Source organism: Neolamprologus multifasciatus, chromosome 23 (genome assembly GCF_963576455.1).
Source record: "Neolamprologus multifasciatus chromosome 23, fNeoMul1.2, whole genome shotgun sequence".
NCBI lineage: Eukaryota > Metazoa > Chordata > Actinopteri > Cichliformes > Cichlidae > Neolamprologus > Neolamprologus multifasciatus.
The window spans coordinates 38998295-39285938 of record NC_140460.1 but is presented as its reverse complement, the minus strand read 5'-3'; the positions used below and the strand labels follow the sequence as shown (position 1 = coordinate 39285938).

The window sequence follows — 287644 nt, the reverse complement described above, 5'->3', positions numbered from 1 at the left end:
CTTTAGAGACAGAAGGACTGATTGGCCGTCTGGGAGCCCAACGGATGTTAAAAAAAAGAAAAAAAAGTTGAAAACGTTGAAGGCTTGATCATCTACTCCCTCATCTCCATCTCGTTTTTACTCCCACTCATTTCCAGCAGCCGTCTCTGTTAGTCTGCCTTCCCATTTCCATCCTAATGAGGCTTTATTCCCACTGAAGCAGCTGCACAGCACGGGGAAAGAAGACGCAGGAACCGCACGCTGAGTTCATCCACAACTTCTGACCTTCCCCGTCTCTCTCCATCCACCTCTCTTCTATCTGTTTAGATGTTTACCTGTCCATGTGACTGTTGACATTAGGAAGCTGTCACTAAACTGCTGTCGCTGCCAATGACTGTCATGTCCCCCTCGAGTGTTAGCCCCCCTCCAGAGCTCTAAAGCACAGGCTTTAATAAGCCCGGCAGGAGAAATGCCAGCTTCCTATGCAGCCTGAGCTGAGAACGTTGGAGTGACAAAGAAGAGGGGGGCAAAGGTCTGATGCACACAGGGAAAAGTTAGAGAGGAAAAGAGAGAGCAGGAAATTACTCTTAGGGCGTATATGGCCCAACAGGTCTAGCAGTCATGATACAGATGAGCTACATCCTCCTGGAAAGCAGCTGCCATTACAGTCTCCCCCATCTGCTGGAAGGCAGATGCTTCAAAACAGAGTGAGAAGTAAAGAGAGACGACAGGAACTCAAACAAAATTAACACCATATTTTATCTTTAATAATCATATATATTGCTTTACCAAAACAGCTTGTTTTTGTGTTTTTGAAACTACCACCTCTCTTAAACCAACTTGAATTGAACAGTGAGCACAGCCACTAGGTATTATGTAACAAAAAGACAGGGATGGGAGGGAGGGAGACAGTACCTTGAGGTTTAAAAAGAAGGGGGAGGGGTGGAGGTGGTGGAGCACTCTGATAGGGGGAAAACTGAGATTTCAGTAAAGCTCAGTCCAAAGCACTTTCCTAATGATTTCCCTGTAACATTAGTCCTCGAGGACCCCGTCACAGCAGACTACTGTGAGCGCCACCAGACAGTTAATGAGACAAAAACGAGACGCTCTTACAGCCAGGAGGCTGCTTCCAGATGAAGCTTGATTAATTTGATTGATTATCTGTGAATAAGTCTTGAGCCTCTCCTCGGTTCTTTATATTTTGCCTGTACTGAGCCAGATGTTCTTCTTCTTCCTTTCTTTAGACTTTCTGAAGGTCATTTAAAGTTTTTCTTTGGACATTGACTGCTTTTTCACCCATTTTCAGTCCAGTCCTTGTACCTGATCATAGGGCTGTGCGATATGACCAAATTCTCATATCCCGATATAAGACATCTATCGTCCTGATAACGATATAAATCACAAAAATGTAACATTTTCTGTAAATTCTGTGAATCTCGGGCAGCTCGACTTGCGTAAAGTGTTTCTAGCTGTGCGTCATGTAGCTGGAGTCGAGTGTTTTAACCGATGCATGAAACGATACATTTTTAGACATAAGTTGTAACGGCGCCGTTTCTTTGTGAGTATTTATTACACGGTGTGCTGCGGGGAAAAGCCTGTTCTAACGTTTGAGTCTAAGCTTTATTTTTTAGCTCTTTTTTGCTTCTCATCCGTAAACACTCTGCATACTCTTTTACGTGATTATGTTTATTTTGAAAAGTCTCAACAGGATCTTGAGCTTTATTGTGAAAGGTTTATGTGGAAGATAAACAAGCGGACACCGGTGGTTTTACCGTCGTTGTTGCTAACGACAACGCATAAAAACAAGCGCTTGTCCATCTGTAGTGTGGTTATATTAAATATAAGAGGAAGAGAGAACTTTTTTTTTTTTTCAAATACAATACAAAACACACAACTTAGCAAAGAACCAATTTTAAATTTTATCTTTAGGTACTTTGTTACTAGCAACCTGTCACAGAAACACACCATTTCCTCTGATTTCTTTGGATTGGAAAAGTAGAAGACAGAAAAAAGGGGACAGGCTGAAAAATCTATCTGCAGTGGAGGAACAGTACCTGAAAGTCATGTCAAAAAAATTCAGCAAACACCTGACACAGGACCTGAAAGATGCAGTTGGTCCTTCAGTTGATCCATCTAGTGTTCACCAAAGCCTCATCTCATGGTGTCAGTGAAGGGTGGCTGTCAAGAAGCCATTATTAAGGAAGGGAACAGGGAGAAAAGGCAGAGGGATGCCAAATTACACAAGAACTGGACTGAAAATCAGTGGCAGCAGGTCTTATGGAGGGATGAACCAAAAATTCACATTTCTGGTTCAAATTGCTGGTAATATGTCGACAACCACCTGTAAACTACTGCACAGCTCTGTCATAGTTTGGGTCTGCATTTCAGCCAGGGTGTTGGGGATTTCGTCAAAATTGATGGAATTATGAAAAGTACCACCAGACTTTGATGCACCATGCAATACCATCTGGAAAGCGTCTGATCGGCAGCAGCTTACTAAACACATCGAAACACCATCATTCATGGACTGACCTGAGCCGTGTGGGATCATCTCGGCAGAGAATGGAACAAAAAGGCAGCTAATATCAAAAGAAGAGCTCTGAATGTCCTTAAAGAAGCCCGGAGAACTATTCCTGAAGATTACTTAAAGGAATTCCAAAGAAATGTGCCTAAGAGAGTTCAGGGTGTGCTGAAGACAAAGATGCTCAAGCTCATTAGCTCATTATATCAACTCTGTTTTTGCCTTTTATACTGTATTTTCATGTACGCTTTTCAAATTTAAACTGTTCCACCCGTTTCCCATTACCCAGCAAGTTATATGTTAGAATTAAGGTGTGGCTCAAACTATTGCACAGTCCTACATTTCACATCTGATTTGGCACCTGGTAAACCTTTAAAAGCACTGACCTGTCTCTCCAACTATCTGTTTTAAACAACACGCACTTAGCAGCAGTTGTGTTGCGTTTTCGTCAGGTTAGTGGCTCCGACCTAAAACAGCCCAACATTATCTCTAATTCAGCTCTGGATCCAAACTGACCCATTAAAGTACGTGGTACTCCTTTTATTTGTACTCATGTACTCAGGCATAAATTAGACTTTTCAGGTACAAACTAGATAACACAAAGAGGAGCTCTTATAAATAAGAATGAAACTGAGATGCCCACTGCAAGAAGATACACACCCAAGTGCTGAGATTGTAAAGATGAAAAGTGAGCAGAGGAAAATGAGTGTTTCAGGAGAAGGAGGCGGTTTCCTCTTTTTCCCATCTGGCAGCCTCACAGCGGGGAGTTATGAGGTAGCCCCAACCTACCTCACATCTCCCCGCTGTGCAAGAACGAGCTCAGCAACACAAGCATCCTCTCTCTTTCGCGAGTGCATACGTGCACATCTACAGTGCTGCATGCCGATGAACCCATTTTCTTGGAGCACCTACACAAGCTGCAATATACAGATCATGTTTCACAGCGTTACAGCGAGAGGCAAACACCTCCCTCTGTTTGTGCTTCATTCTAGCTTCTCTTCCCAACCACACACACACACAACACCTTCCTCTAGTGAATTTTATTTTAATCCTTAATATAAAGACAGCTATAAATTAGAATAACCAAGCTTGATTTATTACCTCCTACACCTCCTCCACTGTGTGTTCAACAGGAAGCTAAAGATTGGTGCTGTTAAAGTGTTCAAAAAACAGCAGGAGCTCGGTGTGAGGCCACAGTGGGCCAAAAAACACACACAAGATGACCTCCAGCAAGGACAAAATGTATCTGGACGTCTCTGTGAGCATCTGTCTCACTGTGTAAGTGTAGCACAGTGTCTGTGTGTGCATGGCTGGGGAAGAGATACAGCACAGCTGAAAGCCAGCACTTCAGCAGGAGGTGAAAGAAAATGGCCCACAAGTTAATCCAAAAGGACGGTTTTATCAACAATGGCCACCAGCGGTGATTTTGGCACCTGTGACAAGGTTGAAAAGAACTGTGGGTAATTTGGTTTCACAAAATGCAGCACACACACGCACACACACACACACACACACACACACACACACACACACACACGCTAAGTTCTCCTCCTTGTCTCAGCCCAACCGTTGAGCGCGATGACAAATAGAGCCACAGAATTGTGCTGCTCTGTAATTAAATTGAGACGTGGAGTCAAAATTCCCACCTAGATTGAGTGAGATGAAATATAAATCGGCTCTCCTCTAACTGACTTTATAGAAATAATTACATAAGCTGCATTTATAACTGTTATTAAATAACAGCAGCACACGAGAACTAAAGTGTAATTCCAGCACATTTCGCTTCGCTTGCACTGATTCTTTAGAGATGACGACTGTGGTGGGTAATTAAGGGCAAACAATATACAAGTCGCATGAAAAATGGAGGCTGCATTACCTTTCCAAAGCTTCCTTTCCCGATGGCCCGCAGTATCTGGAAGTGGTCAAAGTTTACTGTGGAGAAAATGAGAAGCAGTTAGTGAGAACGTGTCAGTTTGAGCTGAGCTATAAAACAGGGAGCATGACATGTACAGCACTGTGCAAAAGTCTTGAGCCATCCCTCATTTGCTTCCAGGGATCCGGACTTCCCTGTAATTCCCTGCATGTATTAAGGAATAGCTCTCCAGGCTTTTTAAAGTGTTTCTGATTTTTAATCCAGGGCTTGTATTTGACCAGTTTTTGTCTGTTAAGACCCTTCACACTAATCTCTGAAACATTCAAACATAAACAGACACCTAAGTCACAGAAAGGACCAGAAAACTTAACAAAGAACCAATTTTAAATTGTATCTTTACACATTTACTTGCAGCCTATTGCAAAAAAACAAAACCCCACATCATTTGTTCTCACTTCTTTAGTTAAAGAATGCAGTTAATAACACCGTTAACTAGGGATGGGTACCGGTATCCGGTGCCATCATGGCACCGGTTCTGACATAAACGGTAGTAACCAGACCGAAAAGCTGCGCACATTTCGGTGCTTTATTTCGGTGCTTTTTTTTTCCTGAGATGTGATACACTTTGAATTCTAGCCAATCATTTTACGTTTCCGAGGATAGTAGGCGGGTCCAGGTACGTACGTTCTTTTAGAGCAGAGCTACAAATTAAAAATGCCCAAGGCGAAGCGGTCAAAGTCTGGCTGTACTTCACAGCAAAAGATGCAAACTCAGCAGCTGCAACAAGTGCTTTAAGGTGATACTGTGATACTGTCAAAGGAGGTAACACCTCAAATCTGATGAAACATCTGGCGACGCATAGCGTTTTTTTTAAAAGCCGAAAAATGCGCCGTATTTGATAGCTTGCTGCGAGACCTCACACCGAGCGCATCTACTGCGGTGTGGTGCCTGTTATCGGACCCGGAGTTTGCAACATCCCCCAAAAACCCGAAGAGGAGAGTCCTGGCCCCTAGCCCTGCCAGTGTAGCAGAAATGATGATGATGCAGCAGCAGCCGTTCTTCTCTGCGTGAGTAGCTTAATGTTGTTCGTGTGTAATTTACATTGAGTAGGCTAACCATGTTATTACATTAATGCATGTAAGGTGAACTAGCAAACATCATCATAGCTACATGCGGCTGTCTTCTTGTTTGATGGCAGATACTCCCTTCACCCTGGCCAAAAAGGCTAAAATGACCAAAGAAAAAGTGGAAAACAGTTAAACATGAGAGGTTTTTGGACAAAGTTTGTGTTTTTTCCATTGTTTAAGCTGCTTCCAGCCAAGAGTGATACCATATATGCCCCATAGCTGCAGAAAAGGCTAACATTGTTATCTTTTTACAAAAAAAAACAGCTAAACATGAGAGGTTTTTGGACCAATTTTGTGTTCTCCATTCTTCAAGCACCGGTTTGAGCACCGTTTAAGCACCGGCACCGTTTCAAAAGTACCGGTTTAGCACCGGTATCGGATAAAACCTAAACGATACCCATCCCTACCGTTAACACAGACTGACCTGGCAAAACATGAAAAAATAAGACTTTTGCTCGGTACTGTATGAGAAATGGAAATCCAGACTCTTTCTGTGCACTTCATAATGTATCGCTGCACTTTGGCATTACTGTGAAGATTAAATGTTTTTTTCAAAGAATTAAAAAGTCGGAGCGCAGTGGGAGAGAATAATGTGTGTGTTAGATAATGAAACGGGAAAGACTGAAAGGTGGAAATAATGAATCACAACAGTCAAAAAGTGAAAAAACAAAAACATTTTCCCTGGAGGATCTGTGCAGTGACACACCGTCACAGTATTGACGATTAGCAAGCAAAACAAAACCCCAGAAATAACATTTATTAAATGAAGACTCAGCTAAACCTTTTTTAAACTTCACATCTGAATAACAACACACGCAGCACATAGAAACAAATATCTAAAATGAGTTAGATCCCAGAAAGTTAGACAAGCTTTCATAAGTTTTATGATCGACTTTTACGAGATTGAATTTGAGCAAGTAAAGACATTTCAAATGAAGCTCAGAGGCAGGAGAGTTGTACTTCAGAAAGACATCCAGCTCAGAGCGCTCAACTCATTCATCTTACTTATTTTCCTATTTCAGTATGCATAATAACACAGCCAGATGTTTTCATTCATTGCCACTGAAGCAGATGCATGTGTGTGTTCTGCAGACTGAATCCTTCTGTACGCAGCTTAAAATGAGTCCTGAGGAAAAAGGTTGAATGGAAGTGGTGAGGAAGAGTGTCATGTTTTTTTCCTCTGTAATAAATAAAAATAATAATAAGCACAAATATTTTTGTTTTCCAAATATATTTTTTATGAGCGCTGAACATGTGATCAAGATTAGATGATAAATACAAGATTAATTTCACTATTCTGCTGTATTTCTACTTAACACCTACCTGACTCACTTTTGAATTAAATTAATGCAACATGTGAGACTAATATTTTTAATCAGATCTTAATTTATGCAAAAATATCCATCATAGACCCGAGAAAAAAGCGTGAATAAAAAGAACACCCAATCCATGATATTAAAAAAGCCTTGATCATTAATAGCAAGTCTTTTTAATATCAACCAATAAGAGTAAAGTTAGCTTAAAGGCACAACCCCTGTTTTTCAGGCAGAGGAGAAAAAGAGGAGCTTCGTTTAAGATAAAGAAGCATGCAAAGCTACTCTAGTAGAGTCCAAGAATAAGAATATCATGTTGGAAACGAACACGAAGATGATCAAAACACATTCCCTCCAACAAATAAATACTATAGAGAGCGGAGCTGCTTCATCATTTAAAAAAACAACGTCTTTGGCACAAACACAAGCGCTCAGGAATCAGATTAACCAACAACAGACAAGATTTGTTTCAACAAGTAAAGAGTAATGAGCTAACACTGAGTAACTGTTGCCAGTAAAATCAACAGTTGCTAACTTTCACATGCAGCAGCTCATTAAGACACTTAAAAGAAATCGAATTAAGACATTTAAATGTTGGTTGTATTTTCCTTCCCGATGCATGTGAAAGGTTAAGACTTACATCTCCAAATGTAGTGGAACTGATTTGAACCAGAGGACTCGGCCACACTGTTACTATGTACTGCATAAACACGTTTACCGATGAGGGTAAATCCGACGCTGTCCTGACTGTGTGGCTAAATTTTGTGCTGAAAGCATCAAATCAATTTAATATGATTAACTTGCTATGAGAGGTTTTTACTCCAAGTGTGACTTTTTCTGGGTTCAAACACCTTTCAGGGTCAAATTCAAGCACTTTGTAAGCATGTTTAATGTCCATTTTCAAACTTTTCCAGCACATTACCATAAAAAAGATGCATATTTCACTTCGCATCACCTGAGTAAGACCACGTGAAAGGCCAAATTAATAAGTTTTTCATCAGATATTGATGCTTCTTTCTTATGTGACACAAAAAATAGGAGGAGACAGATCTTTGCTTGTGTTGTTTTTTGAAGTTCATTCATTCAAAACTAACTGTAAGACGCTTAACTACATTGCAGTCTGTGTTATTGTTGTAGACCTAATTATCACCTTTAAAGTGTTTGTGCTAATAACATCATGTAGAGTAAGACAGGCATAGAGAACAGCACTGACTGGGAGAGGCTTTGAACAGATGACATACTCAGATCAAGTCAACACTTTAAAAATGCACAAGCGTCTTTCAAAAACCTATTTATTTAATCTATCATCATTGATATTATTATGTACAGTTATAATGTACTGTCATCTCCCTTAAATAAACAGGCAGCCTTAAAGTGTGAAATAGTCACTTGTCTACTGTCTCAGTGGCTGATAGTGTCCCACAGGCCTCAATGTAAGCTTGAAGACATTATGTTTAAATTGTTTAATGATAAACAGATTTTGAATGAAAGCGAGGAAACTTCGGTAGCACAAAAAAGTGCCTATTCTTTGTTCCCATATGGTTCAGTCATATTACCGTTATTTCCCCCTAAGGTGTTCCCAAAGACACCAGGTTAATACAAAAATATAATCAATATTCTGTTTACGTGGTGACAACGTCGCTTTTAGCCTTCAATCAGAAAGCTTGACGTTGGCTAGTTAAGCATCGGGCTAACGTTTAAAGCTTTCACTCGAGGGAAGTAACTCGTATTACTGCTACTGCTGTGTAATCTTAGTTAAATTCACAGCATATTCTAGAAGTTACCCTGCAATAACTAACTGTTAGAATAGCGGCACCGTATTGTATCGCACTGAGTGCACTTCAATCCTTTATCTCGCGAGTTTGCTAGCTAGCAAAATAATAATACCAATTTTAAAAAATAACATGAGTAACGTCCACACTCGAGAAAATTATTTACTAGGACTTACGCAAACTCCTCCGTTGTGAAAACGTACAAATCCTTCCTGAAGACTCCTTCTTGTATTTTTCGTTTTCCAGCAAACACTCATTAAAACGGCCTCCAGGCACGTTAGTGCGCTCACCCCCGACTTTTCGGGGAGGGCGGGTCACACATTGAAACAGACTGACGTGCAGAAGTACAAGGCAGCCCAGGCAGAGAAATGTTGCTTTTAGACTTTGCCATTTTATTTCTCTATCTGATAAGAAAACTATTCAATCAGATAGTTATTTGTGGTGAATGAAATACGGTTACAGTTTCAAGAAGTTTTAAGCACCAAATCCAAAATCCAAGCACTGCAATATTAAAATCCAATTCAATTTCTTGTTTGCTCCGAAATCTACGACATGACTATATACAGAAAAGCTTGACGTGGTATGCAAAAAAAAAAACGAAAAAAATACAAATACACGAACAAAAAATGTTTTAACTGTCAGTTTTGTCATTTTAAAATTTTCCAAAACTAACATTTTCTTTTATTGAGTGATATTAAATTGATTAGGATCAAATTTAGAGTGAACAATATTACACAAACAAACACGTGTGTGCGCATGCGCACATATTAGAACGCTTCGATCCCTTGTTACGTGACAACTTTGCTTTGATCTTTTCTGACGTGGTAACTTTGCTTTGATCCCAAACCCCTTAAATAGGAGCGCTCACCTATGTTACTTTATGCTTAACGGACATTGACCTGCAGCAACTAAAACCCTTTCGAGAAGTTTTGAGAGCAATTTACAGGAGAAACCAAAACAAGTTCAGTTTTGTTTCTCACCAATTCACAGCACAAACAGACACATTACACCATGTCAGCCAACCCATCCTTCGGCTCAGATGAGCTTAAAATATCTAAAGGGACCATTTTGGGAGATCACCACGTGGTGGAGGCTTTCCTTGGAGAAGGAAACTTTGGTGTTGTAACCAAATGTCGCGATACAAAAAACAACCAAACTGTGGCTATTAAAGTCAACAAGAGCGACCCTGAAATTCTGCTACAGGCAAAACTGGAAATTTTCATCCTGGAGCAGCTACGACGCTTGGATCCAGACAGGTGCAACATTGTCGAATGGAACGGCTATTTCCTTGATGGAGAGCGCATTTGCTTAAATTTTGAACTCCTCGACCAAAGCCTGTCAGACTACATAGGGGACCGGAATAACCAGGGTCTCCCAATGAGAGAAATCAGGCCAATTTTGCATCAGCTCGCAAATGCTCTGTTCCACCTGGGTTCTGTGGGAATAGTGCATGCTGACCTCAAACCTGTCAACATCATGGTTGTGAACCGCAGTGAGTCTCCCGTCAAAGTCAAACTTATAGACTTTGGCATCGCATGTAACACTTCTGCAGTGATTGCTGGTGGTGCTGTGGGGACAATTGGTTATTGTGCACCTGAGATTATGCTTGGCACTCCATATGATGAAGCAATTGACATGTGGTCTCTGGGGCTGGTAGCCGTGGAGCTTGCTACAGGGGTGCCTCTCTATCCTGGGGAAGACGATTATGATGTTTTGAAATTCATAATTGAAACTCAGGGTCAGCTACCAGATCATCTTCTAGAGTCTGGCTTGTACACTGATTGCTATTTCATCGAGGATAACTACAACGAACAGCGCTGGACATTTAAGACCCAAGAACAATTTCAATACGAGACAGATTATCAATCCAAGGAAACTCGATCGATAAAACTTAAGCGTCTCGATGACCTCGAACAACTACTGAAGGTTAGGCGAGGACCTGAAAATGGCCAACCATTATTTGTAAGGCTAATCAAACAAATGTTGGCCTTGGATGCAAATCAGCGCATAACACCCTCGGAGGTTCTGAAGCATCCCTTTTTCGACCCTGGCCTCTCAGGGAGAGCCCCCTGCACTGACATGAATAGCACACGGGGACAAAACCTTGTGCTCTCTCAGCAGCCTTCAAGCTGGAAAAGTCATGGATCGCAAAAATTCAACTGCAGTTTCCAAAACTCAGTTGAAGTTCCTCAAAAAGGACACATCAACACCTCAGCCAACCCATCTTCCTCCGAAGATGATCTTGAAATAACGGAAGGGACCATTTTGGGTGATCACCACGTGCTAGAGGCCTTCCTCGGAGAAGGAGGTTTTGGTTTGGTAACCAGATGTCGCGATACAAAAAACAACCAAACTGTGGCTATTAAAGTCAACAAAAGCGACCCTGAAATTCTGCTACAGGCAAAACTGGAAATTTTCATCCTGGAGCAGCTACGACGCTTGGATCCAGACAGGTGCAACATTGTCGAATGGAACGGCTATTTCCTCGATAGAGAGCGCATTTGCTTAAATTTTGAACTCCTCGACCAAAGCCTGTGGGACTACATAGGGGACCGGAATAACCAGGGTCTCCCAATAAGAGAAATCAGGCCAATTTTGCATCAGCTCGCAAATGCTCTGTTCCACCTGGGTTCTGTGGGAATAGTGCATGCTGACCTCAAACCTGGAAACATAATGGTTGTAAAGCGCCATGAGTCTCCCATCAAAGTCAAACTTATAGACTTTGGACTTGCATTTCCTGCTTCTGCACTGATTCCTGGTAACCGTGTGGGGACGGTTGGTTATTGTGCACCTGAGATTATGCTTGGCACTCCATATGATGAAGCAATTGACATGTGGTCTCTGGGGCTGGTAGCCGTGGAGCTTGCTACAGGGGTGCCTCTCTATCCTGGGGAAGACGATTATGATGTTTTGAAGTTCATAATTGAAACTCAGGGTCAGCTACCAGATCATCTTCTAGAGTCTGGCTTGTACACTGATTGCTATTTCATCGAGGATAACTACAACGAACAGCGCTGGACATTTAAGACCCAAGAACAATTTCAATACGAGACAGATTATCAATCAAAGGAAACTCGATTGATAAAACTTAAGCGTCTCGATGACCTCGAACAACTACTGAAGGTTAGGCGAGGACCTGAAAATGGCCAACCATTATTTGTAAGGCTAATCAAACAAATGTTGGCCTTGGATGCAAATCAGCGCATAACACCCTCGGAGGTTCTGAAGCATCCCTTTTTCGACCCTGGCCTCTCAGGGAGAGCCCCCTGCACTGACATGAATAGCACACGGGGACAAAACCTTGTGCTCTCTCAGCAGCCTTCAAGCTGGAAAAGTCATGGATCGCAAAAATTCAACTGCAGTTTCCAAAACTCAGTTGAAGTTCCTCAAAAAGGACACATCAACACCTCAGCCAACCCATCTTCCTCCGAAGATGATCTTGAAATAACGGAAGGGACCATTTTGGGTGATCACCACGTGCTAGAGGCCTTCCTCGGAGAAGGAGGTTTTGGTTTGGTAACCAGATGTCGCGATACAAAAAACAACCAAACTGTGGCTATTAAAGTCAACAAAAGCGACCCTGAAATTCTGCTACAGGCAAAACTGGAAATTTTCATCCTGGAGCAGCTACGACGCTTGGATCCAGACAGGTGCAACATTGTCAAATGGAACGGCTATTTCCTCGATAGAGAGCGCATTTGCTTAAATTTTGAACTCCTCGACCAAAGCCTGTGGGACTACATAGGGGACCGGAATAACCAGGGTCTCCCAATAAGAGAAATCAGGCCAATTTTGCATCAGCTCGCAAATGCTCTGTTCCACCTGGGTTCTGTGGGAATAGTGCATGCTGACCTCAAACCTGGAAACATAATGGTTGTGAACCGCAGTGAGTCTCCCATCAAAGTCAAACTTATAGACTTTGGACTCGCATTTCCTGCTTCTGCACTGATTCCTGGTAACCGTGTGGGGACGGTTGGTTATTGTGCACCCGAGGTTATGCTTGGCACTCCATATGATGAAGCAATTGACATGTGGTCTCTGGGGCTGGTAGCCGTGGAGCTTGCTACAGGGGTGCCTCTCTATCCTGGGGAAGATGATTATGATGTTTTGAAGTTCATAATTGAAACTCAGGGTCAGCTACCAGATCATCTTCTAAAGTCTGGCTTGTACACTGATTGCTATTTCATCGAGGATAACTACAACGAACAGCGCTGGACATTTAAGACCCAAGAACAATTTCAATACGAGACAGATTTTCAATCCAAGGAAACTCGATTGATAAAACTTAAGCGTCTCGATGACCTTGAACGACTACTGAAGGTTATGCAAGGACCTGAAAATGGCCAACCATTATTTGTAAGGCTAATCAAACAAATGTTGGCCTTGGATGCAAATCAGCGCATAACACCCTCGGAGGTTCTGAAGCATCCCTTTTTCGACCCTGGCCTCTCAGGGAGAGCCCCCTGCACTGACATGAATAACACAGGGGGACAAAACCTTGTGCTCTCTCAGCAGCAATCATCGTTTGGGTGGCCAGAATTCTAGGGGAGCTAGAAATTCTTGCGGAAAAAAAGCCCAAAACAATAACATCAACAAAAACAACCAATGAATATGGTCTTAAACTTGGGCACAATTTGGCTTGAAATCCATCAACTAATCTCTCAATATTCAAAGCGGAGCAGCAGACAACTTACCATCACATCAGTCCTTCAATCAGACCTACAACAAACGTCTTCCTTCTCTCACCCCAACCGGTCGCAGCAGATGGCCCCGCCCCCACCTGAGCCTGGTTCTGCTGGAGGTTTCTTCCTGTAAAAAGGGAGTTTTTCCTTCCCACTGTCGCCAAAGTGCTTGCTCATAGGGGGTCATATGATTGTTGGGTTCTCTGTATGTATTATTGTAGGGTCTACCTTACAATAATACATACAGCCTTGAAGTGACTGGTGATGTGATTTGCTGCTGAATGAATTCGGAACTAATTGGAAATCTGGATATTAATTAAATAAACCTGCTTTGAGCATCAATTAATTGTTGTTTGAAATTCTTTATAAATATATAAATATAGTGCCACTCTTCTACTGTTTAAATTGCAACTGTTTAAAACTGACTAATTTATTCATACACTTGAGCATAAACACACACACGGTAAATGGCCTGTATTTGTACAGCACTTTACTTAGTCCCCAAGGACCCCAAAGCGCTTTACACATCCAGTCATCCACACATTCACACACTGGTGATGGCAGCTACATTGTAGCCACAGCTGCCCTGGGGCGCACTGACAGAGGCGAGGCTGCCGGACACTGGCGCCACCGGGCCCTCTGACCACCACCAGTAGGCAACGAGTGAAGTGTCTTGCCCAAGGACACAATGACCGAGACTGTCTGAGGCGGGGCTCAATCTGGCAACCTTCCAATTACAGGGCGAACTGCGAACTCTTGAGCCACGATTGCCCTATATACACATATACTTTACAGTACTAGCCAGTGCTTACATACTAGTTCTTTTCCCTACTTTTTCATGCTTACTGGTACAAATGCCTGTTACTAGAGTTAAATGCTATCAATGTATTCTCACAGTTATGGAACTGTACAAATGCATACAAAATAACGCTCACGTAAACATAACTGTGCACTAGTTTGCTCTTATTACTGCAGTTTGTTTCAAATCACTTTGAATAAAGCTCAGCTTCTCTCAAGCTCTCTCTTACTCTCTCTCTCTCTCACACTCACACACACACACACACACACACACACACACACACACACACACACACACTATGTAACGTTTCAGCAAGAAAATACTAATTTTCATGGTTGGTTCTGTTTGCTACTCAGCCAGAATAAACAGCTCGCTCTTTTAAAAAGTAGGCTCCAGAATGGATGATGGGATGTTCGCATGTCTTTATGTAACACTGAGTGTGCTGAACTAAAGGTAGGCCTAGTTTCATTTTCATGGTCATTATTATCAAGACAATGATTACCCCTTATTCTGATTATTTCTCCCTTTTGGAGGTGTAACGTTTACATGAGGGGTGTAAATATATTTTGATAAACTAATGTTGAAGTCACTGTTTTTGTCGTATTGATGATGCAGCTCAAATAAATGCTTTTAAATAAAAGAATAACCATTCAAAGTGCTCAGTGGTGAAACTGTAACTCTTTCAGAGTTTGACAGCTGGACAAGTGATTTAAAGAAACATGAGATGAGTGCAGCATATTATCTGAACAGACATCATTCAATGAGCAAGAATAAACACTGACAAGAGAAACACTTCACTGTTGATTATCATATGAAGTCTAATGAAAACTGTTAATCTGTTAATATCCTGTTAATCTGCATACAGCAAATAAAGAACATGTGACTTTAAAGCATCCAGCAAAGTGATAACTGTCCTCTGCCCACTAAGTAGTGACTCTACAAAAGATTATTTTCAATATAATCTTTATATTATATTTATATTATATTTAGTTATTCTCCAGCGCAACAATGTAAGGAGCTCTGTGATTGGTTAGGAAAGGACAGACTGGCCACCTCGATTTTTCTTCACTGCACATTGATCCATAGCTTTACTCTGTGAAGGCTAACAATGTGCTTTTGCTTTACAAACACATTTAGCCTCGGTATTCACTCTCTTAAAATGCCACTGGACACTGGAGTTAAATGGAGCCCTGATCCTCAGAGTTTTATTGTTCCTAATATTTCTTATAAATAGCACAGATAGTGCCCCACTGCAATAATCACTCATGTCTAGATAGTCCTGTTAAAAAGGAGTTTTTCCTCCCGACTGTTGCATAGCAAACCTAGCAAACACAAACTATTCTATAAAACGATCTAATTTAAACGAATAATCCAGTTGAAGCTTCAGACAGTCGTCATATGACAGTGAAACACTGCCATCTGCTGGACTCAAATAACAAAGACGCTGCTTTGACAGGTGAGGGAGTTTCAACAAGTCTGCAACGACTCAAGCATCAAACTACAGAACTATTAGAGCGGACATGGTGCTCTAATGGTTGCACAAAACGTCTCTTATTGCCCAGGGCTCAGGAAGTGAGTGTGTTCCTTATAGCCTATTAAACCTTAGCAGGTTATTTTGATGTGTTACAGATGAAACAGCTATCCAGTAACATTCAGCTACAAAATGTTTTTTTTCTAATTACTTTTTTACAGCTTCGCACTTTTACACAAGTTTCATCATCAGTCACAATGGCTGCTGCTAAAATTGAGTACAAGATATTTGTTGGCCTGATTAAAAGGTCTTGATGCGTGCTCAATCATCCAGGGAAGTAAATCTCCAAAAGTTGATTCTGTTCTTCTGGACGTAGCGTTTTCAGTCAGAGAAACCAGCCGACTGAAGGAACAATGGGCTGGGAGGTCAGTTCCTTAATCATGATTATGCAAATTCTCATGACCATTGATCAACAACCACTGATCAATGGTCTTGAGTACCATTCACAGAGAATTGGAGAATGGCTACAATCACAGCATTGTAAGATGGTGAAAGATGTACCCTTAGGCCCCCTCCTTGATTCAGAGATGGTCTTTCCCTTTTCATGTAAATGGCCTCCTTGACTCTGCCCTCAAACCAGCGTTCATTGCAGTTATTGTTGACAATCATATTGTATCGTGTAACCATCCAGCTCACATATTAAATGTAAATGTAAATGATTTGTTGCACTTAAGACATGATGAATGTTCCTGCATTAAAACACATCCAGCCTAGTGTTCTCACTCTACCTAAATGGATCTGTTACATTAGTGATATATGGGAGTTGTGTTTCAGTCTTTTCCACATGAGGACATTTACATTTAGTTTTTGCTTTACTGATGAGTGGCTGGTTAACCTGCAGTGGTTGAAGTATGTGTCGGTCGTCTGGAAGCGTAGTGTAGAAGATGTCTTTAATTAATGTAATGCTCTGAAGGTGTCAGTGATTACTGTGAATTCATTATAAAACTGGATTTCAGTGAATAAAGTGAATAAAGACAGGCCCTCATGGTGAAGCTCAGGTGTCCATAAAGTGTAACAGGAGAGCTTTGTCATACTTTCAGATATTTTACATGAGCCAGTCTTTCAAAAAAAATAAAAAAATAAAAAAATAATTCATTTATCCACAGGAAACACAATGCTCATATCTGAAAGTAAACTCTGATTTATATCCCCGACTAGGGTTACTACTAAATAAAGGATTACCCCAAAATGACTAAATATATAAAGACACTCTCCAAAAGAAGAAGTTAAAGGGATTTTATTTATTGTACAAGCAATATCTTCATAAGAATTACAAATTCTGCAGACATATTACCTTCTTACTGAACCTGAATAACTCACACACAGACGTGTCCACACATTTAGAATCTGCAGCTTAGAAACATCTTCAGGTTTAAAAGATATATATAGCTGGATGTCATCTGCGTAGCAGTGGTAGCGAATGTCCTCAAAGGGGCTCAAAATATGCTGGAGAGGAAGTAGATATATTAAAAACAGCACAGAACCTTGTGGCACACCACAGGACAGGGACGTGGAAGATGACCTGTACTTAGAGACCGCCACAGAAAAGTATCGTTCATAGAGATACGAGGAGAACCACTCTAAGGCAGACCCAGATACACCAACCCAGTATTTCAGCCTTTCAAGCAAAATGTAATGGTCAACGGTGTCAAAGGCTGACGTGAGGTCCAACATTAGGAGTACAGAACACTTTCCTGCATCGTTTTGCATCAGAATGTCATTGGAAACTCTAAGAAGGGCTGTTTCAGTAGAATGAGCTCTATGAAAGCCAGACTGAAATTTGTCAAAGATATTATGTTAACAGACAACAGAAGCAGACAGAGTTAACCTGAGCTTGAAGAGTCAGCAGAACGACTTTTCACAGGAGGAACAGGACCTGTTGATTTTTCTAACTGATGGCTACACACAGCTCTGCAGAACAGGTAATTACCGCTGTTCGGTTTAATATTTGATTTTAAACAGTGTTTGAAGCTAAGACAAATACAGATCATATATTTTCATACAGTGATGTTCCAGTCGGGTTAATGTTTGTGTGTCCTCACTGTAAAGACTGCAGGTTACTGGAGCGTGTCTGAAAATGTGACCCTTCAGTCTAATATTGACACCGTTATGCCATCTGCACTTTGATCCCGCTACCTACTCTTGAAAACCATGTGCGCATCTACTTCACTATTTACGGTTCAACATGTTTCCTGTTGCTCTGAGGTGCATCCAACAAACACACAAATCATTTACCACTAATAATAACAATTTTACTTTATTAATATAAACACATATGTAGCAACGGTTTTATTCAAATTTATGCAGCCCAGGATAAAAGTTGGTCTTTTTGGATATAGGATGTTTGGAAGTTATTTTATTGTTATGATTTTTGCATTTTGTTATTTAATTGGTTGCAAAAAAGAAAACAAGTTTATGTAAAGAAGTGGAAATTAATCCTCCTGAGAATAAGCCTTTTAAATAACCTTGGTGGGTTTTTTGGTTGTTCAAGAGTTGAACCATACACAGGATCATAGGTGGCTGAATGCAGTTAGGTAATAGCTGTCACAAAAAATATTATCTTCATACACGTCACAGCTGTGTAAGCACTGATATTGATAATAGATGTGATCACAAAGAGACAACATTTTTGCTAAATGTAATTATTATATAAGAAATTTATAAAACTTGTAATTCTAATTTTTCCAAATGAGAACATATACCTTTTTTTCTTTACTGATCAGTGGTTGGTTGGTTAACTGCAGGTGTTCAGGCACAAGTCAGTCGTCTGGAAGAGCAGGTGGTGAAGCGACTGAAATGCCCTGAAAGTGGAATTAACGTTAAACTTTATTTGAACATAAATCAGTAAAGACAGGCCTCCATCCTGACATGCAGTACTTGCATTACTTATGTATGATATGCATCCTCACAGAACCCAGATGATGCCAGCATGTTTTTTAAGCCAATGTCTGGATATGAGTATATGTGCATGTGAGTATAAGTGTGGCAGGAGAGTGAGTTCGCCCTCTTTCTTGGAAGTATGCAAAAGCCAACGAGTTCTTACCGAATGAGAAGTGAAGCCTGGAGATGAGCAGAGATCAAGTCAAGTGCAGTTCAGACTCGCTGTTAAGCGAAAGGACACCTCAGAAACAGCCTTTTTATACATGCTGTAACGACACATACACGCTTACGTTTTTTGTTTTCTATATTTAAGTTAAAATCTCCAAACCACAAAAATGTTGGACTTCCAAATCGTCCGAACACACTGTGTGCTCTCTGTCACTTTTACACTGTGCTGTAATCAACGAACATGTGTTATTGTGGAGATGTTACTGCGAGAAAATCATTTTTGCAGCTCAATGTTGAAGCTGCAGTTAATAACCAAGGTTTGCATGTTGTCGCTGTAACATATGACGTTTAGCACAATAATATATATCAAACTGTGTGACATTTGCCACCGATAAAAGGTCTTTTTGACAGCTAATCTTCCGCTTACGGCCATACCACCCTGAACACGCCCGATCTCGTCTGATCTCGGAAGCTAAGCAGGGTCGGGCCTGGTCAGTACTTGGATGGGAGACCGCCTGGGAATACCAGGTGCTGTAAGCTTTTGCACTTCCACACACAAACTGCAGAGGGCGCTGCTCACTCAGTGGAGGCAGCTTCATGACAACGCTCCTGATTGCATTTCGCTTTTGTGCAAAACAAAACAAAACAACAAGAAGAACGAAATATTTAGGAAATACACGAACTTATTTATTCTGTAAATGTAGAAAATGTCTATGGCTAGTCCGTCTGGGCTCAGTAGTGAGGAACTTGTTAACCTTGTGCAGCGGACACAGTGTCAACCTGACACCCATGTGCAACGAGTTTGAACTCTTATTGGCTGCCGACTGCGGCCCCGAAGAATACTGAATAAATGCGCATCAGTGTGCTACCCTGAGCAGGGAACACGATATCATGGAGTTTCTAACATGGAGCAAGGTGAAGGTGACGCTACTATGCAGGACCGCCCCTGCTTAGCTTCAGAGATCAGATGAGAACAGGCGTGGTATGGCCGTAAGTGAGAGGCTTCCTCGATAACGGGGTTCATGTAGATACTGTAACCCATTTATTGGGATTTAAAAAACAATTTAGAGTGAAGGATATTGATTAGTTTCTACTTTTATTTTTAATAGCTGCACATGACAGCACAGTTATAATGCATACTTAATGCTGCAATATTCACGTCATAAACAATTGTGAGTGTTTGCACAAAAACATCTACAGGTGCTCTGTGCATGTACAGTGATATTGATGTAACGCTTGAAGAATTTGACATTACTACACCAGTGGAAGAGCTCTTTGCGCAAACTCACTAACCATCCTATTAGAAAATGAGCTTAAAGAGTGCCGCCTCAGATCCGTTTCAATATTTAAACTGTCATTTGAGTGTTGAAGTGCAAAAGCTTCCAGCACCTGGTATTCCCAGGCGGTCTCCCATCCAAGTACTGACCAGGCCCGACCCTGCTTAGCTTCCGAGATCAGACGAGATCGGGCGTGTTCAGGGTGGTGTGGCCGTAAGCGCGGGACGGCTTCAGAAACAGCCTTTTTATACATGCTGTGATGACACAGTCATGCTTACGTTTTGATGTCCTGTATATAAGTTGAATTGTCCAAAGCACAAAAATGTTGGACTTCCAAACACACTGTGTGCTCTCTGTGACTTTAACGCTGTGATGTGAGAAACGAACGTGTTATTATGGTGACGTTACGGCGGGAAAAGCATTTTTGCAGCTCAGTGTTGAAGCTGCAGTTGACAAGAAAGGTTTGCATGTTTTGGCTGTAACACGTGAAGCTTAGCACAATCCTATATTTGAAAGTGTGTGACATTTGCCAAGTATAAAAGGTGTTTTCTAGCGGGCTTCTCTCGCTTACGGCCATACCACCCTGAACACGCCCGATCTCGTCTGATCTCGGAAGCTAAGCAGGGTCGGGCCTGGTCAGTACTTGGATGGGAGACCGCCTGGGAATACCAGGTGCTGTAAGCTTTTGCACTTCCACACAAAACTGCAGAGGGCGCTAAAACTGTCACTACTCCTTCCTGCTCTTTCTAGTTTCTTCCTGCTTTCTTTTAAGCACAAAAGCGCCTCGCTGACCATTTCCCAGGCGCTAATTACAGACCTCTCATAGGGAATATTTCCTTTTGACAGTAACAGCCATAAAACCTAAAACAGCACCTTACTGTCAATAACTGATGAAACGGACAAAACACATTTACTAGGGAGAGAATAAGATGGAGACATAGTAAGTTAGAGAAAAAACAAACAAACAACATGTGCCAAGTGGAATTTAATCTAATTATAAAAAACAATCAAACAGTTTTGGTTCATAGTTAACAGAGAATTACAGGAAAAACACCACATCACATTCATTTTAAAATTCTTTTATTTGCTTTTAAAGCCCTCCATGGCCTAGCCCCATCTTATCTCTCTGAGCTGCTACAGCCTTATACGTCCAGCCGCTCTCTCAGGTCAGCTGGTCAGCTGTTCCTGAATGTACCCAGGACTGAGCGTAAACTTAGAGGACATCGTGCTTTTGCTGCAGCATTTCCCAAACTGTGGAACGATCTGCCTGTAGAGATTAGACAGGCCTCTTCTCAGCCTGTTTTTAAATCACTCCTGAAAACCCATCTCTTCACCCTGACCTTTGACACCTTGTAAGATGTTAGTTTTAGTTTATTTTTATGTTAGTTGTTTTAGTTGATTATATGCTGTTCTGTCTTGTTTTTTTTAAATATAGGGCTGCTTTAATCTTTACTATGTGTTTTATTTTATTCTGTTTTGTTTTATTCTACTGTTTTTTTTTTACTTATTTACTGTACAGCACTTTGGTGCTGCACTGGGTACTTTAATTGCAGATGTTGCTGTCAATCCATGTCAATCAACCCTTTACATTAGTGCCATCGTGATGCTGCAGTCAGCTATTTCCACTAAAAGTTGCCATAATTTAAATCTTGTTGGAGACTGCAGCTCTCTCTGCAATGTGTGTGCGTGTGTGTGTGTGTGTGTGTGTGTGTGTGTGTGTGTGTGTGTGTGTGTGTGTGTGTGTGTGTGTGTTCCCTTTGTGAATTCACTTTTCTTTTGTGATTGTATATTCCGGCAGATGTTCCGCTCATCTCATTTGTCTCCAAGCTACAGTCTGTCTGTGAGACAGTGTTTAATAAAGTAGAAATTTCAACATTAAAGTAGAAAATCTATTTTGGGGGGAAAATGAAATGTTGAGATTACATTTGTTGTTTCAAGACAAACTGCTACAGTTGCTACACCCTCTGAGTTAGTGAAATCATACTTCACTGCATCTGGTGAGACAGAAAATGAACAGCTGCATGATTATCAATGGTTACATCCGATTTCAATACAGAGGATTTTTGGTGTATCACAAGACGTGCGATCAGTTTATTTCATTAAGTCATGTAAACAAGGCATTTTGCAGGCAGTAAAGCAAATGTGGTAGTTTGTCTTGAAACAACAATGGCAATCTCCACATTTCAACATGTTTCTCTAAATTGAATTACAACTTTATTCTTGAATAATAATAATAATTTTGACTTTATTTTCCAAGTAATCAGTAATATTTGTTTTCTTAATGTGGCCCTAACACTCCTTCATGCAGGTGTGTACACAGAAGGAAGCCCAACAATGTTTGACCCTGATCTTTGCAGCAGGAGTGATAGCAACAATATTTAGACTTTTGCCTTTTGGTCACTTTATTTCCATTCTGATGCTTTAAAGCTCATCATAGAAATAAAATGTTGGCATGAAATGAAAACAAAAGCAATAAAATGTAATAACATTAAAAACAAAAAACATCTGAGAGGCAGGGTGCTGAATATGAACATTTCACCTTAGGAGTCCTGTGACTGGTGATGGTAAAAATTGAAGAAAAAATATGTCAATAAACAAAGCAAAACATGTACTACATACTTATTCTGCGATCAAATAAAAATATTTTATTAAAAGCAAGTTTGATTGAAGATATTATTTCTACACAGCATCCTACAGTCGGTACAGTTAATATATCAGTATTGGTGGGTTGAATATAGTTTTAAAATAGTTTTATATTATTTAATGAAATGTGTGAAGCTGGTCACATGTTAAATGTAACAGTTACTGATAAGACAGGCTCGAGTGAAAACTTGTAACGAACAAGATGTTTCCAGCGACTTTTGGTTAGAGCTGAGGATAAATGTTGCTCTTTTGTTTTCTCAGACATGTATATTTGTGGGTACAGAAGTAGAGTCCATGGGGATTTTTCCTATAGTTGTGTTATTGGATTCAAAAGTCACTATGTCCTTCTCATAGTGCACAGGTAATCCTCCACATTGCACTACAACAATTCTGTTAGTGAGAAGTTTGCCTTTATACTGACAGTCGGGTTTCCTGCCTCCATTATTCTTTAGTTCACATTTAACAATACTGAACTTTGCTTTACTCTCTGTCAAGCAAGTATTCTTATGAGGTGACCCATGACCATTACAAATGGCTTTGACCTTTTCATAATCACTAAGGATGAACGTGTTTGTGTCCTTACAAGTGTTGTCAACATTGTAGATCTGCTTGTTTTTTATTTCTGCATCACATTTTTTCGCAGTCATCTTGGCATCTACATGCTGTCGTTTAAACTTTTCACCAGGGGTTTCATTCTGACGCTTCTCAATTGGTTTGGGTTGAAGATTGGCTGGTTTTGAGAGTCCAGTGGCAAAGAGCACCATAAGCGGCAAACAGGCAAACAGGATCCTCATTGTTTCCTGGAGAAAGAAAAACAGGAACATTTTCCAAATTAAGAATTTGGAGCAGAAAAAATATCTTGTTATTGTCGAAGTGGATTAATTATTTAATCTTCTGCTGAATTTGTAATTTTGCTCCATTACAAAGGAATGAACAGTCTCTAATATTTATGGTAGTTTCATGTTAATGCAGAGACAGAATATCAACCAAATCCAGAAAACAACACATCACATAAACATACTAACTGATTTGCATGTCATTGATTGAACTAAGTACTTGATCCCCTATAACCAAGCCAGAATTCTGGCTCCCACAGATTGGATTGCACTTAATAAATTAACCATTTAAAGACAAACTTGATCTCAGTTTATTCTGTGTAAAAAGCACACCTCTACAGTATCAGTCTCTTCCATTCCAACTTCTACACCACCATGGGGAAGACTGCAGAGGTGTCAAAGGATTTGTTACTGAGGTCTACAGGGACAATACAAATCTACAGTCTTGTGCCACCATAGTCAAGACCGAAGACCTCTTATCTTGCTGCATGCAAGATCTTGCCTCATGGGGTGATGATGATCGTGAGAAAGGTGTTGTCAACAGGGGATCAAATGATTATTTCCCCATGGTATGCAATGTAAATACACAGAACCACGTGACAGATGGTAGCTTCTTTTCATGACCATCTTTTTACTTTTTTTGTCTTTCTTACAAGCTGCTGACCAGCAAACTTTTATTCATAGATGTTTATTGTTTCAGATAAATTTGCAAACTGAACTCCACGTGTCCCGTCTCTCAGTTTCTTTGGCAGAGTTTACTTTTCATTAATGGCATTTAATGGCTTGTTGTTGTTTTTTATTGACTTATATAGAAACCCACACAAGTTTAACTTTAAAAACAACTTATGTAACAAAAAATGAACCAACTTAATGGATCAACATAAATAAAAGGATAATTTCAGTGTTTTTCATCTATTTTTTATAGAATTTTTCCAAAACGTTTTCAAACGTTCAGATCTGTCTTTTATTTTCTTGTTTTAACATTATACATGGTTTGAAACATTGAAGGCAGCATGTTTCGCTTTTTGGCAGCTTTTATTTTGAAACTGCAACACTAATCAGTACTTGTCCACACCTGTGGTGCACGCGCTGCGCAGACCCTGTCGGACATACGCGGCAGAGGAGGGGGCTGACTTGAGCAGAAAGCGCGGAGAGACAAGTCGAAAGGAAAAGACAGACGATCTCTGATAAAGCAAAGCAGACAGAAAGAATTTACCTGAGCTCTCTGCTGGACAGGTAATTACCGCAGTTTGGTTTAATATCTTGTTTTAAACAGTGTAACTACGAAGCGAACACAAATACAGGTCATATATTTTCATGTTCCAGTCGGGTTAATGTTTGTGTGTCCTCACCGTAAAGACTGCCGGTTATTGGAGAGTGCCTGAAAATATGTCTGCGAAGCACCCCCTCAGTTCAAATATTAATTTTGGCCCGCTATCTACTCTAGAAAATTTGATGATTTGTTGAAGCCCCATGCCCCCATTCGTTCGCTTCGGTCAGCTGAGCAACTGTTGCTTCCAGTCCCTAAGTCACAGCTGAAACTTAGAGGAGACAGAGTGTTCTTTGTTGCCACTCTGATGCTTTGGAATAACCTTCCTCTCATATTAGACAAGCTACATCAGTGCCAGTTTTTAAGTCCAGATTAAAAACCTATTTTTATTCCCTAGCTTTTAACTCTTGCTGAAACCTCATAAATGGTGAATTTAAAACCCTGGAATAGTCTGAAAAAAGTATGAAAAGGAGCATGTTTCGCTTTCTGGCAGCTTTTATTCTGAAATTGCAACACTAATTAATGCTTCTCCGCGCCTGTAGTGCACGCGCTGCGGAGACCGCGTCGGGCGTGCGCTGCAGAGCATGCGCACCAGAGGAGGGGGCTGACTTAAGCAGAAAGCGCGGAGAGACAGAAGAAAAAGACAGAAGAGCGCTGATGAGGAAAAGCAGACAAAAAGAATTTAACTGAACTTGATATGAAACAAGAACTAGCAAATCTCTGCTGGACAGGTAATTACCGCTGTATGCTTTAATATTCTATTTTAAACAGTGTAACTATGAAGCTAAGACGAATACGGATCATATATTTTCATACAGTTATGTTCCAGGTTGATGTTTGTGTGTCCTCACTGTAAAGACAGCAGGTTATTGGAGAGTGCCTGAAAGGATAATATGTCTGTGAAGAACCCCTTCAGTCTAATATTAACCACCATCTGCATTCCGGTCCCGCTGCTCTTGAAAATGATTTGCGTATCTACATCGTCATTTACGGTTCAATGTTTGGCAATGTTTGTTCAAAGTAAGGAATTCCTGGTGCTCTGAGGTGCATCTAGTAAACGCCAACCATCATTAAAAATAATAACTACATTTAACTAAAAACATCTGTCATTTCTTTCTTATTCCTTTAATGCAGAATTTTAAATCATTAAATGATAAAATAAATAAATCAATATCAATATAACGGCTTCCAAAAATTCAATATCAGAACCAGTCTAATTTTTTTTCAGTAAATATTTTGAAAGTTATCAAAGAGGCACTGGAGGACATGTTGAACAATAATATATGCAACTTATTTGAAGTATTACTGTATTTTTTGAGAACAGGAAATTGTAATCATTTACATACATTTGGTAGCATGTAGATATTATGAAGGGGCTGCTTTACCTAATAAATATTTTTTTAAAGTTACATTCACAAGATTGAACATTAACATTAAAAGACATTGATTTTTGAGTCTCAGTTGAAGAGTTCATGAGGTGTATCTAAAAGCAACTTCTCTACTTGCATCCACACATTGAACCTTACAGAGGGAAACGGTCATTGCACTCAGTCATGACAACATTCTTGCTAAATGTTATTGTTATATTATAAAAGTTATGAAACTTATAAGCAAACCTTTTCAACTGAGGACACTTACTTTTACTTTTTGCTTTACTGATCAGTGGTTGGTTGATTAATCTGCACGAGTTCAGGCACGAGTCAGTTGTCTGGAACAGCAGGTGGTGAAGATGTCCTCAGTAAATGAAATGCTCTAAAGGTGAAATTAAGATAAACTTTCTTTGAACATAAATAAAAAGATAGGTCTGTGCCTGTGTATGGACATTTCCTATGCAAGATATGCATGGTCACAGAACCCAGATGATGTCTGCATGTTTTGAAGCACATATCTGGATAGGGATTGTGAGTGTAAGTAACAGGAGATCGAGTTATTCAAAATAAGCCTGTTGTCTATAAAAGATTTTAAATATACAAATAAAAGGTTCAATCCTACCAAACGAGGAGTCAAGAAGAGCAGAGACCAGGTCTAGTGCAGCTCAGCTGTTATTAAATTCTACCTGAGCTGGTTGGAGCTCATTTGTGTCACAGACAAATAACACTTGGCTCTGGAGGCTTCAGTTCTTAAACGTTTCAGTAGCACCACCTTTAATAATCACTAGCATCAATATCTGCACCACTAGCTCACCAGTTCCGAGAAACTTTAGCACTGCTCTGTTTGTGGTTCAGAACATGCTGCAAACATGATGTGAGGCACAGTGACCACAAAAGTATGCAGAAGGAGGTCGTCTTTCATAGCTCACATTTCAACAATTGCAGCTATTTTTTCAATTCAATAAACCAAATGTGTCAAAAAATAAGTAAATTAATAAAATAATGACATTTGTAAAAAAAAAACAAAAAACTAAAAAAAACCCAAAAAACTACAGAGATAATTACATATAACACTGTGAAATAATGACACAGTGTTATAGGTAATATGTCATATGCTGTTATTCAGCTGATGTTGTATATACATAGTTTTAAGGTGTGCACTAAGACTCTATTGTCTTAGTTGAGTCTGACAGCAGCTGGAAGATAAGACCTCTGAAATTTGTCCCCTGAATGCTGTTGTTGCATCAGTGTGTCATTGTAAGAGCTGCTCTGTGCCTTCAGGTTGACCTGCATGTGGTGGCAGGTTTTTATTTTTAATATCCTGTCTAGTCTGACAGCTTTTGAATTCAGAATTGTGATCTGAATGCATTGTGGTGCCTGACACATTTTGCTTTTGCAGGAACAGTTACATAGAATCTCTATAGGCTCCTCTTGATCACGTGAATGTGTTATCTATTTATTATTAATTTCTATTTGTGTTATTTCAGTTATTACATTATATGTGGCATTGTATGACGATATCTAAGGCAAGACAGGCAAGAGAAAAAAAAGAATAAAGTGGAGGTGGGGGGTAGAGAAATGCACAATGTATCACCAGCTGCTGCATTGATGAGGATGGGAAGCTGCAGCAATGCCCCCCAGAAGCCTGGAAACAGAGATAGAGACAGGACAACAGCGCCATTCACAGCATCCAGGAGTATCAAAGATCTAAGGCACAGGTGTCGAACTCCAGGCCTCGAGGGCCGGTGTCCTGCCGATTTTAGATGTGTCCTTGTTCCAACACAGCTGAATAAATGGCTAAATATCCTCCTCAACATGTCATGAAGTTTTCCAGAAGCCTGGTAATGAACTAATCATTTGATTCAGGTGAGTTTAAACAGGGTGAGATCTAAAACCTGCAGGACACCGGCCCTCGAGGCCTGGAGTTCGACACGCCTGATCTATGCCCATCCCAGCAGGAGAAGGAGGGAGGCCCCAGATGAGGTGCCTACAGCTAAAGAGTGAGAATCCCAGAGGACCAGAGGTAACGGGCAGTCGACCTAACTAGATGCCAGGAATCCTGGTACGAGTCGAGAACAGGGTCCCAGCTGCCCAAGAACCACCCGGCATCCAGAAGATGGGGAGAAGCGTCCAGCCAGGAATGCTGACTGCCATGCATACACAAACACAAGTTATTCGCTCACTCACTCTCACCCACCCACTAGTGACACAGAGAGACATGGAGTCAGGACTGTGGGGTGCCTATACTGCAGACTACCCATTCAGACACATAATTCCTTATGTAATGAGGGTGGTTGGTAAGACTCACCAGGATCCATGTGGTGATGGTCCACACCTGTGTAATCCAGCCTGTCCTTCAGGATTGTGGGTATAATCGTGTTGAAAGCACTGGAGAAATCAAAGCACATGATTCTCACAGTGCTCAACACACTTTCCAGGTGAGCAAGGGATTGATGTAGGAGCTGGATGACAGTGTCATCTCCCCCAATGTTGGGCTGATAGGTGAATTGGACTGAGCTCACCTGGGGCCGAAGATGAGCAAGGACCAGCCGTCCAGGGTCTCCATCAGGTGTGATGTCAGAGCCTCCAGCCTGCAGCTGTTGTTCATTTACATCTGCCTAATTGATCATTTATCCTCAGCACATTTTTCAGTTCCCTTGCCTGAAACTGGACAATATGTAAAATCTGAATTCAAACACAGGTTGGGGAAACCTGCACTGAGCTGAGACTGAAGAAGTCACTCGGATGAGTGATGAAGTGTTTCTCCCACTGAAAACGCTACGTCCTGATGAACAGAATTACTTCTTGGGACAGGTCCCCAGATGTTTTCTCTTCTCAGAATCCTCTTCACAGATCAGATCTGTTTTATCTGACATACAGTCATGTGGAAAAGAGTGTTTTCATAGGAATCTATAGAATACTCTGAAAAACTAAGCACTGTACATGAGTGAGTAGCTTGTAGAGCCACCTTTTAGCAGCAACAGTGTCACCAAATTGTTTCTGTATGACTCTTCGTCTGTCACACGGTTGTGCAGGACTTTTGGCTGACGTTTCTTTACATTGTTTCATCAGTTCGTTGAGGTTTGTGGTATTTGTTTATCTAAGGCTCTCTTAAGTTCCCAGCACTGTTTTTCAGGTTGAGGTGTGGACTGTGACCGGGCCATTGCAACAACTTGATTCTGTTGTAGCTCTGCTGATGTGCTCGGGATCTTTGTCCTGCTGCATTACCAAAACTCAGTTTTGACTGTAGACTACTTGGCATACAAGGAAATTCATGGAAAACTCAATGACTGCAAGGGGCCCAGGTTCTGTAGCTGCAAAACAAGCTCAAATCATCACCCCTTCACCACCATACTAACAGCTGGTATGAGGCGTTCGTGCAGTATGCTTTGCAACTTTGCTACCAAACTTGCAGCCATGCTGTCATGCTGTTTTTAGAGAGCAGAGACTTTCTCCTTGCAACCCTTCCAAACAAGCCACACTTATTCAACTCTTTTATAACTTGACTGTCATGGCCTTTAACATTTAACTTGCTAACTGAGGCCTGTAGAGTCTGAGATGTAGCTTCTGGATTTTTGAGCTTTTTCTGACCACTGCACAGTTTGACCCTGGGGTGAATTTTCTGGGACATCTGTTCCTGGGAACATTATGACATTGTGTTAACAAACACCTGAATACTCCAGACCAGCAAACTGACAAAACTCATACTTTTATAGAGCTGCTCACATATGCTGATGAGCAATTATTCAAATGCAGTGGATTAGCAGCATCTGGCTGCTACTTACCTTCTAATTTGCACTGAAGCAATAAAGGTGCTTTCTGAATAATAGGAGCTGTCTGGTGTGATATTCATATTTAAAGTGAATAATCAGGATCAGATTACTTTAATAATCCCTAAGGAAATTATGTGGGTTACAGATTCTCCAAGACAATAACAGTAACAGATTAAACTAATTAAATAATACAATATATTACAGCGTTTACAAATATAAGACATAGCACTAATATAAATTGCTCAATTATAAATATCAAGAATATTACAGAGGTGAAATATATATGATTGACATTTAACAATAACGTTGAAAGGGTATAACTATTGCACTGTGTACTGTGTATTAGATTGTACAGGGAGATGGCCACAGACAGGAATAATTTCCTGTGTTGTTCAGTGGTGCATTTTGGTAATCTCAGTCTCTCACTGAATGTGCTTCTTTTCTTGGACGACATCTGCCTCTCAGACACCCTAAAGGAGTCCATCTCCACTCATTACTGGTCTTGCGGATCAGTTTGAGCCTGTTGGCACCTGTGACCGTCAACCTGTTGCCCCAGCATGCAACAGCATAGAGGATGGCACTGGCCACAACAGATTTGTAAAAAATCCTGAGCATTGTCCTCAGAAAATAGAGACGACTCTGGCCCTTCCTGTAGAGTGCAGCTGTGTTCTTAACCCAGTCCAGTTTATTATGCATGTATACTCCAAGTCCAGTTAAAAGGCAGGAGCAACTTAAACATAGTTTTGAAATATACAATTTATATTTTTCAATTTCAATTTCAAAATTGACTGATTAAAAATATTTTTAGATTGAGATTAAAAAAACCTTCCTGCTTAGATTTAGTCACAAAGAAATGATGACTGTAAATTTTTAAAAGTAAAATTTATAAAGGTAAACTCAAAAGTTGTCAAAAACAGCCATTTATAACCTTGACTTCAGAGTTTTACATGACACAAAGTGTTACATTATAACATGTGTAGTTAGCGTGATAACATCTAGAGTTATTGCATTTATAGAAGTTTCTTCTGCTCTCAGAACAGATTCAGTTGTTCACAGTTTTGGGACACGGTGCATTACCAGGCTGCAAACACTCACAAGGTGTTGAGTTGTGGTCATGAAAAGAACAAAGTGGTTAAAGACAAGTCTCTGATGCAGTGTCATCAGACTGTTGACAAACCCTCAGTCTAGCCACAGTGTGACAGCACGGCTTTGCTGAAAGTCACGTTTTGCATTGCTTCTCATGAAGTGTTTTCTGCTCTTTATTTCACTTGACTTGAATACATTTACTTGAACAAGCATCTGGTGTGTAAATCAGATCAAACTGAATGTCATCAGAACATACAATGATTTTTTTTTCTTTTGGTAATAAGTTGAGAATGAGGATTTGGAGTAACATTGAATATAAAAGTTTTCCCTCTCAGGGGGTCAGTTTCTATGTTGGATTGTAAACTCACTTTAGTGGTTCTCCTCCTTCATTATTCCATCCATGATCACTGATGAGAAGTTAATAGGCATTAGCCATATCAATTTAAGACATTGCACAACTTCATATTAAAAGATTTTAATGTGTGTATTTACTTTTTAATTTTTCACCATGAGATTGAAGCCCATAATAAGTCATATGAAAATGAAAAGGTGAAGCATTACCTTCACCTTGAGCGATGCGAGAAAACTGTTTGCTCTGTTTTTTGTAAATATGGGCTTTAGGTGGACACTGTGCCTTCTCCATGGTTGACAAGTTACTCAGTATTGTGCCGAGAAATTCCTCTTTCTGTAGAATACTACAGAGTGCTTTCTTTGATTCATAGAATCAATAAGTTCTGTATTTCATGCAAATTTTGTTCTTTTTTTCTTTTCTTTTTTTGCAGACAGCTTGTTGATGCTGCCTCATTTTAAAGTATGATCTGTTTTATTGGAGTCCAGCAGAGGGCAGTGTTTCACTGTCAATAGATGAATGTCTGAAGCTTCAATGTGTCTTCAGATTGGATTAGGTTGTAATTTATGTTGTCTGTGCCATACTAAAATTATAATGGGATGTTGAAGCTCTTCTAAGTCCTCACCAGGTTTTGCTCAAATGCTACTGATATAAACTCACAATATATTGGCAGTAAATTATAGAGAGGAGAAAGGAGGAAACAAAAGTCAATTATAAAGTTAATGGGGCTGCTTGGAGCCATATCAACAGTTTAAATGATAAAGTTACAGATATCAGGGGGAGAAAATAAAATAATATCTGTGGCTCATCAGTAAGGCTCTGCAAAATAGAAAACAGGAGGAAGACTGATATTTACTGAGTAAATATCAGTCTCCACAAAATGTCAGACACATGACACAGAGCTAAACCTCTGCTGGAAAATACACACCAGAAAAGTAGATACAGTGAGATGATTATCAAGTTTTGCACAAAAGCGAAATGCCTTATTTTTATAAGCATTTTAATGACTGTTTTTTCTGATTCTGTTTTCTGTGAGTGAGCAGCGGCGCCCTCTGCAGTTTGTGTGTGGAAGTGCAAAAGCTTACAGCACCTGGTATTCCCAGGCGGTCTCCCATCCAAGTACTGACCAGGCCCGACCCTGCTTAGCTTCCGAGATCAGACGAGATCGGGCGTGTTCAGGGTGGTGTGGCCGTAAGCGAGAGAGGAGACGTTCAAAAGGCTTTTTATAAATGATGTAGAAACATTCATCATCTATAACTATTGGTCTTAGTTTACTGTTCTCCGTCACACTGCCCTGCAGTAAATGATCAGTTACACTTTTTAACATTAATTTGATATGTCATAGATAAAACATTATGATTATACAACTACATTAGGCAGCAACACGCTTTTTACAAAGTAATATGTCAATAAAAACATAATGTGACCTGCCATGTCATTTTATGTGACCACACTGTTTTTTCCCCAAAAAATGACATCTGACAATAAAGCCTAATTTGTGCTTTTCAGTATCAAAGAAACGTCGGCTTTCACGATTTATTGCACACTGAAAATGCTTAGCTATGTCTCCAGTAAATCTTTTGTAACTTTGTGTAAACAGAAAAGTTTGTTTTTTTTACTTTCAACCACAGAAATCTTATTTTTTATGACTACAATTAAAAAACAACAAAAACCACAACAACAGAAAATGGGCAATCTGGGCAAAGAGCTACCAGAATGTTGTCTGGGATTTTACACATTTATTTCTTACAATTTAAGTCCAAAAATCGTACTGACAGATTTCTTTCTTTGTCAGAACAGCTTTTCTTTAACACGCAGAAAAACTGTTAAATAAGTGACTTCTTTACACTGACAGAAAGGAGACTTTCACTGGTCCAGACGGCTTAAGATCAAAGTGGGCTGTATATGGTCCGCAATATAAAATGAGTTCGACACCCCTGGTGTAATCTATCTGTAATGCATCAAATCTAAATCTGTAATCATCTATAAAAGGCCTTTTATGCATTCTATTCCTCGCTTACGGCCACACCACCCTGAACACGCCCGATCTCGTCTGATCTCGGAAGCTAAGCAGGGTCAGGCCTGGTCAGTACTTGGATGGGAGACCGCCTGGGAATACCAGGTGCTGTAAGCTTTTGCACTTCCACACACAAACTGCAGAGGGCGCTGCTCACTCAGTGGAGGCAGGTTAAATTAATCTCTTCCACTTGTTAACTGAATTCTTTTTTCCTACCCTTCCCAGATCAGGGAGTACAATCCTAGCTAAGGTCGAGTAGAAAGCAGGCAACTATTAAAATTCTTCTCGATCAATCAGTCAATCAATCAATCAAGCCTTTATTTGTCACATGCAAAGTTTACACCTGCAGTGAAATCAGATTCCCCCCCGACCAAACATCAAACATCTACTCATACTGGGCTCCTTGTGGGAGGTCAGCATGAGAACAGAAAATGAAAACAATTCCCCTACACAGAGAGCACATACATCTCCACATCACACCATCAGCCATCCTGTCCTGTAGCTATTCATCCAGCGCTGGGCCCAGACCCGCCGTCTGACCTTAGAGATTAGCGTTCGAAGGCGCCTACTGTGCTAATATTCACTCGTTTTGTACAGATGCTGCCATCTCTTTCCTTCACCTTTTTGCTTCTGTGGTGAAGAAAACCCCATTCTCAGATGATAAAGGTATGATCGGTCACATCTTGAGTCTGAGGGAGTGACTGATCTATTATCACTGATCTGTGACCATAAACATTTTTTTCTGCATTATTGTGTTATCATCTTTCATTTTACCATATTTCGTTGTAATGTTGATGTTTTCTGAGCTAACTTAAGAAATCGTTTCATTATTTTATTTGAACTTTATTTAACCTTTTTATTATTAATTTCTGTCTTGTTTTCTGTTAATTCTGCATTTATTTACATATTTTCCACATATGTATAAATTCCACATATGTATGCATTCAAGTTTCATGAAACTGAGCTGGAGATGAAACAACTAAGAGTTTCATAGGAGTGAGTGGACAAGATTAGAAATGAATGCATCAGAGGGACACCTTAGAGCATTTTGAAAACAGAGTTGGAGAAACAAGGCTGATATGGTTTGGATAGTGGATATGCTGGGCACAAGATGTTTGCTTTGATTTGGTTTGTCCTAACACAAAACTATTACACAGACACAGTGAACTTTCAGCAAAGCCCTCTTGCACTTGGTAACAATATCAGCTATATGAGTGTGACTTCTATTTTAAACATTTCCAAATTATGAAACTTACTGATGAGTGGTTGGTTGGTTAACCTGCGGTCAGTAGCGCTTTTTGATATGGGCGACCTGGGCGGTTGCCCAGCAATAATGATTACACAGTGAGAAGGTAAGTGAATAGAAGATTTCTGTTGCCATAGCACTTTCTCACACAGGGTCATGTGATTTTTGTTGTTTTCTCTGTTTTCTTTTATTAGCTGACCAGTGGGGTGAAAAGAGGAAGATGGGATAAAAGACATGCTTTGGAAGAGAGACAGAAATTAATAACACTTATGACTCAATACAGAGAGGTCTATTATACAGGGTGGGTCATTTATATGGATACACCGTAATAACATGGGAATGGTTGGTGATATTAAAGTCCTGTTTGTGGCACATTAGTATATGTGAGGGGGCAAACTCCTCAAGATGGGTGGTGACCATTTAGAAGTCGGCCATCTTGGATACTACTTTTGTTTTTTCAATAGGAACAGGGCTGTTTACTATTTACTCACAGACATGAGGCAAATGTAAGCCTGACATCTTTATTAGTGAGTGTAACAAAAACAACATTTAGAAAACATGATGATAAACATCCAACTACTGGAGTTATGTAAGAGTATAAATGCAATAGTAGCTGTCAGCAGTTATAAAGGATATTTGACAGAATGGTGGATTTCATCATCATCATCATCGTCAAATATCAATTACCAGCATTTACATTTTGTGCTCGATAATGCAGATTTTTCTGTCCTGGGTGCAGTTTGCACTTTACCATTTCACTCCTGTCCTTTCTGCCAATAAAGATCAAAAAAAGAAAGATTTGTGCTTTAGAGAGTCTCTGCTATCACCACATGAACTGACATCAGCTGATTGTGAGAGAGGGGAGATCTAGAAGTGGTCAGTGACATCCCACTCCAGGAACTCAGTCATATAGTGATGCTGCAGTGCTCATAGAAGCTCAGCCTCGTTAGTACTCACATAAACATGTTTCCTGTGTATAAAGAGCTAACAGAGCTCTTTAAGAGCCAAGTCTGCATTACTGTTGTGATTATTGTGAACACAGTGTTGATCCATTAAAACATCTTTTTACTCTATTAGAGAAATCATTGGGCAGCAGCTCGGTGTTCAGTGTGATCAACAGAAAACATATCACGTGACCTGTTGTTGAATTCAGACCTCATATTTTTTCAACTTTCACACAGCAGGACTGAAGTGAACTAAGAGGTTATTTATTATTAATGACTGAACACAGGCGGCCAGTTTTCTCACTAATATTATAACGCTAATGTATATCAGAGAGCTACAGTCAGCAGTCTGTTAATAGAATTAAAAGCACATTAAGGACAAAAATGTAACTTTGTGGGAGTCATTTCAAATTGAAAGGCATGGTCATTATTAATGTCACAGGGTGCTTGTGCATAGAAACACAGCAACAATCAACAGAGAGCCATTTATTCTTTTTGCTTTGGTGCAATAAACAGACGCTGAGGGGCAGTCACGTCTCAAGGGACTGCGTTTATGCAGGAAGGGTTCATTCATTCAGGAGTGGAGGCCACACAGTTTTTGACCCTGATCTCTGCAGCAGTGGCAGTGAGAGCATTGACTGTGTTACATTAGGCTACATAACTGGAACATCAGATACCTGCATTTCAAAACATTTATAAGTAATAACTGAAGAAACAACAGCATAAACATTTGGAGCTTTACTTCTTTTGGGGACATCCGTGAAGACTCATCAGTCTGAATATAATTTATAAGCAGCATCGTGACTGCTGCGACAGATTAAGAATATGACACATATATAAAAACGCCAAATGTGTGGGACTCAACAAAACAGCCATTTGAACTGTTACCTGATTAGGGCACGTGGATGATGAGTCAGCAGTCTGAATTTAATTTACATGCAACACCGAGTGACTTACTGAAAGTAAGGTTCAGTTAAACAGATCATCTGTTCTTAAGAATATGAGGAGCTGTATGTACAGGATTTGCTGCAAATTTGTACTCATATTCATCACACCTGGTTTTTAAACAAAATAATAATAATTTAGCGAAACAAAACAGTCAGATAAGTCAAACTTTACTTAACTCATTCTTCTTGCTTCCTCCACTTCCGTACCAATGATTCATTAATGTTTAATTCTCTCACAGCTGCTCTAGTCCCATGTTGTTGCAGTATATTAATGACTAACCTCGTATTGTAAGTTTGGTCCGTTTACAGCATCCGGCCATGTGATTACATTTGTCCCTAACCATCGGGAACCCTCAGGTTAACTTTTATCAAGTGGAAAAAAGTTAGCATTTAGCCTCCAGCTTCACTGTGCTAATGTTATGCTAACATAATTGTGTCACTAGCGATCAGGTAGCACATCATTATATACCAGCAGCCCGTTCTCACTCCCGAGGCGTAACATGCCGACGTTTTGTAACGTCCCGCGGCGTTCCTGAGGAACGCAAAAGGAGACATTCGGCGTTCTTATGGTACACGGTGGGTTATGGCCGAAATCCAGTGCAATGACGCTCCCGCGGTAATAGACGTTAGCCCTGTATTCCAGCCCTAAACCTAACCTTATCCCTAGCCCTAACCATAACCTTTTTCCTGACCTTATCCATGACTTATGTTAAATAGCGTGTTTCTAAGCGATTTGAAGAAAAAGAGCGAACATGTGTAGATTGAGTCCATACGGTTCTCATATTTCCTCATTTTTCCGAGGTCGTCATTTAGGAACGTGGTGGGTAGCCGAAAACGTAATATGTTGACGATTTGTCACCTACCGTAAAATGTTACGCTTTGGGAGTGAGAACGTGCTGATACCAGCTAGCCCAACTTTAGTACCAAGAGTCACTGGTGTTTTGTTTTCTGTCTTCGTTTATGTTGGAAGTGGTAGCAGAGCTGTACGTTTGAATTTTTTCAGAAATCTCTCAGTCACAACATGCTTATGTTTAGGTGGAAACTAGTGAGCTAACTTCCTGCTAACTTCTAACTCCATTAAATTTAATAAATTCTGTTTCCATGGGTGTCTGGATGTTAAAGTTAATTGTAACACCTGGTAAAGCAGCAACGCTGATGATTTTATTACAGATGAAAGAATTTAGACAGTTTTTAACTCTCAGTGATGCTGCAGTGTTAATTTGACTTTGGGACCTGCAGCGACCGAGTTTTGGACCCAGATTACTCTGTGAGGCTCATGACTACGATAACCTAATGCTCCGACAATCCATCCAATCCAGACGTCGTAGCTTACCAAAGTCGTAGTGCAACATTTTTTGACAGATTTCTGAGCGCTGTGTACCACATAAAATCAGTTTGAGGTCAGTAACCACAATCAGAATTCATACATAAGGCGAACTATTGATTTTTGAGAAAATTAAAGGATTTTTAGAGTGTAATGCAGAACATACAGTATTCTGACATACAGAGTGGAGGAGCCAGGAAGTGAAGCAGCAAGCTTCTGATTTGTAAACGACCCGCTCTACCTCCTGAGCCTGAGTTTTATTCATCAGCAACAAAATACTAGAACAAATGGTTCAGAAGCAGCAAATAGTTTTTATTGTGTTTGCTTTTTTGTGCTGTGTTTGTTTATTGTAATTGAGGACAAAATAAGTACATAGTGGATTCTAATTATACAAGAACCATTGAAACTGCAATTTGTCAATACAACAAAAAATCATATAAAATATAAAAACACACAGGGCACTGAGCAAAGACATGTCAATTTGTGAGTCCTGATGTTTGAAGTGTTCAAAGAGCATTTTTTTTACACATTTACTCTGTGATCAGACAATAAATCATTTATTAGAAGCAAGCTGGATCCCAGAGTTACCAAAATCACCTTTCACATTATTTTAATACATAACTGTACATCTGTATTCTGCAGTCATTGCTATTAATATATCAGTATCGATGATAAAAGAACCAAATAACAAAATTACATGTTTTTTTACTCCTTTGTTTTTTTTCTTATCAGTAACATTTAATACAGTTTTTTTCTACCTGCATTTGTAGTAAAAATCGTTTAACTGTTTTTCATACAATATGAGTGGAAATACAAGTTGAACACTTGCAAAACATGTATGCACTTAAAAGACAGGCTCAAGTAAAAACTTATGATATGGAAGATGTTTCCAGTCACTTCTAGTTAGAGCTGATGCTAAATGTTGCTCTTTTGTTATCTCAGAAATTTATATTTGTGGGTACAGAAGTAGAGTCCATGTTTCCTGTAGTTGCGTTATTGGATTCAAAAGTCTGTATGTGCCTTTCATAGTGCACAGGTAACCTTCCTTCACATTGGACTACAACACTCACGTTACTGTGAAGTGTGCCATTATTATACTGACAGTTTGGTTTCCTGGCTCCATTCTTTAGTTTACATATAACAACACTAAACTTTGCTCTACTCTTTGTAAAGATAGTATTATAAGGTGATCCTTGACCATTACAAATGGCTTTGACCTGTTTGTTATTACTAATGATGAACGTGTTTGTGTCCTTACAACCGTGGTTAACATCGTAGATCCCCTTTTCTTTCATTTCTGTATCACATTTTCCCACACTCATATTAGCATCTACATGTTTTCGTATAAACTCTTCATAACGGGTTTCTTGCTGCGGCCATTTGAGTTGGCGATTAGCTAGTTTTGAGCGTCCAGTGGCAAAGAGCAGCACAAGCAGCAAACAGGCAAACAGGATCCTCATTGTTTCCTGGAGAAAGAAATACAGGAACATTTTCCAGATTAAGAATTTAAAGCAGCAAAAATATTGTCACTGGTCGAAATAATCATTTGATCTCCTGCTGAATTTGTAATTTGCTCCCTTACAAAGAAGTGAACAGTCTCTAAAATGTATGGTAGTTTGAGTTTAATGGAGAAAGACAGAACAACCAAAATCCAGGACAAAAAAACATTACATGAAGGTTTTTAATTGATTCGCATGTTATTGATTGAACTAAGTATTTGATCCCCTATAACCAAGCCAGAATTCTTGCACACAGATTGGATTACAATTAATCAGTTACAGATACTCCTGATCTCAGTTTACTTTGTGTGAAAAACACACCTGTCCACAGTATCAGTTTCTTCCATTCCAACTTCTACACCATCATGGCGAGACCAAAGAGCACTCAAAGGACTTTTTACTGAGGTCTACAGGGACAATACAAGATCATCGACCTTCTTCAGGTCTACAGTCCCCCTGCAACATCTTCCTTTGTTGTGGTGTTCGTGTTGCATATGAACGACATCACAGACATTTGGCCACTTTGCTGTAATGATCACACGCACATTAGGTGGTACTTGATTGCAATGGAAAATGAGTTGAGTCACATCAAGCTGATCTGAGTATGTACTAATGGACTATAAGGTCACAGAGTGGTTTAGTCAGTCTCCAGACCTCACAGTCACACAGTCAAGAAACTTAAAGGATTTAGAGAGTTTCTGTAAAGAGGAGTGGCCTAACATCTGTAAACCAAGAGATGTGAGTACTTTTTTTTATGACCATCTCTTGGCCAGACAAAATATGTAAACATATTCGGTGACCCTTTAAAGTCACATACTGAGACCAAAAGCACGACTCCGTTTTTCTCTTCTCTTGCTTCCTACATATTAAGAGCCACTTTTCACTGATTTACGACCATCACGTAATTTTTCGCAGCTCTCGAAACTTCTATTTTGAAACTGAAACACCCTAAAAAGTGGAAGCATGCTTCTGCACACCCGAGGTGCACGCGCAGCACAGACCCCCCTCTGCATGTCCGCCGGAGGTGGCTGACTTGAGCAGAAGACGCAGAACATGCAAGAAAGGAAACGACAGAAGCAAAGTTGACCTGAGCTGGAAATAAAACAAGAGTCAGCAGAGCGACTTTTGAGAGGAGATCAGGACCTGATTATTTTTCTAACTGACGGCTACACACAGCTCTGCTGGACAGGTAATTACCCCTGTTTGGTTTAATATTTGAGTTCAAACAGTGTAACTATGAAGCTAAGACAAATACAGATCATATATTTACAGATCATACTGTGATGTTCCAGTCGGGTTGATGTTTGTGCATCTTCACTGTAAAGACTGCAGGTTAGTGTCTGTGTCTGTGAAACACACCTTCAGTCTAATATTGTCACCATTATGCCATGTGTACTCTACCTACTCTTGAAAACGGTGTGCACATCTACTTTGCTATTTACGGTTATGTGTGTGTACGTTAGGAATTCCTGTTGCTCTGAGGTACATCTAGCAAACCCCAATCATTTACCACTAATAACAACCATTTTACTTTATTAATACAAACATATCACATGAATTTTGTATTCAATTTAATTCAGCTTTTTAAATAATTGCATTATAAAATCAATCAAAATTAATATAACAGCTTCCAACAATTCAGTATCAAAACCAGTCTAAGTTTTGCTGCAGGAAATAACTTTTGGAAAAATAATATTGTGGAATTTGATACTTGATAAAAGTTTGGAGTAGAGTTTTTAAATAATTTTAAATAATCTTGGTAGTTTTGTTTGTTTGTTTGTGTATGTTGTTTTGTTGTTGTTTTTAATAGATGAATTTATGATGTGGACCTAAAGGCATTAAGAGTTCTCTACTTACAACCACACATTGAACCGTACATAGGTAAATGGCTGACTGCAGTTAGGTAATAGTATGTGTGTCTTAGTTATCACAACAAAATATTATCTTCATACATGTCACAGCTGTGTTAGCACTGATATTTATAATACATGTGATCATAAATAGACATCACTTTTGCTAAATGTAATTATATATTAGAAATTTATCAAGATTGAATTCACACTTTTCCAAATGAGGATATATACCTTATTTTTTACCTCACTGATCAGTGTTTGGTTGGTTAACTGCAGGTGTTCAAGCACGAGTCCGTCGTCTGGAAGAGCAGGTGGTGAAGATGACTTCAGTGAATCAAATGCCCTGAAAGTGGAATTAAAGTTAAACTTGATTTGTACATGAATCAATAAAGACAGGCCTCTGTCTCGACATGCAGTAATTGCAATACTTATGCATTATTTGCATCCTCACAGAACCCAGATGATGCCAGCATGTTTTGAAGCCCATGTCTGGATAGTGAATGTGAGTATAAGTGTGGCAGGAGAGTAAGTTTCTTTCTTGGAAGTATGCAAAAGCCAACGAGTTCTTACCGAATGAGAAGTGAAGCCTGGAGATGAGCAGAGATCAAGTCAAGTGCAGTTCAGACTCGCTGTTATTAAATTCTACCTGAGCAGGTTATAGTTCACCTCACTCACAGAAGAACAAATAACATTTGGCTCTGGGAGCTTCAGTTTTTATACATTGCTGTAGCGCCGCCTTAAGCTATCATTTACATCAATACCTACATCACTAGCCCAGCAGTTCTAAGAAACTTCTCTGTTTGTGGTTCAAAACCTAATGTGACACCAATGACCACAACAGCATGCAGCTGCAGGTTGTCATTCACACCTGGCTTAATGGTAAAGAGGCATATTTGCAGGCAGCTGTTTGAAATTATTTTATGTAAATAAAACAAATGTGTCTAAAAATAGGTAAACAATCAGAATATTTTTTTTAAAATACCGAAAATGCATTTGGCTTAGTTTTTGTTAACTTGGGTGTAATATGTCATGTGTTTGCACTCTTTGTCAAAATGCAAGCTATTAAATTCCAAGACTTGGTGAAGCTTAAAACAGCGCAAATAATGTATAAAGTAAGAAATAAATTGCTTCCAAAAGAAATCTGTAAATTGTTCATAGAAAGAGAAGGTGGGTATAACTTAAGAGGGAAATGGAATTTAAAAATACAAAGTGCTAGAACAACTTTAAGAACGATGTCTATCTCAATTGCAGGAGTTAAATTATGGAACAGTCTAACAGAAGAAATAAAAGACAGTAAAAACATAAAACAGTTTAAAGTAAAATATAAAAACCTAATTTTAAATAAGTATAACAATGAAGAAAACGGGGTTAACCCAGGACGGTAATGTTGCTGGTAATGGTGTTGTGGTTCTTTTTTGGGGGTTTTGTTTTGTTTTGGTTGTTTGTTTTTCCATAATTTGTGTATCTGCAAATATACACCTTCTGTATTTTTCATATGAAAGAAACTATACTGTGGTGGGGCTTGCTAATTTCTTGTTTTTGATTTATGTATGTTTTGTTTTGTTTTGTTTTGCTTTACTTTTGTTTCATATGTTGTTTGTTTAATTTAAGACTAAAAAAAAAATTTAAATGAATGAGAGGTAAAACTTGAGGGACAAATAAGTAAATACTTCTACCTACTCCTTTTCAAACAAATAATGGAATAATATATTGTAATGATTGTGAAGGCTCATGTTTGAAATGTTTGAAATAAAAAATGAACTGAACTGAACTGTTGTTGTTCAGCTGAAGTCTTCTTCCACACAACATGATGAGTGCCGCCTGCTCCAATCAGAGACAATGTAAAATGCAGCACTGTTAAAACAATGAGATTAACGCTGCATTAAAATGAGCATTTAGCACATAGAGATGATTAAACAGTTTAAATTGAGTTAATTATTTATAAGGCAGTTGCTACACATTAGAGCTCTGAAACGTCAGATTGGACACATTCAAATGTTAAAGCTTTCTCTCTCACAGACTAACAGAAGAGACGTGGTGGAATGGTGCAAAGTTTAAGAGTAAAGACAGAAAATAAAAAGAGAATTCAGATATGGCTCCAGTCTGGGACAGATTGGGTCTAAAGCACAAGTTACCATGGCAATATACCCCAGTAAAAAGCAAATCACCTTTGTAGGACATAAAACCCAGAGCTAACCCTAAAGTTACCTGGTTAAGACAAAATTGTGCTTCATTTTTTGTGACTATTTACATTGTAGATTCTCACTGAAGGGATCAGAACTATGAATGACACATATATGGAATGATGTAGCAAACCAAAATGTTAAAAATAACTCAAAACATGTTATATGTTAGATTCTTCAAAACAGCCACCCTTTGTTGTGACTATTGCTTTGCACACTCTTGATCTTCATGAGGTTTTCCAAGAGTCTTGATGGAGTTCCCAAAGGTGCTGAGCACTTGTTGACTCTATTGCCTTCACTCTGTGGTCCATCTCATCCCAAACCATCTCAATATGGTTTAGGTCAGGTGACTGTGGAGGCCGGGCCATCTGCCTCAGCACTCCATCACTCTCCTTCTTGGTCAGATAGCTCCTACACAGCCTGGCGGTGTCTTTGGGGTCATTGTCCTGTTGAGAAAAAAAACGACGGTGGTCCAACTAAACGCAAACTGGTTGGGATGGCATGTTGCTGCAGGATGCTGTGGTAGCCATGCTGGTTCGGTGTGCCTTCAGTTTGGAATAAATCCACAACAGTGTCACCAGCAAAGCACCCCCGCACCATCACACCTCCCCCTCCATGCTTCATGGTGGGAACCATGCATGTAGAGACCATCAGTTCACCTTCTCTGTATCAGTCAAAGACATGGCAGGTGGAATCAAAGATCTCAAATTTGGACCCATCAGACCAAAGCATGGATGTCTACCGGTCTAATGTCCATTCCTTGTGTTTCTTGGTCCAAACAAATCTCTTCTGCTTGTTTGTCTTCCTTAATAGTTTTTTCTTAGCTATTTGGCCTTAAAGGCCTGATTCACACAGTCTCCTCTGAACAGTTGATGTAGAGATGTGTCTGCTACTGTTTATTGGTCAGATGAACACACTGCTTCTGAGTCCTCTATCTTAATGTTCACTTTCTTTAGGTGGAGAATGTTTGTCCTACCAGCTTCTTGGTTTTCCCAGTGCTAATCTGGAGGCGGAGCTGCTGGCACCAGTCATCAAAGTCCTCAGTCAGTCTTCTGTACTTCCTGTCGTCCCCATTTACCAGTAATTACTGAATCATCAGAGAACTTTTGCAGGAATCATTTATCAAAAGTGTAGGAGAAGTCTATTGTTTATATTGTGATAGAAATGGAGTCAGGACTGTTCCCTGTGACGTACCTATACTGCAGAATTCCCATTCAGACACATAATTATGGGCACTTGTATATTGAGGGTGGTTGGTAATAGTGATGGGATTTCCGGCTCTTTTTAGCTCTTTCGGCTCCAAACCGGCTCTTCAGGTTGTTTTGTTGCTTTAATTTATTTATTATTAACAACAATATAAAATTATGCACAAAAGGAATTACTAATGTAAAAAAAAGTGGTTTTATTTATATATGTTTATATATAAATATTTACGGTGGCCCCTAGAGACAAAGCACGTACAAACTTGTAACTACCACACACCAAATCCGGTCATTGGTACTTCCTGGCTTGTGTACCCACTAGGCAACGAAAGCTTAACACTGCGCCCAGCATCCTGGAGCACTGCTGTTGTGTATTGTACGTGATTTGAAGTTTGTATGTGCTTTGTCTCTAGGGGCCACCGTAAATATACTTTTATTTATTCACTCCACATAAAATGTAATAAATAAATCATATAATACAAAAACCAACTATTCACATTTCAACTTTTAACTATTTAAATTTTCAGCTTTTTCCTTTTAAACAAATTTAAAGTGAAACAACACAAAACACTGCAAACCACAACACAATTAAATATAAATTAAAATATGAAAACAAAAAGAAGATGCACATTCTCTGTCATATGGACCTGCATGAATAAACTTTCTGAATCCTTTATCATCTGCAACTGAAAATAGTTGTGGATGATTACTATACCTTTCTAATGTGACGTTGTTGTCCCTGGCTCTCTCTCTCTCTCCCTCCTGCTCTGTTCCTGTGCTACTGAGTGTAACTACCGCCCCTCCCCCCTCTGCCCAGCACAAAGCACAAGGCTCACGTGCGAAGTGAAGTGGAAAAAAGTGCGAGAGAGAGGGTGAGGGAAAAAAAAAAAACACGGCTCCCAATAAGGAGCCGGCTCACGTCGTTCACTTCAAAGATCTGACTCTAAGAGCCGTTTCGTTCACGAACAACACATCACTAGATGGTAAGACTCACCAGGATCCATGTGGTGATGGTCCACACCTGTGTAACCCAGCCTGTCCTTCAGGATTGTCGGTATAATGGTGTTAAAAGCACTGGAGAAATCAAAGGACAAGATTCTCACAGTGCTCCAAACAATTTCCAGGCGAGGGATTGATGTCAGAGGTGGATGACAGCATCATCTACCCTAATGTTGGTGTAGTAGGTGAACTGAAAGGGGTTCAGCAGTGAGCTCACCTGGGGCCGAAGATCAGCAAGGACCAGCTCTCCAGGGTCTCCATCAGATGTGATGTCAGAGCCTCCAGCCTGTAGCTGTTGTTCATTTACATCTGCCTAATTGATCATTTATCCTCAGCACACTTTTCAGTTCCCTTGGCTGAAACTGGACAACATGTAAAGTCTGAATTCAAATTCTGCTGCACTGTTAAGAAAATCATAGCAATCCTCATAGCACAGTCACAGCACCCTGATTTACGAATAAATTCTTTACAAATCCTACCATGTGAATTCATGGATTTTTTTTCACATTCTGTCTCTCACAGTTGAAGTGTACCTCTGGTGCAAATTACTGACCTCTGTCATCATTTTAAGTGGGGGAACTTGCACAATCGGTGGCTGACTAAATACTTTTTTGCCCCACTGTAAATAGGAACACCCACATCTCTACTTCTTCTATTTTCCATTTCACACTTACAAAAAAGTTTCCCTGCGTAGGTGTGGAGACAAATAAATGTCAATTTAATACTTCAGACAGGCCCCAGAGCAAGTCTGAACAATTAGTCGACTTAAAATCAAAATTGCAATTTGAAACCATACAATTAGCAATTTGCAAAAACTTCAATTAGCCTCCATGTTTTGCAAAGTGTCTGATCCAGGTTTGAAATAGAGTGTTAAAACTGATGGTCTCTTTATTGTGTACTAGTCATGCTCACCAATCAGAAGTGATGCAAGATGACTGCTTTTACACGCAAGAACAACAAACATGAGAAACCCAAAGAAAACTGCTCGTCCATGCAGGAGGAAGCTAGGCTAAGCTAAGCTAACTGTTAGACAAAGTAGAGGAGTTGGAAGAGTAAAGGTTTCTGGTTAACTCCCGTTCAACTTAACATTAAATTAAACTGACAAATATCATGTTTATATTCATATCTTAGTCTTTTGATGAGCTCTATCTTATAAATCTATTAGACTCAGACGAGGTCGGCACAGGGACAGGCCTCGGGGGTCCAGGCCCACCCGGTAAAGTCCTTCTTCCCCAACATCTTCTGATGTACTTCATTTATACAATTTGGTAATGAAGTACTTAAACTACCACATCACTGATTAGTTATTGCAGTGTGAGCTCAGTTCAATTAATCGGGTCACAGTAGTTTAGCACGTCTACAGCAATCATGCAACCAGCATGACTGAGGAGGACACTGAGTGGACGGGCTTTGCAGGTCAGACTTTGAAACTATCTTTTATTTATCTTTTATTGTCATTATGCCAAAAGCAGTGAAAATATATGCTGTCCCATTCAGTGCAAAGAAAGAATCTGTGTTTACTGACAGAACAAAGCACTGAACATGATTTCATCTGTTAAACTCTACAAATTCCAACACAATTCCTTATTATTTCTTTTTCTTAAGTAAAACCAGTAAAAGCTTCTACTTCAAAAATATGGACCTAACACTGAGATCCTGATATTTTAGACCAGTTGAATTTAGATGATCTTTTTTTAGTTCATTCAGTTTGCTGGTTCTAACGACGACTGTCTTCATCAGTGTTAATGTCACTGTGACTCATATCTCTGCATGGCTGTTTTGTTCTGAGTGCACTGTGACAATTAAGTTAAGATCCGGTGATCAGAACAGCAGCCTGGGAGTGACTGCGTGGTTAACGACAAGGTTTACAAGACCTGATCAAATGTCACACTGGAAATATTTTGCAAGTGAAACAGCAAAAGCAAATGAAAAAATATAAATATGTTAATTGGACCACCTACATTGTTTTGAGAGCAGGGGTGAACTGAAGAGTGCTACCCATCACTTCAGTTTCAGCATATATTTTCTATTTAACACTCAAAAATCTGTCGTACAAGTATTAAAAATATATTCACAAATGAAATTTACATGCCTGAGATGAAAACATTACTCATACAAGTTATCAGGTAAAGTTTCTATATAGCACTGTTACATCTAAATATGGACACTGAGCTGGGACTTAACAATGTCACAGATCTGAGCCTCTGCACCTTCACTATACGTTTGTGTATGTCAGGCCTGTCCTGTATCTCTCCACCACCTGATCCAACTCACCACCAAATCCTGATCAGCTGATCATCTCTGCTCCTCTAATCACCTGAGTATCCAAGTATCCGAGAGTGTCCATAGATCTGACAATATAATTGTAAAATCAATCATTGACCTGTGCCCTAATGTGTTCTGTGCACTTGTGAACACACTTTATGGAGTACATTTATTAAGGACACACTTTCATTAGCACAGAGGTTCAATAAAACAACAACTAACCTCCAATAAACCTTTTAATAAACTGTCATTGGAGGCTGATGTGTTCTCTCTTGGCTTGTCTTCTTGTTGTGTGCCACACAGAAAATAAATGCATGGTGTCTTAACTCACTGATACTGGGATATCAATGAGCAGAGTCCAGCCAACAATGGCACGAAGTCAAACTGTCATGTTTCGGCTGTGTGCAGGCAGGAGAAGGACCCAAACGCAAACCTCACCACACAGGAATTAAACTGAAAAAGCTGCTTTATTGCAGAATGGCACAAAAAATATAACAAAACTAAACTGGGACATAGATAAACTGACACACAGGGAAACACAGCCATGAGGGAGATCACGACACTGACAAAGAGAAACACAGGGCTTAAATACACAGAGGGATAACGAGGGAATGAGACACAGAAGGAGAGCACAGCTGGGAGTAATCAGGCTGGACGAGACAAGGGAAGCAAAACTAGAAACACTCACATGAGAGATGGACCTTCAAAGTAAAACAGGAAACACACTGACTGAACTCTAAACATGCAAACTTAACAGCAACTGAGAAGACAGAACATAGGGACCAGAAACATGGTACAGAAAGGCACAGTAGACACAACATTGAACACAGTGAAGCCATATTACAAGAACTAAGAAATAAACCTATGATAACCATAACTGAAACCTAGGGAAATAACAAACACAGTACAACAAAGGACTCAAAACGTAAACCATAATATAAAAACACAAGAACTCAAAAAGCTGGGTCAGAAACACCCAGAACCGTGACACAAACCTCCTTCAAGGAAACTGGAGAGTCCAACACTGGCATTGAGGCTAGCCCAACAATCTCAATATGGTGTAACTTCCTGCTCTAACTCCGGCTCCTTCCCCACAAGAAAGATGATTGTTTTATATACTAGAAGGCAGACCTGGGATCTGAGGGTCAGACTTCCTGCCTAAATTGTAAACACTGTCATCATGACATATTGCACTGTTGTTCGATCAGCTTCATTAAATATACTTTTATATATTCTTTTATCCTTTGTTTTGTTTTGTTATACATCCATTTAAATCCTCATATGAAATGATTACTACCAACTGGTAATAAAACAAAAATAAAAAGATTGTCCAACATTTTAACTGCAAATTGTCAATACACTCACTTTATTTGCCAAAAAATATACTTAAAAAAGGGGAAAAAAGAAGTGTATGCTGTCCTCGCCCTGAGTCTCTTAGTTTCACCAGCTAGACAGCGAGATAACGATGCTCCAATAACCAGACTTATTTCCTTTTTGCGCTGATTTATTGAAGAATGGCCTCTGACCATTGCCTTCTCTTTGACCATCGTAAAACTGAAAGTACAAAATACTGTATTAGCTAACTAACATTGAAAACTAGCTTGTTACGCTCTTACTACAAGCTAACAAGATAAAACTTTCAAATGTACAAATTATCGAACCATTTTTACACAAAACAAAAGATAATAATTATTTTATCGACACTCATACTTACAGACATATCTTGTCCAAGGCAACAACATTTTAAGGTCCGTATTAGCTTAGAACAATAACATTACGGTATCACTTTCCGCCATCTTTTATTTCTTCTTCACGTTCTCATTTTTCCTTTCCCAAAGTAACCGAACCCATATCACAAAGCAGCCACTAGAGGGAGCTCTAGGGCAGTTTACAACTATAATATCCCATTTAAGTTATAAAAGGCAGAACAAAGTGTTAATAGTTTATTTGAAAGGTCAAAATATACCAACACGTCTTTTTATTTTAAAAAGACGTGTTACGTTTACAAATACCCTATTTGTTTGTGCATTAATTGTTTTTCTAAAGCCAGATGTGGAAAAACAGGCTGCATCTACATACAGGTTCTTGTGGTCAGTGGTCATCATATTTGCATTATCTTTCTGAGTCACAAGCAGAGAAGTGTTAAAGTTTCCTAGAAGTGGTGGGCTAGTGATGTAGGTGTGGATGCAAAGGATTATTTGAGGTGGTGCTGATCAGAAGTATAAAAATCAAAGTGTCCAGATCCAAACACACTTTGTTCCTCTGTGACAAAAGTGAACTATAAAAATCTATATAAACTATAAAAAAAATAAAAATCCTATAAATTACACATAAACAGATACAAATTGGAGGAAAATCCATTGTGTCTTGAGTTGTTTTATTTTTATTTTGCAGTGTGTCATTGTTACTACAGAGCACACTGAAACATATGACAGGAAAGAATAACTGAGTGCAGAAAGGCATTTATATTAAATAGGATTTAAACTTTGTTCTTAATGAACCAGATCTATTATGACCTGGACTTTTATCTATAAAATGGGCTTGTGAAACTCAGAGAAAAACTCTCAATATATCAGTAGATATAAATATATATTTATCCAAATCACATCAAGTAAAAAAAGGCAAAATGACAAAATAAAAATAAAAAAGACAAAAAGTACAAATTAAAACACAAAATTTTAAGGCAAAAACAAATATCTTGATGTCTTAATATGATAAATATAAAATATAAAGTAATACAACAAGGTTAAATATCTAAACATTTAAAGACAACTACTTCAGCTTTTCAAAGCTTCTTTTTCCAGTTGAAAATGACATCATCACGCCTGAATCTGCTTCCAGGAGTCTGTCCAGATCAGGCTTGTTTAGGATATTTATAAAGCTTGATAGTTTTCAATCATCCTAACAGTTGAAAAATAAACAGAGAACAAAATTATATATAAGATTATAAATAAATAAAAAAGAAAACTATAAATAAAACTACTTCTTTCATTTAAAGAAAAAGGTCTATCAGTCCTCTTGTCTTGTGTGTTTGCAGCTCACAAAGACGACTTACTGAGCTTCAGGATCCAAAAGGATGTATCTACCAAATTCTTAATGTGAAAAAATGTCCATGTGTTTTCTTCTCCAGGAGACAATGAAGACACTGTTTGTCTGCATGATGCTCGTGCTGCTCTTTGCCACCGGATTTTCCAAAGTGAACAATTTTCAACCAAGCAAGAACCGACCTGAAGAAACCCCTCATGAAAAGTTTATAAGACAGCATGTAGATGCTAACATGACTGAAAAGCAGTGTGACACAGAAATATCAAATAGGAATATCTACAAAACTGACAACAGTTGTAAGGAAACCAACACATTCATCCTCAGCATTCCAGCAAAGGTCGAATCCATTTGTAGAGGTGATGGGACGTATGATGAAATTAGCCGCATGACGTATAGTAGCGCAACGTTTCGCATAATTAAATGTAAGCTAAAGCATCAGGGAGCCAGGAAACCCAGGTGCCAGTATGAAGGCAGGCTTCTCACTAACAGGATCATTGTCGTGAAATGTAAAGGGCAGTTACCTGTGCACTTTGATGGGGACCTTCAGCCCTCTGAGAGCAACGATGGCGAGCAACTATGAGGAAAGAGTGGTGTGGCAGGGGGGCGTGGTCTGCGATGCTGCTGCAGGTGAGATGGATGTACCTGCGCTGCATTTGCTATCACGCCTCGCCAACTTAAAAGGCTTTGCGCTGTCTGAGTTGTTGGTGTTGTGGATGTGTTGGCTGGAAGCTAGGATGGGGCAGCCGTTCATGTGTATTCAGCAACCGTGTGCCTCAATAAAGCATACTGAAAAGCTTGAAAATGTCTCCGGGTTTGCTGTGGTTTATCACAAGTGGGTTTTTTTCTGAATGCACTTTGAGGGAGAACTAATGTGAAATGTAGCTTCAAGACCACACGTCTGCGGGCTATATGGGTCGGGCTTTATTTGTTCCATTTTAACAGCAAATATACAGTTTTGAAAGAAAAAAAAACTACACGTGTCATAAATTCTACCTGAAAGTCACTGGAAAGATGTTTTTCATATACTTTGGTCTTATCTCCAGGTGCAAACATTTTGTTAAACATGTGATCAACTTTTATTTCCACACATATTGCAAAAACAATTAATGATCCTGAGACAGCACCAGAGCGTCTGCAGTGGGATTTTTCCTCAAACTGCTACATTAACCAGGGTTAATAATAATAATAATAAAACATGCTTAAAAAATACTTTTACACAATTTAAATTGAATTCCATCCAGACTGAAACATTTAATTTACATTTGTTAAAAAAGGAGTGTGATAATGTTATCATTAAAAATATTAAAATGTAGAATAACCATCAATCTTGCACAAAATACCCCCCAGAAAATCTGTTTCTCTGAACTGGACCTCATCAGTGTTTGTGGTCTCATAAACTCTCCTGTGATTTTTAGTTTGCATACTTGCATTATTCAAATGAATGATTAATATATTCATATAAATCTAAACAGATTTGTCCACACTGGATATGACAGTAAGAGTTAATAAAGCTCTGTTAACGTGTCCCTCTACAGCCTGTTGTTTCTTAGTTTCACCAGTGAAACTGAATTAAAAACAAAACAGAGATGACATTCAGTCGCCTAGGCAACCACCAAGCTCCCAGTGCCGACAGACATTCAGCTGAAGTCAAAACTGAAGCTAAGACTGTGCCAGAGAAAAAACCAAAGAAGAAGAAGAGGAACTGGCTGCTTCGGCTTTTCAGCTGTACCAGTCCACAGACAGACTGATTTAGACAATTGTGGAAAAAATAAAATTAATAAATCAAACAAATAAAAAAATATATATATTAATTTTATTAATAAATAAAAAAATATTGGATCATTATTTCATATAGATTTCAAATAACATACCATTTGATGTCAACATGTTTTAGTTGCATTTGCAGTGCTCGTGCTGTTATATTCTTATGATTCTGTTCATTTTATGAGTGTATCCTTCAGCCTTGCTTCACATATTTACTGCTGCTTGATCAGCTTTAGTCCTGCTAGCATCAGCACAGCTAGAAACAGATCACACAGCAGAGAATCGGCCATGCATCGGCCGATCTAAATGCACATGGAAACTAAAAATGAAAACATTGATAACTTAGCTGAACTTCATAGATCTGAAAGTTGACCAATGCATACATAGTGCTAAAAATCAGGTATCGTAAAAACACATTATTTTATATTATGCTGAAGTCAATTTTTATCCTATTTTATAACTATATCATATAATAAAGTCTGTTTTGAAGTTTACTATGGTAACAATTAATCTTTTTAGGCTTTTCAGAAACACTGTAACTTCATAGGTATGAACCAACAAACCATTTTTCATCATGAAAATAAAAAATAAATCTAAAGGAGATAAACATCACAACTAGACAAACATGACTGTATGTTCAACCAAGCATTAAGTCCATTTTGAAACAAAGAACGATGCACACTCAGCCAATCACATGGCAGTAACTCAATGCAGTGTAAAAGGTTAAATGTAAAATAAAACAATTAAAAATTGTAATTAATCTTAATCAATCTTAAAATATGAAGCAATCTTCTAACTCCCCTTTACATACAGAGTTGTGGGCAACCTTACAAAACATTCTGAATTTTTTCCAGCCGAGGCGTTCAAAATAACCAAACTGCTAATAGTCACGGTTTAATTTGGGCAGCTGCCTGCCTAATATAATGTGAAATCATCACAATATTTTACACAAAGAGAGTAAATGTATCCTTGTACTCAGCTAAGACAGCTGGGCTGCTGTAGCTTGTGTTTATGTTCAGAGTGACATCTGATTTAAAAACAGACAGCAAAAGACACTGAGCAGCATATCAGTCAGCATGGGGAAAATGCCATAGATTTAAGGAACTAGGCTAAAATAATTGGTTTCTAGTGGGTTCTATTGTAAGTGTCTATATTTCAGCATGACATACTGTATGCATCCTACACTGAGAACCCTTGAAGCTGATCATCAGGGTATGCTGTGTATATTCTTACATAGAACATAAAATAACATGCAAAGATTTTAGATGGTTGTGGTTGGTCCTTACACACAGATGCAAGGTCAAAAAAAAAATCACCCACAATGGATCGTTCACAGACGCATATTTGCAGGCAGCTGTTTGAAATTATTTTTATATAAATAAAACAAATGTGTCTAAAAAATAGGTAAACAATCAGAATAATTACATTTTTTTAAAATACCGAAAACGCATTTGGCTTAGTTTTTGTTAACTTTGGTGTAATATGTCATGTGTTGTTGTTCAGCTGAAGTCTTCTTCCACACAACATGATGAGTGCCGCCTGCTGCAATCAGAGACGAGGTCAAATGCAGCACTGTTAAAGCAACGTGATTAATGCTGCATTAAAATGAGCCTTTAGCACATAGAGATGATTAAACAGTTTAATTTGAGTTCATTATTTCTAGGGCAGATGCTACACCAGTGAAGGTGCACTTAGTTTTCACACACTGCTTCTGCATTGTGTCTTAGTTTTAGTGGATTAAATAATGACACAGTGTTTGTTTGTTTTTCTTTAGTAACAAATGACCTCAGACCAGCTTATAATATTTTATAAACAAATAAGCATAAATGCATAAACTCAGCCTGGAATAACATGGGATAAACATGGGATGTGCATTTTTTTATTTGTTTTTTTTTTATTATTATTATTATGTAGTTCTGGATGCGTTACGTATGCGTAAGTGGGGTGTGTGTAATTATTCAGCCCCTTTGGTCTGAGTGCAGTCAGTTGCTCATAGACGTTGCCTGATGAGTGCTAATGACTAAATAGAGTGCACCTGTGTGTAATCTAATGTCAGTACAAATACAGCTGCTCTGTGACGGCCTCAGAGGTTGTCTAAGAGAATATTGGGAGCAACAACACCATGAAGTCCAAAGAACACACCAGACAGGTCAGGGATAAAGTTATTGAGACATTTAAAGCAGGCTTAGGCTACAAAAAGATTTCCCAAGCCTTGAACATCCGATGGAGCACTGTTCAAGTGATCATTCAGAAATGGAAGGAGTATGGCACAACTGTAAACCTACCAAGTCAAGGTCGTCCACCTAAACTCACAGGCCGAACAAGGAGAGCGCTGATCAGAAATGCAGCCAAGAGGCCCATGGTGACTCTGGACGAGCTGCAGAGATCTACAGCTCAGGTGGGGGAATCTGTCCATAGGACAACTATTAGTCGTGTACTGCACAAAGTTGGCCTTTATGGAAGAGTGGCAAGAAGAAAGCCATTGTTAACAGAAAACCATAAGAAGTCCTGTTTGCAGTTTGCCACAAGCCATGTGGGGGACACAGCAAACATGTGGAAGAAGCTGCTCTGGTCAGATGAGACCAACATGGAACTTTTTGTTCAAAATGCAAAAATGCTGTGTGTGGAAAACTAACACTGCACATCACTCTGAACACAAGATCCCCACTGTCAGATATGGTGGTGGCAGCATCATGCTCTGGGGTGCTTCTCTTCAGCAGGGACAGGGAAGCTGGTCAGAGTTGATGGGAAGATGGATGGAGCCAAATACAGGGCAATCTAGGAAGAAAACCTCTTGGAGTCTGCAAAAGACTTGAGACTGGGGCGGAGGTTCACCTTCCAGCAGGACAACGACCCTAAACATAAAGCCAGGGCAACGATGGAATGGTTTAAAACAAAACATATCCATGTGTTAGAACGGCCCAGTCAAAGTCCAGATCTAAATCCAATCAAGAATCTGTGGCAAGATCTTAAAACTGCTGCTCACAAACGCTGTCCATCTAATCTGACTGAGCTGGAGCTGTTTTGTAAAGAAGAATGGGCAAAGATTTCAGTCTGTAGATGTGCAAAGCTGGTAGAGACATAAGGCAAACCAGATTATAAGGAGCACTGTCGATTTCCAGAAACACCAAAGGACTGATTTTTACAGTGCCTTATTTTCCGAAAAACACAGTAATAACATAATAAAAACGGCCCGCTAGCATGCTCTTGGTTGCCGAGGGCTATGCTGTGGCTGAGCTGCAAGATTAACTCTGCAAAACCAACTTTCATCTAAGTAAAGACGAGAGTTGGTTTTGAGAGGTGCAAAGAAGGGAGGGATGAGAAGTAAAAAGCAGCTACTGTCAGTCTTTAGAGACAGAAGGACTGATTGGCCGTCTGGGAGCCCAACGGATGTTAAAAAAAAGAAAAAAAAGTTGAAAACTTTGTTTTTTAAACTACCATCTCTCTTAAACCAACTTGAATTGAACAGTGAGCACAGCCACTAGGTATTATGTAACAAAAATACAGGGATGGGAGGGAGGGAGACGGTACCTGCACTGAGGTTTAAAAAGAAGGAATAGGAGGAGGGTGGGGGTGGGGGGTGGAGCACTCTGATAGGGGGAAAACTGAGATTTCAGTAAAGCTCAGTCCAAAGCACTTTCCTAAAGATTTCCCTGTAACATTAGTCCTCGAGGACCCCGTCACAGCAGACTACTGTGAGCGCCACCAGACAGTTAATGAGACAAAAACGAGACGCTCTTACAGCCAGGAGGCTGCTTCGAGATGAAGCTTGATTAATTTGATTGATTATGTGTGAATAAGTCTTGAGCCTCTCCTCGGTTCTGTACTGAGCCAGATGTTCTTCTTCTTCCTTTCTTTAGACTTTCTGAAGGTCATTTAAAGTTTTTCTTTGGACATTGACTGCTTTTTCACCCATTTTCAGTCCAGTCCTTGTACCTGATCATAGGGCTGTGCGATATGACCAAAATCTCATATCCCGATATAAGACATCTATCGTCCCAATAACGATATAAATCACAAAAATTTTACATTTTCTGTAAATTCTGTGAATCTCGGGCAGCTCGACTTGCGTAAAGTATTTCCAGCTGGGCATCATGTAGCTGGAGTCGAGTGTTTTAACCAAAGCATGAAACTATACATTTTTAGACATAAGTTGTAACGGCCGCCGTTTTCTTTGTGAGTATTTATTACACGGCGTGCTGCGGGGAAAAGCCTGTTCTAACGTTTGAGTCTAAGCTTTATTTTTTAGCTCTTTTTTACTTCTCATCCGTAAACACTCTGCATCTTTCACATGATTACGTTTATTTTGAAAAGTCTCAACAGGATCTTGAGCTTTATTGTGAAAGGTTTATGTGGAAGATAAACAAGCGGACACAGGTGGTTTTACCGTCGTTGTTGCTAACGACAACGCATAAAAACAAGCGCTTGTCCATCTGTAGTGTGGTTATATTAAACATAAGAGGAAGAGAGAACTTTTTTTTTTCAAATACAATACAAAACACACAACTTAGCAAAGAACCAATTTTAAATTTTATCTTTAGGTACTTTGTTACTAGCAACCTGTCACAGAAACACACCATTTCCTCTGATTTCTTTGGATTGGAAAAGTAGAAGACAGAAAAAAGGGGACAGGCTGAAAAATCTATCTGCAGTGGAGGAACAGTACCTGAAAGTCATGTCAAAAAAAATCAGCAAACACCTGACACAGAACCTGAAAGATGCACTTGGTCCTTCAGTTGATCCATCTAGTGTTCAAAAAACAGCAGGAGCTCGGTGTGAGGCCACAGTGGGCCAAAAAACACACACAAGATGACCTCCAGCAAGGACAAAATGTATCTGGACGTCTCTGTGAGCATCTGTCTCACTGTGTAAGTGTAGCACAGTGTCTGTGTGTGCATGGCTGGGGAAGAGAGACAGCACAACTGAAAGCCAGCACTCAGACGAGGACCCAGTGCATCGTCTGTGTCTCATCTCAGCCAGTTTACTTACAAACTCTTTAAGTTTGAATTTTAAAGCTGACAATGTGCTCAGGGCAGTGATATTTAAAATGAAGGTAAACTATTCCAATCTCTGGAGCCCCAATTGTGTATCTCACACACACACAGTCCTGAATTCATTACTGAAGTCTCATCCAGACGTTCAATGTGTACACAAAGGAATTCTTCGGCAGGAGGTGAAAGAAAATGCCCCACAAGTTAATCCAAAAGGACGGTTTTATCAACAATGGCCACCAGCGGTGATATTGGCACCTGTGACAAGGTTGAAAAGAACTGTGGGTAATTTGGTGTCACAAAATGCAGCACACACACACACACACACACACGCTAAGTTCTCCTCCTGCCTTCAGCCCAACCGTTGAGCACGATGACAAATAGAGCCGCAGAATTGTGCTGCTCTGTAATTAAATTGAGACGTGGAGTCAAAATTCCCACCTAGATTGAGTGAGATGAAATATAAATCGGCTCTCCTCTAACTGACTTTATAGAAATAATTACATAAGCTGCATTTATAACTGTTATTAAATAACAGCAGCACACGAGAACTAAAGTGTAATTCCAGCACATTTCGCTTCGCTTGCACTGATTCTTTAGAGATGACGACTGTGGTGGGTAATTAAGGGCAAACAATATACAAGTCGCATGAAAAATGGAGGCTGCATTACCTTTCCAAAGCTTCCTTTCCCGATGGCCCGCAGTATCTGGAAGTGGTCAAAGTTTACTGTGGAGAAAATGAGAAGCAGTTAGTGAGAACGTGTCAGTTTGAGCTGAGCTATAAAACAGGGAGCATGACATGTACAGCACTGTGCAAAAGTCTTGAGCCATCCCTCATTTGCTTCCAGGGATCCGGACTTCCCTGTAATCTTTAAAGTGGTATTAAGGAATAGCTCTCCAGGCTTTTTAAAGTGTTTCTGATTTTTAATCCAGGGCTTGTATTTGACCAGTTTTTGTCTGTTAAGACCCTTCACACTAATTTCTGAAACATTCAAACATAAACAGACACCTAAGTCACAGAAAGGACCAGAAAACTTAACAAAGAACCAATTTTAAATTGTATCTTTACACATTTACTTGCAGCCTATTGCAAAAAAACAAAACCCCACATCATTTGTTCCGACTTCTTTAGTTAAAGAATGCAGTTAATAACACCGTTAACACAGACTGACCTGGCAAAACATGAAAAAATAAGACTTTTGCTCGGTACTGTATGAGAAATGGAAATCCAGACTCTTTCTGTGCACTTCACAATGTATCGCTGCACTTTGGCATTACTGTGAAGATTAAATGCTTTTTTCAAAGAATTAAAAAGGCGGAGCGCAGTGGGAGAGAATAATGTGTGTGTTGGATAATGAAACGGGAAAGACTGAAAGGTGGAAATAATGAATCACAACAGTCAAAATGTGAAAAAACAAAAACATTTTCCCTGGAGGATCTGTGCAGTGACACACCGTCACAGTATCGACGACTAGCAAGCAAAACAAAACCCCAAAAATAACATTTATTAAATGAAGACTCAGCTAAACCTTTTTTAAACTTCACATCTGAATAACAACACACGCAGCACATAGAAACAAATATCTAAAATGAGTTAGATCCCAGAAAGTTAGACACGCTTTCATAAGTTTTATGATCGACTTTTACGAGATTGAATTTGAGCAAGTAAAGACATTTCACATGAAGCTCAGAGGCAGGAGAGTTGTACTTCAGAAAGACATCCAGCTCAGAGCGCTCAACTCATTCATCTTACTTTATTTTCCTATTTCAGTATGCATAATAACACAGCCAGATGTTTTCATTCATTGCCACTGAAGCAGATGCATGTGTGTGTTCTGCAGACTGAATCCTTCTGTACGCAGCTTAAAATGAGTCCTGAGGAAAAAGGTTGAATGGAAGTGGTGAGGAAGAGTGTCATGTTTTTTTCCTCTGTAATAAATAAACTAAATAATAAGCACAAATAATTTTGTGTTCCAAATATATTTTTTATGAGCGCTGAACATGTGATCAAGATTAGATGATAAATACAAGATTAATTTCACTATTCTGCTGTATTTCTACTTGGCCGTCCTGTCGGTGGCGCTGTCACTTGGTGTTCGCTTGCTCTGTGGTATAGTATCGCTTCCTGTTCCTGCTCAAACACAGTGGTGTTTCTGAGTAGCTTATTTGCTTAGCAGTTTAATTAACAACTTTTAAATACATTCTTTTTTTTTCACAGTATAATCTTCACGTGCTTCATCCGAAGCACACTTTCTGTGTACTCACTACCTAATTTATAGCCAAAGTATTCACTCACTGTCTCTGTACTGTTTCGCTAGCTTAGCTCGTAGCCGACCCGTTAGCACCATGGCTACTTCACCTGTCCCTTCTGCACTTTCTTGCTCATTGTGTCAGATGTTTAGTTACTCCTCGGCCTCCTTTAGCAGTAATGATATCTGTAACAAATGTAGCATATTTGCAGCTCTGGAGGCCAGGATTACTGATCTGGAGACTCGGCTTTGCACCCTTCTCTCACCCTTAGCTAGCCAGGCCCCTGTAGCTGGTGCAGCCGAAGATAGCGTAGGCCCCGCTAGCTGTTCCCCGGCAAATCCCAAGCAGCTGCAGAAAGAAGGCGGCTGGGTAACGGTGAGGAGGAAGCGTAGTCCTAAACAGAAGCCCCAGGTACACCACCAACCCGTTCATGTGTCTAACCGTTTTTCCCCACTCGGTGACACACCCGCCGGGGGTCAAACTCTGGTAATTGGTGATTCTGTTCTCAGACATGTGAAGCTAGAGACACCGGCAACCATAGTCAATTGTCTTCCAGGGGCCAGAGCAGGCGACATTGAAGGAAATTTAAAACTGCTGGCTAAGGGTAAACGTAAATTCAGTAAAATCATAATTCACGTCGGCAGTAATGACACCCGGTTACGCCAATCGGAGGTCACTAAAATCAATATTGAATCGGTGTGTAACTTTGCCAAAACAATGTCGGACTCTGTAGTTTTCTCTGGTCCCCTCCCCAATCAGACCAGGAGTGACACGTTTAGCCGCATGTTCTCCTTAAATTGCTGGCTGTCTGAGTGGTGTCCCAGAAATGATGTGGGCTTCATGGATAATTGGCAAACCTTCTGGAGGAAACCTGGTCTTGTTAGGAGAGACGGCATCCATCCCACTTTGGATGGAGCAGCTCTCATTTCTAGAAATATCGACAAATTTATTAAACCCCTCAAAACATGACTATCCAGAGTTGGGACCAGGAAGCAGAGTTGCAGTCTTACACGCCTCTCTGCAGCTTCTCTCCTCCTGCTACCCCCCCAAAAACCCATCTCCATAGAGACTGTGTCTGCTTCCAAAAAGACAAAAAACAAACTAAAAACCAGCAACAAACAACTTAAACGTTTACAAAGAAAGAACAATACAGTATCCACATCTGAACCAAAGAGTAAAACAGTGAAATGTGGATTATTAAATATTAGGTCTCTCTCCTCCAAGTCTCTGTTAGTACATGACTTAATAATTGATCAACAAATTGATTTACTCTGCCTTACAGAAACCTGGTTGCAGCAGGATGATTATGTTAGTTTAAATGAATCAACACCCCCGAGTCATTCTAACTACCAGAAATCTCGAAGCACAGGTCGAGGGGGCGGTGTGGCAGCAATTTTTCACACCAGTCTATTAATTAATGAAAGACCAAGACAGACTTTTAATTCATTTGAAAGCCTGATGCTTAGCATTGTCCACCCCAGCTGTGAAACTCAGAAACCAGTCTTACTTGTTATCATCTATCGTCCACCTGGGCCTTACACAGAGTTTCTGTCTGATTTCTCAGACTTTATATCTAATTTAGTTCTGAGCTCAGATAAAATAATTATTGTGGGTGATTTTAACATCCATGTTGATGCTAAAAATGACAGCCTCAACATGGCATTTAATCTGTTGTTAGACTCAATTGGTTTCTCTCAAAATGTAAAAGAACCCACCCACCACTTTAATCACACTCTAGATCTTGTTTTAACATATGGCATAGAAACTGAACATTTAACAGTGTTTCCTGAAAACCCTCTCCTGTCTGATCATTTCTTGATAACATTTACATTTATAATAATTGATTACGCAGCAGTGGAGAGTGGACTTTATCAAAGTAGATGTCTTTCTGAAAGCGCTGTAACTAAGTTTAAGAATATAATCCAGCCACTGTTATCATCGTCAATGCCCTGTACCAACACAGAGCAGAGCAGCTATCTGAACGCTACCCCAACAGAGGTCGATTATCTTGTTAATAATTTCACCTCCTCACTACGTACGACTCTGGATACTGTAGCTCCAGTGAAAACTAAGGTCTCTAATCAGAAGTACCTGACCCCGTGGTATAATTCTCAAACACGTACCCTAAAGCAGATGACTCGTAATCTGGAGAGGAAATGGCGTGTCACAAACTTAGAGGATCATCATTTAGCCTGGGGAAATAGTTTGTTGCTTTATAAGAAAGCCCTCCGCAAAGCCAGAACAGCTTACTACTCATCACTAATTGAAGAAAATAAGAACAACCCCAGGTTTCTCTTCAGCACTGTAGCCAGGCTGACAAAAAGTCAGAGCTCTTTTGAGCCAACCATCCCTTTAACGTTAACTAGTGATGACTTCATGAACTTCTTCACAAATAAAATTTTTATCATTAGAGAAAAAATTACCAATAATCATCCCACAGATCTAATATTATCTACAGCTACTCTTAGTTCCATTGATGTTAAGTTAGACTCTTTTTCTCCAATCGATCTTTCTGAGTTAACTTCAATAATTACTTCCTCCAAACCATCAACGTGTCTTTTAGACCCCATTCCTACAAAACTGCTCAAAGAAGTCCTGCCATTGATTAATTCTTCGATCTTATATATGATCAACCTATCTCTAATAATCGGCTATGTACCACAGGCCTTCAAGGTGGCTGCAGTTAAACCTCTACTCAAAAAGCCATCTCTAGACCCAGCAGTCTTAGCTAATTATAGGCCAATCTCCAACCTTCCTTTCATATCAAAAATCCTTGAAAGAGTAGTTGTCAAACAGCTAACAGATCATCTGCAGAGGAATGGTTTATTTGAAGAGTTTCAGTCTGGTTTCAGAGTTCATCACAGCACAGAAACAGCTTTAGTGAAGGTTACAAATGATCTTCTTATGGCCTCTGACAGTGGACTCATCTCTGTGCTTGTCCTTCTTGACCTTAGTGCAGCATTCGATACTGTTGACCATAATATCCTATTAGAGCGATTAGAACATGCTGTAGGTATTACAGGTACTGCACTGCAGTGGTTTGTATCATATCTATCTAATAGACTCCAATTTGTGCATGTAAATGGAGAGTCCTCTTCACACACTGAGGTTAATTATGGAGTTCCACAGGGTTCAGTGCTAGGACCAATTCTGTTTACATTATACATGCTTCCCCTAGGCAGCATCATTAGAAGACATAGCATACATTTTCACTGCTATGCAGATGACACCCAGCTCTATCTGTCCATGAAGCCAGATAACACACACCAATTAGTTAAACTGCAGGAACGTCTTAAAGACATAAAGACTTGGATGGCCACTAACTTTCTGCTTCTTAACTCAGATAAAACTGAGGTCATTGTACTCGGCGCTGAAAAGCTTAGAAATATGGTATCTAACCAGATTCTTACTCTGGATGGCATTACCTTGGCCTCCAGTAACACTGTGAGGAACCTTGGAGTCATTTTTGACCAGGATATGTCCTTCAACGCACATATTAAACAAATATGTAAGACTGCGTTCTTCCATTTGCGCAACATCTCTAAAATTAGAAATATCCTGTCTCAGAGTGACGCTGAAAAACTAGTTCATGCATTTATTACTTCCAGGCTGGACTACTGCAATTCATTATTATCAGGATGTCCAAAAAACTCACTGAAAAGCCTTCAGTTAATCCAAAATGCTGCAGCAAGAGTACTGACAGGGACTAGAAAGAGAGAGCATATTTCTCCTGTTTTGGCTTCCCTTCATTGGCTTCCTGTTAAATCCAGAATTGAATTCAAAATCCTGCTCCTCACATACAAGGTCTTAAATAATCAGGCCCCATCTTATCTTAATGACCTTGTAGTACCATATTACCCTATTAGAGCACTTCGCTCCCACTCTGCAGGCCTACTTGTTGTTCCTAGAGTATTTAAAAGTAGAATGGGAGGGAGAGCCTTCAGTTTTCAGGCCCCTCTTCTGTGGAACCAGCTTCCAGTTTGGATTCGGGAGACAGACACTATCTCTACTTTTAAGATTAGGCTTAAAACCTTCCTTTTTGCTAAAGCATATAGTTAGGGCTGGACCAGGTGACCCTGAATCCTCCCTTAGTTATGCTGCAATAGATGTAGGCTGCCGGGGGATTCCCATGATGCATTGAGTTTTTCCTTTCCAGTCACCTTTCTCACTCACTATGTGTTAACAGACCTCTCTGTATTGAATCGTATCTGTTATTAATCTCTGTCTCTCTTCCACAGCATGTCTTTATCCTGTCTTCCTTCTCTCACCCCAACCGGTCGCAGCAGATGGCCGCCCATCCCTGAGCCTGGTTCTGCCGGAGGTTTCTTCCTGTTAAAAGGGAGTTTTTCCTTCCCACTGTCGCCAAAGTGCTTGCTCATAGGGGGTCATATGATTGTTGGGCTTTTCTCTGTATCTATGAAGCGCCTTGAGGTGACATTTGTTGTGATTTGGCGCTATATAAATAAAATTGAATTGAATTGAATTAACACCTACCTGACTCACTTTTGAATTAAATTAATGCAACGTGTGAGACTAATATTTGTAATCAGATCTTAATTTATGCAAAAATATCCATCATAGACCCCAGGAAAAAGCGTGAATAAAAAGAACACCCAATCCATGATATTAAAAAAGCCTTGATCATTAATAGCAAGTCTTTTTAATATCAACCAATAAGAGTAAAGTTAGCTTAAAGGCACAACCCCTGTTTTTCAGGCAGAGGAGAAAAAGAGGAGCTTCGTTTAAGATAAAGAAGCATGCAAAGCTACTCTAGTAGAGTCCAAGAATAAGAATATCATGTTGGAAACGAACATGAGGATGATCAAAACACATTCCCTCCAACAAATAAATACTATAGAGAGCGGAGCTGCTTCATCATTTAAAAAAACAACATCTTTGGCACAAACACAAGCGCTCAGGAATCAGATTAACCAACAACAGACAAGATTTGTTTCAACAAGTAAAGAGTAATGAGCTAACACTGAGTAACTGTTGCCAGTAAAATCAACAGTTGCTAACTTTCACATGCAGCAGCTCATTAAGACACTTAAAAGAAATCAAATACAGACATTTAAATGTTGGTTGTATTTTCCTTCCCGATGCATGTGAAAGGTTAAGACTTACATCTCCAAATGTAGTGGAACTGATTTGAACCAGAGGACTCGGCCACACTGTTACTATGTACTGCATACACATGTTTACTGATTAAGGTAAATCAGACGCTGTCCTGACTGTGTGGCTAAATTTTGTGCTGAAAGCATCAAATCAATTTAATATGATTAACTTGCTATGAGAGGTTTTTACTCCAAGTGTGACTTTTTCTGGGTTCAAACACCTTTCAGGGTCAAATTCAAGCACTTTGTAAGCACGTTTAATGTCCATTTTCAAACTTTTCCAGCACATTACTAGAGATGGACCGATCCGATATTACGTATCGGTATCGGTCCGATACTGACCCAAATTACTGGATCGGATATCGGCGAGAAATAAAACATGTAATCCGATCCATTAAATATCAAAAAAGCACCTCACAAAACTTGCTACGCGGCGTAACTCCGCTCATAACCGTAGCACTTAGCAGCAGTGTGCATCACGTGATAGAGCGGCTGTGTGTATTTTGTAGCCTTGCTACCAAACCAGCATTTCATCTATGAGGAAGTTTTCCCAGAGAGAAGTAAAGCAAGTGTGTAAGTTCATCTCTGAATGTCTGTAAAGCGTTCCCACGTTAAGCTTAACAACCATACCTGGAGCGACTGCCTCTCTCTCTCTCTCTCCTGCTGCTTCAATCGTGAAACAGCTTAATGATCAGCTGATCGGCTTTTCTGTCGCGAGTCCGTCTCTCTTCTTAGTTTTTGGCCCACTTCTCACCAGAAAGAGGAAACCAACGTGCTGCTGAACAACAGCAGCACGTTTAAGCTTGAAAAGCTGTTGTTAGAATTTATTTAATATTACTTTCTACACCAGGATCTTTTTCTACATAGCTGACGGCTGGTAATTGTGCAGGGGCGGATCTAGCAAAGTTTAGCCAGGGGGGCCGATAGGGCATGAACAGGGAAAAGGGGGCACAAAGACATACTTTTCTTTCTTATTCTCATTTAAAATGTCTAGTTTTTAATAAATAATTATCTGACTCTTACACCCAAAGTTTTAATCTTGTGTAAAATATATAGAAGTCCATTACTGTATATAGTAACTGTTAAGTCTAATATACCCTAGTAAGCTATAGTACTTTTTCCTTTGGGAAGATACCATCTGTGCAGTCTGCAGTTCTGTTGAAGAAAGATGTTGAATCTATTTAATTATTCTTGAAAAATAATTTATTTTTGTGCATTTTCCCCCTGCATCAAATTAAATTTGATTACATCGATTAAGCATCATGAGGTGGAGGGTGGTCCCCTATTTTTATTTTTTTTTGCTGGGAGTTTGCAACCCTATTAGTTAGGTTGCTTAAAATTTCTTCTAAGTACTCTTTAAAATACCAGAATAGGGAGGATGGAGCAGGTTTAACTTTATTAGATTGATCAGTGTTGCTGAACTATGACATATTTTGGACGCAGTGTATTTTTTACATACAGGTATAACAGAATAGCTTTAGTGTTGTTATTTATTTAAACTTGAGTATAAACTTATACAAAATGCAGCAAGATATTAAAAAAACGTTTTGTTGATTAAAAAACACACTATATCGGATTCATATCGGTATCGGCAGATATCCAAATTTATGATATCGGTATCGGTATCGGACATAAAAAAGTGGTATCGTGCCATCTCTACACATTACCATAAAAAGGATGCATATTTCACTTCACATCACCTGAGTAAGACCACGTGAAAGGCCAAATTAATAAGTTTTTCATCAGATATTGATGCTTCTTTCTTATGTGACACAAAAAATAGGAGGAGACAGATCTTTGCTTGTGTTGTTTTTTAAGTTTATTCATTCAAAACTAACTGTAAGACGCTTAACTACATTGCAGTCTGTGTTATTGTTGTAGACCTAATTATCACCTTTAAAGTGTTTGTGCTAATAACATCATGTAGAGTAAGACAGGCATAGAGAACAGCACTGACTGGGAGAGGCTTTGAACAGATGACATACTCAGATCAATTCAACACTTTAAAAATGCACAAGCGTCTTTCAAAAACCTATTTATTTAATCTATCATCATTGATATTATTATGTACAGTTATAATGTACTGTCATCTCCCTTAAATAAACAGGCAGCCTTAAAGTGTGAAATAGTCACTTGTCTACTGTCTCAGTGGCTGATAGTGTCCCACAGGCCTCAATGTGAGCTTGAAGCCATTATGTTTAAATTGTTTAATGATAAACAGATTTTGAATGAAAGCGAGGAAACTTCGGTAGCACAAAAAAGTGCCTATTCTTTGTTCCCATATGGTTCAGTCATATTACCGTTATTTCCCCCTAAGGTGTTCCCAAAGACACCAGGGTAATACAAAAATATCATCAATATTCTGTTTACTTGGTGACAACGTCGCTTTTAGCCTTCAATCAGAAAGCTTGACGTTGGCTAGTTAAGCACCGGGCTAACGTTTAAAGCTTTCACTCGAGGGAAGTAACTCGTATTACTGCTACTGCTGCGTAATCTTAGTTAAATTCACAGCATATTCTAGAAGTTACCCTGCAATAACTAACTGTTAGAATAGCGGCACCGTATTGTATCGCACTGAGTGCACTTCAATCCTTTATCTCGCGAGTTTGCTAGCTAGCAAAATAATAATACCAATTTTAAAAAATAACATGTGTAACGTCCACACTCGAGAAAATTATTTACTAGGACTTACGCAAACTCCCCCGTTGTGAAAACGTACAAATCCTTCTTCAAGACTCCTTCTTGTATTTTTCGTTTTCCAGCAAACACTCATTAAAACGGCCTCCAGGCACGTTAGTGCACTCACCCCCGACTGATCAGGGAGTGTGGGGGGGGGGGTCACACATTGAAACAGACTAACGTGCAGAGGTACAAGGCAGCCCAGGCAGAGAAATGTTGCTTTTAGACTTTGCGACTCATTTTATTTCTCTATCTGATAAGAAAACTATTCAATCAGATAGTTATTTGTGGTGAATGAAATACGGTTACAGTTTCAAGAAGTTTTAAGCACCAAATCCAAAATCCAAGCACTGCAATATTAAAATCCAATTCAATTTCTTGTTTGCTCCGAAATCTACGACATGACTATATACAGAAAAGCTTGACGTGGTATGCAAAAAAAAAAAAAAACGAAAAAAATACAAATACACGAACAAAAAATGTTTTAACTGTCAGTTTTGTCATTTTAAAATTTTCCAAAACTAACATTTTCTTTGATTGACTGATATTAAATTGATTAGGATCAAATTTAGAGTGAACAATATTACACAAACAAACACGTGTGTGCGCATGCGCACATATTAGAACGCTTCGATCCCTTGTTACGTGACAACTTTGCTTTGATCTTTTCTGACGTGGTAACTTTGCTTTGATCCCAAACCCCTTAAATAGGAGCGCTCACCTATGTTACTTTATGCTTAACGGACATTGACCTGCAGCAACTAAAACCCTTTCGAGAAGTTTTGAGAGCAATTTACAGGAGAAACCAAAACAAGTTCAGTTTTGTTTCTCACCAATTCACAGCACAAACAGACACATTACACCATGTCAGCCAACCCATCCTTCGGCTCAGATGAGCTTAAAATATCTAAAGGGACCATTTTGGGAGATCACCACGTGGTGGAGGCTTTCCTTGGAGAAGGAAACTTTGGTGTTGTAACCAAATGTCGCGATACAAAAAACAACCAAACTGTGGCTATTAAAGTCAACAAGAGCGACCCTGAAATTCTGCTACAGGCAAAACTGGAAATTTTCATCCTGGAGCAGCTACGACGCTTGGATCCAGACAGGTGCAACATTGTCGAATGGAACGGCTATTTCCTTGATGGAGAGCGCATTTGCTTAAATTTTGAACTCCTCGACCAAAGCCTGTCAGACTACATAGGGGACCGGAATAACCAGGGTCTCCCAATGAGAGAAATCAGGCCAATTTTGCATCAGCTCGCAAATGCTCTGTTCCACCTGGGTTCTGTGGGAATAGTGCATGCTGACCTCAAACCTGTCAACATCATGGTTGTGAACCGCAGTGAGTCTCCCGTCAAAGTCAAACTTATAGACTTTGGCATCGCATGTAACACTTCTGCAGTGATTGCTGGTGGTGCTGTGGGGACAATTGGTTATTGTGCACCTGAGATTATGCTTGGCACTCCATATGATGAAGCAATTGACATGTGGTCTCTGGGGCTGGTAGCCGTGGAGCTTGCTACAGGGGTGCCTCTCTATCCTGGGGAAGACGATTATGATGTTTTGAAATTCATAATTGAAACTCAGGGTCAGCTACCAGATCATCTTCTAGAGTCTGGCTTGTACACTGATTGCTATTTCATCGAGGATAACTACAACGAACAGCGCTGGACATTTAAGACCAAAGAACAATTTCAATACGAGACAGATTATCAATCCAAGGAAACTCGATCGATAAAACTTAAGCGTCTCGATGACCTCGAACAACTACTGAAGGTTAGGCGAGGACCTGAAAATGGCCAACCATTATTTGTCAGGCTAATCAAACAAATGTTGGCCTTGGATGCAAATCAGCGCATAACACCCTCGGAGGTTCTGAAGCATCCCTTTTTCGACCCTGGCCTCTCAAGGAGAGCCCCCTGCACTGACATGAATAGCACACGGGGACAAAACCTTGTGCTCTCTCAGCAGCCTTCAAGCTGGAAAAGTCATGGATCGCAAAACTTCAACTGCAGTTTCCAAAACTCAGTTGAAGTTCCTCAAAAAGGCCACATCAACACCTCAGCCAACCCACCTTCCTCTGAAGATGATCTTGAAATAACGGAAGGGACCATTTTGGGAGATCACCATGTGGTAGAGGCCTTCCTCGGAGAAGGAGGCTTTGGATTGGTAACCAGATGTCGCGATACAAAAAACAACCAAACTGTGGCTATTAAAGTCAACAAAAGCGACCCTGAAATCCTGCTACAGGCAAAACTGGAAATTTTCATCCTGGAGCAGCTACGACGCTTGGATCCAGACAGGTGCAACATTGTCGAATGGAACGGCTATTTCCTCGATAGAGAGCGCATTTGCTTAAATTTTGAACTCCTCGACCAAAGCCTGTCAGACTACATAGGGGACCGGAATAACCAGGGTCTCCCAATAAGAGAAATCAGGCCAATTTTGCATCAGCTCGCAAATGCTCTGTTCCACCTGGGTTCTGTGGGAATAGTGCATGCTGACCTCAAACCTGGAAACATAATGGTTGTAAAGCGCCATGAGTCTCCCATCAAAGTCAAACTTATAGACTTTGGACTTGCATTTCCTGCTTCTGCACTGATTCCTGGTAACCGTGTGGGGACGGTTGGTTATTGTGCACCTGAGGTTATGCTTGGCACTCCATATGATGAAGCAATTGACATGTGGGCTCTGGGGCTGGTAGCCGTGGAGCTTGCTACAGGGGTGCCTCTCTATCCTGGGGAAGACGATTATGATGTTTTGAAGTTCATAATTGAAACTCAGGGTCAGCTACCAGATCATCTTCTAGAGTCTGGCTTGTACACTGACTGCTATTTCATCGAGGATAACTACAACGAACAGCGCTGGACATTTAAGACCAAAGAACAATTTCAATACGAGACAGATTTTCAATCCAAGGAAACTCGATATATAAAACTTAAGCGTCTCGATGACCTTGAACGACTACTGAAGGTTATGCAAGGACCTGAAAATGGCCAACCATTATTTGTAAGGCTAATCAAACAAATGTTGGCCTTGGATGCAAATCAGCGCATAACACCCTCGGAGGTTCTGAAGCATCCCTTTTTCGACCCTGGCCTCTCAGGGAGAGCCCCCTGCACTGACATGAATAGCACACGGGGACAAAACCTTGTGCTCTCTCAGCAGCCTTCAAGCTGGAAAAGTCATGGATCGCAAAAATTCAACTGCAGTTTCCAAAACTCAGTTGAAGTTCCTCAAAAAGGCCACATCAACACCTCAGCCAACCCATCTTCCTCCGAAGATGATCTTGAAATAACGGAAGGGACCATTTTGGGAGATCACCACGTGGTAGAGGCCTTCCTCGGAGAAGGAGGTTTTGGATTGGTAACCAGATGTCGCGATACAAAAAACAACCAAACTGTGGCTATTAAAGTCAACAAAAGCGACCCTGAAATCCTGCTACAGGCAAAACTGGAAATTTTCATCCTGGAGCAGCTACGACGCTTGGATCCAGACAGGTGCAACATTGTCGAATGGAACGGCTATTTCCTCGATAGAGAGCGCATTTGCTTAAATTTTGAACTCCTCGACCAAAGCCTGTGGGACTACATAGGGGACCGGAATAACCAGGGTCTCCCAATAAGAGAAATCAGGCCAATTTTGCATCAGCTCGCAAATGCTCTGTTCCACCTGGGTTCTGTGGGAATAGTGCATGCTGACCTCAAACCTGGAAACATAATGGTTGTGAACCGCAGTGAGTCTCCCATCAAAGTCAAACTTATAGACTTTGGACTCGCATTTCCTGCTTCTGCACTGATTCCTGGTAACCGTGTGGGGACGGTTGGTTATTGTGCACCTGAGGTTATGCTTGGCACTCCATATGATGAAGCAATTGACATGTGGTCTCTGGGGCTGGTAGCCGTGGAGCTTGCTACAGGGGTGCCTCTCTATCCTGGGGAAGACGATTATGATGTTTTGAAGTTCATAATTGAAACTCAGGGTCAGCTACCAGATCATCTTCTAAAGTCTGGCTTGTACACTGACTGCTATTTCATCGAGGATAACTACAACGAACAGCGCTGGACATTTAAGACCCAAGAACAATTTCAATATGAGACAGATTATCAATCCAAGGAAACTCGATATATAAAACTTAAGCGTCTCGATGACCTTGAACGACTACTGAAGGTTATGCAAGGACCTGAAAATGGCCAACCATTATTTGTCAGGCTAATCAAACAAATGTTGGCCTTGGATGCAAATCAGCGCATAACACCCTCGGAGGTTCTGAAGCATCCCTTTTTCGACCCTGGCCTCTCAAGGAGAGCCCCCTGCACCGATATGAATAACACAGGGGGACAAAACCTTGTGCTCTCTCAGCAGCAATCATCGTTTGGGTGGCCAGAATTCTAGGGGAGCTAGAAATTCTTGTGGAAAAAAAGCCCAAAACAATAACATCAACAAAAACAACCAATGAATATGTTCTTAAACTTGGGCACAATTTTGCTTGAAATCCATCAACTAATCTCTCAATATTCAAAGCGGAGCAGCAGACAACTTACCATCACATCAGTCCTTCAATCAGACCTACAACAAACGTCTTCCTTCTCTCACCCCAACCGGTCGCAGCAGATGGCCCCGCCCCCACCTGAGCCTGGTTCTGCTGGAGGTTTCTTCCTGTAAAAAGGGAGTTTTTCCTTCCCACTGTCGCCAAAGTGCTTGCTCATAGGGGGTCATATGATTGTTGGGTTCTCTGTATGTATTATTGTAGGGTCTACCTTACAATAATACATACAGCCTTGAAGTGACTGGTGATGTGATTTGCTGCTGAATGAATTCGGAACTAATTGGAAATCTGGATATTAATTAAATAAACCTGCTTTGAGCATCAATTAATTGTTGTTTGAAATTCTTTATAAATATATAAATATAGTGCCACTCTTCTACTGTTTAAATTGCAACTGTTTAAAACTGACTAATTTATTCATACACTTTAGCATAAACACACACACGGTAAATGGCCTGTATTTGTACAGCACTTTACTTAGTCCCCAAGGACCCCAAAGAGCTTTACACTACATTCAGTCACACACACATTCACACACTGGTGATGGCAGCTACATTGTAGCCACAGCTGCCCTGGGGCGCACTGACAGAGGCGAGGCTGCCGGACACTGGTGCCACCGGGCCCTCTGACCACCACCAGTAGGCAACGGGTCAAGTGTCTTGCCCAGGGACACAACGACCGAGACTGTCTGAGGCGGGGCTCAATCTGGCAACCTTCCAATTACAGGACGAACTGCAAACTCTTGAGCCACGATTGTCCTATATACACATATACTTTACAGTACTAGCCAGTGCTTACATACTAGTTCTTTTCCCTACTTTTTCATGCTTACTGGTACAAATGCCTGTTACTAGAGTTAAATGCTATCAATGTATTCTCACAGTTATGGAACTGTACAAATGCATACAAAATAACGCTCACGTAAACATAACTGTGCACTAGTTTGTCCTTATTACTGCAGTTTGTTTCAAATCACTTTGAATAAAGCTCAGCTTCTCTCAAGCTCTCTCTTACTCTCTCTCTCTCTCATACACACACACACACACACACACTATGTAACGTTTCAGCAAGAAAATACCCCCCCCCCACCCCCCCCACACACACACAGTGACACCACCACTAGTCTGCACAGCTGACATGAGGCAGCATGGATCCATCCTTTCATGCTATTTATGCCAAATTCTGACTTGATCATTTGCATGTCAGAGCAGAAATCAAGACTCATCAGACCAGGCAACATTTTTCCAGTCGTCAAATTTTGAGAACTGTAGCTTCAATTTCCTGTTCTTAGCTGACCAAAATGCTCTTCTGCATTCTTTGGCTGCAACAAATGGTTGTATGAGCTACGGTTGCCTTCCTATCAGACATTTTTCTCTGACCGTTGACATCAATAAGGCAGTTTTTCCAAGAGAACTGCCTTTCACTGGATATTTTCTCTTTTTTGTCACCGAAAAGGGTGTCTGTGTTACTTCTTGTCTTATTTTGATAATCCTAGTCTGTGTTCCCATGTTTGTCCACTTCCCTGATCAGTGTATATATTGTCTCTGTTTTCCTCTGTCCTTTGTCAGAGTGTCTTTCACCTACCCCCTGTGTCTCCATGTTCCCAGTGTTCAAGGTTTCCGAGTGTTTTCCCAGTTTAGGTTTTCATGGTTGGTTCTGTTTGCTACTCAGCCAGAATAAACAGCTCGCTCTTTTAAAAAGTAGGCTCCAGAATGGATGATGGGATGTTCTCATGTCTTTATGTAACACTGAGTGTGCTGAACTAAAGGTAGGCCTAGTTTCATTTTCATGGTCATTATTATCAAGACAATGATTACCCCTTATTCTGATTATTTCTCTCTTTTGGAGGTGTAATGTTGACATGAGGGGTGTAAATATATTTTGATAAACTAATGTTGAAGTCACTGTTTTTGTCGTATTGATGATGCAGCTAGAATAAGTGCTTTTAAATAAAAGAATAACCATTTAAAGTGCTCAGTGGTGAAACTGTAACTCTTTCAGAGTTTGACAGCTGGACAAGTGATTTAAAGAAACATGAGATGAGTGCAGCATATTATCTGAACAGAGATCATTCAATGAGCAAGAATAAACACTGACAAGAGAAACACTTCACTGTTGATTATCATATGAAGTCTAATGAAAACTGTTAATCTGTTAATATCCTGTTAATCTGCATACAGCAAATAAAGAACATGTGACTTTAAATCATCCAGCAAAGTGATAACTGTCCTCTGCCCACTAAGTAGTGACTCTACAACAGATTATTTTCAATATTATATTTATATTATATTTAGTTATTCTCCAGCGCAACAATGTAAGGAGCTCTGTGATTGGTTAGGAAAGGACAGACTGGCCACCTCGATTTTTCTTCACTGCACATTGATCCATAGCTTTGCTCTGTAAAGGCTAACAAAGTGCTTTTGCTTTACAAACACATTTAGCCTCGGTATTCACTCTCTTAAAATGCCACTGGACACTGGAGTTAAATGGAGCCCTGATCCTCAGAGTTTTATTGTTCCTAACATTTCTTATAGATAGCACAGATAGTGCCCCACTGCAATAATCACTCATGTCTAGATATTCCTGTTAAAAAGGAGTTTTTCCTCCCCACTGTTGCATAGCAAACCTAGCAAACACAAACTATTCTATAAAACGATCTAATTTAAACGAATAATCCAGTTGAAGCTTCAGACAGCTGTCATATGACAGTGAAACACTGCCATCTGCTGGACTCAAATAACAAAGACGCTGCTTTGACAGGTGAGGGAGTTTCAACAAGTCTGCAACGACTCAAGCATCAAACTACAGAACTATTAGAGCGGACATGGTGCTCTAATGGCTGCACAAAACGTCTCTTATTGCCCAGGGCTCAGGAAGTGAGTGTGTTCCTTATAGCCTATTAAACCTTAACAGGTTATTTTGATGTGTTACAGATGAAACAGCTATCCAGTAACATTCAGCTACAAAATGTTTTTTTTATAATTACTTTTTTACAGCTTCGCACTTTTACATAAGTTTCATCATCAGTCACAATGGCTGCTGCTAAAATTGAGTACAAGATATTTGTTGGCCTGATTAAAAGGTCTTGATGCGTGCTCAATCATCCAGGGAAGTAAATCTCCAAAAGTTGATTCTGTTCTTCTGGACGTAGCGTTTTCAGTCAGAGAAACCAGCCGACTGAAGGAACAATGGGCTGGGAGGTCAGTTCCTTAATCATGATTATGCAAATTCTCATGACCATTGATCAACAACCACTGATCAATGGTCTTGAGTACCATTCACAGAGAATTGGAGAATGGCTGCAATCACAGCATTGTAAGATGGTGACAGATGTACCCTTAGGCCCCCTCCTTGATTCAGAGATGGTCTTTCCCTTTTCATGTAAATGGCCTCCTTGACTCTGCCCTCAAACCAGCGTTCATTGCAGTTATTGTTGACAATCATATTGTATCGTGTAACCATCCAGCTCACATATTAAATGTAAATGATTTGTTGAACTTAAGACCTGATGAATGTTCCTGCATTAAAACACATCCAGCCTAGTGTTCTCACTCTACCTAAATGGATCTGTTACATTAGTGATATATGGGAGTTGTGTTTCAGTCTTTTCCACATGAGGACATTTACATTTAGTTTTTGCTTTACTGATGAGTGGCTGGTTAACCTGCAGTGGTTGAAGTATGTGTCGGTCGTCTGGAAGCGTAGGTGTAGAAGATGTCTTTAATGTAATGCTCTGAAGGTGTCAGTGATTACTGTGAATTCATTATAAAACTGGATTTCAGTGAATAAAGTGAATAAAGACAGGCCCTCATGGTGAAGCTCAGGTGTCCATAAAGAGTAACAGGAGAGCTTTGTCATACTTTCAGATATTTTACATGAGCCAGTCTTTCAAATAAATAAATAAATAAATAATTCATTTATCCACAGGAAACACAATGCTCATATCTGAAAGTAAACTCTGATATACAGTGGGGCAAAAAAGTATTTAGTCAGCCACCGATTGTGCAAGTTCCCCCACTTAAAATGATGACAGAGGTCAGTAATTTGCACCAGAGGTACACTTCAACTGTGAGAGACAGAATGTGAAAAAAAAATCCATGAATTCACATGGTAGGATTTGTAAAGAATTTATTCGTAAATCAGGGTGGAAAATAAGTATTTGGTCACCTCAAACAAGGAAAATCCCTGGCTCTCACAGACCTGTAACGTCTTCTGTAAGAAGCTTTTCTGTCCCCCACTCGTTACCTGTATGAATGGCACCTGTTTGACCTCATCATCTGTATAAAAGACACCTGTCCACAGCCTCAACCAGTCAGACTCCAAACTCCGCCATGGCCAAGACCAAAGAGCTTTCGAAGGACACCAGGAAAAGAATTGTAGACCTGCACCAGACTGGGAAGAGTGAATCTACAATAGGCAAGCAGCTTGGTGTGAAAAAATCAACTGTGGGAGCAATCATCAGAAAATGGAAGACATACAAGACCACTGATAATCTCCCTCGATCTGGGGCAAGATCTCATCCCGTGGGGTCAAAATGATCATGAGAACGGTGAGCAAAGATCCCAGAACCACACGGGGGGACCTGGTGAATGACCTGCAGAGAGCTGGGACCGAAGTAACAAAGGTCACCATCAGTAACACACTACAACGGCAGGGAATCAAATCCCGCAGTGCCAGACGTGTTCCGCTGCTGAAGCCAGTGCATGTCCAGGCCCGTCTGAAGTTTGCCAGAGAGCACATGGATGATACAGCAGAGGATTGGGAGAATGTCATGTGGTCAGATGAAACCAAAGTAGAACTTTTTGGTATAAACTCAACTCGTCGTGTTTGGAGGAAGAAGAATACTGAGTTGCATCCCAAGAACACCATACCTACTGTGAAGCATGGGGGTGGAAACATCATGCTATGGGGCTGTTTTTCTGCCAAGGGGACAGGACGACTGATCCGTGTTAAGGACAGAATGAATGGGGCCAAGTATCGTGAGATTTTGAGCCAAAACCTCCTTCCATCAGTGAGAACTTTGAAGATGAAACGAGGCTGGGTCTTCCAACATGACAATGATCCAAAACACACCGCCCGGGCAACAAAGGAGTGGCTCCGTAAGAAGCATTTGAAAGTCCTGGAGTGGCCTAGCCAGTCTCCAGACCTCAACCCCATAGAAAATCTGTGGCGGGAGTTGAAAGTCCGTGTTGCTCGGCGACAGCCCCAAAACATCACTGCTCTTGAGAAGATCTGCATGGAGGAATGGGCCAAAATACCAGCTACTGTGTGTGCAAACCTGGTAAAGACCTATAGTAAACGTTTGACCTCTGTTATTGCCAACAAAGGTTATGTTACAAAGTATTGAGTTGTATTTTTGTTATTGACCAAATACTTATTTTCCACCCTGATTTACGAATAAATTCTTTACAAATCCTACCATGTGAATTCATGGATTTTTTTTTTTCACATTCTGTCTCTCACAGTTGAAGTGTACCTCTGGTGCAAATTACTGACCTCTGTCATCATTTTAAGTGGGGGAACTTGCACAATCGGTGGCTGACTAAATACTTTTTTGCCCCACTGTATATCCCCGACTAGGGTTACTACTAAATAAAGGATTACCCCATAATGACTAAATATATAAAGACACTCTCCAAAAGAAGAAGTTAAAGGGATTTTATTTATTGTACAAGCAATATCTTCATAAGAATTACAAATTCTGCAGACATATTACCTTCTTACTGAACCTGAATAACTCACACACAGACGTGTCCACACATTTAGAATCTGCAGCTTAGAAACATCTTCAGGTTTAAAAGATATATATAGCTGGATGTCGTCTGCGTAGCAGTGGTAGCGAATGTCCTCAAAGGGGCTCAAAATATGCTGGAGAGGAAGTAGATATATTAAAAACAGCACAGAACCTTGTGGCACACCATAGGACAGGGACGTGGAAGATGACCTGTACTTAGAGACCGCCACAGAAAAGTATCGTTCATGGAGATACGAGGAGAACCACTCTAAGGCAGACCCAGATACTCCAACCCAGTATTTCAGCCTTTCAAGCAAAATGTAATGGTCAACGGTGTCAAAGGCTGATGTGAGGTCCAACATTAGGAGTACAGAACACTTTCCTGCATCGTTTTGCATCAGAATGTCATTGGAAACTCTAAGAAGGGCTGTTTCAGTAGAATGAGCTCTATGAAAGCCAGACTGAAATTTGTCAAAGATATTATGTTAACAGACAACAGAAGCAGACAGAGTTAACCTGAGCTTGAAGAGTCAGCAGAGCGACTTTTCACAGGGGGAACAGGACCTGTTGATTTTTCTAACTGATGGCTACACACAGCTCTGCAGAACAGGTAATTACCGCTGTTCGGTTTAATATTTGATTTTAAACAGTGTTTGAAGCTAAGACAAATACAGATCATATATTTTCATACAGTGATGTTCCAGTCGGGTTAATGTTTGTGTGTCCTCACTGTAAAGACTGCAGGTTACTGGAGCGTGTCTGAAAATGTGACCCTTCAGTCTAATATTGACACCGTTATGCCATCTGCACTTTGATCCCGCTACCTACTCTTGAAAACCATGTGCGCATCTACTTCACTATTTACGGTTCAACATGTTTCCTGTTGCTCTGAGGTGCATCCAACAAACACACAAATCATTTACCACTAATAATAACAATTTTACTTTATTAATATAAACACATATGTAGCAACGGTTTTATTCAAATTTATGCAGCCCAGGATAAAAGTTGGTCTGTTTTGATATAGGATATTTGGAAGTTATTTTATTGTTATGATTTTTGCATTTTGTTATTTAATTTGTTGCAAAAAAGAAAACAAGTTTATGTAAACAAGTGGAAATTAATCCTCCTGAGAATAAGCCTTTTAAATAACCTTGGTGGGTTTTTTGGTTGTTCAAGAGTTGAACCACACACAGGATTATAGGTGGCTGAATGCAGTTAGGTAATAGCTGTCACAAAAATATTATCTTCATACATGTCACAGCTGTGTAAGCACTGATATTGATAATAGATGTGATCACAAAGAGACAACATTTTTGCTAAATGTAATTATTATATAAGAAATTTATAAAACTTGTAATTCTAATTTTTCCAAATGAGAACATATACCTTTTTTTGCTTTAGTGATCAGTGGTTGGTTGGTTAACTGCAGGTGTTCAGGCACAAGTCAGTCGTCTGGAAGAGCAGGTGGTGAAGATGACTTCAGCGACTGAAATGCCCTGAAAGTGGAATTAACGTTAAACTTTATTTGAACATAAATCAGCAAAGACAGGCCTCCATCCTGACATGCAGTACTTGCATTACTTATGTATGATATGCATCCTCACAGAACCCAGATGATGCCAGCATGTTTTTTAAGCCAATGTCTGGATAAGAGTATATGTGCATGTGAGTATAAGTGTGGCAGGAGAGTGAGTTCGCCCTCTTTCTTGGAAGTACACAAAAGCCAACGAGTTCTTACCGAATGAGAAGTGAAGCCTGGAGATGAGCAGAGATCAAGTCAAGTGCAGTTCAGACTCGCTGTTAAGCGAAAGGACACCTCAGAAACAGCCTTTTTATACATGCTGTAATGACACATACACGCTTACGTTTTTTGTTTTCTATATTTAAGTTAAAATCTCCAAACCGCAAAAATGTTGGACTTCCAAATCGTCCGAACACACTGTGTGCTCTCTGTCACTTTTACACTGTGCTGTAATCAACGAACATGTGTTATTGTGGAGATGTTACTGCGAGAAAATCATTTTTGCAGCTCAATGTTGAAGCTGCAGTTAATAACCAAGGTTTGCATGTTGTCGCTGTAACATATGACGTTTAGCACAATAATATATATCAAACTGTGTGACATTTGCCACCGATAAAAGGTCTTTTTGACAGCTAATCTTTCGCTTACGGCCATACCACCCTGAACACGTCTGATCTCGTCGGATCTCGGAAGCTAAGCAGGGTCGGGCCTGGTCAGTACTTGGATGGGAGACCGCCTGGGAATACCAGGTGCTGTAAGCTTTTGCACTTCCACACAAAACTGCAGAGGGCGCTAAAACTGTCACTACTCCTTCCTGCTCTTTCTAGTTTCTTCCTGCTTTCTTTTAAGCACAAAAGCGCCTCGCTGACCATTTCCCAGGCGCTAATTACAGACCTCTCATAGGGAATATTTCCTTTTGACAGTAACAGCCATAAAACCTAAAACAGCACCTTACTGTCAATAACTGATGAAACGGACAAAACACATTTACTAGGGAGAGAATAAGATGGAGACATAGTAAGTTAGAGAAAAAACAAACAAACAACATGTGCCAAGTGGAATTTAATCTAATTATAAAAAACAATCAAACAGTTTTGGTTCATAGTTAACAGAGAATTACAGGAAAAACACCACATCACATTCATTTTAAAATTCTTTTATTTGCTTTTAAAGCCCTCCATGGCCTAGCCCCATCTTATCTCTCTGAGCTGCTACAGCCGTATACGTCCAGCCGCTCTCTCAGGTCAGCTGGTCAGCTGTTCCTGAATGTACCCAGGACTGAGCGTAAACTTAGAGGACATCGTGCTTTTGCTGCAGCATTTCCCAAACTGTGGAACGATCTGCCTGTAGAGATTAGACAGGCCTCTTCTCAGCCTGTTTTTAAATCACTCCTGAAAACCCATCTCTTCACCCTGACCTTTGACACCTTGTAAGATGTTAGTTTTAGTTTATTTTTATGTTAGTTGTTTTAGTTGATTATATGCTGTTCTGTCTTGTTTTTTTTTAAATATAGGGCTGCTTTAATCTTTACTATGTGTTTTATTTTATTCTGTTTTGTTTTATTCTACTTTTTTTTTTTTTTACTTATTTACTGTACAGCACTTTGGTGCTGCACTGGGTACTTTAATTGCAGATGTTGCTGTCAATCCATGTCAATCAACCCTTTACATTAGTGCCATCGTGATGCTGCAGTCAGCTATTTCCACTAAAAGTTGCCATAATTTAAATCTTGTTGGAGACTGCAGCTCTCTCTGCAATGTGTGTGTGTGTGTGTGTGTGTGTGTGTTCCCTTTGTGAAGTCACTTTTCTTTTGTGATTGTATATTCCGGCAGATGTTCCGCTCATCTCATTTGTCTCCAAGCTACAGTCTGTCTGTGAGACAGTGTTTAATAAAGTAGAAATTTCAACATTAAAGTGAAATGAAATGTTGAGATTACATTTGTTGTTTCAAGACAAACTGCTACAGTTGCTACACCCTCTGAGTTAGTGAAATCATACTTCACTGCATCTGGTGAGACAGAAAATGAACAGCTGCATGATTATCAATGGTTACATCCGATTTCAATACAGAGGATTTTTGGTGTATCACAAGACGTGCGATCAGTTTATTTCATTAAGTCATGTAAACAAGGCATTTTGCAGACAGTAAAGCAAATGTGGTAGTTTGTCTTGAAACAACAATGGCAATCTCCACATTTCAACATGTTTCTCTAAATTGAATTACAACTTTATTCTTGAATAATAATAATAATTTTGACTTTATTCTCCAAGTAATCAGTAATATTTGTTTTCTTAATGTGGCCCTAACACTCCTTCATGCAGGTGTGTACACAGAAGGAAGCCCAACAATGTTTGACCCTGATCTTTGCAGCAGGAGTGATAGCAACGATATTTAGACTTTTGCTATAATTCTGATGCTTTAAAGCTCATCTTAGAAATAAAATGTTGGCATAAAATGAAAGAAAAAAGCAATAAAATGTAATAACATTAAAAACAAAAAACATCTGAGAGGCAGGGTGCTGAATATGAACATTTCACCTTAGGAGTCCTGTGACTGGTGATGGTAAAAATTGAAGAAAAAATATGTCAATAAACAAAGCAAATAAAAATATTTTATTAAAAGCAAGTTTGATTGAAGATATTATTTCTACACAGCATCCTACAGTCGGTACAGTTAATATATCAGTATTGGTGGGTTGAATATAGTTTGAAAACAGTTTTATATTATTTAATGAAATGTGTGAAGCTGGTCACATGTTAAATGTAACAGTTACTGATAAGACAGGCTCGAGTGAAAACTTCTAACGAACAAGATGTTTCCAGCGACTTTTGGTTAGAGCTGAGGATAAATGTTGCTCTTTTGTTTTCTCAGACATGTATATTTGTGGGTACAGAAGTAGAGTCCATGGGGATTTTTACTATAGTTGCATTATTGGATTCAAAAGTCACTATGTCCTTCTCATAGTGCACAGGTAATCCTCCACATTGCACTACAACAATTCTGTTAGTGAGAAGTTTGCCTTTATACTGACAGTTGGGTTTCCTGCCTCCATTATTCTTTAGTTCACATTTAACAATACTGAACTTTGCTTTACTCTCTGTCAAGCCAGTATTCTTATGAGGTGACCCATGACCATTACAAATGGCTTTGACCTTTTCATAATCACTAAGGATGAACGTGTTTGTGTACTTACAAGGGTTGTCAACATTGTAGATCTGCTTGTTTTTTATTTCTGCATCACATTTTTTCTCAGTCATCTTGGCATCTACATGCTGTCGTTTAAACTTTTCATAAGGGGTTTCATTCTGACGCTTCTCAATTGGTTTGGGTTTAAGATTGGCTGGTTTTGAGAGTCCAGTGGCAAAGAGCACCATAAGCGGCAAACAGGCAAACAGGCAAACAGGATCCTCATTGTTTCCTGGAGAAAGAAAAACAGGAACATTTTCCAAATTAAGAATTTGGAGCAGAAAAAATATCTTGTCATTGTCGAAGTGGATTAATTATTTAATCTTCTGCTGAATTTGTAATTTTGCTCCATTACAAAGGAATGAACAGTCTCTAATATTTATGGTAGTTTCATGTTAATGCAGAGACAGAATATCAACCAAATCCAGAAATCAACACATCACATAAACATACTAACTGATTTGCACGTCATTGATTGAACTAAGTACTTGATCCCCAATAACCAAGCCAGAATTCTGGCTCCCACAGATTGGATTACACTTAATAAATTAACCATTTAAAGACAATCTTGATCTCAGTTTATTCTGTGTAAAAAGCACACCTCTACAGTATCAGTCTCTTCCATTCCAACTTCTACACCACCATGGGGAAGACTGCAGAGGTGTCAAAGGATTTGTTACTGAGGTCTACAGGGACAATACAAATCTACAGTCTTGTGCCACCATAGTCAAGACCGAAGACCTCTTATCTTGCTGCATGCAAGATCTTGCCTCATGGGGTGATGATGATCGTGACAAAGGTGTTGTCAACAGGGGATCAAATGATTATTTCCCCATGGTATGCAATGTAAATACACAGAACCACGTGACAGATGGTAGCTTCTTTTCATGACCATCTTTTTACTTTTTTTGTCTTTCTTACAAGCTGCTGACCAGCAAACTTTTATTCATAGATGTTTATTGTTTCAGATAAATTTGCAAACTGAACTCCACGTGTCCCGTCTCTCAGTTTCTTTGGCAGAGTTTACTTTTCATTTTTAATGGCTTGTTGTTGTTTTTTATTGACTTATATAGAAACCCACACAAGTTTAACTTTAAAAACAACTTATGTAACAAAAAATGAACCAACTTAATGGATCAACATAAATAAAAGGATAATTTCAGTGTTTTTCATCTATTTTTTATGGAATTTTTCCAAAACGTTTTCAAACGTTCAGATCTGTCTTTTATTTTCTTGTTTTAACATTATACATGGTGAACTAAAAACCCTGGAATATGGTTTGAAACATTGAAGGCAGCATGTTTCGCTTTTTGGCAGCTTTTATTTTGAAACTGCAACACTAATCAGTACTTCCCCACACCTGTGGTGCACGCGCTGCGCAGACCCCGTCGGACATGCGCGGCAGAGGAGGCGGCTGACTTGAGCAGAAAGCGCGGAGAGACAAGTCGAAAGGAAAAGACAGACGATCTCTGGTAAAGCAAAGCAGACAGAAAGAATTTACCTGAGCTCTCTGCTGGACAGGTAATTACCGCAGTTTGGTTTAATATCTTGTTTTAAACAGTGTAACTACGAAGCGAACACAAATACAGATCATATATTTTCATATAGTTATGTTCCAGTCGGGTTAATGTTTGTGTGTCCTCACCGTAAAGACTGCCGGTTATTGGAGAGTGCCTGAAAATATGTCTGCGAAGCACCCCCTCAGTTGAAATATTAATTGTGGCCCGCTATCTACTCTAGAAAATAATTTGCGCGTCTACGTCGCCATTTACGGTTCAATGTGTGGCCGTAAGCAAAGCATTCCTGGTGCTCTGAGGGTCATCTAGTAAACGCCAACCATCATTTAAAAATAACCAAAAACAGCTGTCGTTACTTTCTTATTCCTTTTAATGTAGTCTTTTAAATCATTAAATGATAAAATTTAAAAAAATGAAAATCAATATAACAGCTTCAAAAAATTCAACATCTAAACCAGTCAATTTTTTCTTCAGTAAATATTTTGAAACTTATCAGAGAGGCGCTGGAGGACATGTTGAACAATAATATTGTGTACGTTTTTTAGAGTATTACTGGATATTTTTAAAACAGGCAATTGTAATCATTTACTTACATATGGTAGATATGGTAAACGAGTGAATATGAACAACAAATTAAGTAAGTTAAATAAATTTGATGATCTACCTTTAGATATCTATGATATCTAAAGGCAACTTCTCTACTTGCATCCACACATTGAACTTTACAGAGGGAAACGGTCATTGCACTCAGTCATGACAACATTCTTGCTAAATATAATTATTTATATTATAAAGTTATGAAACTTTTAAGCAAACTTTTCCAACTGAGGACACTTACCGTGCTTTTTGCTTTACTGAATTACTGAATATAAAAGTTTTCCCTCTCAGAAGGTCAGTTTCTATGTTGGATTGTAAACTCACTTTAGTACGATAGTTCTCCTCTTTCATTATTCCATCCATGATCACTGATGAGAAGTTAATAGGCATATATCAATTTAAGACATTGCACAACTTCATATTAAAAGATTTTAATGTGTGTATACTTTTTAATTTTTCACCATGAGATTGAAGCCCATAATAAGTCATATGAAAATGAAAAGGTGAAGCATTACCTTCACCTTGAGCGATGCGAGAAAACTGTTTGCTCTGTTTTTGGTAAAGATGGGCTTTAGGTGGACACTGTGCCTTCTCCATGGTTGACAAGTTACTCAGTACTGTGCCGAGAAATTCCTCTTTCTGTAGAATACTACAGAGTGCTTTCTTTGATTCATAGAATCAATACGTTCTGTATTTCATGCAAATTTTGTTCTTATATATATATATTTTTTGCAGACAGCTTGTTGATGCTGCCTCATTTTAAAGTATGATGTTTTATTGAAGTCCAGCAGAGGGCAGTGTTTCACTGTCAATAGATGAATGTCTGAAGCTTCAATTGTGTCTTCAGATTGGATTAGGTTGTAATTTATGTTGTCTGTGCGATACTAAAATTATAACGTCGTGGTGGGCCTGATCTCTGACAACAACGAGACGGCCTACCTGAAGGAGATTAGGAATCCGGAGAACTGGTGCCAGAGGAACAACCTCCTTCTAAACGTCAGTAAGACAAAGGAGTTGATAGTGGACTTCAGCACTAAGCAGGAGAGGAACTACCAGACCCCTGTCATCAACGAGTGCCCAGTGGAGAGAGTGGACAGCTTCAAATACCTCGGGGGTCACATCACGCAGGACCTGTCATGGTCCTGTCACATCAACACTGTGGTGAAAAAGGCCCGTCAGCGTCTCTACCACCTCAGACGCTTGAGAGACTTCCAACTGCCCCCCAAGGTGCTCAGGAACTTTTACTCCTGCACCATAGAGAGCATCCTGACAGGAAACATCTCAACCTGGTTTGGGAACAGCACCATGCAGGACAGACGAGCTCTACAGAGGGTTGTGCGTTCAGCTGAGCGCACCATCCGCTCCGAGCTCCCTGACCGGCACTCAATCTACAGCAGGCGGTGCTGGACCAAGGCCAGGAAGATCGTGAAGGACCTCAGCCATCCCAACAACAGACTGTTCTCTCTGTTGAGGTCAGGAAAGCGATTCTGCTCCCTGAAGACCAACACAGAGAGACTGAGGAGGAGCTTCTTCCCGCAGGCGATACGGTCTCTCAATCACACCACCACACAGTACTGACCCACACATATGGTTCTTACACACACACTGGACATTCTGGACATTGTTTTCACTTCATCACTTAAATCACTTTAAGCATATTTGCACTGCACAAGACACTATATAATGTGGATTGCACAGCACTGGACATTATATTCTTCATTTCCAGTTAATACTTGTACAGCTGCTGTTATTGTGTATGTATGTATGTGTGTGTGTGTATATATATATATATATATATATATATATTTCTCATACATTCTTATATATTTCTATACTGTGTATTGTGTATTTTGTTGTACAGTTATTTTATTTTCAACCCTTAATTTATATATTTTATCTTATTTTTTCCCAGTTAAATTTACCCTTCATTCTAATTTGTGTTGTACAGTTATTTCATTTTTAACTTTAATTTTTATATTTTATTTTATTTTATTCCTTCCTCTTTTTAATTTTCATATTTATTTCCTATCTTATTCATAGCCTTTTCTGTTTTTTTCTTTAGGTCACGAGCAGTTGTGTAAGCATTTCACTGCATATCGTACTGTGTGTGACTGTGTATGTGACAAATAAAATTTGAATTTGAATTTAATGGGATGTTGAAGCTCTTCTAAGTCCTCACCAGGTTTTGCTCAAATGCTACTGATATAAACTCACAATATATTGGCAGTAAATAATAGAGAGGAGAAAGGAGGAAACAAAAGTCAATTACAAAGTTAATGGGGCTGCTTGGAGCCATAACAACAGTTTAAATGATAAAGTTACAGATATCAGGGGGAGAAAATAAAATAATATCTGTGGCTCATCAATAAGGCTCTGCAAAATAGAAAACAGGAGGAAGACTGATATTTACTGTGAGTAAATATCAGTCTTCCATCCACAAAATGTCAGACACATGACACAGAGCTAAACCTCTGCTGGAAAATACACACCAGAAAAGTAGATACAGTGAGATGATTATCAAGTTTTGCACAAAAGCAAAATGCCTTATTTTTATACGCATTTTAATGACTGTTTTTTCTGATTCTGTTTTCTGTGAGTGAGCAGCAGCGCCCTCTGCAGTTTGTGTGTGGAAGTGCAAAAGCTTACAGCACCTGGTATTCCCAGGCGGTCTCCCATCCAAGTACTGACCAGGCCCGACCCTGCTTAGCTTCCGAGATCAGACGAGATCAGGCGTGTTCAGGGTGGTGTGGCCGTAAGCGAGAGAGGAGACGTTCAAAAGGCTTTTTATAGATGATGTAGAAACATTCATCATCTATAACTATTGGTCTTAGTTGACTGTTCTCCGTCACACTCCGTAACACTGCCCTGCAGTAAATGATCAGTTACACTTTTTAACATTAATTTGATATGTTATAGATAAAACATTATGATTATACAACTACATTAGGCAGCAACGCGCTTTTTACAAAGTAATATGTCAATAAAAACATAATGTGACCTGCCATGTCATTTTATGTGACCACACTGTTTTTTTCCCAAAAAATGACATCTGACAATAAAGCCTAATTTGTGCTTTTCAGTATCAAAGAAACGTCGGCTTTCACGATTTATTGCACACTGAAAATGCTTAGCTATGTCTCCAGTAAATCTTTTGTAACTTTGTGTAAACAGAAAAGTTTGATTTTTTTACTTTCAACCACAGAAATCTCATTTTGTATGACTACAATTAAAAAACAACAAGAACCACAACAACAGAAAATGGGCAATCTGGGCAAAGAGCTACCAGAATGTTTTCTGGGATTTTACACATTTATTTCTTACAATTTAAGTCCAAAAATCGTACTGACAGATTTCTTTCTTTGTCAGAACAGCTTTTCTTTAACACGTAGAAAAACTGTTAAATAAGTGACACTGACAGAAAGGAGACTTTCACTGGTCCAGACGGCTTAAGATCAAAGTGGGCTGTATATGGTCCGCAATATAAAATGAGTTCGACACCCCTGGTGTAATCTATCTGTAATGCATCAAACCTAAATCTGTAATCATCTATAAAAGGCCTTTTATGCATTCTATCCCTCGCTTACGGCCACACCACCCTGAACACGCCCGATCTCGTCTGATCTCGGAAGCTAAGCAGGGTCCGGCCTGGTCAGTACTTGGATGGGAGACCGCCTGGGAATACCAGGTGCTGTAAGCTTTTGCACTTCCACACACAAACTACAGAGGGCGCTGCTCACTCAGTGGAGGCAGGTTAAATTAATCTCTTCCACTTGTTAACTGAATTCTTTTTTCCTACCCTTCCCAGATCAGGGAGTACAATCCTAGCTAAGGTCGAGTAGAAAGCAGGCAACTATTAAAATTCTTCTCGATCAATCAGTCAATCAATCAATCAAGCCTTTATTTGTCACATGCAAAGTTTACACCTGCAGTGAAATCAGATTTGTCCTAACACAAAACTATTACGCAGACACAGTGAACTTTCAGCAAAGCCCTCTTGCACTTGGTAACAATATCAGCTATATGAGTGTGACTTCTATTTTAAACATTTCCAAATTATGAAACTTACTGATGAGTGGTTGGTTGGTTAACCTGCGGTCAGTAGCGCTTTTTGATATGGGCGACCTGGGCGGTTGCCCAGCAATAATGATTACACAGTGAGAAGGTAAGTGAATAGAAGATTTCTGTTGCCATAGCACTTTCTCACACAGGGTCATGTGATTTTTGTTGTTTTCTCTGTTTTCTTTTATTAGCTGACCAGTGGGGTGAAAAGAGGAAGATGGGATAAAAGACATGCTTTGGAAGAGAGCCAGAAATTAATAACACTTATGACTCAATACAGAGAGGTCTATTCTACAGGGTGGGCCATTTATATGGATACACCGTAATAACATGGGAATGGTTGGTGATATTAAAGTCCTGTTTGTGGCACATTAGTATATGTGAGGGGGCAAACTCCTCAAGATGGGTGGTGACCATTTAGAAGTCGGCCATCTTGGATACAACTTTTGTTTTTTCAATAGGAAGAGGGCTGTTTACTATTTACTCACAGACATGAGGCAAATGTAAGCCTGACATCTTTATTAGTGAGTGTAACAAAAACAACATTTAGAAAACATGATGATAAACATCCAACTACTGGAGTTATGTAAGAGTATAAATGTAATAGTAGTTGCCAGCAGTTATAAAGGATATTTGACAGAATGGTGGATTTCTTCATCATCATCATCGTCAAATATCAATTACCAGCATTTACATTTTGTGCTCGATAATGCAGATTTTTCTGTCCTGGGTGCAGTTTGCACTTTACCATTTCACTCCTGTCCTTTCTGCCAATAAAGATCAAAAAAAGAAAGATTTGTGCTTTAGAGAGTCTCTGCTATCACCACATGAACTGACATCAGCTGATTGTGAGAGAGGGGAGATCTAGAAGTGGTCAGTGACATCCCACTCCAGGAACTCATATAGTCATATAGTGATGCTGCAGTGCTCATAGAAGCTCAGCCTCATTAGTACCTCATTAGTACTCACATAAACATGTTTCCTGTGTATAAAGAGCTAACAGAGCTCTTTATAAACAACAGACAAGTCTGCATTACTGTTGTGATTATTGTGAACACAGTGTTGATCCATTAAAACATCTTTTTACTCTATTAGAGAAATCATTGGGTAGCAGCTCAGTGTTCAGTGTGATCAACAGAAAACATATCACGTGACCTGTTGTTGAATTCAGACCTCATATTTTTTCAACTTTCACACAGCAGGACTGAAGGAAGTTAAATAAGAGGTTATTTATTATTAATGACTGAACACAGGCGGCCAGTTTTCTCACTAATATTATAACGCTAATGTATATCAGAGAGCTACAGTCAGCAGTCTGTTAATGGAATTAAAAGCACATTAAGGACAAAAATGTAACTTTGTGGGAGTCATTTCAAATTGAAAGGCATGGTCATTATTAATGTCACAGGGTGCTTGTGCATAGAAACACATCAACAATCAACAGAGAGCCATTTATACTTTTTGTTCTCAAACTTGCTTTGGTGCAATAAACAGACGCTGAGGGGCAGTCACGTCTCGAGGGACTGCGTTTATACAGGAAGGGTTCATTCATTCTGGTGTGGGGGCCACATAGTTTTTGACCCTGATCTCTGCAGCAGTGGCAGTGAGAGCATTGACTGTGTTACATTAGGCTACATAACTGGAACATCAGATGCCTGCATTTCAAAACATTTATAAGTAATAACTGAAGAAACAACAGCATAGACATTTGGAGCTTTACTTCTTTTGGGGACATCAGTGAAGACTCATCAGTCTGAATATAATTTATAAGCAGCATCGTGACTGCTGCGACAGATTAAGAATATGACACATATATAAAAACACCAAATATGTGGGACTCAACAAAACAGCCATTTGAACTGTTACCTGATTAGGGCACGTGGATGATGAGTCAGCAGTCTGAATTTAATTTACATGCAACACCGAGTGACTTACTGAAAGTAAGGTTCAGTTAAACAGATCATCTGTTCTTAAGAATATGAGGAGCTGTATGTACAGGATTTGCTGCAGATTTGTACTCATATTCATCACACCTGGTTTTTAAACAAAAAATAATAATTTAGTGTCACTTCATTTGTGATTCTTGCTCAAGGATACTCTATTTTTCAAACCATAATGGTAAATGGCCTGTATTTATATAGCGCTTTACTAGTCCCTAAGGACCCCAAAGCGCTTTACATATCCAGTCATTCACACATTCACACACTGGTGATGGCAGCTACATTGTAGCCACAGCCACCCTGGGGCGCACTGACAGAGGCGAGGCTGCCGGACACTGGCGCCACCGGGCCCTCTGACCACCACCAGTAGGCAACGGGTGAAGTGTCTTGCCCAAGGACACAACGACCGAGACTGTCCAAGGAGGGGCTCGAACCGGCAACCTTCCGATTACAAGGCGAACTCCCAACTCTTGAGCCACGATCACCCAAGAGTGGCGATTGTGCACCTTATGAACCATAAGGTGCATAACGCGAAACAAAACAGTCAGATAAGTCAAACTTTACTTAACTCATTCTTCTTGCTTCTTCCATTTCCGTACCAATGATTCATTAATGTTTAATTCTCTCGCAGCTGCTCTATTCGCATGTTGTTGCAGTATATTAATGACTAACCTCATATTGTAAGTTTGGTCTGTTTACAGCATCCTGCCATGTGATTACATTTGTCCCTAACCATCGGGAACCCTCACGTTAACTTTTATCAAGTGGAAAAAAGTTAGCATTTAGCCTCCAGCTTCACTGTGCTAATGTTATGCTAACATAGTTGTGTCACTAGCGATCAGGTAGCACATCATTATATACTAGGGTTGCCAACTCCCTGAGAAATAAATAAGGGACACCTCGTGGCCAGGGCCGGGCAACCCGATTGTCTTCACCCTTCCCAGTGTGGTGAATTTTTTTAGCTCTTTTTTTTGTGTGTGAAATTATTTTTTTAACCATTTGTCTTGAATTTGATTTAAGTAGATGCGTATTCTTTGTGATATCAACACATGGGAAACAAAAATCATTTAGCCATTTATTTTTAGCTCAAAATGACAACATTAACACAATAAAACAGGTCTCTTTCTTAAACAGAAGATTGTCATGCTTAACTTTTGAGAATAAAAGTAAATCTTTCTTTAAAAGAACTCTGTCCTGCTTAACTTAAAATTATATAAATTAATAGAAAACAATAGAAAGAAAAATATTCTTGTAACAGTGCACATTTAGTGCATTTAGTGCAATTGGCTTCAGTAGAGGCATTATTTCAGCTTTTGCTCCAGTTTTTAAACCCACTTGTTCCCATGATTACGCATCATAACTCATCATCATTATTCATCTATGTATTACTTTTATGTATTACTCATCTATTTGTTGTAATCTATCCTTGCAGTTGTTTATCACACAAAATAAATTATATTATCACACTTCTGGCCACATAGCGCTGATATTCACTGCACATGCCCATTTTAACCTTAACCAGAGGGTTTAAAAACAAACAAACCAGTGTTTACAAACCATATCTGCTTCTGCCGTGGCCTGGTGGACAAAAATTGGTTAAGGGTTCCCCGAGCTTTCACGCCCCTCATGTTCTTCATGTGCCCACCATTAGAAGCATGCCTATGGAAAAAGTGCGCCGGCACACAGTGCAGTGCGCTTTATAGGTGTTATCGTGCACTTTTCCAGCCAGCTGTTTTCCTTTTCCCATTCCTCCCTGTACTTTTGCAGCCTTTTTTTATTTCTCTGAGGGGAACAAACATTGCTCGCTCGTGAGGGTGTCACCGCAGCCGCTCACACTGCTTACGCGGAAATACGTAAACGTCGGTGAAAAAGACGGAGCAGCACGGCTGTGCAGCGTGTGATCTGGCCACAAGCGACGGAGGCACAACTTGTAGAACTTCGGAAAGCTCATCCGAGCCTTTTCGATGTGGCATCACAAAATTATCACGACCACAACAACCGTGAAAATAGTTGGATTTACATTGCTGCTCAATCACAGCTGATCATGTTTTTCATTAGCAATTTAGCAAAGTTGATGGTGGCGTGTGTCTGTGTGAGTGAAAGACAGAGAGGGAGAGCGAGCGACAGATTTTCTGTTATAACCTTCATTTTATGGACGCACAGTGTGACTCAGGTCGCATCAGAGCATCGGGCGGTATAGTGTGAGACCTGCATCGTGACCTACGAACTTATAACCCCTGCGAGCCAATCGTGCAATTTGAAAATCGCACAGTGTTTGCCCAGCTTCAGCTGTACTGTCGTCTGAGACTTGCACCGCAGTGTCGGCGTTTGTTTCCCTGTTGGCCATACTTTTTGTTGTGGTCATCTGTTGTCTTCCGGTATTTTCTCCGCAAGCGGCCTTTCCTCAACCAATGAGATGAGCGGTAATCTGAATTGTCATACTCGAATTGTCATAAGTGCGCTGTCAGCTCATTGGTCACAAAGCAGGAGCGGGGCTGGGGATTATGTTTTCAAACAAAGCGTTAATTACATTAAAACTTATAGACTACTTTTGATTCTCACTGTATTACGGGACAAAGTGCGTCCCTTTTCAGCTCAATACGGGACGTGTACTTTTGTTTCTAAATACGGGACGATTCTGTTTTTTAAGGGACGGTTGGCAACCCTAGGGATAATCCATCCACAATACGAGGTTAGTCATTCATATACTGCTGCATGGGCTGGGCTGTAGTTACATCCTAAGGTTTTAAAAACTGAGCTTAAATAAATGATTAGCGGTAATAAAAGCCGAGGGAGGTCAACAGTGATTACAACACAAAAGCCATATTAAACGCAGACTACTTTAGGCCCTGAAGTAGGATTCATCACGTCATCACTTAACGACCGGATAGATGAAGATCTGACAGAAGACCAACAACAAAATCACCATGTCACGGAGGCTGTGGACAGGAGTTACTCATATCATGTGAGGGTGAAGACACAACACTGCTTGATAGGAATGTTAAGGTGTGCTGTGTCTTGGTGAACATGTGCCCCAGTGTGGTTGTCAAACCAGGGCCAAATGAAACTTGCTCTTGTTGAATATTCATAAAACTGCTGTGTTGCATGTACAGTTCATTGTAAATAATTGTACTTTCTGTAAAGTGGTTTCAATAAAACAGAAACTAAAAGTATGTTTTGTTTTGTTTTTTTATTCAAGATCTGTTCACATGTACTTAGCAAGTACATGTGCAGGTACACATGAAATGCAAACTATTTACATGGCAACGCACAGCTGGCATCAATCGTGAATCGTTCATCTAGAGCAATTTTGGGGGCAGCTGCTGAGGAGAAGTCAATGTTATGTGCAACCTCTGGCCCTCTGATCTAAGGGGGACTCTTTGGTCTTCTTCCAGTCCTTGGCAAAGTGGTAACACATTAAAACAACTTGTAATTACAAACGATTGTTTGAAACAAATCTGTAAGTGTATAAAAATGGCTTAAAATGGTTTACGGTGAGTTCCTTGGACTTTCCGTTGTTCTAAATATTGGTCAATCCAACAAGTGCTTTTAAGCTAATCCTTTTTACGCTGCGAAGAGAAACTAAGCATATGCTTAAGAACAAAAACACTTTAAATGAGAATAATAGAAATTTTCCTTTACAGCTTCTACTCAAGTACAATCAATAAAGAAAACCACAGACTCTTTGATGTTTGTTTTGAAGGAAAAGTAATTTCCTGTAAATGTTTATCTGTGTGAGATTTTTCAGAGAACATCAATTTTGTTTAAACGTGAGATACATGGCCTATTCTTTCCTTGTTCTACTTTTGTCTCATCATTAATCTGATTACTGTGGAAGACAAGATGGAAATATAATATTCTCATGTTAAAAAGACAGAAAAAAGATTTTATTACCCAGAAATCTAACTTTTCATGCCTTTGAGCATAAACATGAGCAGCAGCGCCCTCTGCAGTTTGTGTGTGGAAGTGCAAAACTTACAGCACCTGGTATTCCCAGGCGGTCTCCCATCCAAGTACTGACCAGGCCCGACCCTGCTTAGCTTCCGATATCAGACGAGATCGGGCGTGTTCAGGGTGGTATGGCCGTAAGCGAGGGAAGCCCGCTATAAAACACCTTTTATACTTGGCAAATGTCACACAGTTTGATATATATTATTGTGCTAAATTCCATATGTTACAGCGAAAGCATGCAGCTATTCTTGTTAACTGCAGCTTCGACACTGAGCTGCAAAAATGCTTTTCCCACAATAACATCTCCATAATAACACATGTTAGATTATTATAGAACCGTGTGTTTTGTAATTCAAACATTTTTGTCGTTTGGAGACTTTAACTTCTATATAGAAGAGAAAACATGTGCATTTGTCGCTACAGCATGTATAAAAAGGCTGTTTCTGAGCTCTTCCCTTGCTTACGGCCATACCACCCTGAATACGCCTGATCTTGTCTGATCTCGTAAGCTAAGCAGGGTCGGGCCTGGTCAGTACTTGGATGGGAGACTAGTGATGGGTCGTTCGCGAACGAAATGGCTCTTAGAGCCGACTCTTTGAAGTGAACGATGCGAGCCGGCTCCTTATTGGGACCCGTGAGGTTTTTTTTTTTGTTTTTTTTTTTTCTTCTTTCTCTCACCCTCTCTCTCGCCCTTTTTTCCGCTAAACTCCGCATGCGCGGCCTGTACTTTGCGCTGGGCAGAGGGGGGAGGGGCGTTAGTTACACTCGCAGTAGCACAGGAACAGAGCCAGAGAGAAAGAGAGCGAGGGACAACAACGTCACATTAGAAAGGGATAGTAATCATCCACTATTTTCAGTTGCAGATGATAAAGGATTCAGAAATCATGCAGGCCCATATGACAGAGAATGTGCATCTTCTTTTTGTTTTAATATTTTAATTTATATTTAGTTGTGTTGTAGTTTGCAGTGTTTTGTGTTATTTCACGTTAAATTTGTTTAAAAGGAAAAAGCTGAAAATTTAAATAGTTAAAAGTTTAAAATGTAAATAGTTGTTTTTTGTATTATATGATTTATTTATTACATTTTATGTGGAGTGAATAAATAAAGTATATTTATGGTGGACCTTAGAGACAAAGCACGTACAAAGTCCAAAACACGTACAAACTCCAAAACACGTAAAAACTCAGAAGCACGTACAAACTCCAAAACACGTAAAAACTCAGAAGCACGTACAAACTCCAAAACACGTAAAAACTCAGAAGCACGTACAAAAGACAACAGAAGTGCTCCAGGATGCAGGGCGCAGTGTTGAGCTTTTGTTACCTAGTGGCTACACAAGCCAGGAAGTATCAACAACCGGATTTGGTGTGTGGTAGTAACAGGTAAATGAACTTTTTTTAAAAATTATTTGAATAAATATGAGTGCTTGTCTATAAATACACAAACAATACACACATGTTTTCAATTGTGTAATTTAAGTGATCTGGGTAGCTCTGTTTTGGAAGTTAAGTAAACGCTAGAAATGTGTTTTGGAGTTTGTATATACTTTAGAGTTTGTACATGCTTTGTCTCTAGGGGCCATATATAAACACATATAAATAAAACCACTTTTTTTACATTAGTAATTCCTTTTCTGCATAATTTGATATTATTGTTAATGATTAAATAATTAAAGCAACAAAACAACCTGAAGAGCCGGTTCGGAGCCGAAAGAGCCGGCTCTTTTTAGTGAGCCGAGCCGAAAGAGCCGGATCTCTAAAAAGAGCCGGAAATCCCATCACTATGGGAGACCGCCTGGGAATACCAGGTGCTGTAAGCTTTTGCACTTCCACACACAGACTGCAGAGGGCGCTAAAACTTTCACTACTCCTTCCTGTATTCTCTAGTCTCCTCCTGCTTTCCTTGAAGCACAAAAGCGCCTCAATGATCATTTCCTAGATGCTAATCAAGGAATATTTAACGAATATTTCCTTTTGACAGTAACTACTATAAAACCTAAAGCAGCACCTCACTGTCAATAACAGATTAAATGAACAAATCACATTAATATTGCAGAGTATAACATGGAGACATGAAGTAAGTTAAAGAAAAAACAACATGTTGAATTTAATATAATTATAAAAAACAGAAACACAGTTTTGGTTTATAGTTTACAGAGAATTTTACAGGAAAAAATAAAACACTGTGTCATATTCATATAAATGCACCGATCTGACAGACTTGCACAGGGTACAAAGCAAAGGAAGTGTTGAGTTCATCTGCATGGAGCCTGAATGACCGTCTCAGCAGATCATGTATGTGGCATACAGCCAACACTGGACCAATGAGCAAGCTTTACCTCATCCCTGTCCTCTCATCTTAGTATTCATACTGAAGTTTGCATGTTATGGAGTTTTTGGGGTTTTTTTATTGTTGTTTTTGGCTGTCATATTTTCCTTTTTAAAAAAACGGCACCTTGAAATATAAAAATGTGCTTGACAGTCCTGCTACTTTAACCACAAATCATTTCCTGAAACTCAGGAAAGTGTCCCTGTTGCTGAAAATCTCACATCTTCATCATATTTGGAGGAAGTGGCTTGCAGCTCTGAGATGTTTCCCTGGAGGAGAGAGAAGGACATTTGAGAAATTGATGACTCACAAGAGTCTAATCACATCAGTCCAACCAGTGGTTACTTGTATTAGTTTATTAATTAGAGATGAACCGATCTGATATTACGTATCGGTCCGATAATGACGTAAATTACTGGATCGGATATCAGAAAGAAATTTAAAAAATGTAATCCGATCCATTAAATATCACGAAAGCATCTCACAAAACTTGCGACACGGCGTAACTCAGCTCATAACCGTAGCACGTTGGAGCAGTATGCGTCACGTGATAGAGCGGCTGTGGCGTGCGAGACCTGTCGGCGGTCTGGTTGAGCAGTTGGAGCTTCGCTACCAAACCGGCATTTCATCTTTGAGAAAGTTATCCCAGAGAGAAGTAAAGCAAGTGTGTAAGTTCATCTCTGAATATTTGTAAAGCATTCCCACGTTAAGTTTAACAACCGATATATGGAACGACTGCCTCTTCTCTCTTTCCAAAGATTCTTTCTTTTGTTTTCAATAGTTCTCATCACGCTGATTGATGTCCAAGGGGTCTCCTTTCCCATAAGTTTGATTCTAATTCCTACCGCGGTGATGTTAAATTGGGGTGAAACGTCATCATAACAGCTTTGACTGACAGCTGCAGTCACGGAGAAACTTGCGTATCTCTGTTTGCGAATAGCAGATAGAGCGTAGGCTCTGAGAGGACGCCCAGCGTTTACGCTACGAAAACACGACCCGATGTGTAAATCAGATCCAACTGAATGTCATCAGAACATATTATATTATGAAATTTGTTTTCTTTTACTAATAAGTCGAGGATGAGGATTTGGAGAAGCACTGAATAGAAGTTTTCTATCTCTGAAGGTCAGTTTCAATGGTTGATTGTAAACTCACTTTACTAGTCCTCCTTCTTTATTATTCCATCCAGCAAATCAGCCCCGGAGCATGATCCTACCACCACCATGCTTAACATCTGGTACAGTGTTCTCAGATTTCAAAGGATCACCTTTGATACACCAAACATACTGTTGTCATTGTGGCCATATAGCTCAGTCATTGTCAAGTCTGCCCAGAAAGCTGTCTTTCCAGAAGTGGTTGGGATCCTCAGTTCACAGTAATAACAAATTCCCTCTGATCTAAGGGGGACTCTTTGGTCTTCTTCCAGTCCTTGGCAAAGTGGTAACATATTAAAGCAACTTGTAATTACAAACGATTGTTTGAACCGAATCTGTAAGTGTATAAAAATGGCTTAAAATGGTTTACGGTGAGTTCCTTGGACTTTCTGTTGTTCTAAATATTGGTCAATCCAACAAGTGCTTTTAAGCGAATCCTTTTTACGCTGCGAAGAGAAACTAACACTTGTAGTCAGCCATGATCACTAATGAGAAGTTAATAGGGATCGTTGAGTTATGAGGTGCAGAACCTTCAGCGCCTCATATGAAAAGATTTGACTGTGTATGCTTTTGGCACTGTGTGCATTTGAGAAAATCCAAAATAAATTCAAACTTGTTTGTGAAAGCTGTTTTATAAATTTCAGTGGTATATTATTCATGCAATAGGGAGTTGTCTTCTCCAACTACTGGGGCTGAAATAAGTTCATCTAGTTTAGAAACTTCCACTGAACAGTCTATTATAGTGTCAGAACTAAGCATATGCTTAAGAACTTAAACACTTTAAATGAGAATAATAGAAATGTTCCTTTACAGCTTCTACTCAAGTACAATCAATAAAGAAAACCACAGACTCTTTGATGTTTGTGTTGAAGGAAAAGTAATTTCCTGTAAATGTTTATCTGTGTGAGATTTTTCAGAAAACATCAATTTTGTTTAAACGTGAGATACATGGCCTATTCTTTCCTTGTTCTACTTTTGTCTCATCATTAATCTGATTACTGTGGAAGACAAGATGGAAATATAATATTCTCATGTTAAAAAGATAGAAAAAAGATTTTATCTAACTTTTCATGCATGTGAGCATAAACATGAGCAGCAGCGCCCTCTGCAGTTTGTGTGTGGAAGTGCAAAAGCTTACAGCACCTGGTATTCCCAGGCGGTCTCCCATCCAAGTACTGACCAGGCCCGACCCTGCTTAGCTTCCGAGATCAGACGAGATCGGGCGTGTTCAGGGTGGTATGGCCGTAAGCGAGAGCGGTACTATATAAAGGGCTTTTTATAGGTGGCTAATGTCTCACAGTTTGATATATATTATTGTGCTAAATTCCATATGTTACAGCGAAAGCATGCAGCTATTCGTTGTTAACTGCAGCTTCAACACTGAGCTGCAAAAATGCTTTTCCCACAGTAACATCTCCATAATAACATTTGTTTGATTATTATAGAACCGTGTGTTTTGTATTTCAAACATTTTTGTCGTTTGGAGACTTTAACTTCTATATAGAGATTGACAGACCACGTGACTTTCGCGCATTGCATGCCGGTAACTCGTGGCAAAACAATCCAAGTACCGCATCAAATGCAAGCATTTGCAGCACCGCAAAACGTTCATTCTCCGGTTCCAATACCTTCTTGCCTTTTCTTTGCCCCCCAAAAAAGTTATGTACAAAACGAAGGAGAACAATGCCGGTCCATACAAAGACAGACTTGATGAAAAGGCAAAGAAAAGATACGAGGAAAAAAATCAAAGGAGTGAAAGGGTTATACCCTTACGAGCACACAGAGTGGACAAAATACGTTTGCGTGCTGCCCAACTTTCACCACGCTCATATTAATAATTATACGGTTCTTGGAGTGAGTGCATACACTCAGGAAGTTTAGTAACTTCAGGTCACTGTAACAAGCCCAGGTACAGTTTACCGACGGATGGGTACAGGACCATGAAATGCACCGTGTAGAACAAAAGACCATCGTACATATAATAAGTTTACCAGTCTCACAAATCGTCTTCATAAATACACATTCGTTAACCGTTTATTAATAGGACCTTTGAGCTCAACGGTAATTAATTAGTAGTGGAAATAATTTCTGGTTCGCATTACAGAAATGTAGCAGTGACAATAATATTGTATGCTGTAATCGTACTGAGCAATTAGTGATAGCATAGCGCCACAATTTCTGTTCAGCGCCAGACTTGCTTGTAACCTATATCACCAATTATGTTATGAAAAATGATGTATTAACTACTACAAAACACTGACTTTTGTGGAAATGCTTGGAGCAGACTAACCTGTGAGCTGGATGTTCTGGGACGTTATATTTGGTCTTTGAATGGCTGCAATCCAGGCCATCCTTCGCCTCTTTTTACTTCAGAAACATGGCTCGAATAATTTCTCTTCAACGACGTAATCCGATAAAAAAACGATCTCTTTACCCGTCGGCTTCCCTTGGCTGTCATGCGACCGGCTATTGCAGTTAATAATACAACAGCTTCTTGACAGTCTTTTGTGTTTCTTTTTATCGCTGTGTAACTGATTTCAATTGAAAGCCTGCGTGCGCTAGTACCTCTTGCCACGAGTTCCCAGAATTCTTTGCGGTTTTACCCTTGAATGACGTCACATTTTCAATCTCTATTGAAGAGAAAACATGTGCATGTGTCGCTACAGCATGTATAAAAATGCTGTTTCTGAGCTTTGCTTTCGCTTACGACCACACCACCCTGAACACGCCCGATCTCGTCTGATCTCGGAAGCTAAGCAGGGTCGGGCCTGGTCAGTACTTGGATGGGAGACCGCCTGGGAATACCAGGTGCTGTAAGCTTTTACACTTCAACATAGAAACTGCAGAGGGCGCTAAAACTGTCACTACTCCTTCCTGTAGTCTCTAGTCGCCTCCTGCTTTCCTTGAAGCACAAAAGCGCCTCAATAATCATTTCCTAGATGCTAATCAAGGAATATTTAAGGAATATTTCCTTTTGACAGTAACTACTATAAAACCTAAAGCAGCACCTCACTGTCAATAACAGATTAAATGAACAAATCACATTAATATTGCAGAGTATAACATGGAGACAAGAAGTTAGAGAAAAAACAACAAGATGTGACATGTTGAATTTAATATAATTATAAAAAACAGAAACAGTTTTGGTTTATAGTTTACAGAGAATTTTACAGGAAAAGATAAAACACTGCGTCATATTCATATAAATGCACCGATCTGACAGACTTGCACAGGGTACAAAGGAAGTGTTGAGTCCATCTGCATGGAGCCTGAATGACCGTCTCAGCAGATCATGTATGTGGCATACAGCCACTACTGGACCAATGAGCAAGCTTTACCTCATCCCTGTCCTCTCATCTTAGTATTTATACTGAAGTTTGCATGTTATGGAGTTTTTTTTGTTGTTGTTTTTGGCTGTCATATTTTCCTTTTTAAAAAAACGGCACCTTGAAATATAAAAATGTGCTCGACAGTCCTGCTACTTTAACCACAAATCATTTCCTGAAACTCGGGAAAGTGTCCCTGTTGCTGAAAATCTCACATCTTCATCATATTTGGAGGAAGTGGCTTGCAGCTCTGGTCGGTAAGATGTTTCCCTGGAGGAGAGAGAAGGACATTTGAGAGATTGATGACTCACAAGAGTCTAATCACATCAGTGCAACCAGTGGTTACTTGTATTAGTTTATTAATTAGAGATGAACCGATCTGATATTACGTATCGTATCAGTCCGATACTGACGTAAATTACTGGATCGGATATCAGAAAGAAATTTAAAAAATGTAATCCGATCCATTAAATATCACGAAAGCACCTCACAAAACTTGCGACACGGCGTAACTCAGCTCATAACCGTAGCACGTTGGAGCAGTATGCGTCACGTGATAGAGCGGCTGTGGCGTGCGAGACCTGTCGGCGGTCTGGTTGAGCAGTTGGAGCCTCGCTACCAAACCGGCATTTCATCTTCGAGAAAGTTATCTCAGAGAGAAGTAAAGCAAGTGTGTAAGTTCATCTCTGAATATTTGTAAAGCATTCCCACGTTAAGCTTAACAACCGATATATGGAACGACTGCCTCTTCTCTCTTTCCAAAGATTCTTTCTTTTGTTTTCAATAGTTCTCATCATGCTGATTGATGTCCAAGGGGTCTCCTTTCCCATAAGTTTGATTCTAATTCCTACCGCGGTGATGTTAAATTGGGGTGAAACGTCATCATAACAGCTTTGACTGACAGCTGCAGTCACGGAGAAACTTGCGTATCTCTGTTCGCGAATAGCAGATAGAGCGTAGGCTCTGAGAGGACGCCCAGCGTTTACGCTACGAAAACACGACCCGATGTGTAAATCAGATCCAACTGAATGTCATCAGAACATATTATATTATGAAATTTGTTTTCTTTTACTAATAAGTCGAGGATGAGGATTTGGAGAAGCACTGAATAGAAGTTTTCTATCTCTGATGTTCAGTTTCAATGGTTGATTGTAAACTCACTTTACTAGTCCTCCTTCTTTATTATTCCATCCAGCAAATCAGCCCCGGAGCATGATCCTACCACCACCATGCTTAACATCTGGTACAGTGTTCTCAGATTTCAAAGGATCACCTTTGATACACCAAACATACTGTTGTCATTGTGGCCATATAGCTCAGTCATTGTCAAGTCTGCCCATAAAGCTGTCTTTCCAGAAGTGGTTGGGATCCTCAGTTCACAGTAATAAGAAATTCCCTCTGATCTAAGGGGGACTCTTTGGTCTTCTTCCAGTCCTTGGCAAAGTGGTAACATATTAAAACAACTTGTAATTACAAACGATTGTTTGAACCGAATCTGTAAGTGTATAAAAATGGCTTAAATGGTTTACGGTGAGTTCCTTGGACTTTCTGTTGTTCTAAATATTGGTCAATCCAACAAGTGCTTTTAAGCTAATCCTTTTTACGCTGCGAAGAGAAACTAACACTTGTAGTCAGCCATGATCACTAATGAGAAGTTAATAGGGCTCGTTGAGTTATGAGGTGCAGAACCTTCAGCGCCTCATATGAAAAGATTTGACTGTGTGTGCTTTTGGCACTGTGTGCATTTGAGAAAATCCAAAATAAATTCAAACTTGTTTGTGAAAGCTGTTTTATAAATTTCAGTGGTATATTATTCATGCAATAGGGAGTTGTCTTCTCCAACTACTGGGGCTGAAATAAGTTCATCTAGTTTAGAAACTTCCACTGAACAGTCTATTATAGTGTCAGAACTAAGCATATGCTTAAGAACTTAAACACTTTAAATGAGAATAATAGAAATTTTCCTTTACAGCTTCTACTCAAGTACAATCAATAAAGAAAACCACAGACTCTTTGATGTTTGTTTTAAAGGAAAAGTAATTTCCTGTAAATGTTTATCTGTGTGAGATTTTTCAGAAAACATCAATTTTGTTTAAACGTGAGATACATGGCCTATTCTTTCCTTGTTCTACTTTGGTCTCATCATTAATCTGATTACTGTGGAAGACAAGATGGAAATATAATATTCTCATGTTAAAAAAAGATAGAAAAAAGATTTTATTACCCAGAAATCTAACTTTTCATGCCTGTGAGCATAAACATGAGCAGCGGCGCCCTCTGCAGTTTGTGTGTGGAAGTGCAAAAGCTTACAGCACCTGGTATTCCCAGGCGGTCTCCCATCCAAGTACTGACCAGGCCCGACCCTGCTTAGCTTCCGAGATCAGACGAGATCGGGCGTGTTCAGGGTGGTGTGGCCGTAAGCGAGAGAAGCCCGCTAAAAAACACCTTTTATACTTGGCAAATGTCACACAGTTTCAAATATAGTATTGTGCTAAGCTTCACGTGTTACAGCCAAAACATGCAAAAATTTCTTGTGAACTGCAGCTTCAACACCAGTGTTGGGACTAACGCGTTATTAAGTAACGCGTTACAGTAACTACGTTATTATTGTGGTAACGAGCACGGTAACTAGTTATTATGCCAAAATCAGGAACGCGTTAGTCGTTACTGGGATTTAGATAGGGTCGTTACTCGTTACTTCGTGTGGTGGCTATCGCGGAGCTTCCACAGATTCTGTAACATTAGCAAGTGGTGGAGGCCAGCAGGTGGATGAGGGAAAGGGGACGCAGGAGGAGGAGAGACCCGAAGCGGCCACCGGTCCGAACTGAACTTCAGGTAAGAAGTTATGACCTGCAGTCTATCTGGGTCAGATATAAACCAAGTTTAGGTGGAGTTTATTTTCGTTATTCTGACTTTTTCCGTACTGCGTACTAGCTAGCATGACGGAGTTTCTATACAGCTGGGTGGGTGCTATGAAGTTAACGATGTTAAACTTTATTTTGTTCATAAGTTATTAGAGTTGCCAACCATCCCGTCTGGTATTCAGAGAAAATATTACGCGTTTCTTATTGAGGTAAAAGGAACAGTTTGTCCCGTAATTCAGCTACAATGAAAAAGACACAAAGCTGGAGTTATTCTGTGTCTTTGCTGCACAGCTGCCTCTTCTTCTCTCATTCTCCACCTCCCTCTCCCGTTTCTACTTCAATCATGAAAACTGATCAATGATCAGCTGATCGGCTCTCTTGTTTGTTTACCGCCCACTTCGCGCCAGAAAGAAGAAACCAGCCGATGTCACGCTAAACAACAGCAGCACGTTTAAGCTTGATCAGCTGTTGTTAGAATTTATTTAATATTAATTTCTAGTATCAGCTGATGTTTGCTGGAGCCACAGCTGCAAAAAAGCTGCTGGTCATGATGTCGGTTTGGTTATCTGGTGAGAGGGAAACATGAAGATGAAACCAGGAGATGTCCTTACTGAATCATCAGAGCTGAACAGGTGATGGAGAAACAGGTTTACCTTTTAGGTGACATGGATGAGTTGAAGGGAAGTTATGAACTGTTTCTGAGAGACAGATAACACCAGGATCCTTTTTAGGTAGCTGACAGCTGGTAACTGTGCAGGTGCAGATCTAGCAAAGTTTTGCCAGGGGGGCCAGGAAGGGGATTAACAGGGAGAGGGGGGCACAAAGAAATACTTTTCTTTCTTATTCTCATTTAAAATGTCTAGCTTTTAAAAAATAATTATCTCAATCTTACAACAAAGGATTGATAGATTGATGCATATATACCATCAAAACAGTGTACATCACTGTCACAACAGCGTTTGTTTTCATTCAAAGGCTTTATGATTTTTCCTATAATGGTGGGCCGGTCTCTAGTCAAAATGCTCGGGCCGATTTTTTGTCCCAGTCCAGCCCTGTATGCAGCTCATCTGCAGTCTGGTGTTACCTACATCTTCCTATTCAGAAGGCAGAATTTCAGAGTTCTGAGTACAATCAAAGCACCACGACTGCAGTTTTTGTGTTGGATGTAAAAGGCGCACATGACGCTGTGACGTAGGCTAGAATCATGGCAGCAGTCAATGACGGTCCAGGCGTGGGATTTCTCTCGTGGAAATATGCACATTATCTTTTCCTTTCTATTGGTAGGTGGCACAGTGCACTTGTGGCAAGTAAGCAAGCTAGAAGACTGGCAAAGTTATGGAAGCAACACATTAACAAGAGAATTCTGAGTAAAATCAAAGTTACTTTCCCTAGTAACTAGTTACTTTGAAAGTAACGAGTAACTTGAAATAACTGAGTTACTTTTGATAGAAGTAACTAGTAATGTAACTAAGTTACTATTTTAAAGTAACTTACCCAACACTGCTGATTAGTTATTGCAGTGTGAGCTCAGTTCAATTAATCGGGTCACAGTAGTTTAGCACGTCTACAGCAATCATGCAACCAGCATGACTGAGGAGGACACTGAGTGGACGGGCTTTGCAGGTCAGACTTTGAAACTATCTTTTATTTATCTTTTATTGTCATTATGCCAAAAGCAGTGAAAATATATGCTGTCCCATTCAGTGCAAATAAAGAATCTGTGTTTACTGACAGGACAAAGCACTGAACATGATTTCATCTGTTAAACTGGACAAATTCCAACACAATTCCTTATTATTTCTTTTTCTTAAGTAAAACCAGTAAAAGCTTCTACTTCAAAAATATGGACCTAACACTGAGATCCTGATATTTTAGACCAGTTGAATTTAGATTATCTTTTTTTAGTTCATTCAGTTTGCTGGTTCTAACGACGACTGTCTTCATCAGTGTTAATGTCACTGTGACTCATATCTCTGCATGGCTGTTTTGTTCTGAGTGCACTGTGACAATTAAGTTAAGATGCGGTGATCAGTACAGCAGCCTGGGAGTGACTGCTTGGTTAACGACAAGGTTTACAAGACCTGATCAAATGTCACACTGGAAATATTTTGCAAGTGAAACAGCAAAAGCAAATGAAAAAATGTAAATATGTTAATTGGACCACCTACATTGTTTCGAGAGCAGGGGTGAACTAAAGAGTGCTACCCATCACTTCAGTTTCAGCATATATTTTCTATTTAACACTCAAAAAAATCTGTTGTACAAGTATTAAAAATATATTCACAAATGAAATTTACATGCCTGAGATGAAAAAATTACTCATACAAGTTATCAGGTAAAGTCTCTATATAGCACTGTTACATCTAAATATGGACACTGAGCTGGGACTTAACAATGTCACAGATCTGAGCCTCTGCACCTTCACTATATGTTTGTGTATGTCAGGCCTGTCCTGTATCTCTCCACCACCTGATCCAACTCACCACCAAATCCTGATCAGCTGATCATCTCTGCTCCTCTAATCACCTGAGTATCCAAGTATCCGAGAGTGTCCATCGATCTGACAATACAATTGTAAAATCAATCATTGACCTGTGCCCTAATGTGTTCTGTGCACTTGTGAACACACTTTCTTATGGAGTACATTTATTAAGGACACACTTTCATTAGCACAGAGGTTCAATAACACAACAAATAACCTCCAATAAACCTTTTAATAAACTGTCATTGGAGGTTGATGTGTTCTCTCTTGGCTTGTTTTCTTGTTGTGTGCCACACAGAAAATAAATGCATGGTGTCTTAACTCACTGATACTGGGATATCAATGAGCAGAGTCCAGCCAACAATGGCACGAAGTCAAACTGTCATGTTTCGGATGTGTGCAGGCAGGAGAAGGACCCAAACGCAAAACTCACCACGCAGGAATTAAACTGAAAAAGCTGCTTCATTGCAGAATGGCACAAAAAATATAACAAAACTAAACTGGGACATGGATAAACTGACACACAGGGAAACACAGCCATGAGGGAGATCACGACACTGACAAAGAGAAACACAGGGCTTAAATACACAGAGGGATAACGAGGGAATGAGACACAGGAGAGCACAGCTGGGAGTAATCAGGCTGGACGAGACAAGGGAAGCAAAACTAGAAACACTGACATGAGACACGGACCTTCAAAGTAAAACAGGAAACACACTGACTGAACTCTAGACATGTAAACTTAACAGCAACTGGGGAGACAGAACATAGGAACCTGAAACATGGGACAGAAAGGCGCAGTAGACACAACATGGAACACAGTGAAGCCATATTACAAGAACTAAGAAATAAACCTAACTGAAACCTAGGGAAATAACAAACACAGTACAACTAAGGACTCAAAACATAAACCATAATATAAAAACACAAGAACTCAAAAAGCTGGGTCAGAAACACCCAGAACCGTGACACAAACCTCCTTCAAGGAAACTGGAGAGCCCAACACTGGCATTGAGGCTAGCCCAACAATCTCAATATGGTGTAACTTCCTGCTCTAACTCCGGCTCCTTCCCCACAAGAAAGATGATTGTTTTATATACTAGAAGGCAGACCTGGAATCTGAGGGTCAGACTTCCTGCCTAAAGTGTAAACACTGTCATCATGACATATTGCACTGTTGTTCAATCAGCTTCATTAAATATACTTTTATATATTCTTTTATCCTTTGTTTTGTTTTGTTATACATCCATTTAAATCCTCATATGAAATGATTACTACCAACTGGTAATAAAACAAAAATAAAAAGATTGTCCAACATTTTATATTATTATTTATATTTATTTTATATCCGATATATATCGTTATATCGAACAGTCCTACCTGATCATTTTCAGAGCGATATTTTTGTGTTTTAACCTAACTCAAGGGACAAACCAGAGTTGTCAAATACAATACAAAACACACAACTTAGCAAAGAACCAATTTTAAATTTTATCTTTAGGTACTTTGTTACTAGCAACCTGTCACAGAAACACACCATTTCCTCTGATTTCTTTGGATTGGAAAAGTAGGAGACAGAAAAAAAGGGGACAGGCTGAAAAATCTATCTACAGTGGAGGAACAGTACCTGAAAGTCATGTCAAAAAAAAATCAGCAAACACCTGACACAGGACCTGAAAGATGCACTTGGTCCTTCAGTTGATCCATCTAGTGTTCAAAAAACAGCAGGAGCTCGGTGTGAGGCCACAGTGGGCCAAAAAAAAAACCACACACAAGATGACCTCCAGCAAGGACAAAATGTATCTGGACGTCTCTGTGAGCATCTGTCTCACTGTGTAAGTGTAGCACAGTGTCTGTGTGTGCATGGCTGGGGAAGAGATACAGCACAGCTGAAAGCCAGCACTTCAGCAGGAGGACCTGGTGCATCGTCTGTGTCTCATCTCAGCCAGTTTACTTACAAACTCTTTAAGTTTGAATTTTAAAGCTGACAATGTGCTCAGGGCAGTGATATTTAAAATGAAGGTAAACTATTCCAATCTCTGGAGCCCCAATTGTGTATCTCACGCGCGCACACACACACACAGACAGTCCTGAATTCATTACTGAAGTCTCATCCAGACGTTCAATGTGTACACAAAGGAATTCTTCAGCAGGAGGTGAAAGAAAATGCCCCACAAGTTAATCCAAAATGACCGTTTTATCAACAATGGCCACCAGCGGTGATATTGGCACCTGTGACAAGGTTGAAAAGAACTGTGCAGGGCTCGCAAAATCGCTAGCCCGACGTCCCGGGGCTAGCGATTTTTCCAGTCGGGCTACCAAAATCTAACTCAGCCCTGCCCGTCGGGCTATCATAGGAAAATATATGTCAGTGCTTTTGCATTCTTTCGCCAATGTAGCTGAGTAATTATGTCATTGGCATCGATGAGCCACTGTCAATATGTGACATATTGAAATCGCGTTTGAATTTGCGCTTGCTTTTTGCTTTCATTTTCATTTTGCGATCACGCGAACGTATAGAGTGTATAATGTATAATGTATAGAGAGCGGCAGCACTGATTGGTGAGTGACGATTAATTGTGCACCAATTCCTCTGACATCGTCTTATCACTCATTAGCTTACTATTCAAACGCGACAAGTGAAATCTCTCTCAGCAAGCTTAAACATGTCAGAGGTTGAGTGCGCAAAGAATCGCTGATCATTATGTAAGTACGTGTGTAAAAGCAGCAGGATTTACGCTGGTATTTTAGTTCTGCAGAGCCAAATAAGACAGGTCAGGGTGAAGAAGGGGCAGCCAAAGAAAAGCCGATCACAAAACGGAAAAGATATGACAAATCGAGCCTGTTCTCACTCCCGAGGCGTAACATGGCGACGTTTTGTCACGTCCGGCGGCGTTCCTGAGGAACGCGAAAGGAGACTTTCGCTCCTGCGGTAATCAACGTTCCAGCCCTGTATTACAGCCCTAAACCTAACCTTATCCCTAGCCCTAACCATAACCTTTTTCCTCACCTTAAACAGGACTTAAATGATGTTAAATAGCGTGTTTCTAAGCTATTTGAAGGAAAAGAGCGAACATGTGTAGATTGAGTCCATACGGTTCTCACATTTCCTCATTTTTCCGAGGTCGTCATTTAGGAATGTGGTGGGTAGCCGAAAACATAATATGTTGACGATTTGTCACCTAGCCTAAAATGTTACGCTTTGGGAGTGAGAACGTGTTGGACAAATCAGACTATGAGGCAAAAAGAAAGCGCAGCTTTTTTGGTTTCATGGACAAAAGAATTTCTGTGGCTGGAATATGACGAGCTAAATAACATGATGTTCTGCCAGGTGTGTTGTGAGTTTCATTTGATTTCTGAGTCGACAAGCGCCTTTGTTACTGGGACCAGTCATTTTAAGAAAGACCCCATCAGAACCCATGAGAAATGCAAGAAATGCATTATTGCCCAGTCTGCAGTATCTTTCCCAGAACAAACACCAATTGCAAAAAAACATACTACAAATAAACCAAGCACAACAAGAACTCCTGAAAAAGCTGTTTAGAACAGCGTGCTATATTGCAAAGAGTGAACTACCATTGGCAGAATTTATCAGTCTTTGCAAACTTCAAAAAGCAAATGGCCTAGATCTTGGTTCCACTTACTTCTTACCTGTGACTTCAGTGAAAATTTCAGATTCAGGATCTGACACAGACTGATTCATGTTCTACACAGTTCTTACAAGTTCATAGAAATTTCTGTTCAATTAGAACCAAGTATTTGAGTTGATGGTTTTAATTTTTATACAGTTGTTGTGATTTGTATTTTAAAATTTTTTTGATTAATTTTTGTTTCCGTTACAATATTATACTTTACAATATTATACATTAAAGGAAACAAAAACGTAAAAAAAAAATATTTTTTTATTCGGGCTACTTAAATTTATTTTGGGCTACCAAAAACTGAAGAATGCCTGCCCGAAGGGCAAATTCATAAGGGCCAAATTAATACGTTTTTCATCAGATATTGATGCTTCTTTCTTATGTGACACAAAAAATAGGAGGAGACAGATCTTTGCTTGTGTTGTTTTTTTAAGTTCATTCATTCAAAACTAACTGTAAGACACTTAACTACATTGCAGTCTGTGTTATTGTTGTAGACCTAATTATCACCTTTAAAGTGTTTGTGCTAATAACATCATGTAGAGTAAGACAGGCATAGAGAACAGCACTGACTGGGAGAGGCTTTGAACAGATGAAACACTCAAATCAATTCAACACTTTAAAAATGCACAAGCATCTTTCAAAAACCTATTTATTTAATCTATCATCATTGATATTATTATGTACAGTTATAATGTACTGTCATCTCCCTTAAATAAACAGGCAGCCTTAAAGTGTGAAATAGTCACTTGTCTACTGTCTCAGTGGCTGATAGTGTCCCACAGGCCTCAATGTAAGCTTGAAGACATTATGTTTAAATTGTTTAATGATAAACAGATTTTGAATGAAAGCGAGGAAACTTCGGTAGCACAAAAAAGTGCCTATTCTTTGTTCCCATATGGTTCAGTCATATTACCGTTATTTCCCCCTAAGGTGTTCCCAAAGACACCGGGTTAATACAAAAATATAATCAATATTCTGTTTACGTGGTGACAACGTCGCTTTTAGCCTTCAATCAGAAAGCTTGACGTTGGCTAGTTAAGCATCGGGCTAACGTTTAAAGCGTTCACTCGAGGGAAGTAACTCGTATTACTGCTAATGCTGTGTAATCTTAGTTAAATTCACAGCATATTCTAGAAGTTACCCTGCAATAACTAACTGTTAGAATAGCGGCACCGTATTGTATCGCACTGAGTGCACTTCAATCCTTTATCTCGCGAGTTTGCTAGCTAGCAAAATAATAATACCAATTTTAAAAAATAACATGTGTAACGTACACACTCGAGAAAATTATTTACTAGGACTTACGCAAACTCCCCCGTTGTGAAAACGTACAAATCCTTCTTGAAGACTCCTTCTTGTATTTTTCGTTTTCCAGCAAACACTCATTAAAACGGCCTCCAGGCACGTTAGTGCACTCACCCCCGACTGATCAGGGAGTGTGGGGGGGTCACACATTGAAACAGACTAACGTGCAGAGGTACAAGGCAGCACAGGCAGAGAAATGTTGCTTTTAGACTTTGCGACTCATTTTATTTCTCTATCTGATAAGAAAACTATTCAATCAGATAGTTATTTGTGGTGAATGAAATACGGTTACAGTTTCAAGAAGTTTTAAGCACCAAATCCAAAATCCAAGCACTGCAATATTAAAATCCAATTCAATTTCTTGTTTGCTCCGAAATCTACGACATGACTATATACAGAAAAGCTTGACGTGGTATGCAAAAAAAAAAAAAACGAAAAAAATACAAATACACGAACAAAAAATGTTTTAACTGTCAGTTTCGTCATTTTAAAATTTTCCAAAACTAACATTTTCTTTGATTGACTGATATTAAATTGATTAGGATCAAATTTAGAGTGAACAATATTACACAAACAAACACGTGTGTGCGCATGCGCACATATTAGAACGCTTCGATCCCTTGTTACGTGATAACTTTGCTTTGATCTTTTCTGACGTGGTAACTTTGCTTTGATCCCAAACCCCTTAAATAGGAGCGCTCACCTATGTTACTTTATGCTTAACGGACATTGACCTGCAGCAACTAAAACCCTTTCGAGAAGTTTTGAGAGCAATTTACAGGAGAAACCAAAACAAGTTCAGTTTTGTTTCTCACCAATTCACAGCACAAACAGACACATTACACCATGTCAGCCAACCCATCCTTCGGCTCAGATGAGCTTGAAATATCTAAAGGGACCATTTTGGGAGATCACCACGTGGTGGAGGCTTTCCTTGGAGAAGGAAACTTTGGTGTTGTAACCAAATGTCGCGATACAAAAAACAACCAAACTGTGGCTATTAAAGTCAACAAGAGCGACCCTGAAATTCTGCTACAGGCAAAACAGGAAATTTTCATCCTGGAGCAGCTACGACGCTTGGATCCAGACAGGTGCAACATTGTCAAATGGAACAGCTATTTCCTCGATGGAGAGCGCATTTGCTTAAATTTTGAACTCCTCGACCAAAGCCTGTCAGACTACATAGGGGACCGGAATAACCAGGGTCTCCCAGTGAGAGAAATCAGGCCAATTTTGCATCAGCTCGCAAATGCTCTGTTCCACCTGGGTTCTGTGGGAATAGTGCATGCTGACCTCAAACCTGTCAACATCATGGTTGTGAACCGCAGTGAGTCTCCCGTCAAAGTCAAACTTATAGACTTTGGCATCGCATGTAACACTTCTGCGGTGATTGCTGGTGGTGCTGTGGGGACAATTGGTTATTGTGCACCTGAGATTATGCTTGGCACTCCATATGATGAAGCAATTGACATGTGGTCTCTGGGGCTGGTAGCCGTGGAGCTTGCTACAGGGGTGCCTCTCTATCCTGGGGAAGACGATTATGATGTTTTGAAGTTCATAATTGAAACTCAGGGTCAGCTACCAGATCATCTTCTAGAGTCTGGCTTGTACACTGATTGCTATTTCATCAAGGATAACTACAACGAACAGCGCTGGACATTTAAGACCCAAGAACAATTTCAATACGAGACAGATTATCAATCAAAGGAAACTCGATCGATAAAACTTAAGTGTCTCGATGACCTTGAACAATTACTGAAGGTTAGGCGAGGACCGGAAAATGGCCAACCATTATTTGTAAGGCTAATCAAACAAATGTTGGCCTTGGATGCAAATCAGCGCATAACACCCTCGGAGGTTCTGAAGCATCCCTTTTTCGACCCTGGCCTCTCAGGGAGAGCCCCCTGCACTGACATGAATAGCACAGGGGGAGAAAACCTTGTGCTCTCTCAGCAGTCTTCAAGCTGGAAAAGTCATGGATCGCAAAAATTCAACTGCAGTTTCCAAAACTCAGTTGAATTTCCTCAAAAAGGACACATCAACACCTCAGCCAACCCATCTTCCTCTGAAGATGATCTTGAAATAACGGAAGGGACCATTTTGGGAGATCACCACGTGGTAGAGGCCTTCCTCGGAGAAGGAGGCTTTGGATTGGTAACCAGATGTCGCGATACAAAAAACAACCAAACTGTGGCTATTAAAGTCAACAAAAGCGACCCTGAAATTCTGCTACAGGCAAAACTGGAAATTTTCATCCTGGAGCAGCTAAGACGCTTGGATCCAGACAGGTGCAACATTGTCGAATGGAACGGCTATTTTCTCGATGGAGAGCGCATTTGCTTAAATTTTGAACTCCTCGACCAAAGCCTGTCAGATTACATAGGGGACCGGAATAACCAAGGTCTCCCAATGAGAGAAATCAGGCCAATTTTGCATCAGCTCGCAAATGCTCTGTTCCACCTGGGTTCTGTGGGAATAGTGCATGCTGACCTCAAACCTGGAAACATCATGGTTGTGAACCGCAGTGAGTCTCCCATCAAAGTCAAACTTATAGACTTTGGACTCGCATTTCCTGCTTCTGCACTGATTCCTGGTAACCGTGTGGGGACGGTTGGTTATATTGCACCTGAGGTTATGCTTGGCATTCCATATGATGAAGCAATTGACATGTGGTCTCTGGGGCTGGTAGCCGTGGAGCTTGCTACAGGGGTGCCTCTCTATCCTGGGGAAGACGATTATGATGTTTTGAAGTTCATAATTGAAACTCAGGGTCAGCTACCAGATCATCTTCTAGAGTCTGGCTTGTACACTGATTGCTATTTCATCGAGGATAACTACAACGAACAGCGCTGGACATTTAAGACCCAAGAACAATTTCAATACGAGACAGATTTTCAATCCAAGGAAACTCGATTGATAAAACTTAAGCGTCTCGATGACCTCGAACAACTACTGAAGGTTAGGCGAGGACCTGAAAATGGCCAACCATTATTTGTAAGGCTAATCAAACAAATGTTGGCCTTGGATGCAAATCAGCGCATAACACCCTCAGAGGTTCTGAAGCATCCCTTTTTCAACCCTGGCTTCTCAGGGAGAGCCCCCTGCACCGATATGAATAACACAGGGGGAGAAAACCTTGTGCTCTCTCAGCAGCCTTCAAGCTGGAAAAGTCATGGATCGCAAAAATTCAACTGCAGTTTCCAAAACTCAGTTGAATTTCCTCAAAAAGGCCACATCAACACCTCAGCCAACCCATCTTCCTCTGAAGATGATCTTGAAATAACGGAAGGGACCATTTTGGGAGATCACCATGTGGTAGAGGCCTTCCTCGGAGAAGGAGGTTTTGGTTTGGTAACCAGATGTCGCGATACAAAAAACAACCAAACTGTGGCTATTAAAGTCAACAAAAGCGACCCTGAAATTCTGCTACAGGCAAAACTGGAAATTTTCATCCTGGAGCAGCTACGACGCTTGGATCCAGACAGGTGCAACATTGTCGAATGGAACGGCTATTTCCTCGATGGAGAGCGTATTTGCTTAAATTTTGAACTCCTCGACCAAAGCCTGTGGGACTACATAGGGGACCAGAATAACCAAGGTCTCCCAATAAGAGAACTCAGGCCAATTTTGCATCAGCTCGCAAATGCTCTGTTCCACCTGGGTTCTGTGGGAATAGTGCATGCTGACCTCAAACCTGGAAACATAATGGTTGTAAAGCGCCATGAGTCTCCCATCAAAGTCAAACTTATAGACTTTGGACTCGCATTTCCTGCTTCTGCACTGATTCCTGGTAACCGTGTGGGGACGGTTGGTTATTGTGCACCTGAGGTTATGCTTGGCATTCCATATGATGAAGCAATTGACATGTGGTCTCTGGGGCTGGTAGCCGTGGAGCTTGCTACAGGGGTGCCTCTCTATCCTGGGGAAGACGATTATGATGTTTTGAAGTTCATAATTGAAACTCAGGGTCAGCTACCAGATCATCTTCTAAAGTCTGGCTTGTACACTGACTGCTATTTCATCGAGGATAACTACAACGAACAGCGCTGGACATTTAAGACCCAAGAACAATTTCAATACGAGACAGATTTTCAATCCAAGGAAACTCGATTGATAAAACTTAAGCGTCTCGATGACCTTGAACGACTACTGAAGGTTATGCAAGGACCTGAAAATGGCCAACCATTATTTGTCAGGCTAATCAAACAAATGTTGGCCTTGGATGCAAATCAGCGCATAACACCCTCGGAGGTTCTGAAGCATCCCTTTTTCGACCCTGGCCTCTCAAGGAGAACCCCCTGCACCGATATGAATAACACAGGGGGACAAAACCTTGTGCTCTCTCAGCAGCAATCATCGTTTGGGTGGCCAGAATTCTAGGGAAGCTAGAAATTCTTGTGGAAAAAAAAGCCCAAAACAATAACATCAACAAAAACAACCAATGAATATGTTCTTAAACTTGGGCACAATTTGGCTTGAAATCCATCAACTAATCTGTCAATATTCAAAGCGGAGCAGCAGACAACTTACCATCACATCAGTCCTTCAATCAGACCTACAACAAACGTCTTCCTTCTCTCACCCCAACCGGTCGCAGCAGATGGCCCCGCCCCCACCTGAGCCTGGTTCTGCTGGAGGTTTCTTCCTGTAAAAAGGGAGTTTTTCCTTCCCACTGTCGCCAAAGTGCTTGCTCATAGGGGGTCATATGATTGTTGGGTTCTCTGTATGTATTATTGTAGGGTCTACCTTACAATAATACATACAGCCTTGAAGTGACTGGTGATGTGATTTGCTGCTGAATGAATTCGGAACTAATTGGAAATCTGGATATTAATTAAATAAACCTGCTTTGAGCATCAATTAATTGTTGTTTGAAATTCTTTATAAATATATAAATATAGTGCCACTCTTCTACTGTTTAAATTGCAACTGTTTAAAACTGACTAATTTATTCATACACTTGAGCATAAACAAACACACGGTAAATGGCCTGTATTTGTACAGCACTTTACTTAGTCCCCAAGGACCCCAAAGAGCTGTACACTACATTCAGTCATTCACACATTCACACACACATTCACACACTGGTGATGGCAGCTACATTGTAGGCAGCATGGATCCATCCTTTCATGCTATTTATGCCAAATTCTGACTTGATCATTTGCATGTCAGAGCAGAAATCAAGACTCATCAGACCAGGCAACATTTTTCCAATCGTCAAGTGTGTAGAACTGTAGCTTCAATTTCCTGTTCTTAGCTGACCAAAATGCTCTTCTGCATTCTTTGGCTGCAACAAATGGTTGTATGAGCTACGGTTGCCTTCCTATCAGACATTTTTCTCTGACCGTTGACATCAATAAGCCAGTTTTTCCGAGAGAACTGCCTTTCACTGGATATTTTCTCTTTTTTGTCACCGAAAAGGGTGTCTGTGTTACTTCTTGTCTTATTTTGATAATCCTAGTCTGTGTTCCCATGTTTGTCCACTTCCCTGATCAGTGTATATATTGTCTCTGTTTTCCTCTGTCCTTTGTCAGAGTGTCTGTTCACCTACCCCCTGTGTCTCCATGTTCCCAGTGTTCAAGGTTTCCGAGTGTTTTCCCAGTTTAGGTTTTCATGGTTGGTTCTGTTTGCTACTCAGCCAGAATAAACAGCTCGCTCTTTTAAAAAGTAGGCTCCAGAATGGATGATGGGATGTTCGCATGTCTTTATGTAACACTGAGTGTGCTGAACTAAAGGTAGGCCTAGTTTCATTTTCATGGTCATTATTATCAAGACAATGATTACGCCTTATTCTGATTATTTCTCCCTTTTGGAGGTGTAACGTTTACATGAGGGGTGTAGGAACATTTCCCCCTAAATATATTTTGATAAACTAATGTTGAAGTCACTGTTTTTGTCGTATTGATGATGCAGCTCAAATAAATGCTTTTAAATAAAAGAATAACCATTCAAAGTGCTCAGTGGTGAAACTGTAACTCTTTCAGAGTTTGACAGCTGGACAAGTGATTTAAAGAAACATGAGATGAGTGCAGCATATTATCTGAACAGACATCATTCAATGAGCAAGAATAAACACTGACAAGAGAAACACTTCACTGTTGATTATCATATGAAGTCTAATGAAAGCTGTTAATCTGTTAATATCCTGTTAATCTGCATACAGCAAATAAAGAACATGTGACTTTAAAGCATCCAGCAAAGTGATAACTGTCCTCTGCCCACTAAGTAGTGACTCTACAAAAGATTATTTTCAATATCATCTTTATATTATATTTATATTATATTTAGTTATTCTCCAGCGCAACAATGTAAGGAGCTCTGTGATTGGTTAGGAAAGGACAGAGTGGCTACCTCGATTTTTCTTCACTGCAAATTGATCCATAGCTTTGTTCTGTAAAGGCTAACAAAGTGCTTTTGCTTTACAAACACATTTAGCGTCGGTATTCACTCTCTTAAAATGCCACTGGACACTGGAGTTAAATGGAGCCCTGATCCTCAGTTTTGTTGTTCCTAACATTTCTTATAGATAGCACAGATAGTGCCCCACTGCAATAATCACTCATGTCTAGATAGTCCTGTTAAAAAGGAGTTTTTCCTCCCCACTGTTGCATAGCAAACCTAGCAAACGCAAACTATTCTATAAAACGATCTAATTTAAACGAATAATCCAGTTGAAGCTTCAGACAGCCGTCATATGACAGTGAAACACTGCCATCTGCTGGACTCAAATAACAAAGACGCTGCCTTGACAGGTGAGGGAGTTTCTGCACGACTCAAGCATCAAACTACAGAACTATTAGAGCGGACATGGTGCTCTAATGGCTGCTTCGTAGGTCAGAAAGGATCAAACATATCAAGAAATTATAAAACACAAAACGTCTCTTATTGCCCAGGGCCCAGGAAGTGAGTGTGTTCCTTATAGCCGATTAAACCTTAGCAGGTTATTTTGATGTGTTACAGATGAAACAGCTATCCAGTAACATTCAGCTACAAAATGGTTTTTTTATAATTACTTTTTTACAGCTTCGCACTTTTACACAAGTTTCATCATCAGTCACAATGGCTGCTGCTAAAATTGAGTACAAGATATTTGTTGGCCTGATTAAAAGGTCTTGATGCGTGCTCAATCATCCAGGGAAGTAAATCTCCAAAAGTTGATTCTGTTCTTCTGGACGTAGCGTTTTCAGTCAGAGAAACCAGCCGACTGAAGGAACAATGGGCTGGGAGGTCAGTTCCTTAATCATGATTATGCAAATTCTCATGACCACTAATCAACAACCACTGATCAATGGTCTTGAGTACCATTCACAGAGAATTGGAGAATGGCTACAATCACAGCATTGTAAGATGGTGAAAGATGTACCCTTAGGCCCCCTCCTTGATTCAGAGATGGTCTTTCCCTTTTCATGTAAATGGCCTCCTTGACTCCGCCCTCAAACCAGCGTTCATTGCAGGTATTGTTGACAATCATATTGTATCGTGTAACCATCCAGCTCACATATTAAATGTAAATGTAAATGATTTGTTGAACTTAAGACATGATGAATGTTCCTGCATTAAAACACATCCAGCCTAGTGTTCTCACTCTACCTAAATGGATCTGTTACATTAGTGACATATGGGAGTTGTGTTTCAGTCTTTTCCACATGAGGACATTTACATTTAGTTTTTGCTTTACTGATGAGTGGCTGGTTAACCTGCAGTGGTTGAAGTATGTGTCGGTCGTCTGGAAGCGTAGGTGTAGAAGATGTCTTTAATGTAATGCTCTGAAGGTGTCAGTGATTACTGTGAATTCATTATAAAACTGGATTTCAGTGAATAAAGTGAATAAAGACAGGCCCTCATGGTGAAGCTCAGGTGTCCATAAAGAGTAACAGGAGAGCTTTGCCATACTTTCAGATATTTTACATGAGCCAGTCTTTCAAAAAATAAATAAATAAATAAATAATTCATTTATCCACAGGAAACACAATGCTCATATCTGAAAGTAAACTCTGATATATATCCCCGACTAGGGTTACTACTAAATAAAGGATTGCCCCAAGATGACTAAATATATAAAGACACTCTCCAAAAGAAGGAGTTAAAGGGATTTTATTTATTGTACAAGCAATATCTTCATAAGAATTACAAATTCTGCAGACATATTACCTTCTTACTGAACCTGAATAACTCACACACAGACGTGTCCACACATTTAGAATCTGCAGCTTAGAAACATCTTCAGGTTTAAAAGATATATATAGCTGGATGTCGTCTGCGTAGCAGTGGTAGCGAATGTCCTCAAAGGGGCTCAAAATATGCTGGAGAGGAAGTAGATATATTAAAAACAGCACAGAACCTTGTGGCACACCATAGGACAGGGACGTGGAAGATGACCTGTACTTAGAGACCGCCACAGAAAAGTATCGTTCATAGAGATACGAGGAGAACCACTCTAAGGCAGACCCAGATACACCAACCCAGTATTTCAGCCTTTCAAGCAAAATGTAATGGTCAACGGTGTCAAAGGCTGACGTGAGGTCCAACATTAGGAGTACAGAACACTTTCCTGCATTGTTTTGCATCAGAATGTCATTGGAAACTCTAAGAAGGGCTGTTTCAGTAGAATGAGCTCTATGAAGGCCAGACTGAAATTTGTCAAAGATATTATGTTAACAGACAACAGAAGCAGACAGAGTTAACCTGAGCTTGAAGAGTCAGCAGAGCGACTTTTCACAGGGGAACAGGACCTGTTGATTTTTCTAACTGATGGCTACACACAGCTCTGCAGAACAGGTAATTACCGCTGTTCGGTTTAATATTTGATTTTAAACAGTGTTTGAAGCTAAGACAAATACAGATCATATATTTTCATACAGTGATGTTCCAGTCGGGTTAATGTTTGCGTGTCCTCACTGTAAAGACTGCAGGTTACTGGAGCGTGTCTGAAAATGTGACCCTTCAGTCTAATATTGACACCGTTATGCCATCTGCACTTTGATCCCGCTACCTACTCTTGAAAACGATGTGCGCATCTACTTCACTATTTACGGTTCAACATGTTTCCTGTTGCTCTGAGGTGCATCCAACAAACACACAAATCATTTACCACTAATAATAACAATTTTACTTTATTAATTTATTAATATAAACATATATGTAGCAAAGGTTTTATTCAAATTTATGCAGCCCAGGATAAAAGTTGGTCTTTTTTGATATAGGATATTTGGAAGTTATTTTATTGTTATGATTTTTGCATTTTGTTATTTAATTGGTTGCAAAAAAGAAAACAAGTTTATGTAAACAAGTGGAAATTAATCCTCCTGAGAATAAGCCTTTTAAATAACCTTGGTGGGTTTTTTGGTTGTTCAAGAGTTGAACCATACACAGGATCATAGGTGGCTGAATGCAGTTAGGTAATCTCATACATGTCACAGCTGTGTAAGCACTGATATTGATAATAGATGGGATCACAAAGAGAAAACATTTTTGCTAAATGTAATTATTATATTAGAAATTTATAAAACTTCTAATTCGAATTTTTCCAAATGAGAACATATACCTTTTTTTTTGCTTTACTGATCAGTGGTTGGTTGGTTAACTGCAGGTGTTCAGGCACAAGTCAGTCGTCTGGAAGAGCAGGTGGTGAAGATGACTTCAGCGACTGAAATGCCCTGAAGGTGGAATTAACGTTAAACTTTATTTGAACATGAATCGGCAAAGACAGGCCTCCATCCTGACATGCAGTACTTGCATTACTTATGTATGATATGCATCCTCACAGAACCCAGATGATGCCAGCATGTTTTTTAAGCCAATGTCTGGATATGAGTATATGTGCATGTGAGTATAAGTGTGGCAGGAGAGTGAGTTCGCCCTCTTTCTTGGAAGTATACAAAAGCCAACGAGTTCTTACCGAATGAGAAGTGAAGCCTGGAGATGAGCAGAGATCAAGTCAAGTGCAGTTCAGACACGCTGTTAAGTGAAAGGACACCTCAGAAACAGCCTTTTTATACATGCTGTAACGACACATACACGCTTACGTTTTTTGTTTTCTATATTTAAGTTAAAATCTCCAAACCACAAAAATGTTGGACTTCCAAATCGTCCGAACACACTGTGTGCTCTGTCACTTTTACACTGTGCTGTAATCAACGAACATGTGTTATTGTCGTGATGTTACTGCGAGAAAATCATTTTTGCAGTTCAATGTGGAAGCTGCAGTTAATAACCAAGGTTTGCATGTTGTCGCTGTAACATATGACGTTTAGCACAATAATATATATCAAACTGTGTGACATTTGCCACCGATAAAAGGTCTTTTTGACAGGTAATCTTTCGCTTACGGCCATACCACCCTGAACACGCCCGATCTCGTCTGATCTCGGAAGCTAAGCAGGGTCGGGCCTGGTCAGTACTTGGATGGGAGACCGCCTGGGAATACCAGGTGCTGTAAGCTTTTGCACTTCCACACACAAACTGCAGAGGGCGCTGCTCACTCAGTGGAGGCAGCTTCATGACAACGCTCCTGATTGCATTTCGCTTTTGTGCAAAACAAAACAAAAAAACAACAAGAACGAAATATTTAGGAAATACACGAACTTATTTATTCTGTAAATGTAGAAAATGTCTATGGCTAGTCCGTCTGGGCTCAGTAGTGAGGAACTTGTTAACCTTGTGCAGCGGGCACAGCGTCAACCTGACACCCATGTGCAACGAGTTTGAACTCTTATTGGCTGCCGACTGCGGCCCCGAAGAATACTGAATAAATGCGCATCAGTGTGCTACCCTGAGCAGGGAACACGATATCATGGAGTTTCTAACATGGAGCAAGGTGAAGGTGACGCTACTATGCAGGACCGCCCCTGCTTAGCTTCAGAGATCAGATGAGAACAGGCGTGGTATGGCCGTAAGTGAGAGGCTTCCTCGATAACGGGGTTCATGTAGATACTGTAACCCATTTATTGGGATTTAAAAAACAATTTAGAGTGAAGGATATTGATTAGTTTCTACTTTTATTTTTAATAGCTGCACATGACAGCACAGTTATAATGCATACTTAATGCTGCAATATTCACGTCATAAACAATTGTGAGTGTTTGCAGAAAAACATCCACAGGTGCTCTGTGCATGTACAGTGATATTGATGTAACGCTTGAAGAATTTGACATTACTACACCAGTGGAAGAGCTCTTTGCGCAAACTCACAAACCATCCTATTAGAAAATGAGCTTAAAGAGTGCCGCCTCAGATCCGTTTCAATATTTAAACTGTCATTTGTGTGTTGAAGTGCATAAGCTTACAGCATCTGGTATTCCCAGGCGGTCTCCCATCCAAGTACTGACCAGGCCCGACCCTGCTTAGCTTCCGAGATCAGACGAGATCGGGCGTGTTCAGGGTGGTGTGGCCGTAAGCGAGGCACGGCTTCAGAAACAGCCTTTTTATACATGCTGTGATGACACAGTCATGCTTACGTTTTGATGTCCTGTATATAAGTTGAATTGTCCAAAGCACAAAAATGTTGGACTTCCAAACACACTGTGTGCTCTCTGTGACTTTAACATTGTGCTGTGAGAAACGAACATGTGTTATTATGGTGACGTTACGGCGGGAAAAGCATTTTTGCAGCTCAGTGTTGAAGCTGCAGTTGACAAGAAAGGTTTGCATGTTTTGGCTGTAACACGTGAAGCTTAGCACAATCCTATATTTGAAAGTGTGTGACATTTGCCAAGTATAAAAGGTGTTTTCTAGCGGGCTTCCCTCGCTTACGGCCATACCACCCTGAACACGCCCGATCTCGTCTGATCTCGGAAGCTAAGCAGGGTCGGGCCTGGTCAGTACTTGGATGGGAGACCGCCTGGGAATACCAGGTGCTGTAAGCTTTTGCACTTCCACACACAAACTGCAGAGGGCGCTAAAACTGTCACTACTCCTTCCTGCTCTTTCTAGTTTCTTCCTGCTTTCTTTTAAGCACAAAAGCGCCTCGCTGACCATTTCCCAGGCGCTAATTACAGACCTCTCATAGGGAATATTTCCTTTTGACAGTAACAGCCATAAAACCTAAAACAGCACCTTACTGTCAATAACTGATGAAACGGACAAAACACATTTACTAGGGAGAGAATAAGATGGAGACATAGTAAGTTAGAGAAAAAACAAACAAACAACATGTGCCAAGTGGAATTTAATCTAATTATAAAAAACAATCAAACAGTTTTGGTTCATAGTTAACAGAGAATTACAGGAAAAACACCACATCACATTCATTTTAAAATTCTTTTATTTGCTTTTAAAGCCCTCCATGGCCTAGCCCCATCTTATCTCTCTGAGCTGCTACAGCCTTATACGTCCAGCCGCTCTCTCAGGTCAGCTGGTCAGCTGTTCCTGAATGTACCCAGGACTGAGCGTAAACTTAGAGGACATCGTGCTTTTGCTGCAGCATTTCTCAAACTGTGGAACGATCTGCCTGTAGAGATTAGACAGGCCTCTTCTCAGCCTGTTTTTAAATCACTCCTGAAAACCCATCTCTTCACCCTGACCTTTGACACCTTGTAAGATGTTAGTTTTAGTTTATTTTTATGTTAGTTGTTTTAGTTGATTATATGCTGTTCTGTCTTGTTTTTTTAAATATAGGGCTGTTTTAATCTTTACTATGTGTTTTATTTTATTCTGTTTTGTTTTATTCTACTGTTTTTTTTTTTTAACTTATTTACTGTACAGCACTTTGGTGCTGCACTGGGTACTTTAATTGCAGATGTTGCTGTCAATCCATGTCAATCAACCCTTTACATTAGTGCCATCGTGATGCTGCAGTCAGCTATTTCCACTAAAAGCTGCCATAATTTAAATCTTGTTGGAGACTGCAGCTCTCTCTGCAATGTGTGTGTGTGTGTGTGTGTGTGTGTGTGTGTGTGTTCCCTTTGTGAATTCACTTTTCTTTTGTGATTGTATATTCCGGCAGATGTTCCGCTCATTTCATTTGTCTCCAAGCTACAGTCTGTCTGTGAGACAGTGTTTAATAAAGTAGAAATTTCAACATTAAAGTAGAAAATCTATTTTGGGGGGAAAATGAAATGTTGAGATTACATTTGTTGTTTCAAGACAAACTGCTACAGTTGCTACACCCTCTGAGTTAGTGAAATCATACTTCACTGCATCTGGTGAGACAGAAAATGAACAGCTGCATGATTATCAATGGTTACATCCGATTTCAATACAGAGGATTTTTGGTGTATCACAAGACGTGCGATCAGTTTATTTCATTAAGTCATGTAAACAAGGCATTTTGCAGGCAGTAAAGCAAATGTGGTAGTTTGTCTTGAAACAACAATGGCAATCTCCACATTTCAACATGTTTCTCTAAATTGAATTACAACTTTATTCTTGAATAATAATAATAATTTTGACTTTATTCTCCAAGTAATCAGTAATATTTGTTTTCTTAATGTGGCCCTAACACTCCTTCATGCAGGTGTGTACACAGAAGGAAGCCCAACAATGTTTGACCCTGATCTTTGCAGCAGGAGTGATAGCAACGATATTTAGACTTTTGCTATAATTCTGATGCTTTAAAGCTCATCTTAGAAATAAAATGTTGGCATAAAATGAAAACAAAAGCAATAAAATGTAATAACATTAAAAACAAAAAACATCTGAGAGGCAGGGTGCTGAATATGAACATTTCACCTTAGGAGTCCTGTGACTGGTGATGGTAAAAATTGAAGAAAAAAAATGTCAATAAACAAAGCAAATAAAAATATTTTATTAAAAGCAAGTTTGATTGAAGATATTATTTCTACACAGCATCCTACAGTCGGTACAGTTAATATATCAGTATTGGTGGGTTGAATATAGTTTGAAAACAGTTTTATATTATTTAATGAAATGTGTGAAGCTGGTCACATGTTAAATGTAACAGTTACTGATAAGACAGGCTCGAGTGAAAACTTGTAACGAACAAGATGTTTCCAGCGACTTTTGGTTAGAGCTGAGGATAAATGTTGCTCTTTTGTTTTCTCAGACATGTATATTTGTGGGTACAGAAGTAGAGTCCATGGGGATTTTTCCTATAGTTGCATTATTGGATTCAAAAGTCACTATGTCCTTCTCATAGTGCACAGGTAATCCTCCACATTGCACTACAACAATTCTGTTAGTGAGAAGTTTGCCTTTATACTGACAGTTGGGTTTCCTGCCTCCATTATTCTTTAGTTCACATTCAACAATACTGAACTTTGCTTTACTCTCTGTCAAGCAAGTATTCTTATGAGGTGACCCATGACCATTACAAATGGCTTTGACCTTTTCATAATCACTAAGGATGAACGTGTTTGTGTCCTTACAAGTGTTGTCAACCTTGTAGATCTGCTTGTTTTTTATTTCTGCATCACATTTTTTCGCAGTCATCTTGGCATCTACATGCTGTCGTTTAAACTTTTCATAAGGGGTTTCATTCTGACGCTTCTCAATTGGTTTGGGTTTAAGATTGGCTGGTTTTGAGAGTCCAGTGGCAAAGAGCACCATAAGCGGCAAACAGGCAAACAGGATCCTCATTGTTTCCTGGAGAAAGAAAAACAGGAACATTTTCCAAATTAAGAATTTGGAGCAGAAAAAATATCTTGTCATTGTCGAAGTGGATTAATTATTTAATCTTCTGCTGAATTTGTAATTTTGCTCCATTACAAAGGAATGAACAGTCTCTAATATTTATGGTAGTTTCATGTTAATGCAGAGACAGAATATCAACCAAATCCAGAAAACAACACATCACATAAACATACTAACTGATTTGCATGACATTGATTGAACTAAGTACTTGATCCCCTATAACCAAGCCAGAATTCTGGCTCCCACAGATTGGATTACAATTAATAAATTAACCATTTAAAGACAATCTTGATCTCAGTTTATTCTGTGTAAAAAGCACACCTCTACAGTATCAGTCTCTTCCATTCCAACTTCTACACCACCATGGGGAAGACTGCAGAGGTGTCAAAGGATTTGCTACTGAGGTCTACAGGGACAATACAAATCTACAGTCTTGTGCCACCATAGTCAAGACCGAAGACCTCTTATCTTGCTGCATGCAAGATCTTGCCTCATGGGGTGATGATGATCGTGAGAAAGGTGTTGTCAACAGGGGATCAAATGATTATTTCCCCATGGTATGCAATGTAAATACACAGAACCACGTGACAGATGGTAGCTTCTTTTCATGACCATCTTTTTACTTTTTTTGTCTTTCTTACAAGCTGCTGACCAGCAAACTTTTATTCATAGATGTTTATTGTTTTAGATAAATTTGCAAACTGAACTCCACGTGTCCCGTCTCTCAGTTTCTTTGGCAGACTTTACTTTTCATTTTTAATGGCTTGTTGTTTTTTTTATTGACTTATATAGAAACCCACACAAGTTTAACTTGAAAAACAACTTATGTAACAAAAAATTAACCAACTTAATGGATCAACATAAATAAAAGGATAATTTCAGTGTTTTTCATCTATTTTTTATGGAATTTTTCCAAAACGTTTTCAAACGTTCAGATCTGTCTTTTATTTTCTTGTTTTAACATTATACATGGTGAACTAAAAACCCTGGAATATGGTTTGAACCATTGAAGGCAGCATGTTTCGCTTTTTGGCAGCTTTTATTTTGAAACTGCAACACTAATCAGTACTTGTCCACACCTGTGGTGCACGCGCTGCGCAGACCCCGTCGGACATGCGCGGCAGAGGAGGGGGCTGACTTGAGCAGAAAGCGCGGAGAGACAAGTCGAAAGGAAAAGACAGACGATCTCTGATAAAGCAAAGCAGACAGAAAGAATTTACCTGAGCTCTCTGCTGGACAGGTAATTACCGCAGTTTGGTTTAATATCTTGTTTTAAACAGTGTAACTACGAAGCGAACACAAATACAGGTCATATATTTTCATATAGTTATGTTCCAGTCGGGTTAATGTTTGTGTGTCCTCACCGTAAAGACTGCCGGTTATTGGAGAGTGCCTGAAAATATGTCTGCGAAGCACCCCCTCAGTTTAAATATTAATTGTGGCCCGCTATCTACTCTAGAAAATAATTTGCGCGTCTACGTCGCCATTTACGGTTCAATGTGTGGCCGTAAGCAAAGCATTCCTGGTGCTCTGAGGATCATCTAGTAAACGCCAACCATCATTTAAAAATAACCAAAAACAGCTGTCGTTACTTTCTTATTCCTTCTAATGTAGTCTTTTAAATCATTAAACGATAAAATAAAAAAAAAATCAAAATCAATATAACAGCTTCAAAAAATTCAACATCTAAACCAGTCAATTTTTTCTTCAGTAAATATTTTGAAACTTATCAGAGAGGCGCTGGAGGACAAGTTGAACAATAATATTGTGTACGTTTTTTAGAGTATTACTGGATATTTTTAAAACAGGCAATTGTAATCATTTACTTACATATGGTAGATATGGTAAACGAGTGAAAATGAACAACAAATTAAGTAATTTAAGTAAATTTGATGATTTTTGAGTCTCAGTTGAAGAGTTCATGAGGTGTATCTAAAGGCAACTTCTCTACTTGCATCCACACATTGAACCTTACAGAGGGAAACGGTCATTGCACTCAGTCATGACAACATTCTTGCTAAATATAATTATTTATATTATAAAGTTATGAAACTTTTAAGCAAACTTTTCCAAATGAGGACACTTACCGTGCTTTTTGCTTTACTGATCAGTGGCTGGTTGTTTAATCTGCACGAGTTCAGGCACGAGTCAGTCGTCTGGAACAGCAGGTGGTGAAGATGTCTTCAGTAAATGAAATGCTCTAAAGGGGGAATTAAAATTGAACATTATTTGAACATAAATAAAAAAAGATAGGCCTCTGCCTGTGCATGCACATTTCTTATGCACGATATTCATGGTCAGAAAACCCAGATGATGCATGTTTTAAAGCCCATATCTGGTTAGTGAATGTGAGTATAAGTGTGGCAGGAGATCGAGTTATTCGAAATAAGCCTGTTGTCTATAAAAGATTTAAATATACAAATAAAAAGTTCTTACCAAACGAGGAGTCAAGATGAGCAGAGACCAGATCTAGTGCAGCTCAGCTGTTTTTAAATTCTACCTGAGCAGGTTGGAGCTCATTTGTGTCACAGACAAATAACACTTTGGGGGCTTCAGCTTTTAAACATTTCAGCAGCCCCACCTTAAATAATCACTAGCATCAGTGTCTACAGCACTAGCCCACCAGTTAGCACTGCTCTGTTTGTGGTTCAGAACATGCTGCAAACATGATGTGAGGACCAGTGACCACAGGTGCAGATGCAGGTTGTCTTTCATAGCTCGCGTTACAACAATTGCAGCTAATTTTTTTTTTCAATTCAATAAACCACCTTTTAAAAATAAGTAAATTAATAAAATATTGACATGTGTGAAAAAAGTACAGAATTTGCATTTTGGCTTAGTTTTTGTTAAGTAAATAATGGCACGGTGTAATATATCACGTGTTGTTATTCCCCTGATGTTGTATATACCTCATTTTAAAGACCTGACCTGAATGCATCGTGGTGCAGGACACATTTTGCTTTTGCAAGATCAGCTACTTTGAATCTCTATAGGCTCCTCTTGTTCATGTGACTATGTTATCTCTTTATTTATTCATTTCTATTTGTGTTATTTCAGTTATTACACTGGTATAGTATGACTATGTCACCTGCAGCCTCCAGCAGTACCAGTTACCTGAGACCACACATCTCAGCGACGTGTGCGTGCCCATCCCAGCAGGGAAAAGAGGGAAGCCCCAGCTGTCCCAGCAGAACACACCACAAAAAATGATTGATGTCACCCCAGAGTCATAGAAGGTCTTCAGAAACTCCAAAACAATTGAATCTTGCCTTCTAGGTCTCCATCAGGTGTGATGTCAGAGCCACCAGCCTGCAGCTGTTGTTCATTTACATCTGCCTAATTGATCATTTATCCTCAGCACATTTTTCAGTTACCTTGCCTGAAACTGGACAATATGTAAAGTCTAAATTCAAACAAAGGTTGGGGAAACCTGCACTGAGCTGAGACAGAAGAAGTCGGAAGTCGAACTCGGATGAGTGACAGAGCGTTCCTCCTACTGAAAACTCTATGTCCAGATGAACAAAATTAACTTTTCGGGACAGGTCCCCAGATGTTTTCTCTTCTCAGAATCCTCTTCACAGATCAGATCTGTTTTATCTGACATACAGTTATGTGGAAAAGAGTGTTTTCATAGGAATCTATAGAATACTCTGAAAAACTAAGCACTGTACATGAGTGAGTAGCTTGTAGAGCCACCTTTTAGCAGCAACAGTGTCACCAAATTGTTTCTGTATGACTCTTCGTCTGTCACACGGTTGTGCAGGACTTTTGGCTGACGTTTCTTTACATTGTTTCGTCAGTTCATTGAGGTTTGTGGTATTTGTTTATGTGAGGCTCTCTTAAGTTCCCAGCACTGTTTTTCAGGTTGAGGTGTGGACTGTGACCGGGCCATTGCAACACCTTGATTCTGTTGTAGCTCTGCTGATGTGCTCGGGATCTTTGTCCTGCTGCATTACCAAAACTCAGTTTTGACTGTAGACTACTTGGCATACAAGGAAATTCATGGAAAACTCAATGACTGCAAGGGGCCCAGGTTCTGTAGCTGCAAAACAAGCTCAAATCATCACCCCTTCACCACCATACTAACAGCTGGTATGAGGTTTATGCTTTGCAACTTTGCTACCAAACTTGCAGCCATGCTGTCATGCTGTTTTTAGAGAGCAGAGACTTTCTCCTTGCAACCCTTCCAAACAAGCCACACTTATTCAAACTTTTTCTAATTGTCATGGCCTTTAACATTTAACTTGCTAACTGAGGCCTGTAGAGTCTGAGATGTAGCTTCTGGATTTTTGAGCTTTTTCTGACCACTGCACAGTTTGACCCTGGGGTGAATTTTCTGGGACATCCGTTCATTCAGATATATATATAGATATACACACAAATCACGCAATTATAAACATCAAGAGGTGAGGGGAAATATGTGTGACTGACATTTAACTCTAACTTGTGTCTTTGCAATGGAAAATGAGTTGAGTCATATCAAGCTGATATGAGTATGTACTAATGGACCTCACAGTCACACAGTCAAGAAACCTAAAGGATTTAGAGAGTTTCTGTAAAGAGGAGTGGCCTAAAATCTGTAAACCAAGAGACGTGAGTACTTTTTTTAATGACCATCTCTTGGCCAGACAAAATATGTAAACATGTTCGGTGACCCTTTAAAGTCACATACTGAGACCAAAAGCACGACTCCGTTTTTCTCTTCTCTTGCTTCCTACATTTTAAGAGCCACTTTTCACTGATTTACGACCATCACGTAATTTTTCGCAGCTCTCGAAACTTCTATTTTGAAACTGAAACACCCCGAAAAGCGAAAGCATGCTTCTGCACACCCGAGGTGCACGCGCAGCGCAGACCCCCCTCTGCATGTCCGCCGGAGGTGGCTGACTTGAGCAGAAGACGCAGAACATGCAAGAAAGGAAACGACAGAAGCAAAGTTGACCTGAGCTGGAAATAAAACAAGAGTCAGCAGAGCGACTTTTGAGAGGAGATCAGGACCTGATTATTTTGCAGGTTAGTGTCTCCAAATGTGTCTGTGAAACACACCTTCAGTCTAATATTGTCATATGTACTTCAGTCCCGCTACCTACTCTTGAAAACGGTGTGCACATCTACTTCTGCTTCTACTTACTGCAGGAAACAACTTTTTGAACAATAATATTGTCAAAATTTTTAACAATATTACTGAATTTATTAAAGGCAATACTTAATTATTTACATACAAATGCTCACATGCAGACATTATTATGGGTATTATGTGCCAAACAATCACCAGGTTAAACCAGTTGACTTTTCACAAAGCCATGATAGATAAAGTTTGCTGATCAGAACTTGGTATAATCTTAGCAATAAATAAATAAAATATGCCTTATAAAGGTTCATATGTTGTTTATCACTTTAGCTTTTACAAAACATGAAAATCATCAAAAAGGTTTCTGGTTACTTGATAAAAGTTTGGAGTGGAGTTTTTTTTTTTTTTATTTAAAGCCTTTTAAATAACCTTGGTAGGTTTTTTTGTTTGTTTGTTTATGTTGTTGTTGGTATTTGTTTGGGTTTTTTTATAGATGAATTTATGATGTGGACCTAAAGGCATTAAGAGTTCTCTACTTACAACCACACATTGAACCGTACATAGGTAAATTGCTGACTGCAGTTAGGTAATAGTACCTGTGTCTAAGCTGTCACAGCAAAATATTATCTTCATACATGTCAGAGCTGTGTTAGCACTGATATTTATAATACATGTGATCATAAATAGACATCACTTTTGCTAAATGTAATTATATATTAGAAATTTATCAAGATTGAATTCACACTTTTCCAAATGAGGATATATACCTTATTTTTTACCTCACTCATCAGTGTTTGGTTGGTTAACTGCAGGTGTTCAAGCACGAGTCCGTCGTCTGGAAGAGCAGGTGGTGAAGATGACTTCAGTGAATCAAATGCCCTGAAAGTGGAATTAAAGTTAAACTTGATTTGAAAATGAATCAATAAAGACAGGCCTCTGTCTCGACATGCAGTAATTGCAATACTTATGCATTATTTGCATCCTCACAGAACCCAGATGATGCCAGCATGTTTTGAAGCCCATGTCTGGATAGTGAATGTGAGTATAAGTGTGGCAGGAGAGTAAGTTTCTTTCTTGGAAGTATGCAAAAGCCAACGAGTTCTTACCGAATGAGAAGTGAAGCCTGGAGATGAGCAGAGATCAAGTCAAGTGCAGTTCAGACTCGCTGTTATTAAATTCTACCTGAGCAGGTTATAGTTCACCTCAGTCACAGAAGAACAAATAACATTTGGCTCTGGGAGCTTCAGTTTTTATACATTGCTGTAGCGCCGCCTTAAGCTATCATTTACATCAATACCTACATCACTAGCCCAGCAGTTCTAAGAAACTTCTCCGTTTGTGGTTCAAAACCTAATGTGACACCAATGACCACAACAGCATGCAGCTGCAGGTTGTCATTCACACCTGGCTTAATGGTAAAGAGGCATATTTGCAGGCAGCTGTTTGAAATTATTTTATGTAAATAAAACAAATGTGTCTAAAAATAGGTAAACAATCAGAATAATTACATTTTTTTAAAATACCGAAAATGCATTTGGCTTAGTTTTTGTTAACTTGGGTGTAATATGTCATGTGTTGTTGTTCAGCTGAAGTCTTCTTCCACACAACATGATGAGTGCCGCCTGCTCCAATCAGAGACGAGGTAAAATGCAGCACTGTTAAAACAATGAGATTAATGTTGCATTAAAATGAGCATTTAGCAGATAGAGATGATTAAACAGTTTAAATTGAGTTAATTATTTATAAGGCAGTTGCTACACATTAAAGCTCTGAAACGTCAGATTGGACACATTCAAATGTTAAAGCTTTCTCTCTCACAGACTAACAGAAGAGACGTGGAATCACTTTAGTTTGTCTCCAGATGCAGTCTGTGCTTCATTCAGTAGTTTTAATTCGATAGCAAGCAAAAATGTATTTTCCCAGCAAGACTCTGCATTACACTTAAAACATGCTGTAAATAAAATAATCAGTGAAAATTAGTTGATTTCAAACCACAACTTTGAACCCTAACCTGGCTTGATGATTTAGTTTTTTTTTCTGTCAGCTGCAAGGTTTAAGAGTAAAGACAGAAAATAAAAAGAGAATTCAGATATGGCTCCAGTCTGGGACAGATTGGGTCTAAAGCACAAGTTACCATGGCAATATACCCCAGTAAAAAGCAAATCACCTTTGTAGGACATAAAACCCAGAGCTAACCCTAAAGTTACCTGGTTAAGACAAAATTGTGCTTCATTTTTTGTGACTATTTACATTGTAGATTCTCACTGAAGGGATCAGAACTATGAATGACACATATATGGAATGATGTAGCAAACCAAAATGTTAAAAATAACTCAAAACATGTTATATGTTAGATTCTTCAAAACAGCCACCCTTTGTTGTGACTATTGTTTTGCACACTCTTGATCTTCATGAGGTTTTCCAAGAGTCTTGATGGAGTTCCCAAAGGTGCTGAGCACTTGTTGACTCTATTGCCTTCACTCTGTGGTCCATCTCATCCCAAACCATCTCAATATGGTTTAGGTCAGGTGACTGTGGGGGCCTGGCCATCTGCCTCAGCACTCCATCACTCTCCTTCTTGGTCAGATAGCTCCTACACAGCCTGGCGGTGTCTTTGGGGTCATTGTCCTGTTGAAACAAAAAGACGGTGGTCCAACTAAACGCAAACTGGTTGGGATGGCATGTTGCTGCAGGATGCTGTGGTAGCCATGCTGGTTCGGTGTGCCTTCAGTTTGGAATAAATCCACAACAGTGTCACCAGCAAAGCACCCCCGCACCATCACACCTCCCCCTCCATGCTTCATGGTGGGAACCATGCATGTAGAGACCATCAGTTCACCTTCTCTGTATCAGTCAAAGACATGGCAGGTGGAATCAAAGATCTCAAATTTGGACCCATCAGACCAAAGCATGGATGTCTACCGGTCTAATGTCCATTCCTTGTGTTTCTTGGTCCAAACAAATCTCTTCTGCTTGTTGATCTTCCATAGTTGTGTCTTCTTAGCTATTTAGCCTTAAAGGCCTGATTCACACAGTCTCCTCTGAACAGTTGATGTAGAGATGTGTCTGCTACTGTTTATTGGTCAGATGAACACACTGCTTCTGAGTCCTCTATCTTAATGTTCACTTTCTTTAGGTGGAGAATGTTTGTCCTACCAGCTTCTTGGTTTTCCCAGTGCTAATCTGGAGGCGGAGCTGCTGGCACCAGTCATCAAGGTCCTCAGTCAGTCTTCTGTACTTCCTGTCGTCCCCATTTACCAGTAATTACTGAATCATCAAATAAATCATTTATCAAAAGTGTAGGAGAAGTCTATTGTTTATATTGTGAATAGAAATGGAGTCAGAACTGTTCCCTGTGACGTACCTATACTGCAGAATTCCCATTCAGACACATAATTATGGGCACTTGTATATTGAGGGTGGTTGGTAATAGTGATGGGATTTCCGGCTCTTTTTAGAGAACCGGCTCTTTCGGCTCCAAACCGGCTCTTCAGGTTGTTTTGTTGCTTTAATTTATTTATTATTAACAACAATATAAAATTATGCACAAAAGGAATTACTAATGTAAAAAAAAGTGGTTTTATTTATATATGTTTATATATAAATATATGCGGTGGCCCCTAGAGACAAAGCACGTACAAACTTGTAACTACCACACACCAAATCCGGTCATTGGTACTTCCTGGCTTGTGTAGCCACTAGGCAACGAAAGCTTAACACTGCGCCCAGCATCCTGGAGCACTGCTGTTGTGTATTGTACGTGATTTGAAGTGTGTATGTGCTTTGTCTCTAGGGGCCACCGTAAATATACTTTTATTTATTCACTCCACATAAAATGTAATAAATAAATCATATAATACAAAAAAACAACTATTCACAGTTCAACTTTTAACTATTTAAATTTTCAGCTTTTTCCTTTTAAACAAATTTAAAGTGAAACAACACAAAACACTGCAAACCACAACACAATTAAATATAAATTAAAATATGAAAACAAAAAGAAGATGCACATTCTCTGTCATATGGACCTGCATGAGTAAACTTTCTGAATCCTTTATCATCTGCAGCTGAAAATAGTTGTGGATGATTACTATACCTTTCTAATGTGACGTTGTTGTCCCTGGCTCTCTTTCTCTCTCTCTCTCTCATCTCGCTCTGTTCCTGTGCTACTGAGTGTAACTACCGCCCCTCCCCCCTCTGCCCAGCGCAAAGCACAAGGCTCACGTGCGAAGTGAAGTGGAAAAAAGTGCGAGAGAGAGGGTGAGGGAAAGAAGAAAAAAAAATAAGGAGCCGGCTCACGTCGTTCACTTCAAAGATCTGACTCTAAGAGCCGTTTCGTTCACGAACGACACATCACTAGTTGGTAAGACTCACCAGGATCCATGTGGTGATGGTCCACACCTGTGTAACCCAGCCTGTCCTTCAGGATTGTCGGTATAATGGTGTTAAAAGCACTGGAGAAATCAAAGGACATGATTCTCACAGTGCTCCAAACAATTTCCAGGCGAGGGATTGATGTCAGAGGTGGATGACAGCATCATCTACCCTAATGTTGGTGTAGTAGGTGAACTGAAAGGGGTTCAGCAGTGAGCTCACCTGGGGCCGAAGATCAGCAAGGACCAGCTCTCCAGGGTCTCCATCAGATGTGATGTCAGAGCCTCCAGCCTGTAGCTGTTGTTCATTTACATCTGCCTAATTGATCATTTATCCTCAGCACACTTTTCAGTTCCCTTGGCTGAAACTGGACAACATGTAAAGTCTGAATTCAAATTCTGCTGCACTGTTAAGAAAATCATAGCTTAATCCTCATAGCACAGTCAGAAGAAAACAAACAAACATACAGTCATGTGGAAAAGTGTGTTTTCACAGGAATCTATAGCATACTCTGAAAAACTAAGAACACTCCAGGATTCAGTCATTTATAGAGCCACCTTTTAGCAGCAATAGTGTCACCAAATTGTTTCTGTATGACTATCAGTGTTTCACAAGGACGTTTGGCTCACTCTTCTTTACATTGTTTCTTCAAATCATTGAAGTTTGTGACATTTGTTTAAGTACATCTTAAGTTCCCTGCACTGAATTTTAAGTTGAGGTCTGGACTGTGACGGGCCATTGCAACACCTCGATTCTTGTCTTTTTCAGTCATTCTGGGAACGTTGCCCTGCTGTGTGACCCAAATACATTTTTGACTATAGAGTACTTGGTATACAGGGGAGTTCATGGAAAACTCAATGACTGCAAGGGGCCCAGATTCTGTAGCTGCAAAACAAGCTCAAATCATCACCCCTTCACCACGTGTTGACAGCTGGTATGAGGTGTTTGTGCTGGTATGCTTTGCAACTTTGTTAACAAATTTGCAGCCATGCTGTCATGCTCTTTTTAGAGAGAAGAGACTTTCTCCTTGCAACCCTTCCAACCAAGCCACACTTATTCAACTATTTTCTAACTGTACTGTTTTGGACTTTAGCATTTAACATGCTAACTGAGGCCTGTAGAGTCTGAGAAGTAGCTCCTGGATTTTTGAGCTTTCTCTGACCACTGCACAGTTTGACCCTGGGGTGAATTTGCTGGGAAGATTATGACATTGTGATTATGACACACAGCTGAATACTCCAGTCCAGCAAATGGCCAAACTGTATGCTTTCATAGAGGTGTTCTCGCTTCCTGGTAAAACAATTTGTGAATTGCAGTGAAGTTGGTTAGAAGTAATAAAGGGAGAACATGTTACCCTCGAGAGTCTACAGACAAGCTGGAGCATCCGAATCACATGATCAAGTTAAGATTACTTCAAACATTTACTGAGTCTTGTTTCAATTTGGGTAAGAAGTGCAGACTTCAAACTACATTAAAGTGTTTAAATTGTGCTGATGGATCAAGTAAAACCAGAGTTGTGAAAAATAATGTAGCCCATGCATTTTCCCAAATACTGTCATCAGCTTGAGTGCAGGAAGAAATAATAAAAACTGTTTTATCTAAGGATACAAAAAAAAACCCAAAAAACTTTGAAATAAAACATGACTCTTCCTATTGGGAAAAATGCAGCATGTCAGGCATTCACAAAATTATATGCCAGAGTGTGGCATTTGGTTGCTGAGGAAAAGGGGAAGTTATTGGAGTGGAGGCAAATATATGCTGCAGCTGTGCTAAAAAAAGAAAGAAAGAAAAGACACCAAACAAGGCAAGATAAGCAGTTTGTAAAAGTGAAATATATAAGTAAACTCTAAAGTAATTAAAAACAGCCATTTATAACCTTGACTTCAGAGTTTTAAATTACACAAAGATTACATTATAACATGTGTAGTTAGTGTGATAACATCTAGAGTTATTGCATTCATAGAAGTTTCTTCTGCTCTCAGAACAGATTCAGTTGTTCACAGTTTTGGCACACGGTGCATTACCAGGCTGCAAACACTCATAAGGTGTTGAGTTGTGGTCATGAAAAGAAGAAAGTGGTTAGCAAAAAGTCTGTGATGCAGTGTCATCTGACGGTTGACAAACTCGCTGGCCAGCCACAGTGTGACAGTATGGCTTTGCTGAAAGTCACGTATTGAATATTTTCTCATGCAGTTTTTTCTTCTCTATATTTCATGTTCATTTACTTGACCAAGCCTCTGATGTGTAAATCAGATCCAACTGAATGTCATCAGAACATATTATATTATGAAATTTGTTTTCTTTTACTAATAAGTCGAGGATGAGGATTTGGAGAAGCACTGAATAGAAGTTTTCTATCTCTGATGTTCAGTTTCAATGGTTGATTGTAAACTCACTTTACTAGTCCTCCTTCTTTAATATTCCATCCAGCAAATCAGCAAATCATGATCCTACCACCACCATGCTTAACATCTGGTACAGTGTTCTCAGATTTCAAAGGATCACCTTTGATACACCAAACATACTGTTGTCATTATGGCCATATAGCTCAGTCATAGTCTAGTCTGCCCATAAAGCTGTCTTTCCAGAAGTGGTTGGGATCCTCAGTTCACAGTAATAAGAAATTCCCTCTGATCTAAGGGGGACTCTTTGGTCTTCTTCCAGTCCTTGGCAAAGTGGTAACATATTAAAACAACTTGTAATTACAAACGATTGTTTGAACCGAATCTATAAGTGTATAAAAATGGCTTAAAATGGTTTACGGTGAGTTCCTTGGACTTTCTGTTGTTCTAAATATTGGTCAATCCAACAAGTGCTTTTAAGCTAATCCTTTTTATGCTGCGAAGAGGAACTAACACTTGTAGTCAGCCATGATCACTAATGAGAAGTTAATAGGGCTCGTTGAGTTATGAGGTGCAGAACCTTCAGCACCTCATATGAAAAGATTTGACTGTGTATGCTTTTGGCACTGTGTGCATTTGAGAAAATCCAAAATAAATTCAAACTTGTTTGTGAAAGCTGTTTTATAAATTTCAGTGGTATATTATTCATGCAATAGGGAGTTGTCTTCTCCAACTACTGGGGCTGAAATAAGTTCATCTAGTTTAGAAAACTTCCACTGAACAGTCTATTATAGTGTCAGAACTAAGCATATGCTTAAGAACTTAAACACTTTAAATGAGAATAATAGAAATTTTCCTTTACAGCTTCTACTCAAGTACAATCAATAAAGAAAACCACAGACACTTTGATGTTTGTTTTGAAGGAAAAGTAATTTCCTGTAAATGTTTATCTGTGTGAGATTTTTCAGAAAACATCAATTTTGTTTAAACGTGAGATACATGGCCTATTCTTTCCTTGTTCTACTTTTGTCTCATCATTAATCTGATTACTGTGGAAGACAAGATGGAAATATAATATTCTCATGTTAAAAAAAGATAGAAAAAAGATTTTATTACCCAGAAATCTAACTTTTCATGCCTTTGAGCATAAACATGAGCAGCAGCGCCCTCTGCAGTTTGTGTGTGGAAGTGCAAAAGCTTACAGCACCTGGTATTCCCAGGCGGTCTCCTATCCAAGTACTGACCAGGCCCGACCCTGCTTAGCTTCCGAGATCAGACGAGATCGGGCGTGTTCAGGGTGGTATGGCCGTAAGCGAGAGGTTTGCTATATACAGGGCATTTTATAGGTGGCTAATGTCTCACAGTTTGATATATATTATTGCAGCGGTCCCCAACCCCCGGGCCTCGGACCGGTACCGGCCCGTGAGTCGTTTGGTACCAGGCCGCGAGAGTTGAGGCTCAGGTGTGAAATGTGTGGTTTTCCGGGGTTTCATCGGTCTTCAGCGTTATTTTGTTATCGTTTTTATTGTTAACTCGGTTTTCCTGGGTCTTTTCACGTGTGTTATGAATAAATTTTCTTTTTTTCGGTACTGGTGCTAGTTTTATTTTGTTGTATTTATCCGCGACACTTTAAAGGCCGGTCCGTGAAAATATTGTCGGGCATAGACCGGTCCATGGCGCAAAAAAGGTGAGGGACCGCTGTATTATTGTGCTAAATTCCATATGTTACAGCGAAAGCATGCAGCTATTCGTTGTTAACTGCAGCTTCAACACTGAGCTGCAAAAATGCTTTTCCTACAGTAACATCTCCATAATAACACGTTAGATTATTATAGAACCGTGTGTTTTGTAATTCAAACATTTTTGTCGTTTGGAGACTTTAACTTCTATATAGAAGAGAAAACGTGTGCATGTGTCGCTACAGCATGTATAAAAATGCTGTTTCTGAGCTCTTTCCTCGCTTACGGCCATACCACCCTGAACACGCCCGATCTCGTCTGATCTCGGAAGCTAAGCAGGGTCGGGCCTGGTCAGTACTTGGATGGGAGACCGCCTGGGAATACCAGGTGCTGTAAGCTTTTGCACTTCCACACACAAACTGCAGAGGGCGCTAAAACTGTCACTACTCCTTCCTGTAGTCTCTAGTTTCCTCCTGCTTTCCTTGAAGCACAAAAGCGCCTTGCTGATCATTTCCTAGATGCTAATCAAGGAATATTTAAGGAATATTTCCCTTTGACAGTAACTACTATAAAACCTAAAGCAGCACCTCACTGTCAATAACAGATTAAACGAACAAATCACATTAATATTGCAGAGTATAACATGGAGACATGAAGTAAGTTAGAGAAAAAACAACAAGATGTGACATGTTGAATTTGATATAATTATAAAAAACAGAAACACAGTTTTGGTTTATAGTTTACAGAGAATTTTACAGGAAAGAGATAAAACACTGCGTCATATTCATATAAATGCACCGATCTGACAGACTTGCACAGGGTACAAAGGAAGTGTTGAGTTCATCTGCATGGAGCCTGAATGACCGTCTCAGTAGATACAGCCACTACTGGACCAGTGAGCAAGCTTTACCTCATCCCTGTCCTCTCATCTTAGTATTCATACTGAAGTTTGCATGTTATGGAGTGTTTTTTTGTTGTTGTTTTTGGCTGTCATATTTTCCTTTTTAAAAAAAACGGCACCTTGAAATATAAAAATGTGCTCGACAGTCCTGCTACTTTAACCACAAATCATTTCCTGAAACTCAGGAAAGTGTCCCTGTTGCTGAAAATCTCACATCTTCATCATATTTGGAGGAAGTGGCTTGCAGCTCTGAGATGTTTCCCTGGAGGAGAGAGAAGGACATTTGAGAGATTGATGACTCACAAGAGTCTAATCACATCAGTGCAACCAGTGGTTGCTTGTATTAGTTTATTAATTAGAGATGAACCGATCTGATATTACGTATCGGTCCGATACTGACGTAAATTACTGGATCAGATATCAGAAAGAAATAAAAAATGTAATCCGATCCATTAAATATCACGAAAGCATCTCACAAAACTTGTGACACGGCGTAACTCAGCTCATAACCGTAGCACGTTGGAGCAGTATGTGTCACGTGATAGAGCGGCTGTGGCGTGCGAGACCTGTCGGCGGTCTGGTTGAGCAGTTGGAGCCTCGCTACCAAACCGGCATTTCATCTTCAAGAAAGTTATCCCAGAGAGAAGTAAAGCAAGTGCGTAAGTTCATCTCTGAATGTTTGTAAAGCATTCCCACGTTAAGCTTAACAACCGATATATGGAACGACTGCCTCTCTCTCTCTCTCTCTCTCCTGCTGTTACTTCAATCGTGAAAACTGATTAATGATCTGCTGATCGGCTTTTCTGTTGCGACTCCGTCTCTCTTGTTTGTTTTTGGCCCACTTTGCACCAGAAAAAGGAAACCAGCGGCTAAACAACAGTAGCACATTAAAGCTTGATAAGCTGTTGTTTGAATTTATTTAATATTACTTTCTACACCAGGATCCTTTTTCTGCGTAGCTGACGGCTGCTATGATGGCTGCTGATGACCCCTGTGCAGGGGCGGATCTAGCAAAGTTTAGCCAGGGGGGCCGATAGGGCATGAACAGGGAAAAGGGGGCACAAAGACATACTTTTCTGTCTTATTCTCATTTAAAATGTGTAGCTTTTAATAAATAATTATCTGAATCTTACACCCAAAGTTTTAATCTGATGTAAAATGTGTAGAAGTCCATTACTGTATACAGTAACTATTAAGTCTAATAAACCCTAGTAAGCTGTAGTACTTTTTCCTTTGGGAACCATCTGTGCAGTCTGGAGTTCTGTTGAAGAAAGATGTTGAATCTATTTAATTATTGTGGAAAAATAATTTTCCGGCACGGTGGTCAGCACTGTTGCCGCACAGCAAGAAGGTCACAGCAAGGAGTTCAATTCCACCATCAGGCCGGGGTCTTTCTGTGTGGAGTTTGCGTGGGTTCCCTCCGGGTACTCCGGCTTCCTCCCACCGTCCAAAGACATGCAGCTTGTGGGGATAGGTTAATTGGATAATCCAAATTGTCACTAGGTGTGAATGTGCGAATGAATGTGAGTGCGAATGGTTGTCTGTCCCTGTGTGTTGGCCCAGCGACAGACTGGCGACCTGTCCAAGGTGTACCCCGCCTCTCGCCCTATGACAGCTGGGATAGGCTCCAGCGCCCCCCGCGACCCTGAAAAGGATAAGCGGAAGCGAATGGATGGATGGAAAAATAATTGATTTCTGTGCATTTTTTTAATTACATGTGCGTTAAAGTTGATTACGTTGATTAAGCATCATGCGGTGGAGGGCGGTTCCCTATTTATTTTATTTTTTTGCTTGGAGTTGGCAACCCTATTAGTTAGGTTGCTTAATATTTCTTTAATATTAATTAATATTTTAATATAATATATTATTATTAGCGTGGCGGTGTCTTTGGGGTCATTGTCCTGTTGAAAAAAAAAAGACGGTGGTCCAACTAAATGCAAACTGGTTGGGATGGCAGGTTGCTGCAGGATGCTGTGGTAGCCATGCTGGTTCGGTGTGCCTTCAGTTTTTAATAAATCCACAACAGTGTCACCAGCAAAGCACCCCCACACCATCACACCTCCCCCTCCATGCTTCATGGTGGGAACCATGCATGTAGAGACCATCAGTTCACCTTCTCTGTATCAGTCAAAGACATGGCAGGTGGAATCAAAGATCTCAAATTTGGACCCATCAGACCAAAGCATGGATGTCTACCGGTCTAATGTCCATTCCTTGTGTTTCTTGGTGCAAACAAATCTCTTTTGCTTGTTGATCTTCCTTAATAGTTTTTTCTTAGCTATTTGGCCTTAAAGGCCTGATTCACACAGTCTCCTCTGAACAGTTGATGTAGAGATGTGTCTGCTACTGGTTATTGGTCAGATGAACACACTGCTTCTGCTTCAATCTTAATGTTTATTCCCTGTTCACTTTTCTTAGGTGGAGAATGTTTGTCCTACCAGCTTCTTGGTTTTCCCAGTGCTAATCTGGAGGCGGAGCTGCTGGCACCAGTCATCAAAGTCCTCAGTCAGTCTTCTGTACTTCCCGTCATCCCCATTTACCAGTAATTACTGAATCATCAGAGAACTTTTGCAGGAATCATTTATCAAAAGTGTAGGAGAAGTCATATTGTGATAGAAATGGAGTCAGAACTGTTCCCTGTGACGTACCTATACTGCAGAATTCCCATTCAGACACATAATTATGGGCACTTGTATATTGAGGGTGGTTGGTAATAGTGATGGGATTTCCGGCTCTTTTTAGAGAACCGGCTCTTTCGGCTCCAAACCGGCTCTTCAGGTTGTTTTGTTGCTTTAATTTATTTATTATTAACAATAATATAAAATTATGCACAAAAGGAATTACTAATGTAAAAAAAGTAGTTTTATTTATATATGTTTATATATAAATATTTACAGTGGCCTCTAGAGACAAAACACGTACAAACTCCAAAGCACATTTCTAGCATTTCTAGATCACTTAAATTACACAATTGAAAGCATATGTGTATTGTTTGTGTATTTATACACAAGCACTCATATATATTCAAATCATTTAAAAAAATGTTCATGTTACTACCACACACCAAATCTGGTCGTTGGTACTTCCTGGCTTGTGTAGCCACGAGGTAACAAAAGCTCAACACTGCGCCCAGCATCCTGGAGCACTTCTGTTGTGTTTTGTACGTGCTTCTGAGTTTTTACATGCTTTGTCTCTAGGGGCCACCATAAATATACTTTTATTTATTCACTCCACATAAAATGTAATAAATAAATCATATAATACAAAAACCAACTAGTCACATTTCAACTTTTAACTATTTAAATTTTCAGCTTTTTCCTTTTAAACAAATTTAAAGTGAAACAACACAAAACACTGCAAACCACAACACAATTAAATATAAATTAAAATATGAAAACAAAAAGAACATGCATATTCTCTGTCATATGGACCTGCATGAATAAACTTTCTGAATCCTTTATCATCCGCAGCTGAAAATAGTTGTGGATGATTACTATACCTTTCTAATGTGACGTTGTTGTCCCTGGCTCTCTCTCTCTCTCCCTCCTGCTCTGTTCCTGTGCTACTGAGTGTAACTACCGCCCCTCCCCCCTCTGCCCAGCACAAAGCACAAGGCTCACGTGCGAAGTGAAGTGGAAAAAAGTGCGAGAGAGAGGGTGAGGGAAAAAAAAAAAAACACGGCTCCCAATAAGGAGCCGGCTCACGTCGTTCACTTCAAAGATCTGACTCTAAGAGCCGTTTCGTTCACGAACAACACATCACTAGTTGGTAAGACTCACCAGGATCCATGTGGTGATGGTCCACACCTGTGTAACCCAGCCTGTCCTTCAGGATTGTCGGTATAATGGTGTTAAAAGCACTGGAGAAATCAAAGGACATGATTCTCACAGTGCTCCAAACAATTTCCAGGCGAGGGATTGATGTCAGAGGTGGATGACAGCATCATCTACCCTAATGTTGGTGTAGTAGGTGAACTGAAAGGGGTTCAGCAGTGAGCTCACCTGGGGCCGAAGATCAGCAAGGACCAGCTCTCCAGGGTCTCCATCAGATGTGATGTCAGAGCCTCCAGCCTGTAGCTGTTGTTCATTTACATCTGCCTAATTGATCATTTATCCTCAGCACACTTTTCAGTTCCCTTGGCTGAAACTGGACAACATGTAAAGTCTGAATTCAAATTCTGCTGCACTGTTAAGAAAATCATAGCAATCCTCATAGCACAGTCAGAAGAAAACAAACAAACATACAGTCATGTGGAAAAGTGTGTTTTCACAGGAATCTATAGCATACTCTGAAAAACTAAGAACACTCCAGGATTCAGTCATTTATAGAGCCACCTTTTAGCAGCAATAGTGTCACCAAATTGTTTCTGTATGACTATCAGTGTTTCACAAGGACGTTTGGCTCACTCTTCTTTACATTGTTTCTTCAGATCATTGAAGTTTGTGACATTTGTTTAAGTACAGCTTAAGTTCCCTGCACTGAATTTTAAGTTGAGGTCTGGACTGTGACGGGCCATTGCAACACCTCGATTCTTGTCTTTTTCAGTCATTCTGGGAACGTTGCCCTGCTTTGTGACCCAAACACATTTTTGACTATAGAGTACTTGGTATACAGGGGAGTTCATGGAAAACTCAATGACTGCAAGGGGCCCAGGTTCTGTAGCTGCAAAACAAGCTCAAATCATCACCCCTTCACCACGTGTTGACAGCTGGTATGAGGTGTTTGTGCTGGTATGCTTTGCAACTTTGTTAACAAACTTGCAGCCATGCCGTCATGCTCTTTTTAGAGAGAAGAGACTTTCTCCTTGCAACCCTTCCAACCAAGCCACACTTATTCAACCTTTTTCTAATTGTACTGTTTTAGACTTTAACATTTAACATGCTAACTGAGGCCTGTAGAGTCTGAGAAGTAGCTCCTGGGTTTTTTGAGCTTTCTCTGACCACTGCACAGTTTGACCCTGGGGTGAATTTGCTGGGAAGATTATGACATTGTGATTATGACACACAGCTGAATACTCCAGTCCAGCAAACGGCCAAACTGTATGCTTTCATAGAGGTGCTCTCGCTTGCTGGTAAAACAATTTGTAAATTGCAGTGAAGTTGGTTAGAAGTAATAAAGGGGGAACATATTACCCTCGAGAGTCTACAGACAAGCTGGAGCATCCGAATCACATGATCAAGTTAAGATTACTTCAAACATTTACTGAGTCTTGTTTCAATTTGGGTAAGAAGTGCAGACTTCAAACTACATTAAAGTGTTTAAATTGTGCTGATGGATCAAGTAAAACCAGAGTTGTGAAAAATAATGTAGCCCATGCATTTTCCCAAATACTGTCATCAGCTTGAGTGCAGGAAGAAATAATAAAAACTGTTTTATCTAAGGATACAAAAAAAACCCAAAAAACTTTGAAATAAAACATGACTCTTCCTATTGGGGAAAAATGCAGCATGTCAGGCATTCACAAAATTTTATGCCAGAGTGTGGCATTTGGTTGCTGAGGAAAAGGGGAAGTTATTGGAGTGGAGGCAAATATATGCTGCAGCTGTGCTAAAAAAAGAAAGAAAGAAAAGACACCAAACAAGGCAAGATAAGCAGTTTGTAAAAGTGAAATATATAAGTAAACTCTAAAGTAATTAAAAACAGCCATTTATAACCTTGACTTCAGAGTTTTAAATTACACAAAGATTACATTATAACATGTGTAGTTAGTGTGATAACATCTAGAGTTATTGCATTCATAGAAGTTTCTTCTGCTCTCAGAACAGATTCAGTTGTTCACAGTTTTGGCACACGGTGCATTACCAGGCTGCAAACACTCATAAGGTGTTGAGTTGTGGTCATGAAAAGAAGAAAGTGGTTAGCAAAAATTCTGTGATGCAGTGTCATCTGACGGTTGACAAACTCGCTGGCCAGCCACAGTGTGACAGTATGGCTTTGCTGAAAGTCACGTATTGAATATTTTCTCATGCAGTTTTTTCTTCTCTATATTTCATGTTCATTTACTTGACCAAGCCTCTGATGTGTAAATCAGATCCAACTGAATGTCATCAGAACATATTATATTATGAAATTTGTTTTCTTTTACTAATAAGTCGAGGATGAGGATTTGGAGAAGCACTGAATAGAAGTTTTCTATCTCTGATGATCAGTTTCAATGGTTGATTGTAAACTCACTTTACTAGTCCTCCTTCTTTAATATTCCATCCAGCAAATCAGCCCCGGAGCATGATCCTACCACCACCATGCTTAACATCTGGTACAGTGTTCTCAGATTTCAAAGGATCACCTTTGATACACCAAACATACTGTTGTCATTGTGGCCATATAGCTCAGTCATTGTCAAGTCTGCCCATAAAGCTGTCTTTCCAGAAGTGGTTGGGATCCTCAGTTCACAGTAATAATAAATTCCCTCTGATCTAAGGGGGACTCTTTGGTCTTCTTCCAGTCCTTGGCAAAGTGGTAATACATTAAAACAACTTGTAATTACAAACGATTGTTTGAACCGAATCTGTAAGTGTATAAAAATGGCTTAAAATGGTTTACAGTGAGTTCCTTGGACTTTCTGTTGTTCTAAATATTGGTCAATCCAACAAGTGCTTTTAAGCGAATCCTTTTTACGCTGCGAAGAGGAACTAACACTTGTAGTCAGCCATGATCACTAATGAGAAGTTAATAGGGCTCGTTGAGTTATGAGGTGCAGAACCTTCAGCACCTCATATGAAAAGATTTGACTGTGTGTATGCTTTTGGCACTGTGTGCATTTGAGAAAATCCAAAATAAATTCAAACTTCATTTTGAAAGCTGTTTTATAAATTTCAGTGGTATATTATTCATGCAATAGGGAGTTGTCTTCTCCAACTACTGGGGCTGAAATAAGTTCATCTAGTTTAGAAACTTCCACTGAACAGTCTATTATAGTGTCAGAACTAAGCATATGCTTAAGAACTTAAACGCTTTAAAAGAGAATAATAGAAATGTTCCTTTACAGCTTCTACTCAAGTACAATCAATAGAGAAAACCACAGACTCTTTGATGTTTGTTTTGAAGGAAAAGTAATTTCCTGTAAATGTTTATCTGTGTGAGATTTTTCAGAAAACATCAATTTTGTTTAAATGTGAGATACATGGCCTATTCTTTCCTTGTTCTACTTTTGTCTCATCATTAATCTGATTACTGTGGACGACAAGATGGAAATATAATATTCTCATGTTAAAAAGATAGAAAAAAGATTTTATTACCCAGAAATCTAACTTTTCAGAAACATGCAGCAGCAGAAACATGAGCAGCAGCGCCCTCTGCAGTTTGTGTGTGGAAGTGCAAAAGCTTACAGCACCTGGTATTCCCAGGCGGTCTCCTATCCAAGTACTGACCAGGCTCGACCCTGCTTAGCTTCCGAGATCAGACGAGATCGGGCGTGTTCAGGGTGGTGTGGCCGTAAGCGAGAGAAGCCCGCTAGAAAACACCTTTTATACTTGGCAAATGTCACACACTTTCAAATATAGGATTGTGCTAAGCTTCACGTGTTACAGCCAAAACATGCAAAAATTTCTTGTGAACTGCAGCTTCAACACTGAGCTGCAAAAATGCTTTTCCCACAGTAACATCTCCATAATAACATATGTTAGATTATTATAGAACCGTGTGTTTTGTAATTCAAACATTTTTGTCGTTTGGAGACTTTAACTTCTCTACAGAAGAGAAAACGTGTGCATGTGTCGCTACAGCATGTATAAAAATGCTGTTTCTGAGCATTGCTTTCGCTTACGGCCATACCACCCTGAACACGCCCGATCTCGTCTGATCTCGGAAGCTAAGCAGGGTCGGGCCTGGTCAGTACTTGGATGGGAGACCGCCTGGGAATACCAGGTGCTGTAAGCTTTTGCACTTCCACACACAAACTGCAGAGGGCGCTAAAACTGTCACTACTCCTTCCTGTAGTCTCTAGTTTCCTCCTGCTTTCCTTGAAGTACAAAAGCGCCTCGCTGATCATTTCCGAGTTGCTATTTAAGGAATATTTCCTTTTGACAGTAACTACTATAAAACCTAAAGCAGCACCTCACTGTCAATAACAGATTAAACAAACAAATCACATTAATATTGCAGAGTATAACATGGAGACAAGATGTGACATGTTGAATTTAATATAATTATAAAAAACAGAAACACAGTTTTGGTTTATAGTTTACAGAGAATTTTACAGGAAAAGAAACACTGCGTCATATTCATATAAATGCACCGATCTGACAGACTTGCACAGGGTACAAAGCAAAGGAAGTGTTGAGTTCATCTGCATGGAGCCTGAATGACCGCCTCAGTAGATACAGCCACTACTGGACCAGTGAGCAAGCTTTACCTCATCCCTGTCCTCTCATCTTAGTATTTATACTGAAGTTTGCATGTTATGGAGTTTTTTTTGTTGTTGTTGTTTTTGGCTGTCATATTTTCCTTTTTTAAAAAAACGGCACCTTGAAATATAAAAATGTGCTCGACAGTCCTGCTACTTTAACCACAAATCATTTCCTGAAACTCGGGAAAGTGTCCCTGTTGCTGAAAATCTCACATCTTCATCATATTTGGAGGAAGTGGCTTGCAGCTCTGAGATGTTTCCCTGGAGGAGAGAGAAGGACATTTGAGAGATTGATGACTCACAAGAGTCTAATCACATCAGTGCAACCAGTGGTTACTTGTATTAGTTTATTAATTAGAGATGAACCGATCTGATATTACGTATCGTATCGGTCCGATACTGACGTAAATTACTGGATCGGATATCAGAAAGAAATTTAAAAAATGTAATCCGATCCATTAAATATCACGAAAGCATCTCACAAAACTTGCGACATGGCGTAACTCAGCTCATAACCGTAGCACGTTGGAGCAGTATGCGTCACGTGATAGAGCGGCTGTGGCGTGCGAGACCTGTCGGCGGTCTGGTTGAGCAGTTGGAGCCTCGCTACCAAACCGGCATTTCATCTTCGAGAAAGTTATCCCAGAGAGAAGTAAAGCAAGTGTGTAAGTTCATCTCTGAATATTTGTAAAGCATTCCCACATTAAGCTTAACAACCGATATATGGAACGACTGCCTCTTCTCTCTTTCCAAAGATTCTTTCTTTTGTTTTCAAATGTTCTCATCATGCTGATTGATGTCCAAGGGGTCTCCTTTCCCATAAGTTTGATTCTAATTCCTACCGCGGTGATGTTAAATTGGGGTGAAACGTCATCATAACAGCTTTGACTGACAGCTGCAGTCACGGAGAAACTTGCGTATCTCTGTTCACGAATAGCAATAGAGCGTAGGCTCTGAGAGGACGGCCAGCGTTTACGCTACGAAAACACGACCCGATGTGTAAATCAGATCCAACTGAATGTCATCAGAACATATTATATTATGAAATTTGTTTTCTTTTACTAATAAGTCGAGGATGAGGATTTGGAGAAGCACTGAATAGAAGTTTTCTATCTCTGATGATCAGTTTCAATGGTTGATTGTAAACTCACTTTACTAGTCCTCCTTCTTTATTATTCCATCCAGCAAATCAGCCCCGGAGCATGATCCTACCACCACCATGCTTAACATCTGGTACAGTGTTCTCAGATTTCAAAGGATCACCTTTGATACACCAAACATACTGTTGTCATTGTGGCCATATAGCTCAGTCATTGTCAAGTCTGCCCATAAAGCTGTCTTTCCAGAAGTGGTTGGGATCCTCAGTTCACAGTAATAATAAATTCCCTCTGATCTAAGGGGGACTCTTTGGTCTTCTTCCAGTCCTTGGCAAAGTGGTAACATATTAAAACAACTTGTAATTACAAACGATTGTTTGAACCGAATCTATAAGTGTATAAAAATGGCTTAAAATGGTTTACGGTGAGTTCCTTGGACTTTCTGTTGTTCTAAATATTGGTCAATCCAACAAGTGCTTTTAAGCTAATCCTTTTTATGCTGCGAAGAGAAACTAACACTTGTAGTCAGCCATGATCACTAATGAGAAGTTAATAGGGCTCGTTGAGTTATGAGGTGCAGAACCTTCAGCACCTCATATGAAAAGATTTGACTGTGTATATGCTTTTGGCACTGTGTGCATTTGAGAAAATCCAAAATAAATTCAAACTTGTTTGTGAAAGCTGTTTTATAAATTTCAGTGGTATATTATTCATGCAATAGGGAGTTGTCTTCTCCAACTACTGGGGCTGAAATAAGTTCATCTAGTTTAGAAACTTCCACTGAACAGTCTATTATAGTGTCAGAACTAAGCATATGCTTAAGAACTTAAACACTTTAAATGAGAATAATATAAATTTTCCTTTACAGCTTCTACTCAAGTACAATCAATAAAGAAAACCACAGACACTTTGATGTTTGTTTTGAAGGAAAAGTAATTTCCTGTAAATGTTTATCTGTGTGAGATTTTTCAGAAAACATCAATTTTGTTTAAACGTGAGATACATGGCCTATTCTTTCCTTGTTCTACTTTTGTCTCATCATTAATCTGATTACTGTGGAAGACAAGATGGAAATATAATATTCTCATGTTAAAAAAAGATAGAAAAAAGATTTTATTACCCAGAAATCTAACTTTTCATGCCTTTGAGCATAAACATGAGCAGCAGCGCCCTCTGCAGTTTGTGTGTGGAAGTGCAAAAGCTTACAGCACCTGGTATTCCCAGGCGGTCTCCTATCCAAGTACTGACCAGGCCCGACCCTGCTTAGCTTCCGAGATCAGACGAGATCGGGCGTGTTCAGGGTGGTATGGCCGTAAGCGAGAGCTTTGCTATATACAGGGCATTTTATAGGTGGCTAATGTCTCACAGTTTGATATATATTATTGCAGCGGTCCCCAACCCCCGGGCCTCGGACCGGTACCGGCCCGTGAGTCGTTTGGTACCAGGCCGCGAGAGTTGAGGCTCAGGTGTGAAATGTGTGGTTTTCCGGGGTTTCATCGGTCTTCAGCGTTATTTTGTTATCGTTTTTATTGTTAACTCGGTTTTCCTGGGTCTTTTCACGTGTGTTATGAATAAATTTTCTTTTTTTCGGTACTGGTGCTAGTTTTATTTTGTTGTATTTATCCGCGACACTTTAAAGGCCGGTCCGTGAAAATATTGTCGGGCATAGACCGGTCCATGGCGCAAAAAAGGTGAGGGACCGCTGTATTATTGTGCTAAATTCCATATGTTACAGCGAAAGCATGCAGCTATTCGTTGTTAACTGCAGCTTCAACACTGAGCTGCAAAAATGCTTTTCCTACAGTAACATCTCCATAATAACACGTTAGATTATTATAGAACCGTGTGTTTTGTAATTCAAACATTTTTGTCGTTTGGAGACTTTAACTTCTATATAGAAGAGAAAACGTGTGCATGTGTCGCTACAGCATGTATAAAAATGCTGTTTCTGAGCTCTTCCCTCGCTTACGGCCATACCACCCTGAACACGCCCGATCTCGTCTGATCTCGGAAGCTAAGCAGGGTCGGGCCTGGTCAGTACTTGGATGGGAGACCGCCTGGGAATACCAGGTGCTGTAAGCTTTTGCACTTCCACACACAAACTGCAGAGGGCGCTAAAACTGTCACTACTCCTTCCTGTATTCTCTAGTCTCCTCCTGCTTTCCTTGAAGCACAAAAGCGCCTTGCTGATCATTTCCTAGATGCTAATCAAGGAATATTTAAGGAATATTTCCCTTTGACAGTAACTACTATAAAACCTAAAGCAGCACCTCACTGTCAATAACAGATTAAACGAACAAATCACATTAATATTGCAGAGTATAACATGGAGACATGAAGTAAGTTAGAGAAAAACAACAAGATGTGACATGTTGAATTTGATATAATTATAAAAAACAGAAACACAGTTTTGGTTTATAGTTTACAGAGAATTTTACAGGAAAGAGATAAAACACTGCGTCATATTCATATAAATGCACAGATCTGACAGACTTGCACAGGGTACAAAGGAAGTGTTGAGTTCATCTGCATGGAGCCTGAATGACCGTCTCAGTAGATACAGCCACTACTGGACCAGTGAGCAAGCTTTACCTCATCCCTGTCCTCTCATCTTAGTATTCATACTGAAGTTTGCATGTTATGGAGTGTTTTTTTGTTGTTGTTTTTGGCTGTCATATTTTCCTTTTTAAAAAAAACGGCACCTTGAAATATAAAAATGTGCTCGACAGTCCTGCTACTTTAACCACAAATCATTTCCTGAAACTCAGGAAAGTGTCCCTGTTGCTGAAAATCTCACATCTTCATCATATTTGGAGGAAGTGGCTTGCAGCTCTGAGATGTTTCCCTGGAGGAGAGAGAAGGACATTTGAGAGATTGATGACTCACAAGAGTCTAATCACATCAGTGCAACCAGTGGTTGCTTGTATTAGTTTATTAATTAGAGATGAACCGATCTGATATTACGTATCGGTCCGATACTGACGTAAATTACTGGATCAGATATCAGAAAGAAATAAAAAATGTAATCCGATCCATTAAATATCACGAAAGCATCTCACAAAACTTGTGACACGGCGTAACTCAGCTCATAACCGTAGCACGTTGGAGCAGTATGTGTCACGTGATAGAGCGGCTGTGGCGTGCGAGACCTGTCGGCGGTCTGGTTGAGCAGTTGGAGCCTCGCTACCAAACCGGCATTTCATCTTCAAGAAAGTTATCCCAGAGAGAAGTAAAGCAAGTGCGTAAGTTCATCTCTGAATGTTTGTAAAGCATTCCCACGTTAAGCTTAACAACCGATATATGGAACGACTGCCTCTCTCTCTCTCTCTCTCTCCTGCTGTTACTTCAATCGTGAAAACTGATTAATGATCTGCTGATCGGCTTTTCTGTTGCGACTCCGTCTCTCTTGTTTGTTTTTGGCCCACTTTGCACCAGAAAAAGGAAACCAGCGGCTAAACAACAGTAGCACATTAAAGCTTGATAAGCTGTTGTTTGAATTTATTTAATATTACTTTCTACACCAGGATCCTTTTTCTGCGTAGCTGACGGCTGCTATGATGGCTGCTGATGACCCCTGTGCAGGGGCGGATCTAGCAAAGTTTAGCCAGGGGGGCCGATAGGGCATGAACAGGGAAAAGGGGGCACAAAGACATACTTTTCTGTCTTATTCTCATTTAAAATGTGTAGCTTTTAATAAATAATTATCTGAATCTTACACCCAAAGTTTTAATCTGATGTAAAATGTGTAGAAGTCCATTACTGTATACAGTAACTATTAAGTCTAATAAACCCTAGTAAGCTGTAGTACTTTTTCCTTTGGGAACCATCTGTGCAGTCTGGAGTTCTGTTGAAGAAAGATGTTGAATCTATTTAATTATTGTGGAAAAATAATTTTCCGGCACGGTGGTCAGCACTGTTGCCGCACAGCAAGAAGGTCACAGCAAGGAGTTCAATTCCACCATCAGGCCGGGGTCTTTCTGTGTGGAGTTTGCGTGGGTTCCCTCCGGGTACTCCGGCTTCCTCCCACCGTCCAAAGACATGCAGCTTGTGGGGATAGGTTAATTGGATAATCCAAATTGTCACTAGGTGTGAATGTGCGAATGAATGTGAGTGCGAATGGTTGTCTGTCCCTGTGTGTTGGCCCAGCGACAGACTGGCGACCTGTCCAAGGTGTACCCCGCCTCTCGCCCTATGACAGCTGGGATAGGCTCCAGCGCCCCCCGCGACCCTGAAAAGGATAAGCGGAAGCGAATGGATGGATGGAAAAATAATTGATTTCTGTGCATTTTTTTAATTACATGTGCGTTAAAGTTGATTACGTTGATTAAGCATCATGCGGTGGAGGGCGGTTCCCTATTTATTTTATTTTTTTGCTTGGAGTTGGCAACCCTATTAGTTAGGTTGCTTAATATTTCTTTAATATTAATTAATATTTTAATATAATATATTATTATTAGCGTGGCGGTGTCTTTGGGGTCATTGTCCTGTTGAAAAAAAAAAAGACGGTGGTCCAACTAAATGCAAACTGGTTGGGATGGCAGGTTGCTGCAGGATGCTGTGGTAGCCATGCTGGTTCGGTGTGCCTTCAGTTTTTAATAAATCCACAACAGTGTCACCAGCAAAGCACCCCCACACCATCACACCTCCCCCTCCATGCTTCATGGTGGGAACCATGCATGTAGAGACCATCAGTTCACCTTCTCTGTATCAGTCAAAGACATGGCAGGTGGAATCAAAGATCTCAAATTTGGACCCATCAGACCAAAGCATGGATGTCTACCGGTCTAATGTCCATTCCTTGTGTTTCTTGGTGCAAACAAATCTCTTTTGCTTGTTGATCTTCCTTAATAGTTTTTTCTTAGCTATTTGGCCTTAAAGGCCTGATTCACACAGTCTCCTCTGAACAGTTGATGTAGAGATGTGTCTGCTACTGGTTATTGGTCAGATGAACACACTGCTTCTGCTTCAATCTTAATGTTTATTCCCTGTTCACTTTTCTTAGGTGGAGAATGTTTGTCCTACCAGCTTCTTGGTTTTCCCAGTGCTAATCTGGAGGCGGAGCTGCTGGCACCAGTCATCAAAGTCCTCAGTCAGTCTTCTGTACTTCCCGTCATCCCCATTTACCAGTAATTACTGAATCATCAGAGAACTTTTGCAGGAATCATTTATCAAAAGTGTAGGAGAAGTCATATTGTGATAGAAATGGAGTCAGAACTGTTCCCTGTGACGTACCTATACTGCAGAATTCCCATTCAGACACATAATTATGGGCACTTGTATATTGAGGGTGGTTGGTAATAGTGATGGGATTTCCGGCTCTTTTTAGAGAACCGGCTCTTTCGGCTCCAAACCGGCTCTTCAGGTTGTTTTGTTGCTTTAATTTATTTATTATTAACAATAATATAAAATTATGCACAAAAGGAATTACTAATGTAAAAAAAGTAGTTTTATTTATATATGTTTATATATAAATATTTACAGTGGCCTCTAGAGACAAAACACGTACAAACTCCAAAGCACATTTCTAGCATTTCTAGATCACTTAAATTACACAATTGAAAGCATATGTGTATTGTTTGTGTATTTATACACAAGCACTCATATATATTCAAATCATTTAAAAAAATGTTCATGTTACTACCACACACCAAATCTGGTCGTTGGTACTTCCTGGCTTGTGTAGCCACGAGGTAACAAAAGCTCAACACTGCGCCCAGCATCCTGGAGCACTTCTGTTGTGTTTTGTACGTGCTTCTGAGTTTTTACATGCTTTGTCTCTAGGGGCCACCATAAATATACTTTTATTTATTCACTCCACATAAAATGTAATAAATAAATCATATAATACAAAAACCAACTAGTCACATTTCAACTTTTAACTATTTAAATTTTCAGCTTTTTCCTTTTAAACAAATTTAAAGTGAAACAACACAAAACACTGCAAACCACAACACAATTAAATATAAATTAAAATATGAAAACAAAAAGAACATGCATATTCTCTGTCATATGGACCTGCATGAATAAACTTTCTGAATCCTTTATCATCCGCAGCTGAAAATAGTTGTGGATGATTACTATACCTTTCTAATGTGACGTTGTTGTCCCTGGCTCTCTCTCTCTCTCCCTCCTGCTCTGTTCCTGTGCTACTGAGTGTAACTACCGCCCCTCCCCCCTCTGCCCAGTACAAAGCACAAGGCTCACGTGCGAAGTGAAGTGGAAAAAAGTGCGAGAGAGAGGGTGAGGGAAAAAAAAAAAAACACGGCTCCCAATAAGGAGCCGGCTCACGTCGTTCACTTCAAAGATCTGACTCTAAGAGCCGTTTCGTTCACGAACAACACATCACTAGTTGGTAAGACTCACCAGGATCCATGTGGTGATGGTCCACACCTGTGTAACCCAGCCTGTCCTTCAGGATTGTCGGTATAATGGTGTTAAAAGCACTGGAGAAATCAAAGGACATGATTCTCACAGTGCTCCAAACAATTTCCAGGCGAGGGATTGATGTCAGAGGTGGATGACAGCATCATCTACCCTAATGTTGGTGTAGTAGGTGAACTGAAAGGGGTTCAGCAGTGAGCTCACCTGGGGCCGAAGATCAGCAAGGACCAGCTCTCCAGGGTCTCCATCAGATGTGATGTCAGAGCCTCCAGCCTGTAGCTGTTGTTCATTTACATCTGCCTAATTGATCATTTATCCTCAGCACACTTTTCAGTTCCCTTGGCTGAAACTGGACAACATGTAAAGTCTGAATTCAAATTCTGCTGCACTGTTAAGAAAATCATAGCAATCCTCATAGCACAGTCAGAAGAAAACAAACAAACATACAGTCATGTGGAAAAGTGTGTTTTCACAGGAATCTATAGCATACTCTGAAAAACTAAGAACACTCCAGGATTCAGTCATTTATAGAGCCACCTTTTAGCAGCAATAGTGTCACCAAATTGTTTCTGTATGACTATCAGTGTTTCACAAGGACGTTTGGCTCACTCTTCTTTACATTGTTTCTTCAGATCATTGAAGTTTGTGACATTTGTTTAAGTACAGCTTAAGTTCCCTGCACTGAATTTTAAGTTGAGGTCTGGACTGTGACGGGCCATTGCAACACCTCGATTCTTGTCTTTTTCAGTCATTCTGGGAACGTTGCCCTGCTGTGTGACCCAAACACATTTTTGACTATAGAGTACTTGGTATACAGGGGAGTTCATGGAAAACTCAATGACTGCAAGGGGCCCAGATTCTGTAGCTGCAAAACAAGCTCAAATCATCACCCCTTCACCACGTGTTGACAGCTGGTATGAGGTGTTTGTGCTGGTATGCTTTGCAACTTTGTTAACAAACTTGCAGCCATGCCGTCATGCTCTTTTTAGAGAGAAGAGACTTTCTCCTTGCAACCCTTCCAACCAAGCCACACTTATTCAACTATTTTCTAACTGTACTGTTTTGGACTTTAGCATTTAACTTGCTAACTGAGGCCTGTAGAGTCTGAGAAGTAGCTCCTGGTTTTTTGAGCTTTCTCTGACCACTGCACAGTTTGACCCTGGGGTGAATTTGCTGGGAAGATTATGACATTGTGATTATGACACACAGCTGAATACTCCAGTCCAGCAAACGGCCAAACTGTATGCTTTCATAGAGGTGCTCTCGCTTCCTGGTAAAACAATTTGTGAATTGCAGTGAAGTTGGTTAGAAGTAATAAAGGGGGAACATATTACCCTCGAGAGTCTACAGACAAGCTGGAGCATCCGAATCACATGATCAAGTTAAGATTACTTCAAACATTTACTGAGTCTTGTTTCAATTTGGGTAAGAAGTGCAGACTTCAAACTACATTAAAGTGTTTAAATTGTGCTGATGGATCAAGTAAAACCAGAGTTGTGAAAAATAATGTAGCCCATGCATTTTCCCAAATACTGTCATCAGCTTGAGTGCAGGAAGAAATAATAAAAACTGTTTTATCTAAGGATACAAAAAAAACCCAAAAAACTTTGAAATAAAACATGACTCTTCCTATTGGGGAAAAATGCAGCATGTCAGGCATTCACAAAATTATATGCCAGAGTGTGGCATTTGGTTGCTGAGGAAAAGGGGAAGTTATTGGAGTGGAGGCAAATATATGCTGCAGCTGTGCTAAAAAAAGAAAGAAAGAAAAGACACCAAACAAGGCAAGATAAGCAGTTTGTAAAAGTGAAATATATAAGTAAACTCTAAAGTAATTAAAAACAGCCATTTATAACCTTGACTTCAGAGTTTTAAATTACACAAAGATTACATTATAACATGTGTAGTTAGTGTGATAACATCTAGAGTTATTGCATTCATAGAAGTTTCTTCTGCTCTCAGAACAGATTCAGTTGTTCACAGTTTTGGCACACGGTGCATTACCAGGTTGCAAGGTGTTGAGTTGTGGTCATGAAAAGAAGAAAGTGGTTAGCAAAAATTCTGTGATGCAGTGTCATCTGACGGTTGACAAACTCGCTGGCCAGCCACAGTGTGACAGTATGGCTTTGCTGAAAGTCACGTATTGAATATTTTCTCATGCAGTTTTTTCTTCTCTATATTTCATGTTCATTTACTTGACCAAGCCTCTGATGTGTAAATCAGATCCAACTGAATGTCATCAGAACATATTATATTATGAAATTTGTTTTCTTTTACTAATAAGTCGAGGATGAGGATTTGGAGAAGCACTGAATAGAAGTTTTCTATCTCTGATGATCAGTTTCAATGGTTGATTGTAAACTCACTTTACTAGTCCTCCTTCTTTATTATTCCATCCAGCAAATCAGCCCCGGAGCATGATCCTAGCATATTTGGCATGCAGACTGGAGCAGCCTGGGATCGAACCACCGACCTTCTGGTTAGTGGCTGACCTGCTCTGCCACCTGAGCTACAGCCACCCTCTACGGTGAGTTCCTTGGACTTTCTGTTGTTCTAAATATTGGTCAATCCGACAAGTGCTTTTAAGCTAATCCTTTTTACGCTGCGAAGAGAAACTAACACTTGTAGTCAGCCATGATCACTAATGAGAAGTTAATAGGGCTCGTTGAGTTATGAGGTGCAGAACCTTCAGCACCTCATATGAAAAGATTTGACTGTGTATATGCTTTTGGCACTGTGTGCATTTGAGAAAATCCAAAATAAATTCAAACTTGTTTGTGAAAGCTGTTTTATAAATTTCAGTGGTATATTATTCATGCAATAGGGAGTTGTCTTCTCCAACTACTGGGGCTGAAATAAGTTCATCTAGTTTAGAAACTTCCACTGAACAGTCTATTATAGTGTCAGAACTAAGCATATGCTTAAGAACTTAAACACTTTAAATGAGAATAATAGAAATGTTCCTTTACAGCTTCTACTCAAGTACAATCAATAAAGAAAACCACAGACTCTTTGATGTTTGTTTTGAAGGAAAAGTAATTTCCTGTAAATGTTTATCTGTGTGAGATTTTTCAGAAAACATCAATTTTGTTTAAACGTGAGATACATGGCCTATTCTTTCCTTGTTCTACTTTTGTCTCATCATTAATCTGATTACTGTGGACGACAAGATTGAAATATAATATTCTCATGTTAAAAAGATAGAAAAAAGATTTTATCTAACTTTTCATGCCTGTGAGCATAAACATGAGCAGCAGCGCCCTCTGCAGTTTGTGTGTGGAAGTGCAAAAGCTTACAGCACCTGGTATTCCCAGGCGGTCTCCCATCCAAGTACTGACCAGGCCCGACCCTGCTTAGCTTCCGAGATCAGACGAGATTGGGCGTGTTCAGGGTGGTATGGCCGTAAGCGAGGGAAGCCCGCTATAAAACACCTTTTATACTTGGCTAATGTCTCACAGTTTGATATATATTCTTGTGCTAAATTCCATATGTTACAGCGAAAGCATGCAGCTATTTGTTGTTAACTGCAGCTTCGACACTGAGCTGCAAAAATGCTTTTCCCACAGTAACATCTCCATAATAACACATGTTAGATTATTATAGAACCGTGTGTTTTGTAATTCAAACATTTTTTTCGTTTGGAGACTTTAACTTCTATATAGAAGAGAAAACGTGTGCATGTGTCGCTACAGCATGTATAAAAAGGCTGTTTCTGAGCTTTGCTTTCGCTTACGGCCATACCACCCTGAACACGCCCGATCTCGTCTGATCTCGGAAGCTAAGCAGGGTCGGGCCTGGTCAGTACTTGAATGGGAGACCGCCTGGGAATACCAGGTGCTGTAAGCTTTTGCACTTCCACACACAAACTGCAGAGGGCGCTAAAACTTTCACTACTCCTTCCTGTATTCTCTAGTCTCCTCCTGCTTTCCTTGAAGCACAAAAGCGCCTCAATGATCATTTCCTAGATGCTAATCAAGGAATATTTAAGGAATATTTCCTTTTGACAGTAACTACTATAAAACCTAAAGCAGCACCTCACTGTCAATAACAGATTAAATGAACAAATCACATTAATATTGCAGAGTATAACATGAAGACATGAAGTAAGTTAGAGAAAAACAACAAGATGTGACATGTTGAATTTAATATAATTATAAAAAACAGAAACACAGTTTTGGTTTATAGTTTACAGAGAATTTTACAGGAAAAAATAAAACACTGTGTCATATTCATATAAATGCACCGATCTGACAGACTTGCACAGGGTACAAAGCAAAGGAAGTGTTGAGTTCATCTGCATGGAGCCTGAATGACCGTCTCAGCAGATCATGTATGCGGCATACAGCCAACACTGGACCAATGAGCAAGCTTTACCTCATCCCTGTCCTCTCATCTTAGTATTCATACTGAAGTTTGCATGTTATGGAGTTTTTTTTGTTGTTGTTGTTTTTGGCTGTCATATTTTCCTTTTTTAAAAAAACGGCACCTTGATATCTAAAAATGTGCTCGACAGTCCTGCTACTTTAACCACAAATCATTTCCTGAAACTCGGGAAAGTGTCCCTGTTGCTGAAAATCACACATCTTCATCATATTTGGAGGAAGTGGCTTGCAGCTCTGGTCGGTAAGATGTTTCCCTGGAGGAGAGAGAAGGACATTTGAGAGATTGATGACTCACAAGAGTCTAATCACATCAGTGCAACCAGTGGTTACTTGTATTAGTTTATTAATTAGAGATGAACCGATCTGATATTACGTATCGTATCGGTCCGATACTGACGTAAATTACTGGATCAGATATCAGAAAGAAATTTAAAAAATGTAATCCGATCCATTAAATATCACGAAAGCATCTCACAAAACTTGCGACACGGCGTAACTCAGCTCATAACCTTAGCACGTTGGAGCAGTATGTGTCACGTGATAGAGCGGCTGTGGCGTGCGAGACCTGTCGGCGGTCTGGTTGAGCAGTTGGAGCCTCGCTACCAAACCGGCATTTCATCTTCGAGAAAGTTTTCCCAGAGAGAAGTAAAGCAAGTGTGTAAGTTCATCTCTGAATATTTGTAAAGCATTCCCACGTTAAGCTTAACAACTGATATATGGAACGACTGCCTCTTCTCTCTTTCCAAAGATTCTTTCTTTTGTTTTCAATAGTTCTCATCATGCTGATTGATGTCCAAGGGGTCTCCTCTCCCATAAGTTTGATTCTAATTCCTACCGCGGTGATGTTAAATTGGGGTGAAACGTCATCATAACAGCTTTGACTGACAGCTGCAGTCACGGAGAAACTTGCGTATCTCTGTTCACGAATAGCAGATAGAGCGTAGGCTCTGAGAGGACGCCCAGCGTTTACGCTACGAAAACACTACCCGATGTGTAAATCAGATCCAACTGAATGTCATCAGAACATATTATATAATGAAATTTGTTTTCTTTTACTAATAAGTCGAGGATGAGGATTTGGAGAAACATTGAATATAGAAGTTTTCTATCTCTGATGATCAGTTTCAATGGTTGATTGTAAACTCACTTTACTAGTCCTCCTTCTTTAATATTCCATCCAGCAAATCAGCCCCGGAGCATGATCCTACCACCACCATGCTTAACATCTGGTACAGTGTTCTCAGATTTCAAAGGATCACCTTTGATACACCAAACATACTGTTGTCATTGTGGCCATATAGCTCAGTCATTGTCAAGTCTGCCCAGAAAGCTGTCTTTCCAGAAGTGGTTGGGATCCTCAGTTCACAATAATAAGAAATTCCCTCTGATCTAAGGGGGACTCTTTGGTCTTCTTCCAGTCCTTGGCAAAGTGTTAACATATTAAAACAACTTGTAATTACAAACGATTGTTTGAACCGAATCTATAAGTGTATAAAAATGGCTTAAAATGGTTTACGGTGAGTTCCTTGGACTTTCTGTTGTTCTAAATATTGGTCAATCCAACAAGTGCTTTTAAGCTAATCCTTTTTACGCTGCGAAGAGAAACTAACACTTGTAGTCAGCCATGATCACTAATGAGAAGTTAACAGGGCTCGTTGAGTTATGAGGTGCAGAACCTTCAGCGCCTCATATGAAAAGATTTGACTGTGTGTATGCTTTTGGCACTGTGTGCATTTGAGAAAATCCAAAATAAATTCAAACTTGTTTGTGAAAGCTGTTTTATAAATTTCAGTGGTATATTATTCATGCAATAGGGAGTTGTCTTCTCCAACTACTGGGGCTGAAATAAGTTCATCTAGTTTAGAAACTTCCACTGAACAGTCTATTATAGTGTCAGAACTAAGCATGTGCTTAAGAACTTAAACACTTTAAATGAGAATAATAGAAATGTTCCTTTACAGCTTCTACTCAAGTACAATCAATAAAGAAAACCACAGACTCTTTGATGTTTGTTTTGAAGGAAAAGCAATTTCCTGTAAATGTTTATCTGTGTGAGATTTTTCAGAAAACATCAATTTTGTTTAAACATGAGATACATGGCCTATTCTTTCCTTGTTTACTTTTGTCTCATCATTAATCTGATTACTGTGGAAGACAAGATGGAAATATAATATTCTCATGTTAAAAAGATAGAAAAAAGATTTTATTACCCAGAAATCTAACTTTTCGTGCCTGTGAGCATAAACATGAGCAGCAGCGCCCTCTGCAGTTTGTGTGTGGAAGTGCAAAAGCTTACAGCACCTGGTATTCCCAGGCGGTCTCCCATCCAAGTACTGACCAGGCCCGACCCTGCTTAGCTTCCGAGATCAGACGAGATCGGGCGTGTTCAGGGTGGTATGGCCGTAAGCGAGAGAAGCCCGCTAAAAAACACCTTTTATACTTGGCAAATGTCACATGCTTTAAAATATAGTATTGTGTTAAATTCCATATGTTACAGCGAAAGCATGCAGCTATTCGTTGTTAACTGCAGTTTCGACACTGAGCTGCAAAAATGCTTTTCCCACAGTAACATCTCCATAATAACATTTGTTAGATTATTATAGAACCGTGTGTTTTGTAATTCAAACATTTTTGTCGTTTGGAGACTTTAACTTCTATATAGAAGAGAAAACGTGTGCATGTGTCGCTACAGCATGTATAAAAAGGCTGTTTCTGAGCTCTTTCCTCGCTTACGGCCATACCACCCTGAACACGCCCGATCTCGTCTGATCTCGGAAGCTAAGCAGGGTCGGGCCTGGTCAGTACTTGGATGGGAGACCGCCTGGGAATACCAGGTGCTGTAAGCTTTTGCACTTCCACACACAAACTGCAGAGGGCGCTAAAACTATCACTACTCCTTCCTGTATTCTCTAGTCTCCTCCTGCTTTCCTTGAAGCACAAAAGCGCCTCGCTGATCATTTCCTAGATGCTAATCAAGGAATATTTAAGGAATATTTCCTTTTGACAGTAACTACTATAAAACCTAAAGCAGCACCTGACTGTCAATAACAGATTAAATGAACAAATCACATTAATATTGCAGAGTATAACATGAAGACATGAAGTAAGTTAGAGAAAAAACAACAAGATGTGACATGTTGAATTTGATATAATTATAAAAAACAGAAACACAGTTTTGGTTTATAGTTTACAGAGAATTTTACAGGAAAAGATAAAACACTGCGTCATATTCATATAAATGCACCGATCTGACAGACTTGCACAGGGTACAAAGCAAAGGAAGTGTTGAGTTCATCTGCATGGAGCCTGAATGACCGTCTCAGCAGATCATGTATGTGGCATACGGCCAATACTGGACCAATGAGCAAGCTTTACCTCATCCCTGTCCTCTCATCTTAGTATTCATACTGAAGTTTGCATGTTATGGAGTTTTTTTGTTGTTGTTGTTTTTGGCTGTCATATTTTCCTTTTTAAAAAACGGCACCTTGAAATATAAAAATGTGCTCAACAGTCCTGCTACTTTAACCACAAATCATTTCCTGAAACTCGGGAAAGTGTCCCTGTTGCTGAAAATCTCACATCTTCATCATATTTGGAGGAAGTGGCTTGCAGCTCTGGTCGGTAAGATGTTTCCCTGGAGGAGAGAGAAGGACATTTGAGAGATTGATGACTCACAAGAGTCTAATCACATCAGTGCAACCAGTGGTTACTTGTATTAGTTTATTAATTAGAGATGAACCGATCTGATATTACGTATCGGTCCGATACTGACGTAAATTACTGGATCGGATATCAGAAAGAAATTTAAAAAATGTAATCCGATCCATTAAATATCACGAAAGCATCTCACAAAACTTGCGACACGGCGTAACTCAGCTCATAACCTTAGCACGTTGGAGCAGTATGAGTCACGTGATAGAGCGGCTGTGGCGTGCGAGATCTGTCGGCGGTCTGGTTGAGCAGTTGGAGCCTCGCTACCAAACCGGCATTTCATTTTCGAGAAAGTTATCCCAGAGAGAAGTAAAGCAAGTGTGTAAGTTCATCTCTCAATATTTGTAAAGCATTCCCACGTTAAGCTTAACAACCGATATATGGAACGACTGCCTCTTCTCTCTTTCCAAAGATTCTTTCTTTTGTTATCAATAGTTCTCATCATGCTGATTGATGTTCAAGGGGTCTCCTTTCCCATAAGTTTGATTCTAATTCCTACCGCGGTGATGTTAAATTGGGGTGAAACGTCATCATAACAGCTTTGACTGACAGCTGCAGTCACGGAGAAACATGAGTATCTCTGTTCGCGAATAGCAGATAGTACGGAAGCGTAGAGCTGCCACCCAGGCAAAAGAAAAATACAAGTGTATCACGTTATAATGTGAAAAGTTTATTGTTCTAACAAGATACTTTTCCTGTTTGTACAATATACCTTTCACGTTTGTACAATATACCTTTCACGTTTGAACAACATAATATCACGTTATTACAATATACATAATTATCACGTTCGTACAATATAATTATCACGTTCGTACAATATAAATATTATATTGTACGAACGTGATCATATATTGTACAAACGTTATAAAAAATACCATTACAATAACATTTTTATTGTAAGAACGTAAAACGTGTTGCGTTCGGAAACCCAAATCCATGGTAGGTGTGGAGAGCTCACGCTCTTCAGAACTGGCACTTAACTTTGAATGCCCTGCTTTCAACATGGACACAAACACTGATAGCCCACTTCTGAGATTTCTTCGGAATCGTGGTGTACCTGAGGACTGTCTCTTACGAATGCTACAAGAACGCGTAAGTGCTCTCGTGAGGGGGAAATTTGTAAAACTCGCTTTTTACGAAGTTACAGCGTCTAAAAATATGACATATTGCTAAGTTAGCAACCACAGCGGTTTTCGCTTCTCTCGCTTTGACTGCGTAAGGACGTAAAGGTAAACTGCATTGGTGTGGATATATATGGAATGGAGAATGTAAAACAAATTAACCCGCTGTATAAAACTGGGTTGTTGTATGACCACATGTTACTACTTAACCCATATGCAGATTCCAGGTTTCTTAAATATATCGCTATATTATGTGATGCACTATGTTTCCTTGTTTATCTAAAAACAAATGAATTAAACTGTGTTTATATTGATATTTGGCTTCAGTTTAAAAAACCAGTGAGTTCAACCCTTTGTGATCTGTGCAACTGAAAGATACGTGAATACTAATTTACTTTTTCAAAAGTGGGCGTTGTATATACTGTAATATTTCTATTAATAACATGTTAGATAATCTCATTAATGTTGCTGGCATAGAGAGATGAAAAGAATAAATGCTAAATATTGATGGCTGCCACTAAAATAATAACAGACAATTATCAAAACGCATGTGAAATGTACATACATTTTTTTTAGTGAGGTACCTCATGTGGTGTGGCAGCAGGTATACCTTGTACTTCTGTATAGTAATAAATATCTCTGTTATTACAGATTGATGCCACAGTGATTGATTTCATGGATGACAAGACCCTGTCTGGTTACATCCCAACATATGGTGATCGGATAGCTGCCAGACGGTTCTTCTTGGAAAACAGTGGTGCAAGTACTAAGGAATCAAGAAAAAACTCATTGCTTGAAAAATTGAAGGAAAAGATGGGAATCAATGAAAATGAGAAGAAACCTGATCATGAGGAGGCATTTGTTTCTAAGAGAAAAAGAACATATGCAAAAATCAACAAATGGGCTGAGAAAAAGACTCGAAAAATTGAGTTAGGGTGGATCCATGAAGGTAAGCAAGTGAGAAAGCGCAGAGGAGGAGGAGCAATGACCTTTGATGTGCCCAAAGACTCCAAAAAAGCTGACATATTACAGTATGCTAAAGATCTTTTCTTTCCAAGTGGAAAAAGCAAATTTGGAAGATGGGAGGTGTTCAGTCATGACATATTAGACTATCAGGAAGAGGCCGTATTTGATGAAGATGTCACAGTTGGAGAACTCTACTCAGCACTTAAAATGGGAATGTTGAGATTTTACTTGTGCACAAGAAGATTTTCCAATGATGAAGATGATGAAGAAGTTTATGATAGAGGGAAAACACATGTAAACAATGTTACACAACTGACTGACTCACATCAAGGAGATGAAGAAGCTTCTCACACTGTTGTGATCTCATCATCAGAATCTAGGAATGCTGATGAAGATGTTTTATTCGACACATCTGAGGTAATGATTGGACCCAACCTTGGAGAGCCTCTGCCTTGTTAACTTGATGACACTGTAATAGATGAACCATTCCTGCAGTTTGAGGAAGATGATCTGGTCATCATATCCATTACACTTCCTCCAACAAACACAGCAGTCAGTAGTCCAGATACATCTATAAGCAATGAAGCAATAAGCTCTGCAGGATCATATGATGTTGTCTGTGTTACCATCAAACTTCACAGGGTTACTATTCTGGAGGAGATGATCAGCCAGTTCAAAGATCCAGCACTCCTCATACACCCTCTAAAATACACCTACATTGATGAAAAAGGAGCTGATGCAGACGGTGTATCAAGAGATGTGTATGCTGCATTTTGGTCAGAGTTTGTGGACAACACAGCTGAAGGAGAGGAGTTCAGAGTGCCATCACTGTCTCCTAAATGGCAGGAAGAAGAGTGGAAATCCATGGGTAGAATTTTACTGAAGGGATTTCAAGACCATGGATATTTCCCTTGTCGCCTTGCTCCTGTTTTCACAGTGGCACTCATCTTAGGTGAGAATCAAGTATCAGATGATCTGCTGTTTGAAAGTCTTCTCTTTTACCTAAGTCAATCAGATAGAGATCTGATAACAAAGGCACTAAAAGAAGATCTTTCAGATGAAGACAGGGATGAAGTGCTGGATCTCATGGATCGCCTGGATGTATCAGTGCTTCCAACCAAAGAGAACTTAAAAGGCCTTCTTCTGAAAGTCGCACACAAACAATTAATCCAAAAACCAGCATATGCCGCAGAGAAAATGTCCTTAGTTGCAAGCCACTTCCTAAAAGAAGCTTTTCAAAGCCCACAAGATGTCCTACAAATGTATGAAGATAAAAAGCCAACAACGAGAAAGCTTTTGAAGTTGCTTACTGCCTCTCCCACCACTCAAGCAGAAAAGCAAAGCTTCAGATTTCTGCACCAGTACATCAGAGGACTTGACAATACAGGGCTCAGAAGGATGTTCAGGTTTCTTACTGGGTCAGATGTCATCTGTGTTGACAAGGTTGAGGTACTGTTCACGCCTGTGGATGGACTGGCACGACGACCTGTGGCACACACATGCGGCCCTCTTCTGGAACTACCATGGACATACACGTCCTACCCAGAACTACGAAATGAACTGGACAATGTTTTGGCTGCTAAAAGCTCTTATGAGTTCAGCATAGCTTGATTAAAGTCCATCATGTTTAAACCAAGAATGAAAGGTTTGCACTAACAATGACTGGCTATGAAGCTCTAAAGTTTGTTAAACCCACAAACAGGGAACACATCATTGTATAAAAAAAGAAAGAGCTTAAATTTCAGGGATATTTGAATTTATTTTCAAAAAATTGTGGATAACATCAATTTGTTTCCACCATGAAAAAATGTAAATTTCAGTTTAAAATTTCATACTTAAAAGTTTTACTAGTTTAAATGTTAAATAATTATGTTTAATAAGTTCATATGGTTAGCAGCAAGAGGTGAACTATGCTTATTATTAGTTCTATCTATCATGTGTCAAGGTCCTTTTCCACAGGTCTGTGGTACAGTTTTGTAGGATACAACATGTCTGCTAGAGGGGATGTTTTGTTTAATGTAATAATTCAAAAGACTTAATATTAATTATTTTCAAGTATATATTTTTTTTACCTTTCCACCAGTCATTTGTTTAGAACATATTTAAAGGGAATAACTTTGGAAGGCAATGTGTTTGATGCAATAGTTGACTGGAATAAAAGACAGAAAATTGGCACATAAGTTAAGTTTTGTAGTGTTTATCAAGAGTCCGTGTTTTCTTCTCCTTGAACACAAATAAAAGGGAGGCTAACATCTAACAGTGTTTGTTGATTATTAAATAATGCAGAATTTTTACATTTACCAGTTTACAAGAAACTGTTCGTGGATGAATAGCAGTTGCACAGTGTGTTCAGTAAAATTGAAAACAATATTTCATGAATGAGAATGTATAGGATCAGCAGTTTAAAAAATGTTTTTTTGACAGTCTTAAAACAGAAATCAGATATAATAGAAATTCAGTTAAAAAATAATTGGAAATGCCAAAAGGTTGAGATTATTCAATGCAAGTCTTTCTACTGATTTATTTTTAAAACATTTTGCGTATTCAAGCATTTACTTCAATGTTCTCATTTCAATTAATAAGCAGGTGTCAGATGTTTTCTTTAGATGGGAAGCAAACACCTGTTTTTTGCATAAATGCCTCAGTCAAAATATTAAAAAAAAGAAAAGCAATACAAATACAAGGACCTGCTTTAATTTTGATTCTTCACTGGAGTACGCAGATTTGGTTAAATAAATTTAGACATGCTTGCTTGCTACTATCTTCAACCGAAAATCCAAACAAAATAATAATGATTGTCTTTTCTATTGTTTATTGCACAAATAAAACATTGTACCAAAAAATATGTGCATAAAAATTCCCAAAGCCCAATTATATTTAGGTTTATAAGTCCTTCAGTATATAGGTTCTCAGGAAGAGATACAGTTCAATGGATTCATCTGCTGTGCTTGGTGGAAGTAAGAAGTTCTCTGACATTATGAGGCAACACAAGCTGAAAACGGTTTCATCACAGGTATAAGGTCCTCTCTGTTGACATTCTTGCTTACAAGCATCCACTGCCTCCCGAGAAACCTCTTTCAGATGATCCTGTCCTCCAAAGAGATGAGGGATGGTGTACATGAGAATCGGACGTCCACTTGGAGCAACTGCATTTCTGCTTCTGCGTATTATGTGGGTGTTCCACATATGTGCAACTTGCTGCAGCTCCTCCTATTAAATATTAAAAATTAAAAATCTCATATCAGTAAAAGAACACATTTCTCTTGGCTCAACATGTTACCCAAAACGGCGCTGGCACGGCTGGCAGCCTTAACCCAATTTCCCTCGGGATGAATAAAGTACGATCAATCAATCAAAAGCACCACACAGTGACAGTCAGAAAAACAGAGTTTATCAAAAATAAGACAACAACAACAACAACAAGAATAACAGTGGTAGACACGTGATACTGTGTAAAATTTAAAGTAATTATTAAACGTGAATTGTTTTAGACAGTGTGATTTTATGTTTCTGGCCAGTGAAATATGCATTTTTTCATATCCTGAACGCAGTGATAATAGGGACGGTGCATGGTGGGTGTTAAAGCAAACTTTTTATTCTCTCTCCGTGTCTCTCTTTCTCTCTAACACACACACACACACACACACACACACACACACACACACACACACACACACACACACAATGACTCATTAAAAGAATATAAACATGAATACATACCTCGATGACGTTCAGGCACGTAAACAATATGAGCTGCTTGTCCAAAAAACATCCAGAAAAGCAGTCATGGTCTTTTAGTTCCTGGAGACGATTTATCCAGTGCTGAGCATGATGTCGTCTCAGAAAGGCCCACCAGCCTTCAATACGCTGATTGTGATTGCTGGATCCAGTAATAAAACAGTTTCTGACGTTCGGATCCATAGTCCAGCGCAAGAATCGTTGTATCTCGGCCATTATGACATTTTCTGTTCCCAAATCAGAGCGAATCCTAGCAGGTGTTCCCATCCTCTTTTCAACTTCTGCTATGAAATATCCAGCAATGACTTTGGGATCATTGTTTGTTGAATAGGCATGAAGCCAAATCATAACTCTCGAAAAGCCATCAATAGCTCCATTTATACAGATTCCAAAGGCTTCAGTTTGTCATAGGAGTCAACATGCCACATGAAATTTGGTCCAGGGTTTACATACGTGCGTCACATTAGGCGATTTCTGCGTCGTTGCTCAACACCGTAAGGGTCAAGATATTTCAGTAAATGTCTCACAGTACTCTGCGTGACAACATAACCTGCCTGAATGCAGTTCAGGTGGTGTAGTTTGTATCCATGGAGCCTCCCGTGTCCCTCCAGTTGATCAATAAGAAATCGTGCCACCTCAATCGGATCGGACTCATTCTTTCTCCTGTACAGTCCCATGCGTTTTAGGTTTCTTCTAAGTGTCCGCATGCTTATCACAATACTGTCCAATCTGCTCAATAACAGCAAAATCTCCCCATGCCTCAATCCAAGCATAAAATAGAACTTAATTAATTCCAATAAACGAGCCATTTTCTCGCACTCTGATCTGCACTGTCACCCACTTCACTATGTTTTACGCTTCCGTAGTTTTACGGCAATATATCATGCTCGAACAATAAAATATATGTTATAACGTGAAAACTTTATTGTTCAAACAATATAATTATCACGTTCGTACAATATAATATTTATATTGTACGAACGTGATAATTATATTGTATGAACATGATGATTATGTATATTGTAATAACGTGATATTATGTTGTACAAACATGATAGTATATTGTACAAACAGGAAAAGTATCTTGTTAGAACAATAAACTTTTCATGTTATAACGTGATACACTTCTATTTTTCTTTTGCCTGGATGGCAGCTCTACGCTTCTGTAAGATAGAGCGTAGGCTCTGAGAGGACGCCCAGCGTTTACGCTACGAAAACACGACCCGATGTGTAAATCAGATCCAACTGAATGTCATCAGAACATATTATATTATGAAATTTGTTTTCTTTTACTAATAAGTCGAGGATGAGGATTTGGAAAAGCACTGAATAGAAGTTTTCTATCTCTGATGATCAGTTTCAATGGTTGATTGTAAACTCACTTTACTAGTCCTCCTTCTTTAATATTCCATCCAGCATATCAGCCCCGGAGCATGATCCTACCACCACCATGCTTAACATCTGGTACAGTGTTCTCAGATTTCAAAGGATCACCTTTGATACACCAAACATACTGTTGTCATTGTGGCCATATAGCTCAGTCATTGTCAAGTCTGCCCATAAAGCTGTCTTTCCAGAAGTGGTTGGGATCCTCAGTTCACAGTAATAACAAATTCCCTCTGATCTAAGGGGGACTCTTTGGTCTTCTTCCAGTCCTTGGCAAAGTGGTAACATATTAAAACAACTTGTAATTACAAACGATTGTTTGAACCGAATCTGTAAGTGTATAAAAATGGCTTAAATGGTTTACGGTGAGTTCCTTGGACTTTCTGTTGTTCTAAATATTGGTCAATCCAACAAGTGCTTTTAAGATAATCCTTTTTACGCTGCGAAGAGAAACTAACACTTGTAGTCAGCCATGATCACTAATGAGAAGTTAATAGGGCTCGTTGAGTTATGAGGTGCAGAACCTTCAGCACCTCATATGAAAAGATTTGACTGTGTATGCTTTTGGCACTGTGTGCATTTGAGAAAATCCAAAATAAATTCAAACTTGTTTGTGAAAGCTGTTTTATAAATTTCAGTGGTATATTATGCATGCAATAGGGAGTTGTCTTCTCCAACTACTGGGGCTGAAATAAGTTCATCTAGTTTAGAAACTTCCACTGAACAGTCTATTATAGTGTCAGAACTAAGCATATGCTTAAGAACTTAAACACTTTAAATGAGAATAATAGAAATTTTCCTTTACAGCTTCTACTCAAGTACAATCAATAAAGAAAACCACAGACTCTTTGATGTTTGTTTTGAAGGAAAAGTAATTTCCTGTAAATGTTTATCTGTGTGAGATTTTTCAGAAAACATCAATTTTGTTTAAACGTGAGATACATGGCCTATTCTTTCCTTGTTCTACTTTTGTCTCATCATTAATCTGATTACTGTGGAAAAAAAGATGGAAATATAATATTCTCATGTTAAAAAGATAGAAAAAAGATTTTATCTAACTTTTAGTGCCTGTGAGCATAAACATGAGCAGCAGCGGCCTCTGCAGTTTGTGTGTGGAAGTGCAAAAGCTTACAGCACCTGGTATTCCCAGGCGGTCTCCCATCCAAGTACTGACCAGGCTCGACCCTGCTTAGCTTCCGAGATCAGACGAGATCGGGCGTGTTCAGGGTGGTATGGCCGTAAGCGAGGGAAGCCCGCTATAAAACACCTTTTATACTTGGCAAATGTCTCACAGTTTGATATATATTATTGTGTTAAATTCCATATGTTACAGCGAAAGCATGCAGCTATTCGTTGTTAACTGCAGCTTCAACACTGAGCTGCAAAAATGCTTTTCCCACAATAACATCTCCATAATAACACGTTAGATTATTATAGAACCGTGTGTTTTGTAATTCAAACATTTTTGTCGTTTGGAGACTTTAACTTCTATATAGAAGAGAAAACGTGTGCATGTGTCGCTACAGCATGTATAAAAATGCTGTTTCTGAGCTCTGCTTTCGCTTACGGCCATACCACCCTGAACACGTCTGATCTCGGAAGCTAAGCAGGGTCGGGCCTGGTCAGTACTTGGATGGGAGACCGCCTGGGAATACCAGGTGCTGTAAGCCTTTGCACTTCTACACACAAACTGCAGAGGGCGCTAAACTGTCACTACTCCTTCCTGTATTCTCTAGTCTCCTCCTGCTTTCCTTGAAGCACAAAGCGCCCTCGCTGATCATTTCCTAGATGCTAATCAAGGAATATTTAAGGAATATTTCCTTTTGACAGTAACTACTATAAAACCTAAAGCAGCACCTCGCTGTCAATAATAGATTAAATGAACAAATCACATTAATATTGCAGAGTATAACATGGAGACATGAAGTTAGAGAAAAAACAACAACAAGATGTGACATGTTGAATTTGATATAATTATAAAAAACAGAAACACAGTTTTGGTTTATAGTTACAGAGAATTTTACAGAAAAGATAAAACACTGCGTCATATTCATATAAATGCACCGATCTGACAGACTTGCACAGGGTACAAAGCAAAGGAAGTGTTGAGTTCATCTGCATGGAGCCTGAATGACCGTCTCAGTAGATACAGCCACTACTGGACCAGTGAGCAAGCTTTACCTCATCCCTGTCCTCTCATCTTAGTATTTATACTGAAGTTTGCATGTTATGGAGTTTTTTTTGTTGTTGTTGTTTTTGGCTGTCATATTTTCCTTTTAAAAAAACTGCACCTTGAAATATAAAAATGTGCTTGACAGTCCTGCTACTTTAACCACAAATCATTTCCTGAAACTCGGAAAGTGTCCCTGTTGCTTGAATCTCACATCTTCATCATATTTGGAGAAGTGGCTTGCAGCTCTGAGATGTTTCCCTGGAGGAGAGAGAAGGACATTTGAGAGATTGATGACTCACAAGAGTCTAATCACATCAGTGCAACCAGTGGTTACTTGTATTAGTTTATTAATTAGAGATGAACCGATCTGATATTACGTATCGGTCCGATACTGACGTAAATTACTGGATCAGATATCAGAAAGAAATTTAAAAAATGTAATCCGATCCATTAAATATCACGAAAGCATCTCACAAAACTTGCGAACACGCCGTAACTCAGCTCATAACCTTAGCACGTTGGAGCAGTATGCGTCACGTGATAGAGCGGCTGTGGCGTGCGAGACCTGTCGGCGGTCTGGTTGAGCAGTTGGAGCCTCGCTACCAAACCGGCATTTCATCTTCGAGAAAGTTATCCCAGAGGAGAAGTAAAGCAAGTGTGTAAGTTCATCTCTGAATATTTGTAAAGCATTCCCACGTTAAGCTTAACAACCGATATATGGAACGACTGCCTCTTCTCTCTTTCCAAAGATTCTTTCTTTTGTTTTCAATAGTTCTCATCATGCTAATTGATGTCCAAGGGGTCTCCTTTCCCATAAGTTTGATTCTAATTCCTACCGCGGTGATGTTAAATTGGGGTGAAACGTCATCATAACAGCTTTGACTGACAGCTGCAGTCACAGAGAAACTTGCGTATCTCTGTTCACGAATAGCAGATAGAGCGTAGGCTCTGAGAGGACGGCCAGCGTTTACGCTACGAAAACACGACCCGATGTGTAAATCAGATCCAACTGAATGTCATCAGAACATATTATATAATGAAATTTGTTTTCTTTACTAATAAGTCGAGGATGAGGATTTGGAGAAGCACTGAATAGAAGTTTTCTATCTCTGATGATCAGTTTCAATGGTTGATTGTAAACTCACTTTACTAGTCCTCCTTCTTTATTATTCCATCCAGCAAATCAGCCCCGGAGCATGATCCTACCACCACCATGCTTAACATCTGGTACAGTGTTCTCAGATTTCAAAGGATCACCTTTGATACACCAAACATACTGTTGTCATTGTGGCCATATAGCTCAGTCATTGTCAAGTCTGCCCATAAAGCTTTCTTTCCAGAAGTAGTTGGGATCCTCAGTTCACAGTAATAACAAATTCCCTCTGATCTAAGGGGGACTCTTTGGTCTTCTTCCAGTCCTTGGCAAAGTGGTAACATATCCAAACAACTTGTAATTACAAACGATTGTTTGAACCGAATCTGTAAGTGTATAAAAATGGCTTCTAAATGGTTTACGGTGAGTTCCTTGGACTTTCTGTTGTTCTAAATATTGGTCAATCCAACAAGTGCTTTTAAGCGAATCCTTTTTATGCTGCGAAGAGAAACTAACACTTGTAGTCAGCCATGATCACTAATGAGAAGGTAATACGGCTTGTTGAGTTATGAGGTGCAGAACCTTCAGCGCCTCATATGAAAAGATTTGACTGTGTGTATGCTTTTAGCACTGTGTGCATTTGAGAAAATCCAAAATAAATTCAAACTTGTTTGTGAAAGCTGTTTTATAAATTTCAGTGGTATATTATTCATGCAATAGGGAGTTGTCTTCTCCAACTAACTGGGGCTGAAATAAGTTCATCTAGTTTAGAAACTCCACTGAACAGTCTATTATAGTGTCAGAACTAAGCATATGCTTAAGAACTTAAACACTTTAAATGAGAATAATAGAAATTTTCCTTTACAGCTTCTACTCAAGTACAATCAATAAAGAAAACCACAGACTCTTTGATGCTTGTTTTGAAGGAAAAGTAATTTCCTGTAAATGTTTATCTGTGTGAGATTTTTCAGAAAACATCAATTTGTTAAACGTGAGATACATGGCCTATTCTTTCGTTGTTCTACTTTTGTCTCATCATTAATCTGATTACTGTGGAAGACAAGATGGAAATATAATATTCTCATGTTAAAAAGATAGAAAAAAGATTTTATTACCCAGAAATCTAACTTTCATGCCTGTGAGCATAAACATGAGCAGCAGCGCCCTCTGCAGTGTTTGTGTTGAAGTGCAAAAGCTTACAGCACCTGGTATTCCCCAGGCGGTCTCCCATCCAAGTACTGACCAGGCCGACCCTGCTTAGCTTCCGAGATCAGACGAGATCGGGCGTGTTCAGGGTGGTATGGCCGTAAACGAAGGAAGCCCGCTATAAAACACCTTTTATACTTGGCAAATGTCTCACAGTTTAAAATATAGTATTGTGCCAAGTTTTATATGTTACAGCGAAAGCATGCAGCTATTCGTTGTTAACTGTAGCTTCGACACTGAGCTGCAAAAATGCTTTTCCCGCCGTAACGTCACCATAATAACATATGTTAGATTATTATAGAACCGTGTGTTTTGTATTCAAACATTTTTGTCGTTTGGAGACTTTAACTTCTATATAGAAGAGAAAACGTGTGCATGTGTCGCTACAGCATGTATAAAAATGCTGTTTCTGAGCTCTGCTTTCGCTTACGGCCATACCACCCTGAACACGCCCGATCTCGTCTGATCTCGGAAGCTAAGCAGGGTCGGGCCTGGTCAGTACTTGGATGGGAGACCGCCTGGGAATACCAGGTGCTGTAAGCTTTTGCACTTCCACACACAAACTGCAGAGGGCGCTAAAACTTTCACTACTCCTTCCTGTATTCTCTAGTCTCCTCCTGCTTTCCTTGAAGCACAAAAGCGCCTCGCTGATCATTTCCTAGATGCTAATCAAGGAATATTTAAGTTATGTTTCCTTTTGACAGTAACTACTATAAAAACCTAAAGCAGCACCTCACTGTCAATAACAGATTAAACGAACAAATCACATTAATATTGCAGAGTATAACATGGAGACATGAAGTAAGTTAGAGAAAAAAACAACAACAAGATGTGACATGTTGAATTTAATATAATTATAAAAAACAGAAACACAGTTTTGGTTTATAGTTTACAGAGAATTTTACAGGAAAAAATAAAACACTGCGTCATATTCATATAAATGCACCGATCTGACAGACTTGCACAGGGTACAAAGCAAAGGAAGTGTTGAGTTCATCTGCATGGAGCCTGAATGACCGTCTCAGCAGATCACGTATGTGGCATACGGCCAATACTGGACCAATGAGCAAGCTTTACCTCATCCCTGTCCTCTCATCTTAGTATTCATACTGAAGTTTGCATGTTATGGAGTTTTTTTGTTGTTGTTGTTTTGGCTGTCATATTTTCCTTTTTAAAAAACGGCACCTTGAAATATAAAAATGTGCTCGACAGTCCTGCTACTTTAACCACAAATCATTTCCTGAAACTCAGGAAAGTGTCCCTGTTGCTGAAAATCTCACATCTTCATCCTATTTGGAGGAAGTGGCTTGCAGCTCTGGTCGATAAGATGTTCCCCTGGAGGAGAGAGAAGGACATTTGAGAGATTGATGACTCACAAGAGTCTAATCACATCAGTGCAACCAGTGGTTACTTGTATTAGTTTATTAATTAGAGATGAACCGATCTGATATTACGTATCGGTCCGATACTGACGTAAATTACTGGATCGGATATCAGAAAAGAAATTTAAAAAATGTAATCCGATCCATTAAATATCACGAAAGCATCTCACAAAACTTGCGACACGGCGTAACTCAGCTCATAACCGTAGCACGTTGGAGCAGTATGAGTCACGTGATAGAGCGGCTGTGGCGTGCGAGACCTGTCGGCGTCTGGTTGAGCAGTTGGAGCCTCGCTACCAAACCGGCATTTCATCTTCGAGAAAGTTATCCCAGAGAGAAGTAAAGCAAGTGTGTAAGTTCATCTCTGAATATTTGTAAAGCATTCCCACATTAAGCTTAACAACCGATATATGGAACGACTGCCTCTTCTCTCTTTCCAAAGATTCTTTCTTTTGTTATCAATAGTTCTCATCATGCTGATTGATGTCCAAGGGGTCTCCTTTCCCATAAGTTTGATTCTAATTCCTACCGCGGTGGATGTTTAAATTGGGGTGAAACGTCCATCATAACAGCTTTGACTGACAGCTGCAGTCACGGAGAAAACATGAGTATCTCTGTTCGCGAATAGCAGATAGTACGGAAGCGTAGAGCTGCCACCCAGGCAAAAAGAAAAATACAAGTGTATCACGTTATAATGTGAAAAGTTTATTGTTCTAACAAGATACTTTTCCTGTTTGTACAATATAACCTTTCACGTTTGTACAATATACCTTTCACGTTTGAACAACATAATATCACGTTATTACAATATACATAATTATCACGTTCGTACAATATAATTATCACGTTCGTACAATATAAATATTATATTGTACGAACGTGATCATATATTGTACAAACGTTATAAAAAATACCATTACAATAACATTTTTATTGTAAGAACGTAAAACGTGTTGCGTTCGGAAACCCAAATCCATGGTAGGTGTGGAGAGCTCACGCTCTTCAGAACTGGCACTTAACTTTGAATGCCCTGCTTTCAACATGGACACAAACACTGATAGCCACTTCTGAGATTTCTTCGGAATCGTGGTGTACCTGAGGACTGTCTCTTACCGAATGCTACAAGAACGCGTAAGTGCTCTCGTGAGGGGGAAATTTGTAAAACTCGCTTTTTACGAAGTTACAGCGTCTAAAAATATGACATATTGCTAAGTTAGCAACCACAGCGGTTTTCACTTCTCTCGCTTTGACTGCGTAAGGACGTAAAGGTAAACTGCATTGGTGTGGATATATATGGAATGGAGAATGTAAAACAAATTAACCCGCTGTATAAAACTGGGTTGTTGTATGACCACATGTTACTACTTAACCCATATGCAGATTCCAGGTTTCTTAAATATATCGCTATATTATGTGATGCACTATGTTTCCTTGTTTATCTAAAAACAAATGAATTAAACTGTGTTTATATTGATATTTGGCTTCAGTTTAAAAAACCAGTGAGTTCAACCCTTTGTGATCTGTGCAACTGAAAGATACGTGAATACTAATTTACTTTTTCAAAAGTGGGCATTGTATATACTGTAATATTTCTATTAATAACATGTTAGATAATCTCATTAATGTTGCTGGCATAGAGAGATGAAAAGAATAAATGCTAAATATTGATGGCTGCCACTAAAATAATAACAGACAATTATCAAAACGCATGTGAAATGTACATACATTTTTTTTAGTGAGGTACCTCATGTGGTGTGGCAGCAGGTATACCTTGTACTTCTGTATAGTAATAAATATCTCTGTTATTACAGATTGATGCCACAGTGATTGATTTCATGGATGACAAGACCCTGTCTGGTTACATCCCAACATATGGTGATCGGATAGCTGCCAGGCGGTTCTGCTTGGAAAACAGTGGTGCAAGTACTAAGGAATCAAGAAAAAACTCATTGCTTGAAAAATTGAAGGAAAAGATGGGAATCAATGAAAATGAGAAGAAACCTGATCATGAGGAGGCATTTGTTTCTAAGAGAAAAAGAACATATGCAAAAATCAACAAATGGGCTGAGAAAAAGACTCGAAAAATTGAGTTAGGGTGGATCCATGAAGGTAAGCAAGTGAGAAAGCGCAGAGGAGGAGGAGCAATGACCTTTGATGTGCCCAAAGACTCCAAAAAAGCTGACATATTACAGTATGCTAAAGATCTTTTCTTTCCAAGTGGAAAAAGCAAATTTGGAAGATGGGAGGTGTTCAGTCATAACATATTAGACTATCAGGAAGAGGCCGTATTTGATGAAGATGTCACAGTTGGAGAACTCTACTCAGCACTTAAAATGGGAATGTTGAGATTTTACTTGTGCACAAGAAGATTTTCCAATGATGAAGATGATGAAGAAGTTTATGATAGAGGGAAAACACATGTAAACAATGTTACACAAACTGACTGACTCACATCAAGGAGATGAAGAAGCTTCTCACACTGTTGTGATCTCATCATCAGAATCTAGGAATGCTGATGAAGATGTTTTATTCGACACATCTGAGGTAATGATTGGACCCGACCTTGGAGAGCCTCTGCCTTGTCAACTTGATGAACACTGTAATTAGATGAACCATTCCTGCAGTTGAGGAAGATGATCTGGTCATCATATCCATTACACTTCCTCCAACAAACACAGCAGTCAGTAGTCCAGATACATCTATAAGCAATGAAGCAATAAGCTCTGCAGGATCATATGATGTTGTCTGTGTTACCATACAAACTTCACAGGGTTACTATTCTGGAGGAGATGATCAGCCAGTTCAAAGATCCAGCACTCCTCATACACCCTCTAAAATACACCTACATTGATGAAAAAGGAAGCTGATGCAGACGGTGTATCAAGAGATGTGTATGCTGCATTTTGGTCAGAGTTTGTGGACAACACAGCTGAAGGAGAGGAGTTCAGAGTGCCATCACTGTCTCCTAAATGGCAGGAAGAAGAGTGGAAATCCATGGGTAGAATTTTACTGAAGGGATTTCAAGACCATGGATATTTCCCTTGTCGCCTTGCTCCTGTTTTCACAGTGGCACTCATCTTAGGTGAGAATCAAGTATCAGATGATCTGCTGTTTGAAAGTCTTCTCTTTTACCTAAGTCAATCAGATAGAGATCTGATAACAAGGGCACTAAAAGAAGATCTTTCAGATGAAGACAGGGATGAAGTGCTGGATCTCATGGATCGCCTGGATGTATCAGTGCTTCCAACCAAAGAGAACTTAAAAGGCCTTCTTCTGAAAGGTCGCACACAAAACAATTAATCCAAAAACCAGCATATGCCGCAGAGAAATGTCCTTAGTTGCAAGCCACTTCCTAAAAGAAGCTTTTCAAAGCCCACAAGATGTCCTACAAATGTATGAAGATAAAAAGCCAACAACGAGAAAGCTTTTGAAGTTGCTTACTGCCTCTCCCACCACTCAAGCAGAAAAGCAAAGCTTCAGATTTCTGCACCAGTACATCAGAGGACTTGACAATACAGGGCTCAGAAGGATGTTCAGGTTTCTTACTGGGTCAGATGTCATCTGTGTTGACAAGGTTGAGGTACTGTTCACGCCTGTGGATGGACTGGCACGACGACCTGTGGCACACACATGCGGCCCTCTTCTGGAACTACCATGGACATACACGTCCTACCCAGAACTACGAAATGAACTGGACAATGTTTGGCTGCTAAAAGCTCTTATGAGTTCAGCATAGCTTGATTAAGTCCATCATGTTTAAACCAAGAATGAAAGGTTTGCACTAACAATGACTGGCTATGAAGCTCTAAAGTTTGTTAAACCCACACACAGGGAACACATCATTGTATAAAAAAAGAAAGAGCTTAAATTTCAGGGATATTTGAATTTATTTTCAAAAAAATTGTGGATAACATCAATTTGTTTCCACCATGAAAAAATGTAAATTTCAGTTTAAAATTTCATACTTAAAAGTTTTACTAGTTTAAATGTTAAATAATTATGTTTAATAAGTTCATATGGTTAGCAGCAAGAGGTGAACTATGCTTATTATTAGTTCTATCTATCATGTGTCAAGGTCCTTTTCCACAGGTCTGTGGGTACAGTTTTGTAGGATACAACATGTCTGCTAGAGGGGATGTTTTGTTTAATGTAATAATTCAAAGACTTAATATTAATTATTTTCAAGTATATATTTTTTTTACCTTTCCACAGTCATTTGTTTTAGAACATATTAAAAGGGAATAACTTTGGAAGGCAATGTGTTTGATGCAATAGTTGACTGGAATAAAAGACAGAAAATTGGCACATAAGTTAAGTTTTGTAGTGTTTATCAAGAGTCCGTGTTTTCTTCTCCTTGAACACAAATAAAAAGGGAGGCTAACATCTAACAGTGTTTGTTGATTATTAAATAATGCAGAATTTTTACATTTACCAGTTTACAAGAAACTGTTCGTGGATGAATAGCAGTTGCACAGTGTGTTCAGTAAAATTGAAAACAATATTTCATGAATGAGAATGTTATAGGATCAGCAGTTTAAAAAATGTTTTTTTGACAGTCTTAAAACAGAAATCAGATATAATAGAAATTCAGTTAAAAAATAATTGGAAATGCCAAAAGGTTGAGATTATTCAATGCAAGTCTTTCTACTGATTTATTTTTAAAACATTTTGCGTATTCAAGCATTTACTTCAATGTTCTCATTTCAATTAATAAGCAGGTGTCAGATGTTTTCTTTAGATGGGAAGCAAACGCCTGTTTTTTGCATAAATGCCTCAGTCAAAATATTAAAAAAAAGAAAAGCAATACAAATACAAGGACCTGCTTTAATTTTGATTCTTCACTGAGTACGCAGATTTGGTTAAATAAATTTAGACATGCTTGCTTGCTACTATCTTCAACCGAAAATCCAAACAACAATAATAATGATTGTCTTTTCTATTGTTTATTGCACAAATAAAACATTGTACCAAAAAATATGTGCATAAAAATTCCCAAAGCCCAATTATATTTAGGTTTATAAGTCCTTCAGTATATAGGTTCTCAGGGAAGAGATACAGTTCATGGATTCATCTGCTGTGCTTGGTGGACGTAAGAAGTTCTCTGACATTATGAGGCAACACAAGCTGAAAACGGTTTCATCACAGGTATAAGGTCCTCTCTGTTGACATTCTTGCTTACAAGCATCCACTGCCTCCCGAGAAACCTCTTTCAGATGATCCTGTCCTCCAAAGAGATGAGGGATGGTGTACATGAGAATCGGACGTCCACTTGGAGCAACTGCATTTCTGCTTCTGCGTATTATGTGGGTGTTCCACATATGTGCAACTTGCTGCAGCTCCTCCTATTAAATATTAAAAATTAAAAATCTCATATCAGTAAAAGAACACATTTCTCTTGGCTCAACATGTTACCCAAAACGGCGCTGGCACGGCTGGCAGCCTTAACCCAATTTCCCTCGGGATGAATAAAGTACGATCAATCAATCAAAAGCACCACACAGTGACAGTCAGAAAAACAGAGTTTATCAAAAATAAGACAACAACAACAACAACAAGAATAACAGTGGTAGACACGTGATACTGTGTAAAATTTAAAGTAATTATTAAACGTGAATTGTTTTAGACAGTGTGATTTTATGTTTCTGGCCAGTGAAATATGCATTTTTCATATCCTGAACGCAGTGATAATAGGGACGGTGCATGGTGGGTGTTAAAGCAAACTTTTTATTCTCTCTCCGTGTCTCTCTTTCTCTCTACACACACACACACACAATGACTCATTAAAAGAATATAAACATGGTTACATACCTCGATGACGTTCAGGCACGTAAACAATATGAGCTGCTTGTCCAAAAAACATCCAGAAAAGCAGTCATGGTCTTTTAGTTCCTGGAGACGATTTATCCAGTGCTGAGCATGATGTCGTCTCAGAAAGGCCCACCAGCCTTCAATACGCTGATTGTGATTGCTGGATCCAGTAAAAAACAGTTTCTGACGTTCGGATCCATAGTCCAGCGCAAGAATCGTTGTATCTCGGCCATTATGACATTTTCTGTTCCCAAATCAGAGCGAATCCTAGCAGGTGTTCCCATCCTCTTTTCAACTTCTGCTATGAAATATCCAGCAATGACTTTGGGATCATTGTTTGTTGAATAGGCATGAAGCCAAATCATAACTCTCGAAAAGCCATCAATAGCTCCATTTATACAGATTCCAAAAGGCTTCAGTTTGTCATAGGAGTCAACATGCCACATGAAATTTGGTCCAGGATTTACATACGTGCGTCGCATTAGGCGATTTCTGCGTCGTTGCTCAACACCGTAAGGGTCAAGATATTTCAGTAAATGTCTCACAGTACTCTGCGTGACAACATAACCTGCCTGAATGCAGTTCAGGTGGTGTAGTTTGTATCCATGGAGCCTCCCGTGTCCCTCCAGTTGATCAATAAGAAATCGTGCCACCTCAATCGGATCGGACTCATTCTTTCTCCTGTACAGTCCCATGCGTTTTAGGTTTCTTCTAAGTGTCCGCATGCTTATCACAATACTGTCCAAACTGCTCAATAACAGCAAAATCTCCCCATGCCTCAATCCAAGCATAAAATAGAACTTAATTAATTCCAATAAACGAGCCATTTTCTCGCACTCTGATCTGCACTGTCACCCACTTCACTATGTTTTACGCTTCCGTAGTTTTACGGCAATATATCATGCTCGAACAATAAAAATATGTTATAACGTGAAAACTTTATTGTTCAAACAATATAATTATCACGTTCGTACAATATAATATTATTGTACGAACGTGATAATTATATTGTATGAACATGATGATTATGTATATTGTTAAGTGATATTATTGTTCAAACGTGAAAAGTATATTGTACAAACATGATAGTATATTGTACAAACAGGAAAAGTATCTTGTTAGAACAATAAACTTTTCATGTTATAACGTGATACACTTCTATTTTTCTTTTGCCTGGATGGCAGCTCTACGCTTCTGTAAGATAGAGCGTAGGCTCTGAGAGGACGCCCAGCGTTTACGCTACGAAAACACGACCCGAGTGTAAATCAGATCCAACTGAATGTCATCAGAACATATTATATTATGAAATTTGTTTTTTTTACTAATAAGTCGAGGATGAGGATTTGGAAAAGCACTGAATAGAAGTTTTCTATCTCTGATGATCAGTTTCAATGGTTGATTGTAAACTCACTTTACTAGTCCTCCTTCTTAATATTCCATCCAGCATATCAGCCCCGGAGCATGATCCTCCACCACCATGCTTAACATCTGGTACAGTGTTCTCAGATTTCAAAGGATCACCTTTGATACACCAAACATACTGTTGTCATTGTGGCCATATAGCTCAGTCATTGTCAAGTCTGCCCATAAAGCTGTCTTTCCAGAAGTGGTTGGGATCCTCAGTTCACAGTAATAATAAATTCCCTCTGATCTAAGGGGGACTCTTTGGTCTTCTTCCAGTCCTTGGCAAAGTGGTAACATATTAAAACAACTTGTAATTACAAACGATTGTTTGAACCGAATCTGTAAGTGTAAAAAGGCTTAAATGGTTTACGGTGAGTTCCTTGGACTTTCTGTTGTTCTAAATATTGGTCAATCCAACAAGTGCTTTTAAGCGAATCCTTTTTACGCTGCGAAGATAAACTAACACTTGTAATCAGCCATGATCACTAATGAGAAGTTAATAGGGCTCGTTGAGTTATGAGGTGCAGAACCTTCAGCACCTCATATGAAAAGATTTGACTGTGTATGCTTTTGGCACTGTGTGCATTTGAGAAAATCCAAAATAAATTCAAACTTGTTTGTGAAAGCTGTTTTATAAATTTCAGTGGTATATTATTCATGCAATAGGAGTTGTCTTCTCCAACTACTGGGGCTGAAATAAGTTCATCTAGTTTAGAAACTTCCACTGAACAGTCTATATAGTGTCAGAACTAAGCATATGCTTAAGAACTTAAACACTTTAAATGAGAATAATAGAAATTTTCCTTTACAGCTTCTACTCAAGTACAATCAATAAAGAAAACCACAGACTCTTTGATGTTTGTTTTGAAGGAAAAGTAATTTCCTGTAAATGTTTATCTGTGTGAGATTTTTCAGAAAACATCAATTTTGTTTAAACGTGAGATACATGGCCTATTCTTTCCTTGTTCTACTTTTGTCTCATCATTAATCTGATTACTGTGGAAGACAAGATGGAAATAATATCTCATGTTAAAAAGATAGAAAAAAGATTTTATTACCCAGAAATCTAACTTTTCATGCCTGTGAGCATAAACATGAGCAGCAGCGCCCTCTGCAGTTTGTGTGTGAAGTGCAAAAGCTTACAGCACCTGGTATTCCCAGGCGGTCTCCCATCCAAGTACTGACCAGGCCCGACCCTGCTTAGCTTCCGAGATCAGACGAGATCGTGGCGTGTTCAGGGTGGTATGGCCGTAAGCGAGGAAGCCCGCTATAAAACACCTTTTATACTTGGCAAATGTCTCACAGTTTAAAATATAGTATTGTGGTTTTCCATATTTACAGCGAAAGCATGCAGCTATTCGTTGTTAACTGCAGCTTCGACACTGAGCTGCAAAAATGCTTTTCCCACAGTAAAATCTCCATAATAACATTTGTTAGATCATTATAGAACCGTGTGTTTTGTAATTCAAACATTTTTGTCGTTTGGAGACTTTAACTTCTATATAGAAGAGAAAACGTGTGCGTGTGTCGCTACAGCATGTATAAAAAGGCTGTTTCTGAGCTCTTTCCTCGCTTACGGCCATACCACCCTGAACACGCCCGATCTCGTCTGATCTCGGAAGCTAAGCAGGGTCGGGCCTGGTCAGTACTTGGATGGGAGACCGCCTGGGAATACCAGGTGCTGTAAGCTTTTGCACTTCCACACACAAACTGCAGAGGGCGCTAAAACTATCACTACTCCTTCCTGTATTCTCTAGTCTCCTCCTGCTTTCCTTGAAGCACAAAAGCGCCTCGCTGATCATTTCCTAGATGCTAATCAAGGAATATTTAAGGAATATTTCCTTTTGACAGTAACTACTATAAAACCTAAAGCAGCACCTGACTGTCAATAACAGATTAAATGAACAAATCACATTAATATTGCAGAGTATAACATGAAGACATGAAGTAAGTTAGAGAAAAAACAACAAGATGTGACATGTTGAATTTGATATAATTATAAAAAACAGAAACACAGTTTTGGTTTATAGTTTACAGAGAATTTTACAGGAAAAGATAAAACACTGCGTCATATTCATATAAATGCACCGATCTGACAGACTTGCACAGGGTACAAAGCAAAGGAAGTGTTGAGTTCATCTGCATGGAGCCTGAATGACCGTCTCAGCAGATCATGTATGTGGCATACGGCCAATACTGGACCAATGAGCAAGCTTTACCTCATCCCTGTCCTCTCATCTTAGTATTCATACTGAAGTTTGCATGTTATGGAGTTTTTTTGTTGTTGTTGTTTTGGCTGTCATATTTTCCTTTTTAAAAAACGGCACCTTGAAATATAAAAATGTGCTCAACAGTCCTGCTACTTTAACCACAAATCATTTCCTGAAACTCGGGAAAGTGTCCCTGTTGCTGAAAATCTCACATCTTCATCATATTTGGAGGAAGTGGCTTGCAGCTCTGGTCGTAAGATGTTTCCCTGGAGGAGAGAGAAGGACATTTGAGAGATTGATGACTCACAAGAGTCTAATCACATCAGTGCAACCAGTGGTTACTTGTATTAGTTTATTAATTAGAGATGAACCGATCTGATATTACGTATCGGTCCGATACTGACGTAAATTACTGGATCGGATATCAGAAAGAAATTTAAAAAATGTAATCCGATCCATTAAATATCACGAAAGCATCTCACAAAACTTGCGACACGGCGTAACTCAGCTCATAACCTTAGCACGTTGGAGCAGTATGAGTCACGTGATAGAGCGGCTGTGGCGTGCGAGATCTGTCGGCGGTCTGGTTGAGCAGTTGGAGCCTCGCTACCAAACCGGCATTTCATTTCGAGAAAGTTATCCCAGAGAGAAGTAAAGCAAGTGTGTAAGTTCATCTCTCAATATTTGTAAAGCATTCCCACGTTAAGCTTAACAACCGATATATGGAACGACTGCCTCTTCTCTCTTTCCAAAGATTCTTTCTTTTGTTATCAATAGTTCTCATCATGCTGATTGATGTCAAGGGGTCTCCTTTCCCATAAGTTTGATTCTAATTCCTACCGCGGTGATGTTAAATTGGGGTGAAACGTCATCATAACAGCTTTGACTGACAGCTGCAGTCACGGAGAAACATGAGTATCTCTGTTCGCGAATAGCAGATAGTACGGAAGCGTAGAGCTGCCACCCAGGCAAAAGAAAAATACAAGTGTATCACGTTATAATGTGAAAAGTTTATTGTTCTAAACAAGATACTTTTCCTGTTTGTACAATTACCTTTCACGTTTGTACAATATACCTTTCACGTTTGAACAACATAATATCACGTTATCTACAATATACATAATTATCACGTTCGTACAATATAATTATCACGTTCGTACAATATAAATATTATATTGTACGAACGTGATCATATATTGTACAAACGTTATAAAAAATACCATTACAATAACATTTTTATTGTAAGAACGTAAAACGTGTTTGCGTTCGGAAACCCAAATCCATGGTAGGTGTGGAGAGCTCACGCTCTTCAGAACTGGCACTTAACTTTGAATGCCCTGCTTTCAACATGGACACAAACACTGATAGCCCACTTCTGAGATTTCTTCGGAATCGTGGTGTACCTGAGGACTGTCTCTTACGAATGCTACAGAACGCCGTAAGTGCTCTCGTGAGGGGGAAATTTGTAAAACTCGCTTTTTACGAAGTTACAGCGTCTAAAAATATGACATATTGCTAAGTTAGCAACCACAGCGGTTTTCGCTTCTCTCGCTTTGACTGCGTAAGGACGTAAAGGTAAACTGCATTGGTGTGGATCTATATGGAATGGAGAATGTAAAACAAATTAACCCGCTGTATAAAACTGGGTCGTTGTATGACCACGTTACTACTTAACCCATATGCAGATTCCAGGTTTCTTAAATATATCGCTATATTATGTGATGCACTATGTTTCCTTGTTTATCTAAAAACAAATGAATTAAACTGTGTTTATATTGATATTTGGCTTCAATTTAAAAAACAGTGAGTTCAACCCTTTGTGCTCTGTGCAACTGAAAGATACGTGAATACTAATTTACTTTTTCAAAAGTGGGCGTTGTATATACTGTAATATTTCTATTAATAAACATGTTAGATAATCTCATTAATGTTGCTGGCATAGAGAGATGAAAAGAATAAATGCTAAATATTGATGGCTGCCACTAAAATAATAACAGACAATTATCAAAACACATGTGAAATGTACATACATTTTTTTTAGTGAGGTACCTCATGTGGTGTGGCAGCAGGTATACCTTGTACTTCTGTATAGTAATAAATATCTCTGTTATTACAGATTGATGCCACAGTGATTGATTTCATGGATGACAAGACCCTGTCTGGTTACATCCAACATATGGTGATCGGATAGCTGCCAGGCGGTTCTTCTTGGAAAACAGTGGTGCAAGTACTAAGGAATCAAGAAAAAACTCATTGCTTGAAAAATTGAAGGAAAAGATGGGAATCAATGAAAATGAGAAGAAACCTGATCATGAGGAGGCATTTGTTTCTAAGAGAAAAAGAACATATGCAAAAAAACAACAAATGGGCTGAGAAAAAGACTCGAAAAATTGAGTTAGGGTGGATCCATGAAGGTAAGCAAGTGAGAAAGCGCAGAGGAGGAGGAACAAGGACCTTTGATGTGCCCAAAGACTCCAAAAAAGCTGACATATTACAGTATGCTAAAGATCTTTTCTTTCCAAGTGGAAAAAGCAAATTTGGAAGATGGGAGGTGTTCAGTCATAACATATTAGACTATCAGGAAGAGGCCATATTTGATGAAAATGTCACAGTTGGAGAACTCTACTCAGCACTTAAATGGGAATGTTGAGATTTTACTTGTGCACAAGAAGATTTTCCAATGATGAAGATGATGAAGAAGTTTATGATAAAGGGAAAACACATGTAAACAATGTTACACAACTGACTGACTCACATCAAGGAGATGAAGAAGCTTCTCACACTGTTGTGATCTCATCATCAGAATCTAGGAATGCTGATGAAGATGTATTATTCGACACATCTGAGGTAATGATTGGACCCTACCTTGGAGAGCCTCTGCCTTGTCAACTTGATGACACTGTAATAGATGAACCATTCCTGCAGTTTGAGGAAGATGATCTGGTCATCACATCCATTACACTTCCTCCAACAAACACAGCAGTCAGTAGTCCAGATACATCTATAAGCAATGAAGCAATAAGCTCTGCAGGATCATATGATGTTGTCTGTGTTACCATCAAACTTCACAGGGTTACTATTCTGGAGGAGATGATCAGCCAGTTCAAAGATCCAGCACTCCTCATACACCCTCTAAAATACACCTACATTGATGAAAGAGGAGCTGATGCAAATGGTGTATCAAGAGATGTGTATGCTGCATTTTGGTCAGAGTTTGTGGACAACACAGCTGAAGGAGAGGAGTTCAGAGTGCCATCACTGTCTCCTAAATGGCAGGAAGAAGAGTGGAAATCCATGGGTAGAATTTTACTGAAGGGATTTCAAGACCATGGATATTTCCCTTGTCGCCTTGCTCCTGTTTTCACAGTGGCACTCATCTTCGGTGAGAATCAAGTATCAGATGATCTGCTGTTTGAAAGTCTTCTCTTTTACCTAAGTCAATCAGATAGAGATCTGATAACAAGGGCACTAAAAGAAGATCTTTCAGATGAAGACAGGATGAAGTGCTGGATCTCATGGATCGCCTGGATGTATCAGTGCTTCCAACCAAAGAGAACTTAAAAGGCCTTCTTCTGAAAGTCGCACACAAACAATTAATCCAAAAACCAGCATATGCCGCAGAGAAAATGTCCTTAGTTGCAAGCCACTTCCTAAAAGAAGCTTTTCAAAGCCCACAAGATGTCCTACAAATGTATGAAGATAAAAGCCAACAACGAGAAAGCTTTTGAAGTTGCTTACTGCCTCTCCCACCACTCAAGCAGAAAAGCAAAGCTTCAGATTTCTGCACCAGTACATCAGAGGACTTGACAATACAGGGCTCAGAAGGATGTTCAGGTTTCTTACTGGGTCAGATGTCATCTGTGTTGACAAGGTTGAGGTACTGTTCACGCCTGTGGATGGACTGGCACGACGACCTGTGGCACACACATGCGGCCCTCTTCTGGAACTACCATGGACATACACGTCCTACCCAGAACTACGAAATGAACTGGACAATGTTTTGGCTGCTAAAAGCTCTTATGAGTTCAGCATAGCTTGATTAAAGTCCATCATGTTTAAACCAAGAATGAAAGGTTTGCACTAACAATGACTGGCTATGAAGCTCTAAAGTTTGTTAAACCCACAAACAGGGAACACATCATTGTATAAAAAAAGAAAGAGCTTAAATTTCAGGATATTTGAATTTATTTTCAAAAAATTGTGGATAACATCAATTTGTTTCCACCATGAAAAATGTAAATTTCAGTTTAAAATTTCATACTTAAAAGTTTTACTAGTTTAAATGTTAAATAATTATGTTTAATAAGTTCATATGGTTAGCAGCAAGAGGTGAACTATGCTTATTATTAGTTCTATCTATCATGTGTCAAGGTCCTTTTCCACAGGTCTGTGGTACAGTTTTGTAGGATACAACATGTCTGCTAGAGGGGATGTTTTGTTTAATGTAATAATTCAAAAGACTTAATATTAATTATTTTCAAGTATTTTTTTTTTTTACCTTTCCACCAGTCATTTGTTTAGAACATATTTAAAGGGAATAACTTTGGAAGGCAATGTGTTTGATGCAATAGTTGACTGGAATAAAGACAGAAAATTGGCACATAAGTTAAGTTTTGTAGTGTTTATCAAGAGTCTGTGTTTTCTTGTCCTTGAACACAAATAAAAGGGAGGCTAACATCTAACAGTGTTTGTTAATTATTAAATAATGCAGAATTTTTACATTTACCAGTTTACAAGAAACTGTTCGTGGATGAATAGCAGTTGCACAGTGTGTTCAGTAAAATTGAAAACAATATTTCATGAATGAGAATGTATAGGATCAGCAGTTTTAAAAAATGTTTTTTCGACAGTCTTAAAACAGAAATCAGATATAATAGAAATTCAGTTAAAAAATAATTGGAAATGCCAAAAGGTTGAGATTATTCAATGCAAGTCTTTCTACTGATTTATTTTTAAAACATTTTGCGTATTCAAGCATTTACTTCAATGTTCTCATTTCAATTAATAAACAGGTGTCAGATGTTTTCTTTAGATGGGAAGCAAACGCCTGTTTTTTGCATAAATGCCTCAGTCAAAATATTTAAAAAAAGAAAAGCAATACAAATACAAGGACCTGCTTTAATTTTGATTCTTCACTGGAGTACGCAGATTTGGTTAAATAAATTTAGACATGCTTGCTTGCTACTATCTTCAACCGAAAATCCAAACAAAATAATAATGATTGTCTTTTCTATTGTTTATTGCACAAATAAAACATTGTACCAAAAAATATGTGCATAAAAATTCCCAAAGCCCAATTATATTTAGGTTTATAAGTCCTTCAGTATATAGGTTCTCAGGAAGAGATACAGTTCAATGGATTCATCTGCTGTGCTTGGTGGAAGTAAGAAGTTCTCTGACATTATGAGGCAACACAAGCTGAAAACGGTTTCATCACAGGTATAAGGTCCTCTCTGTTGACATTCTTGCTTACAAGCATCCACTGCCTCCCGAGAAACCTCTTTCAGATGATCCTGTCCTCCAAGAGATGAGGGATGGTGTACATGAGAATCGGACGTCCACTTGGAGCAACTGCATTTCTGCTTCTGCGTATTATGTGGGTGTTCCACATATGTGCAACTTGCTGCAGCTCCTCCTATTAAATATTAAAAATTAAAAATCTCATATCAGTAAAAGAACACATTTCTCTTGGCTCAACATGTTACCCAAAACGGCGCTGGCACGGCTGGCAGCCTTAACCCAATTTCCCTCGGGATGAATAAAGTACGATCAATCAATCAAAAGCACCACACAGTGACAGTCAGAAAAACAGAGTTTATCAAAAATAAGACAACAACAACAACAACAACAAGAATAACAGTGGTAGACACGTGATACTGTGTAAAATTTAAAGTAATTATTAAACGTGAATTGTTTTAGACAGTGTGATTTTATGTTTCTGGCCAGTGAAATATGCATTCTTTCATATCCTGAACGCAGTGATAATAGGGACGGTGCATGGTGGGTGTTAAAGCAAACTTTTTATTCTCTCTCCGTGTCTCTCTTTCTCTCTAACACACACACACACACACACACACGCACACACACACACACACACACAATGACTCATTAAAAGAATATAAACATGGTTACATACCTCGATGACGTTCAGGCACGTAAACAATATGAGCTGCTTGTCCAAAAAACATCCAGAAAAGCAGTCATGGTCTTTTAGTTCCTGGAGACGATTATCCAGTGCTGAGCATGATGTCGTCTCAGAAAGGCCCACCAGCCTTCAATACGCTGATTGTGATTGCTGGATCCAGTAATAAAACAGTTTCTGACGTTCGGATCCATAGTCCAGCGCAAGAATCGTTGTATCTCGGCCATTATGACATTTTCTGTTCCCAAATCAGAGCGAATCCTAGCAGGTGTTCCCATCCTCTTTTCAACTTCTGCTATGAAATATCCAGCAATGACTTTGGGATCATGTTTGTTGAATAGGCATGAAGCCAAATCATAACTCTCGAAAAGCCATCAATAGCTCCATTTATACAGATTCCAAAAGGCTTCAGTTTGTCATAGGAGTCAACATGCCACATGAAATTTGGTCCAGGGTTTACATACGTGCGTCACATTAGGCGATTTCTGCGTCGTTGCCTCAACACCGTAAGGGTCAAGATATTTCAGTAAATGTCTCACAGTACTCTGCGTGACAACATAACCTGCCTGAATGCAGTGTCAGGTGGTGTAGTTTGTATCCATGGAGCCTCCCGTCTGTCCCTCCAGTTGATCAATAAGAAATCGTGCCACTCAATCGGATCGGACTCATTCTTTCTCCTGTACAGTCCCATGCGTTTTTAGGTTTCTTCTAAGTGTCCGCATGCTTATCACACTACTGTCCAATCTGCTCAATAACAGCAAAATCTCCCATGCCTCAATCCAAGCATAAAATAGAACTTAATTAATTCCAATAAACGAGCCATTTTCTCGCACTCTGATCTGCACTGTCACCCACTTCACTATGTTTTACGCTTCCGTAGTTTTACGGCAATATATCATGCTCGAACAATAAAATATATGTTATAACGTGAAAACTTTATTGTTCAAACAATATAATTATCACGTTCGTACAATATAATATTTATATTGTACGAACGTGATAATTATATTGTATGAACATGATGATTATGTATATTGTAATAACGTGATATTATGTTGTACAACATGATAGTATATTGTACAACAGGAAAAGTATCTTGTTAGAACAATAAACTTTTCATGTTATAACGTGATACACTTCTATTTTTCTTTTGCCTGGATGGCAGCTCTACGCTTCTGTAAGATAGAGCGTAGGCTCTGAGAGGACGCCCAGCGTTTACGCTACGAAAACACGACCCGATGTGTAAATCAGATCCAACTGAATGTCATCAGAACATATTATATTATGAAATTTGTTTTCTTTTACTAATAAGTCGAGGATGAGGATTTGGAAAAGCACTGAATAGAAGTTTTCTATCTCTGATGATCAGTTTCAATGGTTGATTGTAAACTCACTTTACCTAGTCCTCCTTCTTAATATTCCATCCAGCATATCAGCCCCGGAGCATGATCCTACCACCACCATGCTTAACATCTGGTACAGTGTTCTCAGATTTCAAAGGATCACCTTTGATACACCAAACATACTGTTGTCATTGTGGCCATATAGCTCAGTCATTGTCAAGTCTGCCCATAAAGCTGTCTTTCCAGAAGTGGTTGGGATCCTCAGTTCACAGTAATAACAAATTCCCTCTGATCTAAGGGGGACTCTTTGGTCTTCTTCCAGTCCTTGGCAAAGTGGTAACATATTAAAACAACTTGTAATTACAAACGATTGTTTGAACCGAATCTGTAAGTGTATAAAAATGGCTTAAATGGTTTACGGTGAGTTCCTTGGACTTTCTGTTGTTCTAAATATTGGTCAATCCAACAAGTGCTTTTAAGATAATCCTTTTTACGCTGCGAAGAGAAACTAACACTTGTAGTCAGCCATGATCACTAATGAGAAGTTAATAGGGCTCGTTGAGTTATGAGGTGCAGAACCTTCAGCACCTCATATGAAAAGATTTGACTGTGTATGCTTTTGGCACTGTGTGCATTTGAGAAAATCCAAATAAATTCAAACTTGTTTGTGAAAGCTGTTTTATAAATTTCAGTGGTATATTATGCATGCAATAGGGAGTTGTCTTCTCCAACTACTGGGGCTGAAATAAGTTCATCTAGTTTAGAAACTTCCACTGAACAGTCTATTATAGTGTCAGAACTAAGCATATGCTTAAGAACTTAAACACTTTAAATGAGAATAATAGAAATTTTCCTTTACAGCTTCTACTCAAGTACAATCAATAAAGAAAACCACAGACTCTTTGATGTTTGTTTTGAAGGAAAAGTAATTTCCTGTAAATGTTTATCTGTGTGAGATTTTTCAGAAAACATCAATTTTGTTTAAACGTGAGATACATGGCCTATTCTTTCCTTGTTCTACTTTTGTCTCATCATTAATCTGATTACTGTGGAAAAAAGATGGAAATATAATATTCTCATGTTAAAAAGATAGAAAAAGATTTATCTAACTTTTAGTGCCTGTGAGCATAAACATGAGCAGCAGCGGCCTCTGCAGTTTGTGTGTGGAAGTGCAAAAGCTTACAGCACCTGGTATTCCCAGGCGGTCTCCCATCCAAGTACTGACCAGGCTCGACCCTGCTTAGCTTCCGAGATCAGACGAGATCGGGCGTGTTCAGGGTGGTATGGCCGTAAGCGAGGGAAGCCCGCTATAAAACACCTTTTATACTTGGCAAATGTCTCACAGTTTGATATATATTATTGTGTTAAATTCCATATGTTACAGCGAAAGCATGCAGCTATTCGTTGTTAACTGCAGCTTCAACACTGAGCTGCAAAAATGCTTTTCCCACAATAACATCTCCATAATAACACGTTAGATTATTATAGAACCGTGTGTTTTGTAATTCAAACATTTTTGTCGTTTGGAGACTTTAACTTCTATATAGAAGAGAAAACGTGTGCATGTGTCGCTACAGCATGTATAAAAATGCTGTTTCTGAGCTCTGCTTTCGCTTACGGCCATACCACCCTGAACACGTCTGATCTCGGAAGCTAAGCAGGGTCGGGCCTGGTCAGTACTTGGATGGGAGACCGCCTGGGAATACCAGGTGCTGTAAGCCTTTGCACTTCTACACACAAACTGCAGAGGGCGCTAAAACTGTCACTACTCCTTCCTGTATTCTCTAGTCTCCTCCTGCTTTCCTTGAAGCACAAAAGCGCCTCGCTGATCATTTCCTAGATGCTAATCAAGGAATATTTAAGGAATATTTCCTTTTGACAGTAACTACTATAAAACCTAAAGCAGCACCTCGCTGTCAATAATAGATTAAATGAACAAATCACATTAATATTGCAGAGTATAACATGGAGACATGAAGTTAGAGAAAAAACAACAACAAGATGTGACATGTTGAATTTGATATAATTATAAAAAACAGAAACACAGTTTTGGTTTATAGTTTACAGAGAATTTTACAGGAAAAGATAAAACACTGCGTCATATTCATATAAATGCACCGATCTGACAGACTTGCACAGGGTACAAAGCAAAGGAAGTGTTGAGTTCATCTGCATGGAGCCTGAATGACCGTCTCAGTAGATACAGCCACTACTGGACCAGTGAGCAAGCTTTACCTCATCCCTGTCCTCTCATCTTAGTATTTATACTGAAGTTTGCATGTTATGGAGTTTTTTTTGTTGTTGTTGTTTTTGGCTGTCATATTTTCCTTTTTAAAAAAACGGCACCTTGAAATATAAAAATGTGCTTGACAGTCCTGCTACTTTAACCACAAATCATTTCCTGAAACTCGGGAAAGTGTCCCTGTTGCTGAAAATCTCACATCTTCATCATATTTGGAGGAAGTGGCTTGCAGCTCTGAGATGTTTCCCTGGAGGAGAGAGAAGGACATTTGAGAGATTGATGACTCACAAGAGTCTAATCACATCAGTGCAACCAGTGGTTACTTGTATTAGTTTATTAATTAGAGATGAACCGATCTGATATTACGTATCGGTCCGATACTGACGTAAATTACTGGATCAGATATCAGAAAGAAATTTAAAAAATGTAATCCGATCCATTAAATATCACGAAAGCATCTCACAAAACTTGCGACACGCCGTAACTCAGCTCATAACCTTAGCACGTTGGAGCAGTATGCGTCACGTGATAGAGCGGCTGTGGCGTGCGAGACCTGTCGGCGGTCTGGTTGAGCAGTTGGAGCCTCGCTACCAAACCGGCATTTCATCTTCGAGAAAGTTATCCCAGAGAGAAGTAAAGCAAGTGTGTAAGTTCATCTCTGAATATTTGTAAAGCATTCCCACGTTAAGCTTAACAACCGATATATGGAACGACTGCCTCTTCTCTCTTTCCAAAGATTCTTTCTTTTGTTTTCAATAGTTCTCATCATGCTAATTGATGTCCAAGGGGTCTCCTTTCCCATAAGTTTGATTCTAATTCCTACCGCGGTGATGTTAAATTGGGGTGAAACGTCATCATAACAGCTTTGACTGACAGCTGCAGTCACAGAGAAACTTGCGTATCTCTGTTCACGAATAGCAGATAGAGCGTAGGCTCTGAGAGGACGGCCAGCGTTTACGCTACGAAAACACGACCCGATGTGTAAATCAGATCCAACTGAATGTCATCAGAACATATTATATAATGAAATTTGTTTTCTTTTACTAATAAGTCGAGGATGAGGATTTGGAGAAGCACTGAATAGAAGTTTTCTATCTCTGATGATCAGTTTCAATGGTTGATTGTAAACTCACTTTACTAGTCCTCCTTCTTTATTATTCCATCCAGCAAATCAGCCCCGGAGCATGATCCTACCACCACCATGCTTAACATCTGGTACAGTGTTCTCAGATTTCAAAGGATCACCTTTGATACACCAAACATACTGTTGTCATTGTGGCCATATAGCTCAGTCATTGTCAAGTCTGCCCATAAAGCTTTCTTTCCAGAAGTAGTTGGGATCCTCAGTTCACAGTAATAACAAATTCCCTCTGATCTAAGGGGGACTCTTTGGTCTTCTTCCAGTCCTTGGCAAAGTGGTAACATATCCAAACAACTTGTAATTACAAACGATTGTTTGAACCGAATCTGTAAGTGTATAAAAATGGCTTAAATGGTTTACGGTGAGTTCCTTGGACTTTCTGTTGTTCTAAATATTGGTCAATCCAACAAGTGCTTTTAAGCGAATCCTTTTTATGCTGCGAAGAGAAACTAACACTTGTAGTCAGCCATGATCACTAATGAGAAGGTAATACGGCTTGTTGAGTTATGAGGTGCAGAACCTTCAGCGCCTCATATGAAAAGATTTGACTGTGTGTATGCTTTTAGCACTGTGTGCATTTGAGAAAATCCAAAATAAATTCAAACTTGTTTGTGAAAGCTGTTTTATAAATTTCAGTGGTATATTATTCATGCAATAGGGAGTTGTCTTCTCCAACTACTGGGGCTGAAATAAGTTCATCTAGTTTAGAAACTTCCACTGAACAGTCTATTATAGTGTCAGAACTAAGCATATGCTTAAGAACTTAAACACTTTAAATGAGAATAATAGAAATTTTCCTTTACAGCTTCTACTCAAGTACAATCAATAAAGAAAACCACAGACTCTTTGATGCTTGTTTTGAAGGAAAAGTAATTTCCTGTAAATGTTTATCTGTGTGAGATTTTTCAGAAAACATCAATTTTGTTTAAACGTGAGATACATGGCCTATTCTTTCGTTGTTCTACTTTTGTCTCATCATTAATCTGATTACTGTGGAAGACAAGATGGAAATATAATATTCTCATGTTAAAAAGATAGAAAAAAGATTTTATTACCCAGAAATCTAACTTTTCATGCCTGTGAGCATAAACATGAGCAGCAGCGCCCTCTGCAGTGTTTGTGTTGAAGTGCAAAAGCTTACAGCACCTGGTATTCCCAGGCGGTCTCCCATCCAAGTACTGACCAGGCCCGACCCTGCTTAGCTTCCGAGATCAGACGAGATCGGGCGTGTTCAGGGTGGTATGGCCGTAAACGAAGGAAGCCCGCTATAAAACACCTTTTATACTTGGCAAATGTCTCACAGTTTAAAATATAGTATTGTGCCAAGTTTTATATGTTACAGCGAAAGCATGCAGCTATTCGTTGTTAACTGTAGCTTCGACACTGAGCTGCAAAAATGCTTTTCCCGCCGTAACGTCACCATAATAACATATGTTAGATTATTATAGAACCGTGTGTTTTGTAATTCAAACATTTTTGTCGTTTGGAGACTTTAACTTCTATATAGAAGAGAAAACGTGTGCATGTGTCGCTACAGCATGTATAAAAATGCTGTTTCTGAGCTCTGCTTTCGCTTACGGCCATACCACCCTGAACACGCCCGATCTCGTCTGATCTCGGAAGCTAAGCAGGGTCGGGCCTGGTCAGTACTTGGATGGGAGACCGCCTGGGAATACCAGGTGCTGTAAGCTTTTGCACTTCCACACACAAACTGCAGAGGGCGCTAAAACTTTCACTACTCCTTCCTGTATTCTCTAGTCTCCTCCTGCTTTCCTTGAAGCACAAAAGCGCCTCGCTGATCATTTCCTAGATGCTAATCAAGGAATATTTAAGTTATGTTTCCTTTTGACAGTAACTACTATAAAACCTAAAGCAGCACCTCACTGTCAATAACAGATTAAACGAACAAATCACATTAATATTGCAGAGTATAACATGGAGACATGAAGTAAGTTAGAGAAAAAAACAACAACAAGATGTGACATGTTGAATTTAATATAATTATAAAAAACAGAAACACAGTTTTGGTTTATAGTTTACAGAGAATTTTACAGGAAAAAATAAAACACTGCGTCATATTCATATAAATGCACCGATCTGACAGACTTGCACAGGGTACAAAGCAAAGGAAGTGTTGAGTTCATCTGCATGGAGCCTGAATGACCGTCTCAGCAGATCACGTATGTGGCATACGGCCAATACTGGACCAATGAGCAAGCTTTACCTCATCCCTGTCCTCTCATCTTAGTATTCATACTGAAGTTTGCATGTTATGGAGTTTTTTTGTTGTTGTTGTTTTTGGCTGTCATATTTTCCTTTTTAAAAAACGGCACCTTGAAATATAAAAATGTGCTCGACAGTCCTGCTACTTTAACCACAAATCATTTCCTGAAACTCAGGAAAGTGTCCCTGTTGCTGAAAATCTCACATCTTCATCCTATTTGGAGGAAGTGGCTTGCAGCTCTGGTCGATAAGATGTTCCCCTGGAGGAGAGAGAAGGACATTTGAGAGATTGATGACTCACAAGAGTCTAATCACATCAGTGCAACCAGTGGTTACTTGTATTAGTTTATTAATTAGAGATGAACCGATCTGATATTACGTATCGGTCCGATACTGACGTAAATTACTGGATCGGATATCAGAAAGAAATTTAAAAAATGTAATCCGATCCATTAAATATCACGAAAGCATCTCACAAAACTTGCGACACGGCGTAACTCAGCTCATAACCGTAGCACGTTGGAGCAGTATGAGTCACGTGATAGAGCGGCTGTGGCGTGCGAGACCTGTCGGCGGTCTGGTTGAGCAGTTGGAGCCTCGCTACCAAACCGGCATTTCATCTTCGAGAAAGTTATCCCAGAGAGAAGTAAAGCAAGTGTGTAAGTTCATCTCTGAATATTTGTAAAGCATTCCCACATTAAGCTTAACAACCGATATATGGAACGACTGCCTCTTCTCTCTTTCCAAAGATTCTTTCTTTTGTTATCAATAGTTCTCATCATGCTGATTGATGTCCAAGGGGTCTCCTTTCCCATAAGTTTGATTCTAATTCCTACCGCGGTGATGTTAAATTGGGGTGAAACGTCATCATAACAGCTTTGACTGACAGCTGCAGTCACGGAGAAACATGAGTATCTCTGTTCGCGAATAGCAGATAGTACGGAAGCGTAGAGCTGCCACCCAGGCAAAAGAAAAATACAAGTGTATCACGTTATAATGTGAAAAGTTTATTGTTCTAACAAGATACTTTTCCTGTTTGTACAATATACCTTTCACGTTTGTACAATATACCTTTCACGTTTGAACAACATAATATCACGTTATTACAATATACATAATTATCACGTTCGTACAATATAATTATCACGTTCGTACAATATAAATATTATATTGTACGAACGTGATCATATATTGTACAAACGTTATAAAAAATACCATTACAATAACATTTTTATTGTAAGAACGTAAAACGTGTTGCGTTCGGAAACCCAAATCCATGGTAGGTGTGGAGAGCTCACGCTCTTCAGAACTGGCACTTAACTTTGAATGCCCTGCTTTCAACATGGACACAAACACTGATAGCCCACTTCTGAGATTTCTTCGGAATCGTGGTGTACCTGAGGACTGTCTCTTACGAATGCTACAAGAACGCGTAAGTGCTCTCGTGAGGGGGAAATTTGTAAAACTCGCTTTTTACGAAGTTACAGCGTCTAAAAATATGACATATTGCTAAGTTAGCAACCACAGCGGTTTTCACTTCTCTCGCTTTGACTGCGTAAGGACGTAAAGGTAAACTGCATTGGTGTGGATATATATGGAATGGAGAATGTAAAACAAATTAACCCGCTGTATAAAACTGGGTTGTTGTATGACCACATGTTACTACTTAACCCATATGCAGATTCCAGGTTTCTTAAATATATCGCTATATTATGTGATGCACTATGTTTCCTTGTTTATCTAAAAACAAATGAATTAAACTGTGTTTATATTGATATTTGGCTTCAGTTTAAAAAACCAGTGAGTTCAACCCTTTGTGATCTGTGCAACTGAAAGATACGTGAATACTAATTTACTTTTTCAAAAGTGGGCATTGTATATACTGTAATATTTCTATTAATAACATGTTAGATAATCTCATTAATGTTGCTGGCATAGAGAGATGAAAAGAATAAATGCTAAATATTGATGGCTGCCACTAAAATAATAACAGACAATTATCAAAACGCATGTGAAATGTACATACATTTTTTTTAGTGAGGTACCTCATGTGGTGTGGCAGCAGGTATACCTTGTACTTCTGTATAGTAATAAATATCTCTGTTATTACAGATTGATGCCACAGTGATTGATTTCATGGATGACAAGACCCTGTCTGGTTACATCCCAACATATGGTGATCGGATAGCTGCCAGGCGGTTCTGCTTGGAAAACAGTGGTGCAAGTACTAAGGAATCAAGAAAAAACTCATTGCTTGAAAAATTGAAGGAAAAGATGGGAATCAATGAAAATGAGAAGAAACCTGATCATGAGGAGGCATTTGTTTCTAAGAGAAAAAGAACATATGCAAAAATCAACAAATGGGCTGAGAAAAAGACTCGAAAAATTGAGTTAGGGTGGATCCATGAAGGTAAGCAAGTGAGAAAGCGCAGAGGAGGAGGAGCAATGACCTTTGATGTGCCCAAAGACTCCAAAAAAGCTGACATATTACAGTATGCTAAAGATCTTTTCTTTCCAAGTGGAAAAAGCAAATTTGGAAGATGGGAGGTGTTCAGTCATAACATATTAGACTATCAGGAAGAGGCCGTATTTGATGAAGATGTCACAGTTGGAGAACTCTACTCAGCACTTAAAATGGGAATGTTGAGATTTTACTTGTGCACAAGAAGATTTTCCAATGATGAAGATGATGAAGAAGTTTATGATAGAGGGAAAACACATGTAAACAATGTTACACAACTGACTGACTCACATCAAGGAGATGAAGAAGCTTCTCACACTGTTGTGATCTCATCATCAGAATCTAGGAATGCTGATGAAGATGTTTTATTCGACACATCTGAGGTAATGATTGGACCCGACCTTGGAGAGCCTCTGCCTTGTCAACTTGATGACACTGTAATAGATGAACCATTCCTGCAGTTTGAGGAAGATGATCTGGTCATCATATCCATTACACTTCCTCCAACAAACACAGCAGTCAGTAGTCCAGATACATCTATAAGCAATGAAGCAATAAGCTCTGCAGGATCATATGATGTTGTCTGTGTTACCATCAAACTTCACAGGGTTACTATTCTGGAGGAGATGATCAGCCAGTTCAAAGATCCAGCACTCCTCATACACCCTCTAAAATACACCTACATTGATGAAAAAGGAGCTGATGCAGACGGTGTATCAAGAGATGTGTATGCTGCATTTTGGTCAGAGTTTGTGGACAACACAGCTGAAGGAGAGGAGTTCAGAGTGCCATCACTGTCTCCTAAATGGCAGGAAGAAGAGTGGAAATCCATGGGTAGAATTTTACTGAAGGGATTTCAAGACCATGGATATTTCCCTTGTCGCCTTGCTCCTGTTTTCACAGTGGCACTCATCTTAGGTGAGAATCAAGTATCAGATGATCTGCTGTTTGAAAGTCTTCTCTTTTACCTAAGTCAATCAGATAGAGATCTGATAACAAGGGCACTAAAAGAAGATCTTTCAGATGAAGACAGGGATGAAGTGCTGGATCTCATGGATCGCCTGGATGTATCAGTGCTTCCAACCAAAGAGAACTTAAAAGGCCTTCTTCTGAAAGTCGCACACAAACAATTAATCCAAAAACCAGCATATGCCGCAGAGAAAATGTCCTTAGTTGCAAGCCACTTCCTAAAAGAAGCTTTTCAAAGCCCACAAGATGTCCTACAAATGTATGAAGATAAAAAGCCAACAACGAGAAAGCTTTTGAAGTTGCTTACTGCCTCTCCCACCACTCAAGCAGAAAAGCAAAGCTTCAGATTTCTGCACCAGTACATCAGAGGACTTGACAATACAGGGCTCAGAAGGATGTTCAGGTTTCTTACTGGGTCAGATGTCATCTGTGTTGACAAGGTTGAGGTACTGTTCACGCCTGTGGATGGACTGGCACGACGACCTGTGGCACACACATGCGGCCCTCTTCTGGAACTACCATGGACATACACGTCCTACCCAGAACTACGAAATGAACTGGACAATGTTTTGGCTGCTAAAAGCTCTTATGAGTTCAGCATAGCTTGATTAAAGTCCATCATGTTTAAACCAAGAATGAAAGGTTTGCACTAACAATGACTGGCTATGAAGCTCTAAAGTTTGTTAAACCCACACACAGGGAACACATCATTGTATAAAAAAAGAAAGAGCTTAAATTTCAGGGATATTTGAATTTATTTTCAAAAAATTGTGGATAACATCAATTTGTTTCCACCATGAAAAAATGTAAATTTCAGTTTAAAATTTCATACTTAAAAGTTTTACTAGTTTAAATGTTAAATAATTATGTTTAATAAGTTCATATGGTTAGCAGCAAGAGGTGAACTATGCTTATTATTAGTTCTATCTATCATGTGTCAAGGTCCTTTTCCACAGGTCTGTGGTACAGTTTTGTAGGATACAACATGTCTGCTAGAGGGGATGTTTTGTTTAATGTAATAATTCAAAAGACTTAATATTAATTATTTTCAAGTATATATTTTTTTTACCTTTCCACCAGTCATTTGTTTAGAACATATTTAAAGGGAATAACTTTGGAAGGCAATGTGTTTGATGCAATAGTTGACTGGAATAAAAGACAGAAAATTGGCACATAAGTTAAGTTTTGTAGTGTTTATCAAGAGTCCGTGTTTTCTTCTCCTTGAACACAAATAAAAGGGAGGCTAACATCTAACAGTGTTTGTTGATTATTAAATAATGCAGAATTTTTACATTTACCAGTTTACAAGAAACTGTTCGTGGATGAATAGCAGTTGCACAGTGTGTTCAGTAAAATTGAAAACAATATTTCATGAATGAGAATGTATAGGATCAGCAGTTTAAAAAATGTTTTTTTGACAGTCTTAAAACAGAAATCAGATATAATAGAAATTCAGTTAAAAAATAATTGGAAATGCCAAAAGGTTGAGATTATTCAATGCAAGTCTTTCTACTGATTTATTTTTAAAACATTTTGCGTATTCAAGCATTTACTTCAATGTTCTCATTTCAATTAATAAGCAGGTGTCAGATGTTTTCTTTAGATGGGAAGCAAACGCCTGTTTTTTGCATAAATGCCTCAGTCAAAATATTAAAAAAAAGAAAAGCAATACAAATACAAGGACCTGCTTTAATTTTGATTCTTCACTGGAGTACGCAGATTTGGTTAAATAAATTTAGACATGCTTGCTTGCTACTATCTTCAACCGAAAATCCAAACAAAATAATAATGATTGTCTTTTCTATTGTTTATTGCACAAATAAAACATTGTACCAAAAAATATGTGCATAAAAATTCCCAAAGCCCAATTATATTTAGGTTTATAAGTCCTTCAGTATATAGGTTCTCAGGAAGAGATACAGTTCAATGGATTCATCTGCTGTGCTTGGTGGAAGTAAGAAGTTCTCTGACATTATGAGGCAACACAAGCTGAAAACGGTTTCATCACAGGTATAAGGTCCTCTCTGTTGACATTCTTGCTTACAAGCATCCACTGCCTCCCGAGAAACCTCTTTCAGATGATCCTGTCCTCCAAAGAGATGAGGGATGGTGTACATGAGAATCGGACGTCCACTTGGAGCAACTGCATTTCTGCTTCTGCGTATTATGTGGGTGTTCCACATATGTGCAACTTGCTGCAGCTCCTCCTATTAAATATTAAAAATTAAAAATCTCATATCAGTAAAAGAACACATTTCTCTTGGCTCAACATGTTACCCAAAACGGCGCTGGCACGGCTGGCAGCCTTAACCCAATTTCCCTCGGGATGAATAAAGTACGATCAATCAATCAAAAGCACCACACAGTGACAGTCAGAAAAACAGAGTTTATCAAAAATAAGACAACAACAACAACAACAAGAATAACAGTGGTAGACACGTGATACTGTGTAAAATTTAAAGTAATTATTAAACGTGAATTGTTTTAGACAGTGTGATTTTATGTTTCTGGCCAGTGAAATATGCATTTTTTCATATCCTGAACGCAGTGATAATAGGGACGGTGCATGGTGGGTGTTAAAGCAAACTTTTTATTCTCTCTCCGTGTCTCTCTTTCTCTCTAACACACACACACACAATGACTCATTAAAAGAATATAAACATGGTTACATACCTCGATGACGTTCAGGCACGTAAACAATATGAGCTGCTTGTCCAAAAAACATCCAGAAAAGCAGTCATGGTCTTTTAGTTCCTGGAGACGATTTATCCAGTGCTGAGCATGATGTCGTCTCAGAAAGGCCCACCAGCCTTCAATACGCTGATTGTGATTGCTGGATCCAGTAATAAAACAGTTTCTGACGTTCGGATCCATAGTCCAGCGCAAGAATCGTTGTATCTCGGCCATTATGACATTTTCTGTTCCCAAATCAGAGCGAATCCTAGCAGGTGTTCCCATCCTCTTTTCAACTTCTGCTATGAAATATCCAGCAATGACTTTGGGATCATTGTTTGTTGAATAGGCATGAAGCCAAATCATAACTCTCGAAAAGCCATCAATAGCTCCATTTATACAGATTCCAAAAGGCTTCAGTTTGTCATAGGAGTCAACATGCCACATGAAATTTGGTCCAGGGTTTACATACGTGCGTCGCATTAGGCGATTTCTGCGTCGTTGCTCAACACCGTAAGGGTCAAGATATTTCAGTAAATGTCTCACAGTACTCTGCGTGACAACATAACCTGCCTGAATGCAGTTCAGGTGGTGTAGTTTGTATCCATGGAGCCTCCCGTGTCCCTCCAGTTGATCAATAAGAAATCGTGCCACCTCAATCGGATCGGACTCATTCTTTCTCCTGTACAGTCCCATGCGTTTTAGGTTTCTTCTAAGTGTCCGCATGCTTATCACAATACTGTCCAATCTGCTCAATAACAGCAAAATCTCCCCATGCCTCAATCCAAGCATAAAATAGAACTTAATTAATTCCAATAAACGAGCCATTTTCTCGCACTCTGATCTGCACTGTCACCCACTTCACTATGTTTTACGCTTCCGTAGTTTTACGGCAATATATCATGCTCGAACAATAAAATATATGTTATAACGTGAAAACTTTATTGTTCAAACAATATAATTATCACGTTCGTACAATATAATATTTATATTGTACGAACGTGATAATTATATTGTATGAACATGATGATTATGTATATTGTAATAACGTGATATTATGTTGTTCAAACGTGAAAAGTATATTGTACAAACATGATAGTATATTGTACAAACAGGAAAAGTATCTTGTTAGAACAATAAACTTTTCATGTTATAACGTGATACACTTCTATTTTTCTTTTGCCTGGATGGCAGCTCTACGCTTCTGTAAGATAGAGCGTAGGCTCTGAGAGGACGCCCAGCGTTTACGCTACGAAAACACGACCCGATGTGTAAATCAGATCCAACTGAATGTCATCAGAACATATTATATTATGAAATTTGTTTTCTTTTACTAATAAGTCGAGGATGAGGATTTGGAAAAGCACTGAATAGAAGTTTTCTATCTCTGATGATCAGTTTCAATGGTTGATTGTAAACTCACTTTACTAGTCCTCCTTCTTTAATATTCCATCCAGCATATCAGCCCCGGAGCATGATCCTACCACCACCATGCTTAACATCTGGTACAGTGTTCTCAGATTTCAAAGGATCACCTTTGATACACCAAACATACTGTTGTCATTGTGGCCATATAGCTCAGTCATTGTCAAGTCTGCCCATAAAGCTGTCTTTCCAGAAGTGGTTGGGATCCTCAGTTCACAGTAATAACAAATTCCCTCTGATCTAAGGGGGACTCTTTGGTCTTCTTCCAGTCCTTGGCAAAGTGGTAACATATTAAAACAACTTGTAATTACAAACGATTGTTTGAACCGAATCTGTAAGTGTATAAAAATGGCTTAAATGGTTTACGGTGAGTTCCTTGGACTTTCTGTTGTTCTAAATATTGGTCAATCCAACAAGTGCTTTTAAGCGAATCCTTTTTATGCTGCGAAGAGAAACTAACACTTGTAGTCAGCCATGATCACTAATGAGAAGTTAATAGGGCTCGTTGAGTTATGAGGTGCAGAACCTTCAGCACCTCATATGAAAAGATTTGACTGTGTATGCTTTTGGCACTGTGTGCATTTGAGAAAATCCAAAATAAATTCAAACTTGTTTGTGAAAGCTGTTTTATAAATTTCAGTGGTATATTATGCATGCAATAGGGAGTTGTCTTCTCCAACTACTGGGGCTGAAATAAGTTCATCTAGTTTAGAAACTTCCACTGAACAGTCTATTATAGTGTCAGAACTAAGCATATGCTTAAGAACTTAAACACTTTAAATGAGAATAATAGAAATTTTCCTTTACAGCTTCTACTCAAGTACAATCAATAAAGAAAACCACAGACTCTTTGATGCTTGTTTTGAAGGAAAAGTAATTTCCTGTAAATGTTTATCTGTGTGAGATTTTTCAGAAAACATCAATTTTGTTTAAACGTGAGATACATGGCCTATTCTTTCCTTGTTCTACTTTTGTCTCATCATTAATCTGATTACTGTGGAAGACAAGATGGAAATATAATATTCTCATGTTAAAAAGATAGAAAAAAGATTTTATTACCCAGAAATCTAACTTTTCATGCCTGTGAGCATAAACATGAGCAGCAGCGCCCTCTGCAGTGTTTGTGTTGAAGTGCAAAAGCTTACAGCACCTGGTATTCCCAGGCGGTCTCCCATCCAAGTACTGACCAGGCCCGACCCTGCTTAGCTTCCGAGATCAGACGAGATCGGGCGTGTTCAGGGTGGTATGGCCGTAAACGAAGGAAGCCCGCTATAAAACACCTTTTATACTTGGCAAATGTCTCACAGTTTAAAATATAGTATTGTGCCAAGTTTTATATGTTACAGCGAAAGCATGCAGCTATTCGTTGTTAACTGTAGCTTCGACACTGAGCTGCAAAAATGCTTTTCCCGCCGTAACGTCACCATAATAACATATGTTAGATTATTATAGAACCGTGTGTTTTGTAATTCAAACATTTTTGTCGTTTGGAGACTTTAACTTCTATATCGAAGAGAAAACGTGTGCATGTGTCGCTACAGCATGTATAAAAATGCTGTTTCTGAGCTCTGCTTTCGCTTACGGCCATACCACCCTGAACACGCCCGATCTCGTCTGATCTCGGAAGCTAAGCAGGGTCGGGCCTGGTCAGTACTTGGATGGGAGACCGCCTGGGAATACCAGGTGCTGTAAGCTTTTGCACTTCCACACACAAACTGCAGAGGGCGCTAAAACTTTCACTACTCCTTCCTGTATTCTCTAGTCTCCTCCTGCTTTCCTTGAAGCACAAAAGCGCCTCGCTGATCATTTCCTAGATGCTAATCAAGGAATATTTAAGTTATGTTTCCTTTTGACAGTAACTACTATAAAACCTAAAGCAGCACCTCACTGTCAATAACAGATTAAACGAACAAATCACATTAATATTGCAGAGTATAACATGGAGACATGAAGTAAGTTAGAGAAAAAAACAACAACAAGATGTGACATGTTGAATTTAATATAATTATAAAAAACAGAAACACAGTTTTGGTTTATAGTTTACAGAGAATTTTACAGGAAAAAATAAAACACTGCGTCATATTCATATAAATGCACCGATCTGACAGACTTGCACAGGGTACAAAGCAAAGGAAGTGTTGAGTTCATCTGCATGGAGCCTGAATGACCGTCTCAGCAGATCACGTATGTGGCATACGGCCAATACTGGACCAATGAGCAAGCTTTACCTCATCCCTGTCCTCTCATCTTAGTATTCATACTGAAGTTTGCATGTTATGGAGTTTTTTTGTTGTTGTTGTTTTTGGCTGTCATATTTTCCTTTTTAAAAAACGGCACCTTGAAATATAAAAATGTGCTCGACAGTCCTGCTACTTTAACCACAAATCATTTCCTGAAACTCAGGAAAGTGTCCCTGTTGCTGAAAATCTCACATCTTCATCATATTTGGAGGAAGTGGCTTGCAGCTCTGGTCGATAAGATGTTCCCCTGGAGGAGAGAGAAGGACATTTGAGAGATTGATGACTCACAAGAGTCTAATCACATCAGTGCAACCAGTGGTTACTTGTATTAGTTTATTAATTAGAGATGAACCGATCTGATATTACGTATCGGTCCGATACTGACGTAAATTACTGGATCGGATATCAGAAAGAAATTTAAAAAATGTAATCCGATCCATTAAATATCACGAAAGCATCTCACAAAACTTGCGACACGGCGTAACTCAGCTCATAACCGTAGCACGTTGGAGCAGTATGAGTCACGTGATAGAGCGGCTGTGGCGTGCGAGACCTGTCGGCGGTCTGGTTGAGCAGTTGGAGCCTCGCTACCAAACCGGCATTTCATCTTCGAGAAAGTTATCCCAGAGAGAAGTAAAGCAAGTGTGTAAGTTCATCTCTGAATATTTGTAAAGCATTCCCACATTAAGCTTAACAACCGATATATGGAACGACTGCCTCTTCTCTCTTTCCAAAGATTCTTTCTTTTGTTATCAATAGTTCTCATCATGCTGATTGATGTCCAAGGGGTCTCCTTTCCCATAAGTTTGATTCTAATTCCTACCGCGGTGATGTTAAATTGGGGTGAAACGTCATCATAACAGCTTTGACTGACAGCTGCAGTCACGGAGAAACATGAGTATCTCTGTTCGCGAATAGCAGATAGTACGGAAGCGTAGAGCTGCCACCCAGGCAAAAGAAAAATACAAGTGTATCACGTTATAATGTGAAAAGTTTATTGTTCTAACAAGATACTTTTCCTGTTTGTACAATATACCTTTCACGTTTGTACAATATACCTTTCACGTTTGAACAACATAATATCACGTTATTACAATATACATAATTATCACGTTCGTACAATATAATTATCACGTTCGTACAATATAAATATTATATTGTACGAACGTGATCATATATTGTACAAACGTTATAAAAAATACCATTACAATAACATTTTTATTGTAAGAACGTAAAACGTGTTGCGTTCGGAAACCCAAATCCATGGTAGGTGTGGAGAGCTCACGCTCTTCAGAACTGGCACTTAACTTTGAATGCCCTGCTTTCAACATGGACACAAACACTGATAGCCCACTTCTGAGATTTCTTCGGAATCGTGGTGTACCTGAGGACTGTCTCTTACGAATGCTACAAGAACGCGTAAGTGCTCTCGTGAGGGGGAAATTTGTAAAACTCGCTTTTTACGAAGTTACAGTGTCTAAAAATATGACATATTGCTAAGTTAGCAACCACAGCGGTTTTCGCTTCTCTCGCTTTGACTGCGTAAGGACGTAAAGGTAAACTGCATTGGTGTGGATATATATGGAATGGAGAATGTAAAACAAATTAACCCGCTGTATAAAACTGGGTCGTTGTATGACCACATGTTACTACTTAACCCATATGCAGATTCCAGGTTTCTTAAATATATCGCTATATTATGTGATGCACTATGTTTCCTTGTTTATCTAAAAACAAATGAATTAAACTGTGTTTATATTGATATTTGGCTTCAGTTTAAAAAACCAGTGAGTTCAACCCTTTGTGATCTGTGCAACTGAAAGATACGTGAATACTAATTTACTTTTTCAAAAGTGGGCATTGTATATACTGTAATATTTCTATTAATAACATGTTAGATAATCTCATTAATGTTGCTGGCATAGAGAGATGAAAAGAATAAATGCTAAATATTGATGGCTGCCACTAAAATAATAACAGACAATTATCAAAACGCATGTGAAATGTACATACATTTTTTTTAGTGAGGTACCTCATGTGGTGTGGCAGCAGGTATACCTTGTACTTCTGTATAGTAATAAATATCTCTGTTATTACAGATTGATGCCACAGTGATTGATTTCATGGATGACAAGACCCTGTCTGGTTACATCCCAACATATGGTGATCGGATAGCTGCCAGACGGTTCTTCTTGGAAAACAGTGGTGCAAGTACTAAGGAATCAAGAAAAAACTCATTGCTTGAAAAATTGAAGGAAAAGATGGGAATCAATGAAAATGAGAAGAAACCTGATCATGAGGAGGCATTTGTTTCTAAGAGAAAAAGAACATATGCAAAAATCAACAAATGGGCTGAGAAAAAGACTCGAAAAATTGAGTTAGGGTGGATCCATGAAGGTAAGCAAGTGAGAAAGCGCAGAGGAGGAGGAGCAATGACCTTTGATGTGCCCAAAGACTCCAAAAAAGCTGACATATTACAGTATGCTAAAGATCTTTTCTTTCCAAGTGGAAAAAGCAAATTTGGAAGATGGGAGGTGTTCAGTCATGACATATTAGACTATCAGGAAGAGGCCGTATTTGATGAAGATGTCACAGTTGGAGAACTCTACTCAGCACTTAAAATGGGAATGTTGAGATTTTACTTGTGCACAAGAAGATTTTCCAATGATGAAGATGATGAAGAAGTTTATGATAGAGGGAAAACACATGTAAACAATGTTACACAACTGACTGACTCACATCAAGGAGATGAAGAAGCTTCTCACACTGTTGTGATCTCATCATCAGAATCTAGGAATGCTGATGAAGATGTTTTATTCGACACATCTGAGGTAATGATTGGACCCGACCTTGGAGAGCCTCTGCCTTGTTAACTTGATGACACTGTAATAGATGAACCATTCCTGCAGTTTGAGGAAGATGATCTGGTCATCATATCCATTACACTTCCTCCAACAAACACAGCAGTCAGTAGTCCAGATACATCTATAAGCAATGAAGCAATAAGCTCTGCAGGATCATATGATGTTGTCTGTGTTACCATCAAACTTCACAGGGTTACTATTCTGGAGGAGATGATCAGCCAGTTCAAAGATCCAGCACTCCTCATACACCCTCTAAAATACACCTACATTGATGAAAAAGGAGCTGATGCAGACGGTGTATCAAGAGATGTGTATGCTGCATTTTGGTCAGAGTTTGTGGACAACACAGCTGAAGGAGAGGAGTTCAGAGTGCCATCACTGTCTCCTAAATGGCAGGAAGAAGAGTGGAAATCCATGGGTAGAATTTTACTGAAGGGATTTCAAGACCATGGATATTTCCCTTGTCGCCTTGCTCCTGTTTTCACAGTGGCACTCATCTTCGGTGAGAATCAAGTATCAGATGATCTGCTGTTTGAAAGTCTTCTCTTTTACCTAAGTCAATCAGATAGAGATCTGATAACAAAGGCACTAAAAGAAGATCTTTCAGATGAAGACAGGGATGAAGTGCTGGATCTCATGGATCGCCTGGATGTATCAGTGCTTCCAACCAAAGAGAACTTAAAAGGCCTTCTTCTGAAAGTCGCACACAAACAATTAATCCAAAAACCAGCATATGCCGCAGAGAAAATGTCCTTAGTTGCAAGCCACTTCCTAAAAGAAGCTTTTCAAAGCCCACAAGATGTCCTACAAATGTATGAAGATAAAAAGCCAACAACGAGAAAGCTTTTGAAGTTGCTTACTGCCTCTCCCACCACTCAAGCAGAAAAGCAAAGCTTCAGATTTCTGCACCAGTACATCAGAGGACTTGACAATACAGGGCTCAGAAGGATGTTCAGGTTTCTTACTGGGTCAGATGTCATCTGTGTTGACAAGGTTGAGGTACTGTTCACGCCTGTGGATGGACTGGCACGACGACCTGTGGCACACACACGCAGCCCTCTTCTGGAACTACCATGGACATACACGTCCTACCCAGAACTACGAAATGAACTGGACAATGTTTTGGCTGCTAAAAGCTCTTATGAGTTCAGCATAGCTTGATTAAAGTCCATCATGTTTAAACCAAGAATGAAAGGTTTGCACTAACAATGACTGGCTATGAAGCTCTAAAGTTTGTTAAACCCACACACAGGGAACACATCATTGTATAAAAAAAGAAAGAGCTTAAATTTCAGGGATATTTGAATTTATTTTCAAAAAATTGTGGATAACATCAATTTGTTTCCACCATGAAAAATGTAAATTTCAGTTTAAAATTTCATACTTAAAAGTTTTACTAGTTTAAATGTTAAATAATTATGTTTAATAAGTTCATATGGTTAGCAGCAAGAGGTGAACTATGCTTATTATTAGTTCTATCTATCATGTGTCAAGGTCCTTTTCCACAGGTCTGTGGTACAGTTTTGTAGGATACAACATGTCTGCTAGAGGGGATGTTTTGTTTAATGTAATAATTCAAAAGACTTAATATTAATTATTTTCAAGTATATATTTTTTTTACCTTTCCACCAGTCATTTGTTTAGAACATATTTAAAGGGAATAACTTTGGAAGGCAATGTGTTTGATGCAATAGTTGACTGGAATAAAAGACAGAAAATTGGCACATAAGTTAAGTTTTGTAGTGTTTATCAAGAGTCCGTGTTTTCTTATCCTTGAACACAAATAAAAGGGAGGCTAACATCTAACAGTGTTTGTTGATTATTAAATAATGCAGAATTTTTACATTTACCAGTTTACAAGAAACTGTTCGTGGATGAATAGCAGTTGCACAGTGTGTTCAGTAAAATTGAAAACAATATTTCATGAATGAGAATGTATAGGATCAGCAGTTTAAAAAATGTTTTTTTGACAGTCTTAAAACAGAAATCAGATATAATAGAAATTCAGTTAAAAAATAATTGGAAATGCCAAAAGGTTGAGATTATTCAATGCAAGTCTTTCTACTGATTTATTTTTAAAACATTTTGCGTATTCAAGCATTTACTTCAATGTTCTCATTTCAATTAATAAGCAGGTGTCAGATGTTTTCTTTAGATGGGAAGCAAACGCCTGTTTTTTGCATAAATGCCTCAGTCAAAATATTAAAAAAAAGAAAAGCAATACAAATACAAGGACCTGCTTTAATTTTGATTCTTCACTGGAGTACGCAGATTTGGTTAAATAAATTTAGACATGCTTGCTTGCTACTATCTTCAACCGAAAATCCAAACAAAATAATAATGATTGTCTTTTCTATTGTTTATTGCACAAATAAAACATTGTACCAAAAAATATGTGCATAAAAATTCCCAAAGCCCAATTATATTTAGGTTTATAAGTCCTTCAGTATATAGGTTCTCAGGAAGAGATACAGTTCAATGGATTCATCTGCTGTGCTTGGTGGAAGTAAGAAGTTCTCTGACATTATGAGGCAACACAAGCTGAAAACGGTTTCATCACAGGTATAAGGTCCTCTCTGTTGACATTCTTGCTTACAAGCATCCACTGCCTCCCGAGAAACCTCTTTCAGATGATCCTGTCCTCCAAAGAGATGAGGGATGGTGTACATGAGAATCGGACGTCCACTTGGAGCAACTGCATTTCTGCTTCTGCGTATTATGTGGGTGTTCCACATATGTGCAACTTGCTGCAGCTCCTCCTATTAAATATTAAAAATTAAAAATCTCATATCAGTAAAAGAACACATTTCTCTTGGCTCAACATGTTACCCAAAACGGCGCTGGCACGGCTGGCAGCCTTAACCCAATTTCCCTCGGGATGAATAAAGTACGATCAATCAATCAAAAGCACCACACAGTGACAGTCAGAAAAACAGAGTTTATCAAAAATAAGACAACAACAACAACAACAAGAATAACAGTGGTAGACACGTGATACTGTGTAAAATTTAAAGTAATTATTAAACGTGAATTGTTTTAGACAGTGTGATTTTATGTTTCTGGCCAGTGAAATATGCATTTTTTCATATCCTGAACGCAGTGATAATAGGGACGGTGCATGGTGGGTGTTAAAGCAAACTTTTTATTCTCTCTCCGTGTCTCTCTTTCTCTCTAACACACACACACACACACACACACACACACACACACACAATGACTCATTAAAAGAATATAAACATGAATACATACCTCGATGACGTTCAGGCACGTAAACAATATGAGCTGCTTGTCCAAAAAACATCCAGAAAAGCAGTCATGGTCTTTTAGTTCCTGGAGACGATTTATCCAGTGCTGAGCATGATGTCGTCTCAGAAAGGCCCACCAGCCTTCAATACGCTGATTGTGATTGCTGGATCCAGTAATAAAACAGTTTCTGACGTTCGGATCCATAGTCCAGCGCAAGAATCGTTGTATCTCGGCCATTATGACATTTTCTGTTCCCAAATCAGAGCGAATCCTAGCAGGTGTTCCCATCCTCTTTTCAACTTCTGCTATGAAATATCCAGCAATGACTTTGGGATCATTGTTTGTTGAATAGGCATGAAGCCAAATCATAACTCTCGAAAAGCCATCAATAGCTCCATTTATACAGATTCCAAAAGGCTTCAGTTTGTCATAGGAGTCAACATGCCACATGAAATTTGGTCCAGGGTTTACATACGTGCGTCGCATTAGGCGATTTCTGCGTCGTTGCTCAACACCGTAAGGGTCAAGATATTTCAGTAAATGTCTCACAGTACTCTGCGTGACAACATAACCTGCCTGAATGCAGTTCAGGTGGTGTAGTTTGTATCCATGGAGCCTCCCGTGTCCCTCCAGTTGATCAATAAGAAATCGTGCCACCTCAATCGGATCGGACTCATTCTTTCTCCTGTACAGTCCCATGCGTTTTAGGTTTCTTCTAAGTGTCCGCATGCTTATCACAATACTGTCCAATCTGCTCAATAACAGCAAAATCTCCACATGCCTCAATCCAAGCATAAAATAGAACTTAATTAATTCCAATAAACGAGCCATTTTCTCGCACTCTGATCTGCACTGTCACCCACTTCACTATGTTTTACGCTTCCGTAGTTTTACGGCAATATATCATGCTCGAACAATAAAATATATGTTATAACGTGAAAACTTTATTGTTCAAACAATATAATTATCACGTTCGTACAATATAATATTTATATTGTACGAACGTGATAATTATATTGTATGAACGTGATGATTATGTATATTGTAATAACGTGATATTATGTTGTACAAACATGATAGTATATTGTACAAACAGGAAAAGTATCTTGTTAGAACAATAAACTTTTCATGTTATAACGTGATACACTTCTATTTTTCTTTTGCCTGGATGGCAGCTCTACGCTTCTGTAAGATAGAGCATAGGCTCTGAGAGGACGCCCAGCGTTTACGCTACGAAAACACGACCCGATGTGTAAATCAGATCCAACTGAATGTCATCAGAACATATTATATTATGAAATTTGTTTTCTTTTACTAATAAGTCGAGGATGAGGATTTGGAAAAGCACTGAATAGAAGTTTTCTATCTCTGATGATCAGTTTCAATGGTTGATTGTAAACTCACTTTACTAGTCCTCCTTCTTTAATATTCCATCCAGCATATCAGCCCCGGAGCATGATCCTACCACCACCATGCTTAACATCTGGTACAGTGTTCTCAGATTTCAAAGGATCACCTTTGATACACCAAACATACTGTTGTCATTGTGGCCATATAGCTCAGTCATTGTCAAGTCTGCCCATAAAGCTGTCTTTCCAGAAGTGGTTGGGATCCTCAGTTCACAGTAATAACAAATTCCCTCTGATCTAAGGGGGACTCTTTGGTTTTCTTCCAGTCCTTGGCAAAGTGGTAACATATTAAAACAACTTGTAATTACAAACGATTGTTTGAACCGAATCTGTAAGTGTATAAAAATGGCTTAAAATGGTTTACGGTGAGTTCCTTGGACTTTCTGTTGTTCTAAATATTGGTCAATCCAACAAGTGCTTTTAAGCGAATCCTTTTTACGCTGCGAAGAGAAACTAACACTTGTAGTCAGCCATGATCACTAATGAGAAGTTAATAGGGCTCGTTGAGTTATGAGGTGCAGAACCTTCAGCACCTCATATGAAAAGATTTGACTGTGTATATGCTTTTAGCACTGTGAGCATTTGAGAAAATCCAAAATAAATTCAAACTTGTTTGTGAAAGCTGTTTTATAAATTTCAGTGGTATATTATTCATGCAATAGGGAGTTGTCTTCTCCAACTACTGGGGCTGAAATAAGTTCATCTAGTTTAGAAACTTCCACTGAACAGTCTATTATAGTGTCAGAACTAAGCATGTGCTTAAGAACTTAAACACTTTAAATGAGAATAATAGAAATTTTCCTTTACAGCTTCTACTCAAGTACAATCAATAAAGAAAACCACAGACTCTTTGATGTTTGTTTTGAAGGAAAAGTAATTTCCTGTAAATGTTTATCTGTGTGAGATTTTTCAGAAAACATCAATTTTGTTTAAACGTGAGATACATGGCCTATTCTTTCCTTGTTCTACTTTTGTCTCATCATTAATCTGATTACTGTGGAAGAAAAGATGGAAATATAATATTCTCATGTTAAAAAGATAGAAAAAAGATTTTATCTAACTTTTAGTGCCTGTGAGCATAAACATGAGCAGCAGCGCCCTCTGCAGTTTGTGTGTGGAAGTGCAAAAGCTTACAGCACCTGGTATTCCCAGGCGGTCTCCCATCCAAGTACTGACCAGGCCCGACCCTGCTTAGCTTCCGAGATCAGACGAGATTGGGCGTGTTCAGGGTGGTATGGCCGTAAGCGAGGGAAGCCCGCTATAAAACACCTTTTATACTTGGCAAATGTCTCACAGTTTGATATATATTATTGTGTTAAATTCCATATGTTACAGCGAAAGCATGCAGCTATTCGTTGTTAACTGCAGCTTCAACACTGAGCTGCAAAAATGCTTTTCCCACAATAACATCTCCATAATAACACGTTAGATTATTATAGAACCGTGTGTTTTGTAATTCAAACATTTTTGTCGTTTGGAGACTTTAACTTCTATATAGAAGAGAAAACGTGTGCATTTGTCGCTACAGCATGTATAAAAAGGCCGTTTCTGAGCTCTGCTTTCGCTTACGGCCATACCACCCTGAGCACGCCCGATCTCGTCTGATCTCGGAAGCTAAGCAGGGTCGGGCCTGGTCAGTACTTGGATGGGAGACCGCCTGGGAATACCAGTTGCTGTAAGCTTTTGCACTTCCACACACAAACTGCAGAGGGCGCTAAAACTGTCACTACTCCTTCCTGTAGTCTCTAGTCTCCTCCTGCTTTCCTTGAAGCACAAAAGCGCCTCGCTAATCATTTCCTAGATGCTAATCAAGGAATATTTAAGGAATATTTCCTTTTGACAGTAACTACTATAAAACCTAAAGCAGCACCTCACTGTCAATAATAGATTAAATGAACAAATCACATTAATATTGCAGAGTATAACATGGAGACATGAAGTTAGAGAAAAAACAACAACAAGATGTGACATGTTGAATTTGATATAATTATAAAAAACAGAAACACAGTTTTGGTTTATAGTTTACAGAGAATTTTACAGGAAAAAATAAAAAAAACACTGCGTCATATTCATATAAATGCACCGATCTGACAGACTTGCACAGGGTACAAAGCAAAGGAAGTGTTGAGTTCATCTGCATGGAGCCTGAATGACCGTCTCAGCAGATCATGTATGTGGCATACAGCCACTACTGGACCAATGAGCAAGCTTTACCTCATCCCTGTCCTCTCATCTTAGTATTCATACTGAAGTTTGCAGGTTATGGAATTTTTGGGGTTTTTTGTTGTTGTTTTTGGCTGTCATATTTTCCTTTTTAAAAAAACGGCACCTTGAAATATAAAAATGTGCTCGACAGTCCTGCTACTTTAACCACAAATCATTTCCTGAAACTCGGGAAAGCGTCCCTGTTGCTGAAAATCTCACATCTTCATCCTATTTGGAGGAAGTGGCTTGCAGCTCTGAGATGTTTCTCTGGAAAAGAGAGAAGAACATTTGAGAGATTGATGACTCACAAGAGTCTAATCACATCAGTGCAACCAGTGGTTACTTGTATTAGTTTATTAATTAGAGATGAACCGATCTGATATTACATATCGGTCCGATACTGATGTAAATTACTGGATCGGATATCAGAAAGAAATAAAAAATGTAATCCGATTCATTAAATATCACGAAAGCATCTCACAAAACTTGCGACACGGCGTAACTCAGCTCATAACCTTAGCACGTTGGAGCAGTATGCGTCACGTGATAGAGCGGCTGTGGCGTGCGAGACCTGTCGGCGGTCTGGTTGAGCAGTTGGAGCCTCGCTACCAAACCGGCGTTTCATCTTCGAGAAAGTGATCCCAGAGAGAAGTAAAGCAAGTGTGTAAGTTCATCTCTGAATATTTGTAAAGCATTCCCACGTTAAGCTTAACAACCGATATATGGAACGACTGCCTCTTCTCTCTTTCCAAAGATTCTTTCTTTTGTTTTCAATAGTTCTCATCATGCTGATTGATGTCCAAGGGGTCTCCTTTCCCATAAGTTTGATTCTAATTCCTACCGCGGTGATGTTAAATTGGGGTGAAACGTCATCATAACAGCTTTGACTGACAGCTGCAGTCACAGAGAAACTTGCGTATCTCTGTTCACGAATAGCAATAGAGCGTAGGCTCTGAGAGGACGGCCAGCGTTTACGCTACGAAAACACGACCCGATGTGTAAATCAGATCCAACTGAATGTCATCAGAACATATTATATTATGAAATTTGTTTTCTTTTACTACTAAGTCGAGGATGAGGATTTGGAGAAACACTGAATAGAAGTTTTCTATCTCTGATGTTCAGTTTCAGTGGTTGATTGTAAACTCACTTTACTAGTCCTCCTTCTTTATTATTCCATCCAGCAAATCAGCCCCGGAGCATGATCCTACCACCACCATGCTTAACATCTGGTACAGTGTTCTCAGATTTCAAAGGATCACCTTTGATACACCAAACATACTGTTGTCATTGTGGCCATATAGCTCAGTCATTGTCAAGTCTGCCCATAAAGCTGTCTTTCCAGAAGTGGTTGGGATCCTCAGTTCACAGTAATAACACATTCGCTCTGATCTAAGGGGGACTCTTTGGTCTTCTTCCAGTCCTTGGCAAAGTGGTAACACATTAAAACAACTTGTAATTACAAACAATTGTTTGAACCGAATCTGTAAGTGTATAAAAATGGCTTAAATGGTTTACGGTGAGTTCCTTGGACTTTCTGTTGTTCTAAATATTGGTCAATCCAACAAGTGCTTTTAAGCGAATCCTTTTTACGCTGCGAAGAGAAACTAACACTTGTAGTCAGCCATGATCACTAATGAGAAGTTAATAGGGCTCGTTGAGTTATGAGGTGCAGAAACTTCAGCACCTCATATGAAAAGATTTGACTGTGTGTATGCTTTTGGCACTGTGAGCATTTGAGAAAATCCAAAATAAATACAAACTTGTTTGTGAAAGCTGTTTTATAAATTTCAGTGGTATATTATTCATGCAATAGGGAGTTGTCTTCTCCAACTGCTGGGGCTGAAATAAGTTCATCTAGTTTAGAAACTTCCACTGAACAGTCTATTATAGTGTCAGAACTAAGCATGTGCTTAAGAACTTAAACACTTTAAATGAGAATAATAGAAATTTTCCTTTACAGCTTCTACTCAAGTACAATCAATAAAGAAAACCACAGACTCTTTGATGTTTGTTTTGAAGGAAAAGTAATTTCCTGTAAATGTTTATCTGTGTGAGATTTTTCAGAAAACATCAATTTTGTTTAAACGTGAGATACATGGCCTATTCTTTCCTTGTTCTACTTTTGTCTCATCATTAATCTTATTACTGTGGAAGACAAGATGGAAATATAATATTCTCATGTTAAAAAGATAGAAAAAAGATTTTATTACCCAGAAATCTAACTTTTCATGCCTGTGAGGATAAACATGAGCAGCAGCGCCCTCTGCAGTTTGTGTGTGGAAGTGCAAAAGCTTACAGCACCTGGTATTCCCAGGCGGTCTCCCATCCAAGTACTGAGCAGGCCCGGCCCTGCTTAGTTTCCGAGATCAGACGAGATCGGGCGTGTTCAGGGTGGTATGGCCGTAAGCGAGGGAAGCCCGCTAAAAAACACCTTTTATACTTGGCAAACGTCTCACAGTTTGATATATATTATTGTGTTAAATTCCATATGTTACAGCGAAAGCATGCAGCTATACGTTGTTAACTGCAGCTTCAACACTGAACTGCAAAAATACTTTTCCCACAGTAACATCTCCATAATAACACATGTTTGATTATTATAGAACCGTGTGTTTTGTAATTCAAACATTTTTGTCGTTTGGAGACTTTAACTTCTATATAGAAGAGAAAACATGTGCATGTGTCGCTACAGCATGTATAAAAATGCTGTTTCTGAGCTCTGCTTTCGCTTGCGGCCACACCACCCTGAACACGCCCGATCTCGTCTGATCTCGGAAGCTAAGCAGGGTCGGGCCTGGTCAGTACTTGGATGGGAGACTGCCTGGGAATACCAGGTGCTGTAAGTTTTTGCACTTCCACACACAAACTGCAGAGGGCGCTAAAACTGTCACTACTCCTTCCTGTATTCTCTAGTCTCCTCCTGCTTTCCTTGAAGCACAAAAGCGCCTCGCTGATCATTTCCTAGATGCTAATCAAGGAATATTTAAGGAATATTTCCTTTTGACAGTAACTACTATAAAACCTAAAGCAGCACCTCACTGTCAATAACAGATTAAATGAACAAATCACATTAATATTGCAGAGTATAACATGGAGACATGAAGTAAGTTAGAGAAAAAAACAACAAGATGTGACATGTTGAATTTAATATAATTATAAAAAACAGAAACAGTTTTGGTTTATAGTTTACAGAGAATTTTACAGGAAAAGATAAAACACTGCGTCATATTCATATAAATGCACCGATCTGACAGACTTGCACAGGGTACAAAGCAAAGGAAGTGTTGAGTTCATCTGCATGGAGCCTGAATGACCGTCTCAGCAGATCATGTATGTGGCATACAGCCACTACTGGACCAATGAGCAAACTTTACCTCATCCCTGTCCTCTCATCTTAGTATTCATACTGAAGTTTGCATGTTATGGAGTTTTTTTGTTGTTGTTGTTTTTGGCTGTCATATTTTCCTTTTTAAAAAAACGGCACCTTGAAATATAAAAATGTGCTCGACAGTCCTGCTACTTTAACCACAAATCATTTCCTGAAACTCAGGAAAGCGTCCTTGTTGCTGAAAATCTCACATCTTCATCCTATTTGGAGGAAGTGGCTTGCAGCTCTGGTCGGTAAGATGTTTCCCTGGAGGAGAGAGAAGGACATTTGAGAGATTGATGACTCACAAGAGTCTAATCACATCAGTGCAACCAGTGGTTACTTGTATTAGTTTATTAATTAGAGATGAACCGATCTGATATTACGTATCGGTCCGATACTGACGTAAATTACTGGATCGGATATCGGAGAGAAATAAAAAATGTAATCCGATCCATTAAATATCACGAAAGCATCTCACAAAACTTGCGACACGGCGTAACTCAGCTCATAACCGTAGCACGTTGGAGCAGTATGTGTCACGTGATAGAGCGGCAAAGGCGTGCGAGACCTGTCGGCGGTCTGGTTGAGCAGTTGGAGCCTCGGTACCAAACCGGCATTTCATCTTCGAGAAAGTTTTCCCAGAGAGAAGTAAAGCAAGTGTGTAAGTTCATCTCTGAATATTTGTAAAGCATTCCCACGTTAAGCTTAACAACCGATATATGGAACGACTGCCTCTTCTCTCTTTCCAAAGATTCTTTCTTTTGTTTTCAATAGTTCTCATCATGCTGATTGATGTCCAAGGGGTCTCCTCTCCCATAAGTTTGATTCTAATTCCTACCGCGGTGATGTTAAATTGGGGTGAAACGTCATCATAACAGCTTTGACTGACAGCTGCAGTCACGGAGAAACTTGCGTATCTCTGTTCGCGAATAGCAGATAGAGCGTAGGCTCTGAGAGGACGCCCAGCGTTTACGCTACGAAAACACTACCCGATATGTAAATCAGATCCAACTGAATGTCATCAGAACATATTATATTATGAAATTTGTTTTCTTTTACTAATAAGTCGAGGATGAGGATTTGGAGAAACATTGAATATAGAAGTTTTCTATCTCTGATGATCAGTTTCAATGGTTGATTGTAAACTCACTTTACTAGTCCTCCTTCTTTATTATTCCATCCAGCAAATCAGCCCCGGAGCATGATCCTACCACCACCATGCTTAACATCTGGTACGCGGTTCTTAGATTTCCACGGATCACCTTTGATACACCAAACATACTGTTGTCATTGTGGCCATATAGCTCAGTCATTGTCAAGTCTGCCCATAAAGCTGCCTTTCCAGAAGTGTTTGGGATCCTCAGTTCACAGTAATAAGAAATTCCCTCTGATCTAAGGGGGACTCTTTGGTCTTCTTCCAGTCCTTGGCAAAGTGTTAACATATTAAAACAACTTGTAATTACAAACGATTGTTTGAACCGAATCTGTAAGTGTATAAAAATGGCTTAAAATGGTTTACGGTGAGTTCCTTGGACTTTCTGTTGTTCTAAATATTGGTCAATCCAACAAGTGCTTTTAAGCGAATCCTTTTTACGCTGCGAAGAGAAACTAACACTTGTAGTCAGCCATGATCACTAATGAGAAGTTAATACGGCTTGTTGAGTTATGAGGTGCAGAACCTTCAGCACCTCATATGAAAAGATTTGACTGTGTGTATGCTTTTGGCACTGTGTGCATTTGAGAAAATCCAAAATAAATTCAAACTTGTTTGTGAAAGCTGTTTTATAAATTTCAGTGGTATATTATTCATGCAATAGGGAGTTGTCTTCTCCAACTACTGGGGCTGAAATAAGTTCATCTAGTTTAGAAACTTCCACTGAACAGTCTATTATAGTGTCAGAACTAAGCATATGCTTAAGAACTTAAACACTTTAAATGAGAATAATAGAAATGTTCCTTTACAGCTTCTACTCAAGTACAATCAATAAAGAAAACCACAGACTCTTTGATGTTTGTTTTGAAGGAAAAGTAATTTCCTGTAAATGTTTATCTGTGTGAGATTTTTCAGAAAACATCAATTATGTTTAAACGTGAGATACATGGCCTATTCTTTCCTTGTTCTACTTTTGTCTCATCATTAATCTGATTACTGTGGAAGACAAGATGGAAATATAATATTCTCATGTTAAAAAGATAGAAAAAAGATTTTATTACCCAGAAATCTAACTTTTCATGCCTTTGAGCATAAACATGAGCAGCAGCGCCCTCTGCAGTTTGTGTGTTGAAGTGCAAAAGCTTACAGCACCTGGTATTCCCAGGCGGTCTCCCATCCAAGTACTGACCAGGCCCGACCCTGCTTAGTTTCCGAGATCAGACGAGATCGGGCGTGTTCAGGGTGGTATGGCCGTAAGCGAGAGAAACCCGCTATAAAACACCTTTTATACTTGGCAAATGTCTCACAGTTTGATATATATTATTGTGTTAAATTCCATATGTTACAGCGAAAGCATGCAGCTATTCGTTGTTAACTGCAGCTTCAACACTGAGCTGCAAAAATGCTTTTCCCACAGTAACATCTCCATAATAACACATGTTAGATTATTATAGAACCGTGTGTTTTGTAATTCAAACATTTTTGTCGTTTGGAGACTTTAACTTCTATATCGAAGAGAAAACGTGTGCATTTGTCGCTACAGCATGTATAAAAATGCTGTTTCTGAGCTTTGCTTTCGCTTACGGCCATACCACCCTGAACACGCCCGATCTCGTCTGATCTCGGAAGCTAAGCAGGGTCGGGCCTGGTCAGTACTTGGATGGGAGACCGCCTGGGAATACCAGGTGCTGTAAGCTTTTGCACTTCCACACACAAACTGCAGAGGGCGCTAAAACTGTCACTACTCCTTCTTGTAGTCTCTAGTCTCCTCCTGCTTTCCTTGAAGCACAAAAGCGCCTCGCTGATCATTTCCTAGATGCTAATCAAGGAATATTTAAGGAATATTTCCTTTTGACAGTAACTACTATAAAACCTAAAGCAGCACCTCACTGTCAATAACAGATTAAATGAACAAATCACATTAATATTGCAGAGTATAACATGGAGACATGAAGTTAGAGAAAAAATAACAAGATGTGACATGTTGAATTTGATATAATTATAAAAAACAGAAACACAGTTTTGGTTTATAGTTTACAGAGAATTTTACAGGAAAAAAAAAAACACTGCGTCATATTCATATAAATGCACCGATCTGACAGACTTGCACAGGGTACAAAGCAAAGGAAGTGTTGAGTTCATCTGCATGGAGCCTGAATGACCGTCTTAGCAGATCATGTATGTGGCATACGGCCAATACTGGACCAATGAGCAAGCTTTACCTCATCCCTGTCCTCTCATCTTAGTATTCATACTGAAGTTCGCATGTTATGGAGTTTTTTTGTTGTTGTTGTTTTTGGCTGTCATATTTTCCTTTTTAAAAAAAACGGCACCTTGAAATATAAAAATGTGCTCGACAGTCCTGCTACTTTAACCACAAATCATTTCCTGAAACTCAGGAAAGTGTCCCTGTTGCTGAAAATCTCACATCTTCATCCTATTTGGAGGAAGTGGCTTGCAGCTCTGGTCGGTAAGATGTTTCCCTGGAGGAGAGAGAAGGACATTTGAGAGATTGATGACTCACAAGAGTCTAATCACATCAGTGCAACCAGTGGTTACTTGTATTAGTTTATTAATTAGAGATGAACCGATCTGATATTACGTATCGGTCCGATACTGACGTAAATTACTGGATCGGATATCGGAGAGAAATAAAAAATGTAATCTGATCCATTAAATATCACGAAAGCATCTCACAAAACTTGTGACACGGCGTAACTCAGCTCATAACCGTAGCACGTTGGAGCAGTATGCGTCACGTGATAGAGCGGCTGTGGCGTGCGAGACCTGTCGGCGGTCTGGTTGAGCAGTTGGAGCCTCGCTACCAAACCGGCATTTCATCTTCGAGAAAGTGATCCCAGAGAGAAGTAAAGCAAGTGTGTAAGTTCATCTCTGAATATTTGTAAAGCATTCCCACGTTAAGTTTAACAACCGATATATGGAACGACTGCCTCTTCTCTCTCCCCCTCCCTCCCCCGTTGCTACTTCAGTCATGAAACTGATCAATGATCAGCTGATCGGCTTTTCTGTCGCGATTCCGTCTCTCTTGTTTGTTTTTGGCCGACTTTGCACCAGAAAAAGGAAACCAGCGGCTAAACAACAGCAGCACATTGAAGCTCTTTAAAATACCAGAATAGGAAGGATGGTGTAGGTTCAGGTTTATTAGATTAAAACTTGAGTATGAACAAAATGCAGCAAGATATTACAAAAAACATTTTTATTTATTTAAAAAAAATACACTATATCGGATTCATATCGGTATCGGCAAATATCCAAATTTATGATATTGGTATCAGGCATAAAAAAGTGGTATCGTGCCATCTCTAATAACAATACTACACTATGTGCTGTCTCCATATATAACTAATAATAAATCAAACTGCAAATAAAAGAAAGACATTTAGAAGAACCAGTGGTGTCGTCATGCGTTGTTTGTTGCTTATCATGTAATTACCATCTCTTCCCCGTGTACAGCAGCTTCTGCTCCTCTCCCTCTACTTGTCAGTCTTCCTTCAGGTTGTCGATGAGCTCCTGCGTCTGCTGGGCCAGCCTCCTCTTCTCAGCCTGCTGCTTCTTCAGGACCGCCTCTGCTTTCTTACTCTGGTAGATCTTCACCCCAGCAAACCCCAGACACAGCAGCAGCGTCTTCAGGGCTAAGATGTAGAAAAGCAAGGGGACGTTGTCCAAAGCCTGAGCATAGATAAGGGTACATATTTAACATAAATATGTATATAAATATATATGCAGAAATACTGTTTGTTAGAGGGTTTCTTTATAGTATTTCTGTTTTTTCTGCTAGATTTAAGAGGTTTGCTGCAAAAGAAATGTCTGGAACAGTCTGGGACCCCAGAGGAGATTTTCCTCCTCCTCTCTTCTACCTCAGCTGCTTATGCGGGAGGTGGCAGTTATAAAAAGGACAAACAGCTGCACACCATGTGCTTTATGAGCTTGTAGCTGCACCGGGTCACACACACTTGTCATTACCGAAACCGCATTCAAAATCTTTGCATTTTAAAAATTTTCTTTACATAACAATTTAAATTAAGCATCCTATAAGAAAATTTCTAATTCCCACAAATCACTCTTGAATTCGGCATAGATATTATCTAACAAGTGACCGCGGTTTTAATAATGTTTCTACAAGTCACCTCCTTTAAAGCTATTATCAGCTTATTTCTGTGGTTAAAAATAACAACACGTTTAAAAACTGGAGATGCCACTTGCGGTTTAAAATATATAGAAATATACACGCAGAGAGAGCGATATATATGCTATTTGATATATGACGATAGTAAAAGTTTTGGACGCGGTTGTAACAAATAACGCGAGAGTCTATGGTAACGTTAGCTTTAAGCTAGTGACAGCTGCGGCAAAAAAGGAGCAAAAGAAAACCTAAACGAGCACAAGAGTTATACAATTATAGCCAAGCGTGCATTTGGTCCATTTAAAATGATATATCTACTGATGGTTACCTTCCAGTTAATCATTTTTCGCTCCTGTGATGGTGCAGTCGTTCTCAGTCAGCAGCCAGAGAGCTATTAATGGTCGCGAGAAGAAGGCGGAGCTTACAGTAACTGGCCAATAGAAATGCAATATCTGCTAGCTGGCACTTATGCTACATTCAAAGTTCATGGAGTAAATCATATCGAACCAACTCGTAAGACGAGTTGGAATAGATCAAATAATGTGGAAACATTAATTTACATCAATCTAATAGTAGAAAACGACCTTAAACATTAAAGGGATTAAATTATTATTATTATTTTTTTTAATCTCGTGTTTTTCCTAATTTCCCACTGAAGTTGAATGCATCATTACTAATGGCAGTGCCGATGTACGGGGAGTGTGACTGACTCGTACCTGCTTGAAGGTTCTAGTAGTCAAGTAAACTAGATATACATTACATCTTCCATTTCTGTGTGCTCACAGAAGAGAAGTCGGTAACATTTGCTCAAAAACAATGTAAAATATGTAATATATCCGGTCTATTAGGTCAATAAGGAAACGCAAAGGCTTTTGATAACTGGCGCTTGCTAATGGATAATTTTGCCAGTTAAGAAATTGGGCCATTCATAGTCTTTGTTGCTGTGTTCTATAGGACGAATTCTTCATAATGTTATAATGACGTTTCGATAAAGAGTGCGTGGCCGAGAATACATAAACTATAAGCTTGTCATACGTCGGCTTTGTATATTGGGTTGTATACCAGTATGCCGGCATCCTGGGCATGCGTAGTCACGGTGGCCGAGAGGTTAAGGCGTTGGACTCGAAATCCAATGGGGTTTCCCCGCACAGGTTCGAATCCTGTTCGTGACGAAATTTAATTTATGTTATCCATCAAAGTGCACGCTGAAGCTGAGGTGCTAGCTAGCTGAAGTGTTCTTCCCTTACAAATGTACAGTGTAGGAGCTTAATTTCAATATATATTAATAACTGAGTTTTGTTAATTTCATATTCAGTTACACATTACAAATGTAACAGGTAAATACTTTTAGTTTTAAATTGTTAGCTTTGATAACTCATTAGTTTGAGCAAAATTTATTGTTCATATGCAAATTAGTTATATTTCTGCTACATAAATGGGTGATAATTATTTAGTATAATTCTTTTTTTTAATCTGTCTTTATCTGTCTTTTCCCCCCTTTCCCCCTAAAGTTGAATGCAACATTACTAATGTATTTGTAAGGTAATTGTTTTTTTGTTTTTTATATTATGTGTGTTTATTGTGGGGTGGCACTTCTATTTGTACTATTCTAATAAGCTTGCAAGCCAATATTTAGTATGATCACCTTAATTCTTCACTGCAGTCTGATCTTCCTTGTCATTTCTTTAAGTAGTCTTCAAGACTAGTTCTCCAGGATTCTTGAAGGACATTCAAAGCTCTTCCTTGGATGTTGGCTGCCTTTTGTTCTGTTCTCTGACAACATGATCCCACACTGCTTCTCTGGGGAGGCCAATCCTTGACTGATATGATATCTGTGACTTCATTTTCATGCTGAATAATGAAGCTGTTGCTAATCAAATGATTTCCAGTGCTTAAAGATACAATTTAATTAGACACTACACTGGTTCATCCCTCAAAGAAGAAGAAATATTCCTGTGAAAATAGTCAGGTTCAAAGACTAGACTAAAAATGACCCAAATGAAAACTAGTGCCAGCAGAACTAGTGCTAAAGACTACTTTAAAAATGATAAGTCTGTCTGCTTGTAAACAAAATATAAAGAAATAAGGGCTGGCTGCAGCTTTAGCTCATTGCTTGATTGATTTAATTTTCAAAATATGCAACACGTGAAGATTTTAGCAGTGTGACAGATACACGTATGTCGATGACCAAGCATAGAAAGAAAGGTGGCAACTAGGCTACGGCTTAATGAATAGCAACAGTCATTTTTGGTAGACATATTTTCTATTAACAAGCAGATGCCTGCTGTGAAAAAAGCTAGAACTGGGTTACTTAGATTAACCAGTGTAAATATAGGACAAGGTTACAGTGTGAATGATTCAAACCTCAAGCACAGTCAGTGGCTGCTGTGCTTATGTAACTGTCACGTTTCTTGAAGCTGCAGCATGAAGGACAACATTAAGCACTTATTAGTTTCAGATCTATTTTATTACAGTTGTCATGATCACAGGTGTAATAGTTACACAGGTTGTAAAAAATTAATATACGACAACTGAAGTGTGAAATGTAAACACTACAAAACAAAATGCACTTTGCCTCTAACTGAAGGATGAGCATTTAAAGTATACAGTATGACTGGTGGCCTCATAAATAAGATTGTCATTGAAGGACAATATGATGCATACAGGATGCACTGGCTCACATCCTGTGTGCAGACAGTAAATTGTGCATGGATATAAGAAGAACGTGCACTTTTTCAGGAGAAACCAATCTGTATGCTGATTTAAACAAGGTTGCACATTTTGGGATTAACAAATAACCCACGCAGGCTCATAGTCAAGTAGAACTTCATAAATAAGGAGGAGTATATACTGGTTTTCAATAAGGATTATAGCACATATTTAAAATTATAATGGGAGGTCTGTCTGTGTTTGTTTTAGATGGAGTTGGCTCAACTGTGCTACTTAAAAAGCTCCCAATTATATTTTCACCCCAGCTTTTCTCTCTTAAAAGAAGGACCTGGATTGACTGTATCCAGGGAAACATACTGCACCTTCATGCTACACTATAGATTATTTGTTTTTAATGAATTAAAAACAATCGATTTATGATTTAGGAGACAAAAAAAGAATCAGCAAAAACATACCAAACATGAAACTCCAACCAAAGCTTCTTTATAACGTGCTGATCTTGAAATAAATAGCTGATTAATAAATATATTAGCTGTCAGTTTGCTACGTGGGACTTGTCCTACATGACAGTGCAGCTCAGTTCTGCCTGGCTCTTATATAACACTAATATCTCATTTAATGAGCCTCATGTACAGTAATAACTCGATGACACAGGAATGGACGTGTGGGGTTGGAATGTATTTACACAGTGAAATTCATTTGAAGCCACCAAGTAGACTTAAGTTCCTCCTGATCTTTGTTATACTGAAGATTTTTTAATGATGGGTTAGCCATGCAACGCATCTTAAGCTACGCGATTTAGAGTCTCACATGCTCTCAGCTCATAAAGTCATCAGCACCCAAGTTAAGGTGCAGCTGTATGTTTGTGTGTAAATGTTGATGTTTTGGCTCGTCGACTTCACTTTGGCTTTGCACAATCAAACTCACGCATCCTTCTCAGTTAACAGTGTAACAATCCATTGCTTTACAGAACACATGCTGCATCCATCTGCTCAAACGTCCGCTGGTCCATCCGTCTGTCTGCCCATCTCGATCGATCCTAAACCAAAACCAACAGTGGCTCGAAATACCTCCGTGCCACAGAGCTGCACCAGAAACAAACCAATGAGCCTTCGTGGCCGCTCAGCCAACCAGGCCTTAGTTTCTAAGTAGAAACTAGAGATCGTAGGTCAATCAGAGAGTAGCACGTCCTCGCTTTTGCTTTGTTCGTGGGGTTAATTAATCTGATATAAAGCGCCAGCCTCAGACACAAACTGAGACTTTTCCATCCTTCGTGGCTTTGATCCAAGTCGTTGCAGCTTTAATGAGCAGGGAAAGCTCAATGAGACGAAGGCTTCTTCAATCCAGACCTAAATAGTGGTGTCTTTGTTTTTTCCTTGATAGTAAATCGATGATGCTTCTGTTTGTCTTATAATCAAATCCAAGAACAGAAATAAAACGCTCTCGAGTATTTTAATCTTGGCCCGCGTCCGTGAGGCCCGGGCAGCCATCCCCACATTCGGCCCTGTGAGGAGTAAATCTTCGCTTCCTTTTTCTTTCCTCACATCTGCGTCTCTAGGTGATGCATCCTTAATCTCAATCCTGGCCGGCTGTCTTCATCCGTCCTCGTTTTTCTTTTGTTTCAGTGGTATTTTGGCTGGCGTCATGGAGAACCAAAGAATCGGCCTGACAGCCGGTTCTCTCCTCCTCTTGTTCAGCAGTGCTCAAGCTGGCTCCAGTCAAAAATCACTTAAAACTAGAGGTAGGCTGTTGTTGTACATATATCATCCTCTGTTCACTCTCTTTCAATGATTTCTTGGTAACTTGCTTCCTAGTAACTACAGAAGTTCTCCCAGGAAACAGTTAACTGCAAAGAAAATCAGTCCCTGCAGCGTCTGAGCACATCTTTTTTGAGGAGAAGCGTCACAGCATCATGGCACATCCACCCTTAGCTCGTGATAATCATTATTAGGACAATTGTGATGGTGTACATGCTCAGTAGCGCGCCCTGTGGTTTGTTCTGGACATGGTGAGGGGCAGGGAGACTGAGGAAAGAGAGGACACCTCCCAGTAAAGAGAGCGAGACAGGAAGAGCTGGTAGAGGATGACCATGGAGATGGACTGGCAGAGGATCACCCCCATGGTCACCACCTGCAGAGGAGGAAGACAGGTGGGAGGCAGCGTGTAAACTTGGTGGCCAATGGAGGACAAAAGGTGAGAACTGAACATTTAAACTCATTGAACATGAAAGAATTATCCTCAACAGCAAAAACTGTTGTTGTCTTTGTGGGAGTTCAAACCTTTTCCTTCTGATGCTCGTTGAAGATCACAGACATGAGGACGAGGATGGGATGACAGAGGAACCACAGGAAGCATCCCTGCACAGAACAAGACCACATGACCGCCCGAGAACCTGCAGGCGTCTGTTATGTCAGTTTCAGTGTGAAATCTTTTTTACCTTGGCGAAGCTGAGGTAGAAGTCTCTCTTTAGGGTGCTCCTCTCGGTGGAGATGATCTGGTAGAGGATGGAGGCCAGCAGGAGGGCCAGGCCCACTCTCAGAGCCATGAGGAGGAGACCGGCCACGCTCTGCTGGGCGTGATAGCTGTGGTGTTCACTCTCCGACTCTGAATACTGCTCCCACAGCAGCAGCACCGCCTGAAAATACAGTCTGGTTCTTAACAGTCGTCTTATGGCAAATACCCCAAATGAACTCCCACCTCATTCTGAAAACATCACGTTTACCTGATCGGGATTCTATGTGCTGGATCACATTTTCCTTAAAAATGAAACACTTGAAGTCATCTCAAGTTCTGCATACCTGTGTGATAACTCCACCAACAGCTACAGCCGTGGAGGCCGGAGACTGTTCCCACTGCAGAGGTCTGGACTGAGGCTTCCTGCCTCGGCTCAGAGTCCAGCCCATACACAGACTCAATAACATGTACAGCATGGACACCTGGGACACCATATCCCAGACTGCATCGGAGCCAAAAGAGAGGTTAACATGATCAGAGAGGTTCAGTTTTTCTCTTATTGACTCTTTATAATGTTGCAGGTAACTTACACTCAGCCAGGCTGCCCATCAGTGGAAGACCGATTCCATCTCTGGAATACCTGCAAACAACAGGAGGCACAAACAGAAACACTGTTGTCTTAATTCACATAGTTTTTTATTAACAACTCTGTACTAAATAAATACAAATATCCCTTAAAATACATTTTAAGTCATAAAATATTACTGATATGCAACAGTGGGCCATCAAGAGTAGCGTGAGCTTTAGAAACATTATAAATATTGTCTGCCTTTCTCTGGCTCTGCTGAATCTACCTGGCCAGGTGGATGTAGTTGCAGAGCGCAGAGCAGCCCTGTAAGGCCAGCGCTGTAGTCAATACTTTGAGGACAGTGTGCATGGGTCCTCCTTTCCTCAGAGCCTGGTACAGAGGCTGGATGTAGATGCAGCAGGCGATGAAGTAGGCCAGCAGCAGGAGGAAGTAAAAACTGTGGAGGCCTAAGAGAGCGAGAGGGGAAAAATCATCAGCAATCCATCAGGATCAAACATAAAGTCCAGTCCTAATGCATTAATCATGTATTTAGTGTAGAGGTCTGACAGCACCTGAAGAGCCCTTACAACTTTTTATTAGTTTTACTAGATTCGGGACTTTATGCCGACAGTCATACTCTCATGCATGCATCACCAGCTTGAGCTTAGTGATGCACTGACATTATCTGCTGTAGTCTGACAGCGGAGGGCGTATTCGGGGTGTCTGACCTGCCTCCTCTGCACTGAAATGCTCCAGAGGGTTTCCAGCCGAGTCGGCATTAAACAGCAGGACAGTGAAATCAAGATCAGCGTGGCCGGCAATCAATACGTTTTCCTAAGGAGAGAACGGAAATCTTAGTGATGAGCAGAATCCATATAGTTATGACTATCATTATTACTCGATCATGCAGTACTGTTGAAGGCATTACTGTCTAGTATAACAGCATTACTACCAATAGTTCAACCTACTTTTCCAGAACAAGTTTTAAATATTGTATTTAACTGTGTCAGTGTTGTGTTTTGTGTTAGAATGAGCTCGCTGACAATAAATGTTTATTGTGACAGATTTATGACTGTGTGTGTATTTGACTGTATATATGCGTACATGACTGTGCATGCACTGACCTGTAGGTGTGATGCAAACCAAAACATTTGCGACCCTACATAGGTTTCTGCAGGAGTAGGACTGTATTTCACTGTATACTGCAATATAGAGTGCATGTGTCTTTGCACAGAGTCTCCTTTAGAGGTGTCCTCTTATTTGTTCAACAACAGCATCACTGCTGGAGGTTTGCCTGACTAAAGCCCTAGTTGCATTATTACATTAATATTATATATAATTGTGTTACCTGACATGTGTATCTGTCAGCATACAGGATCTGCCAGGCTGTGGGCAAAGACTGCCGAGGGATCGTCTGGTTGTGCTCTTCCTGACTGAGTGTAACTGTGGGTGGGTAGGGGTGGGGGAAGGAAAGTGGAGACATAAATCAATATGGCGGCATGGCAGGAGAATCCAGAATTGTATCAGCGATTGCTGGTTTCTTACTGGTCACGTCGGCTTTGGCGAGCCTCTCGGAGCAGCTGAGGTTGTCCAGCTCCGAGTCCATATCCTGATACAGCAGCAGTCTGGACTCTCTCTCTTTAGCCAGCGTTGAGCTGTCCACCCGGCACACCAGCAGACCGTTGCCAGCTAAACGAAGACAAGGCACCATGGTTGCAGCAGCTTCTCAGATGTAACATTTAACACTCACATAGCATGTTCGTGAAATTTTACAGACCAAACGGCTAACTAGTAATTCAATAATGTACTCAACTGATTAGACTTTAATATATAAAACATTCATTTTCAAATATATAAGCTGGAGAACAAAGAGATTGTAGCTTTCAGTGGCCTTTGGATCTCTGAGGCCGAATGATGGGCCCCTAGTTTGCCAGCATGGTTTCTACCAATAGGCCCTTGTGCTTCACACAGGGTTAATCTCCTGAAACAAGTGAGATTAGCTGACATCTGGTAGCTTCAGACCTTTTTAAAGCAAAAAGTCTTGCAGAAAACACCCCCCACTATGCCATGTGACATGTGTAGCCAGCCTCTGTCCACACTCAGGGTGCAATCAGCTCATTTATGGGTCGGAAAGAAGTTGGATTCCTATAAGACCTGTAAAAATACCTAAAAGTGTCCGGAAGCAAGTTTCCGGAATACTTGTTAGAGGTCAGCCCGAATAAAAATGCTATAAAATAAAATACAGACGCTTAAGACAAACAGTAATTTGACATTAAGCAGCAAAGGTAAAGATAAAGCGCCGGCTGAATGCTGCCAGAACTGCTAATAATCAGTGCACACGTTATCAGATACTCGCACGACACGTTAGTTACACCCATTTTTGAGCGGCTCAGTGAGAGCCGTTAGCAAATAAAAAAAGGAAAGCAAACACGGGCAATAAACTGAGCCGTCAGCTCGTTATTACCCCACGTTAATCATTAAGGTGGCGTGAAAAGAAGCTAAGCCCGCTGTCAGAGCTGGAATGACACGCCAGCAGCAAGCACATCAGCACCGTCAACGTTACCTTGGTACATGAATTTAGTGATGAACTGGCCCTTCTGCTGTCTCGCCGCTTCGCTCTTAAAAAGTCCCGTAACAGTTTTCCCGGAAGCCTCCGAAGTGAGCAGCAAAACAGCCGCAAGTGTGGCTAATAAGTACGACATTTTCCCGCTAGTGCAGTTTAGCGTTATAGACAAATATAGGATGCCTCATCGATTCAATGAGCCACGAAGCCAGAAGTGAACCAGCTGCGTCAAGACCCCCAAAAGTTCGCCAAGCTGTGACCGGAAGTTGGATGTTCTTGCTCTCAAATAAAAGCTAAGCTTGGAAATAATGGATAATAAACGCGCGCGGAATGACACAAAACGCATTCACATGAAGACACACCTGAAATAATATTATATTTAAGTTTGGTACATAACTAAACGCAGCACACACGTGTTAGAGGTTAAAATACTCGATATGACCTTTATTTTGAAAAGCAACACCGGATGATATGTGTTTATTTAAGAGGACTTGACTGGTTTTCGCTTGCCGACAGGTCTACATTGACAGTTTGATTGATTCGGGATTCACGCAATCACATCGCGCTAACTTCACTGCATCATATAGGACAACCAATCAGAGAGTAGAAACTAGTACACACACTATTAATGACCCGCCCACTTTCAACGTGTCAACACTGCCGTGAAGCAGCCGGTGACTGTCGCACAATCCGGCTACTGTTATGGAAGGAAATAAAGCTCTGCTGTTTCCGTTAGGATAGCTAGCTTCCAGGCTTGATGTCGGAAAATATGTTTTTATTATACCTGTAGGAGTACATGTTGTGAGGTAACAGCTGCTGGAAGACCGGGAAATGGACTTCAACAGGACTGTTCTGGTGACTGGAGGCTCTGGATTCATGTGCGTTCGTATTTCATATCAGCTGAAATAACATTACGAACTTAGCATTTAGCTTGATAAACAGACCTGACCGTGGTTCCTCTTTTAGTTATCAAGACTAGGACCTGTAAGGAAAACCTCTGCACAGGTGAAACAGAGGTAAACAATAAAGGAACATCTGTTAGCAATAGCAGTTATTTACTAAGAAATAAGCACAATCTTATTAGTGAAAAAGTATTTATTGTAAAAAAAACAAACAAACAAACAAACAAACGAACTAACATTACTCTGGCTTATCTTATAAATCATCCCGGTGTCTCTACAGGTTGAGTAACTGTTCACAAGTCTTGGAGTAGTGGTTTCAGTCCTGGGGTATATTTCAAAATATTATGGCAGACTGAGAATTGAGCCCACAAACACATGGAGCCAAATGCTCAGATGAGTGTTAATGTGTAGTTAGCACTCAGTTAGAACACTTGTAAATTTCTTGTTTTGGCTGTAATCTGTCAAGAAAGAACTTCCTGTGACAACACAGAAGCTGGAACCAGTTTTTGGCCTTTATTTATCCTGGTAAAAAGTCTTATTGGCATTAAAAATGTCTTTTTCAAAACAGATGTGACCAAGTGGGCAGCAGAAATTGCAGCAAATTTAAAATCAGAGTTCTTTCAAGATATTGGAAGTGACTGAAATTGACTGGATTATTTATAATGTAGGTACAATAACAGGTGATTTCTTTGTGTTAAATATAACCCCTTAGTAAATCCTGTTTAATAGAGCCTCTTTACCAATATAAGCAAAGATATTAGACATAAAAAACACACAGAGACAGGTTTATTAACAGCAAATGGAGGAACAAGCAAAGTTTTCCCTTTTATTATAAGAAAAATGTAAAATTTGGGAATGCTCAGTTCACAAATCAGGTTTCATTTCATTATTATGGTTTTATCTCACTAACAAATGAAGGATCTCTGTTTGTGGGATGTGATTTCTGTAGTGTTTACATATAGGCAATGCAAAGTGGTCAGCTCATGTCGTCTTCTTGACATAAACGGCACAGGCATGTGTGGGCTGATGGAGTCTCTGCCCAGTGGGGCGTAAATGAACTGTCTCAAATTTCTCTGCTCCTACAGCGGCTCCCATCTGGTGTGCTCGCTGGTCCACAGACACCCGGAATGGAGAATTATCAACCTGGATAATGTAAGTCTTAATTTTCTTTTCCTCCTTCACTCCGTTTCCAAATATATCACTGTGGGTTTGTTGTCTTTGTGACGTGCAAAGCTGCAGCTAGTGTCTGCTGTGTGCACTGTGGCACGTCTCACTGTCTGATCTCTTCCAGTTGGATTACTGCTGCAGCCCCAGGAGTCTGAAGAGCGTTGAAAACAGAGCGAACTACATCTTTATCAGGGTGAGCGCTGATAAATAAACACATCAGGTCCAGAATAACCAGACTGACACCAGATGTGTAATTTAATACTTTTGTATAATTACATGTATTATTATGTTTAAAATAAGGTGTAATTTGAAGGATTTATCATCAGTTGAGCTTTAACTGTGCCGGGTGCACAGTTACTCATTTGGACTCTTCTTCAACAGGGGGATGTGTGTAACCCGCGGCTGCTGAACCACATCTTCAGTTCCAAAAACATCGACGTCATCTTTCACCTGGCAGCCAAAACTCACGTCGGTGAGCAGCAGCTTGTTCGGGCAGTTTTTATGAACAGGAGCTTTTGCAGTTTCAGCTCTTGTGTTAAAGTTCTTTTCCTCTCTCCTTCCTCTCTGTGCTGTCAGAGGCTTCCTTTGAATCCCCGTCCACTTTCCAGCAGGTCAACGTTGAAGGGACCAGAGTTCTGCTGGGAGCGGCCCATCAGGCCCGACACCAGCCACAGCGCTTCATCTACATCAGCACCGATGAGGTGTACGGAGCCAGTCTGCATGAGGCCAGTGGATAGATTGGGGTTGTTGGTTCGTGCTTTTGTTTATGGATCATGCAGTGTCGCTGATGTTTGTCCCCTACAGGTGTTTGATGAGAGCAGCCCAGTGAGGCCCTCCAATCCGTACGCTGCTACTAAAGCTGCTGCAGAGTATCTGGTCAGATCGTACTGGGACCAGTACAAGGTAAACCCATACAGATAGGCCAGTAGCTTCCAAACCAAATAAATGACTTTAGATATTAGTTTTTGATTTGTCAGTTTTGGCTTGGACGTTAGTTACTCAGTTTAACAATCACAGTAGTGAAAACAGCGTTATTATTGTGACCATATGACATGAACTTTGGAGCTTGTTGCCTTTGAAATAGTTGCTTGGCCACTGATTGTAGTCAGATGCCATCTTTAAAGATACTTTGGTGCATTTAGATGGCAATAAAACATCAATAAGATCGAGTCAGCCTGCTATCAGTGATCATGAAGCAGTTAACTTTCGCTGTCTACATACATAGAAATTCACATTAAGTCCTTATATTCAGAGGCCAGCTAGAGACTTATCGATTTGATGAGAAATCCTTCCATAAATAGTGATGTCGTTGCTGCAGGAAAGCGATGTAACTGCAAAATGATGTGGGCGCTCCACAACCTTCCAGTTTTACAGGAATATGACTAGAATGCAACCAGCTGGCAACTATAAGTCAAGTCCCCTGTTGTTGCAGACTAGTTGGCCTTGTATTCTTGTAAGAAAGAGAACTTCAAAACTGGGCAACTCTCATCAAAATAATCTACATGGATACATGGCACTAGAGGCCAGTGGTTAATATGATTTGAGGTGAACTGTCCCTTTAATTTTAAATAAATGACTTTTTTAATCTTTGTCATTTGAATACTGCTCTGTTACCAGTTTCCCATCATCATTACCAGGAGCAACAACATCTACGGGCCCAGGCAGTACACGGAGAAGGTCCAGTATCATGACTAAGCACGCCCATTTTACATTTAGTGGCTAATTTTGCAGAAATATGCTCCGTTTGTACAGTTTAAGATTTGAGGCTGTATGTAGAACTATTTTCATGTATGTTAAACAACATCAGGTCACACTGATGTCGTCTGTGCAAGATTAATCTACAGCAAGGGTGGGCAACTCCAGGCCTCGAGGGCCGGTGTCCTGCAGGTTTTAGATGTGTCCTTGATCAAACACAGCTGATTTAAATGACTAAATTAGCTCCTCAACGGTCGTGTCCAAATTCATGGGCTGCATCCTCCTGAGGACCCGGCCTTCGCGGTCTATGTGGGCCGGGTCCTCAGGAGGTCAGGTAGGCCGGAAGTAAACGGCTATGGAATTGGACGGTCTAGCCTTCTCGATCTACTCCCGCCCTTAATTCAGAGTATTTCCGGTTGTCAGCGCCACGGCACGAAAATCGAAAATGGACCCGAAATCTTTCTCCGTTTTTTGTGTTCATTTCTAATTATCAACGAGCTAACCCACATTCTCGCCTGAAAATATGTTTAAAGTTTATTTTGTGGCCCAGAAAGATTAATAAGAGTAATTTTAAAACTTAGTAGCGGCCGCCATTGCCGGAAACTGGAGCTTGGCTGGGCCGCGCTATGAATTCTGGGATATGGTGGGCCAAGAAGGACACACCCGACCCATCCTTCAAATTCGGGGAAAAGGAGGACGCATTTGTCGGCTGCATTCGGAGGAGCCTATGAATTTGGACAGCCTTCGGCGCGTCGCTGTGACGTAATCGGTCTACAAATGCGGCCTCAGGAGGAAGCAGCCCATGAATTTGGACACGACCAACATGTCCTGAAGTTCTCCAGAGGCCTGGTAACGAACTAATCATGTGATTCAGGTGTGTTGACCCAAGGTGAGATCTAAAACCTGCAGGACCCCGGCCCTCGGGGCCTGGAGTTGCTCACCCCTGATCTACAGTGATACACATTTTAAAGATTTGTTTTAAGGTTATTGTAATTACTCTCATTGATTTTAGGCTGTATATAAGATATCTGCACAGCTGTATGTAGAACTATTTTTATGTATGTAAAGCAACATCAGGTCACACTGATGTCATCTGTGCAAGATTAATCTACAGTGATACATATTTTAAAGATTTGTTTTAAGGTTGTTGTAATTACTCTCATTGCCACAAGGGGGAGACAAAATTCACCCTGCAGGTTTAAAAATGCTGCAATCAGCTGTGTGTTTACATTTGACTACAACTGAATGCACAGACAGAAAATGCAAAATCAGACTTTCACTTTCAGTTCCTTCTAAAGATTTAACTGGTTTTAAAGAGTTAAACATATCTTCTTCTTTGCCACCAAGCTTTTAATATAAATTGTCATCTTGATCTTTCAGGTCATTCCAAGGTTCCTCACCCTCTTACAGATGGACAAGAAATGGTGGGTTTGTGTTAACGAGCGCTGTCGTTCCGGTCTGTGTTTCACAGTAACAGAAGTGCTTATCCAATTAAACCCGTTTCTGTGTGTTTGCTCTGCGGCAGCACTATCCAGGGAACCCTTCCAAAATCCCGCCACTTCCTGTTTGTCAGTGATGCCATAAACGCCTTCCTGTTGCTTCTGGAGAAAGGGATTGTGGGAGAAATCTACAATGTGGGGACAAGCTGTGAGATTCCCATCATGCAGCTGGCGAGGGAACTTGTTAGGATGGTGGGTTTAGGAACTGTTTATTCAAACATTTAGCAGGAGCTTTTAGGAAGTAAGCGAATTACATGAATACTAAAAGGTGTGTGTGTTGGTTCTGTTTAGGTCAAGAAAGTGCCCGAATCTGAAGTAAATGATTGGCTTGAGTTTGTGCCTGACAGGTAAGTAGAGAACGAGCTGGCAAAAGCAGGGGAGAATTCCAGGAAGTAGCCAAAGCCTTCTACTTCGGCTTTAGACTCAATCTCCGTCTTTTGAAAAGCACACTCTTGTCCACTTTTAACCTTTGACCTCTGCTCTCCAGGCCGCGGGTCGACCTGCGTTACCCCATCAAGTGTGAGAAGCTGCAGCAGCTGGGCTGGAGAGCTGAGGTGTCCTGGACTGAAGGCATCAGACAGACAGGTACAGTCACACACACACATTCCCTTCCTGTATGGTGTGTTAGTGATTCATGCGTTTCTTGTTTTTACAGTGAAATGGTATCGAGACAACCCAGACTTCTGGTCAGACATCAGCGAAGACCAACCACCAATCAGGCACGAGTTTGAAAAGGCTACCACCACAGTGGTCCCGATCAGCTCTGAATCTTGACTGACAGGAAGAGACTTTAAATTTTTTCCATACAAGTAATTTTATGTGATATTTATGTAGCACAGAGGCCACCATGGCTGGTTTAAAGCTCAATGAACAAAACACTGAATACTTCAGTTAGCATCAGTCTTACTCTGCAGAACATTTCATTCTCAGCCGTCTGAGTTAAGACAGTCTGAGCAACAGGACCTGAAGTGCCAGATAACCAAGGGGAGAACCTTCAAAGCAGACCTACAGCTGGAAATTAATGCACTTTATTACTTAACTTCATAGTAATTACAATCTTAGCTGATATTAACTGTGTCTTGTCCTGCTCATTGTGATTTTTTAAATTATATTTTTGCACACTGTGGGCTGAGGGACATTAATCTCTGATTGGTTCAACATTTTCATTTAGTGTTGGCAGGATCCTGGAGTCGTGCAGACAAACAGGTTAAAGTGTCAGCGCAGTAAGAAAAACTGAGGGGAAGAGCAACGCCTCACCTTTGATTGCGTTTGGCTGAGTATGCAGTGCAGACACAACAGTTTAAATTAAGACTCCTCTTTCCTGTTGGCTTTCATCAACAGAAAATAATCAGGATTGTAAGAATAGATTTTTAAGTTTTAAGCCTTCTTTTACCAAATGGCCTGAAATAGCAATGATCTCTGTTATTGTAGGTAGCACAGACTCAGTGCCTTATTTCCAGTGTACATGGATTATGAACCCAAGAGGCTCATTTTGAGACAAACTGATTTGACTTCCTCAGCCTTTTCTCATGTGTTTCCTTTAAGATTGTTAATGCAAATATTCTGGTTGCCGTTTGGCCCAGACTGGAACGACACATTACATAATGGAACAGGTTTCAGAGAACAAGGGTTACGCAGGTAATTCCTAGATAACCCTCTAATGAACGGATGTCTGCCATTGTACATCGTGGGCCAAATACTGTGATCAGAAGACAACTGGATCAGAGGAACTCCACACTTAATGCCTCATATGTTAATAAAATAAGTTTTTCTACATGACAAAGATCTGTCAGCACAACTCTTTGGGCTTAAACTGTAAGAAATGTGAATAGTTGGTAGCTCAGTTTTATAATTTTAGTACATTCTGGACAAAGTTTTTGTTCACTTAATTTTTTTTCTTTACTGTTGACTTAAATGTTTTTTTTAAGTTTTTTTTAAATATTTCATTACTTTGGTGTATTATGAATGGCCACAGGGGAGGATCTTTGGAGTCTTTGCTGAACTGGCTCAGAGGCCTCATGTTTGACACCCCACTGTATGTTAGTCACCAGTATTTTGCACTTAGTAGTCACTTCAATTGCTTGCATCAAAGTTGAGAAAGGTTTCTAAGCAGTTTTACTTTTGTCAGATCTCATCGACTTTTACGGTCTCTCGTCACAGCATCACTGCGAATCACTTCCTGTGTGGACGCAGCTTTATTCAGAGTTACAGAGGCTGCTGTTCTACACAAAGCTAATAAAATTGACCCCAACTTTAAGAAACGTGGCTGTCAGGTCATTTTAATCTGCTTATTGAAGAAAGCAAACAGCTTCAAGTCATCTCAGCAAGGCTCTGTACCAAGTTAGAAACATGTAGGTGCAACTTCAGATTTCAAGCTAGTTTATGATTTTTAATGATCTGTGTTTTAAGGACTACAAGGTAATCACAATCATTCCTGTCAGATGCATTTTATGCACTGTTTTTATAATTTGATGCTGTAGAATGTATTTATTTTCAAATAAACACTTTTAACATAAAAGTTTGTGTTTTTCCATGTCTGTAAAGTCACACACGTACACACACAAAAGCCAAAACCACTGATTACATCTGCAAATCCAAACCTTTATTTGTGGTAAAATCAGAATATTTGCACAGTTTTGTTTTCTTCGTGCAGTGCTCTTCGTGCACATCTGCTAAACTAATACATAAGCAAATACTAACTACCAGGCTGGTGCAGCTGCCCGTCCACACTATGGGGTCTGGCCATTCAGTAATGACGACAGCACTGGGCTTCATTTCAGTTCGCTCGCTAAGAGAACAGCAATCGTTCCTAAATGCACCTCAGCATCTGAATTTCAGATCACTTTAACAAACTGAACGTGAAATAAAGCCACAAAGTGTTTTGTTTTTGTGTGTCTTTCACGACACCCTGACAAAAAATACAATTACTTTGTTGCAAAATGTAGTTTGTGCATACAAAAGGCTGTAAAGTAATGGTTCACCTACGTCTGATATGCGTCAGTGATTGCTGAGGCTACAGTCTTTGGACAAATCAGTCCCTGTGTAACTACAGTGGGTCTGTGCTTAGAGGACCACCAGTACAAATGTCCGTTATATTACTCTGTCTCTCCTGCAGGTCAGATAAATACTGATCAGCTGCAAGAAGGGGAAAAATTAAATAAATCCCCATTTCTGATTGGCCAGAAACACCCCTGTGACAGCTCTAACAACGCCTGAAAAGATGCAAACCACAACAACGGAGCAATAGAACCACAGTTAAGTCTGTGTTATGAAGACTTTAAAGATCGCCACTTGTTTTTGCCAGACATTCACAACAAGGGTATTAACGAGAAGGAAAAGTGTAAAGATTCAACAAAGAAAAGGAAAAATAAAACGACTTGGAGAAAATCTGGACACTTTTTTTTGTACTGCATGTTTTTGTCGTTTTTTACAAAATGGTCTTTGATCGTTAACTTGTTATTTTTTAATCCAAACCTTGGCATTTACGGTGGTATTTTCTCAATTTGTTTGCCGATTAAAAATGGCTGTTTATGGTTGATTATTATTGGCAATGAAGCCTGTCGCATAAACAGGTTTGCGGATGTGATACTGAGTCCAATGTGACTTTAAAGGTAACCAGTGGAGGCTGTTTCTCGTAATGTGTCGCCATCACATCGGCTGTAATCAACAATGTGGTACACCTCGAACCTTTATGTTACACCACATGCACATCTTTACACATTAACAGAAGACCTGAAGTTTTCAGCTGGGAGAAGAGGACTGTAGTGCTGGGATACACTGGTGTTGAGCTTTAGGCAGGGATACTGTGGCATCTTTAAACTGTAATTGCCAGAACTGACTGGACTATTTAGTTGAAATCAGAATTTTCAGGAATGACAGCATGAATACTGCCAAAAATAAAATCATAGACATTGCGTAGATTCAGCAGATTTTAGGCCACATAGAATGATGGCTAGCGCTAAAAGGTAGGGAAAGTGCTAGCGTGCTAAAAATGTATAAACCAACGGGCAAAAGTAATACAGGATGAAAACAAATTGTAATGAAGGTTATTTTTTGAGTTTTTGAGTTATTTAGGTTTAGACTAAGTCATGGGCTGCTGATGCTAGCACGTCACAGCCATGTTGCTAGCATGGCCGATAACCAGGAAGCACTGCGAGTACCTCCACCCCCAGAGAAGCCCCGGCTTTCAGAGGTTTTTAAACAAGCTGATCATAGAAGGTATAAAACAGATTCATTTTTCTGACTCAATAGCTACGTCTAAGACAGAAGTGCCTAAAACCTGCATTCTATCTGAAGACCACCAGATGGCGATAGCTGTGCTTGCTAAAAGAACGCTTTCCTGCTGAGTTATGGGCTCAGTCACTCATTCATTTTTTTAATGTTTTTTTAAGTCTATTTTGTAAATCTTGGTCATAATATGCTTCAAAAAGGATTATCTATGGTACGCCCAATGGTAATCATTCGCAAATTTTTAGCCAATGAGCAAGCAGTCTCAGTCATCTGTTTTTTTTGTTTCTTTTTAAATCAAGATGGTAAAAGTGAAGATGCCAATATTAAGACTTCAAAGTGGGACTTGAGGATCAGATACATGGGCCAGATTTGCCTGATAAAATTCAGTTTCATTCTTACAAGTTAAATTAAAAAAAAATTTAAGGAAGAACCGTGCTGCAAAAACTGCCCAGTTAAAAAAGAAAAGATGTGCACACAGCATAGGAGCTAGGTTTTAGGGGTTTGTTGTTTTTTTTGTTTGTTGTTTTTTTTTAATGGTCTTACACAAAATATATGCATCTGTATTTATGAAATGCAGGTGATTTTTGAAAATTACAACCACTGTTGAAACCCAGCCTTGCTATGGTGAGACGCTGACGGAGAAACGCTCCCCCACGTTGCATCTTTAACATTAAAAAGCTCACACTACCCCAGAAAAATAGAAATTTTTCACTCATACCAATGACATTCAACATTCAAGTGCCAGTGTTTTTGTTTACTGTCTTTTGGTCAAGTCACTTTGTAAAATATCAGCTTTTGTATTAGGCATAGAAAAATAAATATTTCTCAAAAATGCTTGATAAATTACACAAACTTGCAGTGAAAGTAGACTCAAGAACTCTGTGTGCAAACAGCTGAATCCTACCTTTGCTGTTAACTAGAACTCCACCTGGTCCCCAAAAAAATAATTAAAAATTAAAAAAAATTAAAAACAAAAATTCTCAAAGAACCTTTGCTCGCACACACACACACACACTTCTTATTTAACATCTCTACACTGTCTTCACACTCACTCTCAGTCGTACCTCTTTAGGATTAAAGGACGTGTGCTACAGAAGACTTTTTTTGAAGTCTTTTGTGTAAAACTCAGTGGTCTTTCTATAACGGAGGGGGCCCTGCAGGCCGCAGCAATGGAAGCATAGCACCATTAATTGTTCTCTGACCATCAGCGCTGTCTGTATCACAGGTAAGTTTGCTATCAGCTCCATTAGGGCTGGGTATCACCCTTCATTTAAGGCATCAGAAGGTTTTGGGAAATAAAAAAACAAAACAAAAAGAACTAAAGTGCTGGATCAGTTTTGCAGGAAGTAAACAAAGAATTTTCTGCATGACACAAACTTTTGTGTTTTTTCTTAAACTTTGTTTACTGCTGAAAGTGTGTGTGATAGTTACAGGTACATGCAGTGACACTAGCAAGACGCTGATGATCAGTTAGCATGTTACCAAGGTAGCATTTGCTAATTAGCAGACTAAGAGTTTTGCGGTATTTTGCCAAAAAAATGAAGTCTTTCAGAATTCGTAATTGTGAGGACCAACGCGGTAGATAAAGTGCCTGATCTACATTCCTATCCATAATGCCCTGCTGCTCATATTTTCTCAAAAACGTAACATTAGCGGCACAAAACTGCAACATGTCCAAGTTGCCAGTAAAAATTGTGCCTGAATTGTTCTGAGTCAAAAGCTCTTAAGCATTTACATAAAGTTTTAATTTTTTATCCGCGCATCATTACAGCATCTGACCAAGCAAACATTCCTACACTTAAATAAAATAAAAAATTTTGCAACAGTTTGAAATACCCAGCCCTAACCAACAAATTTCAGTCTTTAGTGATTCAGCCACTCCAAAGGCACCGTTCACATGTAAAACTCTGGGCTATTTCACATGTGCCAGTTTGTACTCGAGCAGAAAACTCATGCAGAGAATCGTGGCGACCACACAGCGAAAGCAAGCCACAAGTTACTGAACTCTATTGCACTTGGGGTAAAAGTTCAGAGGGTTTTTTCCCCCCTCCACGCAGGAATTTGGGGGCACAGTGGTATTTAAGTGTTGCTCTAACACAGCTCAATGGTAAATACGACTGACAGGTAAAACCAGCCTGCCCTAGAAAAACACTGAAATACATTGCATATTTATGAACAACACTATTTGACACGATTGATCTACAAAGCAAGAGGTAAACTGAATTTTTACTCTAACAAGTCACACTGCATTTAAAAAGGTTCACCGGTTCCTTCATTTTTTTTTAACAGATTCTCAATGTGCCGCCAAGCGCTTGTCAGAAGGCACAGCAACATCTACGCAACCACATCCACTCAATGGATTCGCCTGCGACGCCGCATGCCTGCAGCGTTGGTAACAAAACAAATGGGACTACATTAAGCTTATGGTCAGCAGAAGCCACTGATTCAAGTAAGAAAATGCTTTCACACGGGGAAAATCAGTCAGCAGTATCCGACTGCCAGTTCAGTCAGTAAAGTTCCTCCTACAGAGTTTTAAAGGTTGAAGCTGATTTTATAACAATGCCAGCAAGACAGCTATTTAATAAAACCTCTAGGTGTGAAAGTGCAACTTAAAGACTTCTGTTTGTGTGAAGGGAGTTCTGTGATTGTCATTAGCAACTTGCTGTCCTGTTTCCTGCTTTTTCATTCCTTCAATGCTTTGCAACAGCTCTTACAAGAAGTCTGCAGGAGAAAATAAAACGTTTCATGACCTCAAGAAGAAAGCTGATCAGTAAACAGGTGCTTTAAAAAAAAAAAGAAAAAAAAATCATCTATTGGGACACCTCTGACAGTTCTGGTCAACATTTGAATCGCCGATTCAACCGCCGCTCATAGTCATTAAGCCCGTGTTAGACTGCAGTCTCAAACTTAGTCACAGCTCTTCGTGCGACGGTAACTGTTTATCTGACCCGCGCTGTAACAGCAGCTGAAAAGAAAACTCAAATTTCCTGTTTTTGGTTCGTTTGTAAATGCATAAAAGGGACAGGTGGACATCGAGGAGTACAGCTGAATTCTATCACTCCACAGCCGTCCTTGAATGCAGCATTGTTCCTGGCCCCTCATTTTGAGTCAGACCAGGCTTAGTGAGATACGTACAGTTACATTTGACTGGTGTCTTTTAGCACCAGAAAAGCTTCTGGAAAAATCTACTTTGTATATTTAGTAAATGAACAGCCAACTGCTTTAACCCCTTCAAACTCTTAAGGAAAAAAAAATGCTGTTAAACAAAGTTTCCCCAACGTCCCCCTCAAATGTAACCCGAGGGAAAGGGAGCTTAAGACTGATTAGAAGAGGCAAAAAATCAAAAGCAGGAAAAAAACAAACAAACAAACTATGATATAAAATAAATAACTGCAACATAATTAAAGCCTGCTATAGAATTGGATTCATCTGCTTGGCATTTGAAACTTCTTGACCAAAAAACAACAACACTTGAATATGTTTTACAGTCTTGGTCCTGCTTTGTCAGAGTCAGTGGGCAGTTTGAGGGTTAATCCACCTGGTGCGCATTAATTTGGGTGAATTTATTTCTATACAGACGTGTGTATTCTCTTGAAAGAATACAAGCTTTTGTCTTCGAACTTTAGTCAGCGGTGTTCAAACTGCCCACTGTGCTAAGCTCACCAGACCCGTCTTGGTCTAGTGTTGAGTGATCAAGTGTGACTCTCATGCACACCAAGTGTTATTTAACTTCACATTCTTTTTCTGTGGAGATTCCTCTCTGTTGAAACTATTTACATTTAATCTGAGTTCTACATGTAAACATAACTAAATTAATCCACCCCCACACTGGAGTAACAGAGCTTTTTTTTTGGCTCTTAATAGGCCCAGTTCGGGGGGGTGGGAGTAGGAGGAGGATTGGATTTCTACCACTGAACCATCCAAATGTTCAGCGGAGATCCCTTTTCAAGTTCAATCAGGGACGAAACATGGACATCCTGGGTCAACAGGCCCCTTGAAGCCTGGTTGCAAAGCAGAGCCAAGTAGGGATAACCAAGGATTTGAATGCACACGATCGGTTCTGTGCAGCAACTTTTCCACAAGCACAATTCCCTGACAGTTTCTCACTGTGCTGAGCCGAGTTGGGTTTCGCGTTCGGCAATCGCGGCGGGACGCTGTCGTCGTTTATTAATGTGCAGCACGTGCTGGGACCTGCCGTGCATGCAGAAGGTGAATACGTTGTAATAGCTGCCAAGACTGCCAGTCCAGATAGCAAACTACTCTGGAGAGTGGACGTGCATCAGTGCGAAGAAGTAGGAGTGTGGCCCATCTGGGAGCTCTGTGGGCTGGGTGTTGAGTGTTTTGAAAGCAATCATATGCTGCCAGTGTACGGCTGTTGTGCGCGTTGGCCGAAATCTAGTTTTGTAAACATTTCATCGAAGAAGTGACTTCAACACTGAGAAACACTATCTGCTGACTGAAAGCAGTAGTATGAGGAGGAATTGGACCGAGACGCGATTTTGAGCGATCTTGTGCTTGATTAAAGTTGCACACGTGGCTAAAACGTGCTGTAGATACGATGCATTGCATTCCTTGGGAAGCCCCAAGCTGTCTCTGCAGTGGAATTAATTCGTAAGGATGATCCAGTTCTTCACTTTTAACGCCCGACTTCAACAGAGCTTAAAAGACCTAACAGAATAAACTGGAATGACTACTTTTAGAGAAGACTCTTCATGCAACTCTCCAGGATAGAGTGAGCGAGAAAATTTGGACCTCTTTTTAGTTTGCGTATTTCCCCCCTCAAGAGAAAGCTTCTCCCAAAACAAGGGTTTCAATGTTTGTGGTTAAAAGCAGCGCTAGATTCCCAAGAGCATGATGGCACTAAGAGTCAGCTGAAGGGCCGCGGACACCGACACTGGGAACTGTTTACAGCAGCAGCCATGTAGTGTTTTCTAAGCAAAGGTGTTTCAAGCTGTGTAGCGGTTACAGTAATTTAATGACTCGAGTGGCACCAGACTTTGGCTTTTTTTTTTAAATTACAGCAAGCTATGAGGAATTTGACATTTACGGCTACATATCTGGATAATAAGAGGGGGAGGAACAACAACGTGACTGCTGCTGGCCCCGTTAGTGGCACACAGTGACCCAACAATTAGTGACAAGATGGCTTTGAGAAACCAAACTGCAAGCTCAAAGCTGAGCTATAGATGTGACACAAGTGTCAATGAGTAGGACTCGGGTTCCCAAAAGCATACAGCCACTGTGCTCGGCCCTGCTCGTTGGCTCTTTGACTTTAACAGTACGATTAATGCAATTTTTGACCCATTTTATATTTACTCATCCAGAGTGAGTAAAGTAATCCACAAATATGCTTACAGTGGTTATATGCTTTGGGGAATTAGCTCAGTCTCTAATAGACAGATAAGGAAATGCTTTGAGTTTCCTCATCGTAGTTTTAGTTTAGTTTTTTTTTTGCCAAGGTTTGATTTAGTTCAAGCCTAGTTTGCTTCCTTCCAAATAAAAATAAAGAAAACATTTAAACCAACAAATGACACTGAATACACACTTTTAGTCACCGTGGGCCAATACTTGTGGACAGTTAACGTATTACGGCAATAAAAACAATGGAAATAAGAGACAAAGTTTAAATTCTTAAAGGCACAGTACAGAAACAAATGATTCTCCATAAACACTTATCTTAAAATTAAACAAACAAACCAAAAAAAAATGCTATTTGCAGTAACAACCATAAGTCCTAAGACTGTCTGCTAGCCTCACTGCTAATGGCCAGCAGCGCCATTTCAGTTTGTCCAGCCACTCGTCTCTTTGTTAGACATCTGTGTCAGACCTCGATAAAGTTTCATGTTTTAAAAAAGGTGAAAAAAAGAAAAGATTTTGTTTCTGTGGCCTCCGATACGTGAAGGCCAGTATTTTTGAATTTATACGCAGACATGTTTTGCTTTTATGTCCTGCCTATAGCTATATTTTAGAAAAGTTTTTGGCCAGCGATTTACAACATGGCCGTGCGTTAAATACAAAGATGACATGAGGTCACGCGGGGAGTGTAAATGCAGACGAAAACACGGTGAAATCAAACTCAAATATAAGGTGGGGGGGAAATAAAGAAAGGATTTTCCCCTCTTTGAAGAAGCCCACACTCTGAAATCTCAGGGAATTAAACACCCAGGTCTTTTTACCAGCACACGTGTGTCACAGAGGGAAAATGGTCTTAAGGTGGCTGCTAGCTGGAAGCTAACAAGTAAGCCTGTGTCCAGTGTTTAAAAAGTAAACAACTAAAATTCAACACTCTTCATAATGTGGTCTTTTTCAAGAGGAGAAAAGCTAATTTACCAAAACAAAACAAAAGGTGGACATAGAAAGCACAAGAAAACTCTCCCAACGACTTAAAAGACATGAAGGATGGGGATGGAAGCTACATAAATGAGCATAAATAGTTTAATAACATGCATGGGGGTTTCTTGGGGTTAATGGTGGTAACAAGACAGATGGGATGCAGACGTCGATGTGGAGAAAGAATGGAGGATGAGTGAGAAGAGGAAAGAGGGATGAGCGAGGGAGGGAGGGATGGAGAAACCTAGTTGCCCCACCAGTCAACTTGAGAGTGCGAGTAGTTTCCTCCGTAGCCGTCGCTGGTGTAGAAGTTGCTGAAGCCGCCTGAGAAGACAAAGTAAAACTTTTGTAGCATTTCATCGCCCAAGTATCAGAAATTAGTGTTTCCAGGCAAAACAAATCTCTATAATGCAGGTCTGATGTAAAACATTTATCCCGAATGTGCAGTTCTGTAAAGCAATAATTTGCACTGAATATATTTTGCCCGACTCGCCATCAAAATATATTAAAAGTACAACAATATATGGCAAACTCAAGTGCTCTTCTTTTATTTCTCTCTATACAAGCTCTCAGAAAATGGGAAAAAAGTATGCTGGGGGGCCCAGTAAAAAGCAACATAATGAACATCATGTGACTACAATCGTGTGCACAATAATCACCCTACATCAGGGGTCTCAAACTCAAATGAGCCGCGGGCCACTTCTGGCACCATCATCTCATTGGAGGGCCACTTTAGTGTCCAAGTAGTACAAGAAAACAAACACAAAAACACCCACTAATATCTCCTAAAATGTAGTGTTATGTTTGTTTTATTTAATTCCAAATATTGTGTAACAAGACTAAATTGCAAACATGAACGCAATTTTTTCTCACTCTCAACTATCTGAAGCCTTTCAGTTTCAGTTGTCATATGCAAGTTAGAAAAGGTCAACATTGCAATGAGATGTATTTGACGAGCAGACGACAGTCACTCAGCAGTGTAGTACAGTGTAGTACAGTAGTTTCACTGAACTACCAAATAACAGCTGGCAGCACTTTTGCTACAATTTTGTTTGTATTTAACAAAAGCCCTCAACATGTTTGCAGTCTCTTGTTGCCTCGGCCAGGTCCGCGGCTCCGAACCGCGGTAAGGACACCTCTGGCTAATACTTTGGGTTCCGTGTCGGGCTCGTAGCCGGGAACTAGCTTTACTGTCTGGGCCAACTTTGCTAGTGAGAGACAGAGAGAGGCGTTGAAAGGCTGCTCCAGCAGAACTTTATTGTTTTGGAGGAAAACACGAACACGGTGTACAGTCGAGTCTTAATAGCTTACTTACAGCTGGGCTCGTCAGGCTCTCTTCTTGGCTGCAGTGGTTATTATTATATTTACATGCTTCCAGCTCCCGTTTCTGCTCGATGACAGCTCGTACTTTTCTACTTTCCTTTTTCTCCCTCCCTCACGCTATAATAACTTAAAAAAAAAAAAAAAATTCTTCACATCAATATGCGGGCCACAAGTAGAGGTGACATGGGCTGCAAATGGCCCGCGAGTTTGAGACCCCTGCCCCACATTAATGAATAAATTTCTATCCAAAGATCAGAGCCTCACCTCCTCCAAAGGCACGGTTTCCTCCATGTCCTGCCTGGCTGCGTCCTCCTCCACGTCCTCCAAACCCTCCGGCGTTGACTCCTGCAGCAGTCTGACGATAATCTCGTGCTCCAAACCCACCAGAGAACCTGTGGGATAAAAGAAAAATAAATAAATCAGTGTTTAGGGATTCTGATTAGACCAGCAAATGTTTTAATACTTATAACAAAAACAAACATTTGCAAGTTAAAGACAGAATCTGTGTGTGTGTGTGTGTGTGTGTGTGTGTGTACCTCTTAGAGCGCCCTCTATTACTACTCTTGTGCTGGTGTTCATAGGCCAGGCTCTCGAGCCATGAGGGAACTTCCTGTTTGGCCTCTACTAGGATGTCCAGGAGGTCTTTAGTGATGTTCCCGTTTTTGTCATTGAAGAATGATGTTGCCAGCCCTACAGGAAACAGAAAAAAAAAAAAACCAAAAAACACTTAAAAACAGGAGACATTTTTTGAAGCAATATAAGTAAGAGCAGTAAATGGAGTTCATCCTAAATCAAGAGGATACTTCCCTTAAATCACATTACTTATAGCCTTACCCAGGTTTCCTACTCGTCCCGTACGTCCAATACGGTGGACGTACTCCTCTATGTCGCTGGGCAGGTCAAAGTTAATAACATGTTTCACGTTGGAGATGTCCAAACCCCGAGCTGCTACCTGAGATCACAAAAACAGGAGCAGATACTTTAAAAACTCACACCTTCAGAAACATTTTATTTGGGCTCTAACTCAAGTGTTTTTATGTCGATTGTGGTTGTCAGTTAACAGAACGGTTCCTCTTGTGGTTTACCGTAACGTGCAACCAACAGGAAGTTTTTACTGACCGCTGTAGCCACCAGGATGGGACATTTTCCTGATCTGAACTGGTTCAGGGCCTCCTCTCGATCTCTCTGGGAACGGTCACCATGGATACTGGTGCAGGCGTAGCCTTCCCGATATAGGAAGTCCTCCAAGGCGTCTGCACCTTTCTTGGTCTCCACAAAAACCAGGGTCAATGAGTCCTTACCTGGTCAACCAAAGAGGGGAAACACTGGGTGTTAATGCTACAAAGAATAAAACAACTGTCGGGCTGCGCTGTGTTTGGACTAAATAAAAGACTGAGTTTAATAATCCTGCGCCACTATGACTCTGGCTTTATGTAGCAGACATACTGGACCAAATTGTGGAACAAGCACAAATAATGAAGTTACAGTCATGCTGGAATTATATAGAATTTAAGTGCACGAGCAATTATGAGAACCAAGCACATAAATTAAAATTCATCCCTGATGGCCTAGTCTGCTAAACTGACCTTTTTTAAGCTTCTCAGTCCACTACATGAGACTGATTTGCCTTCTAGCCAATGGGATCAGTTAGCATCTAAATGAATCATACAATTTTACGTGTGAACGGTTTTCTGCTGCCATGCATACATAAATCAACGCCCTTGATTGTATATGAAATCCTCCGTAGCACATCAGTTAGTGGGTTTGTTGCAGCAGCCCTGTATACAGATCATATGTTTACGTGTGTGTCAGTCCATGGGGTGACTAACATGCAGGTTTCAGGGTTAAATCTACCAGCATTACTTTACAGCAGATGTTGTTATATGAGCAGAACAGTGCAACAGGCAGCAGGAGGTGCAGTGTGGGTAAAATGACCAGCAGCGATGTGTTTTCATGCAGATTTCACTAGAGCCACTGATGGAAAGATTCTGGTCACTGTATTCTTCCCGCATCAACATCATCAATTGACCTACACTTATATCAAGAGTTAGATACACGGCAGCACCACGAACACAACATGACCAGACTCTCTCCATTAAAGCTATGGGTTTGACCTAAAGACGTCACAGCAACATACTTTAAAGATGACACAAAAACAACCTTAAGCTATAAAATCAAACAACAGGCATGTTTAATTTCACATGAGAGGACCCGACGTGTGAAATGGGACACAGAACCTAAATAAACGTAATAAACAGGAGATTCTCCATCCACAAAAAAAAAAATTAAAAAAAACAGAACAGTAAAGTCGAGCAAAATAATTTAAAATATGAAATGACAGATAAAAGTTTCCTGTTTGAGGATCTTACCAGGTTTCTCTATGTTGTCTCCAGTACTGTCCTGTACCTCACTTGGGATGGCTTGGGATAAAACCACAAACCACTGACATGTAAACTCCAGTTTGAAAGCAATGCTTGTGTGTCTGATATTGCTGATTTAACAGGTTTAAAATGTTGCCATATAATCACTAACAAAACAATAAGGTTGTTTTCCAGCCACAAACAATTAAAAATCCTCATTTTTTTAAGTTCAGTCTGAAGAAGAAGATATTTTGTAATAAAAACAGACCACTGCTGTCTGAAGGCAAATATAATCCAGGAAACACGATGTTTCTTGCCAACTACCACAAATATAGAAGAGCATCTTTTAAATTAGAGGTTTTAAACCTTTTTCAGTGCAGCCTATAGGTATACATCTTCCTAATTTCACACACAAACATATCTAAGTGAAATTTTCACTGAAAGACAAAGGGTGCTGATGGACATTACACTGTGCTAAGCATGGGAAACACAGTAATGTATTGGTTGAGATGTGAGGATGACAATATGATGATGACCATAAGACAGGGGAAATAAAATCGCACTGCGTGTGTGTGGCTCGAGATAATTGCAGATAAGTCTACTCAGGCTGCAATCAGTATTTATGTTATGTGTTGGGACATGTGGCAGTTGAGCTGAGATCGGCTCACCTGTAGCGCTTAGCAGGTCCAAGAGGAAAGACCTCTTATCGCTCTCTTCCACCCACACCACTTTCTGAGTGATGTTCTCCGAGGTGGAACCCACTCTGCCCACCGCCAGGAAGATGTAATCCTCCAGGAAATCCCGAGCTAGGATCTGCAGGATGAGCAAAATATGTGATTAACACAACTGTTTTGCACCGTCTGACTAAACAGATGGAAAATTGTACATCTTTAAAATGAAGCACTGATCACCATGTGAATGCTTGCTGCACTTTTCTTTATTAGTAACAGGCGGATTAAAACAAAAAACAAACAACAAAAAGAAGAAGAAAAAAGTTCCAATTTCTATCACAATTACTGCAGATAATGAGGATATACCTGGATTTCTTTGGGAAACGTAGCGCTGAACATCATAGTTTGTCGGATGCCTTTAGGAGGCATGGTGTCCTGTTCGACGATGCGCCGTATCTGTGGTTCAAAGCCCATGTCCAGCATACGGTCAGCCTCATCTAGGACCAGGTAGCTAAAGGAAACAGAAGAGTTTGAAATTTTGAAAAAATGAACAGACTTTACCCATCACTCACTCCTCCCGTTTAGGTCTTACTTGCAGTAGTCCAGTCCGATCTTGCCTCTCTCCATCATGTCCACGAGTCTTCCTGGAGTGGCCACCAGCAGGTGACAGCCTCTCTCCAGGTCTCTGATCTGCTGGCCAATGTCTGCTCCTCCATACACAACACAGGGACGCACTCTGGAGCGGTAGGAAAACTAGCAGGAAAATACAACGTATTAACAATTACACACAAATCTAAAAATCGCATCATTAAATAAAATTATTACACACTAATGCGTTTAAATACCTTCCTTGCTTCATCATATATCTGCAGTGCCAGTTCTCTGGTGGGAGCCAGCACCAGGGAGATGGGGTACTGCTTGCGACGGCCATACTTTCCATTCTCCTGCAAAGCAGCAAAGACACAACACACAACATTTAAGTCTCACAGCAACAAACGTGACTGAAAGAAGAGAAAACTGAGGCCGCAGCATGAGCGGGCTGGAAACTAGACTAAATTCAAACATTTTACAGAACATGTGGCAAACCTATCAGGGACTAGTCTGTGACTCCTGAGAGCAAAAATCCCCCAAAGGCTTCACAATGTAAATTAGGGGAGAACTCGTGTAACAGGAAGTACCTGACAATTATCAGAGACATGGCACTCAAATAATTCCCATTTAAAGTTCATGGAATAATTCAACAACAGTGAAGTTAGCCGAATCAAAACTTCCAGAGGAAAGAAAGACAACCTTTAAAATCAGACTTACCTGCTGATAATTTTCTTTCTCAATAACAGCTTAAATTAAATTAGACAAAATAACTCTAAATAGGTGCCAGGTGTCATATGGAGATGGCTGCTGACAGGTAGGACTTGGTTTTGCTTTTCTTTAACTGCTGCTTGTTTTGCCTCTTCTGTGATGGTCTAGTATACTACTGCTATCAAAAATGATCAACTTAAGCAGGTCTGCTTGTTTGTTGCACCGTTTGTGGTAGCATATGAACAATACTCTTTCATTTGTAGAACTGTGCACGTGCCCAAAATTAATGCTTTTTTTTAAATCTGGAGGATATGCTTCAATTAAATGACTTTACCATGAAATCCCCCACAGCACCTGAACCATTTGTTTCCCCCCTTTTAAAGCCATGATGAAATTAGCTGCATTTAACTAGATAATAGTGATTTTTCTCTCTTACCTGTCCTGATGCTTTAGCTGCGTTAAGGGCCTCTCCTGGTCCATCAGTGTAGATCTGGCTGAGGACTGGCAAGAGGAATGCTGCCGTTTTCCCAGAACCTGAAGCACAAGGACAGCCTCATCCATCTCTGCTTTTCATCTCATCGACCCAATTCCAATATTTTGTTATGTTTGTGCACTACCTGTCTGTGCGCAGGCCATGAGGTCTCTCTTCGATTTAATAATAGGAATGGCGTATTTCTGGACAGGAGTGGGTCTGGTGTAGCGACTCAGAGCAATGTTACCCATGATAATCTCACCCATGTCCACGTCTTGGAACTGAGATCACAAACACAGAAACATGTACAGAAAGAGCAAAGAAAAGCAACAGTGCAGCCGGTATCTGATACAATGTGAGTAACTCACACTCTCGATGTGTTGAGGGCAGTTCTGTCCTGTGGCCTCAACAGGAATGTCATCGTATTTCTCAAAGTTAATCCCAGTGTTACTGCCAGAGAACAATTCACTACGGAGAGAGCAGCAAAGGTTAGTCGAATGCTCGGGAACTTTATTGCTCAGAGTAACTGCAGCAATTTCTTGGGATAATTTATCTGAATGACGAAATTTAAAAGAATAAAAACCTATCATTATTTTTACTGGGGCTGGTCGGCCATTTGAATTTATTATGTGTCAGGTAAGGGAAATGCTGCAGAACCATAACAGACAAAGTTAAAGATGCTTCCATATTGACATCAGACTAGAAACCTGCAAACAAGTTAAGAACAAATGTCATTAAGATGACAACTGGAAATAACAAAACGTCAAAGAATTTGCTTTCACCTTCCTGTGTTTTACTCTGTTACACAAGAACCAATGAAATCCCAACAATATGACTCAGACACAGTCTAATAGTGAAATTACACAAGTCTAATAATCTAATTCTGTGCTCTAATTTTTAACATCTTTTGCAAAGTTCACCTGAAATTTCCTGATCTTACAATAAATCACAATAAATTAGAAAGTAGACTACACCTCCCACAGCGGCTCAAAAGCACAGACTCACTGTTCAAGGCGTTCGTTGCGAGGGGTTGGTTTGGACCAGTCTCCGTCATCTCTGGATTCCTCCACCCAGCGGCTGTTCCCTCCTCCTCCTCCGTTACCAAATCCTCCATGCTCAAACCTGTACACAGCACGCACACATTAATGATGAATAATGAGGCGACTTTCTCCAAATTATAGAACCACAGCTCTCCACTGAACTCACAAGAGGATCGTTTTTTAGCTTTTATAGTAAACATGGGAATTTTCTGTTGACGCTGAACAAAAGCTCTCAACACTGTGTGTGATCCACTCACCTTCCTCGGCTAGCGTTGCCTCTGTCATTGAAGAAAGCAGACTTTCCACGGTTATTGCCAAAACTGCTATAGGCGTCCTTGGCAGTGTTCCAGCCTCCTGCGTCTAAAAGGAGAACACCACAAAACGATCAGGTTTCGACAGTATGCTAGCAGACACATCCAGTCAGTCATGTAGTGAAGAGGCAGGTAAATGAACACATACTGGATGCACGAGCTAAGTAAAAGAAATGTTGGACTCGCACCTTTATTTTCAAACCCAGCAAAGCCCATTGGCTGTGCTGGGTTAATGGGGTTGAAGGCTCCACCCCTGTTGTTGCGGTAACCACCTCCAACGCCACCTCTTCCCCGCTCCATGCGAGGCGGGCCACGGTTAAATGAGTTGCCCGTCATGCGATTATCGTGGTAGCCGTTGACAAAGTTGTTGCGCGTGCCATCCCAGCCGTCTGCAGAGAGGAAACAGTGCACAAAATAATTAATAAATACCATCACACCTGCAGGAACATCACTGACCATCACTGCTGTTATTAGTGGAGCGCTGGCAATACATGCTATATGGGCAAAAGTATTTGGCTACACCTCTTACATCTTTTAAATTCAAGTGTTTTCAGTCCCATTGTCACGGGTGTAGAACTCGTAAAGTCGCCAACGCTTTGCTGACTCAGCAAACCTCCTCTAGCATTAACATCAGCACAAAAACTGCGCTGGGAGCGTCATGGTATGATCAACAGCTTCTGTAAGTGTAATGTGTGGGTGGCCCAGTATTTTGTCCATATAGTGTTGTTTCAGCATACCAATAAAACACCAGCGATTATATTTTAGCCCTTTTGACATTTATCAAATTAATTTTGAATGAAAAATGTACTTTTGTAAAAAGGTAGGAAATTAGATGCATCAGGTCAAAATGATTAAACAAACCAACTCAAAGAAGCACTTTCAGATGCTTCTGCTGCTGCTTCCGATATGCACTTAAATGTTAAGGCATTCACTATGAACTCATCAATAAGTCAACAATTTACAAAAAAATAAAAAATAAAATAACAACAACTCTAAAATTAATATAAAAAAAGACCAATTCCCCAACTTCTGCACAACTCTATCCAAGAAAATCAGAAGTTCAGAGAGGAACTTACAGTTGGCTGCAGGCGCGATGGTGTAACCACCCTGTCGCCCAGCAGCAAAGGCATTTCCTGCTGGATTAGGAGATGAAATTCCAGTTGTAACTCATGGTTAAAAACAGATGCTGATATAATAGAGATACTTTGTAGAGTTACAAGTGTGGGGTCTTTTAGAATACTATGTTTTCCTCACTATCCCAAAAATCAACCATAGGTGGTAGTAACGTTTAAAAAAAACAGAGCACAGAGGAAGGAGACCGACTGATGACCATAGAGAAATAAAGATGGACAGAGCTGAAAATTGTGTCTGAAAAGCAAAACCAGACCTGAAGTGCTTTAAACTTGCACTCTTTTTATTTGCCATATTGGGAAAACCTGACATCAGCTCTGTGACCTCACTAAAACATTTCCTGCTTCAGGTCACAATCAACACAACTTAAAGGTCATTTTGTAAATTTTATTTGTTTCAAGAGTCACAAAGGAGCATTATCCAGGGTACGCTCGTTGGTACTTGGCAATCACAAATCATTAGCCAATGAGAGTGCACTTTCGCAGTTCGACCTGCCCTTCGCACATCACATCAAATATCAGGATGTCGATGGATTTCACTAATCAATCAGTGAAAACACAGAAATTCAGCTATGAAAGCTGAAAATGAAAATGATTTATTTGGTAGGAACCAGTGATGGGAGTTCCCAGTGGCCTAAAAATAAACACAATTCAGATTTTTCTTTATAGGAAACAAGGTTAAGTGGATCCTACTCACCATTTTTGGAAGCATCTTTGTTCCTTAAATGTGGAGGTATGTATCGCCCTGCAAAAGAGACAGACAGCCAAAAATCAGGCAGCGCTTACGTCACACTGCATTTATAATCAAATCTAACTAACCATTTCAAGGTTGACCCCCAAATTATGACTCTAATGACAAAAGATTATTAAACTAATAATAATCCAAATATTAATTTTCACATGGTTGCAACTAAATGTCACTGTATTAAAAATAGATGTTCTGCACTTAAATAAAAATAGATCACGTAACTGAAAAGTCACCGTGTTTAATGAATAATAAAAGATTTAAAGACAAAATCTCTTCAAAACCTTTGCAGCATCCAAAGACATGCATATTTTAAGTTAACAGAAACATCTGCTTTCAGTATCATCATACAGCACTTACTGTGCCAGGGATGCATTTACACTGTACCACATGCAGACATACAGCAGTCACTTTTTTTTAAAACCTGTTTGTTTTATTATGACAAAATGAAAAATTCTAACAAAAACACAAAGGCTGCTTACTGCTATTGCCGCCACCTTGTCCGTCTGCAGCGCTCAAGTCTAGGACAGCGAGCTAGAGGGGGGAAAAAAAACAAAACAAAACACAAAAAGACTCACTGACCCACTTCAAGCAACCTAAAACTTTAAGTTACATTTTAACAGAATGAATTATCAAAGCTATTACTGCCCATGTCTTACATTAACTGGTGGCATTACAAGTTGATTTTTCTCCATCATAAACACAAACACAGAGTAACATTTCTGTAGTAATCTCCCTATTGGTCCTCAGTTGTCTAGGTTTTCGGTAGCTAATGCTACAAGACAGCTCAGTGTCACTGTTATATGTATCCACCATCACCAACCCCAAGTCAATATTTTTCCTCTCGAATACCGTTGGTTCCCCTGTTTCTTTCTGTAGTTTTCCATTACACCCAAGCAACATTTAATCCAATAAATTAAGAATGCCTGTAAAACCAAATAAGTGGAAACTAGTCTTTAGATTGTTAGGCAGGCTGTGCTTGAGGCCACAGACCACTTATCCTTAAGAGTAGGTGACACAGAGAGCTGCTGCCTACCTTTTAAAAAAATGTTTCTGTATAATAAGGAGTGTGAAAAATTTGCTTGCAGGGACTGGTTTGAGTACTCAGATTTGACATGAAAAAAGAAAACTAGAAGTCGTTTTTATTTTTGTATTCTGCAGCAGACTTAAAAAACAAACAAAAAAAGACAGCGAGGGAAAGGGAGACAGCGATGTGAGCTCCAGCGTGCTGAATTCCTATCATGATGATGTCAGCAAACTGCACCCAGCCACAGCTGGTTTGGGATACTGAGATGCGATGCTGGTGCGTCAAATCTCATGCTGTCCAGGGAACAACTTTGTATTTAATGCTTTCATTACCAAAAATCTAACTGTGTGTTGGGGGGTGACGGCGGTGACATTCAGCTTAAGCCAACTAAACTCATGAGGATGTATAAGTCGCTGAAATAGGGGCCTAGGTTGCGCATCACACTCCTTCTTAGACATTTTCCCCAATAGGGGCTCTCCAAAATATCAACCGAGTACATGCAGTACTTTTCTGTTGCCATCCAGCCAGACACAGATAGACTACGTTGCTGGTGACGCAGAAGAAATGACCGTCTCTTAGCGGGACGCAGTCAACATAAAAACATGGAAGTCTGGAAAATGCTGCGTATCATCTAAAAGCCGGGGAGGGCGACAGTCACGCCGCATTGTTTGTGTAGCAAGCAGACCCGCAGGTTCCAGCCACGTTGACCTCCATTTTATTATTATATCGAGCTGCAAGACAAGCGCAGTGGACGTAACAGTTGAGGGGTGCGTTTCATGTGTTCATATGAGGGGGCCAGAGGAACCACTCGTGCGTCATTTCGCATTTAGCTCTCCGTTTTAAAGAACACCGATCAGTCTAGCAGAAAAACACTGATGTTTTATTTCTAGAATGAAATTTAATAAAGGCATTCTTGGTCAGGTTGTAAAGGAGCCAAAACATTTTTCATGTCGTATGCTCCGCAGCCACCGTCAGACGTGTGCGCGAACAAAAGCAGCGCACCCGACGTTAAGCTAGCACAATAGCATACTGTTAGCAGACCCAGGCTAGCCGGCAAGCTAATGTTTACCACCGCCGTTTTTTACATTACTTCTAAAGCGAACATTTAAGACATATAAAAGAAACACAGCTTACCTGCTGTTCTAGACCGTGGGCATTTTCGACGGCCACATGACTCATAACTATAGAATATGGAGGAAAAATGATGCCGTTGAAAAGGGGACCTCTTTGTTTGCCGGGTTTTGATGTTGTTATTATTTCTCCTTTGCGTCTCGCCCGTTTCTGTGGTTATGTAAAATGACAGCTATTTCATTTCCTTAATGGTTTCAGATAACTTTTTAAAACGATATTACTGAATTTCAAGTGGCGATAAAGTCCCGTATTTTCAGCTTCAAGGTTGATACTTCAAGCAAACACAGCTGTTGTCTGTTTGCTCTTTAGCTGAAGCTGAGACGAAGCCCTCACGAAGCGCGTGAAGGGAACGCGAACAATGTGAAAGCCAACATCCGGTGACGCCAAAATAAAAGCTTAAAAAAACAAACTAGGTATAATTTTATATCTATATCAAGTTTTAGGCGATAACAATAATAAGAATGATAACAATAACGTATACTATTATACTATTAATGTTTTGTGTTCTTAAACTTGTTCTTAAACTTAAGAAAGATGATAAGAGGCTTACATCCCCTTAATTTGAAATGCCCCTATTTCCGGACTGCTAGTAATACTAGCAAACTTGGCAGACACCTCTCGAATGTTATTAATCTAGAAATCGCGAGATTTTAGTAGTAGGTTGTCGCGATATCGCCGTTACACAAATATTCTAGCGGAGAATTAAGTAGATTTTTATATATTAGATTTTTTTTGCTCTTCTGCTTCTGTAACAACTGAAGCAGGGCTAATAAAGTGAATATATACATATGTCTGTAGGCCTTTAATCAAAATGAAACAAACAAACAAATATATCAAGAAATGCCAATTTAATTCCATTTTATTTATATTGTGCCAAATTACAGCAACAGTTGCCTCAAGGCGCTTTATATCTTAATGTAAAGACCCTATATATAATACAAAGAAAACAGAGAAAACTCCAACAGTCATATGACCCCCTATGAGCAAAAGCTTTGATGACAGTGGGAAGAGAAAGACGTTCTTTTAACAGGAAGAAATCTCCAGCAGAACCAGGCTTAGGGAGGAGCGGCCATCTGCCACGACCGCTTGGAGTGAGGGGAGGGAGAAACATGAGGAGGACAAAAATTATAAAATAAATAGCATTGAATTGTACATAACCTACACTCCCATTTAGGATCTTTGTCATGTCTGAACTGCACGTAGCTTTTATTATCTGCCTCGCTGTTTTGTTTAGTTAAAGTTTCGTTTGTTGTTTAACCTACTTTAGCATGACTCTGCTAATGTTATTTGTTGTCTAATAATGTAATAGAATTTCTGCCAGAGAGAAATATTGCATTATAGAGAGTGACGGCATGGTATGAAAGATTTCCTGTCTCTGTTGTTGTGGCAGCAGAGCCGAATCAGTCTGTCAGAGAAAATGCCTGTCTGCCAACAAGTGCTGCAGAGGGAGTTCAGGATTATCCATGATGGATAACGTTTGTTCAGTGACCTCCTCTTTTTTTATCCATGATGGATAACGTTTGTTCAGTGACCTCCTCTGCAGCGCTCCTTCCAAAGTGTCCAGTTTGCAGACAGCTTTCATAATCAGTTTATTCCATCTGGTAGTATGCTATGCAAAGTATGCTGCGCTCGCCACAACTGATTGATATGAAATCAGTCTTCAATCTATCATTTTGCTGTACACATTAAAGCATCTCTGCTTCCTCAGGAAATAGATGCCACTCAACCTCTTTTTGTGCTTAGCCTCAGTGCTGCTCTTCCAGTTCAGCCTGTTGTCGACATAAAAGCCCAGGTACTCTTGTTGCGTGTCCCTCCTCTTCTTTCTGAAGTCGATCACTATCTGGTCTTATTCACATTCAGAAGCAAATTATTCATTTCTCAAAACTCACTCTTTATTCCTCCTGCCCATCACCTTTGCATCTATCTGCTGCAGATTTGAGTATTTCTGTATGTGCCATGACTCCAAGTAGCACTGAAACCCTCAGGTGTATGAAGAGAACAGGAATGAAGACAGCACAGTCCCCTTTGAGCTCCTGTACGGCACATCAGACAGACCACCTTCCAGTCTCGGATACTACAGCCCACTTGTCAGGCATTCAGCAACCCATGACCTATTGGATGTGTTTACTGACAGATCCCCATCAGTGTCCATTCTGGCACACTGATGTGGTAATTCATTGCACTATAACCTTCATTTCTCTAGTGATAGCATTGTTTTCATTCAGCGGTATCAGCTCTCTATTTTGTGTTGTATTTTCTTCTCTTAATTTCTAATAAATGTGAGTCACTTTAAATAGACTCCCTCAGGATCAATAGCACTGATTCTGGAGGAGCATCTGTGTAAAGCATCCCGTATATATCCCTGATGTAGTGTGCAACTTCTGGAATCACTTTAAAGAACTTGTGGCATAACTTGTTTAAAGATTCAGGACGCCCACACTCAACACTCGACACTCACACTTGACGGCAAAGTCTTAGTAAAATTACTCAGAATCAAGTTGTGGGCTTTTCTTGAAATGATGAAGCCTTAAAATGTGGGTTTGATTTAACATTAAAATTCAATAGAAACCCTTTCATGTCAACTCTGACAAAACAAACAAGTTTGAGTAAGAAAAGACAGGGTCACACACAATTGCGCGGGGGGGGGGTTAGTCTGACAAAAACTCTAACTTTAAGTAGCTGTTGAACCAACATTTAAGATTCTCATTTTATTAATACTACTTGGCATTTACATCTAATTTATGATAACTGATAAACAGACACAGCTATGTGTCACTTACAGGAGTCTGCAGGAAAATGGAGCAGCGCGGTGCAAACACAAACAAGATAAAACAGAATAAATTCAAGATTGAAGATTTTGAGTCGCTCTTGAATCTTGCAAAAGCCAGATAAGAACAGACTGTATTAAAACTGGTGACTATGTTATACTTTTGCATTTAGTAGAAAGTACAGGCCCCATATGAGCTTAGTCAGGTCACATATAGAGCAATGGTTTTGCTGACACACTTTCGTAACTCACAAAGGGAATCTTTCTTTCACCCACTTCTGCTAAAAGCTGTGAAAAACATGGGATTTTTCTGGTCTTTTGTGTCAACTAACTGCTCACCACATTTGGTCTCAGGGTGGTGGTTAACCAAAATAAGACTCTACATGGATTCCCAGTATGTTGTTGGTTGTAAACCACAAAAAAAACACAAAAAAACTGTGCACACACATTTTGTTTTCTCTGTGGTTTTCAGACAGTTTCCATTAGGATACCAATTTACAGCCACCTCACATGCACACAGGATGTGTATGCAGTGACTATGAGGTGCTGTTAAAGAGTAGCCTCAACACTCGCATTTTCCCTTATTTATGCAAACATATTGAGATGTGTTTGTAGAAACATCGAGTCTCACTACAACCAAGTCAAGCAAAGCTTCCGTAAACCATGCTGTATTTCTGTTCTGTAGTTGTACAGCTGTCTACTTTTAACCTCCAAACTTGCAAAATAAAATACTTGCAGCTTTGTGTCGATCAATTATTTCTTGATATGCTGTACTGGAAGGTAGAAATGTCTGAATTGATGGGCCCTCGTTTGCTATGCATTTGGTTAGTCTCTTGTAATTCCCGAAATACAACATAACAAACATGAAGCACAGTTTGTTCATTTTAACAAGTTTCAAAGTCAATATTTGTTATGACCTCCTTTATTCTTTAACTCAGTCTCTTAGGCAGCTTTCTTTAAGTAGTCTTCAGGAATAGTTCTCCAGGCTTCTTGAAAGACATTCAAACCTCTTCTTAAATGTTTCTGCCTTTTGTTCTCTTCTTTGTCAGGATGATCCCAAACTGCTTTAATAACGGTGAGGTCCAGGCTCTGGGGAGGCCAATCCATGACCCGTAGCATTTTTCATGTCTTTTCATGGAAAAGTATTGCTCAAGACCAAGAAAGTTTGATCCTGTTAGGGTTGAAGATGATTAAATAAGCTCTTTTTATTATTTTTAGATACACAATGCAGTGTCCTCATAATCGACTTGGCGTTCCGTGTTTTTAGGGTCAAAAGGTTCATCCAGCGCTATGACTGGGCTGAAATATTGAAGAGTTGACGTAGTAGCGTAGAGGGTTTTGCAGCATGCTTACACATCACTGATAATGGTTATCAAGATATTTTCTGGGCCAAAGGGAGTCTGAACAAAATGTCCTGAACTAGATATTAGAATCAGTAATATTAAAATGATAATGGCTAGGCAGGAAGGTGGTTTTTGTGCCTGTCTTTATGATTCCAGGAAAAAGAGCAGATAGGAGGTCGACGGGGAGTGGACGTGGACAGAAAGGAGGTCGAATGGAGACATCAGGATGGGTTCCGGAAGAAGACAGACATAATAATCATTTTTTATTGTCGCAGTACAAAAACTGTACGGCCCAAACCAGGGTCATCCTTGATGTGAGGGAGGCTGTTGTGTTCACATCACGGTCCAGTGCTGTAACTTGTAATTTTAACTGCTGAAGCAAATTAAATCTTTTTAAAACGACAGATCTTTTGCCTGTACTTCTTTCTGAAAAAACCTGAACATGACAAAATACCAAAATATAAAGAAATGAAGTCTGGCTCAAGACTTTTACTTATCTGTAGTTAAATTAAATAATTATGTAATATGAATTTTCAAACGTTCAAAGACTGTTCCAGCAGTATTCTGAAACTTCAAAATACAGCAAGGCCTTTGTGTGTGCGATTATCAGTCATCTATTTATACTGACATTATAAGGTCGGCAAGGTCTGTCATCTCGGTTGTGGGCAAAAGACCTGCAACTGACAAATAAAGGCTATCTCATCTCATATCTCTCATCTCATCTCGGTAAACACTAAATTGCGTAGTGGCCACAACTGAGGTGTAATAAAGCTGAAGATACTGAACGAGGGAGGAAAAAATAACCTAAACTTATGTGCGTCGGCTTGTGTGACAACTACCCCCAGTAACTTTCCACTTCCAGTCTGTAACTTTCCACTGCAGTAGAGGCCGTTGTTAATTTACTTAACTGAGTGTTGGCATGCTTGTTGTTGTGGCTTTAGCGTATCCAGTTTGCTTCACGCACCATGACCTGGTTGCTCCTCGTTTCACATTGTTTTCTTTAGACAGCTCAATGTGTGCTGGTTTTATAGTAGCTCAAACATTTAAGAACCTCATGTCCATGTTTCTAATGAATTACTATCACAATAACCGTCACAACAGCTGATAATAAGCACATTTACAGTGTAAACCTGAAGTGTATTATGACAGTAAAGAGGTTTATTTAGTAGTTCGTCGTATTATTTCAATATGCTAACATTCATCATTCACAGTAAAGTATAGGTGAGGCTCATAGGTGTCATTACTTATGCAGAAGTCAGCAGAATGAAGGTTTTTACTCAGTGATCCTGCAAGGTAGAAAGATTTCTCTGTTCTCAAGAAACAAGTATGTGTTTAAATTGTCACAGCTATAGTTAAAATAGCAACCTGAGGAAAAACACCTAAATTCACCACACCCCAGGAACATATTTGTGCCAGTTTATCTTGTTAATATTTCACTATGCATGTGAAAATTGAGGACTTCAGTACATTGAAGTGCAGCCAACACTTGTTGGAGTATCGCAGTGTCAACAAAAGTGGTAGAAAGATGCCCGGCTTGGGTGTTCTTGTGTATCGGTTGAGCTGGTTGCAGGAATAACGTGAGTGGTAATATTGCTGGAAATTAATCCATCTGTTGGATGTCTTAAAAATAAGTTCTGTAGTTATAAACAGATATAACCCACATTTCCCTCATTCTCAATAAAGCAAATCAGGTCAAAGAAAGCTTGTAAAGTTTGCAGTGTTCACCAGTTTCCAACCACTACGCACCATTAACATGTGATAGTCCTGATATATACACACATAAATAGACTTAAACCCTCAGTGTGCTTAAAATGGCAGTTACATTAAGCAAAGATCAATTTATAAAAGAATTACATAAAAGACTTGTTTTTAGTAGTTCGTTTTTTAAAAAGTTTTTATTGTAAAATATGCTTTTAAAGAACGTACTAGTGGTAAACTTTAAATCTGTACAACTTTCAATCAGTTTCTTTAAAATAAAATAAAATGTTTTAATTTTGTCCAACTTAATCTGTTGCTGTTTAAGTGCTCAGTGCTAAATAATATAATGGAAATATTGCAATATAAGTATGTCCAATCTTTAAATTGATGATCAGCGTCAGCAAAACTTCTTACAATTTGACATCTTTTAATTCACAATTAATTAATAAATTTGTGATTAAAGTAAGTGCAAGGCACCCTTTGAGTTCTGCGTATGTGTACAGATAAAATAAAACATGACCATCACACCAAATGCTTTTCCCAACTCAAATATGTATCAAGTACTAATCCAGGTGTCAGGATCATATGTCTTGGAAGTAAAAAAAGGCTAAAAACAACAGAATTACCTACATTTCCATTTAAATGAAAAGATGTAGTCACAGTAAATTTCAGCCATTCACATTCATTATGAATATCATGAACACATTTCCATTGGCATTAATTCAAGATTACGCAATTGTATCTGTAGCATACAACAAAAACAAATCTGGCAGTCAATTTACGTTTTCAACTGACGTCATCAAGTGTACAGTGATATAAATGTGGCACTACGGAAAAAACACCTCATGTACCTGTATGCAAATGAGTACGGGACAATAAAACCTAAGTGCCTTGAGGCGACTGTTGTTGTGATTTGGCGCTATATAAATAAAATTTAATTTAATTTAATTTATAAAATTATGCTAGTAGCTCATTGACAGCTTCATATTTTTTGTAAAACCTGATTTACAACTAAAGCAAGTTTACTAATGACCTGTGTAAATCATACACTGACAGACAGTCATTGTAAAAACATAAGGTGCATTAAAATAAACTTTGTACTTATACAACAGTGCACTTTGAGTCATTATTTGTACACATTTACTCATGTTAGTTCAGAATAAAAAATCCAAATGACTTAAAATAATTTATACATATAGCCAAATACTGTTAATCTGACTATCTGCAGTTTTTACACGCAGTTACTGTTCTTCTATTTAGAAAGGCAGTGGCGTCACGGTGTAATTACTTTACATGTTGTTTTTTTCCTGTGTAATAATATTCAATATTGCTATCAATACATTTTTCAATCCCTCTGCAAAATGGGTTCAAAAACATAAACAACTGTGGGATACTGTTCGTCCGTGATTTGAACCGGGGGAACAAATCGTGGCAGGATCAGCCTGATGTTATTTGTATCCAACTGTAACTTTACTGTATAAAGAGCTAACATCTCCAAAATGTCAGGAGTAGTTAGTCATTACAACAAGTGTTTGTGAACTAAAAATCAAGAATGTGGGATACTGTTTGTCCGTGATTTGAAGAACCCAGTGCTGCTCCCGATGAAGGGAAAACCAATTCTGCAGGGGAGACCTACCTCGGCACTTGTGCAGGTGAAGCCAAAGGTATGCTTCACCATATTTTCTAGTCTTTGGCTTAGAATGAAGTTGGTTTGGAAACATATTCAGCGACGCTTCATCTCCTGATTTGCGTTTGTGGAGGCGCCCGTGCTAGCAGTGTCCAAGCGTTTTTTTTTGTTTTGTTTTTTCCTTTTCATACCGCGCCCCCCCTGCAATGGTTCCCACACTTTGGGAAGGTCTGGCCTAACACATGACGTGTTTTTTTTTTTTTATTATATAGGCTAAAGGCAAAACATCAGAGCTTTTCTCTCTACAAAAAACTAAAACCATGTAAAGCACCAGCTTGGTGTACAAGCACCAGCTTGTACCTGGAGCTACATACTCTAGGTACAATATCTAGAGCAGCGGTCCCCAACCTTTTGACGTTAAACCACAGACCGGTTTAATGTCAGACAATATTTTCACGAACCGGCCTTTAAGGTGTCGCGGATAAATTAACCACAATAAAATGATACGACCAAGACAAAAACAGTGGTATTTTGAAAATATAATAATGAACGCGAATTCACTGTGTAACTTTATTAGCAGCGTCCTCCTGAAATGCTCCAACAGCATTGAGAGTAACATCCTCCTCTCTGTCCCTTAATGCTCTCTGGTCGCTATGGTAACGTGTAAATATTTCTTTCAAAATAAGGGACACAACTACAACACGGGAAAAGACCCAGGGAAACCGAGTTAATGATAAAAACCCTTAAAACCGTAAATTTCACACCGGAGCCTCAACTCTTGCAGCCCGGTACCAAACGACTCACGGACCGGTGGTTGGGGACCACTGACCTACAGTATATGCGTATGTATATACCCAGCACAACAAAAATATACGAAAGGCAACGTGGGTAAATGCTTTTTAAAGGGTTTCACTTTGTCATATATATATATGGGCATCTAAGTGTATTGCCAACTTTTTGTGCAACCAAAATATAGGTTAGTACATCTCAAACTCTACCATCTTTTGAATATTGAATAACAAAATAAAATATGGTAGCCCCATACCTTTTGTATCCTTAAAATGTGGCTTTTGTTAATTAGTGTAATGGGTAATTAACTGTATCAAACATGCCAGTTCTGTATTTCTTGGACAAATTTGGCCTTCTGTTTGGAAACAACTGAACCTATAAGGAGAAATAGATGAAGAGAAAGATCCCAATGAGCAAACCACCACCAGTGCGATGTTTTAAGATGATTCTGGTCGTTGGAGGTTCGTAGAGAAGCTCCTCCACCATCTTCTCCTGTTCTTGAACTGTTATGGCCTGATCTTTGGACAATTCCTCCTTGAATCCACAAAACCAATCCAAAACCTTAATGCAACATCCACGCTCCTCTTTTGCGTCCCCTGCTCCACAGCTCTCGTCTTCCTCCTCCACTCCTCTTCTTTCCTCATTTTCTACCATTTTGGAGCCTGAACTCTGAGCACAGCCACCATTCTGTACTGAATAGGTTGTTTCTATATCACTTGCTGTGACATTATTGCTGCTTCTTGATTGGCCATTTTCAAGATTTGTCTCAGAGCCATTGAGCAAGTTTGGGTTCTTGTGACACTTTTCTTCACCAAGAACACCGTTTCCATTAAAGGCTGAGTGATTTAGGGGTTTCAAAACATTGACGTCTTTTTCTTGATTTTTTAGCTTCTTTGTCTTGTTTAGTCCCCAGAGAGTAGTGGTTTGGATTTGTCCCTCTTCGGGTGGAGGAGTGCAGAGACTCACAACAACAGCTACCAGAGATGATATCCAAAACAAGATGGCTGCCACATACATGTAATGGATATCTTTGATGAAGGATGGGCGTTCATCAGGCTGATCGCAGAGTGGCTCTCGATAAACAAATGCCAAAGCCAAACGGACAGCTCCAAGGAAAAACCCTACCATCCCTCCCCAAAAGGCACCTGTCTCATTACAACGACGCCACAGGATGCCAAGCAGGAAGAGAGCCGCTATGGGCGGAGTCAGATAATCTGATACTTCTTGGATGTAGTAGAATATCTGGCCTCCCTGCATTTCAATGATCACAGGCACCCAGGCGATGCTTATGATCACCATGAAAACGACAAACAGCCTGCCTACTATCATCAGCTCTCTGGACGACGCCCGCTTTCGTAGCATCTTGTAAATATCTAGGGTAAAGATGGTGCTTGCAGAATTAAAGATAGAGTCCAAGTCGCTCATTAGAGCTGCAATCATAACAGCCATCATCAACCCGCGGAGACCGACGGGCATTACTGACATGACGAGCCTTGGGTAAGCCACATTGCTGCAGCCAGATGCAGAGCCACACACTTCAATGCAGTGCTTTGGACTGATACATGCCAAGTCGTCAGCGAATAAGATCCTGGAAATCATTCCTGGAATCATGATCACATAGGATACATCAGTAAGACAATTAGTGAGTATAGAGTCAGAATTTTATCTGTGTGAGATATTCATAGGGTGGTTCATGTCTCTACCTGGGATGACAATGATAAACATTGGCAGGATTTTGAGGAAACCGGCCATGATTGTTGACCCTTTGGCATGAGCAATATTTTTTGCTGCCAGAACCCGCTGAACAATCACCTGATCTGCACACCAGTACCTGGAGCACAAAAACACAAAAATTAGTCTGCTAATTGGTACTTACCTCTATTTAGTATACTCTGGACTACCTGTGCCATTTGTAATGACCCCAAAAGTCAGCTTTGTGAGAACTATTCTAGGAACATTTCTGAGACCGTGCTTGTTCTGTGGCTCCACGGAGGGTCTCTCAGTCAGTCCTTCACCTCAGATCTCACAGTCTGACAAATCATGAAACATTTTCACTGAAAAATATGTATGTTGACACTGAAATGACTTTATAGGTCAATCATTGACCACTGGGATATTTAAAGCCTTTATTGGACTTTCAGTGATGTTAGAGAAAAAGAATGAGAACTAAACATCATTAGGAATTTCCATCCATCCATTTTATTCCACTCTTCCAATTAAGGGTTGCGGTGGTTTACAACCTATCCCAGTTGCCATAGCATGACGCAGGTTATACGCTGGACAGGTCACCATTCTGTCACAGGGGTAATTCAGGGAGACAGACAACCATTTACACTCACATTCACTCCTATAGCCAATTAACAATCACAAACTAACCCCACTAAGTGCACGTCTTTGGACTGTGGGAGGAAACTGGAGTACCCACAAAGAAAGATTTCTCAATTGTCAGATTTAACTGCTTGAAACTGACCTTACTGCCAATAATGCCAACCTGAGGAGTGTGGATTCTTGCTCCATGGCTTGAACCAAACCACGGACCTTCTTACTGTGAAGAAGCACCACTCAGTTTATATGTGTTGCCTCTACTTTAAGAATTTCTAACTGTATAATTCATTGTTTTTTTGAGGAAAATAAATCATATGCAACATGTGTGCAAGGTCCTGGCTGCGATGCCAGCGAGCAACCAGGACCTTGCACACATGTTGCATGGTTGATTAGCATACTTGCCCTGAGGGTAGCACTACAAAAAATTAAATGAAGCATGCAAAGCCAAGGAGCAGGAATAGATGCTCCTCAGGGCAGCATTTCATGGTAACAAATTCAGTCTACTTTTACTTAAAGCAATCAAATCTAACAGGTGGCAAAAAAAGAAAAACACCTGGCTCAGAGTAAATTTTTTAGGGATTAGGAGTGTTTAAACACACAAGGCTGTGCAAAACTGTATTGGTAAGGAAATTAGTCTTAAAAGAAATAGCATTACCAAATAGAGGCAGGAGTCTGGCCGAGTAAGAAACCAAGCCATGGCAGGTCTGGATCCTGGGCCTCTCGGAGGATCTTCAGACTATCTGGCTTCGGAGTGGTATGGTTATAGCAGGACTCAGAATACGTCAGATTGGGTGAAGACAGCAAGATGGCACTGATGTTTGGAGTGGCCTCCATGTAACCGTGTCTCACACCTTACAAAGACATGCCAAAACACGGTTAAGCATTGTTTAGTTAAACAATTGACATAAATTCATGAATGCATGAAAGAGAAACAAGGACCTTCGAACCCTCCCACTTTGAAGAGGCTGATGCCTGTCAGACAGAGAGCCCCAGCAATCATGAGGAACGCTTGAACTGTGTCCGTGTAGATAACAGCAACCAGACCTCCGGAGATGGTCAGCAGAGCTGTCATGGCAATGAGGAGGAGGATGGACAGATAGAGGTTCCAACCTAAGGATTCTTTGATGAACAAGGCTCCAGAATAGAGATCCACAGACAGCTTGGTGAAGATGTAAAGGACAAGAGATAAAGCAGCAAAGTACACCTTCAGTCGATTCCCCCCCATATCTCTTGGACAGGTACTCTGGCATAGTGTAGACACCACACTGGATATAGACTGGAATGAACACCCAGCCTAAAAACTGGAGCAGTAATACAGCATTGAGCTCCCATGCAGCCACGCTGAGACCGCTAACAGCGCCTGATCCAGCCAATCCAATGAAGTGCTCACTTCCTATGTTACTGACAAATAGAGAAGCTCCCACAGCTGCCCAGTTCATCGAGCGCCCCGCCAGGAAGTAGCCGCTCACTGTGTTCCTATTGGCTTTCCACATTGCAAGGAAGCCAATCCCTAACACCAGGATGAAGTAGATCGCTACAACGATCATGTCCGCTGCTTCCATGGCCATGTTTAAACCTTTTATGGCTGTATGACAGAAATAAACTATGGCGCCCAATGGCGAATTTGTGACACGGCTTAGAACACTTCTGTCTACAGTCATCTATATCTTCTTATATACACAGACAGTGTAAGACGTTTATGAAAGAGACATCTGAAACATTTGCATCCGTTTCTAAGGAATTACTTCAAGCACTCTTGACTTTTGATCCTCGGTAGTTAGATCTGGAAATCTGTGCAAGCTGTGGTTTGGCAGCACACAGGATGGCATTGAGTTGTTCCTTGGTTTTACAGAAGAAGTGCGGTTCCTGCAACAAGATGAACAAAACATGAACAAGATGCATGACCAAAGCAATGCAAAAACATGTGAACAGTTGAAAACGGCTGATAAAACAAGGAGACAATATTTGCTTAGGAAACCATTGCCATATATTGATAGCGTGGCCAAGCGGTCTAAGGCAGCGGTCTCCAACCTTTTTTGCGCCACGGACCGGTTTATGCCCGACAATATTTTCACGGACCGGCCTTTAATGTGTCGCGGATAAATACAACAAAATAAAACTAGTACCGGTACTGAAAAAAAGAAAATTTATTCATAACACACGTGAAAAGACCCAGAAAAACCGAGTTAACGATCAAAACGATAACAAAAAAACTCTGAAAACCGATAAAAACCCTGAAAACCATACATTTCACACCTGAGCCTCAACTCTCGCAGCCCGGTACCAAATGACTCACAGACCGGTCTGAGGCCCGGGGGTTGGGGACCGCTGGTCTAAGGCACTGGCTTAAAGCTCCAGTCTCTTTAGGGGCATGGTTTCAAATCCCACTGCTGCCATGAATAGGTGTGTTTTTTTTCTTGTTTTTTTTTTTTAAATGAATTTCCCACAGGAACCCACCAAGGAATTAATAAATTTTTATCTCTCCCTCTGTCTCTCTCGATCTAGACTAGACTAGAACACTTCTTTGCAGTCTAGATAAGCTGTAAAAGGTTGCAAAATGAGGTGAAATTTTGGTTCTTTTGTCTCAAAACCCAAGCATTAATTCTTGTTTGTAAAAAGCTGACTGAATTGCAGTGGAGTTAACTGTAAATCTGGCTGCCATATTCAATGTGTACACATGCAGAAATGCTCCAGAAATCATGTAAGATATTGTTTTCCCTAAACCTTGCAATCTGTTCAGTGTAAGAGAAGTGGTGCAGTCAGTGGTTGAACCTTTCAGAGCTTAAGTCGTCATCCTAAATTGATCACCTATTAATTTTAGCCTCTTACTTTAACACTGCCAGCTAATAAAGCTAATAGAGACATTTTTTGGAAGAACGATCATCTTGCATAAAGATTTGCCATAAAAATATTTGCTGGTATTTCAACTGTTGTAAATGAGTTGTTGGTACGGTGGCCCTGAGAGGCAAACACAAAGGAATAGGAAAAGAGAAAACAGATTTCCAAAAGCACAAGGGAAGTGTTTCTGGGGAGACAATAACCCAACGGACCAGTTGCAGGAACCAAAATATGCTAAGAATTGTGCTGGGAGACACTTAAAAGAAGTGGAGGATCTATCGGTTTTGTGACGAAAGAAAAGATGAGAGGTAAGTGTGTTAGCCCAACTATTAGCCTAAAAATCCATCATCAGTATTTTATGAATCATGATAAAACACAGCTACCATGTTTTGGGTTCCTGCAACTGGTCAGTCGGGTTATTGTCTCCCCAGAAACACTTCCCTTGTGTTTTTTCCTATTTCTTTTTTTTGTTTTTCATATTTCCGTTGTTGTTTTTTCCTATTTTTGTTGTCATTTTTCCCATTACCGTTATGTTTTGTGTGCTTTTGCAGCGTTTTTCTTATTGCTGGTGTTTTCTTAAGTTGCAGTCCGTTTGGCCTCTCAGGGCCACCATATGTTGGCCTATAAGCTGTCAAATACATCGCTCATAAGTAGCATTGAGTCATTTTGAGCCAGAAATAAAACTTTTGTCAGAAACTGCAATCAGTTTTTGGTAAAGTGAGTGTTATATATCCTCCATTTGTAAGTAAAAGGCCAAGAGGGCAGCAGAAATGGCAGGGAATATAAAATAAAAATGTAGATATTCTCAGTGGCCGACAAGGACTAGATTGATTATAAAGTAAGTAAAGTAATGCAGAGTCATTATTGTACTTACAAAACAGGTAATTTCTTTATTTATTATTCAACCCCTTTATAAATTCAGTCCACACTGCAAAATATGTGTTGATATAAGCAGAGATGTTAGACAATGGGTGTCAAACATAAGGGCTGGGGGCCAGAATCAGCCTGACAGACTCCAATCCAGCCCACTGCACATCTTTGGAACATGTGAACAAGGGCATAAATTTTGGTCTGTATTCCGATAAATTTTACAACTTGCCCTGTTTCGCCTAATAAGGACCTCCACAGCAACTGCTCATACTACTCCAAAATAACTGAGCAACTGACAAATCTGATCTAATATAGAAATTACACAATAAAAAAAATCTGTCATTTTTTGTGAATTTACAGAAACTTTCTGTTTTATACTGACAGGACAATCTGAGCAATGAGCTACCAGAACTTCGTAATTTTCCGCATTTATTTCTTACAATTTAAACCCAACCAGTCATGGTGACAGACTTCTTTCATTTAATACATCAGCATTTCTTCATCCTGTAGATAAACCGAGACATACTGTTGACATTACAATTCTTTTTCTTATATCAACATATCTCAGAGATTAAATGTGCAGTTAAACACTGAGAGAAATGGGAGTCTCACTGGTCTGGTCCACTTAAGATCACAGTGTGCTGTATGTGACCCACCATGTAAAATGAGTTTGGCATCCCTGCAAATCTCAGAAATCACTTGAAACTAACTTGAGGCGTGTAATTTGAAATAACTTTAGCAAGCAGGCGGGTTCAAAGGAAAGCTGGTGTGCAGTTATGATAGAGGGAAGCTGCATACATGCACCAGCATTGCTTTGTTACTTTGGGATAAAAGGCTGTAAGACTGGCTGAAATTTACAGAAGTGATGTGTATGTCAGCTGCTGCTATCTAGTAACAACTGCAAATCCTTTTAGTAAGCAAAGCAATCACAACCCATGATGCGGGACTGTAGTATGAGGCACAATCTGATATCCTCGTGTTGGTGTTGTTCCCACATCATCATAATAGATGTTGTTCCAGGTTCAACATTGCAAGTGACCAATCGCATTGTTGTGACGTCATACTTTTGGGACTTAAGTATGACTTTTGGGACTTTAAAAATAAATAAATAAATACATAAATAAAAATCTACTGAACTTGCGAGAAACCGCCTCTGTCCGCCGATCCAGCAATTTGAATTCTTTACATTTCAGGATACTGTTCTTTAATAAACGATAAGAATTATAGATCTTGTGCTTGCAACATCGGAATTTCATAAATGAATGAATCGCTTGGCTTGCAAAAGTATGACGTCACAACAATGTGATTGGTCACTTGCAATGTTGAACCTGGAACAACATTTATTATGATGATGTGGGAACAACACCAACACGAGGATATCAGATCATCCGACAAAGAATGAATCGGAAGGTCTTTGTGAAAACAAAATTTCATGTACATAGGAGACCTAGTGCATTTCCAGGTAGCAAGTTTACTCTTGCAGCAGAGTCAATATTAAATTGAAATAATTAGCACATGCAGGCATGTGCAGAGGGGGGGGCTAGAGGGGCTTGAGCACCCGCCCCTTTCCTGATGGGTGCCCAAAGTGCCCTTTTGTTGAGGCAACTTAAAAAAAAAAAAAAAAAGTATTTATTTTTTTTAATGTGTGTGTGCGTGCGGAGTCCTGTCTGTGCCCCTCAACAATAATATTTAACTATTAATCACAGTTTTGCTAAATAAAAGGATCTGGCTTGCATCAGTCACATGATCACATTTAACCAATGATCGCCCTTGACGGCAGAACGCGCTGGTTACGAGCCGGGAACGAGCTCACAAAGAGCACGCGCATTTTTTGCGGTCCGGAGCTGCAGGAGAAACAAGTTTACTCAGAGACACAGACTGACGCGACAAAACCAGTAAGTAGGTGTACAGCGTACACTGTAGTGTATAGCACACAGGAGTATTAGCTTATTATGTACACGTTGGTAAGTTGAAACAAACGAGCGTGCTGTGTGTGCAACAGCGTGACAAACATTACCTGTCCTTTTATTAACTGCACAAGTAGTGCTGGTCATAGCTGCTGGCTACCTGTGTAAGGCTGTCATGGGTCTGTAGCTCTGTCACCGTTTTAGGGAACATATTTAGTTTTAAAGTAAGTTTCCGGGCTTTTCCTGCCTTTCTGGAGGGATTATATTTCACTAAAAACGATCTAATATGCATGTCCACATAATTATGCATTATTATAATTATAATATATTAAAAACACACGCTGTATTTTAAAGAACATACATTAAGAAGCAGATTATATTAGATTTATATTTTAAATAACACAAAATTTGGATTTTACAGCAGTAAAATTATTGTATCTCTACAGTTTAAAAATGTAACAAGCTTTGCCCCTGCACAGAGTGGATAGTGAAACAAATGGAATCATCATAAATACATTAATTCATATTTATTACTTCTCCCTCCTCATTGCTTTATTATTGTAGCTCTAGTAATAAATAATAATGTAAGGATTCTGGATCAGCACCGTGATGCCCATAGTATATACAGTATTCTGAAGAAGGTCTAAAATGTCACTGTGTGTGCGTGCATGTGTGTGTTTTATGTATATGGATTAAAAAAATATATATTACTCATGATATAACATTGTCCAGACATGCCTGGTAAGGACATGAGGAGGAAACAGTAGGAGCTGTGTGAGGCTACTAAAGGCAGTGCTATAACAGTTTTCTGTCATCATTTTATTATAGATTAAGTGCAAGAGTTGTTAGGTGTGGATAATTAGATTATAGTTTATTGCAATAGCAAGTTGTGTCTTGTTCTCAGATAGACAGCAAGTGGAGAGTGATATATGAAATGATGGGATGGAAGGAAGAAGAGAAGCAAAGAGTGATTCACAGGCAGAGCCTAAATTATTTCTCACAGTTTTTTGTTGCCTTATGGTTCCAAGCGCTGTCACCAATCTTTGCATTTTGTTATTATCTCATGACACTTGTTTAATCAGCTACCATCTCTCCTATGGACTTTTAAATGTCTACAGTCTCAGATCAACACAGCCCTGCCCTCCAGCACTATCCACAGCAACCCCTCTACAGCAACATTGTACCCATCAGGTAAAACATCGGCTACGTTTGCTTTGCCTTGTTGCCCATATTAGATTCTTGATGAATGTGTGTTGTTGTTATTCAGCCTGGTTCAATGTGCCCCTTTTTAACTTTGAGCACCCGCCCCTTTAAACCTCTCTGCACGGCCCTGAGCACATGGTTAACCAGAGTCTTGAGGGAAAGGCTAAGGAAACATCTTTTATTTCCAGCTTTCTCAGACTTGATTATATTTGCCCCTTTTCAGGAAACATAGTTACCCAATTTTAGACCTGATTCACTTCACTTCTTCAAAATACTCTTGGGCACTCTGGAGGACTTCATGACAGGAACCTCTCAGTACTCCTGCGCTGTGCTTCATGCTGGTTCTTTTGGTTACGATTTATCTGGTGCTAATACTTCAAAACATCTATTTCTTCTCAAATTAAAATCATAAGTAGCGTTTGATGTTGCAATATAACCAAATAATACACTATGTTACATTCTGAAACAGCTCCTGTCACTCTGCTTTCTGACACTTTATACTTCTGTCTTGTTCTTTAGCTTTAATTCAAAAGGACCTTAAAAGGCACAATTACCTGCTTTATTTAATTTGTATGATTTACAGTGTCGTAGTTAATTTCTAATAAAAATATTTCCTGTTCTGTTATTAATATTAGGCGTATAATATGGTTATTAGTTGTCACACTTTACTATATTATCACAGTCTCCGTCCATAATCCTGGGTCATTTGTCTCAGTGTCCTGTCATATCCTCTTACAGTCCCGCTACTACTTTTTGAATGAATCAACACGGTGTTCCTACAAGTCTTTTATTAATTCCACACGTATTTCATTCGCAGCATATGTTCATTAGCATTAGCAGTAACTATGAAGAGGTAAAAAAAAGTTCCTGAATGTTTTCGAAGCTTCGGTTTAAAGAAAAGTTCAGACTCACCTGTTTCCTCTCTGAGTGTCTCCCGGGTTGAACGTTAAACTACCGTTTAACTACCGGACCGGTCCGACCGGTCTGAGCGCAACGCCGCACGGAGCTCTCCTCGGCGCAGCCTTAATGAAGGCACCGCGAGACTCCGCCCACAGCAGCATCGTCACCTTTAGGTTCGAGGAGGAAGTGTGGGGGCGCTCGTGGTGTGCAGGTGCTTTCCACTGAGCGCGCTGTAAGCATGCACATACAGGTTCAGCATTACTGACACCAATACAGATTCTATGTAGGACAGAGCAGTGTACCACATATGTTTGACTGCCAACAGAATGCCAGCGCCCTACCACATCTGAACCATAATTTCCTCATGATCTTTCAAGGTGAGATAACTTTAAAGGTCTTACTGTAAGATGAAGACAAATGAGCGAGTCACTACAACATAGACAGTGCCTCACTCTTGCATGTCTGCATGTATATTGTTTTGTGCATATTTGTGTATGTGTGTGGTTTGCAGATACTCGTTCAACTTTGCATTTGTACCTACATTTTTTAATTTTATTTTCCGTGCATGCAAAGTATTTCAGTCGCACCATTAACTGTGTGTTTGTGTGTGCATGGGTGAGGTGACGATAAAGTTATAGCAGGTAAAATCAGCAACACTGATGGGAATTTGATGCTTTTGTCAAAATCTCCTCCTATAACTACTATTCTAAATGATACACTGGAAATCTCAACCACTGTGTTGTTTTCTCATGATCTGCGCGTAAGAATCACAATCGCTCCCAAGATCTACACACTTGACAGAAGTTTTTGATTTCAATCTCATCACAAATTATATATTACATGAATATGATAATTCCATATTCCCAACTTTTTTATGTTATCCATGGTTCCCAAAGGTTCTGCCATCCCACAAAAAGTCCGGTCCGTAACTGACAGTTGCAAATCAGCTCTATAAACCCACTTATATTCAGCTGTTTTCTGTTAGGTCTGCATATGCTTTTTCCCACGTTTACTGTAAACCTCCTTAACTTAGTTGCTTTTAGTTAGTCACTTCATAGTGCAGGACCTCTGCTGAATCTCCTTTCAGCATCAGAACTGCCTCCATTCTTTATATTATAGATTCAACAATTGCTGGAAAAACTATCTGCAGATGTGAGTCCATTCTATCACATCCCAGAGGTGCTCTGCTGAGTTGCGATCTGGTGATTGTGGAGTAAACTGAACTCATTGTCATTTTCATAAAAACAGTTGGAGATGACATTTTGCTTTGTGACATGTTGTGTTGTCCAGCTGTAAGCAGCTATCACAAGATGTGGACACTTTAGGTATAAAGGAATAGACATGGTCAGCAGCAGGTAGGCTGTGGTATTTAAACGATGCTCAGATGGTACTAAGGAGCCAAAATGAAATCCCCGACACCATTACACCACCAGCAACCTGAGCTTTAAATACAAGACAAATTCTGATCCCAGCTGCTGCAAAAATCAGACTAGACAACACATTTTTCCAAACTTCTGTTATCCAGTTTTGGTAAGACTATGATAATTGTAGCCTCAGATTCCAGTTCTTACCTGCAGCACCTGTTGTGATCTTCTGCTGCTGCAGCCCATGCAGCTACAGAGATGCTCTGAAGCACCTTAAATAACCTTTTCTTCCTCATTTTGACACTTGGTTTGAACTTCAGCCCGTCATCTTGACCATGTCTACATGTTTGAATGCACCAATTTGCTGCCATGTGATTGGCTGATTAGATATTTGTTGTTAAGGAGCAGCTGAACATTTGTATCTAATGAGTGTATTTATATCTTCAGCATTATTTATGTGGCTTCACTCTTTTACCTCCACCATCTTTTAAATATATTTTCAGCGCTGCCACAATCAATTATGTATATTTTAGCATACTATTATACGTTTCCATAATAGATGATTCTGTCGTCTCCAGTGTTTTTTAATGTGCTCTATAAATAAAATATATTTTTTAACAAAACGACTGTCACTGATTTGTCAGTATTGTAGTTTCTTCCTCCTAGATCCAATCATAAATGTGAGTCTGTAAACCAATTACTGGATTTTTAGCCAGCATTTTTCCTATGAATGTTTTTATCCCTGATGTTTTCTGACCACAGAAATTACTTGGGAGAAATAGCTAATGGCTGAAACACAATTTGAATATGATGTCTGTAATAACTGTAGTTTAGGTTGGCTCTACTGTAATGTATTTGTGGCACATTGTACAGTTGGGAGGCCTTAAAGCTCAGTAGGCAATACTCAGAAGTTGAGCCTTCTTCTCCTTTATTTAATTCTCTTCAGACAGACTAAAGAGGCTTCAAATCACAAGGATCCCAACCTCTTAAATGCTGATATGTTTGATTCTGTGGAAAAATGCAATATGTAACCAAATCCTATGGTACATGTGAGAGAAATGTGTTGATCGTGCAGCTATTCAAGACTTATAGCAAAAGCAAAATGTATTTTATGGTTGCCCCCGAAAGTTCAAACACACTGCAACCTAAATAAACCCACCAGTAAATAGAAAAATACTGCAAAAGTTATCAAAAAATAACAAATAAACCCACAAAACAACAGTTGTGGAAGTAACAAGAGAACAGTAGCAAAGATTTATCTGCATTATTATGTGAATCATGTGATTAAAACATATACTGCCTTTCATCTTTTTCTCCCTCACAACACGTGAATCCTTCGCTTCTTTTAATGGCGCCTCAGTGCAATACTTCACATCAGTTCCTGTCACATTATAGTCTCATAAAAAACAACTTCTGTTGTGTTTTGTGAAGTGTTTTTGGTTTTAGGTGTTTTTAGGTTTTTGTGCCTTTTTGTAGCATTTTTCTGTTTGCTGTCGTTTTCTCAGGTTGCTGTGTGTAGCATTTTTACTTCCTTATAGTCTTCAAAATACAACAAGAAATATAAAATGTAACAAACTGATAAATCTTATGATTTAATCTCTTTGTTTTCTATTAAATTTTATTAGAGTGCATTGCTGCTGTCGCTCATCACATAGTGCTAATTTACTGCAGACTCAGCAGCATTGCAAAAGCCCATGTACTGGCTGTGCAGGTCACTGAACAAGGAGGGCAATATAATAAGCAAATCCCCACGTCTTAGTTTCATTTAGAAATATAACAATGCAAAAAAAGAGATACTTCTCTATTTCTCGTCAACACGTTGAAAATGATTTGAACGCTCATTGTTTTGCAAATTTACATGCAAAATATACAGGACTGCAAGGTATGCAAAATCTGCACATTTTGTCTCTGTTTGTAAGCAGCTCCTGGGAAAAAAACCCCACGCGTGACAAGAAACTGATGCAGAGTCGAAGCTGTGATGCTTTGATTAAAATTTGGAAAGGTACTCTGCAGTTGCAGCCAAAGCAGAAGGCTAAAGCTCTCTCTCTGTCACACACACAGAAGACACAGAACAGAGTTTGCATGAGAGTAATCTGCTTAAATGAAGAAAGTTGTTAAAATGTAGAATGATAAGTAGTCATTTTTAATTAAGTTATAAGGAAGTGCAACTTGCCCCCCCCCCTCCCCCAGTTAATTAAAAAAGTCCACATTACTTTCTAATAATATCTGCTAACTGTGACACATAGCACCTTTTACTTCACAGACCAGTGAGCATCGTGCAACATGCAATCTGAACACCATCCACGATGCATGTGTCTGTGGACACACAAATCCTGAGCCCGACACAAACAGCCACTTTCAATGACATAAGGCACATCACATGTTGCCACTTACCAGCAAAACCAGAGAAGCAGAACTACATGCACAGAGATGAGGAGGTGAGGTGTGTTGGACTCACTTAATCTGCTATTATGAAGCTGCTGTACTTCATGGGATCAAAGTACTGAATAACCTCATAGTACAATTTCCCCCACTGGACTTGAGGTCCACGTTTTGGCTAATTTTTCTGTCAGCATGACTCTTTGTACTTAAATTTTAAGAAGTAAATGTGTAAAATTACATAAATCTATGACTTAATAACTTTGCTGTAGTGTGAATGGCCGTGGAGGAGGTCTGCATCAGCAGGAACAGCTATTAAACCTGTGTTAAAATACAGTTAAAAGTCCCAAACTTCTGTTGCCTCCCCCCATATTTTCCAAAACCATTTAATGGGCCAGATTTGGAGTCTTTGCTGGGCTGATTCTGGCCCCCGTGCCTTATCTTTGACACCCTAGTTAAAATGAAGTAGCTAATCTAGAGATTGATGATAAGCTTAGCTGGAAGTCTCATATAAACCATGTGAAAACAAAAATGTCAAAAACCATTGCTATTCTCTACAAAACAACGCATGTCCTGAACAAGAAATCATTATACTTTATTGTTCTCTGTTGCTTCCATATATGACTCATTGTCTAGAGATATGGGGTAATGCATATAAAACAATTTCCTATTTTCAAGTTACAAAACAGAGCTATAAGAATTATAAATCAATCGAACTATATAAAACCAACTAACATTTTGTTTATTAATCTGAATACCCTGAAATCTTATGATTTAGTTGAATATAAAATGGCACAGATAATGTGTAAAGCACAAAATAACATGCTTTGCCACAGTGCTCAGAAGCTGTTTGAAGTCAGAGAGAGTCAATATGACTTAAGGGGAACGGATTTCTTTAAAAAAAAAAAACAACAACAAAAACAAGATAAGGACAAACATAAAGCAGAGATTTGTTTCTGTTAGAGGAGTTAACTTGTGGAATAGTGATTTTAAAAGGTGTAGTTCATTTTCCTTGTTTAAAAACAAGGACAACTCTTAAAAAATTGATTATTAGAAACATATGCAAATCAAGAATGAAAAGAGCAAAAATAATAATACTGAAACTCTTGGTTGTTTTGCTTTTGTTTATTTTAATTACATTTTATTTTAATGTATTTACTTATCTAAGGTGGAAGGTTTTTTGGTTTTGTTTTTTGTTTGTTTGTTTGTTTGTTTGCTTTGTTTTACTCTTTGCTTCGAGCGCTATGTACATGAGCTGCTAAAAGCTCTTTTGTTAAAAGGGTTGGCATAATAAGCATGTTCAGCCAATACCTTTTGATTAGCCTTGTCTCGTGCTCTCTTGCTTTGTGGTAAATCTTTATTCTGTATTCACTGAGATATTTGATTGCTAATCAATAAAATCAATCAAAGATGCCACCTTTACTTGGCTTGTCACGCAATCACCTGATGTCCATCAACATTCTTCCACTACATGTATCCAGTCAGACCTTGATGTGAAGCATTAGCACTAGCCAGGTAGGAAAGAGGTTTTACAAGCTGACATTTAACACATTACAATCCACACTAATTTATTCGATGCACAGACGAGCTGATCTGTAGGCACTGACTTATTTACATTAAAAACTTTTGATCAATTTTTGATAAAGTGGGTCCTCAATTTTAGACGAAAACATAAGCAGGCCTCGAATTTGTAA

The 287644-nt window shown here is 39.6% G+C and overlaps 10 protein-coding genes, 4 long non-coding RNA genes, 42 other non-coding genes and 7 pseudogenes across 63 annotated transcripts in view; 32 read left to right on the top strand and 31 right to left on the bottom strand.

The window, feature by feature from the left end:
• LOC146492252 (uncharacterized) overlaps window positions 1-8909 on the bottom strand; it is a 90468-nt gene extending 81559 nt beyond the window's left edge. The window contains exons 1-2 of one of the 2 annotated variants that reach the window (XR_014872380.1): window positions 8762-8909; window positions 4377-4432 (exon numbers count right to left, since the gene is read on the bottom strand). This is a non-coding gene — a long non-coding RNA (uncharacterized LOC146492252). Of the gene's footprint in view, window positions 1-3949; window positions 4433-8761 lie in introns of those variants that run through there. The other variant, XR_014872379.1, reaches the window with a different exon arrangement.
• A 27-nt stretch (window positions 8910-8936) lies between these two features.
• Window positions 8937-13609, top strand: LOC146492251 (uncharacterized). The gene has a single exon (XM_085151464.1). The coding sequence runs from the start codon at window positions 9597-9599 to the stop codon at window positions 13128-13130; it is 3534 nt and encodes a 1177-aa protein (XP_085007590.1). The 5' UTR covers window positions 8937-9596; the 3' UTR covers window positions 13131-13609.
• A 5457-nt stretch (window positions 13610-19066) lies between these two features.
• Window positions 19067-19185, top strand: LOC146492250 (5S ribosomal RNA). Its single transcript, XR_014872664.1, has one exon. It is a non-coding gene; the product is annotated as a 5S ribosomal RNA (ribosomal RNA).
• Window positions 19186-20022: 837 nt separating this feature from the next.
• On the bottom strand, window positions 20023-20141 carry LOC146492249 (5S ribosomal RNA). Its single transcript, XR_014872625.1, has one exon. It is a non-coding gene; the product is annotated as a 5S ribosomal RNA (ribosomal RNA).
• Window positions 20142-20487: 346 nt separating this feature from the next.
• LOC146492248 (5S ribosomal RNA) lies at window positions 20488-20606 on the top strand. Its single transcript, XR_014872663.1, has one exon. It is a non-coding gene; the product is annotated as a 5S ribosomal RNA (ribosomal RNA).
• Window positions 20607-22181: 1575 nt separating this feature from the next.
• Window positions 22182-27056, bottom strand: LOC146492247 (uncharacterized). Its single transcript, XR_014872382.1, has 3 exons — window positions 26664-27056; window positions 26310-26423; window positions 22182-23365 (listed from the first exon to the last, which is right to left on the bottom strand). It is a non-coding gene; the product is annotated as an uncharacterized LOC146492247 (long non-coding RNA).
• A 5271-nt stretch (window positions 27057-32327) lies between these two features.
• On the bottom strand, window positions 32328-32446 carry LOC146492246 (5S ribosomal RNA). Its single transcript, XR_014872683.1, has one exon. It is a non-coding gene; the product is annotated as a 5S ribosomal RNA (ribosomal RNA).
• Window positions 32447-33264: 818 nt separating this feature from the next.
• On the top strand, window positions 33265-33383 carry LOC146492245 (5S ribosomal RNA). The gene has a single exon (XR_014872616.1). It is a non-coding gene; the product is annotated as a 5S ribosomal RNA (ribosomal RNA).
• Window positions 33384-45457: 12074 nt separating this feature from the next.
• LOC146492243 (uncharacterized) lies at window positions 45458-59530 on the bottom strand. Its single transcript, XR_014872383.1, has 4 exons — window positions 58200-59530; window positions 47738-47814; window positions 45681-45825; window positions 45458-45538 (listed from the first exon to the last, which is right to left on the bottom strand). It is a non-coding gene; the product is annotated as an uncharacterized LOC146492243 (long non-coding RNA).
• Window positions 49212-50005, bottom strand: LOC146492244 (uncharacterized). The gene is made up of 2 exons (XR_014872387.1): window positions 49443-50005; window positions 49212-49282 (listed from the first exon to the last, which is right to left on the bottom strand). It is a non-coding gene; the product is annotated as an uncharacterized LOC146492244 (long non-coding RNA).
• A 7165-nt stretch (window positions 59531-66695) lies between the features above and the next one.
• Window positions 66696-72448, top strand: LOC146492242 (uncharacterized). Its single transcript, XM_085151466.1, has one exon. The coding sequence runs from the start codon at window positions 68436-68438 to the stop codon at window positions 71967-71969; it is 3534 nt and encodes a 1177-aa protein (XP_085007592.1). The 5' UTR covers window positions 66696-68435; the 3' UTR covers window positions 71970-72448.
• A 7576-nt stretch (window positions 72449-80024) lies between these two features.
• LOC146492241 (5S ribosomal RNA) lies at window positions 80025-80143 on the top strand. Its single transcript, XR_014872622.1, has one exon. It is a non-coding gene; the product is annotated as a 5S ribosomal RNA (ribosomal RNA).
• Window positions 80144-87322: 7179 nt separating this feature from the next.
• LOC146492240 (5S ribosomal RNA) lies at window positions 87323-87441 on the bottom strand. Its single transcript, XR_014872614.1, has one exon. It is a non-coding gene; the product is annotated as a 5S ribosomal RNA (ribosomal RNA).
• Window positions 87442-88261: 820 nt separating this feature from the next.
• LOC146492239 (5S ribosomal RNA) lies at window positions 88262-88380 on the top strand. Its single transcript, XR_014872630.1, has one exon. It is a non-coding gene; the product is annotated as a 5S ribosomal RNA (ribosomal RNA).
• Window positions 88381-94654: 6274 nt separating this feature from the next.
• On the bottom strand, window positions 94655-94773 carry LOC146492238 (5S ribosomal RNA). The gene has a single exon (XR_014872615.1). It is a non-coding gene; the product is annotated as a 5S ribosomal RNA (ribosomal RNA).
• A 4473-nt stretch (window positions 94774-99246) lies between these two features.
• LOC146492237 (5S ribosomal RNA) lies at window positions 99247-99365 on the bottom strand. The gene has a single exon (XR_014872662.1). It is a non-coding gene; the product is annotated as a 5S ribosomal RNA (ribosomal RNA).
• A 1451-nt stretch (window positions 99366-100816) lies between these two features.
• LOC146492236 (5S ribosomal RNA) lies at window positions 100817-100935 on the top strand. Its single transcript, XR_014872618.1, has one exon. It is a non-coding gene; the product is annotated as a 5S ribosomal RNA (ribosomal RNA).
• A 2809-nt stretch (window positions 100936-103744) lies between these two features.
• Window positions 103745-103863, bottom strand: LOC146492235 (5S ribosomal RNA). The gene has a single exon (XR_014872682.1). It is a non-coding gene; the product is annotated as a 5S ribosomal RNA (ribosomal RNA).
• Window positions 103864-111523: 7660 nt separating this feature from the next.
• Window positions 111524-117952, top strand: LOC146492234 (uncharacterized). Its single transcript, XM_085151462.1, has one exon. It carries the CDS (start codon window positions 112583-112585, stop codon window positions 116114-116116), a length of 3534 nt encoding a protein of 1177 aa, XP_085007588.1. The 5' UTR covers window positions 111524-112582; the 3' UTR covers window positions 116117-117952.
• Window positions 117953-122058: 4106 nt separating this feature from the next.
• LOC146492233 (5S ribosomal RNA) lies at window positions 122059-122177 on the top strand. The gene has a single exon (XR_014872661.1). It is a non-coding gene; the product is annotated as a 5S ribosomal RNA (ribosomal RNA).
• An 837-nt stretch (window positions 122178-123014) lies between these two features.
• LOC146492232 (5S ribosomal RNA) lies at window positions 123015-123133 on the bottom strand. The gene has a single exon (XR_014872624.1). It is a non-coding gene; the product is annotated as a 5S ribosomal RNA (ribosomal RNA).
• Window positions 123134-123481: 348 nt separating this feature from the next.
• Window positions 123482-123600, top strand: LOC146492231 (5S ribosomal RNA). Its single transcript, XR_014872660.1, has one exon. It is a non-coding gene; the product is annotated as a 5S ribosomal RNA (ribosomal RNA).
• A 2134-nt stretch (window positions 123601-125734) lies between these two features.
• Window positions 125735-126271, bottom strand: LOC146492230 (ribonuclease-like). Its single transcript, XM_085150537.1, has one exon. The coding sequence runs from the start codon at window positions 126269-126271 to the stop codon at window positions 125735-125737; it is 537 nt and encodes a 178-aa protein (XP_085006663.1).
• A 13036-nt stretch (window positions 126272-139307) lies between these two features.
• Window positions 139308-139426, bottom strand: LOC146492229 (5S ribosomal RNA). The gene has a single exon (XR_014872607.1). It is a non-coding gene; the product is annotated as a 5S ribosomal RNA (ribosomal RNA).
• Window positions 139427-140071: 645 nt separating this feature from the next.
• On the top strand, window positions 140072-140190 carry LOC146492228 (5S ribosomal RNA). Its single transcript, XR_014872659.1, has one exon. It is a non-coding gene; the product is annotated as a 5S ribosomal RNA (ribosomal RNA).
• A 7823-nt stretch (window positions 140191-148013) lies between these two features.
• On the bottom strand, window positions 148014-148132 carry LOC146492227 (5S ribosomal RNA). Its single transcript, XR_014872633.1, has one exon. It is a non-coding gene; the product is annotated as a 5S ribosomal RNA (ribosomal RNA).
• Window positions 148133-148451: 319 nt separating this feature from the next.
• Window positions 148452-148570, top strand: LOC146492226 (5S ribosomal RNA). The gene has a single exon (XR_014872658.1). It is a non-coding gene; the product is annotated as a 5S ribosomal RNA (ribosomal RNA).
• Window positions 148571-151335: 2765 nt separating this feature from the next.
• LOC146492225 (5S ribosomal RNA) lies at window positions 151336-151454 on the bottom strand. Its single transcript, XR_014872687.1, has one exon. It is a non-coding gene; the product is annotated as a 5S ribosomal RNA (ribosomal RNA).
• Window positions 151455-152099: 645 nt separating this feature from the next.
• On the top strand, window positions 152100-152218 carry LOC146492224 (5S ribosomal RNA). Its single transcript, XR_014872657.1, has one exon. It is a non-coding gene; the product is annotated as a 5S ribosomal RNA (ribosomal RNA).
• A 7588-nt stretch (window positions 152219-159806) lies between these two features.
• LOC146492223 (5S ribosomal RNA) lies at window positions 159807-159925 on the bottom strand. The gene has a single exon (XR_014872613.1). It is a non-coding gene; the product is annotated as a 5S ribosomal RNA (ribosomal RNA).
• A 319-nt stretch (window positions 159926-160244) lies between these two features.
• LOC146492222 (5S ribosomal RNA) lies at window positions 160245-160363 on the top strand. Its single transcript, XR_014872676.1, has one exon. It is a non-coding gene; the product is annotated as a 5S ribosomal RNA (ribosomal RNA).
• Window positions 160364-160647: 284 nt separating this feature from the next.
• Window positions 160648-228794, bottom strand: smim11 (small integral membrane protein 11). Its single transcript, XM_085150888.1, has 3 exons — window positions 228682-228794; window positions 227664-227899; window positions 160648-161153 (listed from the first exon to the last, which is right to left on the bottom strand). The coding sequence occupies exons 1-2, from the start codon at window positions 228694-228696 to the stop codon at window positions 227711-227713; spliced, it is 204 nt and encodes a 67-aa protein (XP_085007014.1). The 5' UTR covers window positions 228697-228794; the 3' UTR covers window positions 160648-161153; window positions 227664-227710.
• LOC146492221 (5S ribosomal RNA) lies at window positions 163189-163307 on the bottom strand. The gene has a single exon (XR_014872656.1). It is a non-coding gene; the product is annotated as a 5S ribosomal RNA (ribosomal RNA).
• LOC146492220 (5S ribosomal RNA) lies at window positions 163627-163745 on the top strand. The gene has a single exon (XR_014872655.1). It is a non-coding gene; the product is annotated as a 5S ribosomal RNA (ribosomal RNA).
• On the top strand, window positions 165437-168487 carry LOC146492219 (uncharacterized; annotated as a pseudogene).
• LOC146492218 (5S ribosomal RNA) lies at window positions 172950-173068 on the bottom strand. The gene has a single exon (XR_014872609.1). It is a non-coding gene; the product is annotated as a 5S ribosomal RNA (ribosomal RNA).
• LOC146492217 (5S ribosomal RNA) lies at window positions 173386-173494 on the top strand (annotated as a pseudogene).
• On the bottom strand, window positions 176284-176402 carry LOC146492216 (5S ribosomal RNA). Its single transcript, XR_014872635.1, has one exon. It is a non-coding gene; the product is annotated as a 5S ribosomal RNA (ribosomal RNA).
• On the top strand, window positions 176721-176839 carry LOC146492215 (5S ribosomal RNA). The gene has a single exon (XR_014872654.1). It is a non-coding gene; the product is annotated as a 5S ribosomal RNA (ribosomal RNA).
• On the top strand, window positions 179472-181419 carry LOC146492214 (uncharacterized; annotated as a pseudogene).
• Window positions 186027-186146, bottom strand: LOC146492213 (5S ribosomal RNA). Its single transcript, XR_014872629.1, has one exon. It is a non-coding gene; the product is annotated as a 5S ribosomal RNA (ribosomal RNA).
• LOC146492212 (5S ribosomal RNA) lies at window positions 186462-186580 on the top strand. The gene has a single exon (XR_014872653.1). It is a non-coding gene; the product is annotated as a 5S ribosomal RNA (ribosomal RNA).
• On the top strand, window positions 188367-191267 carry LOC146492211 (uncharacterized; annotated as a pseudogene).
• On the bottom strand, window positions 195762-195880 carry LOC146492210 (5S ribosomal RNA). Its single transcript, XR_014872608.1, has one exon. It is a non-coding gene; the product is annotated as a 5S ribosomal RNA (ribosomal RNA).
• Window positions 196198-196306, top strand: LOC146492209 (5S ribosomal RNA; annotated as a pseudogene).
• On the bottom strand, window positions 199103-199221 carry LOC146492208 (5S ribosomal RNA). The gene has a single exon (XR_014872678.1). It is a non-coding gene; the product is annotated as a 5S ribosomal RNA (ribosomal RNA).
• On the top strand, window positions 199541-199659 carry LOC146492207 (5S ribosomal RNA). Its single transcript, XR_014872651.1, has one exon. It is a non-coding gene; the product is annotated as a 5S ribosomal RNA (ribosomal RNA).
• On the top strand, window positions 201355-204308 carry LOC146492206 (uncharacterized). Its single transcript, XM_085150315.1, has 2 exons — window positions 201355-201623; window positions 202304-204308. Exons 1-2 carry the CDS (start codon window positions 201468-201470, stop codon window positions 204227-204229), a joined length of 2082 nt encoding a protein of 693 aa, XP_085006441.1. The 5' UTR covers window positions 201355-201467; the 3' UTR covers window positions 204230-204308.
• On the bottom strand, window positions 208858-208976 carry LOC146492205 (5S ribosomal RNA). The gene has a single exon (XR_014872677.1). It is a non-coding gene; the product is annotated as a 5S ribosomal RNA (ribosomal RNA).
• On the top strand, window positions 209296-209414 carry LOC146492204 (5S ribosomal RNA). The gene has a single exon (XR_014872650.1). It is a non-coding gene; the product is annotated as a 5S ribosomal RNA (ribosomal RNA).
• Window positions 211110-214063, top strand: LOC146492203 (uncharacterized; annotated as a pseudogene).
• On the bottom strand, window positions 214974-216817 carry LOC146492202 (uncharacterized). Its single transcript, XM_085150534.1, has 2 exons — window positions 216073-216817; window positions 214974-215582 (listed from the first exon to the last, which is right to left on the bottom strand). Exons 1-2 carry the CDS (start codon window positions 216796-216798, stop codon window positions 215256-215258), a joined length of 1053 nt encoding a protein of 350 aa, XP_085006660.1. The 5' UTR covers window positions 216799-216817; the 3' UTR covers window positions 214974-215255.
• LOC146492201 (5S ribosomal RNA) lies at window positions 218606-218724 on the bottom strand. The gene has a single exon (XR_014872612.1). It is a non-coding gene; the product is annotated as a 5S ribosomal RNA (ribosomal RNA).
• On the top strand, window positions 219042-219160 carry LOC146492200 (5S ribosomal RNA). Its single transcript, XR_014872619.1, has one exon. It is a non-coding gene; the product is annotated as a 5S ribosomal RNA (ribosomal RNA).
• LOC146492199 (5S ribosomal RNA) lies at window positions 221976-222094 on the bottom strand. Its single transcript, XR_014872628.1, has one exon. It is a non-coding gene; the product is annotated as a 5S ribosomal RNA (ribosomal RNA).
• Window positions 222414-222532, top strand: LOC146492198 (5S ribosomal RNA). The gene has a single exon (XR_014872632.1). It is a non-coding gene; the product is annotated as a 5S ribosomal RNA (ribosomal RNA).
• On the bottom strand, window positions 225350-225468 carry LOC146492197 (5S ribosomal RNA). Its single transcript, XR_014872686.1, has one exon. It is a non-coding gene; the product is annotated as a 5S ribosomal RNA (ribosomal RNA).
• LOC146492196 (5S ribosomal RNA) lies at window positions 225788-225906 on the top strand. Its single transcript, XR_014872648.1, has one exon. It is a non-coding gene; the product is annotated as a 5S ribosomal RNA (ribosomal RNA).
• Window positions 228795-229443: 649 nt separating the features above from the next.
• On the top strand, window positions 229444-229525 carry trnas-cga (transfer RNA serine (anticodon CGA)). The gene has a single exon. It is a non-coding gene; the product is annotated as a tRNA-Ser (tRNA).
• Window positions 229526-229899: 374 nt separating this feature from the next.
• gpr180 (G protein-coupled receptor 180) lies at window positions 229900-236875 on the bottom strand. The gene is made up of 10 exons (XM_085150885.1): window positions 236609-236875; window positions 235591-235734; window positions 235394-235488; window positions 234774-234879; window positions 234332-234512; window positions 234068-234117; window positions 233822-233979; window positions 233461-233658; window positions 233303-233380; window positions 229900-233153 (listed from the first exon to the last, which is right to left on the bottom strand). Exons 1-10 carry the CDS (start codon window positions 236745-236747, stop codon window positions 232998-233000), a joined length of 1305 nt encoding a protein of 434 aa, XP_085007011.1. The 5' UTR covers window positions 236748-236875; the 3' UTR covers window positions 229900-232997.
• A 366-nt stretch (window positions 236876-237241) lies between these two features.
• Window positions 237242-242666, top strand: tgds (TDP-glucose 4,6-dehydratase). Of its 2 annotated transcripts, XM_085150887.1 has the most exons (12): window positions 237248-237486; window positions 238596-238662; window positions 238802-238870; window positions 239059-239149; window positions 239254-239402; window positions 239482-239580; window positions 240295-240354; window positions 241753-241796; window positions 241898-242063; window positions 242163-242218; window positions 242359-242456; window positions 242527-242666. In XM_085150887.1, the coding sequence occupies exons 1-12, from the start codon at window positions 237440-237442 to the stop codon at window positions 242643-242645; spliced, it is 1065 nt and encodes a 354-aa protein (XP_085007013.1). In that variant the 5' UTR covers window positions 237248-237439; the 3' UTR covers window positions 242646-242666. The 2 variants fall into 2 exon arrangements, with proteins under 2 accessions (XP_085007012.1, XP_085007013.1); XM_085150886.1 differs by having other exon boundaries at window positions 237242-237486; window positions 242359-242666.
• Window positions 242667-244451: 1785 nt separating this feature from the next.
• LOC146492191 (ATP-dependent RNA helicase DDX3X-like) lies at window positions 244452-264285 on the bottom strand. 5 transcript variants are annotated; one of them, XM_085150879.1, is made up of 20 exons: window positions 263944-264285; window positions 262265-262316; window positions 261735-261782; window positions 260984-261043; window positions 260096-260296; window positions 259854-259956; window positions 259562-259678; window positions 258925-259024; window positions 258702-258837; window positions 258521-258618; window positions 257631-257729; window positions 257378-257538; window positions 257152-257296; window positions 256783-256927; window positions 256124-256174; window positions 254874-255055; window positions 254589-254706; window positions 254291-254444; window positions 254019-254146; window positions 244452-252755 (listed from the first exon to the last, which is right to left on the bottom strand). In XM_085150879.1, the coding sequence occupies exons 1-20, from the start codon at window positions 263986-263988 to the stop codon at window positions 252676-252678; spliced, it is 2223 nt and encodes a 740-aa protein (XP_085007005.1). In that variant the 5' UTR covers window positions 263989-264285; the 3' UTR covers window positions 244452-252675. The 5 variants fall into 5 exon arrangements, with proteins under 5 accessions (XP_085007005.1, XP_085007006.1, XP_085007009.1 ...); XM_085150880.1 differs by having other exon boundaries at window positions 260984-261040; XM_085150883.1 differs by lacking the exon at window positions 260984-261043.
• Window positions 264286-271493: 7208 nt separating this feature from the next.
• On the bottom strand, window positions 271494-282514 carry LOC146492190 (sodium/myo-inositol cotransporter-like; annotated as a pseudogene). Its single transcript, XR_014872441.1, has 5 exons — window positions 282220-282514; window positions 275429-276355; window positions 275145-275340; window positions 273868-273995; window positions 271494-273765 (listed from the first exon to the last, which is right to left on the bottom strand). The product of XR_014872441.1 is annotated as a sodium/myo-inositol cotransporter-like (transcript).
• Between the last annotated feature and the right edge of the window lie 5130 nt (window positions 282515-287644).

Coding starts and splice junctions, on each gene's coding strand:
- LOC146492251 (XM_085151464.1), top strand. CDS start 9,597: ATGTCAGCCAACCCATCCTTCGGCTCAGATGAGCTTAAAATATCTAAA.
- LOC146492242 (XM_085151466.1), top strand. CDS start 68,436: ATGTCAGCCAACCCATCCTTCGGCTCAGATGAGCTTAAAATATCTAAA.
- LOC146492234 (XM_085151462.1), top strand. CDS start 112,583: ATGTCAGCCAACCCATCCTTCGGCTCAGATGAGCTTGAAATATCTAAA.
- LOC146492230 (XM_085150537.1), bottom strand. CDS start 126,271: ATGAGGATCCTGTTTGCCTGTTTGCCGCTTATGGTGCTCTTTGCCACT.
- LOC146492206 (XM_085150315.1), top strand. CDS start 201,468: ATGGTAGGTGTGGAGAGCTCACGCTCTTCAGAACTGGCACTTAACTTT. Junction 201,624..202,303: donor TACGAATGCTACAAGAACGC/GTAAGTGCTCTC, acceptor CTGTTATTACAG/ATTGATGCCACAGTGATTGA.
- LOC146492202 (XM_085150534.1), bottom strand. CDS start 216,798: ATGCGGACACTTAGAAGAAACCTAAAACGCATGGGACTGTACAGGAGA. Junction 215,583..216,072: donor CGTGCCTGAACGTCATCGAG/GTATGTATTCAT, acceptor AATATTTAATAG/GAGGAGCTGCAGCAAGTTGC.
- gpr180 (XM_085150885.1), bottom strand. CDS start 236,747: ATGTCGTACTTATTAGCCACACTTGCGGCTGTTTTGCTGCTCACTTCG. Junction 233,659..233,821: donor TTGGTGGAGTTATCACACAG/GTATGCAGAACT, acceptor CTGTATTTTCAG/GCGGTGCTGCTGCTGTGGGA. Junction 233,381..233,460: donor TCTACCTCAGCTTCGCCAAG/GTAAAAAAGATT, acceptor TGTTCTGTGCAG/GGATGCTTCCTGTGGTTCCT.
- tgds (XM_085150886.1), top strand. CDS start 237,440: ATGGACTTCAACAGGACTGTTCTGGTGACTGGAGGCTCTGGATTCAT. Junction 237,487..238,595: donor ACTGGAGGCTCTGGATTCAT/GTGCGTTCGTAT, acceptor CTGCTCCTACAG/CGGCTCCCATCTGGTGTGCT. Junction 239,150..239,253: donor GGCAGCCAAAACTCACGTCG/GTGAGCAGCAGC, acceptor CTGTGCTGTCAG/AGGCTTCCTTTGAATCCCCG.
- LOC146492191 (XM_085150879.1), bottom strand. CDS start 263,988: ATGAGTCATGTGGCCGTCGAAAATGCCCACGGTCTAGAACAGCAG. Junction 261,783..262,264: donor ACAAGGTGGCGGCAATAGCA/GTAAGCAGCCTT, acceptor TCTCTTTTGCAG/GGCGATACATACCTCCACAT. Junction 252,756..254,018: donor AAACCGTGCCTTTGGAGGAG/GTGAGGCTCTGA, acceptor TTGTCTTCTCAG/GCGGCTTCAGCAACTTCTAC.